The following is a 288,358-nucleotide window of genomic DNA, read 5'->3' on the forward strand; positions in this document are numbered from 1 at the left end:
TTACTGTTACAGGGAAAATCGCGGATTACTCATTCTTGTGATATATATTCTTTGACTATATTTAGACATAGACGCAATGTAAAAAAAGCAGCTACGTAGACTATGGAATAATGTATACAGCATACAGTATGTATATTGATTCTTCATTCATTGTTTGCAGAGCTGTTGGTTGAGTCATAGACCTAGCTCCGTAGTTGAATAAACATATTCTATACAATTATAATGTATAAGCATACGACACAAAAATCATTGAAGTGTGTTACCCAGTCTAAAGGATTACTAGCTGCAGTATGGGAGTATGATCCAAACAAATAACCGGTATAATGTGTAGGCCGTGTAGTTGGATTTAAGTTCGTGCTTATTACCGTACTGTTAACATCTTACTCGATCTTCTTACTTTGTGGTGTTCAAAATAACTAACATCATAATAACAGTATGGCAGTTGTGTGTAAATCAAGAGGTAAAGACAATGATAGAATTGCAGATAAGCTTCTTAAAAGAGCCATGTGTTTAAGGTCTCTTCGTATTACTTCTAATAAAGTTAAACAGAAACTATACGATATATCTATTACTGCATCCTGCAAAAGAAAATATGTAGTGGGAAGTTTGTATGAAGCTATGCCTCACATAATTTGTGGAGATCAGGATTTCATGTTAAATCATCCACTTTATCCAGTTGTGTTGTGGCCGTTTGAACCAGCAAGAAAGGATCATAAAGGTGGCTATCTAATGGCTCAACAGAATCCAAATGAACCAGTTTATTTTACGCTAAAGGTAAACAGCAACTGGCCTTTGGATGTATCTTTAAATTATGCTATTAATGAGTATGGTTATATAATGCCTGATGTCTTTACGAAAGATGAATTCCGTAAATCTGAAACAACATTTCAGGAATCGTCTAGGAAACATGGTCCTTCAATAGAATTAACCCATTATGACTCTACAACAACTGATATTATTTCTTGTTTATCCTGTCAGTCATGGCCATTGCATTCAGTAGATTTTTTTACAAGAGAAAGAGAAAACAGTTGGCCACCAGATGTGATTTTAAGAAAGATCCCCAAGGTTGATTGTCTGGTAGTTGGTGTTGGACATCCAACAAGCCCATCAAAAGAAATTGAATGGAGGTTATCTTTTTCTCTAGCTGAACGAGAACTTTGTTATGAACTCTGTCAACCATATGCTGAATGCATGTGTGCTCTTAAAGCAATAAAATCTTCAAAGTACATTGATCTATTTAGTGAATCTGATTCACCAACACCATTCTGTTCTTACTTTATAAAGACAGCTTGCTTCTGGATGTGTGAAACTTCACCTACTAAAGGTCATGTCAGCACTATGAACTTGATCAGGAAGACACTTGATTGGCTGATAAAATGCTATGAAGAAAGGTATCTCCCTCATTATTTTATTTACCAACAAAATTTAATTGGAAATTTCTCAAGAGAATGTTGCGATAAAATGAGAGTTTCACTGAAGACAGTCAAAAGAGATCTTTGGAGCAATGTGATGTCAAGTATTGCTGTTATAGTTGGTGGTTGTATGGATGTCATTCTAGATCATCAACTCTTTATTCCCAATAGCCCTAAGGAATATTCAGAACTAATAAATAGCAAAGATAAGATTAAGGAGATTAACACAAATATACTTAGCAATGATTTTACAAAAGAGTTTGAACTACGGTGTTTAACTACTTTGCAGTGTTTTGTATTTAGTGGTATCATACAAGATTATTTCTGTCAAAAAATCGATCCATTAGAAATTATTCAACTTCAACTCGATGATATAATTGAATTAGTCTTAGAAAGTGATGACAAAAATAGTACCAATTGGCTACAAGGAAGTTTACATTATTTATATTGCTGTTTAGGAGATACATATACAGGTTTATTGAAATATTTACAAGACTGTGGGATATATAATCTGCAAGACTACCTCAACAAGCCATTGAATTGCTATGAGAAAGGATCAAAGCTTTTGTACCCTGATGGATGGAGAGATCAGAGATGTATAGGTACCCAAATTAATGTTATTAAATTCTACTATTTAATGAATGAAGAAACAAAACTGAAAGAGATGCTTGTCAAGTTTGAACCAGTACTTAGCAAAGTCAAAAGAAACAAACAAATATTGACAAAACTAAGAAAAGTTATAATAGGTACTACTAAAAACACACAAGTGGATATTTATGCATGGCGTATTGTTGATAAGGACATATTTGGTATTGCTAAAAATTCAAAACATATTACTTGCTTTAATGCAATTGTTTTTATATTTTATGTAAATGCCAAACTATCACTTAAAGAAGGAGACATTTATAGAGCATATGAACATTTAAATGAAATGAAGTCAATTTTACATGTCATTAAATTAGCTGATACTGGGGGTACACTAAAGTTGATTATGATCATAGAAAATTATTTGATTAAAAGTGTATATATGTTTTGGTTATTATTTAGAAAGATCTTCTAACATAAATCTAGTATCGCTGTTTGTATCATAGTCTTTAAACTCAAGTATCAAAACAAAATAGAAGGTTCTGCAATAATGCGCAAGATTGATTCTAGCATGACTGAAAATAGCATATTACACTTGCTACAGTCATAGCAGGAAATTGCCGTACCTAATAATACTGTAGGTACAAGTATAAGAAATTAAAAAGGATGAGTATAGCATAGAATAGCAAAAATCCTATGTTATAATATCTTGCATCTGAATTCCTGTTTCCAACCAGGTCATCTATTTATAGTACAAGTAAAAATGACGGAATTCTTTGAATAAAATATTAAAAAGGTTTAGAGTTTCTTTCAAAATATAAGACATATTAGTTGAAAGAAGAATGAAGGCTAACAGAGCAGAATATCCAATATTACAATATTAAGTATTGTACATTTTAAATACTGTAAATTTTGGGCGATAATATCAAAGTTTATTTTGGTCAGTAATTAAATAGGCCTAGACCTAGATAGGCTAGGCCTAAATAGAAAAAACACCTTGTCGACTTGTTGTTGCCTTATTAATTATTGCCATCGTGTTGACGGGTTGATTAAATACACATCATTTTTTTATTTGTGTATTTTAATTCTCGAAACCGACCAGACACGACACGTCGATGAAAATCTTCTGACCAACAACCGTTTACAATTATGCGCTCTCTATGTTGAGTAAAATTAAAGATGGTAAAATTACGCACCGTTTGTAAACCTCTCCCTTGCGTGAAATCCTTCCGATCCTTCCGTCCAATAGACATAAAATAAATCGGAAAAAAAGCCAATGTTACATTTCTTTATTTTGTAAACTGTTTAAATTAAAAACATTTCTAAACACATACCGGCTTTTAAAAGATAATTTGATATATGAATTGTTTTAATTTAGCACTGAAACAATACATTTAAAGAAATGTAACATTGACTTTTATTCTGATTTATTTACTATACTTGTGAACTCGTAATAAAGTCAACTCAATAAAACTATGTCTACACTATCAAACTAGTTTGACAAAAAAAAAAGTGCGATGTAGCCAAATATGGTAGTGATATGCCCAAATTATACAAATCTATTATACCTCCTCACCTTGGATGTTGTTCAATTCAATTATTTCTCCATGTCAGGCCCGTCGAATTGACGCTGTTCAACGGAAGTTTGTACGGTTCCTGTCTTATAATTGTCCTAATTTTGCCTTTTCCATTAATTCTGTTCAGCAATCGTCGTACTATATCTGATATGTTTTTTAAAATATTTTTTTAACATTTTAAATTTTGAATATGACTGTTAATTTCGCAGCTTATCTATATATAAATTTACGTAAGGGCAAAATTCGGTAAATCGCGCCTTACTTCTAGAATTTTTACTCGATGGTATATAAAGTTGGTTCGTACTTTCGGTACTGATTTTAACCACCTGATGTAACCCTGTTTACTAATTAAATTAAGTTAGATAATTAGTTATTGGCGATTAAAACGAATTTAGGTTCAACGATTTGCCCCAAATAGGGGTGTTTTCCGATCGTGGTATACACTGTCTAATGGATGTCCGTCTTGAAAAATACCCGCCACAAAAATGCGAGGAGGCTTCGCATTTTCCTATCTCCTCCTACGATAATTGTTTTTAATAGCTGAAAACCGGTTGAACAGTTCGAGTACAGCATCATAATGTTGAAGACAGGCCGATTTTCTTTAAAAATACTATTTTGATACATTTAATATACGTTTTTACAAATGTATTGATTTGTGATGAATGGAACATTCCAAATTATTTGGTTTAACCATACAGGTATAGATTTAGATTTATGGGCCCCCTTGGAGAATAAACATAAATAGTATTGCAATGCTGTACAATACTGTTAAGGTATTAACCACTTTTGATCGCAATTTGAATCGCAAATTTCTTACTGTGAGTGTTGGTACTGTTAGATGTAATATAAAAATATATACAAATAAACTTTATTACTGTGAGTGTGGGTAGGCCCTACTGTTAGATTATAAACATATAATATAGAAATAAACATTCCAAATTATTTGGTTTAACCATAGAGGTATAGATTTAGATTTATGGGCCCCCTTGGAGAATAAACATAAATAGTATTGCAATGCTGTACAATACTGTTAAGGTATTAACCACTTTTGATCGCAATTTGAATCGCAAATTTCTTACTGTGAGTGTTGGTACTGTTAGATGTAATATAAAAATATATACAAATAAACTTTATTACTGTGAGTGTGGGTAGGCCCTACTGTTAGATTATAAACATATAATATACAAATAAATAAACGTTATTACTGACAGTTGCTTCTCAACGTTTGTATTAATTAATAATTTAAAAATATATAAACGTCGTAGTGGTGTACTTTACTATTTCAATCGACTATGACAGTGAGAGTTTTAACAAAGTACCGTATTAAATCGTAAATGTTTTACTGTATTTAGTGGTATATTATTTATAGGCCTATAAAACATTAAAAACAATATTTCGTTACTGAGTGGATAAGAATATATTTTAAAATGTTTCCTCTTTGTACCTATCTTCTTCCCCCATCCCTCAACCCTTAATGTTACATACAAAACACAAATTGGGTTTGTTTAAATGAGTCCAAATAAAAAAATTTGACTCATTTTGTTTTTCTCTCGGAAGTAATTCCCAGGGTGCTAATTTTGGTTGACTACATAAATCATTGTGTATATTTATTCGTTTCTGTAAACGACAATATGTATTATAGTCCTGCGGTACGTACACTGTTTGAAATCTCCATTTTTTTCTCGCTGGAAATACTGTGTATTCGAGAACCATCTGTGGGCACGACCTAGATGGTACGCGAGCGAAGCGAGCGTGCCATCTAGTATTAACTAATTAGGCCTAGTAATGTATTGGTAAGTGTAATAATATAAAACAAGGAAAAAGGGTTTGGAAAACCATTATGATTCAACATTTCCAATTTTATGCCATATAATTATTGTTCTCAATATGCTAAACATTTAATCCGTAATTGAAGATGCTTAAATTAAAATAAATATTAAAATCACACACGACTCAATTTTAGACTAGTCGTTAATCTGAATCTAAATCACTTTAGGAAGATAAATTTTATTATGATTATATTTATCTCAAGTCTAGTAAAGAATTGTATTGCTAATTTATTTACACTTTTAAATGATTGAGATATTTTTTAGAAGCATTATTAGCATTTGTGTTTTTTTGTTGTATATTTTGTATACCCGAAAACAAATGAATTTGAAAAAAATAATGATGTGAATATAATAATCTGAATCACAACACAAAAATTACAATCTGCGCATGTCTTACGCAGCTTTATAGGTACGATGGCAAACATCGCTTCTTTCGATGACGTAACAATTGTTTACCTTTGAGTTAGTTTGCACGTAGTAGAGCATACTGTGGTTATTTATCGTTTACAATTTTGCTAATCAAAATGTCGACATTAAAGACCCGTTTTATTCAAGTAACACCAGTAAGTTATTCTTGAATATCATTTCCAACAAACTGTATAGTTTGATTTTATTTTATTTCAGATTTAGGTGAAAATACAGTGATTTAAAAAAATTATATTTGGCGCTCATCGGGGACGGCATAGAAAAATAAGGTCCGGGCACAATGTGTGATTTAGGTTACTGGGTATCACATCTGTCAAAACTCGGAGGGAAATACAGTATTTAAAAGTTTACCACATAGGCCTACTATTTAGTATAATGCTTTAGCTATAACTTTAAACACGGGGAAAATACAGATGTTGCTTTATCTCTCTATTGCTATATTATTTGTAGTAAAACAAAAAAAGAAAACAATAATATTAATATTACAAAACCGTAGTACTTAACGCAAATTTGTCCTCTGCACATACCAACAGCGCAGGTTCTGTCTTGACAACAGTTACGCCCCACTGTTGTTGTGACATCATGGAGAGGGTTTTCTTCTTCACAATGTAATATTCAGTCAGCCGCCGGCCGCAGAAAAGAAAGTGGTTACGTCATAGACACGTCGGTGGTGTGATTGGCGGTTGTGTGTGACGTGAGGTCTACTTTTAACCAATAAGCTTCTGCTGTCTGGCATCTATAATTTACATATTATTGTGGGGATCATCTCATTATTACAGCAGCAGGAAGTACGCGCGGTAGAGGAGCGCGCGAGATCGAGCTAGAGAGAGAACATAACCCAACCAACGACATTATCCTCGCCCGGCCCTGAGACAGGCTGTAGCATAGGCGTATAATTAATAAGCCTAGCTAGGCCTAGTAATGGTTTAAGGTTAGGCCTAATGATGTATTTTTTTAAATATATTTGTGCAGATTGATAACATTGAGGAGGACATCGAATCTCAAGTATCAGAGGGTGATGATGTAGGCCTAGGCCTAGGCCTATCTCAAGAAAGCACAACTGTGCGGGATGCATGCATCCTCAAAATTGAGAATGAGACTGAGACTGTCGAGAGTGATTCCTCATCTGCAGACCAAAAAGACATAGGCCTAGACAAGAGTCTTTTTGAAGAAGGAAAAAGTAGTAGTGAAAACAGCACCTCAAGTAGAGGCACATGGGACAATAAAACAGATTTTCTGTTGTCTTGTCTGGGGTATGCTGTTGGGTTAGGAAATGTTTGGCGATTTCCTTACCTGTGCTATGAAAATGGTGGCGGTAAGCATCTTAATTTAATTTAATTTTTTATTTAAAAACTGTAAAGTTTATGTTTATAAACATCATTAGTATAGAGGCCGAGATAAAAAAAAAAGTGCATCCTTCACTACACTGTACCACTCCTAGGCCTAGAACAAAAACATTAACAATAAAAAATCATCTTTTCTAAGGCCTATGCTCGCTAGAGTAGTACTATACTAGGCCGCCTATAGTATAGTACTGTACTGATTAGGTTATAATGCAGTGTACATAAAGTAAAGCATCTGGCGGAGGCCTATTATTATACCATGTTCGCCTTAATTAAAACTTCTGAATAGGCCTAGGCCTAGGCCTATTTCATTTCTTTTTCTAAACCAAATTATGGAATGAACTTCAACAATATAAATCTCTAAATTAGAATCTTAAAGATGTATTTTCCCTCAAAAACATGAAAAATGAAGAGTAATAAAATCAGACTTTATAGGCCATTTTGCAGTTTACAGTAATAATAAAGTTATCCACTTTAATAAAAAATTTAAATTTTTTTTTTCACAAACGGTTTTCAGTTCGGAAATTAATTATTTTGAATGGTTTAAGAAAAATTGTTTGATATTGTATTCATCTATATTGCTCTGATTTAATTATTATTATTTTATTATATTATAATCATAATGATTAAATCATAAATGATTAAAGTAAAATGTTCAGCTTATTATTGCACACTAAACAGACTGTATATGAGAATATGTATATAAAATCATGTATCATTTTAGGTGCATTCCTTATACCTTATGCAACCATGCTGTTGTTAGCTGGACTTCCCATGTTCTTCATGGAGCTTTGCCTTGGACAGTACTCCAGCAGTGGACCAGCAACTGTCTGGAGGATTTCACCAATGTTTAGAGGTAAATCCAAAATGCTAAATAATGAATAAAGATAACACTACATTTTAATTTAACAGACACATTTATGTTAAAGATTTAACTACAGCAACAAAATGAACAAAACTGGTTTCAATTTGTTTTGAATACTACAATAGTAACCGACCACAAATTTATACTACACTAAATAATAAATTTTGAAGTTTAACTTAGATAATAAATAGTATTATGATAGAACCTCTATTAAGGGGACACCTTTGGGACCAAAAAAGTGTCCCCTTATAATATACAGTATTATATTTCCATTGTTCATGTCATGGGAAAGTGTCTCCTTAATAGGGATGTCCTCTAAATAGGGTGTTCCACTAATTGTTTCACTTTTATCGTTTCACATTGTTAGATTAAAATAATGTATTGTTACTGCATCATGATGGGAAAATTTAAAATCTGTTTATACGTTTTTGCAGTTGTGTATCAAATGTTTTGGTCGCCCTTTCATGACATGTTTTTTTTCTTTATAAATGTGTTTTGTTAATTCTTTATTCACTTGGAATTTGTAAGACAACTCCAGAAATCTTAGGCTTTGGTCTTTGTTTCCTATTCCTTCCTGACTGAGGAATCATTGTTTTCAAACTTAGTTTTGTTGTCGTTATGTATAGGAATGGGTTACGGAATGGTGCTGATTTCAGCTTTTATCGGCCTTTACTACAATGTGATCATAACATACATATTGTATTACATGTTTGCTTCATTCACTAACAAACTGCCCTGGATCGGATGTAACAACCCTTGGAACACGGACATGTGTAACGGCATCTACGACGAGTGTCTGCGCACTGGTAACAAGATCATGACGGTGAACAACACATGCGTTGGTGTCGACTCCCTTTCAGAAGAACAACTTGACTTTTACAATATTGGACTCAACACACTAGGAGAAATAGATCTAAGTAACTACATCGATCCATTGAAGTCAAAACGGAAACTTCCCAGCGAAGAGTATTTCAAGTAATTTTATAGTTTTATTTTATACAGAGTTGAAAATTGATATGTGATTAGATTACTGTTTCGTCAATGATGCCACAGAATAACTCTAAACATGTACTTTTACAGAAAAAAAAATGTAAATAAAATATGATGGCTAGGTAATAGATCAACTATGTTCATATTGTACTTACGAACATTAGCCATTAACATCAACTTTGATGAATTGAAACAGGGATCAGCTCAGAAGTTTGTAAATGCCAAATGGTTGCAAAAACTATTTTTTATTTTAGGAATGCTGTCCTGCATGAGGCATCTGGGATTGGTGAATTGGGCACTGTTGTTTGGCCATTACTAAGCTGTCTTGTCTTTGCTTGGATCATCATCTATTTCTGTCTTCAAAAAGGCATTAAATCTTCAGGAAAAGTAAGCAATGCAATATATTTCAATTTATATCAAAGAAGATCTTTAAATTAATCTCTCAATAAAAACAATATGCCCATGCTAATTTTAATTGAAGTTGGTTTAAGATTTTAAGTACTAAGAGACGTTTACTATATAACTTCAAAATAAAATGTAATGACAAAAACAGATTGACATTTCTGAACCATGGTGGTTATGATGCTTGGCTACCACTTCAAGGTTCAAGCCTGTCACATGTCAGGATTTTTTCTAAGGACAAAATTACAACTCCACTCCCAAAGACTTTGTTTATGTAGAGCATCTTGTGTATATGTTTGTCTTGTGGATCTCTGAGGGTCCCTAATGATCAACAATTGCTGGATGGATCACCCTGAATAAATATGGTCCAAAAAAAAAATCATGGAACGTCCATTCTCAAGAACAAATAAGTCACATTAACAACTAAACAAAGTACGAACACCAAAGGATGACAGGAAATAATTAACAATTAGTTACAAAGACTGAAAAATCTAAAATGATAGGCTTCTCTTGTTAATTATTAAACAATTTGGCTGAGTCATTTTGTTTTTTCTTAAAACAGGCACTTTTTTTTAATTTAAGATTTGACAATGAGATTTCTATAGGTGTGACTTGGTATAAATTGTATGTTTAGCTAATCAGTTTATTCACTAGTGGTAGTAGCAACAACTGAAATATGTACTGTATTCAATTTTATAGTATAGCTACCAATAAATTGTTAATGTTTGAATGTCTTGTTTTATATAGGTGGTATACTTCACAGCCACATTATGTTTGAATGTCTTGTTTTATATAGGTGGTATACTTCACAGCCACATTATGTTTGAATGTCTTGTTTTATATAGGTGGTATACTTCACAGCTACATTATGTTTAAATGTCTTGTTTTATATAGGTGGTATACTTCACAGCAACATTCCCATACATTGTATTGGTACTTTTCTTGATACTTGGACTGACATTGGAAGGTAGTTACAACGGCATTAAGTTCTTCCTAACCCCACGCTGGGAAATCCTCTATGAACCAAAAGTATGTTTTTTTTTAATTTCTATATTAGTAATATTATTATTATTATTGTTTGTGTATCATTTGTCATGTGTATGCAGATCCATCCCATCCCCTCAATTCTGTAAAAGTCTCCAGATGTATTGAATGGAGCGGTAGACTCCGGTCATCCGGTACGAACGGCTATAGAAATTTGTTTATCTCTAATGGGATATGATGTAATGACAATTTTCAGAGATAATCTGTTTGATATATTTAATTAGATAGTTGTTTTTAATATCATCATTATTGTATTCTTGAACTTCGAACAATGTAAAATTTCCTGTGAAGGAGGAAATAAAGTTTATCTGTATCTGTATGTGGTAAATTGGGTAAAGTTTTTATGAAATTCAAGTAAAAAATCTTTATTATGTTTTCAACAATAGGTATAGAACCAAAATTGCTTACTGGTTATGTGACAGAGAAATGGATATCAAATACAAACATATAAAAAGCTTTTAGGCTTATGTATTAGTTATCTGATTATAACTATAGGTATCCCAATGTAAAAATTTAAATTAATGATGGTATTTTTTCTTTTTTCAGTTAATCAAAAGGAACTTACTGACTGAACCTAAACTTTTTCAATTTAAATGATTGAAATCGGATTATCCATTCAAAAGTTATGGTCCGTTAAAGTTGCCAAAAAAAAAGAAAAAAAAGTTCTTATTTTTGCCAATAGATACCAGAATCAGCATGAAGCCATGGTGCCCGACCCTCAGATTTAAATATGGCGTTTGACAACACACAAAAATAATAATCACTACATCATTATTTTTTTAGGTATGGCTGGACGCAGCAGTTCAGATTTTCTTCTCCCTTAGTACATCATGGGGTGGATTACTGACATTGTCCTCATACAATAGGTTCCACAACAACTGCTACTTGTGAGTGAATGAAATATATTATTTATAATTAAAACATTTTCTGAATTTGAAAAAAAATGAAATATTATTTGACTGTATGATTGGAACCAATCTGAATTCGGAAAAAAAAATGCTATTAAACTTTGAATATTTTATTGCCAGAGACCAATGCTTGTCATTGTCTGGACTTAGAAACCATCAAATCTGTGTCTACGTGGGAAGCCAATAAATATGTCCCAATATCCTTGCATGCATACAATAGATTAACATTAAGTTTGATCATCGGCGCCGGAAATTAAAAGTGTTTTTCACCATGCAAACCTTTTAATGCATAATAAAATTATATAAAATAATGTTTGTTTAGCATTTTCCCAGCCATGACAGTAATAAATATGATTACCTTTACAGTGATGCCATATTCATAGCCCTAGCCAATTGTATGACCAGTGTATTCGCTGGAGTTGTAATCTTTTCCATCCTTGGCTTTATGGCAAATGAACTTGGACGAGAAGTCAGCGAAGTTGTAGACCAAGGTATGAAAATTTGTAGGCTATAAATTTGTAAAACACTCATAATTAATGGGATCACTTGGGGTGGTCAAGAAAGAAGGAGCATTTACAAAATCAATCGATTTTAAAGCGCGATTCCAATGATCATTGCTCTTGGCGTTGTAAAAAAGAAAATCATAGTGACTTGAAACTGTCCAATGATGACGAGTTTCTAATGTGTAAAGGTAGATTGTTCCTGATGACCAAAATGTATATGGTCATTTTGTTGTTTATAACAAACATTTCAAACAATATGTAACTACTAAATTATTATTTTTTTTTTGTAAGGCTTTGGTCTAGCTTTCATTGCCTACCCAGAAGCCCTTGCTAGGCTGCCTGCAGCACCAGTCTGGTCAGTCCTGTTTTTCTTTATGCTGCTCACCTTAGGCCTGGACACCCAGGTAGAGTTTATTCATTGTAGTTTGTGCTTAGGGAGACCTTTGGTTTAAGAGAGATCCATTAGTCTATGAATGGGTTTTCCACAGTGCTCCTTTTTTTCACTAAAAGAAATAAAATAAAACAAATATTGTATGTATATAAAGATAATATTGTACTCTATCATTTTGAAACAATTATTTCTTGGTGAATATGATTATAAAATTTTAACAACATACTATTAAACAATATAGTTATTCACTTTGACCAAAAGTATTTGAAACATGATTCAAAGAAAAGAACAAGTCAACTGAAGCCCATTCTATTGGTTATAGGCCCAACATTTATTTTATCAAGTTTTTGGTTTAAATTAAATTATATTTTTAATTGTTATTAATCACTTCTTTAAAAAAAAAAATAATTAAATTGTTGATTTAGTCATCTTTGCTTTTCATGTTTTGGGGGACAAAACTCATCCTTAGTGTAATATTCTGTTTTATTTGGTATGTCAGCAATGATTTCACTAACAATGATTTTTTATTTAAGTTCACCATAATGGAGACTGTTATGACATTCATCACAGATTTCTTTCCAAACCTAAGAAGGAACAAACCAAAGGTTCTCTTAGCCAGCTGTACCATGATGTGCCTCGCCTCTCTCATCTGTGTTACTGAGGTATGTTTACTTTTTACAAATGGGGGGGGGGGGGGGAGTGTTAACATTATATTACTAACAGTAACACACAGTTTGTCAAAAATATATATCAAAAATTCAAGTTCTTTTTTTTCATTTTAAATGTCATGCTCCAAGCGCAACCCAAATAGACCTTTAGTTAATCAAAGGGGGGCTAGTAGTAGTGCCTACAAATTGTACCTTTAGCGGTAGACAGGAGATTGCTTGAAATATCGGGATATCTTATGATTAGCAGGAGACTTAGACAGGAGGTCTGTCACTGAAAGAATTTCTCTTCACAGGCCGGAGTATACTGGGTGAGTCTATTAGACTCGTACTCAGCTAGCTTTGTCATGCTGACCTTTGCCACTATGGAATGCATAATTGTAAGCTGGGTGTATGGCTATGACAGATTCAAGGAAGACATCTCCATCATGATTGGTTCTGCAAGAGTTAACAACAAACTCTTCAATTATTGGCGTGTCTGTTGGTGCTTTATCACACCAGCTCTGCTTAGTGTGAGTAAACATTAATTAACTATCTGCAATTAACAATAAGTTTAATCAGAATTGACAGAGAATGTAGTAAAGAAACTTATTTATCTATCTAAAAAACTTTCTTGCTAAAATGACTCATGTACGTGGATATTATTCAGTAGGGAGCATGACAAACTGCCATATCTGAGTAGCCAATTTCTGCAGATTTATTTGGTAATCTTTCCCTTTTTATCGGGTTATGGCAGAAATCATAATAATGCATTGGTTTAATTATTTTCAAAATAGCTGACCTTTACCTAAATAATACTGAACCTAACCCTCTATTAATACAACTATTTAAAAAACACAGATGATGTTGATGGCATTGAACCCAGGGCTCCAGTTCCTTAAACTGAAGCCTACACCACATTTGTCTTGGTGAAACTTTTTGACACAAACTATTTGATTATATCCATGCTGAGCACTCTCTATAATGTCATAATTGATGTCATAATTAATATCATGAATTATTTATGTTTTCTGGCATAACCTGATATAAGAAAAAATAATGCTGGGCATGCAGGCAATACAACTATCCGGCAATTCCATGCACCACCATTATCGACTTACTGTTTCTATGATTGCGTCACTACAGTCGACTATCTAGCTGTCTTATTAAGTCTATGAGATATATGTTTATATTACAGTTTGTACAAGTGTACAGCTTTGTCAACTGGAGTGCGCCATCTTACAACGGAGGCTTCCCAACCTGGGCACATACAATTGGATGGCTCATTACAGGCTCCACCATAATTCTGGTTCCAGTCTTCATCGTTGTAGAGCTGCGTAATGCATCAGGCACATTCCTTCAAGTAAGTAAAAAAAATGAGTTACGGTAGGTGTCAAATCAAATATCATTTCATCTTTATGTAGCTTGCCCAGGTAAATGTGTTCATCAGCTGATTTTTTTCTCATGACAAAAAATAACTCCACTCCAAAAAGGCTTGTAATATAAAGATCTATCTACACTTTATCAAACTTTATGTGACAACAAAATGTGATGTGTTCAAACATGGACACATGTCATATTACTACTATATTTGGGCATATCACACATTATTTGTCAAACTAGTTTGATGACAGAGCCGTAGATGTTTTGTAGAGCATCTTGTGTATATGTTTGTGAACAGGGTTGCAGAATTTGCTTATGGTTATACTGTACTCTTGGTAATTTGCCTAAACACAAGATAGATTTATTTTAGAATTTCACTTAAATATTTAAAAAAATGTACACAAAATAGCATCATAGATTGATGAAATACATCTCTGAGAAGATTGAAAATGTTCATCTGGTTTGTTAGTATAAGTATATTGAAAATATTCTTTTTTTCAAACCAATAATTAGTAAAAACTTAGTTAGTTTTTACTAATTATTGGTTTGAAAAAAAGAATATTTTCAATATACATCTCTGAGAAGTATTAAATTAGCCTACATCTAATTTTAGGTTTTTAATTGATTAATTTCAGCGACTAAAACTCATCAGCGCTCCTGCTGCAGATTGGGGACCACTGAAGTACGAACATCGGGCCTTGGTCAGGATATCTGAAAGTTCAGTTTCTACCATATCCGATCTGGTTGAACAGGAAAAGGGTAAAAATATATTATATTATAATTGTAATAGAGTATATGCTAGTTATCTAAATAATTATAAATATAATTCTATTTTTTATTTGATTTTTTTTTATTAAACAAATAAATATTATTATTAGTTAATAATATAATGCAATGCTTTTTCTCTTTTGTTTAGGCAAAACGAGTGGCTCCACAGAGCCTAACAAAGCCTCACATGACCCTACTTGAAGGATCATTAAGGTCCTGGCAGAGGGTGTGCATGGGACAAGCGGGGGCTTCAAAATAATGTGGTAAGAAAATATTAGGTATATTATATAAATATGAGTGTATTTTCAGTGATCCTACCTAAATTTTTTATTATTAGCATTTTGAAGAACAATCAAAGCAGAGAGCTTCACTGGAACACATTTTAGCTCAAGACATTTTCATATTGATTATTTTTTAACACATTAAGAGAGCCAGTCACTAAAAATCAAACATTAGGTGGCAAGGGTAAAAATTTCGAATTGGCTCATATTTTGCACATTGGTAGACCTTGATGTAAGTAAACCTGATGTGTAGATTGTTTGGTAAAATATCGCTTAGTTTTCGAGAAAATCGAAAAATAACGATTTTCAGCCAATTTTGTTAACTTTTGGTGTATAATTTACATTAAGTTTTACAGCCTCTGGAAGCCAAACATAGCAACGTAGTGTTTTATTATTTTACACTTACGTTAACTAGCATCTTGACAATAATTTAGTAAAGTTTCAAAAAATTTGATGAAATTTTAAGATTTTGACTAATTAATTACTAATTAGCATATATAAAACTCTTAAATGTAGGGTTTTTTTTCATGTTCGACGAATTTTTATAAAATAAAAAAGTCATCAATCTAAAGTTTAGATACTAATATTTATGAATCAAGTAAACAAAATTTGGGGAAACTATTTTGCGCTCCGTGCCAGAGCCACAAAGTTGTAAGAAATTAAAAGATTTTATCTGTCGGCAAGATCAATCAGATGTATTGTTATCTATTTAGCAATCTAAGTCGCTTTAAGCCAAACTTTTATTACGAGAAACAAACTTGAAAGATAAATTTTGAATTAAGTTGCAATTTAAACACAAACTAAACATACGTTTCTGGTAAAATTTCAATTACTAACCAATATACGAAATTAGGCAATTAACTAAAAATCACTCGCTTATTCTTTGTCAAACCACATTATTATAAATTATTTCATCCTCTCATAGTTTATAGGATAAAACTGAAAAATAAATTTGTTTTAACTTGTTATCGTTTTCCTGTTTGTCGAACCTGGTCGAACTTACTCAACAAGAATGTTTCAAAACATTAACCACAGTAGACAAAACACTTTACTGCGTATATTCGATAGATAACGATATCTTCATTGACGTTGACAACGGAACTGATTTGTTATCCATTTTAGTTTATGTCTTACAATGTAAAGACGTGTTGAAAATAATTCTTATATATAATTATTGTCTGATGGCTTTAAGTTCAAACAAAATGGGTTGTCGGCGGAGCTTGTGTATTTGATAGAAAAGACCGCAAACAGAGCACTGAAGTCCTACCTTTACAAGCATGATATGCCAGAAGGAAATCGCTGCACACAGATACATGTTTTACGGGCATCGATAGTGAGTGGTACTATTTGTGCAGCAGGGAAATGGAAAGGTGTGAGTCACATCAACAACATAAGAGTATGGAAGCAGGTCCATGAAGGTGTGGATGGCGTATGGTATTGGTGCAGGACAAAATCTACTTTTGAGTAAATTCTGTGTGCCCTCGAAGCTACCCAATTTAATTCATAACCAAGATAAGATGATGATGATTACGATAGTGACGAAGTCGAAGAAAATGGAGACGATTCAAAAACGGAAAAGGAAAGAGAAATTCAACTTTTGTCGCAAACCGTACTGGACACAATAGGCTTGCAGCATCCAATAATGTTTGAAATGCATAATATTTGTGAACTGAAAGCTCAAGAAAAACTCTCCAGATTCTCTTTGCCAATGTTGCAAGAAATGTGTACTTCTCTTGAACTTGATACCACAGATATAACCATAAAGCGCAAGAAGCCATACATTGATTTGCTGGGAAAGCTGGTTTCCATGTGCAGTTGCTCGATTGATTAAGGTAGCAATGAAGGTAAAACTATGTCTGTAAGAATTCTTTAAAATAACAATTTAATATGTGGGACGATTCTGTTGTCTAAATTGTTAGTATTTAAAGTTGCGTTCTGTAAATTTTTAATAAAGCGAAGGGATGAAACAATGGTTTACAACAATAATTTATTGTTTAGGCTACGAATTATTAGGAAATTTCGCACGAGCACATGAATGTTATCGGATGTCACCATTCTACTCATTTGCATAACAGAGTTCAGTGAACATTTGCGTTAACGTACTTGCTCGTTTTGATTTCGCGCTTCGACGGGAAGTGCAGAACGCTACGCATGTGTAGCGCACGCAACATACGCCACAGGTATTAAAACAAATCATGGAATACCTTGGGTTTATAGAGACTAAGCCTAGCCAGGCATGTTTAATCATGTTTTTGTTAACGTTTTCATTTACGCTATTTTTCTCGACGCAGGTAACTAAAGTTTTTCGTAATGCTTGCGCACGCACAGCAAGTTGTTTACAAAGTGGGCGGAGCTTGGAAAATAGCGTTAACGTGCTCGTGCGAATACTACCTATATGAGAAGATAAGAACATTATGTTATATAGCCTGTTTTCCACTAGGCGAAATTATTCGCGCAAATCAAACATTTTCGCGTATACGCGCACGTCAAATGGAACACTTTGTTGATAAAAATAAACTGCGCATGCGCACGTATAGTGCAAAAAAATAATATTATTATTATTATATTATAATAATAAGAATAAATTCACCTAGTGGAAAACATAACATGTGATGAAACGAAGCGAGTTATAATGTTGAGCTCAGATAGTAATTGCTTAATTTCATGGGTTAGTCGTTTAAATTTGACTAGAAATTTATTTTTAGATGTTTTTATATTAAAACGTAATTCCAAATTATTCAGGACCTTTCAGTTTACCTTTAAAGTTTGTTTCTCGTAGTAAAATTTACCTTAAATCTGTAAATAGAGAACAATAGGTACATCTGATTGATCTTGCCGACAGATAAAAATCTTTGAATTTCTTACAACTTTGTGGCTCTGGCGCGGAGCGGAAAATAGTTTCCCCAAATTGTTTTTACTTGATTCATAAATATTAGTATCTAAAAAGTAGATTGACGATTTTTGTATTAAAAAAAAATTCGTCGCACCCTACTTTTTAAGAGTTTTATATATGCTAATTAGTAATTAATTAGTAAAAATAGTAGAATTTCATTAAATTTGTTTAAACTTAATTATTGTCAAGATGCTAGTTAACGTAAGTGTAAAATATTAAAACGCTAGGTTGCTACATTTGGCTTCCAGAGGCTGTTAAACTGGCCGAAAATCGTTATTTTTCGATTTTCTCGAAAACTAAGCGATATTTTACCAAACAAACTACACATCAGGTTTACTTGCATCAAGGTCTACCAATGTGCAAAATATGAGCCAATTCGAAATTTTGACCCTTGCCTCTAAATTACGAATATGTCTGATTTTTGGTGACAAGCACTCTTAAAAAGCTTGGAAAATAAGCTATTAAATAACTTAATTTAAGTTTAGAGAAAAATTGCAAAATCAGTACTGTGGTCATGTTACGAAAGTCAAGTTCTGAAAACAATATACTATCTGATAATTAACTTAACCACATAAAACTCATAGAAAGAAGGAAGCGTTTTGCCATTTTTCCCCTGACTTTTATATTATGACTAAACATTAGTGTTGTCACCGACCAAATGTTTGTAAAGGGAATGTTTAAAAAGTAAATTAATGTTTCTCTTTGTTTACTTTCAAACAGAAATAAACATAAAAAACTGATGAGGACAAAGGAATCAGTCCTAGTGTAAACTCTCTACATAAAATGGATCTGGACCAAGACCATGTAAAGGTCAAGACAATAGAGGAAAAAACCACAAGGAATGGACACAGTTTTCACCAGTATTGTAGCCTACCAGAGCTGTACCCTAAATATTATTGAGAGAATAAAAAAACCACAAGGAATGCATCATTACAGAAATGGACACAGTTTTCACCAGTACTGTAGCCTACCAGAACTGTACCCTAAATATTATTGAGAGAATAAAAAAAGATACCACAGACACCACTATATGATTGTTACAATCTATTATTTAGTTAGGAATTCATAACAGACCTTTGGTCCTTTGTCTGGCTGCAACAAATACCAACAGTACTGTACTTACATATTCTCTGCAGCGCGGTGTATGTCAAAACAAGAGTGTGGAACTGATCGTGTTGCAGTCACGGATAAACCCTTTGATCTCCGGAGCGCAGTATGGTTAGATTGCCTTGCTTGAACTAGATAAAAAGAGTGTATATCTACATACCTGTACAACAATATCAGATGCATATGATATCTCCTTACTGTGTCATTATACATATGTAGGCCTAGCTTTGTCGAATTTGTATTATTAGTAAAAAAATCGTTTTAGCAACCAAAACAGTAACAATCAATACTCGCTACATGTAATACAATAGGCCGGAAGTATATCTAAGTTTTTTTCGGATATATTTTTTAAATATTTACTTTGCCTCTCAATTTGTAGACCGGCATTCATATCGTGTGATGCAATTTTTTACGGTTCAATGCACAGGGTCTACTACTATATTTAGACAATGGAAAAACACTGCCCATCATTTTTTTTTCTTTATGAATTTTCAAAATTCATTTTTATTGTCTATTGGATTATGAAGTCCATTTTTTATGGAGATAATCTCTGAGAAATTAATGTTTCTCCATCTCTATTGACAATGACAATTAAATACTTTCATGACAATATGATTTATGGCTACCATTCACAATTTTTAAAAGTGTGACAGAAATTTCTACCCATTTCTCATCAAAAGTTCTTCAATAAGTAAGCCATTGTGGACACTCTAGATGCACCATAAACAGACTACACCAATGTAATAACAAAGTAGTTTCTCCTTTACCACACAATTATTGGAACTTCTCGTTTATTGCGCAACTGTTTTATATACAATTTTTTTCAATATAAACTTTAATTTAATATGTTTACAAAAATGATATACACTACTGTAAAATGTATACAAACACAATTTTAATTAAAACATTTTAAAACAACGTTTTTTCATAAAATATAAACATTTATGTTTATTAAATATTTGATTTATATACAATAATTGTATTTATAAAATGTACAAAAGCCAAATCTTATGCAATAAAATATATTACAACTTTTCATTAAACTTTTTGAATAATAACAATTTACAAAGGTAACTTTGGATACAAGTTTTTTTTAATTTATTTATTTCATAAACCTTAACATACAAACTTTTTTAAAGTAATACTTTTCATAAAAACATCCTAGTTTCTCATGTTCTTTACTTTTTAAACATATGCGTTTACTTGATGTCGCACAGAAGAGCAACACCACGTAAAATCCAATGATCTGGACTTTGCACAGTCTTCAACCAAAGTGGCGTAATATACGTCAAGTCAGTTCGTTGAGGCTTCTTGTAGACCGGGCATTGGTAGAGACGAGGATCTTTAGGAGCGGTTGAGTTGATAGCAAACACGTGTACAACAGGCAGCAGTGTGAATAGCACTTTAGGTGTAGCTTCCATCAGCTTACAACCTTTTCTATCCCAGCCTGCACCATCTAATGACAACCCATGTACATATACTCCTTCCTGTGATTATAAAAATAATAACATGAATGATGACTAAAAACTAATATAGACTAATATTGTGAACAAGAGCAACCAGAGAGGTTGCGTATGCCACCAGAAGTAAAAACTCCCTCTATATAATCATGCGTCCAGATTCAGATTGCCGCCCTGAGAAAAATATCATGGAAATGGGTTCAGTGGTAATAGGATCGTACAATTTAAATCCTTACCAGATTCGGAGCAATGGATCCATTTGTTTCCTGAAATGGTATGATTTTATTTTGACCAATTAACAGTGAGCATGAATTACCTCATTGACAGTATACAATTATCCCCTCAATAGGGTGCTCTGAATAGAGGTTGGTTGTAAATAAAAATTAAATATATAGTAAATTAAAATGTATGTATACTTCTTGGGACAGTATACCAATTATTTGTTTATTACTAATTATTTTTTTTTAAGTTCTTGGTGGTGGTTCAGAGTATTACATTGCAAGGCTCTCCAAGCTAACTAGTTGCAGTGTTCATGCCTTGAGGCTCCTTAAACTCCGGGGCCTCTCGGTTTAGCCATAGCGCTCATAGCCATTATGCAGTGGTTCTATAAAAATTAAACTCACTTGTGGTGGTGATGATATATCTTCTTTAAAAGACTTGATAACTTCATTGTGAAGTGTGACAGAATCCAAAGCCCATCCCTTGTGAGCTCTTGTTACTTCTTGTCTCATAGCAGTCAGGAAACCTATATATAAAAATTTTATTTTTTTGTGATGTTAAGTACTAGTGCATGCTTGTGAAATTGTATTGGTACGGAATTATCGTGTAAACTAAATAAATAAAAATGTAATGATATATTGAAAATGTTCGTAAAGTGAAAACATTATTTTTTCCTACATAAGTGAATAAATTTATTAAAACTGCAAATTATGGCTTATTTAAAGTCTTCTTTTTTCATGTTTTTTGGCCATATTTAATGGCCACTGTTTTTAACCATTACCTTGTGGGTTAAAGAACCCAGTCATCCAGAACACATTTGGTCTTCCATCCCAGATCCAACTTGAGAATTGCTGATTCCGTTCTAAGAACTCGGTGAACCAGAACCCTAGTGTAGATGATTCCCAAGATACTTTACGCCACAGCGCCGGTACTCTCGCATCGTACATGTTGTCCAGTGCGTCACGCAAGCTCTGAAATCAAATGTAAATTTAGAGTATTTGCAGGGCAAACATGTACACATTATCAAGCCTACTCTAAAATCCACTTTTGTATAAAAAAAAAATGTGTTAAATTGAGTATGCTACATTTTCATGAATTTTATTACAAATGAAAAAAATATGAGAGAACACATTGCATGTTTCAACATAATTATATAAATAACAATAACAACGATTTATGTAATAATTGATTCTTTTAAACTTTTTTTATAGCACACTGTATTTTGAATAAGTTATTTAACACATACTTATTGGTAATGATTTTCTGATGTCATAGACACATGAAATAAAAAAAAAATCAAGTTTACCTCACTCATTATGATAGTGCCTTCAATGGCCAGTCCTAGATCCAGCAGTGTGGAGCGTACAAGGCCAATAACTCTCTGCATCCGGTCTATCTCTTGACGCAAGAAGATGTTCATAGACGACAGAGCTCCCATCTTTTGAAGGCGCGCTTTCACCTAGGATAGACACAGCGTCAAATATAGTTATAGAATTTCAACACAGAGCCAAAAGAGTTATTGACAATGACATTCAAATCATTGATCATATTATTTTTAATGCCATGTAAATGGATAATGCCTAGCCTGTGCAGATATATACATTTAACTAAATTCTCAAGTCCTATTTTTAGTGTCACAAAAATTCAATAAAAAAATCATAAATATTATAATAAAAAACAATGATTTATTTACCATATGAGGAATGTAATCAGGAGGTAGTTTCTCCAACATATCTTTTGCAAGACGGCTGACCAGACTTTCTCTTGTTTCACCTCCTCCCCCTCCACTGTCCTTGGGCTGTATGTTCAGTATGGTATCAAGAACTTCTTTTGATGTGTTGCTCTGATAACTGATATTAACAGAAGAAAATATTAAAAGGATTTCAATATTCAGTAAAATCCATGTCAGGAAACCTTCCATTAACTTACCCATTTTGTGGCCAGTCAATTTTTCACTTCATATAGGCTTACATGTTAAATTTGGGCAAAAAACAAAGGTGGATTACTGACCCCTGCAAGTTAAAAACAATTTTAGGATGCAAGGCAGCGACTTATCGATGCACAGTGGGAACTGAAGAAGCAAATATGCTGCAAGCATCAGTACAGGAAATCAAATCAGTTTGATTTATTTCATGCAATAACGCAAGTAAAAAAAAAACATGAAAAAACACAGCGAGTCCTTAAGTACGTTGGGTGAACCAGGTTAAAGTCTACTTTCGTTGACGTGCAACAAGCAGGTTTGATTTCACGCAAACGGAGCAGACACAAGTGTTGCATTTGCATCACTAGTGAGAACCCACCCTGGCATTATCATATGAAAAAAGAATTAAATTGTGAAAATTTAGGGCAATTTGTCATCTGGCAAGGTAAACACATACACACACATTTACTTAGTTCTTAATCAACTAGATATTGTTTTCCACAGGTTAGATATAAATTTTAATAGATAGATATAACTTGTATTGTATTGTAACAAAAGGAAATTCATCTTCCATTGCCAAAATACAATACTGAGTAAAACGTTAAACAATACCTCAGCTATTTCATAAATTTTTTTCCCTCCATGCTGTAAATGATTATTCAGACAAGACACAATTATGTATGTAGCTTAAAATTATGTAAGATGGTTACAGAATTGACTTTTAATAGTTGCTAGTACTTACGTAATGTCTGCATTAGGATGCAGGCCAAACACCTGAGGTGTGTCTGTTAATGGCAGAGTCTCAATATGTTCCATATACTCTGTGATAGTCTTACACTTTGGAATCTTGTAACCTGTGTAAAATGCAAATGCATCTTGAAACATGTGCTCACCAAACCATACCTACATAACAGAATAGGGAAAATTTACAACATTCAGATACTTTTGATTATTATAACAAATTATTTTAAGATGCCAAAAGCTTTTTATTAGCACATGTTATCCTCCTTTTATAATTTCAAAGAACGTTTCATCTTTTCTAATGTTATGCACAGAAAGAGACCAAAGCAGCTCTGCTCTGACCCACGACTTACCATAATATTAAGCTATTAAACCTACTTAAGAGTAAGACCTTTTGAGGCCGATAAAGTTGTCATTTTCCCGTTTACAAAGAACGACTAGAAATAATGTACATATAACCTTAACTATACAGTTCAAATTACATTTAAACATGGAATTTTCAAAAACTCTAATTAATATTTGAACTGCTAATTTAATTGTTTAACGAAATAACATTTTTATTGGGTTAAAATAACTGTGTTAAAAGCAATACATTTTGCGCAGCGTTTGAATGCGAGGCCCTAAGCTAGAAAGGCTAGACCTATACTGTATCACCAGAGCCAAACGATTCAGGAAGGCCCCGTGTCGCAAGACATGGTAGTGAGAGAGACCGCGGGTTGTCGTCTTCGAGTAAGGGGTGGGTAACTAATAAAACGGCTATGTCGACTGTATATGATTTTATGCTCTAGCGAACACAGAATGCCCGTCAGATCCTCCTCTAACCATCCTGTTTTCTAAAGTCCCTAGTATCAGAACACTGGCAATGAAAAGAATCTACTGTTATATATCTATTGTTTATTATAAACAAATAATGTTATTTGTATAATAATTTACCTTTGAAAATGTGTTAAGAAGTCTCTTGTCATAATCATCTGTTACCCTGCCTCCATATTGTACTTCACCCAGCATGTACCGTACTGTATTCCACGACACACCCTACAGGCAAAATAAAGATGTAACTTGTTTATTCAATTACAATAGCTTGTAGCATGGAGGACAAAAGATCTCAGATGTTTGCTGCTTGTAACTCCTATACAGTAGAACCCCTATTAAAAGGACACCTTTAAGCTCTGTCTACACTATCAACTAGTTTGACAAAAAATTGTGATGTACGTGCCCAAATATGGTAGTGATATGACATCACCATGTCCATATACGGGAACATCACATTTTTTTGTCACATGAAGTTTGATAGTGTAGACAGAGCTTTTGGACCTGACAATCTATTCCCTTATAAAGGGTGTACCCTGAATAAGGGTTGGTGGTAGTGTTAAAACATATGTTGCCCTACTGCATTATTTTCACAGGAACGTATCCCTTTAATAGGCCAAATTGCGATAGCAGGCTTTTGTTTTTTTGTATGTATTATACAAAGAGAAAAGCGTACCTTCTTAGGATCGATATCATCCAGATGATTTTGGATGAACTGGACACTGGCAGTCTGATCAGCAGCATTGAACTCGTATGGTATGTTCCATCCAAGTGGGCCAAACTTACGACGTTCCTACATTGTATAGAGTAATACTCATTTAAAAATCCTTTTAAAAATTAGCAATACGTCTGTACAGTAAGAACAATACAGATAGATTCAAAATAGCAACAAAAAAAATAAATATAATTGTAAAAAAAATTTTTTGAAGATAAAATAATTATTACTCGATACTTTTAACAAGCTTCTTGGAAAAAAACATTTTTTAATCAAATGTTCATATCATGCAACTTTTGAGATAAACATATTTATTTATCGTTTATACTGTACATATTTTATATTTCAATCCGCCCCTGTGAGCTGGTCAGTTGTATACAAACCTGTACAGTTGTGTGCAGCATAGCTACAGCATATAACATGGGTTTCCACTGTGGTAGGTTGTTGATATCCAGCTGATCTTGTGTCACACTGGCAAATGTTCGTTTTAAGCCTGCTTTCACACCTTGAGGTGGTTCATTAGTGAACTTGATTGAACTCTGTAAAAATATATATTTTATTATAGATAAAAAAAAAATTGAAAATATTTGTTTAGGCAATATTGAAAAACAAAATGGAGGAACAAATGTTTTCAGATGACTCATTGGATACCTTTGTGGATCATGTCAAAATTATGCCACTGCAGTTACTACAGTTTACTCTTTTACCTGTTATTGCAAGATTTTCTTTGTACCCATACACACTGTTTATTGCAGTGACTGCCTGATCAATTTCTACATTTGAACTAAAATCATACATTATCGCAGTAAAAATGTAGTTACTGCAGTAAACCGCAGTAGAATAGTTTCAACATGATCACTATCTAAACCAATGAAAACACATTCATTTAGAGTTCAAATACAGTTCACACTATTAGATAATAACTGGTGTTAAAGGAATAGTAACTGTCACCAGTGTTTTGCATTATGAAAAAATATTTGTTTCAGCGGTGGTGCTTGTCATACAAAATGGAGAGCTGTTTAGTGACAGCTAGATACGTTTGAACTCTCAAGAGAATGGACATTTGTTGTATGTGTAACGGTAGTCCACTACTATTTGTCATTGTAGAAAATACATTATAAATACGAAGCAATGATCAATTATTAGAAATTACACACCTGTAGCAGGTTGATAGGGAAGGATGGGTGAACCTCAGTGGTAATCCACACTCTAAATGATTCATGTACTGGATCCTGAGTGATGACTGTATCAAGCAGTTCATCCATGAAATCAAGACCAAGATGACAGTTCTGAAGCAACACCCAGCCACCCTAGATAACATTAACAATTATAAGAAAATAAGAAGCTCGTAACTACTGAAATTCTCATACTAAGTAGTTTCCTCTTTTGTCTACATGTGAGACATGTGTATTTTTCTTCCAATCTTCTACAGTAGGCGGAGGTATGCACTCTCGGAGTGGCTTTCTAGTTAAATATGTTATTCACTTGTGAAATTCCACAATGGGCCCTATTAGGTGTACATCCCCATTAGAACTTTTTGGTCAAAATCCTTATCAGATAAATCAACTAAGCAGGTGATTAATGACCTGAATCCTATTATACCACTGTGATTTTATTAGCTCTCTTGTTATTGACTGATTAGGACAAGGTACATTCTTCAGTATGCAAGGTCAATGGTCAGGCAAAAACTAGCAGAAGTCGGTGATGATATATAAACACATGTCACAGTAGGAGGTTAAGTGACATTTACCCGAAGTTTTTCAAAACTTAGGGTAAAAATGAACACATTCTCTAATGGGGCTGTACACATGCCCATTGGAAATAAGTCGGCCACTTGATTTTTATGCTGATTTCCGGGTTACCCAGATATTCTTTTAAAATCTTTGTATGTATTCACATAAAGGATGTCTAATAAAATCAATCAATCTACTGTTGGAGACATTGTAATACTCTACACTCTATATGTACTCTACATGAACCATAAATTCTGCAAGTAAACTAGAACATTTGACAAGTAAAAAATAATGACAATTAGAATATATTTTACCCCAGAAGCTGATTGTGAAACCAGACGTCTAGCATGTACTTCTTGTCCCTGACCCATTGAGATAGCTCGACATTCTATATTAGACAAAAAATTAAAAAAAAGTTTTTTCACTATAAATTAATTTTAAACCACACCTGCCCTGTAGAACTTAGCATATCGGTAAAACTATCCTTGCTGAGACTCGGGTAAACACATCACCTTCACCATGCGAGTAAAAATCTAGCGTTTAAGGTTAAATTTAGATAAAACCATGAAGTGCAAACAATGGCCAAATTTGGCTTGGGTAAAACTACCTTGGTATATACCATCAAGTTCAGAACTTTAGATTTCAACTTATTTATTTCTAATAATCCTTATCAACCACCTTACCAACTTTGAGTTTCTTAGCTAGGCCTTCAATCTGGTTGGTAGGATCAGAGCCCATTGACAGGAAGCAGATCAAAGGTGTTCTGACGTCACTCTCTTCCCAAGTCTTCTCAAGGTCAAGTATCACTGGGTCAGCATATCGTGCACCTTGAGATGAAGCGATGTATTTACGTGCCTGTGGGATAGTACGATCTGGGCACCAAGACCTGCAAAACAAGGCAATATCCATAATTATATACAAAATACTCAAGTTATTCACATGGCCTAAGACAGTTTTTTAAGAAAGAACATTTTTGGGTCAGTCCCCTGATTTGATTGGTCAGTTAAATAGTCAGTCCCTTGGCATTCAGATGTAAAAACAACACTGTTTGTGACAACATAGTATCTTTAATTTAGAGCAACTGGATCTACAAGAAACATGCTGCCTTACAAAATGTAATGTTATACTTAAGTATAGCCTTTCACCTTTCAGAGTTTTCTGATTATCACAAATGATGTGACAAAAACATGTGATGTGCCCATATATGGATGTCATATCACTACTATATTTGGGCATATCACTACCATATTTGGGAACATCACACTTTTTTTGTCATACTAGTTTGATAGGTAGATAGAGCTTAATACACTATTCAAATGTAGCCATTCATCTAGTAACAAATACGACATGAATGTGAATGAATGTAATGCCTAACCTGACCAAAAGAAGCTTTCTAAAAGTATCAAGTGAACTGTTGTATCCATCAGGAATTGGTTCCTCTTCTGGAGCATCCTTGTCAAACCACTGCTTCCAGCCACGCTCATTTCGAGTAATCTACAGTAAATCAGAATTTAATTACCTTTTAAAATTGTAATTCTTAAATAATACTTTCAGTCCTAACATTTTACAACCTCACAAAATGTTTCATGGATAGCAAGCATATTTAAAAATTCAATAAAATTGATTGATTGAAATATATATTTATACTGGGTAACCTCTTCAGTCAAAGACTGGTCTCCCAGAGGGCCCAGTTGGTGATCAGTGGCTGCGATGTACTAATACACAGGGGTAACCCCCTACTCGTCTCGAAAGATGTACTAGATTCTTTAAAGTGCACACGAACTAGATGTGTACACTGGACCTACGGTTTATAGTCCTTATCCGAGAAGACTCGTTCTACCACCAGAACCATGGAGTGAGTGAGCCTCGAATCCGTGCCGATGTTATGGCTACGTAATTACGGTTCCACTTTCTTAACCGCTCGGCCATGGAATAGTAAATGGATGCTGGTCCCACATGGCTTGCGGGTCTGGAGAATTATACATTTTAAGATAGACATAATGTACAGTACATACCTGATTAAGGATTTCTGAGAACTGTGCTAGTTTGCTCAGCTCAACTAAATTCAACCATGTTATATCAGTGATCCATTTACATGGCTTAGGTTGACATGCCTTCAAGTCTAAGGCAGCACCACCTAAATACAACCACAAAGACATTTTCATACAATACAATAACTTTTATGTCAAAGTCAATGTTGAAGTCCTAATTCAAGCCAAAATTTAGAAAAATAGGGGATGCCAATGGTGGTGAATTATCGGACAATTTACACAAAATTTTTCCTAATAACTTAAGGGACACATTTATTTAAGGACACCTCCATTAAGGGGACATCACTAACAGTACCTTTAATCAGAGTTTGGAATTCCTGGTGTCTGACATTTTCTTTCTGCATGTCAATCTTCAATGCCAGCAACATAGTGAACAAGAACTTGTGGTTTTCATAGAGACCACGGCAGGAATAGCAGAACACTTCATACGTCAGGCAATCAATAATGTTAGCAATGCGCTTAGCAGGGATAGGAGACTTATCAGACCTGGTAAAAATTAAAAAAAAAGAATGTTATGAGAACCATTTAAAAAAAACATAATTTTAAGAAAATCAAATAAATTACCAAACATTACCCTCTAAGATGCCAAGATATTGTAAAACCTTTAATACATAAATAATAGTTTGGGTACAAGCAAAAAACAACAGTAGGCCATTTATAGTTAAGTAATGTTTTATTGTTGATTAATTGATAGCATATAGACACTATACTTTGATACCTACAGTAGTTATATTCCACAACCCAATTTGGAACCCATTTTCTCTTTTTAAAGAAGGCTTTTATACCACAGTCAGCTTCAAGCTTCTAAAAACTCACTTTGCCATTGAGAGATCAAATATCCCGAGGAACTGCTTGAGTGATGTCTGGTACATGACGTTCACCATACTCATTTCAGTGATCAAGAAATACAGGATACTGCCTCTTGTTGCAACTAAAAGGGAAGCAAATAATAGGTTATGCTTTATGCTTCAGCAGTTCACATAAAGTAGGACATTCAATATCTTAGCACTGTCTACACTATCAAACTTCACAAAAAAAGTGTGATATGCACATTTTATTGTCACATAAAGTTTGATAGTCTAGACAGGGCTTTACCACGGTACTTCCTTTTTTCTTTTCTTCTATGAGAATGGTAAAATTAATAGTATCTATTTCAAAACTTGATGTCATTTGTATAATACTACATTTATAGACCTGTCAAATGCAGTATTATTATAAGAGATTGGTTGTGTCTCCCTTCAACTTAAATGCATTGTCCCACAAAAACATGAAAAGTGCAAATTTGCGGTTCAATAAATGATTAAATATAATCAAAAACCAAATTTGACGTTTTTTCGTTGCAGTTTTTTCAGGTAAATAGTTTTGGTTCAAACTGAACAACTTTTATGTAAAAAATGATATATTAAAAAAAAAGTATCTATTCAGGGGACAATCACTCTATACAAAAGTCCTATGTATTGAAACTCCTGTTCTTTATGTAGAATAAACAAAAAATATACTTGATCCTTAAAGTAATCCAAATCAAAACTGCTTTAAAAGTGGTCTTTGACAATGGTACAAAATGTTTTACTCTACCAGGCCTAAATTCCTCTCTAGCTTCATTAATTTTAATCTCTGTCTCAGCAGCAACCACAAGCTTCTCAGTGACTTCTTCAGCCGTCTGTTTAGTGACTCCAAGTACCGCAATCAAAGACTCATCTTCCACAAGTGAGCCTTGAGTACTGGTCAAACGGTAGAGAAGGTTGTCTTCAAGTTCTTTCATCTTGCGTTTGTTGGCAGTTACATCTTCCATTAGCTTGGTTCTTTCCGCTTCTAGTTCTTGTTTCTCTGTGAGGATGACACGACCAAGCAACTGGTCTTCCAGGCCTTTCATGGTGACAGTGAAATCTATGATAGATGTTCTGGCAGATACCTACGGATAAAAGTAAATTAAAAATTACAACAGTGCAGGAAATATTAATAGAAATCGGACGGTATTTGCAGATGCAGTTGATTTCTGTTTTGATTTTTTTTATAAGCCTTTGCTATGCATTACATTTTTTGTTATTGCTGTTTGGACTTACCTCTGGTGTGTATGTAGGGTTAGCCAGTTTGGTTGTGACATACAAACGGAATCCTTTCATCACATCCACTTCTTTGTCACCAACTTTGACCTAAAAAGAAAACAGAAATAGGTCAAATAAAAATAGAAAATTGTTTTAATAGTATTATATTATAAATGTTTAGTATTTACCACATAGTAAAGTAGTCAAATGAGGCAACTAATATCTAAATGACTTACCTTCAATGTTCTGCCAGACTTGATAAAGTTCTTTTCCAGTACATTATCTAGTGCAGGATCCAACTCCTCGCCGATGTCCTCAATAAGTAGAGGGCGCCCTAGAGATAGACTGTCTTCCAAATGGGTTCTGAAGTACTTGTGATTTAAAGAAGTCACCTATAAAGGAATGGATTTGAAAGAATTTATCAACTGCTAAAATGTTAGTGGTTTGAACACCTATTAAGGGGACACTTTTGAGACCCAACAAAGCGTCCCTTATAGAGGTGTCCTCTGAATAAGGGTATTCCAAAGGATTGGTTTTATTGTATATATCAAAATAGATATGTCTGTTATTGTATACAATCTCTTTTTACCATATTTTTGTTTATTAAGTTAAAAGCTAAGTTTAGGACTTTATTAACTGTCCTTATTTTTCTTATGTATGAGCAAATACAGACACACTAGCCAAAACCAAAACGCTCTGAACGAGTCCTACTAAACACCATACAACACATACTACACGCACCTAATCCTAGACGCAATGTTAGAACTTATCCCATAAATAACCTCTCCCATCTAGTTAGAATACTAAAGTGCATTTATAACCTAGGTGCATGTGGTACAATTTACAGCTTTGTTTTGTAACATGTAGTGTTTAACAGGACTGCTGTGAACTGCCGAATGTTACCTGTAACTCAAACTCCTGTTCCCTATTCTTGATCCATGTCTTGCCTTGTCCTTGAGGATCAATCAACAACGGGTATCGTGTTGCCTTGGTAACAATGATGCCGTTTTGTACGGATAACTCGTCATTTGGTAATCCTTGAAGATTCCACTCTCCAATCTTTATACAATAAAAGTTTAAAATTTAATCACATTCAGATACTAAATTATATAGTATGTCCTTGTAACAGTAAACTATACATATATACGTAACCAGTATCATCTGTACGCACAGGTATGAAATTAACACTCTGTGTGATATTACAACAGTATCCGGTGTATCTATATATAAATCGCGCGTTATTTCTAGATTGTTTACTCTATGGTATAAAAAGTTGGTTAGAATCTCGGTCTGATTTTAACCACCTGATGTAGTCCTGTTTACTAATTAAATTGAGTTAGATAATTAGTTATTGACAAATTGAACGAATTTAGGTTCAACGATTTGCCCCAAATTGGGGTGTTTTCCGATCGTGGTATACACTGTACACATATACAAAGAACATTTATTACTGTGACTGTGGGTAGGCTCTACTGCTGGATATATAAACACATAATATACAAATAAAAACTTTATTACTGACAGTTGCTTCTCAACGTTTGTATATTAATTAATAATTATAAAAAATATAAACGTCGTAGTGGTGTATCGTTACATGTACTTTACTATTTCAATCTACTATAAAAGGGACAGAAAAAAAAGGTATTAAATCGTAAATGTTTTACTGTGTTTAGTGGTATATTATTAATAGGCCTTAATAGTTACTTTCACTTGTATATTGAACACCGAACAATAATCATTATTATTATAACTATGCCTCGTGTATAGTATACAAATAATGAATGTTTATGAGTGCAATGGTACAAATAATGGCACGAGGTGAATGATGAAAGGTTATATCAACGAGGCAAAGCCGAGTTGATATAACCTTTCATCATTCACCAAGTGCCATTATTTGTACCATTACACGAATACAAAACATTCATTATTTGTTTTATATAACATCTAAATAACAAACAAAAATGTTTCAAAAAGTACTATTTAACGATCGTTGAATAGTGCGTACTATTGCACGCCATGTGACCCACATTCGTCCAATCAAATGACAGGAATTTATATAGGTGTTATATAATATACAATACAGTAGGCATATTAACATCCCATACACTTTTCAATTTGAACATCTCACTCATTCTACTTACCGTGGGTCCATCCACTAACATAGCTGATATATTGAGATTCTTTGTAAATGGAATCTTGTTAGTACTTAGTTCACTTTGCCAGTTGTTGTTGAGGTTGATGCGGAATACTTGATTGAATGGACCGGAATAAGACAAGAAACCAGTGGCAAGTAGAACATCACCAACCAACCTACAACAATTAATAATATATTTTAGTTACAGTATGTTCAGACGGCCTTCGACTGATGTACAGTTGCACTGCATGATACATATGATGAGCGTCCACACAATGCATAGTACAAGGTGAATCACACCAATTTCCTGAAGTAGCTTGCAATTTTGCCAGATGTGGAAAGCGCTGATTATAGTGAGCCGTAATTTATACATATTTACTTGCAAGACGCATCCATACATTCCTCAGTAGCACATTTACTGAGACTGCTCAGGAGTAAATTTTCTAGTATAGCAAGGTTGAAGTTTAGTAACATAACAATAATGAGCATCTTCATGGCTTACAACAAATAAACTGCTAACTTCATATTCATATTACTTACTACTAGAGATCAAGATTATTTAGATGTAGCTTATTGTAAATTTTATTTTGAAAAATATATTCTTCATAGATTAAATATAATTATGTTTAATCAATACTATCACTAATGTTGGTAACTGACCGGTTAGTCTGTGATTTGAATTCTTTACTCTGTTCTGTCCATCTGATCTTTTCACCACCAAGGCCATTGATGAGAGCTGAAGCTGCTACCATCTTACGACGACAACTTTCTGCATCATCAAGTAAATCCTAATAAACATAAATATTGATATAAATTAAAAGAGACATATGTAATTGATATCATGTTGAAGTAGGCAAATATCTTGAGGTGTTTATATTAAGTTTTCAATTTGCAACCACCAACAACAAAAGTATGTTATGTTTTGTCATCAGTTTGCACATGTAGACATATTAAGACGCTCATCATCTCAATAGAGTTTTAATAAACATTAATTGACCTGACCTAGTTGGGTCGTCAGTTTTTGCCAATCAAAAGCTCCCTGTTAGTTATGTAAATATTATGATCAAATACAAGTACAAGATAACTTGTCTGGAAGAAGAGTCATGGCTTAAACCGGTCATTACACCCAATTAAAGTTGCAAATAAAATTGTGATAACCTCAACCAAACACAGTAATTAAATGTGATATAACAGATAGTGTAATCAAATTTGGGGAAACAAAATTCATTAATCATATTTGTAAATATTATTTCCCAAATTCTTATTGTACAGAAACAAGTATTTTGAATATCGATGTGAACGAAAAGTAGACCAAAGAGTGCAGATCTCGAAAAAGTTGCTCACCAACATAAACAAAAAACAAACATAAAATAAACAAACAAAACCAAATTGCAACAAACCTGTTTTAATTTCATGGCAGCATCAAACTTTGCTTGTACAAAATCCAATTCCTTTTGCTTTTCATCTAAGGTAGCCTGAGCTTCATTCAATTCCTTGGTTGCAATGTTCAGTCTGCCTTCTTGGATAGCAAGACTTGCCTACAAAAAAACACAACACTGTTTATAATTACCTAATACTTAAAAGATTATACAGACACAAATGGAACATGATTTACCAATCTTTTATAGTTTTATTGTAAGTTTTTTAATGTTTTTTTTATGAATGTTTTTTAATCTCTAAAAAACAGGACCATATGTAAAACAGGTGCAATCTATACCTGATAATTTTTTTATCCTGTAGTCAAACATAAAAAAAGAACAAATCTTATGCACTATTTTTAACCAGATTTTTCTTAAGGTCCAAAAGATCACAAATTAATTTTTACAAATAAAAACACATTCTGAATACCAGACTTTCCAGAAAACCAGACATATTTTGCCAGTCCAAAGATGTCTGGTTTTGGGAGAGTTAAACAATAGAACAAAGTTTGGAACCATGGAGCACACAAGGTGCACCGCAAGCTTTATATCAACAAATCAAAATAAAAATTTAATTGAATGAATGAAATTCTTATTTGTGTTTTAGTTCACCTTAAGTGGAAGAACTTCTTTATTGATTGTGAAAAAAAATGCCATAGCCTGTGTCCAGGAGCAGAGACCAGCTACATCGCCACACACTTTCTTAGCAGACTCTAAGCTGTAGTCTTCCATGTCAAGGTATGGTCTGAGTAACTCTACTGTTTCCTCATTGATGGTGTCTTTTGGAAAGGTTTGTAAAGATGCCAAGAATCCAGAACCACTCATCAGCTATGAGAAGAAAAGGTATTCAATTAAATGTTTTTTTGCTATCCCCCTGGTTATTATTATTTAGTATATTATATTAGCATTTGCTAGTCTGAAAAAACATTCTAGTAGTGGTGGGAACTATAAAGTAGACCTTCCATAGTAAAAGACAATGAACATGTTAGCTAGTATAAAGTGTGACGGTTTAACAAAATAGCTATCTATAAAATGAGAATTTCAAATGCACTTTTCTATTTTCTATTCCATTGTAACCAAATCAAATAAAACATTTTAATGATAAAAATAAATTATACCTTTAAAGATTCACTCCATGACGGTTTAGGACAAGGCCTATCAGGATCCAAGCTATTAATATCAAGCCTCTTCTGGAATAGCAGCATCACACAGTCCATAATACGCATAATGAGATGAGGTGGTTTACCCAGTTTACGTACGGTAGATATATGAGATGGTTTGAGTGTGTTGAGAGCATTTTCAGCCTCTTCAAGAGCTGGTCTGGCTGCTTCTAACTTAGTCTCTGCTATTGTCTTATCTGCTTCGATCTCATCTACAATATGCTGTGCTTTATCTTTTACTTTCTGCACTGCATTCTTTACTTTCTCTGCTGCCTGTGCCGACACTGTTACCTCTGCCAATACCTACCAAATCAAGTGCAAGAAAATTATATTGTAGATAATTATGATTTATTAAAATGTGTGTACATTTTTGGTGAATTGAATAATATACAAATCTAGGAGTACCATGCCAAACAAAGTATTGGGACCAGATAGGCACATAGTAACAGTTGGGCTTATCATTTTTAATATTGTTCTTAGGATGGGGCTTGGTTAATGTTTATGGGCTGGTTACAAAATATTACTTTTTTCATATACCCACACACATCATTGAATGGGGAGAAGAGAACATTGTATGTAGTTCTGGGTTTAAAATTTTCTATTTCAAAATGAGCATCATTAAATAAAGCCCCCTTTTTAAAAAATAAAGCTGATTTATGTAAATTGCAGGCATTGTTTTTTATAAGGAAAAATGTATAATTAAAAAAAAAATAAATTTTACATTAGAAAATACAATTTTATTTCAATTAACCAGTTAACAATTGTAATTCTTATCTATAACATTATGAAAAACTTTTTTTTTTTGCCCTGGTATCAGAAAGTTTGTATAGGGCGACTACATCATATCAAGAATTGAAGTGTGTTGTTTTGTTCGCCTTAGTGTTGATATCAGAATGTTTGTATAGGCCTACATCATATCAGTAATTGAAGTGTGTTGTTTTGGTGCCCTGGTGTTGATATCAGAATGTTTGTATAGGCCTACATCATATCAATAATTGAAGTGTGTTGTTTTGTTCGCCTTGGTGTTGATATCAGAATGTTTGTATAGGCCTACATCATATCAATAATTTGTTAATGATTAATGAACATTATGTCTATATTCTCTATTCTATTGCTTACAATTTGGTTGGGGTGCATTGAATTGATTATTCTTCATTGGAACTGAATGGTTTCAAACATTGTTTAAATTCTGTTGTGGCTAACTTCTCCCATTGTAGGCCTATATCTATTTTGAAACTATATTTTGTATTCTAGAATTATTCTAAATTTAACAATTATCATTAAAAAAAAATGTCCATATGACATTGAGACAGAGACACATTATAGGCTTTTGACTACTATTAAGAGGCCAGGTATTATATTTATGGGGAAAGAAGACCACTACATGTTTGAACAATCACTCCTCCCATTTCTATAGTTATTAAATAGACTAACCTGTTCAGCTTTCACAGATGCCACAGCGAGTTCTTTCTCCTTGTCCACAAGTTCTAATGCAAGCTCAGCTACAGACTCTGTTGCCTCAATCAGTTTGTTTAAGCCTGTGTTCATACGCTCAGCCAATTCATTGATTAATGCGTGTTTCTCCTTGTAGATTGTTTTGTATCCTTCCAGAAAGGACAGGTATGACTTTGGTGTGACATGTGTCTGCCGTCGATACCTTAAAAAAAATAAAGAAATTTACATTTTTGTACACGTTGCTAAAATCTAATCTAAGCCATTGTGTAAAAATGAGTGTTATCACAAATCCCACTCTGATCATTGCCTATACAAAAACTCATCATGATAATTATGTTTTATAAAATATTCAAAAAGTCATAATACAAACCCATTTTGCAGTGAGCTCTGTCTACACTATCCAAAAGTGTGATGTGCCCAAATACAGTAGTGATATGCCCAAATAAGGTAGTGATATGATGTCGTTGTGTCCATATGGAAAAATCACATTTTTCATTGTGTAAAAAGAGTAAAAGATCATACCTCTGGAAGTACTCAATGCAAATCTCAGCAACTCCATCATGAAACACTCCCATAGTGTTGACAACAGACTGCTTAGTCTCTGGTGTACATACAATATCAAAACTTGACAAGAAGTGTTGTGCCACAGCGACCAGAGCATCTTTAGGCCAGCGAGTGAACCAATCCATCGTACAGCCAGATATAAGTCCAGGAAATTTCAGGGAACGATTACGGAACTTTTCTCCAACCTTTAATAAAATGTACGCATTGATGCTTAAAACTAAGAAATGTATTGTAGTACGTATTGAAGTACAGGTCTCAAATTAATATACAAATAATAATTTGTTAATGTTTATGAGAAGGATGAACAAATAATTTCATACAGTGAAAGATGAAACTCAATCTAGTAAAAATAAGAAAAACCTAAATGTCTGACACCATTATAGATATTCTTTATGTGTGCTGGAGGCCATTGTTCATTGAAATAAAAGAAGGAAAGGAACTATCTCTAATTAAAGTCTACTGTTGGAACCAGGGTTTGTATACTAATAGACCTAACTACTGTTAAATAGCTTGACCCTATATTAACCAAGGCAGCATGTACAGTTAATCTTCACTGGCCTTTCTCTTGGTCACATACATATGATTTATTTTTGAGTTTCTATCTTATAATGTTCATACAGCAAGAAAATATGAAAATGAACACATCATACTGCTTTTTGCTGATAATGTATTTAACTTACTGGTGAAAAGCACAATACCACATGTAGGTTGTTTCTAGCTCTTGAGATGAAGTAATCATACAAGTTATCTTGAGTTGGTGGATGTCTGGGAAATTCCTTCTTCATGACGGGAATCAACTCTTGCGTTATCTCATCCAACTCTTCACGAGCAAATAAATTAGAGACCTAGAGAGAAAAAAATAAATAAAATACAGCATTATTATTAAAAAACAATAATATTTTTGCATTAAAAAAAAATCTTTACATTCTGAAAATCATCCAATTCAAAAAAATGCTATTATTTTTTTCAACATAGTACACGTAATATTTGGACTGGGTCAGTGCTATTTTGAAGTTCATATTTTAAATCATGAAGGTTAGTAGTCTTTCTTGTTACTCTTCCAAGAATTTACAGGGTTTTAAACTTGCAATATATTGTAACATTTAAAACAAAATATAAAGATTTTCAGTAGGTATAAAGAGCTAATGAATTAGCTTACCTCTCCAGAGCTGAGGACATTGTTGATATATTCTAAGAAGGCTTCATCCTTGACTTCATTATCAGTGAAGATGAATGTGATACCTTGGCCCTCACAACCAGCAACACGATACATGTACTTGAGATCATCCATCAAGTTCGTAACATTGTAAGACCTTAATTTTTATAGAATTTAATTTTAATAAAAGACATGTAATGTGATTAGGATAATACCTGTATAATTGCAATTTATAAGAACAGAAAGCAAAAATAAAGATGAAGGAAAAAATATAAACCATAAAAAATTGATTTAGACAGGGCAATGCATGGTAATAAACATCAAATAAATTATATAATAATTTACTAAAAAAGATATATAATGTGATTAGGAAATAATATTGTTAATGTAATGTACGGTAATAGGCATAAAATAAATTGTAATTAATTTTAATTAAAAAAGATATAATATAATGTGATATGGATAACATATTGCAGTTTTAAAGACAGCAACATTAAGAAGGAAAAAAGAATGAATTTAAACTATATAACTGATTTAGATGCGGCAATTATGCATGACATTGTAAATAAAACATAATATAAATTGTATATTATATGCATTTCCAACACTGATATAGCCAGAATGGTGTTATTATACAATATTAGCAGCTAGCAAATCCCTGGAAGATAGACCAAATTATTGGTTGTGTTTTTTTTTTGTACAGTAATAATACCATCAGGTTTTCCACTATACTTATAGTAGCTAGTTGTTGCTATTTTGATAAACAATAGAAGATCAAAATCCCCATTGTTCACATAACTAATTTCAACAACTCCCAACTCTTCATCCCTTTACCCACTTCACACATTGAACCTTCACTTACTTTATTCAATCATTTTCAAATCAGAGTAAACATTAACAGACAGAATTTAAGCAAACTAGAACAGATTAGAAAAAGACCTTTGTACAACAAAAAGCAATCACTATTTACATGATCATCAAACCCTTCTAAGGTACAGTACAATAGACAGTGTGAACTTTTTTTTTAAGTTCACTCTATTTTGACTGCTTTTGAGTATTGCTGTTGGAAATATCTCTAAATTCTATCCTTGTTAAATTACAATAAATTACTTGAAATAACTGTAAGTTTGTGTACCATTACGAATTGCACCTGCGGGCCAGTAGAAATATGAGCAGAATATTACGTGAAGACATGGATTCAATTGCAGATTCGTTTCTTAAAATGGCCCTGTCAGATAGGGATCTTCACATTGCTCAACTTAGAGTTGAACAGAAAGTAAGAGATATTGCTTTTACAGAATTACCCTTAATATCCTACAGAGAATATTTGCAAGGGAGTTTTTATGAATCAATGCCGAAAGCATTATGTGGAGATCAAGATTTAATGTTTAGTCAACCAATTTATCCAGTTGTATTGTGGCCATTTGAACCAGAAAAGATGCATCCTACAGGTGGATATGTAATAGCTGAGCAGAATGCAAAGCAACCAGTTTATTTCACACTTAAAGTACACAGCAACTGGCCTTTGGATGAGTCTTTAAAAGACATTGTTGATAAGAATGGTTACATTATGCCTGATGTTTTTATAAATAATGAATTTCATAAAGTTTATACACCATCTCAAGGAACGTATAGAAATCATGGTCCTTCAATAGAACTTACCAGCAGGGACTTAGTATTAGTGATGGATCAACTATATTGTTTCACCTGCCAGTCATGGCCATTGCATTCAGAAGATTTTTTCAATAGAGAAAAACGAAATAACTGGCCAACACAAGCAATTCAAAGAAAGATGGCTAAGCTTGATTGTCTGGTAGTTGGTGTTGGACACCCAAGAAGTGCATCAAAAGAAATTGAATGGAGGTTATCATTTTCCCTTGCTGAAAAAGAACTCTGTTATGAACTTAGTGAACCATATGTTAGATGCATGTGTGCCCTTAAGGCAATAAAATCTTCAAAGTACATTAATTTATTTAGTGAAGTCAAATCTGATTCACCAACACTATTCTGTTCTTATTTTATTAAGACAGCTTGCTTCTGGATGTGTGAGACTTTTCCTCCTGAAGGTCATAGCACTATGGACTTGATTAGGAAGACACTTGATTGGCTGATAAAATGCTATGAAGAAAGTTACCTTCCTCATTATTTTATTCGCCAACAAAATTTAATTGGAAATTTATCAAGGGAATGTTGTGAAGAAATGATAGTTTCATTGACAGCAGTTAAACAGAACCTGTGGTGCAATGTGATGTCAAGTATTGCAGCTGCAACTGGTGACATTATCAAAAACTCTTTTAGTTTCATATTGAACATCTCTGAAGAACCAAATAGTCCAAAAGACTATGCAAAAGTGGAATCTTTCCTACTAGCTAGCGTTAATAGGATTGAACAGATGAATAATGTTTTAACACAACTTATGGATGGTTTTGTCAGTTGCGCACGACTATTATTTTTAAATACATTAGTTTTTTCAGAATTTAATAGAATCATAGAGCATAATGGGGTTGATCCATTTGTAGTTCTTAAGCTTAAATTTGACAACATAATTGAATCAGTCTTTGAGAATGATGACAACTTAGTACCAAATGGCTACACAAAATTTTTTAAGCATCATTTGTATTGCTGTTTAGGAGATGCTTATACAGCATTATTGAAATGTTTACAAAGTAGGCCTACTGGGAGAAATGATTTGGGTGACTACCTCAATAAGCCATTGGAATATTATGAGAAAGGTTCAGATTTTGTGTACCCTGATGGATGGAGTGATCAGTGCATTGGTATTCAAATTAATGTCATTAAATATTACTATTTAATGAATGAAGAGGAAAAACTGAAAGAGAAGCTTGCCAATTTTGAACCAGTACTTAGAAAAGTTAAAAGAGACAAAGATGTAATGACAAAACTAAGAAAAGTTTATGTACTGTGTGCTTCGCAAAATGAATTAGCTAATTGGCATAACATTGACAATGACCTAGACCTAGGTCTTGTTGTTAATGATAAAATATTTGTATTTAATCCAATTGTTTTCATATTTTATGTCAATGCAAAAATATCACTAAAAGATGGAGACATTTATAGAGCATATGCAAATTTAAATGAAATGAAGTCAAGTTTAACTGCGATTCCAATATTGGAAAGATACGATATACCTTTGCTAATTACGATTATTGAAAGGTTATTGGCTAATTGTTTATATAGATTTTGGTTCTTATTCAGAAATCTTTCCTAAATATAAAAGCTATGCAGTTGCTCTATGAGTACAGTGTGAATATACCTAATTGTTACCCTACTTATTCAAACTTATGGTTTATGTTTTGCATGTCTTTTGTTTTACAGTTTTATATATTAACTATTTCTGCATGTATCTAGCTCTTTAGAGGCGTGTTTTTATGGCAATACCTATTGTTTGCCTTATACAGTTGAGTACGTATCGGCTGGTGCCTAGAAAAAAATAATCGGATGTAATGTAAACTAGATTTAATTCGTCACTATGACGAATTATAGGTTATATGCATTGATTTAAATAAAGATAATTGATTGATTTAAGATATTTTGATTGATTGATTTTCTCAGAATCTTTAGTTATTTATAATATATGATAGGATCTTGCTAACGCAAATACAATAGCCGGTATCATAATCCGATCAAAGATCCTTCTGCGTATATAATGTCGTGAACCACATTTGTGTTTTTATCTAAATTTCATTATAAATCATCTGTATAATCTATACACTAAGAATACAATTGAACAAACAATACGGATAATAAAAAAAAATCTTATTTCGCTTCGTTTCCCAATGTGAGACTCGAACTCGGTACCTTGAATGCTATAGACACGAGAAAAGACCACCGAGCCATACACAACGGACTAAAAATTATGGAAAGATTCCTCCATGTATTTACTATGCAGTAACCACTTTGGTGCAGATAGATTATTACATACCGCAATGAATTATAATGTTTTACTATGATGACATCTTTAAAGATTTTTAAAAATGATGCACTGTCAAACTATATACTTTTAACTTTAATATATGAACTTCTTAAAATGGACCTGAATGGATTTTCGATTTTTTTCATTTTAGAATGATGTTTTGGGGGCTATTAGGTGTTGCTAGAATGTATATTGTTACAAAATATAAATTGGCCCTTTTGGGGAAAGCCCCATTTGAAAATCAAAAAAATTCGCGGGTGACGTCACTTTGCGAATATATTCCTATCCCTCCAATGGAAAATTTGCAGTTTTTTGGCTATAACTCTTGAAATCTATGGAGTATTTTCTAAAAAATGCTTGTGCATTTGCAGAAACGTATTTAGAATTTTTTTAGATAAAATTATTACCGTATAAACGGTTATTCATCGAGAAAATGACGATTTAAAATCTTAAAATCAACGGTTTTTTTCTGGCAATACCGAAGTTGGCCTGGCAACGTTGTCCGGGATACAGCTCCGTGCGCAATGATGCGTATCCATATTTTCCGTTCGTGTATTTTGTATATCGTTCGTAATTTATACTGCTAAAATTTGTTAGTTTCTTTAGTTTTTAGTTTAGCAGAATTAAATTAGTAATATGAGATGATAATTTATTTGTCACGAATCAGGCAGTTTGAAAACAAATTTTATTCATATTTTACTTTGGCTTGACAATGAGCGCAGGAAGTTGTTGATATCGCTTTGGTCCTTGGATACACATGAAACGGAGCCTCGCCGCATGATGTGGGTGGTGGATCGACTCCGCGCTCTGGATTGGGGGCCTAGGCCTAGTAAAGGTTTGGGAGGTAGGCCTTCTAAATTTGGGTTTTAGAACAAACGAAGTATATTTTAGGGACCTATATTTCAACACCATTAGATATTGAATAAATTAGTATTAGTGTTCCAGGCTGTCGATCATTCACTGACTATCGGGCGGCATACACGCTCTCGATATCATCGTATGTATATGTGACGTCGTGAATATAGAGGCTTCCGACGGCCGTTGAAATAGAATATTGCAATGGCGTGAGTAATTTTCACTAATTTACCATGGTATCTTAAAATTTCGTTTTTACTCAAAATACTATACATTTTGTTTTTATTTGTGTGGGTTTGTGTTAATTTGATACATTTAAATAACATGTGTGAATTTCTTGAAAAACGAAATTCCATTTCAGGTCCATTTTAAGGAAGAAAGTTAATGTTAAGTTTGTTATTTCGGCCTAAGAAAATGTTATAATTTGTTTGATTGTCGAAATTAATTTTTGTAAATTTAATATGCCATTAATGATGACTTAATCAACTTTTGTTCTCTTAATTTCATAATAAATCATACATATGATAAATACAGTACACTTCAAGAAAATGAAATAAAAAATAGCTGTTCCCGAGCATTCCAACGATATATATTAATTTAAAAATTTAGCATATTTTCACCATTTTGTTAACTTATACGTGCGTAGCCAGTCACTTTTGACGTGCTCGTATAACGCAATTTCGAGTTGAAACGTGAATCAAATATGATATTATTAAAGATTGTAAAACAGAAATCGGGCAAAAAGAGTGCGCTTAACGCTTAAAATTGCCTGAAACGTACTCTAATTTCATCGAAAATAAATTTTGACAACTTTGAACATTTTAAGCGCGCGTACGCAAGCTTTATATGCGCTACGCACGTAATTGTATTGCCATATGATGAAATATGACCTGAAATTTATGAGTACCAAATTTTGTTTAATTGTGATTCATGCTTGTGAAGATATGATTACAAACGTAAAATCGCGCGTAGACCGCGTAATTTTTGATTGCACATCGTGAAAATATAACCACATCGATTCCTGGCCATAAGGAATATACTCTGAAAACTTGACTTGAATTAACGGACAAAATAGTGCTAAGGAAAGAATAAATAAATAAATAAATAAAGATTTTGACAGAATCAAGAGGTTATATGCATGATAATGCATATAACCTTTACAGTACATGATACCATAGATATATAGTGTAAAATATTAATATTTACTAATGATGATGATACACTATACTTCACTGTATGAGTACGATACATGCGTCAATATCATGTTACATCCAGTTATTTTTCAGGTGAAAATCGGCAATTCATTTGCAACTCATAGAAATTTATAGACATGTATCGCTAGTACGCTCATACAGGAATACGAACGAGTTTTACAAATTTTTCAATTTACGAATAACCTTTTGTACTGTGGGACATACTATGGGAGGATTTTAAGAGTATTGGGCATGTCTGGGATGGGGGGGTTCGCAGTTAAGGGGGGGGGGGGGGGGCGCCCGAAAAAAAAAAAAAAAACCCTGGCTACGGGCCAGTACACGCTTGCCTATGATAAAGTACCCAGTCAACGTGATAGTTATAACTTGCACATGCTCAAAACATGAAATGATGTCAGGGTATAAAAGTCGACATAGTGGACGTGTAAATTGAAAAGTCCCTAATAATGTGTTTCTACTCTATTTTATTTCGACGATAAATGGTAGAAGAATTAAAATATTTATGAATTAATGGTATCAAGAGACTTGCAATTGATTAGTTTTTCAAACGGTGATGATTGTTAAATATAGACATGGATACAAACACCGAATGTAGCAGATAGTATTTAGTAATGATTTATGTTTAAAGCTGAAACTTGGGTCCATTAAGTCGTCAAGGTCAAAGGAATGACATGTGATGCATATATTAATTAACTAATCAAACTGCATGAATACAATCGTGTGTGTATCTATATTTATATAACAGTTTAACACCTAAATAAATTCCTGTCATTTGATTGGACGATTGTGGGTCACATGGTGCGCAATAGTACGCACTATTAAACGATCGTTTTAACACGTTCACTGCCACGGCGTATTTATACGTCAAAAATTGCGTGTCGCTACTTGCCAAGACGTAATACTACGTCAAAATCGTAGCACTTTTGTATTGTATGTAGAATCGCTGGCAGTGGTGATTGGAACAGGAATTATCGCATGGCAGTTTATGAATGATGTACGTAAACGATAATCTAAAAATAAATGTCATATGTTTGTTTGTGTTTATTCCCTCATGCATTGAATATGGCGCCCTCACACTCAATATAATCATCTCAAACGGGACTTGGCACTGGGACAGAAATTACGGAAAATGCCTTGGCAGTCAATGTGTTAATAGTCCTTTTTTTCGTGTATGAAAAAAAAAAATCTGTTTGGCATTTTAAACAGATTTTTTTTATTCTATTGCTTTTGAAATACAACAGCGCCACCTATTTTGTACTTTCGTTGAGAATCAATGTTATTGTTATGACTGGTTTAGTGATGGATACATTTTTGGAGAGATTTATTTTACATACGTTTGGTGATTGATGAGTTTTCTCGGCGCGGTTGAAATCACCGGGGCTCACACTGTAGATGATGGGTACTAATGCTAGTAAAATATAATATGCATTTAATACATATATTTTTTTGGGATAATTTACTAAGGGTAGAAGAATTTAGTTTATAAATAAATTATTTTAGTTAGTGAATAATTTGTTTAAACTGTGATGATTGTTAAACATAGACATGTATACAAACATAGAATGTAGCAAAGAGTATGAAAAAAAAAAAAAAAAGGTGGTTGTGATATCAGCATGTGTACAGCAAACTATACTATTCTAGAGTACATGCAGTCATTCTGATTGATACATAACAATTTACAACTTACCCTTTATCCAAAACTGTTGAAAGTCAAAATATATTTTAAAATCTTATTATTACAAAAAGTCATCATTTACATTTATAACATGTCTAAGTAGATTTTTGTCATTTGATTGGACGATGGGTCACATGATATAAAAATAGTTGTTCGTATAAAATTGAATACTGAAATTTCATTTTGCGTCTTTGTCCTGTGTGGACGCCAGTTGATATAAACGTAATTACTGATGTATGTGGTTGGTTAATGTTAGTCCTGCCGCTACAATTACAGTTGTGGTACGTGAGTGCTGAGAAGCCGCCTCGTAAAAATATATGTTGTTGGGAATTGCGAGTTTGGTGTAAACCTCAGCAGACCACAGTGACTGTGTGTGTACGCGAATGCCGAGAAGCCGCCTCGCAATAATGTATGTTGGTGGGAATTCGAGTCCGGTGTGGACCCAGCAGACCACAGTGTGTGTACGTGAATGCCGAGAAGCAGCCGTGACAATATTTGCGCGTTGTGTTGTGGATTTTCATGGCCCGGTAGATTTGCTTGGAATGTACATGTGTGGTGTTTCGTTTACCATTGGTACCAACGCAAAAAACGCAAGCTAGGCCTAGCCAAGGAAGAAAACTGGTGTGGACTGTCCGGTAGTGTCTGTTGTTGTTTTTTTTTGTGTTATTGAAATTTGGGTATTATTATCATTATTGTTTTATTTTGCTATTATTAATGTTATACATTCTGAAGTTTGCAAACTTATTAAAGATGAATACAAATGAATAAATTAGTAGAGAACTCGTATTATTATTACGCATTGTGTGCGATAAAACAACTTGGCCACTTTGTGACACCATTCAAAATGTAATGTTAACATGTTTACTATTAATTATTATAACAAATTGCAGATATTTACCTTGTGAGTGTTATTTGAAAGTTCTTGTATCCAGCAATAAATGATGATAATCTAGTTAAACTCTGTTTACCGGATCCACCTACGCCTACAAGCAGAGCATTGCCACGTGGTGTACGAATTATCCGAGATATCTGGTTCAAAATCAATAAATTATTCAGAATAATGCATTTGGTTATGTCCATAAAGTACCAGAACCATCATGTATTCTGACAGTAACATGTTACTAAAAAAATTTTGAATCCTGACATGATATACACAAGCACACAGTGGTGTGGTAGCAGTGGCGTAACTCAGTGGGCAAAAAACCCTGGTTTAGCACTCATAAGGGGCCCTCCAACGGCTAGAATTTGCATTGGGACTGCTCATTGTCTGGGACCTCTTAGGCTCTGTGCCCCTGAGTTTAGTCAGTGAGCGCTTATAGTTGAGGTGAGATATAGATATATTACCAAATATGGACACTCCCCAAAAAGAAAATGGAATAGTTCAGGCACCTTTAGCAGGCTGTATAAACGTCTCTCACGCATATCATCGTCCTCATATTTAGGAATAATGTCATATGTAGGGTCTATACAGGTAGGAATTTCACGAAATATACTAGTTTTTTATTACTGAGTATGTAGTGAACTTTATTAGGCCTACGTATTCCACTTTTGGTACATAACGGTGATGAGTGGACCTTTTGTTTTATGAAGTAATTATATTATTGAAAGCATGTGTGTTCATTTCTAATCACATGACTCAATCTTACCTCTCATAACATGCCTTTCATTTATCAAAATAAATAGTAGTGAAAATCTGCACTTACCTTGACAAGATGTGTCATTGCATCTTTAAAGAACACCAGATCCATGTGACCTCCTCTCACTGTGTCATTATACTGAGCCATAAATAACTGTAGCTTCTCTGAAAGGAAGTCTAAATCTGGAACCTGTAAATAAAGAATATATAAAGCAGTTAGCTTGACTTCATATGGGATGGAAAGGGTGTGTTGTGGTATTGTACTTTTCAATACTACAGCGCATCACATCAAAAGAGAGAAGCAAGAAAAATTTAAAAATGTAAATAGGCAATCAGCCCTGTCATGGACACTGACATCAACATGCATTCACTCATCTCACTTTGTTGGTAGACCCTAAGACCTTTAAAAGGATCAAGTGGGGGTGACTTACAGATGGTAAGGGCAATTTGATCAAGGACGGAAAATGAACGACAACCAGTCTTAGTTTTCCTAATTGTAACTGCATGTCTGTGAGCTGTGACCTGACATTACAACTTAGCAAAGTCTTTGGGATCATAGTAATGAGGCCTGAAATCCAGTGGCGTAACAGGTATAAGCACTCACTGGCTAAACCCAGGGGCCCCAAGAGCATGAGTAGCCCCAAAAACTACCCAGTATTGGAGGGTCATGAGGAGTGCTATGCCACTGCTGAAATCAAGCTTAAATTAGGAGGTGTGTAGAGCATGAGATACAGTGACATTTACCAGTTCATATATCTTAGGTGCATCAAGATCAGCATCTTCTGGTTCTTCACCAGTAGGTTCCGGTGCATCTCTAAGGAAGTCTACCAAGTATGGTTCCTCTGACAGCTGACTTGCTACCTCATCACCTAACTGATCCTTTACCACACGTTTAACAGCTGCTATGAACCAGTCCTTATCTTCAAAGTTAGTGAATCGATCAGCAATGACTCTTGAGCATTCATGCTGCCACAAGGCTAGCAAGGTCTTGCCATTGGGGCACTCATCTCCTTCGATGTGAAGCATTCCTTCCCATATACGTGACAAGTCACGCAAGTTGAATATGTAATGGAACTTAGCTGGTGTTGGAAGCATTTTTACCTTTCAAATATTAAAAGTAATAGTTCTTAATATAACTTAATCTAACTACAGTAGCCCAGTTGGGTGTTTAAATGTTAAATTCTCATTTTGTATTTGTATTTTGTATTATTATTTGTCCTCAGTGAGGAAATTCGGATTAGGCCCTCCACGGACCCACGGCAGCCAGCAGTGCAGCGCCTACGAGATTAGGCAATGAGAGTAAAGCATCTTGCCTAAGGATGCAATTAGTATGGTACAGATAACCTCGGTGATCTGACGAGAACCGGTGTTTCAACGCAGTATGGCCGTATTAGTATAACTAAAAGTTAAAAAATGTTTGACCAAACATACTTTAAGCTTGGTTCCCACTAGAGATGCAATGCAAGGATGTAGCACAAGCAAGTTGACCAATGACAAGCAACATTTTGAATAATCCATCGCTTTTGATTACTTACATTATGCTTACATTCTTGTGTTAGTTACAAACTATTTTACCATAGTCATGCTTTAGGTTTAACATTATGAATAAATTGCTTATTATTTGGCAGATATTATTTTGCAATCGATTTAAGGGCCTTTCGCACCAGCTCCGGTTCCGTCTCTGCAAATAAAATCACATCTTTCATTGTCATCAATCACCACGCGGCTCTGGGTAATTGAAGTTGCTATTGCTATACATGCAGAGCCAGAGCCGGACCAGATGATAAAGACCCTTTATGAGGGTGAGATGTTTGATTTAGAAAAGCTGAACTTGAAAGAAGGTGGCTAGTTCAGAGGTTGTTTTTAATTTGGGATATTGTGCTAAATTATACACTTTATACTTTAATTAAATACAGTAAAATAAATTATAATAAACTAAAATGATAAATTAATTTTCATTTTTGTATATACAGAAGAGTTTCATTTTAAAATGTTGAATTCAGTTAATACCTTGGTTGCTTGCCATAGAACTCGTGTAGTTGCAACAAGATCATTGGCCAACGCAACAACTTCATCATTAAAGCGTGATGAACAGAAGTAACCACAACCAATGATGCCTGCAAAGAAAAGTTAATACAAATATTTATCTGATGAAAAATTCAACAATATTAAACATTGTTTTGTGGTGGAATGAACATGCCACAAGAAGAGAAAAAAACTTTGTGTTTTTAACAATAATTCTCTACTGGACTTTCTTAAAAACTCTCCAAATTTTACTTGCTTTTTTATTTTTACTTTACAGTATCTACAAAGAATATTTAAAAAATATCAATGAATGTTTTTAGAATATCTCATTTGGTTGGATAAAGGGTTTAAATTATGCTGGGTAGATTAGATTTGCTTTCTTTACTTTTTTTCTTCCGTATAAAACTATTACGATAATTGTAAATAATAATGTAGGAAGAAGCTAGGCAAAATAAAATACTTATATATATATCGTGCCCAGTAGCCAGCCCCTGTTTTTATCTATCAGAGTTACACATAAAAAATACAATAAAATAACAAATAAAACATAATGTAGCACAATTAAAAACTCTGATAGCATGCAAGATTAGGCAAAAAACGTTTCAAAGAAACATATTTTCAATGGGATCTTCATGCCTTAAAATTATTATGGGCACAAGAACTTAAGACTGACTGACCCCAACCAACCAATTTGATGTGTCCATATATGGACACGATGACATCATATTACTACCATATTTGGGCAAATCATATTTATCACAGTTTGATAGTGTAAATAGAGCTTTACATTTGAATCAGATAAACACAATGTCAATATTGATAGTTGTGTTGCTACTCACCAAATATCTTATCAATGGAAGCATTTGACGGTAGAGTGCAGTTGAATATGGAAAAGCAACGTTTAAGTCTCTCAGGAATATCATTTCTACCACCACCTGGCTGTATCATAGCTGCAATAAACTGGATATCAGCAATGTGTGTAAAATCTCCAGGCTTCTCCAGATTATAGAACCCGTCCATCTCCATCATTTGTCTCACAATCTCATTGGTCACTTGGTCTCCCCACTCGTTGATGATGGGCATGTTGATGTCATCTACAAAGACTGTCATCTTGCGTCCTGCAGGTGGACCATATGTGCTGCCCATTCGTTTGTCAACAAAACTCTCAATTGTTCTCTGGAATATCAAAATGTTAATTACACAATACTGAAAAAGACAATGACAATTCTACACGGAATATACATTGTCTAGTATGACTTACAACCAAAGTTGGTCATAAATGCATTAGGTTTCTATTTTCTTAGTCTTTTAGTCTTTATATTTCATATGGCATTAAACATACCATTTAAGTTTCTCTCCTGTATACAATATTAAATTTACAAACGGCAATGAAAGTTCCCTCATGATCTTAAAGGTTGGAAAGCAATGATTTACTATTTATCCAGTATAAATCAAACATGCTTATTTAATTATTATTGTAATGATATAGAATTATAATTAAAAGAATCAACCTTTGTATCACAATTCAATTGAGTTCACCAATTTGCCCCAGAAACGTCCAGTGAAGAAATTGACCAGATGTCTTTCATGACCTGTTAGGCCCAATTAGTTCTCAAAAGAAAACATTTTATCTGACCTTATGAACTTTCCCATTGTAAAACTATTAAGATATTGACAGTATTTAAGCACAGATTTGACAGACAATCCATCATTGTAATTTCCCCAGATACTAAAGATCATCCCCTCCAAAAAAGTACCTGCATCAACTTAGGACCAATAGTTAAGTTCAGAGATGATGTAATGACATATACTAATGAACAGAAGCCGATATACCCTCAAGTTTCAGAAAAGCCCAGACACACCTCAGACACTTCTTTGAGCACACACCTTACCGAGACTTCCTCAGAAGCACATCTACAGCCACACCTCACTTACAGCATCATTCATCCTTTGTCCCTGAGTTTGTATTATCCTGTATCATTTCTGAATTTCTATTGTATTGTGTATTATATCGTATTACTGAATAAACAACTGTGATATTTCAATTAACCAAGCGAGTAGAGTCTTTAATACAGTCAAACCCTCACACATTATATTACCATTATTATTTCAATATACCTGAAACATGAGTGGTGTAGTTGCAGAAGAGAAGTTGAAGCTTTTAGCCATGTGTCTATCCGGATCATACTTGCTCATGTAACCTTTAATCATGACAGTTTTTGCAGTTCCTTGTTCACCAATCAACAAAACAGCCTATTTAAAAATGGATATTATAATTAGCAAATGCTACATGAAAGGAATCTTAATCAAATAAAGAATGAGAACACTAAAACTTTATTTAATAATCTGTGTTTTAATCTTTGATCCGAAACATGAACAATACATAAGCAGAGCAATATAGACATTATAAATGAATGACTCAATTTAGATGTCAACATTTTATTGGACACTACCACTTCCCTGGACACCAGACTGTTTCATGAAGGAGACCAAATATAAATCTGTCATTCTTATTATTTATTTTTTATTATCATTTTTTTCTGCTTAAAACTATTATTATTTTGACTCCTAAACAACATAAGTTTGTGATGATGCAAGATAATACAATTAACTTTGAAAATAGTTTTCAATTTTAAAACATGGTTTCATATAGATCTTGGTAGCATTTATGAAGAGGAGATATCCCAAATTTAAAAGTAAAGTTAATTCTGACTTTCTCAAAAGAAATTCCAGAGGTCCAGCTAAAGATTTTGTAACAAACTGCATTTTTCTTTCAAACAGGATCCACAATTGATTTCAATCATTATTAAGTATTTTGATATTAGGAATAAATACAAAAATAATGCAGCTTATAACAACATTTACCTTATCTTGTTTTGAAATTGTGTCAAGCAAAAAGTTTGAACAGACATTGTCTACATTTGGTACGAGAATTGAACTGTACTCTGGAACTGAATCAGCAGGATAGATGTATTCTTGAACTCTGTTTGACCAGTGCTCCCAGTTGCCTACAAAAATTTAACAATTCAATCCTTCATAATGTTAAAATAGTAGTACTGTTCTTTGTTTTCCACAGTGCAAAGTTATAGATTTACCTATGAAAAGTGGGAGGGGGGGCATCCCCTCATCTCAATATAGGGATCCCAGAAACAATTCTGATGATGTGCTAAACATCTAGTATAAGGTTCAGTAAGCTACACTGTAGCTCTGTAAAGCTTGGTTCCCAATTGGATGAAATGTAAGTATGTAAACAAAGTACAGTTAGTTTGTCGTATCCGAAGTGACCAATCTAAAGTGAAAAATCCTCAACAGTCACTATTGATTGGTAAAATTACTTGTGTTGCATAGTACATTCTTGTGTTACAGGTATGTTCTTTTAAGCTCTGTCTACACTATCAAACTAGTTTGAAAAAAGTGTGATGTGCACACATATGGTAGTGATATTCCTAAATATGGTAGTGATAATGACATCATCATATGGCCACATCCCATTTTGTCGTCGCATAAAATTTGATAGAAGTGTAGACAGAGCTTAAGGGACACAGATTAAGGAGTAGAGAAGCATACCCTAAACACACACTTATAATAATGTACTGTAAAACATGTATGTAAAATAAATATCAACAACATAATTTAAGCTTACCGTTGCTGTCCACAACATATTCAAATATGGTGTGTCCACTTCCTTCAGGTAAATTTGGGTAAGATAGGTGACTTTCGTGTTCAAGCATAAATGTCTGCATCTTGGCTCTGTCATCCAGTTCCAGCAGGGCTCCAAGGCTCCACATCAATGAGAAGATAAACAGTTTTTCAAGATAGGCTGGAGGAAGTGCAGTGTGATCATGTTCTTCTTTCACAGGTAACAAACCAACTAGCAGATCTATAGCCTAGAAATGATACAAACATGACATTTCTAATTATTTTTTTATTTTTATTTTTACAATTACAGGATGGATAAACTATTTAATACTTTTTTTTTTATTGAAGTTTTATAAAAATATCCTTTAAGTTCAAAATTAATCCGTTAAAATGAGAGGTGTAAAGCTTTCTCAATCACATTGTCATCATAGGAACATCTCATTTAAATATTGTAGTGTCCAAGGTAGACACCCAATTTGTTGTGGTTTACAATTTGAATATTGTTTGTGGAAAAGTTTTTGTTGGATTTCAATTATAAAAATATAACTAAGAAGAATCAATTTTGAAGTTCAATAAATCCTTATTATTAATTTTTGAAAAGTATCGATTTACCTCAAAATTAATGCTTTTATAAATCTGAATATTTCTTTTTGTGAGAGACTATAATATTAATATCGTTATTTTAATGAATAAATTAAAAACAAGAAATCAATGTTATATAAAATCGCTTATTATACTATTCTTTTTTTAGAACTCTTTTGATATTTTTATAATACACCAATTTACACTGTCAACATTTTGAAACTGTTAATCTAATTCTCTGTCTAGTGACTATTAAACTTTATGTGACAACAAAAGTAGTGATGTGCCCATATGGACATGGGGATGTCATATCACCATATTTAAGCATATCACAACCATATTTGGGCACCACACTCTTTTTGTCAAACTAGTATAGACAGAGCTTAATATAAAATAGAAAGTTTCTGTACCTGTTTAATATAGTTGCACTGCAAGATGACCATCTTGGGGTGAAGTGATAGTGTAACATAGTTGAACAAATCCTCAAAAATCTTATTAAACAGTTCTTGTAACACTGCAGCTTCTGATGGATTCTGCTTCATTAACCAGCTCTTAAGACAGGGTACAGAAAGGAATTATTTAGTGCCATTTAAATGATATTATAAATAATTTAATAACAATCAACTGAATTCATTTTGTTTGTTTCCCTAATAATACAAATTTGTATTTTTTGTTTCTATTAATTTGTATAATTAGGGTTTAGTTTTATTGTTTCTAAAATCATTCATTTTTAGTAAATCACCAGATGGTTTAGTATTTCTCCTGTGCGCCTGTGAAAGGTTTTGTTTTTGTTCTACAAAAATAAAGATGGTATTACTATAATTATTACGTCCAACACTTTCCTTTGATTGCTTCATGCAACAAAAAACCTTATTAGGACATAATATAGATCACAATCAGATTTCTATTTCCATTTTAATCATGATTGACAGATAAAGTAGGTCATGGAAGTTTACATGATCGCACCTAAAGATATACTTAATATAACAATATTCAATAATTACAAACAAATGACTAAAAATAACTGTACGAAAATAAAAAGTGCAATGAAATTTTAAATATAATAATCAAATCCATAAGATATTGCATCCTTAGGCAATGTTTTACTCTCATTGCCTTGTCCTTCGGATGGGATGAAAAGCTGTTGGTCCCGTGTATGTATATTGCATTTAAAAAAACTTGGTACACTATTCTAAAAGTAGGGGATAGTCTCCTGGTGTGCTGATCTGGTATGTGCTGCACTGCTGGCTTCCATGGGTCTGTAGAGGGCCTAAGTTTCCAGTTCAGTTTGAGCTGGAGGATAATATTATATATCTTCATCTTTTAAATAGAACTTACTTGTGATATAGGTCTCCAATCCAGTACAGATGAACTCATGTACACCATTCCATTCCTAGACACTGTTGCTGGTGATGCATTATCAATGTTATGAACTTCAAAGACTACCTTACAATTAGGAGCCATTGGAATACGATCACCATTGGCTAGGGTCAGTGTCCTATTATCATCTAGTACACTGTTAAGATTCTCAATCCAAATAGCATCTACTGGGCCATCTAAAATTATCCAGATATGATCCGCTGTTGAAAGAAAAATAGTTTAAATGATAATGAATATTGTATAGCCTATTATCATCTAATAATACACTGTGAAGATTTTCAATCCAAATGGCTATATATGAGCCATCTAATTTTATCCAGATATGATCCGCTGTTTAACGAATAGGTTAAAGAAAATAAATAAACAAAAAACTAATGTTGATTTAGTTTGTATACCATGTTAAAATTTAAAATAAAGAGTTCAAAGAACTACATCAGGAAGTTTTATTCTTAACTTACAGATTGAGGAAACATGTCATTCAATTTTCAAAGATTATTAAAAAGAATTGAATAAATTACAAATGGTTTGAGCAATCAGCGACAAAGCATTCTCTAAACTAGGCCTGGTATTATGGAATAAGAATGTACCTAATTCAACTGTTCCTTGATGTTCCCGGTATAGGCATTTTTTGGTCTAATATTTTTGTATAGTTATTCTTTAGTTATTTTTTTATGTAGTACATTTCGATGTGAAGCACTTTGTCATTAAAGTTAAAAGAGCTATATAAATTACTATTACTAGACTAGGTCGTGTCCACAGATGGTTCTCGAATACACATTAATTTCAGCGTAAAAAATGTATGTACCACAGGACTATAGTACATTGTCGTTTACAGAAACAAATAAATAGACAAGATGATTTATGTACAATTAGCACCCTGGGAGTTAGGCCTTGTCTTAAAAATAAGTCAATTTTTTTTATTTGAATTCATTTAAACAAACCCAATTTGTGTTTTGTATATATGCACAAATTTGATACTGCAACAAAAAATGTGACATGACAACAAAAAATTGGAATTGTTCGTAATTCAATAAAGTCAATCTTATTTTGAATTTACATATCCCAACAAACATAATACAAAACATAAAGATAGTCAAGTATCAACTTCCCGGGAAAATTGAGATCACAAGTTACTATGTTGGATGTATTATGTTCGTAACATGGTGTCATTTAGAAAACTGCCTCTCCAAGGTGAGTACTTTTTTTTTCTTTATTTGATATCTGATACTTATACTTAATAGAAAGACAAAAAGACACACAAAAAAATTACATGTATTGCACACATTTATTATAATCCGTAAATTAGTTGACACCGTTACTCACACCATCCACAGTTCTACAACAATTTGCCTGAAACCCTGACAAAGAACATGAACAAAGAATGAGATGCCTACTTGCAATTAGCAAGTTCAAACCTCACTTTAAACATACCATATGGTTGTTTGTAAACACAGCATTGTATAATAAACACAAAATTCAATAGTTGATTATGTTGGTAACAAAGACACCAACAATTTTGACTGTTGATTCACGTCATCGCAGCTTTAAATTTGATATAAAGTTATTTGAAACTAACTTTTCTGAATTTAATCACAACTATTAATTTCATCAAATTTTTTTAAATTTATTTTTTGGAATTTTAACCGATCGTAACTATTAATCTCACCAAATTGTTTGATATTAATTTCATAAAACTATTAAAATCATCAAATTAACTTGGGTACCGTATATTGCTATGTATAAATCGCACCTGTGTATAAGACGCACCCATAATTGTGAACGAAATATCTTGTACTTTTATGTCACCTGTGTATAAGACGCACATATATATATATCTAGGTCGAAATTTAAAGCATTTAACATGCTAACGATGGGCAGTGTGATCTCCGATATGTTGAGGTTAATTTGGAGATAACACTGCCCACCGTTAGCATGTTAAATGCTTTAAATTTCGACCTAGATATATGTGCGTCTTATACACAGGTGACATCAAATTACAAGATATTTCGTTCACAATTTTGGGTGCGTCTTATACACAGGTGTGACTTATACACAGCAATATACGGTCTTAAAATTTCATCAAACTACTGTATTTGAAATTGATTTTCTTGAACAACATTTCAATTTGTTTAAGCTCATCAAGAGAAAACTGGAATTGCTCTCTGGAATTCACCAGCACTGGAGCGGATACAGAGCAGATAATGTCCCCTCTTGGTTGGGTTGAATAATCCTCATCTGATGGCCAAGTGTACAAATTATTCCCCTGTTTTTTCATGTACTTGACAGTAATGAGACCACTTTCATTTGCGATGTGAACCACCTCTGCCATGTACACAGATGTAGTGTTGTTCTTTTTACCAACCGAATGCAATTGTACAGCTGCAAAGTTTCCAACTTGAAGATCCCTGCAAAATAATAATTCAAAATCAAGTCAAATATTAAATAAAAGCGTGCAAGAGTGTGTAAAGAGCCATTATCGCAAAAATTTAACAACGCAAATATTTCCACTTTTACAGTAATAAACAAATTATATGTACAGGTACAGTACATCTTTCATTTATTATCTTGATGATGTAATGGCTGGACTGGTAATGGTGGGACATCAGACTCATCATCTAATGTAGTATGGGCAGATTTGCTGAAATAAAAATCAACCAAATAGTATATATGTTGTGTTCTCAGAGCTGCTCATTTGAATTTTATTAAGTGTTAACACAAAAGTACAATGCTTACATCTTTTCACTATTCATATAAGTTTGTGCGGACTGGTCAGAATCTGTGGAGATTGGCAAGACTGTAGTCTCATTGATTGACTACTGTGTGGGTTCACTGCTATGCTTATAAAGTGATGTTCTGAAAAATATAACAATTATTGAATATTATATAGTACTACAGTGTTTTTGTTTTCTTCTTAGTTCTCAGAAAATTGTTTCATGAATAAATAAGGGGTCCTTAACAATTATCAAACAGTATGTTTAGGGAGGGAATAACTTTGTGGATGTTAATTCAAATCATCAATGTACTTTGCAAAAGTTGAAATTAGACATTTTCATGATCAATGAGTATGAACTTCATACTCATTGATCATGAAAATGTAACCCATGGATAAAACAGACTTTGAATGTATCAAGTCAACAACAAAAAACAATGTTTATAATTGTGAAGGACCACTACTCTTTTTATACTACAGTACATACCTTTCAATTTTCCCTCTTTTAAGCGACATCAAAGAGAGTTGACCAGTGAACTTGATGTTTGGACATGGTTGGCTTGATATACCTCTACAAGTGTCGCAGAAACAGCTCCTTTCCTTTGTTCCGATAACATGGTTAAATACCACTAAAGCTGTGAGAGCTGCGTGCATTTGGGATAGGACGGATATTTGTAGTTCTTTCTCTGTCAGTCAGTTCAGAAACTAAACTGTTTACAGTTTCCACCTTCTCCTTTATAACGACGTGTTTAGCCTGAGTTTGAGTGCCGTTCTTATTTGTCTTTGTGTAAGCTTCGCTGACCCATACTTTCCACTTTATGGGGTCATCCCCTGAGCTTGCAGAAGAGGCTGTAGGTGCTTTGAAACAACATCAACACAACATTTGTCGCATGTGCAGTCTATACACTCCTTTTTGAGGAACATTCCTGGGGCCTCGCATACTGTTATGGATGAGGCTTCGTACTTGTTTTTCGAAGCAACATGTTTGTTAGCAATGCACTTGGCATATAAGGATTCTACCTTAAATGTTACATTTGTCGAATTCGATTGGGAACTTTTGTTGTCAAGGTAAAGATTCGTTGAGTACTTTTTGTATTCGAATTGTAAATTTGTGCTCAACAGAAAGTCATTTGAATAGAAAACGTTGACAACGAAAGCTTTTTCATTAAGAACAATCTCAACGCTCAAAATACTCCGTTAAAGAAGTACTCAACGGAAAAACTACTCAACGGTCCACTCGAATACGACAATTGATACAATACTCACACAGGCATTGCAAAAGTCTTTGAAACCGGTTTATAGTTTGCTAGCTTGACTGTGGAGAACTTGGTAAAACTAAGTGAGACAGTTGGATATGCAGCTTTAAATTCATTGTAGGCCGTCTTCATTGTGCATTCCATCACCTTGCCTGGTGTCTTGTCTACAGCGGAAGGTGCATCTGGCAATTCTCTTGCAATCCACCCGATCATAAAATGACAGAACTTTAGACACTGTGTCCTGGCTCAGAGCATAACTCCTTTGCTTTCTAAACTTTATCGAATGTGAATTGATTGGCTTGATCAAAAAACTCCAACTCAGTCCTAGATGCTTTCGGACAAGTGTTTTTCCTATTTTGTTTTTGACACACACGGCCATAAACAGTTGACGCCTGAGTTGAATTTTTTTTTCAGGGCAGCTCGCGTCCTTGATTTTTCTACCATGCTCGAAAATATTTCTGCAAACTTATTTGGGCTCTTCGGCACCACTCTCCATGATCTTGATAAAGCCTTCCTTTTAGCTTTATTACTTGGAAAGGGGGTTGATGTTGGTGTCGACGACTATGTACAAGAGCTCTGCTTGTTTAAGGCATATGCCTCCCGTCGCTTCTCTAATATGCGCCGCTTTTTTTGGCTTGATTGATTTGCCCTCCTGCTACGTTGGTAATCCCTCCACTTCTGTTGTTTCTCACTGGTCTCCTTTCGAGTCTCTATTGGAGGTGTTGTATTGATACCAGCATCTTTTTTCCGCTGTCTCATCCTCTGCATCCTGATCTTTGCTTTTGCGTTGTCTCTTATTTCGGTCTCCTTCCGAGTCTTCATTGGAGGTGTTGTATTGATATCAGCATCTTTTTTCCGCTGTCTCATCCTCTGCATCCTGATCTTTGCTTTTGCATTGTCTCTTACTCTTACTTCGGTCTCCTTTCGAGTCTCCATTGGAGGTGTTGTATTGATACCAGCATCTTTTTTCCGCTGTCTCATCCTCTGCATCCTGATCTTTGCTTTTGCGTTGTCTCTTACTCTTACTTCATCACTTCGCTCTAATCTTCTTATCTTTAAGCGGGAACATTCAAATTTCCGAAATTCTGCATATTTTTGTGGATTTTCTTTTAAGTTTTTAAGGTGCAACCTCTGTGCTTTAGCATTCTTCGTCTTTTTTGATTCCCAAGGGACATCATCCAGATCAAGTTTATCACCTTTTTCAGTACAGCAACGAAGCTTCATTCTGAGTATTAAAAAATAGTAATTCAATAAATATACGGTATGACTATACATTTCCTGACATAAATATATATACATTATCTTTTTAATAAATAAACTGTGACTGTGAAAGTCTTATAATTGTATTATATGTTGATCAACACACTTTAGGATACGTGTTATTGGCAAAGGACAGCATGTATGAATTTAATTTTATGTTCGTAACAGGTGACACCATTGACAGTCAGAACTACGTAATATAATACAACTTCACAGGAAATTATATTTATTTAAAATACAAAATCAACATGATGATGTTAAATTAAATTTCTTATTGTTAAAACAACTAAGATGGATGTGTAGAAAGCGATGACCTCGAATTGGACGACCCGGGCGCTTTTTTTTTTCGTACATAAGTTGGGGACCCCTCATGAAACGTCACAAAATAAACATGAATAATTCATCAGTTAAATTTGTTGTTCCGTGTGCACCCAGCGTATAGCAACAAGAAGTGATTACACAACTGCGGTTCTTTCTACAGTAGGCCTAGGATTGTAGGTCAATTCACGTGACTGCCTTCGCGCACACTTCTTCACACACACGTCCACTATGCAAAATGTGTCGAGGCTAATCGACAGCTAGGCAAGACATTAAACTAAGTAGTAATTGGACATAGCCCAAAGAAAGTTAAGACCCACAAGAATAAAGAATGTGTATAATTTGTGTACTGTAATTTTTTAATTCTGCTATTTTATTATCAAACAATATGCATGTACTCAAAGGAACTTTAAAAATGCGCATATTTATGAACACATGAGATGGGAAGATTAGACCCACGAGAATAAAAAATGTATTTTTGTGTATATGTTTATTGTTTAATTTTGCTGACTTATTACTCGGACTGTGTCATACCTAACACCAAAGAACTTATAACACAAGAATCTCCTGTTCGTCCGAAGCGCGTAACAATTTTGAAAGGCATTGTGGGATAGAATAGAGCTATGGGTGGCGCCATTGTGAGCCATGGACTAGGGCGCCCGCATCAAATTAGAAAGTCAAAATCATAGAGGGGATCTGCTAATGCTCTAGGGGGGGTAGAGTAATTGACTGAGGAGTAGGGCGCCCGCATCAAATTAGAAAGTCAAAATCATAGAGGGGATCTGCTAATACTCTAGGGGGGTAGAGTAATTGACTTCCTAGTTTGGAGGGGGCGCTGCTCCATGCTGTGAAATGGTGTCGCCCAGTTTGACCTTTTAACACTGTACTTCCGATACTGTTTGAATGCAAATTGAACAGGAGATTCTTGTGTTATAAGTTCTTTGCTAACACACAGGTCACACACACCCACACAGCTACTACTAGAATAGACATGGGTTTAGAGACTAATAATTAGGCCTAATAGTATCAATAGAAACAAACTATAATTTTAACACGTATTTATAGTAATAAATTATATTAAAAACACCATAAACTAAAGGCTGATTATTTCGACAATCCACACAAAACGCCGCTATTCTATTATGAAATCGCACGCGGCAACCACAGCGGAGATAGGCCTAGAATCGTACCGCACTTGTGTAATCACTTCTTGTTGCTATACGCTTGGGTGCACATACGAAACAAGAAAATTTAACTGATGAATTATTCATGTTTATTTTGTGACGTTTCATGAGGGGGGTCCCCAACTTATGTATGAAAAAAAAAATCGTGACCCGGGCGACCTCGAATTGGACGACCTTGAATTGGACAACCCATAACACGAAACCGACGACGGGTGTCACGAAACCTAAGACCACGAAAGCTCAGACTCCCTAAGACCACGAAAGCTAAGACCCAACACCTAAGATTACAAATACTAAGATATACTACAGCTTAAAAACAATACTTGTTTATCCATACATAACTTTAAACACAGTAGGTTTCATTTATTACCATAACTATAATTTAATACTACCGCAAAACATTATTTTCGCCCGTTGAGTAAATGTATATTTTTTCTTTACAACAAACAAACTTGACGGGTTGTTTGTTGGTATATATTTACTCCATTGTGTTGGTTCAGAGGATGTTTTTCTTACGCACCTGCCTTTCTTGTATTTTGACTCCAAATTTGTTGACTAACTTTATCCTGAACACCACACTTTAAAATTAGGACTTATAAGTACTTTCAGAAGGAGAAACACATAATAACAAATAAATAAATCCTTTAAATTGATGATTTTACAGATGTGTTTCTTTGTATACTGTAATGTAACTCCTCGAGCTCCCACCATGCTCAATGTTTTTGTTTCTATGGAGCGCCAAAAGAGCAACAATAATAGTACAAGCATAAAAACAGAAAGAAAACGAAACAAAAAAACTTATCATGATTTTTAAATTAAAATTTATTTGCCAGTATTTATTTCTTCGTACTTGCATGATTATACTATTATCATTACAATTTTAATTTTACATTGTTCCATCCACACTGTAGATGGACTCCACAGAGTTTTCAGCCCTCTATATAATTTTTGCTCTTTTGACGTTCCATAGAAACAAAAACATTGAACATGGGGTAGGCCTACTGTAGTACTGTAGGCTAGTCATTTTGTGTGCGAGAAAAACGTCTGTAAAATCATCAATTTAAAAATGTATTTGTTACTTTTTATGTGATTCTTTTTTATGAAAGTGCCAATTCTAAGGTGTGGTATTCAGAATAAATGTTGGGAGTTAAAATCATGGAGTAAAGAATACAAGGCAGGTGCGAAAGATAAATATTTGTAATCTTAGGTTAGGTGTTGGGTCTTAGCTTTCGTGATCTTAGGTCTTAGGGGGTCTTCGCTTTCGTGGTCTTAGGTTTCGTGACACCCAACCGACGACTCCTATAGCCTAGCCTAGGCCTAGCTAGTGTGGTATAACATCCCGAAGGAATGTTTGTTTACACCCAGCCCAGCCAGGGCAGGGAACTCTAAAAAACCATGGAAAAACACTAGGCCTAGGCCTAAGTAAATTACGATTTTAACATAAACTTCTACCATTAAGTAAAAAACCAAAGGTTATTAGTGTTCATAGATACTTATATTACAATAATAATTGAAAACATACCTTGATTATGTTCCAATGTGATAGGATATTTGATGATAAAGTATGATGAAATATGATGTGCGTAACACCGCGCAAAAAAAGTTGACACGAAAGGTGTTATCGCCTGTAGCAGTGACATTTGACCTGTATCCAGACGTTTTATTGTGTATATTAGTTGTACTGCTGGGACTTCCTTATCAGCGACCAGCGATGACAGACTAGCGCTCTGCACATGTGGTGTGGGCCTGTCAAATCTTCCAAATGACGTTCGTAACAGACTTGAAACGACACACGTAAACATGTTTTGAATTGTTTTTTTTTACTGATATAAATAGCCATACAAAATTATTAAACTTGCCAATGTTTTAGTTAGATAAGATATAAATTACAAATAATTCGTTGATTGAATAAACCTGTGTATTACTCGCAAGCTAGCCCCATATGATGTTCGTAACATTTCTTGACACGATATTATGTTACGAACGTAAGCCTGTGTTTACCATTCGAATCAAATTACATAATTGCTATTTTTTCACATTCTCTAAAACGATCTCATAGAGCAACACGTAATGCATAATGCACACACAAAAAACACATAAATATTATCATTGGTGACCTCTGAAAACATAATTTAGTTTTAGAAGATTTTTATGTCAAAATGTGGTGTCTATTTTTGGTACATATTAAATTACATTTATTAAGTTCAGAAAAAAATTCCGCTGAGGTTTCATTCGTATAATTACCTATATCAACAACTTACATGATCGTAAAATATATGTACATTTAAATACATATAAGACTAATTAGCAACATGTTTTAAAGAAATATATAAACGCCGTGGTTAGGATTCCGGCACCGGAACTCAACTGCCCAGCGTTAGGGAATCCGACACGCTATTGCGCATGCCCAGAGCGAGGTAATCGGCGACTCTATACCACCTATCAACAACAGCGATGGATCATTTCATAGCTGCGCCACACACGGCAAACTAGTCTAGATGCCTACTAATACGGTATCCACTAATCTAGGCTAGGGTTACCAGTTAGACGTGACCAGTGGACCTATTTATTTTTTAATTAAATAGTGGTTGCTTCATTCATATATAAACTTCATATCATTATGAATTATATAATTACATGACTAGTTTTATGATTTTTCATAACGCATTATACTGTACATAACAACATGCAATCACAAGTTGATTTGTTGACGGCAGCCACCGCGTGGATGTGAAAACTGTTTGGAAAGTCAGGGTCGCAACGCTAAAAACAGCATTACGATTCTTAGATAGATACTGATACTTATTAATATCATTATAATTATTTTAACGCGTGGCGTAGTCGTATTTTAATTATTAATTCATGTATGGCATAGGCCAAGTTTCATCCATCGCTCTCTCGCTCGCGCAACGACTATCTAGGCTACAGTAAATCCCTATAACACTCCGACTCTCGGTGGTGTGGTGTGTGTGGCACTCTATAAGTGCAAGCTATAATTCACTTCCCAGAGCTATGAGCATGCGCAATAGCGTGTCGGATTCCCTAACGGTGGGCAGTTGAGTTCCGGTGCCGGAATCCTAACCACGGCGATATATAAACGCCGTGGTTAGGATTCCGGCACTCAACCCCAGCGTCCCGGCCCAGCGTTAGGGAATCCGACACGCTATTGTGCATGCCCAGAGCGAGGTAATCGGCGACTCTATACTTTATCATCTACAGACTAACACTATCTTTGCTAACAGCGATGGATCAATTAATTGCGCCACGGCGAACTAGCCTAACTCATTCATATATAAACTTCATATAATTATGAATTATAATTACATGACTAGTTTTATGATTTTCAAGTACAAAATAAAGATTTCATTTAACGCATTATTATACTGTAATAACATGCACTCGTATACAAGTTGATTTGTTGACGGCAGCCGCCGCCCGGATATGATGTGAAAAAACAGAACTTTTCGGGAAGTCGCGGTCGCAACGCTACGCTATATTCACTTTCGTACATTTCTTGAAATACGCAAGCGTTATGCCACTGGGAGGCCTGTGTTTTTGTCCCGTTCCGAACTTCATAACTTCCTCTGTCTAATAACATTAGAGCATTACGATTCTTAGATAGATCATAATAATTATTTTAACGTGTGGCGTAGTCGTATTTTAATTATTTAATTCATGACGTATGGCCTAGGCCAAGTTTCATCCATCGCTCTCTCGCTCGCGCAACGACTAACTAGGCTACTACAGCAAATCCCTATAATAACAACGTCCGACTCTTGGGTGGTGTGGTGCGCGGTCTGTGGCACTATAGAGTAGTGCAAGGTACAATTACTTCACTCTGGGCATGCGCAATAGCGTGTCGGATTCCCTGACGGTGGGCAGTTGAATTCCGGTGCCGGAATCCTAACCACGGCGATATATAAAATCTCTGCAGTATCATATTTGTGCATATAACATTAGAGTTCAGGGATGAAGAAGGGGATGGGAAGAACAATTTTTACATATATTCTCTATCCACTCAGTAACAAAATATTGTTTTAAATGTTTTCTAGGCCTATCAATAATATACAACTAAACACAGTAAAACATTTAAGATTTATAATACTTTTTTTAAACTGTCCCTGTTATAGTCGATTGAAATAGTAAAGTACATGTAACGATACACCACTACGACGTTTATATTTTTTATAATTATTATATATTAATACAAACATTGAGAAGCAACTGTCAGTAATCTACCCAAAGTCACAGTAATAAATGTTCTTTGTATATTTTGTTTATATATCTAACAGTAACCACATTCACAGAAGACAATTTCGATTCAAATGGCGACCAAAAATGGTTAATACATACATTATTTACATTCAATATTGTAAAAGTATTGCAATACTATAATAAGTTTTATTCTCCAAGGGCCCATAAAGTTACCTATTAGTGTTCAACCAAGGGCTCATAAATTTACCTACTAACTGGGAGTCTGAGAGATTGGAATGTTTCATTCATCACAAATCAATACATTTGTTTAAATGTATATTAAATCTATCAAAATAGTATTTTTCAAAGAAAATCGGCCTGTCTTCAACATTATGATACTGTACTCGAGCTGTTCAACCGGTTTTCAGCTATTAAAAACAATTGTCGTAGGAGGAGATAGGAAAATGAAAAGTATCCTCGTATTATTGTGTGCAGGTATTTTTCATGAGGACATCCATTAGACAGTGTAAACCACGATCAGAAAACACCCCTATTTGGGGCAAGTCGTTGAACCTAAATTTGTTTTAATTGTCAATAACTAATTATCTAACTAACTTTAATTAGTAAACAGGGTTACATCAGGTGGTTAAAATCAGTACCGAGATTCTAACCAACTTTATATAACATCGAGTAAACATTCTAGAAATAACGCGCGATTTACCGACTTTTGCCCTTACTTAAATTTATATAGACTAGATGGTACGCTCGCGTACCATCTAGGTCGTGCCCACAGATGGTTCTCGAATACATAATAATTTCAGCGTTAAAAAACTGGCGATTTAAAATGTACGTACCGCAGGACAATAATACATGTCGTTTACAGGAACGAATAAATAGACAATGTGATTTATGTACTCAACTAAAATTAGCACCCTGGGAATTACTTCCGAAAGAGAAACTTGTCACAAAATGAGACCAATTGTTTAAGTCAAATTTAAACAAACTTAATTTGTGTTTTGTATGTAACATTAGTGTTGAGGGATGGGGAAGAGGATGGGTGCAAAGAGGAACAATTTTTAAATATATTCTTTATCCATTTAGTAAAGAAATATTCATTGTTTTCATGTTTTACAAATAATATACCACTAAACACGTCACTCCCGTATTGTAGAGTAGCAGTACCTCCGACGATCAATCAGTCAATGAATAGAGTTGATGAAGCCACATGGTCAGTGCTACTCTATACTACGCGCCCATTTATTAAGTACAATAAAAACAAAGGCCAGGACTGTATAGTGCCTATGAAAATTATCCCGTTAGGCCTATATTTTATTAAACGTATTACTATTAAAATATTAACAATGCTGCAGCATTTCATGACCCCTGTTGTTTTATTTGCTTTTCCGTCAATGATTCTCATAAATAAATCGCGATGACAAAAGAGGTGTTTTGTTTTTTTCAAATCACTAAATTATAATGTAATGATGATCGAGCCGGACCGCTAATTGTTAAACGATGATTTTAACTGTCAAAAACATGATCGTCAGTCAATGGCTCGGAGTTTCGATAAATCTCGCGTCGCATGTGTTACGTGGTGGTGGAAAACACTCTCAGTAAGTTTGCTTCATTTATATGCATGAGACTCTGTGACGACCTGCTTTAACGTGACGTCATTTTACTTTAGGTGCATGCAAAGAAGTAGTCACCGCGATCGACCCGGCGCGCGTGTAAGAAAATAATACCGGCCTAGGCTAGGACAAGTTTATGCTTATATAAAAGCTGAAAAACATCGTCGCATTGTAAAAATTTAGATGTAAAGTACAGGCAAGTTGTTAACTTGCTTTGGTACCCTAGGTAAATATCAGCTGCATGTTCCACATGTCGTAATTTGCGAGCTTTAGACTTTTAGAGTGTTTGGTAAATGACATTATGAGATGTTTGTAAATCGTTTTAAACGTAACTTACAATGCGCTAGAACGCCAACATTTTCAGGGGCCGTCGGCCCCTGGACCCCGACCGGGGGCCCTTGGCGGCCCCCTGGCCCCCCTATTTCAATATTCTGGATCCGCCCCTGCGTTCAAACGAATTACAACATATACTTTGAATGCCACTTGTTGTATATGTTGCAATTCGTTTGAACGGATTAATAATTTGTTTGAACAGATTATTCGTTCATTCAATGTTGCCTTTTTTAGTAAACTTTCAGCGTACAAAGTACCAATAGAATGTTAGGGTATGCCTATGACATGTAGGTTTAAAAAAGTATGACATTCTTGTACAGTACGAAGTGTGAAATGTATTATGTTACAAGATATGTTATGTTACGTATGTAAATGAAAATTATATCAATAAACATAAGAAATAATCCTAAACACTTGCTTTTTTTAGCCTTCAATGTTTTTCTCCACAAGGTAGAAAAGATGCCATCTGTCCAGTCATTTGTGGCTACATCTAGCCTACCAAACATCTGCGGTGCTGTGATAGCCTTGGGGTTCATACGCATTTCTTTATGTAGAGCTCCACAGTCTCCCATGGCTTTCATAAGGATATTAATACAGCAAGTCTTGCCAGCTCCTGATGGGCCTAATGCCATCATACCATGGCGTACTCTTTGAGTTTCAAATAACTACAATTTTAAAGAAAAGCTTTAAAAGTAAAATATATGTTCACCAACTCTGTGTACATAACATTCTAACATGTATGAAATGCAAAATGTGTCTGATAAAAGAGCTTCTGATTTTTGATGGCCGATGACTTAACTAGGTCGGGTCAATCAATATGTCATCTGTCGTCGTCAGAACCGTGTTAAGGGTCTTTCACACCTGTTCCGGAATGGTTCCGGTCCGGCGAATCGAACATCAATGTTTCGTTTTCACGACGCTCCACGTGGCTATGGGCCAATCGATTTGGCGTTCGATTAGATTATCCGCCGCCGGACCGGAACCGTTTAAGGTGGAGAGCGAGGAATATACATGAATATTAAAAATAATAATAAAGTATTCATTAAAGGCCCCGTACACCATTAGACCATGCTATACAAAATCAATCTTGAACTTTCTTATATCAATAAACACACATGTGCTGCTATTATTGTGCTGTCATTGAATTGTATGATCTTTGGTGCAACAGGTAGCAGAGGAAGGCTACGCCAAACAACTTTAGGAAAAGATAAGAAAAGATAGGAAAGATAAATTAAGCATAGTGCTACATCTACTTGTCTTGCAACAGCTCCTTGCAGTTCATCATACGTGGCATTATCAAGTTGAATGCCATAGGGAAAATCACCATTAAATAAGACTCAGAAATTGGTGGGGAGGGAGAAAAGAATAGGCTGGTGTAGAGTTACTACCTGAACAACTTTAAGATTCCAAGCAGGGTGATTAACTAAACCTGCTGCATCTACTTGTCCTGCAACAGCTACTTGCAATTCCTCATACGTGGCATTATCAAGTTGAATGCCAGGAAACAAATCACTGATGAGGCTCAAGAATAGAGGTTCATCTTCATCAACCTGAATAAAGCAACATATTAAGGAACTGTTTAGTTTAACTCGGAATCTGAAGATGCTAAAGTTACAGTTCAAAATTTTATTGAAGGCATGTCATTTGGGGTTGGCTAAAGTGTATGGTCTCTGATCTAATTCTAAAAAGTAACATCAAGCAGAATAATTGAATTTATGGGATGCAAACATAACATTCTAAATAATAAACAAAGATTACATAATTACATAATATTCTGTTCTTCAAACCTTAATATTTTACAGAAATAAGTTATATTTGCTGGTGGTACAGTTAAGTAAGTAATCTTCTAAACAGTTATTGGTATTGAGGTATGGAGCAATGGGATCATCTTGATCAAGCTCCTTCAAAAGGTTCTTGTAACATCGAGAATCCATTATTTTAAATAAATGAACCAGACAAATAGCAAATTTACCAATTTAGAAAGATTCATGTCTCGCAGCACTCTCATTACAATAGTTGATTCACTCTCCGATGGTCTAGCCCGCTTTTGAGCTCCCAGCGTTCTCAATACGGATAGAATGTTACGTAAACCAAAATCATAATGGACCTAGAAGAAAAAATGATTAACAACAAAACATTTCAGTAAGGTAGAATAAAGTAAAAACTTGAAAAACTAGCCATGTGAGTGTGAATTTCCTCTGGATACTGTAGTGTGAACGCAAACTAGCCATGTGAGTGTGAATTTCCTCTGGATACTGTAGTGTGAACACAAACTAGCCATGTGAGTGTGAATTTCCTCTGGATACTGTAGTGTGAACGCAAACTAGCCATGTGAGTGTGAATTTCCTCTGGATACTGTAGTGTGAACACAAACTAGCCATGTGAGTGTGAATTTCCTCTGGATACTGTAGTGTGAACACAAACTAGCCATGTGAGTGTGAATTTCCTCTGGATACTGTAGTGTGAATGCAAACTAGCCATGTGAGTGTGAATTTCCTCTGGATACTGTAGTGTGAACACAAACTAGCCATGTGAGTGTGAATTTCCTCTAGATACTGTAGTGTGAACACAAACTAACAGTCATGCAAGTTTTTGCTTGAAAACATGCTGCTATGTTTCAATGTTGTGGTGCTTGTTGGGTGCTGCAATCATACAGTGTCTGTATGATTGGGACGTCATACGGCTTTACCACGTTGAAACACCAGTTCTTGTCAGATCACCGAAGTTAAGCGACGTTGGGCCTGGTTAGAGCTTGGATGGGAGACCAATAACGGGTGCTGTATACGGAGCTGGGGGCCCGTTAGGCATTTGAAATCAGCACTGCTGACTCTTATGGCAGCCCCTGCATCTAGTATCTGCCTCAGACCTGGCTTTGTTTGTAATTATCGCTGTGTTGGTTTCGATTAAATAAAATTAAAAAAATAATAATAAAAAGTAACATAATTACGCAAGTACATACACGGAAATCGTTGTAGGGTTTATGCTTGGCTCCCACTATGACGCAACACAAGGATGTAAGAGCAACACAAGGACGTAATCGCAACACAAGGACGTAAGCGCGTGTTTTGACCAATGACAAGCAATGTATTATTGAAATGCTGCTTGTTATTGGTCAACTCGCTTCCGTTTGGTCTACATTCTTGCATTACGTACTAGTAGGAAGAACCAAGTTTTTAAAGAAATATCTATACTACTTATCTGCTCTATTCAAATGTTGCAAACCTAAAAAACCGTTAGGGACATCTCTATTTAGGGACACTTATCCATGCAAACAAGAAGGGGAAATATATGATTTAACACTCAGCCAACACATATTCAGGGATAATTGCTTATAAAACAAGGGAACACTTTGTTTGTTCTTGTAAGTGTCCCTTTAATCTAATTCTAATGCACACATGAATAATTTTCTAATACTAATTTCTACCTGTTTGGTTAATTGTTCTTCACAAAGTTTGTATAAAGTAAAAAACTTCTGAGCTAACAGTACATTCTCTTGGAAACCACAGCTGGCCAACTTGACTCTCATAATAATCTGTCTATCAGGGACCATCATTGCTACAGTACGGAACTGAATCTTTAAGTTCTCTGGTAATTCTTGTCGACCAGCATATCCAGGGTTCTAAAAGGTAAATACCATACTAAGTATGTTTACAGAATTGTAAAAGGTACACTATTATAACAAAAACAAAATTTAAAACATTTAAGCATACACAATTAATTAAGTCAAGAATTAAAGTGAACAAAAGTACAAACTAACCAAAAGTATGAAAGTAAGAAAAAGCTATGAAAAAATCTTCTATCAAAAGATGAAAAAAGTAAAGTATTATTTACAAGAAATAATAAAAATAAGACATATATTCTGTATATATAGAAAAAAAAACCACTATAATAACCTTTAGAAGGTTATAAAAGAAAAACAAATTTCAGTCTGTTGGTGATTGTTATTATGTTTTATCTTATGCAATATGTTTAAATAGGCTTTTATGTTGGAATATAAAAGGCAATACTTTTCATAATTCTGTATTTGTTTCCTTTCCTAGACTATAGGAGCAAATACCAAATGACATAAAAGTTTCACAAACAATTTAAATATTTAAGGCTGCTCTAACAAAACACTATTTAATGTTATGTATAGTTTATTTGTATTACAATTGTTTACTTGTCTTGTATAATTCTTCTTGTTGAGAGAAGAAACAAACGTGTGTTGTCTTTCGGGGAAGGCTTATTAAAATCCGAGCTGTTTAGAGAAATACTTCCCCCTCTTCATAAGCCAGCTCGGTCTCTCCGATTCAACCGCTTTCTAGAAGTACCTCATTGTAAAACCAGCAGACTTAGGTCGTCTCCAGTTCCCACCATGGTGGATATAATTAATAGGCACCACTAGCTCTTTTTTAGATATGTAACAAGTGAATATTTTAAGGTTTTTTATTCATCTATGTTTTTAATTTTATGGTACGATATCTAATTTTAATAAGATGTTTCTATTTTTATAGCAATTTTAACAAATTTTTAGTCATTTGTAATACAATTCATTTCAGTCCTTGACTGTCGTTTTGTAATATATTTTTATATACCGAATAAATAAATAAAATAAATAAATAATGTTTTATTTTAACTGTTTGGAGTGAGTGCAGATTTTGTTTGGGCTTTAGCCTATTCTCACTCCTGGTTATTTTTCATTGGTGACCAAATAAACATATAATATTATTATAATACAAGTAATTCCAGACGCTTTTAAATAATTTTATACGGTAAAGCATAATAATTTTAATAATCATTCATAAACCCTTTACCATTGTCAAGAAGATACCAAATTCTGGATTGAGTGAGACATTATCACCATCTGTAAATATGAATTCTGTTTTGCGATCTTTCTTAGCACCAAGCACAATGGCAATCTGCTGTGCAGCTACAGACAGCACTGGTAATTCAATTCGATTGAATTCATCAAAACAACCCCAACTGCCAGATTGTGCAAGACCTACGGAAAGAAATCAACATGATGTTATTTATTCACATAATGAATTTTTATGAGTTGTTGAAACACCAGTTTTCATCAGATCACCAAAGTTAAGCAACATTTGGCCAAGTTTTCTTCTGGATGGGAGACCATTTGGGAATATCATGTCGGGTGCTGTAAATCCTGGAGAGTTATGTTGTATCGATACTTTCGGAATAGGATGTGATAGGCATGGGTTCGAGTTTTTCTGTACAATACTAATTGTATCTTTAGGCATTATGCTTAACTATCATTTCCTTGTCCTTTGGATAGGACGTAAAGCTGTTGGTCTCGTGTACATAGTGAATGTTATAGAACTTTGTTCGAAGAGAGTGATCGTCTCCCTGTGTGCTAATATGGTAGGCACTGCACTTCTGGCTGCCGTAGGTCTGCAGAGGACCCATTCCAACTTTCCTCAGTTTCCAGTTAAGCTTGAGGATTAGAATAAATACCTTTACCTTTTATTTTTTCAAATATATTTTCCAATATTTATTATTACATTTACCTTTATAAATTCTTCCTAAGCCTCTGTAGTCCATCTGATCCGAACAGTTAAAGACAACAACGTACTTGCCAAGTGCTTTACCCATGTCTTTAGTAGTCTCAGTCTTGCCTGTACCAGCTGGACCTGCTGGGGCTCCTCCCATACTCATACCAAGAGCCTGGGCTAGCGTGATGTAACATCTAAACAAGGTGTGATCAACCGTTCAGTAATGTTGTAAATGCACTCAAATCCCACCTTTTTAATTTGCACTTTCAAATTAAATAATTTTGTGCTTTTTACATTTTCTGTTGATTTTTCAGTGCTGGGGTGAAAAATAACCTTGCTGTAACAAATTTGGCTATGGGCTTAACTCCAGACACTTTTTTGGAGTTTTGTGGAGAGTGATGGCATTAAGTTCCAACTGTTTATCAAATTTGTTTGTTTTAACTAAAAAGATCAATGTTACAATTCAGCTACTGTGTATAGCTATCTGTAATGTAAGTAGTGTGATAACAAGCATATCAGTAACTTATTTTTATATACAAGGCACTGCCATATGGTATTGACACTGTCTAAGCCTACTGTATTTCATCTCGTCAGTGAAAACATGTTTGTTGAATGTACCTACTTATCTGTGAGTGGTATAATAACAAGCCTATCGGTACGGTCTACAAACTTATTTTGATATGTACTGCACTGCGGCCATGGTGTCGAAACTGTATTGTGAACTCTATCTATCTTAATCACCTGGTCTTTTCGGTTTGTTTGTTTAATGTACATACCTATCTGTGAGTGGTGTGATAACCAGCCTATCTGTACAGCCTAAGAATTCATTCTGATATATAGTGTCTACATCTGTAATTGATACAATGCATTGGTCTGTGTCTTCTTTAAAGTAGAATCGTGCTTGCTTCAACCATTCAAAATCCAATGGGTTGCGAATATGCATATTTACCTGAATAAAAAACATTAGCAATTTAATATTCTAGTTTAATGATAAAGTAGTTTTAATCATTGTTGTTATAACTGATGTACAACATTAACATCATAATTTATATATAGTGCACATTTCTATAATAGAATTATATAACAGCGATTTACATCAATTAATAACGATTGAAATAAAATGTCTTCAACTGTAGTTAATGAAATTTTATATTGTACAGATTTTTTCATATTTTGTCTCTGGCTACAGTATATACGATCAATAAACAAAACTAGGTTATATATAAAAATGTATTCTTGATAGACCACAATAACAGAAAATGCATACACTGTACAAAGCCATGTTGTCTTTACTGTTGTGCAATATGTTCTATTCCTCTTTAGTGTATTTTAACATATTTTAGATTTTTTTAATTATCATTGTGCTTCTTGTATTTTTATGATCTTTTCTTAACATGTGTATGTTTGTATACCACAACCAAATGAATTTCCCAGTTTGGGATAATAAAGTTTTATTGAATTGAATTCAATAATTGTAATTTTATCTGTATGGAATTCTTTACGACAAACCAATAAATAAATACGTATGTGTGTGACAACAATTCGAAACGTTGCACACGTACATATTTAATTCTTATTTATTATTAATTATTGGTTTATTGTAAAGAATTGCATACAGAAATTTTAATTATCCTTTATCTTACCAGATCATTGAATATATCCCTCTGATGCACATGTATAGTAACCAAGGTCTCAAATTTAATTCTTTCTACTTTGGTCAGTTCATGAGTGGTTTGCTCAATCAGCTTATTGAGAATTTCAAGAAACTTAACGTTCATAGCTTGCATTATCTTGCGGTCAGATCTAGCCAATGTTAGCGCCTCTTCTGCATCACGTGTCCATAACATTTGAATACCAAGCAGACCAACCTACAACAATGTAAATCATTAGCAAAGTTTCATTTTCCATCGCAGCTGGCAAGTCCAAAAGTCATTCTTTGACTTTTTTGATAAAAATAAAGAATGTTATGGTACATTATTTTTCAGATATTTTTATTATCAATAAACATTACAATTTACTTTTCTTTAACATGTTATCTTTAATCATATTTACTATTCAAATAATATTCTTCATTGTTTTTTTGTTGTTGGTGATTTACAACATTTGTTTCTGTTTTTATGATTAGGAGAAATGTAGCATGAGAGTTGTACGGCATATATGCTTCAAAACAGAAATGAAAAGTTATTTATTCGCATATTCTTCCTTATCCTTAATACTTTTACTAAAATTGTTAGTATCATCCTATTTAGTACGCTAGTTTCACAAGTGGTGGATCCAGGATGTTTGAAAATAAAATAAAAAAGTTTTCTCACTCAAAACAGGGCTTTTTTTTTATTTAAAAGGTGGTGGATTACTTTTTCTATTAAGCTCTGTCTAAACTAGTTTGTGTGATGTGCTCAAATATGGTAGTAATATGCCCAAATATAGTAGTGATATGACATTATTATGTCCATATATGGGCACATCACATGACAGAGCTTTAGAGTGGTTAACTTACTTGTGCAATGAATTTGTTGAGGAAGTTAAGCAAGTCAAACGAGGCATCATTTACTACCCTATACCCATCTCTTATAATGCCATGCAATGATGACATCTGGTTGTTAAGTAACTCTCCTAGCCACATCTCTACATTTCCTTTAGCAATAACTGGTTTCTCCAACTGCAATCATAAAAAAGATAAATCAACATATAATATTACTTTTTTATTCATTAATTCAAATGTCTTAATATAGCTGTTTTTTTAGTTTAATTATGTTTTATAGTTCTCAGAATTTTATTTAGAAAATCCAAACTAATAATAGGAAGCTTTGAATTTGTGAAGACAAACAACGACCAAACTACATCATGTTAATTCATTGTGCGCATGCAGGGATATTGTGACAATGTTTCCTTGCTCCCCACCTCAACAGTGTTGATAGTTTCTAGGTTCAATCAATCGATTCACCTGACCTAGTTGGGTCGCCGTATGTCGCAAATCTTTTTGTAGAAAGGTTTTATAGGCCTATATAGAGTATAAGAATTAATGCTTCTAAAAGATTTAGGTACACTTACAGGAATGGTTTCTCCTTCTCTTGATATAGCCGATACAATACGATCATAGTCCTTAGGGTGAAAACCAACTTCAGCCACATTCTCAAAGATGCCCAGTAGATGGGCCTGTAAAATGAATTTTAGTACTGTATTTAGTTGATATTATGAGTTGAATAAGGAGAATGTTTTCATGATTTTCAGGTATTACGGTATTGAATCCTAGCATGTTGGCATGCATTTCAGTCTGGATTATATAAAGTAGTACTGTACACTTTCAGAGATACTTTTTATTTAAAGCCACAATACTGTGCACTTACTTGAATTGTGTGAGAATCAGATGCCTGTCCCAAAATCTCTAACAATGCAGGATCAGAAATGAAGAAGAATCGAGGGAAAACAAGACGCTTCTTCTCAAGATATCTAATATTAAATATAAATTTATCTTTATAATTGGAGCTAAAAAACTTTTACAAAAAAATAAAACAATAATATTGTTGTGGAGCTGTAGCTTGCCTTCCAATATCAAGTTCTGGTATTAAATCCTCACATAGTGCCAGGGTTGTAACTCAGATGTTTCTACTCCACTCTCTAAGCTTCAAGTGACATAAGTTTATTATAAACTTATTTATATATATTTATAAGCATGATATAGTTTATCTGATCTCTATTATAATGGACAAGTTAAAAAACAAAAAACAAAACAAAAATTTACCCTGTGAGTGATTTCTGACAAATCTCTAGTTGTTCTAGCAGATGAGGTAGTAGTTGGCCAAGTGTTTCATCGCCGACACAGCATATTACTACGTTATCATTCTCATGAGCTCGCTGCATTATCTTCACCCATGACTTATCAATGTTTGCAAATCGCTTGGCTTCCTATAGTTTAGACGAGTGTTTGTCAGTGATTTGTAATAGCCGAAGGCTGGATAGCAACAATCCATAGTGCTATGGCCGTTCAAAAATGGATTCTCCATGGAGAGGGAACCAACAAGATGGCAGCTGCAATCGACTAATCAGATATGCCCTACGCACTACTACGCCTGTGTTGAGCCTATCTGCGTGAGAACGATACGCAACGCAGCGCATTCTATATGATCCTCGTATACTAAAAATGCTAGATTACCAAGAAATTATTCATTCTATTGCGATTAACAATAATTATATTTAATTTTATAAAAACCAATTTTACTGTTTTTATTTTATATACTGTAGACATTATGTTTTATTTGACTGCATCACCGTTTAAGTGTCGTAAGCTCTGTCTATAATATCAAACTTTATGTGAAACAAAAAAGTGTGATGTGCCCAAATATGGTAGTAATATGCCCAAATATGGTAGTGACATCATCATGTCCATATATGGGCACATCACATTTGTTGTCACATAAATTTTGATAATATACAAAGAGCTTTAAATAAATAAATGTTTTTTTTCTACCTTACCTGAGGCAATTGTTTAGCAATATCTCCACCAACAAACACAGCTTCTAGGTACACCCAAAGATTCTGCACAATCAACCAGTTTTCAATGATATCTGATGAGTTAGATAACTTCTGAACCCATGATTGAATGTCCTTCTTAAATGGAGCATTGTATCTGTTGCTAAGTAACGACCCTAACACCATCAAACTGTCCTCCATGAGTGCCACTATCTCTGAAGTCTCACCACCTTTCAACAGTAGCTCACCACGTGTCTTGAATGGTGCAAAGCTCAACGTCTGTGAATTCCATTCTGCTACTACCTGTGATAGCTTCGCTTCAATGTCCTTTTCCTTTACAGCTGATATGCAAATATCCTTTGAAAAAAATAACAATTTTAAGTAAATAATTGTTAATTGCTAAATATTGTTTGACCATCAAAAAGAAAATCCTGTTAAAATGCTAATTAGTGTTTGTGGATGATAAACAGTATATACCTGCAGTATAAAACCACATAAATAGTTGAAAGAACTTGGTTTGAGTCATATTCTAGTAATTACATGTTGGTCAATCTTCCTACTTCGTATCATTTATTTTACAAATGTACTTGTGAGTGAGAATGTGAGTAAACTAAAATTAAAATATTTTATACAAAGTAATTTCATATCTTATCCCATTTTCAGACGTACATTGTATTGCAAAATCATGTGTTAATGCTGATTGGCCAAGTTCATTCATATGAATCAATAAAATAATTAGTCAACATGGTTTTTCTGGGTTGATTGGGAGTAACTTACTACAAATGAATTACCACCGATTTTTACCATCAATTACATCGCAATATATCGCAATGCAATGCACATTTGAATAGGGTATATTAGTAGGTCGACTCAATTTAAAACAATTGGCATTTGTATCATTTCAATCACAAAGTTCGTTTTTAAGTCTGCACTATAGGAACAAACCTCAATGTCTTCCTTGTTTTCAAGGATCGGTGCCTCCATGATGTTTCGTAGCGAAAATGAATCCAGGTCAATTTCAAAGACGTGTCCTGTAACGTTTGTGAGACGTTCCCAATGCCGATTCTTCATTGCCTTGTTGGCCATTAGCTCCAATAGAGGGCAGGATTCACTGAAGTCATCAATCTTCTTCTTGAGATCTAAGAAAGCCTGCCATTCCTTCAGACCCTTTGGTAGTTTTCGGCATCTAGAGAAATAACAAATACTAGTAGTAAATAACTCTTTCAATCAATCTGTGGTATTGTTTAAAGTTTTTTTAATGTTTTTAAAATATTTGATATTCATTGTTTTATATTTTTAATCCATTTTGGCAGGTTTTCTGCTGTTGAATGTATAAATAATATGTGTATTTGTACGGTTAACAAAGTTAGTCAAAAGCAGAGCAAAATAGATAAATAAATGACTCAAGTTAAATTTGTAACATTTTTGCACATTAAAGAATGTTTCTTTAAAGTGATAAAAATCTCTCTTCAATCATCAGGTGTTAGGCTCCAAGTCATTTATTTATTTAAATAAATAAATATAAAATTTATTTCATGTTCTTTTAGATTATTTTAATAGTTATTCAACTGTAAAGCTCTGTCTACACTATCAAACTGTATGTGACAAAAAAAAATGTGGTGTGGCCATATGGGCATGATGTGGTCATATCATTACCATATTTGGGTATATCACACTTTTTTTGTCAACCTAGTTTGATAGTGTAAACAGAGCTTTTGTAACAAAATCTTCTATACACTATTAAAGTAGTATTTACCTGTTTTGAAAGTCCATAAGTTCACCATTAATCTTCTCAATATCCACTTCACTCCACAAGATATCATAATACCCATTGATACCATCAATAACAGAGTTATACAACCCATATAGCTTGTTCAATAGGTTTAGCTCTTTCTTGGTCTTTGCAAGGAATGGGTAGTCAGTATTTTGCAGTCCAAATAGTTCTTCGCCGCCAGAATATGTCTGGAACTTCCGCCATAGCTCATCAAAGCGGCTTTGGTAAACATGCAATCTATCGCTGGCTTCTTGAGGAGGAATACCGTCTGCCATTGGTCCATTCTTAACAAATAAAATTATTAAAAATTGTGTTTTAATGAGAATATTAATAAAAATGATATGATGATATCAGAAAACCACAATACATGAGATTTTGTTTTAATGAATAACAAGAAAATACTTACTATTAAATAATCTCCCTCAAAATTGTCTACACTGTGGACAAACACTTCAACTGACTCTAAAAGATCTGCTTTAAATGTCGGCTGAATTCTTACAAGTTCTGTCTGAACTTTGACCTATGGAAACAAATGAACATTAATACAGAAGGTAAATACTAATACAATATTTATAAAGAAAACTTTCTCTATCATTAATGGTGTCCATTTGTTCAGGTTGACTAAATCCTAGTGTACACGCCAACAAACTCCCTTTCTACATTTGTGAAACATAACTAATCACACACCAAGATTTTTGGGAAAAACAATAGTAAAACAGTAGTACATCTATATTTTTAACATTCTTATATAATATATTAAGCTCTGTCTACACTATCAAACTTTGTGTGACAAAAACATATGATGTGCCCATATACAGTATGGACATGATGACATCATATCACTACCATATTTGGGCACCTCACATTTTTTTTGTCCAACTAGTTTGATACATGATAGTATGGAAAGAGCTTTATTTTTGTGTTGTTCAAATTAGTGCTTTTGAGCTTTTTTTGAGATTTGTAAAAATGAATAAATTGAGCTTACAGCTTGTCGGCTTAGTTTCTGGAATGAGTATCGTAGTGAATCAACTCGTTCAATCTCTTCTCTTGGTACTGTCACTTGGAACTTCTGTAGTAAGCTGTATGCTTCCTGTATAATTTAAATTCAAATACCATATTTTTATAATATTATATATATGTTATAGAGATTCAAAAATCCAAACAGTCAAGAGCCATCTGTGTTCCTAATAAGTTTCTTGGAATAAAGTTATTTTAAATGAAATTCTTTTAAAACAATTAATGTTAGTTTTAAAAGGGCAGTCAATTTGATTTTGTGATTTGGGAATGTTTCCACAAAGGGATTCTATGTAATTTTGAGTTGTGAGATTCCCAAAACAAATTATCATCAAATCTGCCTACCTAATAATATGACCATGCATGCACAGTATGGTGGTTCTTACGGTTCTTATAGTAAAGATCTTTTTAATAAAAAAAAAAACGCAGAACGCCCTTTTAGTAAAAAACGAACCTCAATTGGACTAAGTGTCATGTCAATTCTTATCTCATTCATTCTGATATCACGAAGTGCTGCCATAGCATCTCTGACATCATCAAGATCATTGATTTGTCTTCCTAGTCTTTTAGAATAATCCATTACAAAGTTGGCAATGTCATCCATCTTGGCTAAGAACTCATGGTTCAAGCTCTTTCCAAACATGGTCTTCCATGCTTTTGCCTCTATCATCAATGCCATCTTGATGGGCTCTAGAAATTATTACAATCAATTTGGTTTATTTTTTAAAGCAAGTCTCATACAAGGGTTACAGTAAGAGGCACTGACAAGAATTTAAACCACATACCTTGGGATTGGTAATCTAAAATGTTAACCAACTGTTGAGGTGAATATTAAATGTTGTTATTTTATATAAAAACCTATCTCTTACCAGTAGTGAGTTCAATACAACCGACTCTAACTTTAGGATCCAGTTCATCAATGCAGTACTCTAAATCTTGGTAATGAAGAATCTCTGCTTTCCATTCTGACAGAATTGGCTCAGTTTTCAGAAAACTCTATAATAAAGCACCCGACTGTATTGCATTATGACATAAAATGACACTAGTCTGTACAATTTGGGCTCCTCAACCTTTCTATAAAGTCTTAAATGTCCCATTTCTTTTCTATTAGTAATCTTTTGATTTTGCTTTTTAGGCACCTACGATCTAAAAATATTGAACCATTGGTTGTTGTCTGAACCTAGAATCCACAAAACTGTGTCAAGGAATTAAGTTAAGAAGCCCATACGTATGCCCTCACATGCGCACAATGAATTAACACAACATAACTATATGTTGTACATCGAAAGCTCCTTATTTCAATACCCACAACATCTTTTGAGAAACTCTGTACACAACCTAGGCATCCAGGCTTTGATTGTATGTGTTCTTTAAACAAATAAATGTACTATTAACCATTAATAAAACAATTACAGAAACTCTGGTATTGTTACCACAATGAAAAGAATAAAATAAAATCATACATCAACTGATTCTTTCCTGTCTTGTTCCCAAAGAAATTGGTAATTGGTGAAGATCTCAATAGAATCCTGTACAATAGGTCTTGTTTGAGTGATAGCATTACTTAGCATCATTATCAACTTCAAGATATCTTTATGCTCTGTAATGCTCTTGTAATAATTCCTCAGAGTGTTGGCTGCGATAAGTGTTGGTTTTGAATCTACAAGTACAACGTAACAATACATTTATTTATGTTACTGTATTATATACAGTAGGCCTACCTGTTAATACGGCTTTACCGTATCGGTTCTCATCAGATCACCAAAGGTAAGCAACATTGGGCCTGGTTAGAGCTTGGATAGGAGACCATCTGGGAATATTGGTGCTGTATATGGAGCTTCGGGTCCCATTAAGCATTTGAAATAAGCACTGCTGACTCTTTTCTTATGGCAGCCCCTGCATCTAGAGTCTGCCTCACAACATATTAGCCCATATCTTTCCTCTGGTCAAGGTAGGCACTGGACGAGAGAAGCCCCTGATAAATGATAGGACTAATCAAGGTGCTTTAAATCGTCCTGGCTTAGTTTCATTCATCATTTAGATGAATGTAAAACTAATTGATATTGTTGCTTGTGACAGACGTCAGCAATATTTAACCTAAAAGACCTACAGTACCTGTACCCACAGGATTCAATTAAAAGGCTTAATATGACAGACCCGCAGAGATTGGGTGAATTATAGTAAGTAGATCAAATAACTGTGATACATTACAGACAAAGTCGAACAAATTTGAAAATTTAAATCATGTATATAATACAGTAACATAAATAAATGCAAAAAACCAAAAACTAATTTTACATTTTATTCTGTTTTAAAAATTGACAAATATTTAGGATTTCATGATATAAACAGTGCATATTAAGTAGGAAACAAGTTTAAAGATGTTTTGCTTACTGTGAGCATGATTAACCCCTCCAGATCTTCGATGTTGTTTATCAGTAGCCTTCTCTTTTGTAGCAGACGCCGTTTTGAATCTTTTCTGACCCCACTGAGCAATATTTCGACTGACATCAAGTACAAAGTTTGTGACTTTATGCACTGAATGTTGAATATCATCTAAACTCGGCTGCATCACCTGTAACCAAACAGTTTCTGAGTTAATTAAGCATGTGGTTAATATGATTGCCTTCCAATCCCGAGGTTCAGGGTTTAATCCTAACCTAGTGCAATGGTTGTCACTCACTCTTTCAACTGCACTCTCTAAAGGCCAATTTACACAGACGAGTAATAGCGGTTACGGTAACCTGCTCAAGACTTAGTTTATAAGCACGATAAATATAACACAGTAGTTGGATGAGTATAAAAATAATTGTATTGTTTGTTTATATTGTACATTAGTACAGTAGTAATTTGTTTCATTTTAAAATGTCCCTTGTGTGTTTCAAATGGGCCAGTGTAATTAACAATAATATAATAAACAAAAATAAAAACATCAACTTACCACATTGGGTATCTCAAGAGCCACTTGACCAAGGAAGAAAGGGTTATTTTGCTTGCGTGTTGTTCTGCCGGAGCCATACAATCTTGAACCACCACTAATGGATCTAAAAAGAAGTCAGAAAAATAATTATATTATTGATAACATGAATGAATATAAAACACAGAACTTTCTGGTGTTAGTCTTTATATAATCTTGTTTTTTTTTTGGTTGATTGAATTAAATTGAAGTATATTGATTGATTGAATAAAGTAGATTGGTTGATTGAAGTAGTTTGATTAAATGAAGCAGATTTGTTGATTGAAGTAGTTTGATTGAATGAAGCAGATTTGTTGATTGAAGTAGTTTGATTAAATGAAGCAGATTTGTTGATTAAATTAATTTGATTGAATAAAGTAGATTGAATTAAGTAGATTGGTTAAAGTAGATTGAATGAAGTTGATTGATTGGTTGAAGTAGATTGGTTGATTGAAGTATATTTGTTGAATGAAGTAGATTAGTTGCTTCAAGTAGATTGGTTGATTGAAGTAGATTGATCGATTGATTAGTTGAAAGGTTGATTAGTAGATTGATTGAATGAAGTAGATTAGTTGATTAAAGTAGATTGGTTGATTGAAGTAGATTGCAGGCCCGTAGCCAGGGGGGGTTTTTATGGTTCGGGCGAACCCCCCCCCCTTTATAGCGAACCCCCCTTAACCAACTGCGAACCCCCATCCCCGACATGCCCAATACCTCACCCTCATCTCCAAAAATCCTCCAAATACGTGCCCCACAGTACAAACAGTTGTTTGTAAATTGAAAAATTTGTAAACTTGTTCGTGAACCTTCTTCTCTGTATGAGCGTCAACTAGTGATACGTGTCTGTAAATTTCTAAAAGCTGCAAATGAATTGCCGATTTTAACCTGAAAAATAAATGTTTGGTCCCTGCATGTAACATGATATTGACGCGTCTCATAGCGAGCTGGCGCACGAACGATTCGTACAAAGGACACCGCCAGACAACTGCGTACCTATAATTGTTTAGATCACTGGCAGTCAGGCAGCATGCATAAAGTATATAGCCTTCCGACGTACATCAGTATTTATGTGTGACTATGAAGTAGGATATTTTACACTATAATATCTATGGTGTAGTTCACATTATGGCATCCGATTATTTTTTTCTAGACCACGCCGATACGTACTAAAATGTATCAATATCACCTATTTACATATTTATATTCATCAATAAATTGCTGTAAATAAATATTATAGATAGAGCTAGCAAATAGCATTTGCCTTCACCCAGTGTGCTTTTTTCGGGGCTGCTCCTAGATATACGTTCGCATTGAACTTGAACGCAAAACAAAATATGAAGTAATGATCAAACAATCGGCGGTTCCGCACAGAGCACGCGCATCTGACATACGGCAACAAAATAGTTATCGTCATTTAAATTATCGACGTGTTTGAGGAGGAAAAAAGTACGATCTTTTTGCTCATTGGTTATATAGCATGCTGCACGAGAGTGTCTTTTCCGGCCATCTAGGGGTGTCATTTAACAAAATTCGCTTCGCATCAGGCTGGGGGAGGGGGGGTTGACCCAAATATTTAGTGTCCGAACCCCCCCTTGACAGATCCTGGCTACGGCCCTGGATTGGTTGATTGAAGTAGATTGATCGATTGATTGGTTGAATGGTTGATTGAGGTAGATTGATTTAATGAGGTAAACAGGTTGATTGGTAATAAAAGTTACTTACGGTGAAAAGAAAACTCTCCTCTTGATTGCATCTAGTGAAAGCCTTGTGGCTTTTAGTATGGCTTCTAGATTACGTTGATTAAAGTGTAGAGTTAGTTCTTTACAGTCTTCTTGCAGCTGGTGTTCTTCTTCGATATTCTCTGCTATGATGGAGTTAGAATCTGAATCTGATCCAGAGGCTCCTTCATGTGCAGCAGCAATATATAACATAATGAAATATCAAATACTGTAGTTGATGTTTTTATATTGAATTAAAAATTATGTTTTAATAGCAGCATGGGTGGAGAGGATATGTTCCTATTACAATCATTACAATATGTTTAGTTCTATTAAATCTTATTTTTAACTTAGTAGGCCTATTTTTAGAAACTTCACAGATGCCATGTGTCTTCCTTTCTCCTCAAATAATAATAATTGCCTTGCAAAATTTATATTTACAAAATATGTACTACTGTAGGCCTTCACTATATATTTGTCTAACCTTCTTCATCAACTGGCTCTTCAACTTGATCTGGTGTTGACCGATTGTAACATTCCCCAAATCCTGCCTTGTGAGCTTTGTCTATAAAGACATTGATCAGCTCTGTAACAGAGTCTTCAATTCTCATACTCATCTTGTACAGCTCAGCAGCTGAGCTTTCACACAGTTTCTAAAACCAAACAAAAATAGTTTAATGACAAAAAGAAAGATCAATGTTTTGGAACCATCTTGGAATGATTTCTAACATCAAATATCATATTAATTTGAATAAACATCCCAGGTGGTTGATCCGAGGGAGGCGTTCAATTTAAGGGTGTAATATGGTAACATGTATAATCAAATACATTCTCCCAAAATATATGAAAAAAAAACATAAAATGTTTGGTCAATTGTAGATTATGAAGTCAACAAATTCTACTAAAAATAGAAATGTGTTATAATACAATATTGAGTGTATAATATAATATAATGAGGGCGTGTGGCGCAGTGTGTTGGACGTTGGACTACCGATCGTCAGACCTAGGTTCGAATCCAACTCTCGCCGCATTGCTTGTATCCGTAGGCAATATACTTTACTTAAGTTTGCCTCTCTCCACCCAGGTGTATAAATGGGTACCCAGTTAGATCTAGACACAACTTTGCACTGGTTACCGGCTGCATTATGGGAGTATGTTTCCATACGTGTTTGATCCCAAAAAATACTGGGGTAATAATGCTTGTAAAGCGCCTTTGAGCATGATTACTCATGAAAAGGGCGCTATATAAATGTGGTATTATTATTATAATGCATGTGGAGGGGAGTTTATTTGAGGAAAAAATTAAGATCCTGGGGTTTTTATTCAAAGGAAGTGGGGCGTTTATTCAAACAAATTTGTTTAAAAAAATATATATTTGTATCATACTGTAGTACAATAAGTTACAGGAAATGTAGCTAATGAAGGTTAATTAAATAATTAGCACATATTCTTTAAATACACATTTTTTTTGTATAGAATCGAATTGTTTATTGAGTGTATATGGCCACCTACACTCAATATTAATTGCCAATAGGCAAATTTACATTATTTCTCAATGACGCAATACATATCTCACTTTGGCATTGTGGAGAAGTATTCAAATTCCAGAATAAGCCTAGATTTTATCTTGGATTAGTCTTTCACTTAAAATTATATAAATGAATAATTAATATATTAGAAGAACAAAAAAAATTGAATATGATGTTAGCATGTATTTGAATTGATTCTATAAATAAAACCCTATTGGATGCTACTGTGCGTCAATTAGAATGACCATAAAGATTACCTGATTTCTTGAGCAAAATTCTTCTACAGTCCATGGCTTATCAGATGGAAGATCACAAAGGATCATTGAGCCCATTTCATCAAGTAGAGAATCAATACGGGCTTCACGAATGTCATTTACCTGTAAAAGAACATGATTTAGTGACAATTTAAGATTATATTACATTGATATACACCAGATTTTCTGGAAAACCAGACATATGCCAACTCAGGGGTATCTGAGTTTGTCAATGTGCACCACTGAATAATGTATCTTCAGTGGTCGAGTGCCACCAAATAAATTATTATTATGTAAGCATGCTTCAATAGGAATTGTTTATCTATTTATCAGTAGGAGGGGCAATGCCCTACTGCTTGGCTTTGTTATTGGTGCTTACTTTCTGTGATGCTAATTGTTATTCATCTTGGTTCAATTATGCATTGTTTAGCTTTGTGTTTTGTTGTTGATAGTATGTTTCTTATTTCACAAAATGTCAAGCACTGCCTACTTCATGATTACTTGCATTAATATATGTTTGTTTTCTGACAGACCATGCCTATTGCTTTTCATGACAATCGACGTCACAAAAGCTTATTAAACTTTTATCTGCATCTTGAACAGGCCGGAATATTACATACATATATAAATAAATATTCCCTTTCAGTTGAGTGCTGAATTTTTAAATTATAATGCTTAAGCCTTAAGTTCTGTCTTACTTTACTATCAAACTTTATGTGACAAAAAAATGTGATGTGTCCATGCATGGACTACCATATTTGGGCATATCACTACCATATATGGGCACAACTTTTTTCATAAAACTAGTTTGATACTGTAGACTGAGCTTTACACTAAATTATTATTGCAATGTATGTGGGTGCCCTTTTTTTTAATTCTGGGAAAAAAAATGTTTCTAAAAAGAATTTAAACATTTTAAAGAATTTGTCTTTGATTTTATCTTTGACCTACCAGTTCAATTGAAATACCAAATCATTCAGACTATCATTATAAACACAGTATTTAGAAATGTTAAGGGTTAAAATACATAATAGTAATAGAAGTACAGTACCTCTTTTACCAACAATGCTAAGTCTTTCAGAGCCTTCCTGATGCTGTGAAAATAGGTTTCAATGTTAAGAGATGTCCAAGTAAGAACGGCAAGGCCTGGTTGCATGATCAAGTCTACTTTCTTTAAATGTGGGGCCATGACGGCTTGAAATATGGTTGGAATTTTAGCACGTAAAGAGTCATTCTCTTCCTTGAGCGTCTACAAGTAAAATATAATTTTTTTTATTAAAATATTGTACCATCAATAATTATTAATCTATATATAAATTTACGTAAGGGCAAAATTCGGTAAATCTCGGTTTATTTCTAGAATTTTTACTCGATGGTATATAAAGTTGGTTCATACTTTCGGTACTGATTTTAACCATCTGATGTAACCCTGTTTACTAATTAAATTGAGTTAGGTAATTAGTTATTAACGATTAAAACGAATTTAGGTTCAACGATTTGCCCCAAATAGGGGTGTTTTCCGATCGTGGTATACACTGTCTAATGGATGTCCATCTTGAAAAATACCCGCCACAAAAATACGAGGAGGCTTCGCATTTTCCTATCTCCTCCTACGATGATTGTTTTTAATAGCTGAAAACTGGTTGAACAGCTAGAGTACAGCATCATAATGTTGAAGACAGGCCGATTTTCTTAAAAAAATACTATTTTGATAGATTTAATATACGATTATACAAATGTATTGATTTGCGATGAATGGAACATTCCAATCTCTGTTTCACAAGTGTCTATTCCCTCAGGCGTCGTAAAGGCAAGTACAGTACTGTATACTCGAAATTCGATCCATTTTTGTTTTCAATCTGTGCTGCAGAGGTTGGATATAATTTTTTTTAAACGGATAATGAGCTAGCGTTTTCACTCGCCGTATATTATGTACAAATCTTTATTATTGCATTTAAACCACCCACATCATCACCTTTCCCTCACTGGCATGAGTAGCGTTGTAAAACCAGTAGAGAATAGGCCTACGGTACATCACATGCCCTAAACGCAGAACAACTTTGGTGGGTAGGGTAGGAACCAACTTAAGTATGAATTGGCTCTAAGAAACAATTGAAAACCATTAGGCCTACTAATTAAGTTGAGTTAATAGATAATTTAATATTTATTGACGATTAAATCGAATTTATGATTTTCCCCGAATAGAGGTGGTTTTCACAAATTGTTTTACATTATATTATAAACATATAGGCCTACACGTAGTAGTGATGTATCGTTACATGTGCTGTACTATTTCAATCGACTAGGACGGTGATAGTTTCAACAAAGTATTACATCGCAATGTTTTACTGTGTTTAGTGGTATATTATTTGTAAAACATGAAAGCAATTAATATTTCGTTACTAAATGGATAAAGAATATATTTTAACATTGTTCCTCTTTGCACCCATCCTCTTCCCCATTCCTCAACCCTAATGTTACATACAAAACACAAATTAAGTTTGTTTAAATTTGACTTAAACAATTGGTCTTATTTTGTGACAAGTTTCTCTTTCGGAAGTAATAGGGTGCTAATTTTAGTTGAGTACATAAATCACAGTGTCTATTTATTCGTTCCTTTAAACGACATGTATTATTGTCCTGCGGTACGTACATTTGAAATCGCCAGTTTTTTAACGCTGAAATTATTATGTATTCGAGAACCATCTGTGGGCACGACCTAGATGGTACGCGAGCGAAGCGAGCGTACCATCTAGTAAACAACAATTCATATTAATAGGGAAAACTAGATTTGTTTCCAGCGCACTACTGTACATAATCAAAAACATTGTCATTTTAACATGATTTAAACCCTAATCTGGAATTTGTTTATGAAACTTCTTCTGTAATTGCTCTATATACCTCCAAATAATTATTATATTACATTTACACATCTGTTACGGAACAAGACAAGGAGGCCCAGAAAATCGGGAAGACCATCTATCACCATATTTACTGTGCAGAATCTAATGCATGTTGCACCATGATTTCCTCCATGGTCGCACATACTACAGTAAGTATTTAAGTAAGTAGTAGTTATGCCCCATTCAAATACCCTAGGCTGGGCCTAAACCAAACAAAATAGGCAAAACCTCTTCATCCCTGCCTTTGACAAAACCTGTCTGGTGTAGGCCTACAGCAGCAACATGCTTGTTTGGAATATTTCTATACCTTTAATGTCTCACAGTTCTTTCTGAGTTTTTCTTGCGACAGACAGAGTACATTAGCGGCAGTTGGCACTTCTAAATCAAGCTTTCGCATGCATTCTGCTTCTCTGATCACTTGCAGAAGCATCGGATCAAAGTTCACAAGAAGTACGTTCGTTTCTGGATGTCTTACTAACAGAGATGCCTGTAACCCTAAGAAATTAAATATATATTTCACTATACTGATGTTGAGTAGGAAATAAAGGTCATTGATCGTTGATTGACAATTCAATTCTCATGCTCACTATTTGTTTTAACATACCTAATAGAGTAATGTTTTATATAATAGGGAGTTTTCGCAACCTTACGAATACGATAACGAAAACGGATACGTCACACATTTGTGACACTTTTGAGCTGATCCCCATTTCATATTCGTAAGGCGTATTCGTGTTGACGAATATCACCAGTCATATTCGTAACTACAAAACGAGTATAGTTTTTGATCTATTTTGCAAATTTTGCATTTGAATCAGGAATGATTCATGATTATAATATAATTATACTTTTAGTGAAAGTAATTTACTAAAAGTAATTTACTAAAATGCCAGGTCAATTTTGATAAATAGCAGTTTTTAAAGTCCTTACTCGCTTTGGTGTTACCATGGAGGTATACCTCCATGGTGTTACGCTAGGCCTAGGCAGCCAAGCACCAAAGCAACACGTACCTGCGCTTCGCTCAAATTTACCGCAGTCATATTTTGGACGGCGCCCTCAATATTTCGTTGCCATGCAAAACAAATTTTTACTGGCTTACGAAAAACGAATACGTGTGCGTATCCGTTTTCGTATTCGTAAGATTGCGAAAACCTAATTAAGCAGTTTCTATCTTGAATTCTAAAAAACCTATGCCCTGTAAAAGTTTGAAAGTCAGATATTGGCCGTGCAAACAGATCAATAATAATAAATGGCGCACTCTACAAGTGATTTTTTCGGTCGATTGTCAATCTTAGAAGAAAATAATACATGACACAATGATAGAAAATCTATCAAATGGCAAGGATATTAAATGTGTTATAAAGTGTAATAATGCTACATAAGTCTGATACCTATCTTGACGACATCAACTTGTTTCACCCATGCTCTATGATACAGTAACTCAAACTCCATCAGAACAGATGCCATTCTATTGTAGTTGCGAATAATGCGTTTAGCCTCAGGAGTCTTCATAACATTTGCTTCAGTCTATAACAAAATAATGTTTACTAATGCTATTCTACAACAAGAAATACATTTCTTTACAAAGCTAACTATTTATGATATAAAGAGCAGGATCATGATGATTGACAGTAATAATAATAATAATAATAATAATAATGTTGTCTAGGGTAACTTTTGTATAGATATTTTGTACTTTTTAATCTTCACGTTGTTTTTAATGTTGTAATTTTGTATTTTATTGTTGGATGATTATATTTTGCTTTGGAGACCCACTTGATAGTTTGATTTAGTTCGCTTTTGGGAATCCTGTCTCTCTCTATTGTTTGTTATTTTTTGTTATAATTATGTGAGACAAAATAAATGAAATGAAATCATAATTTCATTTTCATCATAGATCTTTTCAACAAGAAATCTGCATGATAAAAGATTCTTTTTGTTTGATCATAAAAGCATTTTAATCTATCAAAATGGTAGACCTCTACAAAAACCTTGTTAAGTTATCATATTCTTAAATGATTTAAATATAGAATAAATAAAATAAAACCACAATTCTTGATATGCTTTCTCCAGTATGTAACAAAACACACCTTCTTTCATTCCCTGATATGGAGCATGAATCTAGCTTTAACATTGTAATTCTTACTTTGATAACATCCATTGGTTGCTGTATTCTTCTGAAGAGTTGTCTAGCCCATGAGATCTTGCCTGAAACAGGTGGCATATCTCTTGGCACAAGAGGATCTTCTTTGTTCTTTTGATACAGCTAACATAAAAGAATGTAATATAAAGTAAATAAGTTTAGATAATTCTAAAGTGTCCTGTATTCATTCAAAACATAGGGGAATTAGCTGTTGGAGGTAGGTCTCTTGAATTTGAATTGGTTGTTGTTTTTTTGGCAGTTGGTGAGGATTGATCTGATTGGTTGAGCATTCAATTATTTCCCTGTTTACCATTCAAAATCTCTTCCTGAATGCTACCAATGATCTTAGCATTCACACTACCATTCAACATATCTCCCTGAATGCTACCAATGTTCTTAGCATTCACACTACCATTCAAAATATCTCCCTGAATGCTACCAATTTTCTTAGCATTCACAATACCATTCAGAATATCTCCCTGAATGCTCAGTACCAATGATCTTGGCATTCACACTATCATTCAAAATCTCTTCCTGAATGCTACCAATGATCTTAGCATTCACACTACCGTTCAAAATATCTCCCTCAATGCTACCAATGAACTTAGCATTCACACTACCATTCAGAATATCTCCCTGAATGCTACCAATGATCTTGGCATTCACACTACCATTCAAAATCTCTTCCTGAATGCTACCAATGATCTTAGCATTCACACTACCATTCAAAATATCTCCCTGAATGCTACCAATGAACTTAGCATTCACACTACCATTCGGGATAGCTTCTGAATGCTTATTGACTCTTGTAAAATTTTCTTAGCATTCCGATTAAGTGGTTTTAACCATGAATGCCTAAATTCTAAAAATTACCTGTAAATTAGCATTTGAATGCCTAGTGAATGGTTAGCGAAGGCTATTTAAGCATTCTCCTTTGGTAAGGGAACTATACCTAGCCTCAGCATTATGTGGTGTGACCGGTTTCTTTCCACCACATTATTCTTATAGGCAATTGAACCCCAATCTTTCTACACCCAGCTACCACCACAATTAAGCTACTACCTATTTTGCATTATGTATATATGCAAACCTACAGAGGATGATTAGGGAGCTTCTGATTTGAGACGAACGATGACTGACGACCAAACCATGCATATTATTTCATTATGTGCATCCAGTGTTTCCTTATTTCCTACACCCTGAAACCTACTATACCTTGCGTATTGTCTCAAGTTCAGTTCCAAAATGATGCAGAATCACTGCATACTTTGCCTCAATGTTAAGATGTGGAATATTCAGTCTCTCAAATCTGGAATAAAACCCCAACAAAAATTGTATTGTAACGGTTTGTCCATAGGATAGACACAACACTAAAAACTGCATGATTCAATGATGTTTAAATGCTCCTTGCAATGTCCAATAAGAGTACACAATAAATAATGATTTATTGCCTACCTAAGGAGGAGATATTTCAACATTTTAGGTAATTCAGTCAAGTAATACTAATCTAGATCTGTTATTATGGAGGTTGAATTGCTGGACTGCTTCCCATGTGGGTTTCTTCCTTCTTATGTTACCCATAACCCACCAATCATGCAGTAGCCTCCTAAGAGGACTGTTCCATAAATAAGGAAAGGGGTGTCAAAGTCTTACTTAGGGGTATCAAATTTTACTACAGTATAGTAATCAATATTTAGTATTTTCAATTCAAGACACATATTTAGGGAGAGAATTAATGACTTAAAATGTATTCCATGCTGTCTAAAATTTATTGAGAGAATTTTAGGTTTCATAATCATCCCACACCTTCACAGTTTGGAAGGCAGGGAGGACAAGAACCCCTACAATTAGTTAACTAAGAATTGAGCAGTTGCTGGTTTAGAAGGTCGGCTACTAATCCCAGAGTCCTGAGTTCAAATCCTGTCAGTGTTTTTTCTCATAAAAGAACAAACTACAAGAAAGGTAATAAGACTTTGTGTAGAGCATATATTGTATATTTGTCCTTGTGATAATTTAAGGGGGAGGCCGCTAAATTATCCACTAGCCTTAACTAGCCCTATGTACCTATTTGGCAGAAAACCTTTCTCCAAATTGTCATTAAAAAAAAGTATATGAAAATAGATGGAACAACAGCAGTTAAACATTGAACAATTTTTCACTTACCGTCTGAGTAGTACAAGAGCCTGCACAGATGAGGTTATTTTGCTGAAACAACTGTCCAAGAAGCCTTGAAGCATGTACTGTGGTAAAAAAGATATTTATTGTATTATTAACTGTCCTCAGTTTAATTGGATGAGACCATGGTTAAAAATCCAATGAATATGTACGGACATCATTGTACACAGTTAAACACTGTATCTTAATGCACTGTTAACTATTCTTTAAAACCAAAAGGTTGCATTGTATGAATTGTGAAACAAGAGATTTCGTCATTTTTCCCAATAATTTCATTCAAGTTCATGAATAAAACGCTACTAACCTCTAGATCATAAATAGACTTCTTGAACTCATCATAATCCACGTCAAAGTCAATTTTTCGATGGTCCAATATTTCATAAGGCTTCTTCTTAATGTTGGAGTAAATGACTTGGAACTTGTTTGCAATTGGATCAATGCCTTCAATACTTGTTGTGGCCAATACAGAGAACACTTCAATTGTATTGACTACGTCTATAATCTAGAATTAAAGTATACTTTTATAATATGTAAATCAACTATCCTTTCTGATAAAATTCTATAGTTCCTATAGTTTGTGCTTATTAAACAATACTTTTTCTCGCCCTAGCAAAATGGAATATGAAAGTAAGATTTATAGAAAACCACTTATGTATTAAAAATATGTAAAAATATTCAATCCTTCCCATCATAATCTTTGACTAATTTTCAATAGAAAGTGTTTTACTGCAAAAAAGAACTTAGATTAAAAAAGAAAATTAGAATTGAAAATCAATAAATCATTCTATCAATCAATCAATAAATCATTCTATCAATCAATCCTGTAACAGTGTAAATCATTCAATAAATAATTCTATCAATCAATCCCTATAAATCAATATATAAATCAATCTATCAATCAATCCCTATAAATCAATCAATGCATCATTCCATCAATTAATCCCTGTGAATCATTCAATAAATCTTTCTATCAATCAATCTTGTAAAAGTGCAAATCAATCAATAAATTATTCTATTAATCAATCCCTATAAATCAATCAATAAATCATTCTATCAATCCAATCCCTGTAAATCAATCAATAAATCATTCAATCAATAAATGAATTTATCTAATGTAATAATATGAAAATGATATACCTTCTCGCATCTCTTGCAGAATGCTTCAAATTTACCAAATATGTACATTTCGGAGAACTCAAATGGACGTTCCCCTGGAATTTCATCAATCCTTTTCTTGGTTCTATGAAAGCTTTTCTGATACTCTTTGTACAGCTGTATGGAAGCCTCAAGCTTGGCAATAAGTGGACCACAGCTTTGATCCCAAATACGGTCCATTCCATTATTTGTAATGAAATTCTTACAGGCTGTTACCATTTGGTTGGTGACCTATAGGTAGTAAATAAGTAATAAAGAATGTTTGGTACAAAAAATATAATATTGTGACCTTAAGAGTGATTAAATCAACCATTTAGTACACTCAAATGTATTACTGGGTTCAAATAACTGTCTCACAGAGACATCTGGTAGCTAAGCCATTGACTTAATTCATGTTAAGAGGTGTCCCCTGATCTTAAAACATATATTGCCCCTCTTTCTTTTCACAGAAAAGTTTCTCCTTAACAGGTCCCCTGAATAATAGGTTTCCTCTCGAAGGAGGGGTTCCACTGTACTTCAAAAAACAAATATATCCAAGATTGGAAGTTTATCACAGTGTATAATTCATATACATTTTTATTATATTGTAAAATTGTATTGTACAATAATTGTAAAAAACAGAGAAGGCAAAAGAGAAATGTAATTGAGTACACGATAAATAAATGAACTTAAATTTTACCTTAATGAATAAGGATGTCATTCTCTCTGATGTATTGTAATACTGTGAAATACTGTGTATCATTCGTATAGCATTGATGAGGCTGGGAATACATTCAACCATGCCAATCTGAAAATAGTTAGTCAGCTCTGTCTACACTATCAAACTTTGTGTGACAAAAAAATGTGATGTGCCCATATATGGACATGATGATGTCATATCACTACCATATTTGGTCACATCACACTTTTTTTGTCAAACTAATTTGATAGTGTAGACATAGCTTTACGTTTAGTATGTAGAACTGAATTGAATTGACATCACTGAGGCTTGGATGAGTACCACAAGTTACATTACATACAGTATGTTTATGAGGTGACTGAGGTGCAGACCTGTAGCAAATATCATATAATATTAATACAAGACATGTGAATTTGAATTGACATCTTAGATATGAGACAATGGAAGCAAAGATTGCATAGCTTTTCTATACAGACCTTTGAAGGCAGGGTGTTAGCAGTTGAAGAAACACACTATATGAGTGAGTGGCCGAGCGGTTAAGACAGTGAAACCGTAATTACCTAGCCATAACAACGGCAGGGGTTCGAGGCTCACTCACTCCATGGTTCTGGTGGTAGAACGATTCTTCTTGGATAAGGACTATAAACCGTAGGTCCAGTGTACACATCTGGCTCGTGTGCACTTTAAAGAACCTAGTACATCTTTCGAGACGAGTAGGGGGTTACCCCGGTATATTAGTACATCACAGCCACTGATCACCAACTGGGCCCTCTGGGAGACCAGTCATTGACTGAAGAGGTTACCCAGTATAAATATATATTTCAATCAATACAGAGTAATACAAAAAAGTTACACAATAAAAGGTGGCCTACATACTGGATTTGCATGATAAAGTGGCTCACAGAACTTCTCCAATGTATATAGAAACTTCACATTGTCTTTGGCTTCATTGGCGGAATCTGTAACACGACAGTCAAGTTCCTTCCATATCTATAAATAGAATTTAAAGTAATTGACAAAAATGTTACTACTGTACCTGCTCAATAAGTGCAAATTAAGGTTGGTAGTTCACACTGCTGAATGTGAACAGACAAACTCTGAAACAAACTACAACTGTAAAAAGTTCAACAGTGATTTTTGCAATCAATCATAGCAAATATGTCAGAATGAACATCCCCTCTCAATAAAAAAAATGAAACAGCTCAGACAAAAATTGTGATTCTCACAAAATAGACTTTACTCAATGCTGCTGTGCCTTATACTATAGTCAAGACCAGACATAATGGTGGTACAGGTTTAAGATTCCGTCAACCATAGTTCTAGTGGCAAAACAAGTCTGGTTTATATGCATTTAAAGAAACAAGTACATCTTTCGCTGTAGGATTAGGATTACCTGTGCTTTTGTTCACTTTAAGACACTAAAATCTCTGTGTTGGGCTAAAAACCCAACCATGTTGGATCACAAGAGTGGCCCCATGTGTCCCAATTGCAGGAAAAGGATCGGAACATAACTGTACCTTAAGGACCTTGCTCTTAGCAGCATTCAAAGTACTGATGACCATCTTGCAGTGTTTACTCTTGATCTGGTCCATGATGGAATTGAAACGTGCCATCAACAAGCGCCAATGCTCTAGTTCAGCTAAAGGACCAGTATCATCAGCTTCTTTTCTCATCTGTTCACTTTCAGTTAAAACCTAAATTATAAAATTTAAGCTTTGTCTACACTATCAAACTTTATGTGACAAAAAATGTGATGTGCCCATAAGGACAAGATGCATGATGCCATCACTACCATATTTAAGCATATCACTATAATAGATTGGATGAAATTGATCATATTTCACAGAAAGGTAAGAGAGTAAGAGAATGTTGATATAAAGTTTGCGGTACACCACGTATATTAGTTCTGAAAAAAACTATCAATCAATATCGTCCTCAGGCTCAGGAGTAAGAGAAAATATATGTATACAGTTCTACTATGTGTACATACTACTGTGTAAATAGCAAAACTTTATATATAAACAAAAATAAAAACACACCTAAGCTTTGGGGAAATGTGGAAAATTATGACACCAGTTTGGCTGCCATTGGATCCAAGATGGCAGATCATTTTCAATTCTATTTTAAAATCATTTTGATACTAGCATGGATGTGTTCAAGTAACAAACAAACAATAATCAAACAAACTCTTTTAATATCTTTTTGCTGGAAAGAATTTTGTTTATTTAATTTATAAGTAAAACAAAAATAATGACCTGTTCAATCTCTTTACACCAATGGTGTACAAGGTCTTCTAAGATTGCCACAGAATCAGGATTGGCAGCAGCTGATAAGCAATCTCCAGGTGTAGCAAGACTAGTGACATCAAACCCATCACAACCATGCAGCTTCACTGCACCAGAAATGCTGGTTTTGGCTCCTGGAATAAAATAGGTACTGTGTAAAAAGGCACACTTATTAAATGGATAATTGATTAGGTTTATCTTATAACAAATGATGTTATATCCATGTTACAATTATCATAATAATTCCCATATTGTGAAACAAAAAAAATGTTACATACTTGAGAACTTTATTGAATCAATCAATTAACATATAACAATAGTAATAATATAGTACAATGATGACTTTCGTAAAAAACATAATAATGAAAATACTATATATAATATTATATGTCCAATATTGGCTACATTAATTATTAATAATGATTAATATTTCTGTTAGTGTTAGTTTCTATAAGTTACTTACTTCTACTAATTTACAAAAAATTGTTAATAAATGATGTCTCGTTGAAAGAGCAATGACACAGGTTGGTTGTTTAGTTAAAAAAGAGAATTCAACAAATTTGTAATCATATCACTCACCATTAATAAAGTCAATAAATGTATCAAAAGAATCAAGAAAATTCTGTCTTGTCTTTTTGCCAATAGGTGTTTCTGAAAGAGCTCCCCAATCATCAAGAGCATGTGCTGCCGGGTTATGCACTTTCATGAGTAGTTGCTGGATAGCAGGAAGAACAGTCAGAGTACCTGCATTGGCACAGCTGAAGTTGCCAAAGTTTACCATCTATTAGAATAATAAACAAGAAAAGAAGTTTAACAATGAGGTTCTTAGAATTGGAAATGTTGACTGATTTAATAACACTTTCTTGTCTTTTTGTAAGCCTGTTGTATTATCAGTTTAAAAAACATTTAAAGACATGTTATTTTTACCAATGTTATGAGAATATGTGAAGCGCCACTGATTATGAGCTTTACATAGATATGGCTGCTATCTAAATGTTAATGTTTTAGTTTTATTCATTCCCTGAATGTATATTTATTTAAGAGGTTCCTTGAATATCAACTGGCATTTTTATTTTGAAATTCAAAAAGAAAAAAATTAATAAATGAAAACAAACTGAACAATCATTGAATAAAATAAATGGATGTGCAATGTACCTGCATGAAGACATTGTACATTATGTGTTAAGATCTGGTGTAGTAGGATTTTCATTACAGTAACAACAACAAACATTAAAAAAAAATAATTTAAAGAAAATTGTCCCAACCTCATGAACATTTCTAGGATTAATGGCACTGGCCACATCAGACTTGATAAAGTATAGACATCTGCCTGTAAGAGCTTCACAGGTGCCATCAGTCACGATAATACCTTGCATCTTGGTTCCTTTAGGAAGACCAAGGCTTCTCCCAGAGTCTAAACAAAATATAGTTAATCATCATTTAACTAATTCTGCACAACCCGTCTGACTTTCCCACTAACTACAATCGTCAAACAGTTTGCACCAAAGTTTACAAAAATAACTGTATAAAGTATAATTGGCAATGGAATAGAATTCATGAGTTGGTTTCATTCAAATATGTTCAGCAAGAAAATCACTTTTTTCTAGGTGGTCAGTATTTGGGAGATTCCACTGTAGATTATTATTTCATTTCCATGGTTTTATTCTAGCATAGGAATAAGAGTCAATTGAGGTCTGTCTCTGTCTCTTTCTATTCATCACTTTAAAAATCTTCCACATTATGTCAAACAAACCCTTTATGTACAAAATTGATTATATACAAATACTCACCAAAGCCAGGGGGTTCTATTTCTTGGACAAAAAACATCAATACCCTTAAATTATTTTTGTCCAAGAATCTTGAAAACAATTCCATGTGCTATAAATAGATTTATTAAAAAGAGAAATAAAAAAAGTAATGCAGTTAACATAAAAACACAAAATACATTATAAAATTATTTAATCTGTGTAGGCTTTTTTTTCTTACTAGTGGATGTAAAAAGTTCTAAATAAGTGGTTGGAAAAAAAATAATTATTGTTGAAGCAGTGGAAAGCAATATATTCTAGGCAGAGGTTGGGATGGCTCACATCACTTGCCAATTACAAAGAGATCCTGGAAGGCCTAGATAGAATATAAGGAAATGGTGTGATGACTTTAAGAGATGCACTAAACCTTCCCTTTAAGCTTTATACAAGACTGAGAGTAAAATGGTAAGAAAAGCACTTGCAAAGGCCTACCTTGGCTGAATCCAGGACAAATTCCTCTACAGCCTGAGCATCAAAATCTGTGTTTTGGGCCAATATTTCTATAATGTATTTGTGGGCAGGTGTTAACCCCATTCTTCTTATGTCACGAGCCTCTTTTCCCCTAGCCTACAATACAGATTAATACAGTAAACAAATAAACATTGTAAAGTGAAATTTGATTTTGATTTTATTAAAAATAGATTCCAATACATAAATACTGTACAATAGTAGGCCTAGGCCTCAGTTATGTATGTTTGGAAATTATAAGAAAATAAACATAAGGCCTAGGAATATCATCAGATAATTTATTAATACGGTAAATTAGGCCTATACATTTCTCAGCAGCCACGACAATGATTCTGATATGATTATTTAAATTATTTAGGGCCTAGGCTAGTTACCTGTCTTTCCCGTATTGTTTCAGCTTGGAATGCTATCATTGCAATACTCTTTCTCTGAGTGCGAAGACGTGCAGGCAAATTTTGTTTTTTTCCATCGCTATCAACAAAGGATGTTTGGCGGGACTGCATGTTGTCTTTAGACATTTTAAAAGTTTTCTGCTGTGGGTAAAATAATATCATTTTTCTTAAAACCCTGGGCTAGCCTAGGCTAGCTAGGCCTGCTTATTATTAATTAGGGGCAATAGGCTGGAAAAAAACTAAATACGCCCACAGGCCCCAATTGTCATTGTTGACTTGTTGAATGTTGGTGCATTACTAGGCTAGCCTAGCATAGGCCTACCTAGGCTAATTATTAATATTATTTATTTATTGCCATCATCATCAAGTTGACGGGTTGATTAAATACATACAGTGACCCTAACGTGTATTTATTCCTTTCTAGGCCTAACCTAGGCCTAACTAAGGCTTATTTAGCCTAGACCTCTAGGTACTAAAATAAATGTTCTATATTTTAGGCCTAGCCTAGTACTGGGCTGATGGTGGGCAAAGAGAGGGCCGGAGGCTAGACAGGATGGCTAGCTCTCTCGACCCGCTCCTCGACGACCAAAAAATTCGTCACACCAGGCATGCTTCAAATCATCCCGCAGCATCGGCGGACGCTGTTAATAGTAAGTCAATAAATAAAAATGAAATTTACTATTATTATTATTTACTATTAATTCAAATAATATTTGTACATACCTAGATAATATAGTGAGCTTTAATTAAGATAAAAAAGCATGTTTTTCCAACATTAAAATAAGGGCTGTGCTAGCCTAGATCAAGCAGCGCGCAGACGACTGCAAAATCAAATTCATTTTTTGCCCCTTAATCTCTCTACATGATACGCGCACAACAACCAACCAGACACGTCTATAAAAAACTTCTAACCAATCAACAACCGGTTACAATTAATGCGCCCTCTATGTTGAGTAAAATCAAAGATGGTAAAATTACGCACCATTTGTTAAAAAACCTCCTTGCGTGAAATCCTTCCGATCTAAAAAAACATAGTCCTATAGACATAAAATAAATCGGAACATAATGTCAATGTTACATTTCTTTATTATGTAAAATGTTAAATAAATAAATGTCTAAAACACATACCGGCTTTTAAAAGATAATTTGATATATGAAATTTTGAATTTAGCACTGAAACAATGCATACTGTAATTATGAACTCGAAATAAAGTCAACTCAATAAACTATGTCTACACTATCAAACTAGTTTGACAAAAAAGTGCGATGTGGCCTAATTATTATGGTAAAGATATGCCCAAATATGGTGTAGTGATGACATCATTATGTCCATATACAATGTTGTCACATAAAGTTTGATAAGTGTAGACACAGAGCTTGAGACCATTCAGCTTTTTATATGCCACTATTTATTTTGGTAACGCATTTTCGCCCTGTTTGTTTGTTTTTATTTCTTGCTCATATAGAAATACAATTATACAAAAATGAACATCAAAAGTCGCAGACATAAATACAACAAATTCGGAACAAAGAAAAGGAAAGAGCAAAGAAAGTCCAAAGACGACAAAAAAAAAACGAGTAGGAGCAAAGGATAACCCTCTACACCCGGAGGTTTGTATCCTGAGGGGTCCCGAAACATCCGTTTATTCGTTTTTCATAATTGTTTGAAATGGAGAGGATAGACCATTGTAGTAAATACTATACTGAAAATGAATATTAGACAAGTTTATTACAAACTGAACTTCTTTGAAAAATTGTTCTGCATTTTATTCGTCACCATTATTTGGGATCACTTTACGAAGATTTTAAAATGATTGTTTTTATTGTTTTCTCAAGTCAAGACTACTAAAGACTTTATTGCTAATTTATTTACACTTTTAAATAATTGAGATATTTTTTAGAAGCAATATTAGCCTTTGTGTTTTTTTGTTTGAAAACAAATGAATTTGAAAAAAATAATGATGTGAATATAATAATCTGAATCAGAACAAAAAAATTACAATCTGCGCATATCTTACGCAACTTTCTATGTACGATGGCAAACATCGCTTGTTTCGATGACGACAGCAAAAACGTAACAATTGACCTGCGAGTTAGTTTGCACGTAGTAGTAGAGCATACTGTGGTTATTTATCGTTTACAATTTTGCTAATTAAAATGTCGACATTAAAGACCCGTTTTATTCAAGTAACACCAGTAAGTTATTCTTGAATATCATTTCCTACAAACTGTATAGTTTGGTTTTATTTTATTTAAGATTTAGGCGAAAATACATTGATTTTAAAAATTATATTTGGCGCTCATCGGGGACGGGATAGAAAAAATAAGGTCCGCACACAATGTGTGATTTGGGTTGGGTATCACGTACATCTGTCAACAACTCGGAGAGAAATATTTAAAAGTTTATCACATACTATTTAGTATAGGCTTGAGCTATAATTTTTTAGTAATTTTGCATTATCTCTCTATTGCTATAATTATTATTTGTAAAACAAAAAAAAGAAAAAAAATATATTGTAAGACCATAATAACGCAAAAATGTTATCTGCACATAACAACAGCGCAGGTTCTGTCTTGACAACAGTTACGCCCCACTGTTTTACGTCACACGTACGAACGGCGGATCCGTGTGGTTCATCGTCATGATGATGTACGTACATTCTCAGCACACACATACGTCATAGACACACTGCGGTGATGATGTGATTATTGGCGGTTGGTTGTGTGTGACGGGTGTCACGAAAGCTCAGACCACGAAAGCTCAGACCCCCTAAGACCTAAGATCACGAAAGCTAAGACCCAACACCTAAGATTACAAATACTAAGATATACTACAGCTTAAAAACAATACTTGTTTATCCATACATAATTTTAAACACAGTAGGTTTCATTTATTACCATAAATATAATTTAATACTACCGCAAAACATAGATAAACTCACATTATTTTCGCCCGTTGAGTAAATGTATATTTTTTCTTTACAACAAACAAACTTGACGGGTTGTTTGTTGGTATATATTTACTCCATTGTGTTGCTTCAGAGGATGTTTTTCTTACGCACCTGCCTTTCTTGTATTTTGACTCCAAATTTGTTGACTAACTTTATCCTGAACACCACACTTTAAAATTAGGACTTATAAGTACTTTCAGAAGGAGAAACACATAATAACAAATAAATAAATCCTTTAAATTGATGATTTTACAGATGTGTTTCTTTGTATACTGTAATGACAATGTAACTCCTCGAGCTCGGCCCCCCATGCTCAATGTTTTTGTTTCTATGGAGCGCCAAAAGAGCAACAATAATAGTACAAGTATAAAAACAGAAAGAAAACGAAACAAAAAAACTTATCATGATTTTTAAATTAAAATTTATTTGCCAGTATTTATTTCTTCGTACTTGCATGATTATACTATTATCATTACAATTTTAATTTTACATTGTTCCATCCACACTGTAGATGGACTCCACAGAGTTTTCAGCCCTCTATATAATTTTTGCTCTTTTGACGTTCCATAGAAACAAAAACATTGAACATGGCCCATGGGGTAGGCCTACTGTCCTGTAGGCTAGTCATTTTGTGTGCGAGAAAAACGTCTGTAAAATCTTCAATTTAAAAATGTATTTGTTACTTTTTATGTGATTCTTTTTCATGAAAGTGCCAATTCTAAGGTGTGGTATTCAGAATAATTGTTGGGAGTTAAAATACAAGGCAGGTGCGAAAGATAAATATTTGTAATCTTAGGTGTTGGGTCTTAGCTTTCGTGATCTTAGGTCTTAGGGGGTCTGAGCTTTCGTGGTCTGAGCTTTCGTGACACCCTGTGTGTGACGTTTTAGGCTACTTTTAACCAATAAGCAGCTTTTGTCCGATATCTGTAATTTACATATTATCGATCAAATAGTAAAAGGAGTTCTTTTGACTGAACCCGTCTCCCCCCCCCCCCCCCGCTGATGAGACACGCGGTAGCCTAGCCTAGGCCAAGGCTATAATTAATAATAAGCCTAGGCCTAGTAATGGTTTAGGCTAGGCCTAATTTATGTATTTTAAACAATCTATTTGTTGTGCAGATTCATGGTAACATTAAAGATATCGAATCCCAGTTACCAGAGGGTGATGTAGCTGGCCTATCTCAAGAAAGCACAACATCTGTGCGAGATACCCTCAAAATTGAGAAAGAGACCGATTCCTCCATCATCAATGATAAGCAGGTCATCAGCAGAGAGGATCAGATGGCTTCTGAGACATCTTCCCAGCAGCAGGACCCAAAAGACAAGAGTCTTTCTGAAGAAGAAGAAAACAGCACCTCTTCTACTAGTCGTGGAACCTGGGACACGAAAGGGGATTTTCTGTTGTCTTGTCTGGGGTATGCTGTTGGGTTAGGAAATATATGGAGATTTCCTTACCTGTGTTATGAAAATGGTGGCGGTAAGCATCTTTTTTGTTTGTTTATTATTAAAAAACATTAGGCTAAACCTCTAGGCCCTATAGGCCCTAAGTCTAGTATTAAATAGGCCTAGGGCCTAGTGATAGATTAGAGATAAAATAAAAGTGCATGATTAATAAAATCAGACTTTAAATAGGAAATTTTGCAGTTTTTTTAATAAAGTTATTCACTGTAAAAAAAATCAACACAAAAATTATTATTTCACAAGACAAAAGGAAAGGTTTCAGTTTGGAAATTAGTCATTTTGAATGGTTTAAGACAAATTATTCATATCAAGACAAGTATCTGATATTGTTTTGATCTAGGCCTATATATTGCTCTGGTTTGATTATTATTATTTTATTATAATTCATAATCACATTATCATATAAAATGAATAAATCATAAATGATTAAAGTAAAATGTTCAGCTTATTATTGCACACTAAACAGACTGTATATGAGAATATGTATATAAAATCATGTATCATTTTAGGTGCATTCCTTATACCTTTTGCAACCATGCTGTTGTTAGCTGGACTTCCCATGTTCTTCATGGAGCTTTGCCTTGGACAGTACTCCAGCAGTGGACCAGCAACTGTCTGGAGGATTTCACCAATGTTTAGAGGTAAATTCAGTTTTGAATAAACTCTGAACCTTTTGCAATTTTGGAGAAAGTCCAGTTCGGTCTTCTTATGTCTTTTTCCTATTTTTTTTCTACTCCTGTAGGTCTTTTTTTTGTAGATTAAAGGAAATGATGATTTGAAATCCAAAACTCTAAATAATAAATAAAAACAGAGTGACTGGCCGAGCGGTTAAGACAGTGGAACCGTAATTACGTAGCCATAACATCGGCAGGGGTTTGAGTCTCACTCACTCCATGGTTCTGGTGGTAGAACGAGTCTTCTCGGATAAGGACTATAAACCGTAGGTCCAGTGTACACATCTAGCTCGTGTGCACTTTAAAGAACCTAGTACATCTTTCGAGACGAGTAGGGGGTTACCCCGGTGTATTAGTACATCACAGCCACTGATCACCAACTGGGCCCTCTGGGAGACCAGTCTTTGACTGAAGAGGCTACCCAGTATAAATATAAATTTCAACAACACTACATTTTAATTTAACAGACACATTTAGGTTAAGCTACAGCAACAAAATTAACAAACATAAAACTGGTTTCAATTTGTTTTCAATAACTGACCACAAAATTATACTACAGTATATTATTAATGAATTTTGGAGTTTAAACTTAGATAATAAATATTATTATAATAGTAAAATAGAACCCCTATTAAGGGGACACCTTTGGGACTAAAAAGCGTCCCCTTAATAGTAGTGTATTTTGAATAGGAGTTGGTTAAAGTGGTAAAACACAATATATTTCCCTTGTTCATGTCATGGGAAAGTGTCTTAATAGAAATTTCACATGTTAGTTTAAATATCATTGAAACTCATTTAAAATCTCTTTATAAATTTTACCAGTTTTGTATCAAATATTTTGGTCCTTTTTTTTCTATGTAAATGTTATTTTGTTGTAAATGAGCTTCAGTTAATACTCTTCCTGCGAGCTATCATATGGAAGCTTCAAAGTGCTGGAGAACAGAGCGGTGTAAATGGTTCCTTGGCTTTTCTTCTTTTTTTTGGAGGGAGGGGGGGGGGTTATTTTTATGGATCATATTGTGTGTAAAGTGCTTAGAAACATTGTATTAGGTGTTAAGACTAACATTATTATTAATATTATTATTCACTTGGAATTTGTAAGTCAACTCCAGAAACCATTTTAAAACTTTTTTTTTGTCATGTATAGGAATGGGTTACGGAATGGTGCTGATTTCAACTTTTATCGCCCTTTACTACAATGTTATCATAACATACATATTGTATTACATGTTTGCTTCATTCACTAACAAACTGCCCTGGATCGGATGTAACAACCCTTGGAACACGGACATGTGTAACGGCATCTACGACGAGTGTCTGAGCACTGGTAACAAGATCATGACGGTGAACAACACATGCGTTGGTGTCGACTCCCTTTCAGAAGAACAACTTGACTTTTACAATATTGGACTCAACACACTAGGAGAAATAGATCTAAGTAACTACATCGATCCATTGAAGTCAAAACGGAAACTTCCCAGCGAAGAGTATTTCAAGTAATATAGTTCATATTTTATAAAGAGTTGAAAATTGATGTTGCCTGATTAGATTACTGTTTCTTCAGTGATACCACAGAGTAACTCTAACCATGTACTTTTACTTGAGAAAAAATAGAAATTAAAAATATTGAATATGCTTTCTAAAATATGATGGCTAGGTAATATCAAGTACTATGTTCATATTGTACTTAATACGAGCATTAGCCATTGACATTCATGAAATCAACTTCGATGAATTGAAACAGTGATCAACTCAGAAGTTTTGTAATATCAAAAGATTGCAAAAACTCACTATTTTTATTTTAGGAATGCTGTACTGCATGAGGCCTCTGGGATTGGTGATTTGAGCACTGTTGTTTGGCCATTACTAAGCTGTCTTGTCTTTGCTTGGATCATCATCTATTTCTGTCTTCAGAAAGGCATTAAATCTTCAGGAAAAGTAAGCAATGCAATATATTATAAATAAATCAAAGATCTTTACATTTAATGGGAGAAAACATCTCTCAATGTCTATAGGTTTAATCTCATATAAATAGATGTTCAGTTTATTCACTGATGGTGGTCAGATACTAGAGAATTGCATGTAAGGTTTTTTAATTATAGTTATCAATAAATGTATGGTTAGCGTTAGAATGACATTATGTTTAAATGTCTTGTTTTATATAGGTGGTATACTTCACAGCAACATTCCCATACATTGTATTGGTACTTTTCTTGATACTTGGACTGACATTGGAAGGTAGTTACAACGGCATTAAGTTCTTCCTAACCCCACGCTGGGAAATCCTCTATGAACCAAAAGTAAGTTTGTTAAATCAGGGAGGTATACCTCCCTGGTTAAACCTCTTTATTATTGTGGGTGTGGACATTGTTATTCATCTAGGTACTATAAAGTTTAGAAGGATACATCTATTCAACTGGACTTACTTGTTAACATAACAGCAACGTTTCACAACCTATCTATATTAATATGTGTTACATTGGGTAATGTTATCTGATTATAACTAAATCTGCTCTCAACGTTTATGGTTGTAAATATTCATTTTGTAGTACTAGTAGTACTAAGTACTGAATTTAGAAATTACCTTATAACAAACAAACTATTTAGTGTTAGTGACACTACTAATGCATGTTTCATGCTTTTATAATGGTGCTATTTTATTACAGTATTGTTTTGATGTGGTTTATAAACAACTAGATAAGGCACTCAAAGAGCGCAAACCTCCGTCTAGGCATATAATTAAATCATGTATTCCCATACAGCTATGAAACCATCCTTTAAAATCGAACAAAAACTTTTTGAGTAATCCTGTAACAAATATAGAAAGAAACAAACATCGATTGACCTCATAACCTCTAAGGTACTACTAAGGTAATGACGAGATGATTAATGTAGGCCCAGTTTGGAGCTCATACATAGACTAGTTCTGGTGGTGGAACAACTCTTTCTAATAATGACTTAAAAATGGAGGTACACACAGGAGGTACACACAGCTTGTGTGCTCATTAGAGAGAACCCAGTTCGTCCTTCCTCATAAATAAGGGGTTAAAATAATGGTGTTCTGTTCTTTGTCAGCATGAAGCCATAGTGCCGCCTGACCTTTCAATTTCAAATAAACATTTAATTTTCTTACTTGAACATCAATATTTAAAATAAGAGGAAGATGGCACTTGACAACACACACAAATACAAATAATCACCATTTCATTATTTTTTAGGTATGGCTGGACGCAGCAATTCAGATTTTCTTCTCCCTTAGTACATCATTTGGGGGATTACTGACATTGTCCTCGTACAACAGGTTTCACAACAACTGCTACTTGTGAGTGAATTACTGTTTATATTTTAAACTAAAACATTTTGTATTTGTTAAAATTGACAAAAGCAAATCAAATTTGACTATCTGGTTGGAACCAAAATCTATTCGGCACCATTTAGAAAAATAATATTAACTTTGAAGAAAATTTGTTCAAATTGTTTTTTTACCATGTAAGCCTTTTATTACATGATAAAATTATATAAAAATAATAATAATATATATATATATATATATATATAATAATAATTTAGCATTTTCACAGTCATGACATTGACAGTAATAAATAAGATTACCTTTACAGTGACGCCGTATTCATAGGCCTAGCCAATTGTATGACCAGTGTGTTCGCTGGAGTTGTTATCTTTTCCATCCTTGGTTTTATGGCTAATGAACTTGGACGAGAAGTCAGCGAAGTTGTAGACCAAGGTATGAACATTTGTAGGCTATAAATTTGTGAAGCACTGGTAATTAATGAGATCACTTGAGGTGGTCAAGAAAGAAGGATCAAGTACAGTATTACAAAATCAATCGTTTCTAATGTGTAAAGGCAGACTATTCCTGATGACCAAAATATACATTTTGTTGCCGTGGTTTCAAAACAATATGTAAAAACTACTAAATAATATTTTTTTTGTATAGGCTTTGGTCTAGCTTTCATCGCTTACCCAGAAGCCCTTGCTAGGCTGCCTGCAGCACCAGTCTGGTCAATCCTGTTTTTCTTTATGCTGCTCACCTTAGGCCTGGACACACAGGTAGAGTTTATTCATTGTAGTTTGTGCTTAGGGAGACATCCTTTAGTCGATGACTGGGCTCTTCGCAGTAATCCATTTTTTTCACTGAAAGGAATATAATAAAAGAAACATGTACATAAAGATAATATTGTATCCCTATTGTAGTGAATTTCTTTTAGTTGGTTCCGAGCTTTTTTCAGGCGTATATATTTCCACGCGACATACACAGCTGTCACTGAATGATAACTCATACAAAAAGTATATTTAACTCAACTAGAACTTTTATTCCTTGTAACTCGATTAATACATCTTTCTACCACTACCAGTCAAGCCTTAATATTTCTTTATCATCTTTCCGTTTATCTACTTTGATCTTATTCTCTCTTCTCTTCTAATATACATTCTACTTTTATACTGGATATGCAAATTTTAGGCTTCAGAGGAGGATAACATTTTCCCTCCAAAAATTATACGATTTTGATTGGCTAATAATAAGGCGGACCTGGTCTAAAGCATCCTTCTCTAAACACAGAGAATCACAACATCAATAATATGACATTCCCCTTTTTGGGAAAAAGATTGTGTCAATCTTTCCAAAAATTTTAACATATAAAACCATTTTACTATAAACTATCTACAAATAACACCTCTATAATATTATTATGCACGGCTTAATCCATCTGCATTTCCATTTAATGATCCTTTCTTGTAAATAACTTTAAATTTATATCCTTGTAAAAACAGAGCCCATCTCATAAGTCTAACATTGGCACCCTTCATTGAGTCCATCCATCTCAATGCCTGGTGGTCAGTATGAACTTGAAATTCACAACCATACAGATAATACTTAAGTTTATTGATAGCCCAAACAATAGAGAGGCACTCTTTTTCTGGCACAGAATATCTCTGCTCATGTACAGATAACTTTCTACTTAAGTACACAATGGGATAATCATTACCCTCACCATCTATTTGGCTCAGCACTGCACCTATGCCATAATTTGAGGCATCGGTTTGCAATATAAACATCTTATCAAAATTTGGGGCTTTTAATACATTATCATCAGTAAGTCGTTTCTTTAAAGTTACAAAGGCATTTTCACATTGTTCATTCCACTTAACGGTATTACTTTTACTCTTTAAAGTTAAATCAATCAATGGCTTAGCAATATCGGCATAGTTCTGTACAAAAATTTACTTTCGAAATAAAAAATAGTTTACAAAGTCAGCTTTGCAAATCTTCTCAAAATTTACTGGGCTTCCTTCTGTTACTTCAGTCTTCTTCTTTCAGACCTCGGTGAATATATACAGTATCTCCGATGAATATCCAGCAGTCTTGAGCTCAACAGTACTTCTTCTTCGTTGTAATATCCAAACAACGCACGGTATAAAAACTGTCAGGAATCCAGATCTTCGTAACCATTTAACTTTTTGGTTACTGATTTAACAGGCCCGTAGAGTAGGCACTGTCACTTCTTCTTCTTCTTGATACTTAAATCATGTATCTTAAACAAAAATTTTCACCGCTGCCACCATGTAGTGAATTTCTTTTAGTTGGTTCCGAGCTTTTCTCAGGCGTATATATTTCCACGCGACATACACAGCTGTCACTGAATGATAACTCATACAAAAAGTATATTTAACTCAACTAGAACTTTTATTCCTTGTAACTCAATTAATACATCTTTCTACCACTACCAGTCAAGCCTTATTTTCTTTATCATCTTTCTGTTTATCTACTCTGATCTTATTCTCTCTTCTCCTCTAATATCTATTACATTCTACTTTTATACTGGATATGCAAATTTTAGGCTTCAGAGGAGGATAACATTTTCCCTCCAAAAATTATACGATTTTGATTGGCTAATAATAAGGCGGACCTGGTCTAAAGCATCCTTCTCTAAACACAGAGAATCACAACATCAATAATATGACACCTATCAATTTAAAACATTTCTTGTTGAATTATGATTATGCCATTGTAACATTAACAACATAACAATAGTTATTCACTTTGACCAAAAATATTTGAAACATAATTCAAAGAAAAAAAAAGTCAACTGAAAGCCCATTGTATCGGTTTGGCCAAGATTTTATTGTATCAACTTTTTGGTTTAAATTAAATTATATTTTTAATAATCACTTTTTTTTTCTATCTATGATATATTGTAATAATACTGCAAACTTTTATGTTTTGAGGAACCTCTTTCATAAAATTAACTCATCTTTCGTTAAAATTATGTATTAATTGTAATGGTATGTCATCAATGCACTATAACAATGATTATGATTTTAGTTCACCCTCATGGAGACTGTTATGACATTCATCACAGATTTCTTTCCAAACCTAAGAAGGAACAAACCAAAGGTTCTCTTAGCCAGCTGTACAATGATGTGCCTCGCCTCTCTCATCTTTGTCACAGAGGTATTTTGGATTTTTACAAATGGGGAAAGTGTTAACATATAATATAAATAGTCTGTTAAAAATAGCTTAACCACAAGAGTAGTAAAGCCTAAAAGAGAGAAACATTTTTTAGAAATTTTACCTTTAGGTGTAGACAGGAGATCACTGAAAATATTCCCATGATTAGGAGGCTTAAAGGATTTCTCTTTACAGGCTGGAGTATACTGGGTGATTCTACTAGACTCGTACTCAGCTAGCTTTGTTATGCTGACCTTTGCCACCATGGAATGCATAATTGTAAGCTGGGTGTATGGCTATGACAGATTCAAGGAAGACATCTCCACCATGATTGGTTCTGCGAGAGTTAACAACAAACTCTTCAATTACTGGCGTGTCTGTTGGTGCTTTATCACACCAGCTTTGCTTAGTGTGAGTAAACTTTATTTAATTTGGCAATTTCTGCACACATATTTGGTGATTCCCCCTTCCCATCAGGTTAGAGCAGAAATCATGAATAATGCATTAGCCTAATTATTTTTACAGTTTGTACAAGTGTACAGTTTTGCCAACTGGAGTGCTCCATCTTACAACGGAGGCTTCCCAACCTGGGCACATACAATTGGATGGCTCATTACAGGCTCCACCATAATTCTGGTTCCAGTCTTCATCATTGTAGATCTGCGTAATGCATCAGGCACATTCCTTCAAGTAAGTTGGAAAAAATTTAATTTGGTATCGAATCAGACATCATTTCATCTTTATGTAGCTTGATTTGATTTGAAAAACCATTAAAAAGCACTCTCTGTGACTGACCAATTAAGTAAGAGGAAATCCAAGCTTGGTGGATTAGATGCTCTGCTACTATACCTAGGGATCAGATGTTGGGATTTTTTTCTCGCGGCAAACTAAAAACAATTCCACTCCCGAAGACTTGTAATATAAAGCTCAATTTACACTATCAAATTTTATGTGAAAAAAATGCGATGTGCCCATATATTGGACACAATGATGTCATATTACTACCATATTTAGACACATACTAGTTTGATAGTGTAGACAGAGCTTTAGACTTTTTGTAGAGCATCTTGTGTATATGTCTGTGAACAGGGTTGTAGAATTTGCTTATGGTTATACTCTTGGCAATTTAGATAGATTTGTTTTGGAATTTTAATTTAAAAATATAAAAGAAAATGTACAAAAAATAAATCATAGATTGATGAAATACATTTCTAAGTACTACATCTAATTTTAGTTTTTAATTGATTAATTTCAGCGATTAAAACTCATCAGCTCTCCGGCTGAAGATTGGGGACCACTGAAGTACGAACATCGGGCCTTGGTCAGGAAATCTGAAAGTTCAGTTTCTACCATATCCGATCTGGTTGAACAGGAAAAGGGTAAAAATATATTATATTATAATTGTAATAGAGTATATGCTAGTTATCTAAATAATTATAAATATAATTCTATTTTTTATTTGATTTTTTTTTATTAAACAAATAAATATTATTATTAGTTAATAATATAATGCAATGCTTTTTCTCTTTTGTTTAGGCAAAACGAGTGGCTCCACAGAGCCTAACAATTAAAGCCTCACATGACCCTACTTGAAGGATCATTAAGGTCCTGGCAGAGGGTGTGCATGGGACAAGCGGGGGCTTCAAAATAATGTGGTAAGAAAATATTATGTATATTATATAAATATGAGTGTATTTTCAGTGATCCTACCTAAATTTTTTATTATTAGCATTTTGAAGAACAATCAAAGCAGAGAGCTTCACTGGAACACATTTTAGCTCAAGACATTTTCATATTGATTATTTTTTAACACATTAAGAGAGCCAGTCACTAAAAATCAAACATTAGGTGGCAAGGGTAAAAATTTCGAATATCCAAGATCTGCCCCTGAGGACAAACATCGGGCCTTGGTCAGGACATCTGAAAGTTCAGTTTCCACCATAGCAGATCTGGTTGAACAGGAAAAGGATAAGAATACATTATATTATAATTGTAATGTAGCAATTAATACTAGTTATCTAAATAATGATAGGTATAATAAAGATGAGTCAAAAGGGAAAATTTGCATATGTGTCTTGAAAAATATTGGTTCATGAAAAACCCTTTCAACATTCTGTAGTAATATAATATATTCTGAATAATTCTAATATTTATGTAACACTGTTGTGTACTATGACAACATCTGTAGTAAATAAAATAAATTCTGAATAATTCTAATATTGAAGTAACAGTAACACTGTTGTACTATGAACAAATAAATATTGTTATTAATGATTAATTCTTTTTTTCTCTCTGTTCTACTTGATTAGGCTAAACAAGTGGCTCTACAGAGCCTGACAAAGCCTCACATGACCCTACTTGAAGGGTCATTGCAGAGGAGCCTTTGCAGAGGCTTCAAAATTACATGGTAAGAAAATATTGTTATATTATATAAATATTGAGTGATTCTACCACAAGTGATACTAACCAAAACTTTTTCGACTATTAGCATTTGAACGATCAGTCACTAGGTGTAAATGAAAAAATGTTTGAAAAGGGAATGTTTAATTAATTTTTAAATAAATGTGTTTCTTTGTTTACTTTCAAACAGAATAAGAACATGAAAAGCTGATGAGGACAAAGGAAGTCTAGCGTAAATCTCTACGTAAAATGGATCTGGACCAAAGTTCATAAAAAGGTCAAACAATAGAGGAAAAAGGACTACATAATTACAGAAATGGACACAGTTTTCAGCAGTACTGTAGCCTACTAGACCTGTACCCTAAATATTATTGAGAGAATAAAAAAAACCACAAGGACTACATCATTACAGAAATGGACACAGTTTTCACCAGTACTGTAGCCTACCAGAGCTGTACCCTAAATATTATTGAGAGAATAAAAAAAACCACAAGGACTACATCATTACAGAAATGGACACAGTTTTCACCAGTACTGTAGCCTATTAGAGCTGTACCCTAAATATTATTGAGAGAATAAAAAAAACCACAAGGACTACATCATTACAGAAATGGACACAGTTTTCACCAGTACTGTAGCCTACCAGAGCTGTACCCTAAATATTATTGAGAGAATAAAAAAAACCACAAGGACTACATCATTACAGAAATGGACACAGTTTTCACCAGTACTGTAGCCTACCAGAGCTGTACCCTAAATATTATTGAGAGAATAAAAAAACCACAAGGACTACATCATTACAGAAATGGACACAGTTTTCACCAGTACTGTAGCCTATTAGAGCTGTACCCTAAATGTTATTGAGAGAATAAAAAAAACCACAAGGACTACATCATTACAGAAATGGACACAGTTTTCACCAGTACTGTAGCCTATTAGAGCTGTACCCTAAATGTTATTGAGAGAATAAAAAAAACCACAAGGACTACATCATTACAGAAATGAACACAGTTTTCACCAGTACTGTAGCCTATTAGAGCTGTACCCTAAATGTTATTGAGAGAATAAAAAAAACCACAAGGACTACATCATTACAGAAATGGACACAGTTTTCACCAGTACTGTAGCCTATTAGAGCTGTACCCTAAATGTTATTGAGAGAATAAAAAAGAATAACACACTATATGATTGTTACAATCTATTATTTAGAGTCTGATAACTTCCAACCATGTTATACTGTACAGTAGCACTCCTATTAAGGGATACTTCAGGATGCCATCCATTGCTGACCTTCCTCAACCCTTTTCCATTCTTCCCTGACACTTGTGTCAAGTTTGAATTTCCCAAATATTTCTTGATGTTATCTCTCCACATTTGTGGTCTTTTTAATTAACTTGTTTTATATATTGTTTTTTTTATATTTACATGTTCAATGCAATCTATCGGTGTCTGACACACTTACTGTATAGCTCTTGCACAAGGCCTAGCAATACTACAGAACTTACCCACACCAGTGTGCACACCACAGAAAACGCTGGTGTTAGGGCCCTAGTGTGTGTTGTACACCAGAGTTTACACAATCCAGAGTGCACACCACATAAACGCTGGTGTTAAGGCCCTAGTGTGTATTGTACTCCAGAGTTTACACAATTGTGTGTACACACCACACAAAACGCTGGTGTGTGTAAACTATGGAGTTTTGCTAGGCCCTGTGAAAGGGGTAGTATACTGTAGTGTATATAATCAAAATTTGTTGCTTTTCATAAAAAAAAATTGTATAATTCTATCCACACATAACTTTGTTAAGACATGAAAAACAGATGCACCCAAAATTTTTCACCAATTTATATATATTTGACACAACAAATAATTTTGAAACTGTTATTTTTATATTGCCCTTTATATTGAATTAATTTTAATAAAAACATACTTATTATTATAAACATTTCATAATCGATTATTTTAAAATATTGATTTGGTATTGATAAAATTACATATACAACAGCTGTATATATTTTGTATATACTCTATTCATGTAGTTAGTTATGAATTATATTATATTAAATAATTTATTCGTTAATTCTAATAAACATATATTTATGCTTAAAATATTGTAATCGATCGTTTTAAAATGTTATTAAATATAGTAAATAATTTATTTATTAATGATAATGTATTGTCCTCCAAACATGAAAAATTAAAGATTAACAAAATTAAATTTTAAATAGGCCATTTTGTAATTTTAATAAAGTTATTCACGACCACACTTCACTATTCAATTTTGGGTAAAAGTTAAAAGTATATTAAAATAGCATATTTGATTATTTTTTTATTTTTTTTATTTCAAAACTCAGCAGCAAATGTAATTCAAGTTTTTTTATTTTATGTTTCTATTTAAGGACAATATTATTCTACTGCAGTTACTGCATTAACCTATTTATGCAATTATTTAGCAAGGTTATTTCGCTATTATCATACTCACTGTTTATTGCATAAAACTGAAATGAAAATAATTATTTCAGTAAAAATAATGTAGTTTGATGCAGTAGAATAAGTTTGAAATAATCCATATTCCCATAATAAAATTACTATACTCCCAATAGTAAGGTTTAGAACATTTAACAGAGAAGTCAATGGATTGGTGTAAACAAATTGTGGACGGCATTTTCTGTTAACGTGAGGTTTCTTGGGTGGGTTATTAAAATCAGACTACGAAGGCCTACAAATGTTTTAAGGTGGGTAGAAAACTTTAAAGGTGGGTGTACCTGCATGATTTAAAATATAAACCATATATGTCCAAGTATATTGTATTGGCAAAAATTAGGGAGTGGAATTATACCATAGAGATATTATATATAGTGTTCACTATAATATCTCTATGATTAAACACAGATAGAATTATCTCTATGATTAAACACAGATAGAATTGACCAAAGTCTTTTGTCCATATTCACTCTAGATTACTTAGAGGGTAGAATTATGATTGAGTATGAGATATACGGTTGAGTGATGGCTGAAACGGAATTCTAATCCATCTTGAAGTTGATCAGTTTGCCAGATTTGAGAGATTCTTCGCATGACTCGGCCAGACGAGTTACCAATAAACATTGTTCTTCAGTGACGTCTAAGGAAGCCTCAAATCCTGTAAAATAAAAACAATTAAAATCAATGACATAAATGCTTTGTTTAACCCCCGGCCAAATATACTTTAATACCCTTTCACATCTGCATAAATTGTTACTTGTATAACAACTTGTAAACCAGGTTTGATCTCTCGATTTATTACACATTTCATACAAACAAAGGCGAAACCCTGAGAAATCTCGGATGGAAAGCGTAGTTGTGATTAGTACTGTATAAGCAGTTTAATACCACCAGGGCAATACATGAGCGTGCAGTAAGAACTCGGAACAAAAACAGCCCTTTAAATCAGTATGTTTTTCTCAAGAATTCACAGAGATCTCCTGTGAAATCTCTGGAGATTTCTTACAAAATTGTATTCACACATATGCAAACCCGTTATTAGAGCCCATTCGTAATTTAAAGTGTGGAAAACCTCTAGTACTTTACAATTTACACATGTTAACAAACACACACACGCACCCAAACACATGTGTAAAAAAACCAAACTCACGAGGTGGATTTTTCAATTAAACCTTAACCACAAGCTGATGTTTGCTCCCGACTGCGTAAAATCAAACCTACAGTAATTTGATTTCCCGTATTTGCAGCACAGTTGGGTTGTCGGTTCCTATGCAATACAAAACTTTGGGTTGAGAGGTCGCTGCATTTTGTCGCGTTGCATTCTAGTGTGAACCACGCTTTACAGAATCTTTTTGTAAATTGTTTTTTTACTGTACCTTGTAATACATTTAAAAAGTGTTCAAATTCGAGAATGTATGAATCCTTATAACGAGTTGGAAAGGAACGTTGAATCGCACCATTGCACAGTCCACGTTCATTATTGATGCTTACGGACGTCGGATACTGATTCACAGTTTGCAGCATGCCTTTAGAGCCGAATACCTGAGAAAAACATGACATAGTGTTTAAAATGCAAGTATAGACTGTCACAAACTCCCTTTACGTATGTTTCCGAGCGGATGAAAATACCTTAGGAACTCCTTTGTGACATAAAAGTATACACACAAAATCCACAAAGTTGTAAAATAACTAAAAACAAAGCTTTAATTTCATTCAACTTCAACTTTCAACAATCCAGTAAGCACTTTCAACAATAGCTTCACAATAACTTTTACAATCGAATATCCAACCTCTAATATCCAACAACCTTCTTCAAAATAAATGCTTCAATCAAAAATCCTTCTCCCTTCTTACAACTGTCATACTTCCTCTTATATACAATATGTTCATAACCTTCTAGATAATCCTTATACTTCTTATTCTATTGGATTACAGTTTCTATTAATAGCACTTCTAGAATGTTCCTGATTGTTCTTATTAATTCTACATGGTTTCTTAAATAAAAACATCTTATTCTAGAATGTTCATATTAAGGAATGGTAATTTATTACACATAGTAGTACATAACGCAACATCCCGCATGGGCACAAAGAACCAGACATACAGTATGACATAGCTTGGTCATCGCAATTTAGAAGCTCTCTTTACAGTAGGATGCTATCTGTGCAATTATATATATATATATAACTTTTTTTTATTTACAATCTCAGATAATACAAAGTACATGCAAAATTAATTGAAGTTGTGAACGGGGTTAAGCTGTAAGCTAATGCTTTAGACGCAAAGCCCCTTAAAACAAACAAAAACAGTACAATGTACCATATTAATTGTAACGAAAAAAATACTAACAATAGAAATAATGCAGTGATAATAACAAATCAAATGTCGAGAGAAAATGAATTAACCAGTAGCTTAAAATTAAAAAATTATACTGCAATGAACTAATACTTATTTATAGAGCATCAACCCTGTGGAATAATTTTTCTGTACATATATCCAAAAATCATGATGAACTCAAGCTATGTGTACACTATCAAAGTTGGCAAAATAATATGGACATCATATCACTACCATAATTTGGACACATCACACCCTTTTTGTTAAACTAGTTGATAGTGAAGAGCTTTAATCTAAAATCTAATCTCGTGGAATTTAAAAATATTTATAATTTCTATTGATTTTACATAGTTTTTATTTTTACTAAAATATTATTTAATTTTATTTTTCCATTTTAAATCTTGGTAGACCAGTACGTTAATGTATTGAAAGAGCTTTTCTAGAATAAAGAAATATTTGTATTGTACTGCAAAACTCTAAAAAAAAATTGTAATATTCGAATAGGCAGACAGGTGTTTTATTGTTTTTACTGAATTAAAAAAATTACCAAGATTTAAATATTATTTTTTCATATTATATTTTATAGAAATTTATAAATATTTGTGTTTTTATGGCATTTAATTAAAAACAATATTTAGATTATTATAAGTATTTTTAATGACAAGGATTAATTATTGTTTTAATACCATATTTTATTTAATTTTATAGATATTTTAGTGTCATTTAACCAAAACACACAAAAAACAAATTATTATGATACGTAATTTCTGAGGACATGGTATTTAAATGAAATTTAATTGAAAATTGAATGGAATTTTTTTCTAGCCTGCACCTTGGACACCACATGAAGCTAAATGTTTTTGTTTTTCACATAATGGATTTATCTAATCATGTTTTCATGTCAAAGGTCTAATTAATAAGGCTCCTTACCTCAAGTCTTTGATCATACCCATAATACGCATTACGGTTTAGATCGATTTGAGCAATAGCACCACTCGGAAATTTCATCATTATTCCGACTTGATCGACATCATTGAGGGCGCTTATCTCGGGAATAAATGAATGAGCTTGACACACTATGGTAGAGGGAGCTTCACCCATAATCCAGCATATCATATCCATATCGTGTGTGGCACAGTCGTGGAATATACCACCTATTACAACAAAATGTGTTCAATGTAAACAAATTGGAATTCTCTAATCACTAGAGAAAACTTTACTAAAAAATTGTTTCTTAAAAGTATGTATACCTTCTTTGAAACCATGTATCAGATAAACTTAATGCATTGTGAATATTATAATGAATATTAGGGTAAAGTTCAGCATTATTTTTCAATTTGCCAGCCCTTCTACACAATTTCACTCTTCCCACTATCTTTCCTCTCCAATTCTGTCAGGGAGCAAAAACAGAATACATTGAAAGCCTAATTATCTTATACTTAGAGAGTGAGGATCTGGTAGGTGAAAAAAATGGCAGCATAACTATTATGTCACCACCAAGTTTTTAATTAACCTTCACATTTGAGTAGAGTTGTAATGCATTATCATCAGCTAACAACAGATTTTCAGCTGTTTCTATTATGCTAAAGCCAGGAAAAAAAATGTAACCACAATAAATAATACTTTAATAGCTAACCTGAAATTTTTAGAAAGGCGGTGCTTGGCTGAGGATGGTCTCTACTTGTAGTTTTAATAGATCTAACTTGTCCTATTTCACCAGATTTTACACGTGTGTAAATTTCTCGCATTGATGGATCATACCGTCTGAAATTGTATAAATAATAATACTGTAGTTTTAATAATAATTAATTCATTTTTATTCAGTGGTTACACTAAGCAATAATAATAGGCATAAATGCAATCAACATACTATACACGTGTGCTTCTTTTTACACAATACAATTACATCAATAAGTAGGGCAAACATTTGACCTGTACAAATGTATAGGCTTCTATATACATTTACGTAAGGGCACAATTTGGTAAATCGCGCATTAATTCTAGAATGTTTACTCGATGGTATATATAAGTTAGTTCGTACGTTCGCCACTGATTTTAACAACCTAATGTAAGCCTGTTTACTAATTAAGTTGAGTTAGATAATTAGTTATTGACGATTAAAACAAATTGAGGCTCGACGATTAAAACAAATTGAGGCTCAACGATTTGCCCCAAATAGGGGTGTTTTCCGATCGTGGTTTACACTGTCTTATGGATGTCGATGCTGAAAAATACCTGCACACAATACTACGAGGATGCTTCGCATTTAGCTATCTCCTTCTACGATAATTGTTTTTAATAGCTGAAAATTGGTTAAACAGCTCGAGTACAGAATCATAATATAAATATTGAAGACAAGCCGATTTTCTTTTAAAAAATACTATTTTGATAGATTTAATATACGTTTTTATATAACACCTAAATAAATTCCTGTCATTTGATTGGATGAATGTGGGTCACATGGTGTGCAATAGTACGCACTATTAAACGATCGTTTAATAGTACAGTACTTTTTTTTGTGTACGAAAAAAAATATATATATTTTGTACTTTCGCCGCGATTTGAATGTTATGACTGGTTTAGCGATGAAAGTACATTTTTGGAGCGATATATATATACTAATATTATTACCTGTTAAGAGCACAGTATAACAACTTTCCACACTCCCTAGCAGCTGCGTAACATGTTCGTACCACCTCTTCTTCTATTGCAATTGGTTTTTCACAAAACACAGCCTTTCCTGTGAAAGATATTGTGAAACATTTTGACATTTTTAGTGACACCAAAACATTTGCAAGAGCTGCTTAGAAAGAAGTCAACACGTCACCAATTGTAAAATAATTAACAAAAAGCTGACTTTATATTACATTGGAAATGGAAAATATTCTATAAATTTGTTCCGTCTCTGTACAGTTCATTTCTGTATAGGAGAATACATAATATGATCATGTGTATGTAAGAGTGATTTGTAAATTTTGAGTTCTTTTTAAAATAAATTCTATTGAGTCAATGTCATCATGCGCATTCTTGACAAACATGCTGCGTAGTTATATCATGAAACAAAGGTCGATATTGCAGCCAGTTTATTAAATCAATGACTCGTAGTCGTACAGTACCTTCTTTTAAAGCTGCTAGAATGATATCTGAATGATAGGCTGTTGGTGTACACACAATAACAACTTCCACACTAACAATATAAAAACATAAATTAATTCTACTACTACAACAAATAAGTAGAGCTATTTGTATTGTCATTTATCAAACCAATAGGTAGGACTTTTGTAGGGGTTCTCTTTGTGAAAAATCGACATAACTAGAGGCCTATTTACCACTTCTAGAATCTAGTTTGAAAGAAACCAGCACATCAGCATTTTTTTTTTTTTTATTTATTTTATTTATTCAACTTCTCACTAACACTGTTAGTGAAGGATCGGGACCAACAGGTGGTAAACACCTCTAAAAACGGTCCAGTCCCAATTGCACAGTGGCTGTGTGTGACAGTGGCTGTGTTTGTGTGCCCGTACATTTCTCTGGAATAATGAAAAGTGTTTCCAAAAATCTATAAGTTACAAATAACAATCAATGGTGCCATACACATTATAGACAAATATTTTAAAGTCTCTGTCTAGTACACTATCAAATTGTTTGACAAAAAAAGTGTGATGTGCCCAAATATGGTAGTGATGCTTAAATATGGTAGTGATATGTCAATATTATGGGTACATCACTTTTGTTTGTCACATAAAGTTAGACAGAGCTTAATAAGACACTGTATACCTACTGGGAGGTCTTAAAAGAGCTTCCTTGCATACAATTGCTCCTTATCATGGCATCGGATGGTAAGTTCACCCCCGCAGAAGAAAACAAATTACCTCTTGTCCTGAAATGCTTTCATAGAATCATCTGCCTTTACTATTTGCACCGAGTCTGTCAAGAAGCAATCATTCCTTATCTTAATAGCTTTCTCAAGATCTTCTTCAACAATCCATTTTAAACACACCCTTGGATTACGGACAGCATTCTGTATGTGGATCATTCCGGCCCTTCCAAGACCGAAAATCGCAAGACCAATCTTATGAGGTTTTGACATGTTTAGTGTATGATTCAGTGTAGGTATGCAGAACAGTATACTTTCACTGGATGCTATGGAAACAAAATAATTTAATGACATTGCTTTTTATAATATTCAGTTATTAACACCTTTTTTTACAGGTCACATTTTGCAAAAGAAAAAACTCATGAAATGAAAATGTTCTCTGTTGAGTGTCATGATCATTTTGACTGCTGGTTTGTATTGTACAGTAATGGTAAACAGATGATCGGGGGCCAAGGACGATCTGGGAGGCCAAGGACGATCGGGGCCAAGGACGATCGGGGGGGCCCAAAGGACGATCAGGAGCCAAGGACGATCGGGGGCCACGAACAATCGGGGCCATCCTAGAGATGATTAGGTCCCATTTTTTTATGTGCCCGATCGTTTATACGTTTGGCCTGATGATTGTCTTAGACGTTGGGCCCAATAGTCTTAATCGTTGGGCCCGATAGTCTTAACATTGGGCCCGATAGCCAAGTGTATCGTTTGTAAATGTGTTCCATTACAGTTTATTATTGAGTTCTCGGCAAACAATGTTTATAATATTAAATGGTATTGGTAGCCATTATGTGCGATTAAAAAAGATATGATAGAAAATTATTAGATTAGTAAAGGTGGCGTAAGCTAAAAAAAACCAACATTTTGTCATTTGGTAGCTGTATATCATTCTGTGTCTACTAAACCAATTGTTTGGCAGAGAGAGTACCTTGGCCCAGATCGCCTGTTTTAATCTGTAATGCCTTTCTAATGAGTAGGCCTAGAAAAGCATTAAGTTGACTTAGGCCTAACTCAAAGGGACAACTTTAAAAATTATGTTTAACATAAAGATATCTAACATAGTGCATAATATTTTATTATGCTATAAAATTTTATAAATGTGATGTTGGTTTAAGGCTATACAGCTTTTTGTACACTGGTGAAATTATAATAGTACTCCCTTTACTATTATACTATTCTATAGCCTATAGTATAGGGGTTATATCTAGGTAGTTTTATAAGTAGGCCATTTCTTTCCGTAATCTTGGCCCTGCTCGTAGACCTTGGCCAGGCTATACAGTAGGTCTATAACTTGTGTCCCTAATTAGTGTAGTAGCCTAGCCTAGGCTAGTAGTAGTATTCAGTTTAGTTAGGCCTAGATCAGAGAATTATAATAAGCTGAAGGCTACAGGGCATACTCCAGACTGAAAAGTGATTCCAACAGTAGGTGGAACCATGCAAGATGGCGGCAGTAAATATATATAAATAAGAATAAAATACGAAATATAATAATAAAGATTGCGCCAAACATACGCTTGCCATGTAATACATGTTCATTTATCTGAATAAACTTTTAAAATTAGAAAAAATGCAAGTTTTAAAATTGATTTTTTATAAACTTGAAATTAGACACTAACTGAAGAATGTGTTCAAAAACATTATTTAATATAAAAAATAATAATCTAACATTAAGACCACACATATTCTTGTTAAAGCACAGTGAAGTTTTTAAAAAATTAAATCATTTCTTGGTAAATCTAGCATTTTTTGTATATGAGGATCATAGAATGCATTTATTATGCTTAACACGCTGCGTTGCGTATCGTTCTCACAACGGTCACTCAGATAGGCTCAACACAGGCGTTTAGGCCTAATTAGTAGTAGTGCGCAAGCCCGTAGCCAGGATTTTTACAGGGGGTTCTTTTTTCCCAAAAAAGGCCCCTCTTATGGGAATTACCTCCGGTGTAACCAGCTTATATGATTTAATATCAAACGATCAAAACACCAATGATATTGGTCACCAGCCACAAAAGCACCTCCTCTCCTAAGAGTTTCCTGCCCCAGGACCTTGGCCTCATCATGGTTGGGGCTTAGGTAAGAAAAATTGGAAAAGATAGAGCGCTACAGGGATGGTTGCAGACTCGCAGGACTATTTTAAGAGAATTGCCCAAAGACTCCAGTGCTGTACAGGGAATAATTTCGCCAGTGTAGCATAGCAAAAAGCTATACAAAACAACCTTATTGCTATACATTTCTAAAATTGCTTAGCAAAAAATACAATAGAAAACTATGTTTCTTGACTCAAAAATCAGTTTAATTAGCAATAATGCTAAACAAAATTTTAAAATGAAATGTTTCTCTGCTGTAGACAATGAGCATTTGAGCAAGAAAATTGTTAAATGACACCCCTACATGGTACTCTCGCACGTAAAATTCATTGCACCTCTAGTTCGACGGAAATGTCACTCACTCTATAGTGCGCTAGCAAACAGAGGATCGTATCGTAATGTTATTCGACCGGTAATAAAACATACGCAACTAACAATAGGCCTATAGGATAACATTTTTGTTTTCGTTCAATGCGAACGTCAAGGGGAAGTTGGTTCCCGATGAAGGTACTTCTGGTACGGTATTACATTCTAATAACTGTACTCAATTATTGTAAATTTATTAGCAATTAATAATTTCAAAAAGTTATACAAAAAAATATGAAGCTGCTGCTATAAATATATTGCGCAAAACGTTAAATTGTGTTATTTTCAATTAAATGCTAAATAAAGTCAGATGTTAAAACCACAATTTCAAAAATTCATTTTTTATTTATCCACTATAAACTTTAAATAAGTGTTGTTTAAACTACACTCCAAAATAAAACAAAGAAAATGATGATATGACATTTGCAGAAGGAAGCAAACTTTGCTCTGCTACCGGTATAACACGGTTCAAATTTCGGAACTTCCATAAATTCCTACGGAAATTCGGCCTAATATTTACGGACGTATGGAAGTGAAGATAAATAGGGTACTACACACATCGGAAAAAAAACTATACGCACAATTATGATTTGGCCTAAAAATTGGCCTCAGATTATGGAAAACCCCCGGCAAAACGCAATAATTATGGACAAATCGATTATCAGCCTTGGTAATATGCCTAATATTTAAAAGGAATGAATATAAGCTATATTTTTGTTTTGTCGCAAAGTTCATATGTGAATGCTTGATCCATTAGAGGTAATCTGTGATAGTTTTTATTGCTTGTATTATAACACAAGTTCATTTTGGATTTTCAGTAAATTACCAATGGTTTATTTAAGGTCAACACACCTCACTATTCATAAAATGGATTGTGTGATATCAAAATGGGTTGATTTAAAACGTAACAAAGATACGACCTTGTCTGGTATTTATGCAGTGATGAAGCGGAGGATTGTTTTAGTAGCGTTCCATTTAAAATAATCTTTTTTTGTGAAATATTTTAGTTGTGAAGGTCACTAAATTCGTTGGCGCCAGACTTACTTCTTTTACCAATTTTAACAATAAGCTAACAACAAAACATTGAACAATGATAAAATGCCGTAAAACTCTGTAACTACTTTATGATTAAGTCTATCAAGTTCCGAGTTTGCTCAGCTACCGACGCGGTACAATAATTCTCTGTTAATTCTGAAATTCGCCCTAATATTACGGACGGGAATAATTTCGCCAGTGTAGCATAGCAAAAAGCTATACAAAACTATATAACCATATTACACACCACAAGTGGCGAACGTCCCCTACGAAAAGCAACACGTGCGCAGTGTAACTAAAATGAACTAACTTTTTTTGCGGGGCTAATACTAAAGTCAGAGACGGCAAATAATGTAAAATCACGAATTTTCTTTGTAAAAAAAATTGAAAATTGAAAATACACTGGAAACGGCAGGATTTTACTAGCCTAGCTATTGTATGATACGATCTTGCTATTTAGTAATAAAAGTAACATTTGCCTGCTGGCTATACTACAGAAAATGCAAAAAATCCTCATATGGGCTAGGCCTATGCCTAGGCTAGTCTGGTTTGAAAGGGCACTTCAGGAAAAAGGGGGTTCGTTCCAACCCTACGAACCCCCCTGGCTACGGGCTTGGTGCGTACTGCGTAGGGCATATCTGATTGGTTGATTGCAGCCGTGATCTTGTTGGTTCCCTCTCCATGAAGAATCACTTTTTGAACTGCGGTAACATTGGAGCAATCTAGCCTTCACCTATAAAGTCTTTGGCCTAATATAGGCTAGACCAAAGTTAGAGCCGGTTTACGATGAATTCGGTCGCGTCTGAAATCGGTCGCGTTTGAAATCGGTCGCGATAAAATCAACTTCCGGTATTTTGTATGGCGCGCCGCTAGAGCTATACTTTTGATGATATCGGTCGCGTTTGAAATCGGTTGCGTTTGAATATTATATATAATATTGGCCATTTTGAAAAGACACAGTCCTTCTCCAAGACCTGTGAAATACAAAAAAAAAATTAATTTAATGATTGATAATAAATATTTATTAACCAAGTAAAAAATATCCACATAAATAATCTAGTTCCTAAAAAATATCAATTAACTATATAAACGAAAAATGTATATCCCGCTCAGCATGCATCCCGCTCGATCCATACAAAATAGCGCGACCGATTTCAAACGCGACCGATATCATCAAAGGTACAGCTCTAGCAGCGCGCCATACAAAATACCGGAAGTTGATTTTATCGCGACCGATTTCAAACGCGACCGATTTCAAGCGCGACCGATTTCATCTGACACCTTAGAGCCTAGGCCTCTAGGCTTGGTTGCAGCCTAGAGATAGGGTCTACTACTAGGCCTAGCTAGGACAGGGCCTAGGCCTAGGCTAAGTACATTATTGGCCTCTAAAGTCTAATAAGGGCTAGCTAGGGCTAGCTAGCCTAGGCCTAGCTAGGCTAGGCTGTAGGCCTAGGCCTATAGCCTCTACTAGCTAGTAGTAGAGGCCTAGCCCTAGCCTGGCCCTGGTAGGCTACATCATTCATCTAAGTTCTGAGTGTTCCACATTTACAACCTAAACATTACACAGATACAATTTTACATTTTTTTTTTACTTACGCAACACCAGTCACGGTTGGGTTTTTTGTGTGTGGTTTGTTTACTTTTAGGGCCTAGGCCTAGGCCTAACTGTATTAATTTCTTTTGATAAAAGTTCGCGTGTGAACGACGTGTGTCAGTTGTTTCAATAGAGAGGGCGACCTTATTATTGATTGACAAAAAAACATGTCAAAATTATTCTAGGGCTTACTGCAGTTACTGCAGTAACTACAATAACGTATGCATTAAATGTTGGCATGGCTTCTTTATGTCACTGTTCTATGGCACGCCAGGACGGACATAAACTATGACAACGTGTTGAGAGTCACATTAGAGCAGGAGCCCAGAGGGGTCAACCTAGCTGGAAAGTTAACCAATTTCTATATGCATGTGGCAATTATCTACGTACATATTAATGTATGGAAATGACAGTCTGGCGCGTTTCTTTTGGTGGGTGTGGCTAGGAGGGACATTGTAAAGGGTAAAAAAAATGAGCTAGATCAGCTGAAAAGTTAACCCCATGAAATATTTTGCAAATTGTTTGACATAGAGTGAAATATAAGGAATGGCCATTGCCAGACGATTTTAGTGGTGGGGGGTGCCTGCCAGACCCCTACTTCTGGGGGGTCAAAAATGAGCTAGATCAGCTTAAAAGTTAACCCTCTGAAACTGGTGGGAAAATGTTCAATAAACTCATAATTATCATGAATGACCATTGCCAGACATTTTCAGTGGTGGATTGTGCCCGCCAGACCCCGTCAAACACCCAACCCCCCAAAAATTGAGCTAGATCAGCTGAAAAGTTAACCCCATGAAATATTTTGCAAATTGTTTGACATAGAGTGAAATATAATCAATGAATATCGCCAGACGATTTTAGTGGTGGGGGGTGCCTGCCAGACCCCCATTTCTGGGGGGCCAAAAATGAGCTAGATCAGCTTAAAAGTTAACCCTCTGAAACTGGTGGGAACATCTTCAATAAACTCATAACTATCATGAATGACCATTGCCAGACATTTTCAGTGGTGGATTGTGCCCGCCAGACCCCGTCAAACACCCCACCCCCCAAAAAATGAGCTAGATCAGCTGAAAAGTTAACCCCGTGAAATATTTTGCAAATTGTTTGACATAGAGTGAAATAAAATGAATGGACATTGCCAGACGATTTTAGTGGTGGGGGTGCCTGCCAGACCCCCATTTCTGGAGGGCCAAAAATGAGCTAGATCAGCTTAAAAGTTAACCCTCTAAAACTGGTGGGAGAATGTTCAATGTACTCATAACTATTATGAATGACCATTGCCAGACATTTTCAGTGGTGTATTGTGCCCGCCAGACCCGTCAAACACCCCCACTCCCAAAAATGAGCTAGATCAGCTGAAAAGCTAGCTAACCTTTTAAAACATGCTGTAAAATGTTCAGCATGATCCCTAGTATAATAAATGACCATTGCTAGACATTTAAAGTGGTGGGTTACACACCGTTCGCTTGTTCGTGATTTCATGTGATAACATTTCATTCGACAACTTTTCAAACATTAGTTTTTGGCTCTGCTTACGTATATGTCAGTTGATATACTATTTTTTAATTTTCATACTTTCCATAGTCAGTTTTGTACATCATTCGCATTTACGCATGTAAAGTGTAGATATTCCACTCGACAAGTTTTAAAACGGTAGTTTTTTTTTTATTGTTAAATTGTAACTGTTGGCGCCGATTTTATATTGGGGGGGGGGGGGGGGGGAGGTGTTCGGTACTGAATGTGAACAGCACACATTTTTAAATATGGTACCTCTACATGTCCGGAAATTACACTCTCTCAAAAAAGGTTTTTTTCCCCGTAGTGTGTAATATTAAATCAACCACAACCACAACCGTAAGATGAGAACATTTTAGGAACAATGGACATGTTAATTGTAACAGGCCCACAAGCTAAATTATATTATTTCATTCTGTTTTTTTTTTTATTATTTAAGTTTGTGATAATGTGTGTAACCAGGGAGATGTAAAATAAATTTATAAATTAGTTTACATCTCCCTGTGTGTGTAACGTAGGCCTAGGCCTAAGTAAGTGTCATACAGTCGTAAAGTTGACATTCACCCCCCCCCCCCCCCCCCCCCGCCCCTCAATATTAAATCGGCGCCAACAGTTACAATTTAACAATAAAACAATAAATGTGCGAACAACTACCGTTTAAAACTTGTCGAGTGACAACAACAACATTCATTTTTGTAATAGAACTACAGTACTAATATATATTTATCCTGTATCAGTTACTTTCCTTTAACATAATATTAGGAACCACCGAAAAAAAGTACGGTATATAAAACATATACTGTATCAAACTTGGCTCAATAATCACTGGACTAAGTAAACAGACAAAAGACCATTTGACTGACAATTATGGCGTTAGCATCCATAACAATACATGGAGGTGATTTTCAACTTCACTTTTATGAAATTATTTATCTGGAAACAAACACTTATAATGGTACAGAGTTGCTAGATGACGAACAAGTTCCACGGCATGGGTAACAAAGACCAGTGCAAAAAAGACCTGCTGAACGGCACTTGCAGTTCCCTGAGCAATGCAGGCAACCAATTCCTCGATAATTGTTCAGAACTTCTGGTCTTGGATGCTCGAGATTGTGCCAATAAAAGTGCAGTAGTGACAGTTCGTACAATTCAGGATGTAGGTACTACCCAGTACCAACAATATTTCAAGGAAGTTATTCTCGACAGAAGTGTTGCAATTCAACAAGCCATCAAACAGAATAAGCTGCCGTTGTTCAACACACCATGGTCAAAATCAGTGTCCAAAACAAAGCAACAAGTTAAGAGTTTAAAAAGTGACTGCAGCCTATTCAGTCGACTGTATATTGCAAGTCAATCTAGTGATGGAGATTTAGAAGACATCTTCATGCATGAAAACCAGCCATGGCAACCCTCGTTGGCAGTAAATGGAAAGCTTCGACTACCAACTAAGAAGTCTGAGTTGCTACAGCATTTGGAGACTGAAGGCCAGCCTGAACCTCCTACATATTTTGACGTAAAGGTGTTTGACAGAGCTGCTATTGTCCATGCCCTTTCCAGCACCCATGGATTTACATTTGATTACTACGGTGATAAGGTGAGTACATTTCTTTGCATTCAGGATTGTATCTATTGTTTAACCACCACATAATTGGTCACTTCTATATGCGGATCGTTATTCTTGTATCATTTGTATGACAGGTCTTTCTACCGTGGACCAGATAGCAGCTGCAGAATAGTAACAGAATTGATATAGTGTGGGACACTTACAGGAGAAAAAAGAGGAAAAGGGGTCAAGAGGAAAGTTGGGGGACAAACAAAGATTCCAGGGAATTTTCCAGACTTTCTGAAAGATCCAGTAAATAAAGAGGAGTTATTTAACTTTTTAACTACAAAGGTGTCTACCCATGATTACTCTGACTGCAAAGAAGTTTACATTACATCAGGTAAGTTTTATTATGATACATACTCATTTATTTTGTTTGTAACCAAACGATTAATTTACTTATACAGTTTCATACCAATAATTAATTAAAAAGGCATATTAAATTAGTAAGTAATTCTTGATATATGTCCTGTAGGCGAGTCTGTTGTATGTTGACATCTACTCAACCTATGTCAATCTGCGACCATGAAGAGGCCGACTCCAGGATGTGCATTCACATTGATGATGCCTTAAAGAAAGGTAGCAGGGTTATTTTGGTGCGTACAGTTGATACTGATGACGTCGTTATCCTGGTTGGTATTTTCTGCAATCTAATAGCCTGTTATCTTGGTACGTGTATCTGGGTCGCATTTGGCATGCGTAAGCACTTCTAATATTTTAATATAAATACCATCTGCCATAACCTAGGAGAGGATAAGTCAAGAGGGCTGCCAGTTTTTCATGCATTTACTGGGTCCGATACTACATCCCAGTTCTTCGGAAAATCAAAACACTCCGCATGGGAGACGTGGAACTCATTTCCAGCAGTCACAGAAGCCTTTCTTTTCATGGCACATCACCCTTTCAAATCTCTAGGAGTCAACTCATCTCAATTCCAGTTGCTAGATGAGTTTACATGTCATCTATACGACAAGACAAGTACTTTAAGAAGTGTTACTAAGCTAAGACAAGATCTTTTTTTCAAGAAAGGCACGGACAATGGACAACATTCCTCCTACACAGGTAAGGGGAGCTTCCATATAATTGTCAATTGTCGTTTAATAATTTATTATCAGATTCATGTTTTTCTTTCATTAAAAGGTAACACCAATCTTTAAATTGTTTATTGCAGGATGCACTTTTACAGCATTCCAACAGATCCATATACCAAGCAAGCATTTGGACCACCAGTCTACAGCCACAGCAGAATGCTCCATCACCAGAAGACTTTGGTTGGACTAAAACCGGCAGTACATGGACACCAGTCTGGACAATACTACCTGAAGCATCCAAGGCATGTAGGGAATTGCTAAAGTGTGGCTGCAAAAAGTTGCCTTTTTGCTCAGGGAACTGCAAGTGTCGTTCAGCAGTGCACTGGTCTTGTTACCCATGCCGTGGAACTTGTTCGTCATCTAGCAACTCTGTACCATTATAAGCGTTTGTTTCCAGATAAATAATTTCATAAAAGTAAAGTTGATAATCACCTCCATGTATTGTTATGGTTGCTAACGCCATAATTGTCAGTCAAATGGTCTTTTGTCGGTTTACTAATAGTCCAGTGGTTATTGAGCCAAGTTTGATATAGTATATGTTTTATATACCTTTATTCTAGGCCTGATGTTTCCGAAGTATAAAATGCAATTTTTTGAAGACCTGCAGCTCTAGTTTTAAACAGTTTCTTAGCTCAGCCCCAACAATAAAGCTGGTCATATTTCGAAGTACAAGAAGTCCATTTTCCGGGACCTAACATCTCTATTTTTCAAACATTTCTTAGCTCAGTCACAACCTTGATAGGGACTTATATATTTTGTTTCATGTTTTGAAGTATAATAAGTCCAACTTCCGGGACCTCCAACTCTATTTTTCTAAATTTTCTTTGAACTTTTATTTTTTTAATTGAAAAATATGGATTGAAACAGTCATCGCGCATCGTTTTTTTGCACGCAGTATTTTATTTATGCATTATAAAAAATGGAAAAAATGGCTACCCTAAATCTGATTAAAATGACCTCAAATGACGCTAGAACGCGTTGCTTCCGGGGGCTCCCCCCCCCTGGACCCCCACCGGGGGCCCTTGGCGGCCCCCTGGCCCCCAGCCTAGTGATGCTCGCTTCGCTCGCATAGCCCCCTCGTCGGGGAATGTAGCCCCCGCGTCGGGAAGATCCTGGCGCCACCCCTGGTATGTATATACGAAGATTTAAGTTTTCACCTAATTACGTAATACTAAAAAAAGGGCGTGGTCCAAATGACGTCGTTAAATTGTTCCGATTTTTGGGCACCCCTTCAAGGATTGTTAGATATACCCTAAAGAAGGTTTGTGCCAAATTTGGTGCTTTTGTCACAAAGTGCACAAAAAAAGTGCTAAGTTACCCTGCTATACGTGGCGCTATACGATCTTTGATCTCTCTCTCTCTCTGCGTCAAGTTTTCAACGAGAAGACATCGACATTTTTATGAGCAAACCATTGCGAGTTTTAATACAAGTTTTACGATAATAATTAGTTGTCCTAATTATTAGCACTATTACATTTTGATATTCAGCGTTTTAACTTTACATATTTTACTACGTGTTACTGTATGTTATCGTGTTTCAATTTAATATTGTACCGTTGTATATATTATTGTCCTGAACTAGCCTAGCCTAACCTTACACTGCGCACGTACGTACGCGCTTCGTGTGGATTTGTGGTTTCTACACTCCGTATAGTTTATTTACTTCGAGCCTAGGATACTTCCAGCTTTGGATATCGTTTGACTGCTACAATACTCCATTACCGTATTCTAAATAGGGTAAGTAAAGACCGAATTACTTATTCCCTAAAACACTTGCCTCACAGTGTGCAAAATTATTACTATTAAAGCCCGGCGCACACTAGAGATTTCGGCTGAGCCAACTGGCACGAGTAACAATTGGCTCACTAAAAAATGTGCCGCAAACTATGATCGCGTTCTATCGGACGCACACTAACCGCAAGTAACGAACTTTTGCGTGACGATCGAAGTAAGAATACTGCGATCGTCACGCAAAAGTTTGTTACTTGAAAGGCCGGTGTACACCGAACGCGAAGCCGCGAAGCGTCATGCGTCACGCGTCATTCGACGGATCGCTTTGAAAGTTGAATTGTCATGCGTCTATTAGTTTTTCTTGTCGGTTCCCACTAAACGCGTCACGATGTGCTGATTCGTCGCGATTGCTAGGCCTAGGAGATAGTGGGTTGGCCAATACAATGCTACATTTAAAATAATCAGAGAGCTAGAGAAGATGACTCTGAAGTATTTCCTATGCAAGTTTAACCAGAGAAGAGTTAAATTAAAATGTAATTTAACTCTTCCCTGGTTACACCAATCACAGTGTTTGGTTTTGGTGGGAAAATGTTATCCTTTTCCAAAGCTTGAAATGTGCATGATTGTATGTATATATCACAAGGACAGAAGAAGATGTATCCAATATCAATACAGTTACAAGAATTAAAGCATTTATTGCATGTTGATTACACGTACATGTGATCTGCTGACTGTATTTATTAGAGGTGTTACAAATATCTTTCAACAGAGGTTATTATAACCATATAAAACATTTCATATAAACACGAACTGGGAATCTTCATGGGTTTGTCACTTTCAAATATAAACTATACGCCTAATATATTAATGTAAAGTTTTCACATTCATTTTCTAATTATTATTAAATATTATATTATTCATGACAAAACATACAGTTTTTTTCTCATTTGATTAAATGTAATAAATATCCCTAACTCATATTTACACTGTATATTATCTTATGACTTTTTTTCACATAAATACACTTATTTAAATAGTGAATCATTGTTTTTAAAGGTATCATTAAATAATTAATCATTACACTGTATATTATCTTATGACTTTTTCACATAAATACACTTATTGAAATAGTGAATCATTGTTTTTAAAGGTATCATTAAATATCAACCAGAATTTCTTTTTTACTACTCCTGAATACTTTCACAAAATAATATCAAAATAATAAATTTAAAATGTATCATCCCAAAAAAAATGAAAATTGAAGAAATATTATTATTGTTAAAAGTGAATAACTAACCCTAAAGTGTTATACTGTATTACACACAACGAAAATGTTTTAAATTATATTTTCAGGAAGACAATATATCTTGTCCAAAAAATGTCACTAAACTTAAAAATGTATTATCCCATAGAATCATGAAAAATGAAGATGATTAAAATCAAATTTGAATAGGCCATTTTGTAGTTTTAACAAAGTTAATCACTTGCATAGAAAAAAAACCCCAAAAAACTTATGTTTTCACTTATAAAATGAAAAAAATTCCATTAGCTGGCTGCCAATTTGACTATTTTTTTTAGTATTGGAGTATAACAAAACATATACATATTATATTTCCATGTGTTCTCTATTGCTAAAAAAAGACATTCAGTTCAGCTTTCCTTTTACAGTCCAACTCCTCCTTAATCTCTTCCATTTTCTATATAAAAAAAATGAAACAAGTATTAATAAATTGCTATAGTAAGGCATATTGCTCAAATCATTTTTTCTGGCCAATGTATGTCACCAAGTATTTGTATTTAATATTTTGCTTAGGCCTATTTTATTGTGTATGTGTATAAATATTTCTACTCTGAGTAAAATGTCTTGCTTCATATGCTACATACATGATTATTATATTTTTGGTGGAGAAATAGGCATATAAAATGAACTGATCAAGTCAAAAGTTCTTGACAAACAGATCAAAACTTATCAGCATCACCTCATTTTTTACAGTGTTGTGTTCATTCCATTAGTGATCTGATTTTTGCAATTGGAAGAGGAAAGCGACTCTTATACCGATAATTGCAGGATGAACATGACACGAAATGTAATGTGAACAGGAACTAAACAAGTTCAAATGATCGCAATATACCACATTTAAAACCCACTTCAAATGATAAGAATACCTTAAATGTTTTTAAATTGTAGTCTCCATTTCCATAGTACTATTTGGGGGGTGAAGGTGAATTGAACGAACGATTGTGTTAAAAGTTTATCAAGATTTAAGAATACGGAAAGCGAAATGATTAAAACATACTGTTAAGACAGAAGTAAAAAAACTAATCTGTAAATGTAAATGTTTGTATTATAAACTAATCATTTTATCAATTGCTCTCCTTAGGCTTGTTCATTGTTTTTAACAGGTAATTGTTAACATATTTTTTTACATATACCATTTTTTTATATGTTTTTAGTCGCGTGGTCGCGACTCTATAGTTCACTATGTCGGTCGGTCGGTCTGTCGGTCTGTCGGTCTGTCGGTCTGTCGGTCTGTCTGTCGGTCCGGTATTACTATGCGTTTTAGCACGTGACTTATGGCTGTTGGCCTTGTTTCCCTTCTACTCGGTAAAAGAGAGAGATGGGGGAGGGGGAGGGGGGAGAGAGAGAAAGAGAGAAAAGAGGTTTAGTGTAGTAAGTCTGTTGTAAAGTAGTTATTTGATTAGATTTTTTTTATCTGTATCTATTTTTAATCCGTGTCTATTTATAATTATTATTTTATATATTCACTCATAAGCCAGAATTGGGTGGTCTTGTATTTCACAAGAGTGTGATTAAATAAATAAATAAAATAAATACATTTTATAAAAGCTCTTTCAACTATTGCGACGAACAGGAAAAGTATAGTTTGGTTATCTTAACAGGAACCAACAGTAATACTTATCATTTAAAGATTTACTTGAATTGAAAAATATTAATGATTTAAGATGATTTAAACTGGTTTTGAAAATAATGAAATGGAAAAAATAGGGCCTACAAACTTATTCAAATGCAACTTATATTTTTAAAGTTTACATTCATGTAGCCTATTTCATGGTTCATTCATTTTTTTAATAAACTTACGTATACAAACAATGTGAAAAAATAAATAAATTAGAGCAGTTTATGATTTCTTAAATAATGTCCAAATTTGATAGTTTTTTTTAATAATAAAAATGTCAATTTTGAATTTAACCGGTTCATAAACGACAGTGACACTGTAACAATATTTAAATATTTGCGAGTATTGTATTCAAATTTTGGATGAACTCGCAGCAAGAGCCGTATAAAAACACTACATTCACACCGAAACGTTTAGATAGTATAGGCTGCCGCAACTGCATCTACTTAATGAATTTATACCAAAGTACAGTCATGTGTTTGCCAATGCCTCTGATTTTGTTAACTCTCTTAGCAAGTTTGGAAGGAACTCAAGCACATAGTTATCATTCAAGTGAGTTATACAAAATAAATATAATAAAATTATAATCAAAGTAAATTATACTTAAGAAAGCCAAGGCACCTTCTAAAGATTTACTTCAAGTATATACTTGCTATATACGTCCTTTAGTTGAATATGCATGCCCTGTGTGGCACAGTTCAATTACGAAAGACCAACTAAGTCAATAGAAAGAGTTCAAAAAAGAGCTCTACGAATCATTTATGGCATGAACTATGTATCCTACGAGTCTGCTCTTAAATTGTCAGACCTTCCATCGCTAGTTAACAGAAGAGTCCAACTCTTACTGAAATTTGGTAAAGGAATAATAAAGTCCGATACATTTAGAAGCATTCTTCCCCCTGTTCGTGACATTAGCAGAACCCTGAGGTCTGCGAGTAAGCCTCTACTCAAAATTCCGTTTGGTCGTACAGAAAGATTTAGATCTTCACCAGTCCCTTTTTTAGTCCGACTCATTAATGATGAATATTGAATAGGTTGGCACTATTTTAACTTACAGGTGGACCAATTTTAATGTGGTAAATTATTATTATTTTTTTAAAACTAGTTTTACCTTTTATACATAATGTATTTATATATTTTTATCAAATTTTTTAAAATACTACTTTTCAGCCTTTTGGCTGCCGTTGTATTTTGATGTCTTTTTATGAATAAATATACCTAAATGAATGAGTTAGAGAATGTATCGTTTAAGAATGATCTCATTAAACAAAATGTTTACACTTAAAATAAAAAAAATATTTATAATCCAAATATTGTTACTATTCATCAGTTCCATTGCTATTCAGTGACATCATGTCTTTAACTTAGTCTATTTGGTACCATTTTTAAGCACCTTTTGTGTATCTTGTTTAATTCTTCTAAATTATGTTTCTGTTTATGTCATTTTGTATTGTTGAGGCATGAAGCTATACAATTGTTATAGGTCCATGGTTGAGGTAACACGTCACTTTCTGAGTCACACTAAATTATTGAAATAGTGAACTTTTTCAATTCACATTATCTGGTATTACTGCAATTTCTGTATGGTAGATTAACTTCAATAGTTATTAGAATCAATTATCTGTTGTTATTGGTTATTAATCCTGAAAGAATAGGCCGCATCTATTTTATAACATAATCAAATGGAAATAAATACTGAATCTACACTCGATACACTTACAGTATCATGCCAATAGACAATAAACAGCTTGCAGTATCATATGCAGTGTCTGCTAATAGCAACTTAATAATGTAAATATACTTCCTATTTTAAGTTGATTTTGCTCATGATTGTTTAATTTGATCAATTTATAATAAATAATAATTTTAAGCAGGAAGTAGCTTACCGACATTATTTTCTTCAATGTTAGGAATACCGGATTATTCTGTCAGACTTGTCGATGGCACCGACTTCGGTAATGGTAAGTTACAGTCGGGACGAAACGGCCGGTGGTATTTTGATTGTGAATTTTGGCAAATGCAAAACACCGAAGTTGTCTGCAGACAACTTGGGTTTCAAGGCGCGGTATCGTTCAGACAAGAGTCGGGGAGTCGAACAACAGCGAGTGGTGACTCTTTTTCCAAATTGGAAAACTACTACAAATACAACTGCCAAGGCACTGAAACACGTCTTTCGAGTTGTCCTGAAGAATACCAGGGACGGCACGACTCTTGCGACTATGTTTTTATTAAATGTTCAAGTAAGTCAATTTGCTTATTGTTATTGTACATTAACTTTTTGTGTGTATTACATGTAGAACAAGCCGGGTTATAGTATGGAAATACATTTTTCAATTACATTATTCGTGTCCCCGCCCGTAATTTAAAGATGTATTGTCCCCCTGAAAAAATAATTATTGGATACTATATACATATTCTCTAATGTACAAATACCTATGTAGTTTTATTATTAAATTTGTATGGTCGTAATTTGAGTTTTTCTGAGTTCAATTCTTTGTAATTGTCGTTGTTTCTGTTAAACAAAGCTGTAAGTGGTGGATTTGTTTCTGCTGTTGTTTCTGGTTTTTTTTAGCAATTTGACCTTGTATAATGAGATGCATAAAATATGACTTTGCTGGATAAATTTGTTTAGTTTACATGTGTACATTTTTTAAGTCCCAACAGTTCGTCTGGTTAGTCAAAAGAGTAATATAATTAAAATACTATTCATTAACACTTTCTTGGAGAAAGGGTAATTAATTATCTCAAAATGAGACAGATTGTGTCGTTTAAATCAGAACTTGGTGTACTTTTGGATCATATTATTAAATCTCTTGACAGTCTTAAACTTAAACACCCAGACGCTGGCTTCATTATTATGGGGGACCTGAACAGAACTGACCTAGCCCCGCTATGCCGTGCACATAACCTAAAACAAATTGTGAAAGAACCAACGCGAGGGGATGCAATACTAGATATTATAGCCACCAATCTGAAGCCGTATTATTGTGATCCCCGAATTGTGTCGCCGATGGGTGCTAGCGATCATAATTGTATTCTGTTGTCAGCAACTACAAGGACGAATAGCAACAAAATCGAAAAGCGTGTAATCAGACCAATGAAAGCAAAAAGTGTTGAAGAATTTGGCCGTTGGATAACTACCCATGACTGGAACGAGGTTATTAACGCGAGTACTACTGAACAGAAAACGCAATCATTTTATTTGTCATTGACTTCTGCTATGAACACTTTCTTCCCGGTTAAATCCATTAAGATACATCCAACTGATAAGCCATGGATTTCACAACAAGCAAAGGATCTTATAATGAAACGTCAACACGCTTTTACTAATCATGGTAAATCGCTGGAATGGAAATTCTATAGGAATAAGGTACAAAAAGTGATCAAGAAAGACAAAATTAACTTTTACAATGAACGTTTATTAAACTTAAAAGCCACTAATCCCCATAAATGGCACCAAGGCGTGCAGATGTTAGCTAATAAAACTAAACCCCAACCACTTATCAGTGTTGAGGATATTCCACAGGATGACTATCATGGTATAAGTAATTTTGTAAACAACCATTTTGCTATAACTTCCCAAAGCAGACCTAGTATTGATTTATGTAAGCTCCCTACGTATTTACCTGCTAATAAACCCCCTAATTTAAAAGAATGGGAAATGTATAATCAATTAAGAAAAGTTAAAGTAAATAAGTCCCCGGGCCCTGATAATTTGCCTAACAGATTAATAAGAGATTTTGCATGCGAACTAAGCATCCCTATGACTAATATCTTAAATGCCTCCCTCAGTGAGGGTCATGTCCCAACTATGTGGAAGGATGCTATTGTTACTCCGGTTCCCAAAGAAAATGGTTGTACTAGGGTTGACAAATTTCGACCAATCTCGCTTACATGTATCCTAGCTAAGGTAGCTGAGGGCTTCATTAAAAAATGGCTCTTAACAGATATCGAGAAAAATCTTGATAACAACCAATATGGTTGCCGTAAACACTTTTCTACAACCCATAATTTGGTTGATCTACTAAATGTGTTCTATGAAGGTAGTAACATTCCCAAATCTGTTGGTCAGTTAGTTTTAACTGACTTTAGTAAAGCATTCGATTGTGTTGACCACACAATAGCAGTTTCTAAATTAGTAACACTTGGCTGTAGACCTGAAATTGTACCGTGGTTAATTAGCTTTTTGTCAAACAGAACCCAACAAGTACGCTATAAATCCACCTTATCAATGAGTGTTAATCTAACATGTGGCATCCCTCAAGGTACGCTCCTTGGGCCTATGATCTTTCTTGCTCTAATTAATGATGCCATGACTCGCCATGTAAAACTTGGAAATATGTAGATGATTTGTGCATAGGACAGATAGTAAAAAAGGATGTAATTTCCTCAATTCAGAATGATGTTGCTTTACTGAATGTATGGTCTAATGAAAACAAACTAAAACTTAACCCAACTAAATGTAAAACTATGTATTTTAACTTTCAAAGAAATCAATATGAACATGAACCCCTTTTCATTGGTAATGCTACAATTGAAATCGTTAATGAAACTAAGTTACTAGGTTTATGGATAAAAGCTAACCTCAAATGGGACCGTAATGTTAAAGAAATTGTATCCAAAGCCAGCAGACGTCTGCATATATTATGTAAATTAAGAAAGTTCAATCTTCCGAAATTTGATCTTGTAGATGTATTTAAGAGTTACATAAGACCAAGTGTTGAATATGCTGTCCCAGTATGGCATTCTAGTCTCACTAAAAAACAAAGTGATATGATAGAATCTGTCCAAAAAAGGGCTTGCAGAATAATATTGTGTAATGACTACATATGTTATGACCAAGCACTCAATGATCTTTCTTTAGACACTTTATCTGATAGAAGGCGTAATCTATGCTATAAGTTTGCTCTGAATTGTTCAAAAAGTATTCATTTTGGAAAATGGTTTCCAGTGAAGAATGTAAGTAACATGAAACTAAGACGTGTAAAGTATCAACAACCCAAATGCAGAGTTGAAAGATATAGAAAACGTGCAATACCATACCTTATCTCGCTTCTAAATGAATAATCAGTATATCACCCAGTACAGCTTTGTGATTCTTATTGATGCTTTTAGGTGTTTTTTTTTCTTTTTTTAATATTTTAAGCTAAACTTTTTGAATGTTCCTGTATTGTATTTCTTGTGTAAATTGCCTCCTTTTTTATATATATTTATCATTGGTTTTATACTTTTATACAAATTTTAATATTGAAAAAATGTAAATATCTTTGTAATTCAGCTAAGGCTGCGATAATGATATTGAAATAAATGAAAAAAAAAAAAAAAACTATTAGCCAGATTAATTATGTTAAAATATACGGATGCCCTCCTTCCCTCCCTCATTATAGGCTTACAACTCAAGCTAAAAGAAAATGATGGTTTTAGAGTGACCCATGATCTGACGTCTCCACATCTTCGTTTTACACACTGACTTTAAAAATAATGGTAACCTTATCAATGATCAAAAGATTGTTTTTGAAACTCATAGGCATAGTTATTTATTCTTCAGACAAGACCTCATCGTTTCGACTTGTTGGTGGTGGTTCAGTTAACCAAGGACGCGTAGAGTTCTGGACTGGTGACAAATGGCTTTCTATCTCCACGTCTTCCTGGACAGAATCAGAGGCAAAGGTTAGCAGTAAAATCAAACAGTAATTAGCTTTGAAGTAACCATGAATAATATATTAAAGAAAAAAATGTATTTTTTTTTCTCCTGGCGTAATATTATTGTTGTATATTTTCGTATAATTAATTACTCGTAGGCCTATTGTATTGCGAATTTGTCTTCTATTTTTTTTATACGAGTAGCAATTTGCCTTTTTGCAAATAAATTAAGGTAAGGAAACCTTTTTCGGCGCTAATTTAACAAGGGTGTGACATGCAGAGAACAACTTCGTCACATACAAATATCTTGACTCCATAAAATGTTCTAGCACTAAATGTCTACATGTATTATACATTTATACATTTAGTGCTAGAACATTGTATATTTTATAATGACGTCAAAATTGGTGATATTACATTTTACACTGTTTTTAAAGGAATTTATCTACTTTCCTTCTATCTTCATGATCATTTTAAGTATTGATGAATATTTTTCTTAAAAAACATAAAAGGTATTATGCCGACAGCTAGGATATATTGATGGAGCTATTTCATTTGGATCATCGTCTGGTTACACCAGTGCACGTTATGGCCAGTCACAGAGTACCGCGTGTCCTACAAATGTGAAATGCTCAGGTTGGGAACCAACGCTTGGTGATTGTAGCGAACTTTATACGTCATCTTATTGTACTCATGCACATGACGTCAGTGTCAAATGTCATCCTAAAAGGCAATATGTCGGTATGTCTAAGTGAATTTCACAAAATCCCATTTATGAATAAAACCCTTATGCCTATATTAGGTTTACTATTTAATAGAAGTCATTATCTATATCTAGATTTACGTAAGGGCAACATTCGGTAAATCGCGCGTTACTTCTAGAATGTTTACTCGATGGTATATACAGTTGGTTCGTACTTTCGGTACTGATTTTAACCACCTGATGTAACCCTATTTACTAATTAAATTGAGTTAGATTTTATTAGTTATTAGCATTTAAAACGAATTTAGGTTCAACGATTTGCCCCAAGTAGGGGTGTTTTGTTGATGACAGGCCTATTTTCTTAAACAATTATTTGCGATGAATAAAACATTCCAATCTCTCTCAGTAAAATTATTTGATTTAACACAATTCAATAAATGTATGGGTCCTTGGGGATAAACTTAAAACCTTTAGATATAGTATTGCAATACTTTGAAAATACTGTAAATACGTATTAACCATTTTTGTCGCCGTTTGAATCGCAAATTTCTAATTGTTATTGTGGGTACTGTTAGATATATGAACACAAATAAACTTTATTACTATGAGTGTGGGTAGACCCTCCGCGTTTAGCTATCTCCTTCTACGATACTTGTTTTAATAGCTGATAACCGGTTGAACAGCTCGAGTACAGCATCATAATGTTGAAGACAGGCCGATTTTTGTACTTTACTATTTCAATCGACTATGACAGTGACAGTTTTAACAAAGTATTACATCGCAAATGGTTTACTGTATTTAGTGGTAAATTATTTATAGGTCTATAAAACATGAACACATATTTCGTTACTGAGTGGATAAAGAATATATTTAAAAATTGTTCCTCTTTGTACCCATTGTCTTCCCCATTCCTCAACACTAATGTCATATACAAAACCCAAATTGAGTTTGTTTAAATTAGTCCAAATCAAAATTTTGGACTCATTTTGTGACAAGTTTCTCTTTCGGAAGTAATTCCCAAGGTGGTAATTTTAGTTGACTACATAAATTATTCGTTTCTATAAACGACAATGTATTATAGTCCTGCGGTACGTACATTAAAAAAAACATTTTTCTTAAACGCTGAAATTACTGTGTATTAGAGAACGTCAATCTGTGGGCACGACATAGATGGTCCGCGAGCAAAGCAAGTATTTCTATTTAATTTAAATTAGATAATAACATTGATTATATTGGTATTCTATGTAGTTTAATTTTAAATTGGTTGGTCACAAGGTAACTGCCAGTATACTGTAGGTAAGGGGGAAGGTAGTGGAATTGCTTATTGAAAATTATTTATGTTTTTTTCTCAGAATGTCACTGCTTTGTGTCCTCTGAATGTAACAGAACAACCGGAAGTTGCCCTGGTGACCAATGTGCTGTGGGATGGGCCGGAGATTTTTGTCAAATCGGTAAAAAGTTAAATTTAATTGGAAAATGCTCAAGAGGACTAATAATTAGATTCATCATTGTAAATTAATTGCTCCATTCCAATTTAATGGTTAAATTTGTTCTATTCATTTTGCTCCATAATATTTCTTACTATTCTATTATTTTACTCCCTAATACGTTTTTGTTTTCTAAAATGTTGCAATGCATACTGAATACAACACCCATATCAATATAACTCTAATATACAATATTATATAGCAAGGTGCGTAAGTCTACTTCACTACTATTAATACACGTTGTGTAAAGTGTAAATGAAAATTGGAATTCCCCCGACTACGTTAATACATTTTTTAGCAATATTTCTGTATAAGTAGAGCATTCACATGTTTTAATCTTAGATTGACAGGTTTATTTGTTTATTTAATAATTGAAATCCTTCGAAAATAGAACTACCACCAGCCTTATCAAAACCACCTCGGATGGTTCCTTCCGGAACTTCATTGAGTCCAAGAGTAAATTGGGATGAATTTTCTTCCAATGATTTTAATGTTTTTCCTGTTGTGGGATACTCTGTGTACTACATCGATACATCTCATATCGGATATGAGGAACATTTAATTTGTGATGTTGGTGCTACTACAACTTGTCGTACATCAACCCTCCCTGCTGGTAGAATAATTGAAATCGGTGTAGCATGTCGGATAAAAACTGGATCTACAAAAACACGAGGACCTCTATCACCGACGGTAAATTTCACAACGTATACAGACGGTAAGAAAGAAAATCCTTTTAAAGTTAGGCCTATCACTATAAATTTGTAATTAAATATCACAGGTCACAACATAATAAATCTCGTGATAAAACTTTGTAAAAGAAATCAAAACATAATATTAATCAACAGATTCACAAACCCTATTGGATAAGCGCGGATGACCATTTTTTGCTTTTTAAATTGAACATTTAGTTGAAATTTAGAATTTTAATCAATCAAAATAAAAAATTGATAATAATAAATTAATTTACATACTGTAATTATTATAATTATTATGTAGGCTACCGTGCAGTATATTAGTTTTACAATTTTATTTTGTAATGCTGACTAAGATTAATTCCAAACAAAACTCAAATAAAGCAAGGTTTTCGGTAGCCTATATTATGTCGTTCCAAAAGAAATCAATATTTGATTGTTTCTCGACGTTTCGATTGTTGTACTCAGCTGCTTTCTGGAGTCAAGTTGACGCAATTAATGAATAGAACAAGCACAGTCTAATCAGTATTGTTATTATTTTAGAAAAAGAAATGGACTTTATTGTAATGAATTACAGTCCTTTGATTGAATTAAACAACCCCGAGTCAAGTCTCAAACTTGGAGGTTACAACACAGGTGAACATCAAACAAATAACGTCAACTTTGGGCGTAAAATCGGCAATGATGCAATAAATGGTACCGATGGCGAAGAGCTAAACCTAGGCCTACTTGAAAACGGTATTTTGACATCAGATAACAACATGTTTCCTCTACAAAGCACATTATCGGTCGTTCAGAAGTTTGATTTCACATCGATGCTGTTGGAGCTTCCAGCTAACGTCACTTCCGAAAATATTGGCGTGTTCTACACTTGGTCATCAACTGGGGTACTAACTTCTAATATTACAACGTTTAGTGTTTCAAAGGAAGGTAACTATTTTATACAGATATTGCCTGCTTAGAGGTTAAATTTTGAATTGAAATTTCCTTGGGAATGATATTTTGCTCTCGGAAATGTTTCCTTCAGATAAAATCCATTCAATTTTTTTATTTCAAATTGAAGTCCAAAATCTAAAAAAAACTGTCAATAAGCTCTAAAGGTCTGCTCATACAAAAGCCTCTTTACTTGACTAATAATTGGTCTGAAGTTTAGAGACAAATGTTATTAAGTAAAGATACGTTTTAAGAAAGGTGGTAGGCCTAAGCGAAAATCGATTTTAACAGTCTAAAGTATTTCTGACTCTCCCCTGACTGAACTACTTTTCATTGTAGTTATATGCAGTTTTATTTATTTATTTAAAAAATAGTTTAACATTATTTCATCGTGTATTAACACGTATGTTATATTGTGGAAATAAATTGAAATTGAAAATTGAAATTGAAAAGATTAGTAGGCCTATAATTGCAGTTGCCTTTATTACTATCTTTTCATTTATAGCTAAAGTTCGATCAAGGAACAGAACGATAATAGCAGGTTTTGGAGAAAGACTTGAATTAGAGGTGAACATAGAAGACGGTGATTCAGATGAACTACGTTGGCGCCATAACGGACGTGATGTAATGATTGACTGGAATGGAAAGACTAGTTTAATTATTGAAAGTGTTCGTACTAAAGATGGCGGTATATACGAATGTTACATAGATGGGGAAAGAGAGCTGGGATTACAAGCAATAATTCAAGTTTTTATAAGAGGTGACAATCTATCTTATTTTTTACCCTTTGCGATGCCTGGGGTATTTTATGCCCTCTCACAGTTAAATGTATTCAAATCACCAAAATGGGCAAATGTAAACAAACTTCCCCTAAATCCTGTCAAATGCGCCGTAATGCATGTTACAAGATGTAAAGAGATAGTTAACTGGGATTATACCATAGAATCAGACAATATTCCTAAAGTTACAGAATTCAAATTTATAGGTGTGTAGGCCTATGCAAATAGTTTGTTGTCGTGTCATACACAAGTTAATTTTGTTGTTGTAAAGCAAGCAGATTGCTTGGTTTCTTTTCAAAATGTAGTAAAAATATGTCCTGGTTAGCTATGTTGAACTTATACAAAGCCCTATTACTTCCAGTCGTTACCTACTGTTATTCAATGTGGGCACCATTCATACAGGGCGCCGTATGGGACATTGCTAATTTTTTCGAAATATTACAATTTTGTCTACACAAAATTAATTTTGTCAATACAAAATTCATTTTGTCAACACAAAATTCATTTTGTATTTACAAAAATTCATTTTGTGTTGACAAAATTTATTCTGTGTGGACAAAATTAATTATGTGTAGACAAAATTGTAATATTTCGACAAATTTAGCAATGTCCCAAACGGCGCCCCGTACCTACATATTAATAGAATAGAAAGTATACTGTACAAAGGAAAGCAACAAGGGTAATAATGTTTAGAAAGAAAGGCAATACTTTTCATAATTCTGTATTTGTTTCCTTTCCAAGACTATGGGAGCAAATACCAAATGACATAAAAGATTCACAAACACTTTCAATATTTAAGGCTGCTCTAACAAAACATTAAATTTCATGTTATGTATAGTTTATTTGTATTTTTCTTGTATATGGTTTTATCTTAACTGTTTGTATTGTATGGAGTGAGTGCAAAATCTAGTTGGGCTTTAGTCTATTCTCATTTCTGGTTATTTTTGCATTGATGACCGAATAAATATTATTATTATTATTATCTATTTCAAATCGCTCTCGAAGGAGAAGCTATAAATGTTATAAAGGCAATAAAAGTCTACACAACTATCAATATCATTAAAAATAAAAAAGACGTCATTGATTTGATGAATTTGTGTTATTCAACATAAATAAAAACAACTCTCTGTTGCTTTAGATTGCCCAACACCCAAATGGGGCGCCGATTGCGACAAAGATTGCCCAGTTTGTTACAATGGAGGAGTATGTCATACTATCAACGGGACATGTTTGTGCCCTTCTGGGTTTATGGGTGATGACTGTAGTGAACGTACGTATCGTTTTTTTTTTATTTCGAATGCTATTAAACAAACTTTAAATATACAAAAGTAGAAGGAGAGTCAATTACTGATTTTTTGTTTTTGAAGCATGTGGTGACAATAACTGGGGACGTTCCTGTTCAGAAATTTGCAGTAGTTCAAATAGAGGTTGCGACGCCATTTTGTTCTGTTTGCCTGAACCATTAGGGTGCTCATGTATGGCTGGGTTCAAAGGACCGGATTGCAACGAATGTAAGTATAAGGACAAGATAAGTGTTGTTTTTTACTTTAGTTTTTCTCTCTCTTCAATTAGAAAGGAAGCAAGTTATGGTTTCTCTCTTATTATTCCAAGTGTGTCCATACGGGACGTTTGGCGCCGACTGCAAGAGTTTGTGCCACTGCAAGTTTAACGCCTGTGATAGGTCAATGGGATGTATGAATATAACATGCGATGAAGGTTTCAGTGGACCACAATGTCAAGGTAAGGATATTTAATACATCTGACATCATCTACAATTCTGTGACGTCGTAACACGTCATACAATTTGTGTTTGTTTAATACGGTGAATATACACGAATAACCTATATACATTAGGATGACACAATGGCTGTTTTGTTGCAGATTATGATTATCCAACACCATGTCCCGATGGTTTCTACGGAACATTGTGCCAGTATAAATGTCACTGTTCTATGACGCTAGGATGTCTCAAGAATGGAACTTGTCTCTTTGGTTGCCAAGAAGGTTGGGGTGGCGAGGACTGTCAATTTGGTAACTTATAATATTATCTTGAGTGTGCACCATTGCCATAGTTATCACAGTACATATCTATACCAACATACTCTATGTTTTGATTGTTTTTTAACATACATTCAACAGCGAGTAACATCACTTGCCAACAATGTTACGCAAATTCGGCCTGAAATTTTAAAAACAAAGTTGACACTACAGTGCCCCAAATCATAAACTCGTATTTAAAAAGAAATGAATATAAACTACAAGGACATAACAAAATGAACGCCCTAAAAGAACAAAAAGGTAAAACAACAGAATTGAAATTGTTGATAAGCTTTTCACTGTTTGTACTTCTTGCAGCTATCCCAGCTCTTCTCAATCCTCCACGCATCTTAAGGTCTAATTTCCACAGTGTTCATCTTGAATGGGATGAATGGGAAGTCCACAAAGACTACGGCCTGGGAAACGTTACCGGGTATCGTCTGTTTTATCGGTATACAACGCCCTCTGAAGGTGTAGTACGATCTGGCGATTATACAGAGGGTACAGAACTGGTACTGCGTGAGCTTAATCCTTGTAGACGATACGAGATATTTATTCGAGCGTATAGAACCATATCTGGTGAGCTATTCATTGGAAGACCCAGTTCATCAGTATTTCATGACATGGCTTGTAATTGTAAGTAGCAATATCACTTCATAATTTTAAGACAAATACTAAGTAGCCTATCTATTACTCTATCCCCTTCAAGATTCAAAACTGTGATAAGGCCTATCTTGTTTGGATGATGAGAAGGTTGGGGTGGCGAGGACTGTCAATTTGGTAATTAATTTAAGCCTATCTTGCACACAATGGTTTCGTTTTTTTCAACAGCGAGTAAAAAAACTTGTCAAAGCAGATGCGGTCTAACAATTATTTGACACTAAAGTTCCACAAAAAAACTTTTAGAAAGAAAATGAACGTCGTAAAACAATTTATAAGAACTGTTTGCATTTTTAAGATTCAAACATGTGATATGCATGCTTAGATGATGAGTTCCATCCAATATTCACATGAGGCACGTAGGGCTACTATAGTTTAACACAATGTTAATCCGAATTAGTTTCTTCAACAGACGGCAGCGTCGGAGTAACGTTAATGGTACATCCAGCAGTTGTCGATGTTTACAACAAAACTGACAATGTTAACATCTTTGTTTACTCCGGAGCTCTCTCTACAAACATGAGGCTACGACGTACCTGTAGTACTGGTGCAGCTGATGTTATTGGTCGACCTGTGTCTTGGTTTGATGGAAGTCCGTACCCAGGATCACACGTTTTGCCAACTATGATGTTTCCTGAGAATACAATGATTGAAACAGTTGCTGAGTTTGAATACCACGCCCTCATTGCCAAGATTCCAGGAGAATCTTCTTTGGCCAAAAGTGGTGCCTTTTCTGCTGACATTCTAGGGATATGGGCGTTGCCGAGTCAGTCTACAATTGTCATCTTAGATAAAAATGGTAATGTTTTCAATTGCAAACATTTCTCTATTATAATGTTTTATTAGTAAGCCTGCATATTATGACGTAAGACATATATGTTTTAAATGATTACGGTTTTTTAGTAATAGCCCTACAAGCCATGACAGATAAGGTAAGATATTTGTAACTTTTGATTTTGGCCAAAAAGGATCAAATTTACAAAGTGTGTTATTACTTACTAAATTACTAAAGGATTGTTGTACGCTGCTTACAAAAACTCCAAATGGAATAAAATAGAAGGATATAGTATAGTTTCAAAGAAAAAAGACAGGTTTTAGTGAATATTAAATTGCGTTTCCTTCTTCGTTTTACTTATTTCTTATCATCTACATTTCAGCCAACGTTAAGCCTGTGGAGAGAACAGTTGTAGTTGGAACTGGTGATAGAATTGTTCTCTCTGTAACCACTGACAGCAATACAACGGGACTAAGATGGCGCTATAACGGTGGGAACGGAATCAAAGAATGGAAAGACAAGGGTACAGTGATCATTGAGCATGCGCGAACCAAAGATAGTGGAATTTACGAATGCCACTTTCTAGCGAAACGAAATCAAGGAAACCATGCAATTATTCAATTAAATGTTAAAGGTAGGTTTTTAATGCAAGTATAAGAAGTTACAATTAAGAAGGACCCACACTAATGATGTATTTTAAAATCATACTATAATTATTTTTAAAAAGTTACAAGATAAATACTCACAACAAATCCACCGTCATTGGTTGTTTTCATTCCATTATTAGTCATGTTGCATCGTCATTCTAATGATAAATGTTCGGTGTTCTGGTACATCTTAATTCAGTAACTTCATAGCTGCACATCATGAATTGTTTAATAACTTAAAATAAACAGTTTTAACCTCACTATGTATTTTTTTTACAGATTGTCCATTGGGAAAATATGGACCTGACTGTACCTTAAATTGTCCAGTATGTTACAACGGAGGGATTTGTGACGCTCAGACGTCATTGTGTGTCTGTCCGAGTGGTTTCACTGGAAACGATTGTTCAGAGGGTTTGTTACTTGACAATTATTAGGTGTTGCATGTTTAATTATTTATTCGTCTAAATATAATATAATAGCCCTAAACGTTTGTCGGTGCCAACATGTTTGTACGTAATTTATAGCAAATGTGTGATGAAAGTGTTTTGCAAAATGGTGTAAGCATTTACTTCGTCCATGTTTGCGTGTAGAAGTAGAAATCATTTCACACTTCATTCAATTCAATTCTAAACATTCAAAGGATGTTAAATAAAGCTTCATTTGTTTCAATTAGTATGTAATTCTGGATATTGGGGAGAAGATTGTTCTTTGAATTGTGACAATGAAGATAATGGTTGTAGAGGCAACTTATTCTGTCCTGCTTCACCACTTGGTTGTGCTTGTTTGCCGGGATTTCATGGACATGACTGCAATGAAGGTAATAAAGATGGAAATAGTTTTCTTTAGATATTCCTTGAAGCTAAGCAAAACAACTTAAAGAACCAAACAGTAAAATGAATCGACAGCATTACCAACATATTTGGATTGTCCAATTGATTTTAAATTTTGGGTCTTTGCTAATTTCATTACGGCCTAAATACACATGGACGGCAAGCTCTACCGTCCTGCTGCCATTTCACTGTCAGGCTAGCAAGATATTCTTCATCCACTGTATCTGTCAATCTAGCTTAAATATTAATAATATCGTATGGTAATTTGTAAATATGACAATAATTTATAGATTTTCATTTCAGTATGCAGTGAGGGTTTCTACGGAGCAGACTGTAAGCAAGTATGCAATTGTCCAGCAGACAATTGTGACTCAGTTGCAGGGTGCGAGATTGAATCATGTTTCCCGGGATTTCATGGACCTCAATGCCAAGGTAGGCTAAGCTCATCAGTTGAATTGTTCCATGATGACTTGTTGTTCGTTGTACTATAAGGAATAAACTTTGCGTATATGCTAAATATTGGAATACTCAAGTGTACTTCACTCTGCTTCCTCTCTAAAGTAAATTGATGTAGGCTTAAAAGATTGGAGGGTGAGTATAGTGAGAGTTAGGCGCTATCAAACTATCTTGATGGAAGAGGTTGAATACCGTAGACGGGATAGTTTAGACTAATAGCTAGCCAGACCTTTTAAGCTTGGGAAATACTATACAATTTTTTTTTTGCAGAGCATGTAAACGTATCTTGTACAAATGGTACTTTTGGACGTCTTTGTAATCAACATTGCCATTGTCAAAATTCAGATTCCTGTTATAGCAACGGCACATGCGCAGATGGAGTGTGTGACGAAGAATGGGGCGGTTATGATTGTCAAATAGGTAACTAACGGTTATTTTAATTTATTATTATTTAATTTTTTTCGATAACATTTTCTTGTGAAACTTGAAAATGTCTGCATTTTTATCTTAATTAGCATTACCATACCTCGAACATGGTCCTACATTGTATGTTTCGCCAAACCGTCGAGAGATTACAGTCAGCTGGTTTGATTGGGTATTTGGTCGGGATTTCGGAAATGGTCCAGTCGTATCCTATGAAGTATTATACAAGGACTCTATCAACGGGAACTACACAACGACTGGAGTTACAACAACTACTAAGTTTATATTGAATAAACTGAAACCAGGAAAACAGTATAACGTTGCTATTAAATGTCTAAAGGATGTTGATGGACAGATGACGTCTGGACCATTAAGTCCAGCAAGTGCTGTCTCAACCTGTAAATTATCAGGTAAAATACTACATGTAGACGTGTACTAAGTTAGTTTACTAGACGCATGACAGCCGTTCACAACTGGATATATACGCATAATAATGGTCATTTATTTGAGAACCACGTTTCTGATTGTATAGTATAGAAAATAGTAATACAGTACATAGATATAACATTCCCATTGTAATTAAAATTGCCTTCGTCAGGAAAATAAATCACATTGACGTTCCTAACAATGTTATTCAAAACAATAAAATAAGGTCTAGCACACAATGTGGAGCTTTCGACTTGCGTTGAACGATGACCTATGAACTGTTACGTCATAATTCATCATGTGCAGAATAGGACATTTGAACGTGCTTTCTCACTCAATTTTCCAGGAGACAAACAGCGACATAATAATTGGTCTAGATTGTCGCAAATTGAACGCCTCCTAACTAATATAACGTTTACAAGAATGTTTCTTTTTATTTCAGATGTATAGACAAAAAGAAGCCAAAATCTTGTTATGTCTTTGAAAACTTCCTTAAGCCCATGTGCCATTAAGTGTTTAATTAATTATAGTAGTAAGCAGCCGTAGCAGGCTAAATATAACAATAATAAGTTTACAATAAAAAATAAATCAGCTCTTTAGAACAATATAACAGAATAATATCTAAATCAGGAGAAAGAAAGTTTTAATTACTGATCTAGTCGTCTATACTCAACGGAAATAAATTACATAATGCCTATAGGACTAAATAGGCCTAAGTCACAGATAAGTAAAAGTAATTAACGTATTACGTTAGGTTGTTAAATTGCAGCACTATTGCTTCACTGAACTTAACTACCCTATATAGATTAACAAAGTATTTAAAAAACACAAGTTTTCAAAACCAGAGAACGTTGTAGTAGTACAATGCTCACATTATAATCTTATATAATTTTATAGTTAATAGTATAACGAAATTAATATTATAATATCATTTATAGAATGAAATAAATTTCTCTGCATTATCGGCGTTCTTTTAAAGTATTTTTTACTGATGGCAGGTAACGGGGTAGTGCCAACACAGATGTACGCTTAGGTATTAAAATGGAGTGAGTTGTATCACTTGTAATATTGTACTTACTAATATTCCATCAGACTGCATCTCCCGCCTTCCTTTTTCGTATAAATCACAACGTATTTCAAGTAGTGAATGGGATAATTCGATAACAAAAACACTTGCTAGAACATAGTTTGTAAGTATACCAAATGATACATATTCTTTGGTATGCCATACTCAAGCAGCAAATCAATCCACTTGCATTGTACACATGTGTATGTGCAAATGATTTGCATATTAATTGTGTTATAACGAAGAAAATTACAACACGTGATGATGGATATGGAATATTCACGGTAATGATAACGATAATGATGACAATGATAATGATTATGTTGAATATAAGGCTTGGTTCCCACTAGAGACGAAACCCACCGACGTCGGTTGTTTTTCTACGTCCTTGCGTTGCGACTCTAGTGTAAACCACGCTTAAATGATGTTAATGATATTAGGATGATTGTGATATGAAGACTGATGATTATGACGACGATAAGGATTTGGAATTGGAATTGTTTGGCTTTGGTAAAATTGAAGCCTGGTTCCCACTAGGGCGCAACGCAAGAACGTAAAGGCAACGCAAGCGTGTTGACTAATGGCAAGCGACAGTTCGAATAATCCATCGCTTGTGATTGGTCAACTCACGCTGCGTTACGTCCTTGTGTCGCGTCTCTTGTGGCAACCAAGCTTAAACATGGTATCACTTTTTCGACGTTGGTATTGCCTTCACACATCCTTGATTCGCGCTAACAGGCCTATTACTATTATGTTTAGTTCGTTTTTCGAGTGTCCAATTAATTATAGGTGTCTGTGAACAGGGATTAGACTTGTCCCAGTTTGGTATTTATAATCTTTGTTATGCTAGTCCAGCCATCGGCGTTTCTATTTTAGTCTGGAAATATTAATTATTGTATTTGTGAGCTCAAGTATTATACGTATGAAACGCCATAAGTGCCAAAATATTTATCTTTTTTGCTAATGCATTCGAAATAACCAAGACTAAATAGTAGGGATGTCTCAAAGGAGGGTTGCTAATAATATACTGCCTGTTGTTATTCTGTTTTTATACCTCAAGTCTTTGATCATATCCATACACCGCGTTTCGATTGACAACAACATGCGCCGGACAGTTTCCGCTTCGCCACAGGTCCTGTCGACGGACCTGCACAAGCACTCTTTTCCGCCAGGTGACGTACAAAAGCTGACTTGCGCGAAGCGCCATGTTCTGACGATTTTACTAAAAATAGGCCTATGGAGAAAATGTCACCCTTTATTATGCTATTACCTCAGTTTTCATATTATCTAAAATATACATTTTTAATACAATTATAATAACGTGAGAGTGCCATTTCCGACCATCTAAGTGTCATATTTTCAAAATCGCCAAAACTCAGTCCCAACCATGGTGGAGGTTGGATTCCCTACAATTGCGCCCCTCCCATTTTCACAAAATCCTGGATGATTGTGAAGAACTCGGTATTGTTGAAAGAAACCACTTATCTACAGGCATACCACGTATTAACAGAGTCATTTATGTTCTGCAAATCAAAAAACATTTAAGGTATGTTCATTTTGAAACCCGGATTCGATGAGGTAGGTGGAAAACCTCGGTGGCGACTGGAAAAGGGAGCCCAATCACCACACAAGAGCTGACGAAGTCTTGCTGACAGCTAGAAAAACCTGTCTCGATTCGCGTTATTTTACTGGTTTATAATTCATGAACTATCTACCTCATTACTTAATCTAAACCAGGTAATATTGTTTTCACAATCCGGAATATGTTGTATGTGTTGTATTTGTTTGAGTGTCCACAAACAAAACTGCCGAATTTCAAAATTTGTATTCACTTGCTACCTGACCATGGGCTTTGTGAACTTTCAAAAGTCATAACGTCACATTTTACGTAGGCACAATATAATAATGCGTTAAAAGCACACTTAACGTTTAGTAGGCCTGTTAAGTGACCCAATCCTTCAAATTGTGATAACATTCTGAAACTTTGCACAGTTATTCATTAGGGTGTCAAAAATATGAAATGGAAGGGTTGCACAGAATTTGGTCAGGGGAAAGCCGCCATTTTGGATTTCAAAATGGCGGACCCAAATTGTTCACTTTTCAGGTATATCTCTGCTAAATAGGCACATAGAGTTCTGAATTTAGGTGCAAATTATATGGTAATGGGGTAACCCAACATATTGGTATAACTAACATTTTAATTGCATGGCGGCCATTTTGGATTTCAAAATGGCGGACTTCAAATTTTCACTTTTTAGGTATTTTCTCTGCAAAAGAGGCACCTAGTGTTCTGATTTTAGGTCCAAATTATATGGTAGTGGGGTCACCAAACATACTGGTATAACTAACATTTTGATTCCATTGCGGCCATGTTGGATTTCAAAATGGCGGATTTCAAATTTCCATTTTTCAGGTATATCTCTGCTAAAAAGGCACCTAGAGTTCTGATTTTAGGTGCAAATTATATGTTAATGGGGTCACCAAACATATTGGTACAGTATAACTAACATTTTGATTGCACACGGCGGCCATTTTGGATTTCAAAATGGCGGACTTCAAATTTTCACTTTTCAGGTATCTCTGCTAAAAAGGTACACAGAGTTCTGATTTTAGGTGCCAATTATATGGTAATGGGTCACCAAACATATTGGCATTTAACTGACATTTTTATTGCATGGCGGTCATTTTGAATAGTACGGTACCTACAGTTATAATTTTAGGTACAAAGTATAATATAGTATTGAGGTCAACAAACATATTAGTATAACGTCATTGATTGCATGGCGGCTATTTTGAATGTAGCTCAACCCGTATGGCTTTACACTATTTGTTTATGTTCATAATTACATGCATTTAACACGGACACTTATTGTAGGTCACATTTTCCCTGGCAACCACACAGCTCTGTACATCGTAAATCACTCTTTCTGCATTTACAGCATCCAAGATCACAGTCAGTGTGTCCAAAGCGAATTAAAACCTTTGTGACATCTGAAAGTTCTCCAAGCAATGAACTCCAAGCTGGACTAAATTTGTTGCCCTCCTTCCTCTATCCCCAGTTCGCTGGGTCCTGTTCAACCCTGAATGCATCTAGACAGTCGTACCACTTCCTGGCTTCCGTTACACATGTTCTCTTAATGCCGCAGATGTTGAGGGATATTTTCAATAGGCTTTTTCTTGTTGTAAAAAGATATCGTATTGCATCATTAAATGTTCTGCAGTAGACATAGTTACAACAAACTGTTCTAGATAATCTGTGTCTGTTTCACTAACATGCCCTGCAGACAATGACATCCTCTCAAAAATTGGAATGAAAGAACAAGTAAGCGGCTGATGCTTGTGATCCAAGAGAAGAAGCAATCTCGTGTATTAAGATGTACTTCAAGTGCTTCCCCACTCCTAACTCGATCAGAAGCTTGTGGATGCCAGGTATTCTGTGGAAAGCTGACAACAACATCACTGTGTACAGTCTTGACAATGCGTGGACAATTTCAGCGGCAAGTTTAACGTGAACAAACATACGTTCATCTGCCTCTTCTATGTTACATGGCATCAGCGATTGTATATTTACTGGTTTGTTACAGCTCTGTCTCCCAAAGACCCTACAAACATTCCGTGATTTGTGCCAATGTTCTCTACTACTTCAGTTACAATAAATGAAAACAACTCTGATTTGTTGTCATCAAATCTAAAAAATGTGGTCCAATTGTTGGGCATGCTCCCGCTGGCTTTAACGACCCTCCTTACACCAGAAACGTGGTTTGAACGCGTACCAGACTTTAAACTGTCATTAAAGTATCTATCGAAAAACAAATCTAGTTGTGTCACTGATCGAAGTTGACACAAATCACGGAATGTTTGTAGGGTCTCTAGGAGACAGAACTGCAACAAACCAGTCTGTAAATATACAACTGCTGATGCCATGTAACATAGAGGCAGATGAATGTATGTTTGTTCATGTTAAACATGCCGCTGAAATTTTTCCGCGCATTCTTGTCAAGACTGTAGACAGTGATGTTATTGTTATTGCATTGTCAGCTTTCCACAGAATACCAGGATCCACGAGCTTTGGATCGAGTTTGGAGTGGGGAAGCACATCCCAATACACGAGATTGTTTCTTCTCTTGGACCACAAGCATCAGCCGCTTACTTGTTCTTTCATTCCTTTAGCGGTTGTGATACAACTTCATCTGTTCAAGGAAAAGGTAAAGCTACATTTAACGAGACTTGGAAAAAGATGCCATGAATGACTTCAGTTTTCGATAGGATGTCATTGTCTGTAAGGTAAAGTGTCGAGACCTAAGCTAATGATAATGGCCGTGGTGCCCATCTCCATTTCTTTAGCGTTTGAGCCAGACTCCACTAAGTGTGTATGTTTGTGGGGGTACGCCACTCCTCCCGCACAAACGATTTACCTTCCCAGTACTTTTTACATACCGGTACCCATTTCTATCATCTGGGTGGGGAGGAACAATGTGGATAAAGAATCTTGCTTAAGGACTCAACACTGCAGTGACCGACCGAGCTTGAACCAGCAACCTCTTGATTGCAAGTCCAATGCTCTAACCACTGCGCCACAGTGCTCCACACTCCATTGTCTGTAGGGGATGTTAGTGAAACAGTTCATTGCTGGAACTTTCAGATGTCACAAAGGTTTTAATTCGCTGTGGACACACCGACTGTGATCTTGGATGCTGTAAACGCAGAAAGAGTGATTTACGATGTACAGAGCTGTGTGGTTGCCAGGGAAAATGTGACCTACAATAAGTGTCCATGTTAAATGCATGTAACTATAAACATAAACAAATAGTGTAAAGCCAGTACAATTTGAGCTACGTTCAAAATGGCCGGCGGCGGCAATGCAATCACAGACGTTATACCAATATGTTTGGTGACCCATTACCATATAATTTGCACCTAAAATCAGAACTCTGTGTACCTTTTTAGCAGAGATATACCTGAAAAGTGAAAATTTGGGGTCCGCCATTTTGAAATCCAAAATGGCCACCATGCAATCAAAATGTTAGTTATACTATTATTGGTGACCCCATTACCATATAATTTGCACCTAAAATCAGAACTCTAGGTGCCTTTTTAGCAGAGATATACCTGAAAAGTGAAAATTTGAAGTCCGCAATTTTGAAATCCAACATGGCTGCCATGCAATCAAAATGTTAGTTGTACCAATATTTTTGGTGACCCCACTACCATATAATTTGCACCTAAAATCAGAACTCTAGGTGCCTTTTTAGCAGAGATATACCTGAAAAGTGAAAATTTGGGGTCCGCCATTTTGAAATCAAACATGGCCGCCATGCAATCAAAATGTTAGTTATACCAATATGTTTGGTGACCCCACTACCATATAATTTGCACCTAAAATCAGAACTCTAGGTGCCTTTTTAGCAGAGATATACCTGAAAAGTGAAAATTTGGGGTCTGCCATTTTGAAATCCAAAAAGGCGGCTTTCCCCTGACCAAATTTTGTGCAACCCTTCCATTTCATGTTTTTGACACACTAATGAATAACTGTGCAAAGTTTCAAAATATTATCACAATTTGAAGGATTTGCCTAAAATATGCACCTTAACATGCCTACTAGTTTAACAAAATGACTAAACAAATAGTATAGTTTATTACGAAACAAATCAAAATGAAACGTGTTCTAAGTACATATAAGGGCGTTTTTTTATTAAAACCTAAAATACTACAAATGCAAAAAGACAACTGTACAAACAAATAATATTGCATCCATAAATTTAACCTCATTGACGGAGGTAATAAAGGTCTTACAATCAAGGAAGCATGTTTTGCAAATATGATTTAAGAATATGGATCCAGTCATAGGTTCAACCAGTACTGTTAGTATTCTCACAGCCAAACATCAAAGGTCTAGGTTACGAGCCCGAGTTACATAATTGTACAACTCATAATTATTAGTTTCGTCTGTGATGATGATTTTCTCAAGACTTTGATCATCCCGCTTTTTCACATGAGTAGGGATACCGGTCACTTTCGCTTATACCGAATCTGGTTTACGTTTTCAATACGGAAATTACCTTTAATGTAAATGTTTGTATTAAAAAGCCAAACATTTTACCAAAGTTCTGTCAACCATTGCAATAAACAGGACAATTAACAGTGTAGTTATATTAACAGGAACAAATCAATACTCTAATGGTCCTACTTAAATTCAATATTGGATAACAATAAGTTTAAGATGTACTTCATAAATTCGTGATAAAATAAAGTCAACATTTAATATAGACATAATACCTATGAGAACACTAAACACTTGATTAAAGCAGCCGGGCGTATAACTACAAGTATTGTATTCAAATTTAGTGTGAATTTGCAACAAGAGCTGTATAAATACACCACGCCCACAGTATAATTTACAGTAAGAGTTAGGCTGCCGCCGCATCTACAATCAACAGTAACAAAAGTTATGTATTTTACATTGCATATTTTTGTGTTTGCTCTCTTAGTCAGTTGGGAAACAATTAGTGGTGAGTGAACTTTTAAATGATTATTTAATACATTTTTTTGTTGACAACGACACTCCAAGAAAGCTACTTCCCTGAAGTAACTAATTATAACTACAGTCTGGTGGAGCTGTTAGCAGTTTGCTATCTCTCACCCCCCCCCCCCCCCCACCACCCAAAGGCAAAGGGAAGTATGGTACAACATGATAGTTTGAGTAATCAAGCAAAACGTGTTTTGTACTAGCCGTTCTTAATGGTGAAATTTGTTTATATGAGCTTATTTGATTTTTATAGGTAGTTATAAGACTATTCTAGATATAATAATAAAAAAAATTGTGTGTGTGTGTTATTTTAGCTCAAAATGTCCCTTACTTCCTTCTGCTTTGGTATTATGAGCGCACTATGTTGGAAAAAACTATATTGAAAGGAAGCAAATCCATATTAATTATAGTAAATCATGGTCACATGGAAAATCAAATTATAAATTAATGGTAAGCAGTATCCTCTACATTAATTATTACACAAAACCAGTATATCAAACTTTGATTTACATAAAATAGACATATTAAACATAATTACTTGAAAAATCTCCTGAAATATTTTTTTTTTCGTTCTAGAAAATATTTCATACCCAAAAATTTTAATTATTAACTCATAATACATGCAAATATTTCTCAATCATCACAATTACTATATCTTCTGTGAATATGATACTTTTTTTAAATTTTTTTTATTCATTTGGTAGAACAAAAAAAAAAAAACAGGGACAATTCAATTAATTGTTTTTAACATTAAGACTAGGCGAGGTCTTGAGTGCTACAAACAATACAAAAAACTACAATACAAAAATAATTTTACTCCCTAACGCTTGTTATTTTAAAACAGTGTAGTCACAATACAAATTGGATGGTTAAAAATGTTGCATGGTAATAACAAATATATAAGATGAAATAAAAATGTCGGGCTTTTAATAAACATAAACATTTACGACACATTTTGGAAAGCATGTGCTTCATCCCTTGTAGTCGTACTCGCATAAAATATGATATGTGATTTGTGTTTCTGTACTGTTTCATTTTATAATTCTACTTTTACTTAATATAACCTAAATACTGGCCAATATTCAATTGAAAATTGTCATGATCCAGTACCTACTAGCTGTCTGTCAAATTTTATTTTAATACTATATAATAATTATAATTTATGTCAAACATTTCAGATTACAACATTTGTATTTATTTGAAGTAGGCCTAACACTCTGTAAGTCTTTGAAAACAAAATGCATAAAATCATAAATTAAAACATTTGTTGGTATTTTGGTTAGAATCATCTTTATTTTGGAGTAAATTCTGCAAGAAATAAATGGTTTAATCAATCGATTGGAAAAGATACTTCCCTGGGACAGCCATAATACTGCAATCGGATTAGCTAGCGCTTATATAATGGTACAAGCTTGTCTCATACTTCCTTTGCCTTGGTTTTATTGTCAAAAAGTGAACATACTTCCTAATTATGATATTAATATCTCGCTTAATATCAGGTTTCTGGCAATGATTTTTAGTTTAAAATGTGCAGAATGATCCCCTGAATCATGTACGACCCATAACTCATTTTAAAAAAAAATTCCCATACCTTCCCTTCTTTGCCATAGGGTGGGGGAGGGGAGCATGTTGGTTAACGTGCTTGCCTTCCAATCTACAGTGTTCTAATTCACGACTCCACTCCACTCCACTCCTCAAATGATTCTGTAGTTGCCGTGTCTTGCTGTTGAATATGAAATATAAACAAATTAAGTTTTCAATTTGGATCTTGACACATTGCACTGATTGGTAAAGGCCTGGGTCTACGGTTATCAAACTTCCGTACTTAGAATGTATTAGTTTCTCGGACTTTTATTTTATTCTAGACTACTGTTTTAAATTGTAGAAATAAATTATTTAATTAACTTAACTAGCTTACCTCTTTTGTATGTTAGGTACATCATCGAACCATTCTGTTAAACTTGTCGATGGTACAGACTTCGGTAATGGTAAGCTACTGGTGCGGAGAAGCGGCACGTGGTATTTTTTTTGTAATACTTGGGATATGGAAGACACTGAAGTTGTCTGTAGACAACTTGGTTATGAAGGAAGTGTATCGTATACTAAAGCGTCAGGCAGTCGAACAACGGAACTTGGTGATACCTTTTCAAAGTATAGTAACAACTACGGATACTATTGCCAAGGAACTGAAACACATCTTTCAAATTGTCCTGAAAGATACCAGGGATACTCTTCCTGTGATTATGTTTTAATTACCTGTTCAAGTAAGTTAATTTGCTGTTTTTTGCGTTACTTGTAATGAACAATAACTTTCAATTGTCAGAGTTGACAGAGGACAATTCAAGCCTACTTTACAACGCATACACACCTATCCGACTGCTTTTACACACACCTCTCCATACATTCCTCAAAGCAAATGCACATAAATAACGGTGCCGTAGAAATGTTATTTAATTAAATTTACGTAAGTAAATATACTAAAAGAGCTGCATAAAGGGTAAATAGAAAAAATAAAAATCAAACAAGTTAAAACTGCTTCCATATAAATTTATTAATACGACATGCTCCGGGCATAGCCCATCATCAGGTGAAGAGAATTGTAACAAAGGATAACTTGTATAAAAACAATCACTATTGATTGAACGAGTTGTAGGCCTACGGTACTGTACATCAGTCTCGTGTCTAAATAAAGTCACAAAATTACATATAAAACAAATCATAAATTTCAAGTGTGAATATGGTAGAGACAACAATGAAATGATGCGAGAAATAACCAGTATGTAATGTTTCAATATAGCAGCCTTTTATTCTCTATTCCTTTCTCTACTCTTCTCTACCCATGCGGCTCCTCTGCTGCCCTCATCGGCAAACTATCGGATACCACATTTCCCCCTCTCTATAAAGAGCATGCGACAATAAAACATCTAAAACTAACCATATAATCAACTCTTAAACATCCATAATATAATCTCTAATCCAACTAGGTGGATTTCGATTCCTTCTTCTTCTACGAGGTTCTGCTAAGTTATTTGCTATGTTCTTTGAAGGAATATTATCTGAAATGGGAAGCTCAATTAAATCACTATCATCAAAGTCTATCATCTATCTATCAAGGAGCCAAATACTTAACATTCCATTTTTGCCCATTAGTCATGATATAGGCATATTGACCAAGTTTCTGTCTGATTGTAACTGGTTCAGTGAATTTACTCTTCCCCTTACGTACCCTCTAAGGTTTCTTAATTCTAACCACATCTCCAGGGTTGAAATATCTGTTTTAACACGTTTACGCATGTCATAGCTCTCCTTGGATTGTGCTGGTCGCTCTTTAACTCTATGGTCTACTTCCTCAGGTTTTAATTGAGGGGGGTTGTTAGTAACACCTGCAATATCTAGCATATTTCTCAAATGTAGTCCATGCAATAAAACCGAAGGAGTTTCGCCAGTAGTGGCATAACGCGTTGCCCGATATGTGCCTAAACACTCTGTGAGTGCAAGTCTCACTGGTCGCTTTTCCAATCTCGCTGTGTGGATAGTTTCATTCAGAATTCGATTAAACCGTTCAATCGTACTATTCCCTTCAGGGTGGTAAACCGTGGAAAATCTGTGTTTGATATTTTGCTTAGCGAGAAACTTTTCAAATTCTCGGCTTGTCAACTGTGTCCCATTATCTGAAAGTATCTCATCAGGGTAACCTTCTCTACTGAAAACTTCAATTAAGAACGTAATTAGAGTTTTTGCAGTGATGTCTGAACAAAACGAAACTTCAGGCCATTTACTACAGTAATCAATCAGGGAAATTATATAACGCTCGTTTGCCGGAGCCGATTAATCTGCTCCTACAAAATCAATATCCAATTTTTTCCATGGGAGTTCTGGTAAGGATACTGGTTGCATTGGGGCAATTTAGCTGACCTGGCAAGTCACACAGTGTTTAATTGCCTCAGAACGTGTACATCTATTTTAGGCCACCAGTAAAGGTCACGTAATCGCTGTTTAGTTCGAACTATACCCTGATGGTTTTTATGCGCAAATTGAACTAACTGAGCAGTAAGTATTGAAGGTACAACAACATGCTGACCCCTAAATATAATCCCATTGTGAGTAGCTAACTCATCCTTAATTCGGTGGTACGGCTGTACACTTTCTGGAATATCTTTTTTGTTATTAGGCCAACCCGAATTTAGGTGTGCTTTAAGCTGTGTACAGACCTCATCATCCGTTCGTAGCATTTTCTAATTCTGTTTTCGTTGTGGCTTTATATGCATCCGATAGAACAATTTGACAAACCGCATCGTCATCATCCTCATTTATAGCTGAATCGGACGTTTGTATTGGTAATCGCGAATGGGAGTCTGCAATTTTATTTTGTGCACCCGGTTTGTATTCCACCTTATATTTATAATGAAGCAAACGTGCGCCCCATCGCGCAATACGCATTGGTCTACGACCTGTACCTTTTGAAGAAAGTACAGTTATTAACGCCTGGTGGTCTGTGCGAAGTAAAGTGTCTCCCCCACAGGTAAGTATGCCATTTTTCGACCGCCCACACACAGACAAGTGCTTCGCGTTCCCCCACCGAATAATTGCGTTCAGGACCTGTTAACGTTCTAGACGCACATGCCACTGTTACCTGTGTACCATCACGTGTTATTTGAGTAAAGTACCGCACCGAGGCCATAGCCACTGGCATCAACAACTTTAAGATTCGGATCAAATAATACAAGGCTTGAACTGTTAATAATATCTAATTTAATATTTTCCAAAGCAGAATTTTCCTCCTCCGTCCAATTGAATGGTTCAGTTACTAGGATCTGCCTCATAGCGTTCACTTTAGATGTGAAATTGGGAACAAATTTGGCATAAAATCCTACCAGGCCTAAGATGTTCATTGCTAGTTTAACCAAACTGTATTAAACCATATTTTATTAACTTCATACTATATCCACACAAGTAACATACAGTAACAAATGCATTTTCATTAAAAAAAAAATTTTAACTAGCTAATTTGCATAATTAATTAGCGTTGATTGCATAATTTTCAAAATAATGTAGCGCTTTAACCAACTGTCATACATAGTTGATTGAGATGTCAAATTAAAGCTCTTCCCAAGATCTATCCAATGGCCTACATTATATATTATTTAGGGGGGTATGTGATAAACTATGGAAAAATATCTCATGTTCTGAAAACCAAAATCTCAACTTATGTCATGTGAAAAGTCTGGTACTACCTATATTATTTATTTTGAGGCCATTAAATAGAGCACACTCTAAAGACCATTTCTGCCCATTTTCAAGTCTGTAGGGGGTGTAGTTCTACTTCTATATTTTTTCAAAATCTGTAAAACATTGAAAATTTGAAACATAGGAAATCCCGTGTTCTAATATAATTTGGACAAAAAAATAATACAGCACATGGTATCTAAAAATAGCCTATTGGAATATCCCCTATATCATGACAAGAGAGGGCAGCAGACACATAAGTTGAAATAACCACTAAAAATGAATTTTCAACATGGTAGGGGTAGTTTTTATCAGTAAAATTTCAAATTTTTGGTTTGGTTGCCATGGCAACCGGCATGTTATTACCGTTTTTTATTAATTTATTAATAATATTAATATATATTTTAATCAATTTTTTTTTTATGTAAGTACAAATACTAAATTACTTAATTATAATGAAAAAAAAAATTGAATAAATTCTCATTTTTAGTTTCCTAACCCACATATAACACCTTTTTAAGAATGACTTAAGCTGTTGGCAGTTTGTAGAGGTTGCTGCTTTGGCGATGCCATTCACTAACTCATTACAGTACCTGGATGTATCCCTTGTATCTATGTATCTATTACATTACTTTCATTTATTTAACATCAAACTCACATTTATCATTTAAGGTCATGCCTTTCAACCGGGTAAGTACCGCCATTAACGCCCTGTGTCATGTTCTGCTTTGTCGCGTCCGGAAATAATAATATCATCTGTAAAGCATTGTAAGTTAGGTATTCCAGCCAAGATGGTTGACATCTTCTTTTGAAAACAAGGTGGGGCCGATGATAAGCCAAGACAAAATGTACGAAAACGAAAAACCCCATCATTTGTTATAAATGGTGTAAGGTTCCGACTACCAGAATCCAACTCGAGCTGGTGGTAAGCAGACTTAAGATCTAATTTAGAAAAATGAGTTGCTCCTTGCATCTCACTTAATAGCTCTTCAATCGAAGGAAGTGGAAATTTATCTTCCACTATAGCTTCATTCGGTTTCCGTAAATCGACACATATTCTGATGTTACCGTTTTTTCCACGCTACCACTAATAGGCGAGATCCACTCAGAAGAGTCAACTTTTTCAATGATGCCTTCATCGAGAACCGCTTGCCGCACCGTAAATGGAAGTCTACGTAGTTTTTGTTGCACCGGTTTTATACCAGGAGGAACTTTGACCTTATGTGTAAAACCTTTAACTTTACCTAGCCTTTCTGAAAACAAACATCGAAACTGTGATTGTACATCATTAAAAGTAGTCTTAAAACACGAAAGTGTGCTCCCGTCAATATTGATACCAAGGCCTTGAATTAAGTCTTTACCTATTAAACTACTGCCCTTTTAAACCACATAAAGTGTTGTTGTAGCACATTCTGTATTGCATTTAACATTAGCTTTAAAACAGCCTACAGTATTTATCTTATGTGTTGTGTAACTTTTATTTGTTTTACACATTTACCTAATTCGTTTCGAGCAAAATGTTTATAAAACAATTTAAGAGACAATAAGGATACATCTGATGCCGTATCTACTACTCTAAGTTGCAAATCAATAGAGTTTACTTTGACAGACACCACAACTGACTTCTTCTTTGAGGTAGCCATTGTACACAAAACCTCATTTTCTGAATCACTTTCTTCACTGGAGTTTGTACTCGCATACTCTAATTTCTTAACTGATGAATTTCGCCCACGGCATACACTCGCAAAATGCCCTTTCAGATCACAGTGGTTACAGTTCTTTAACTTAGCCGCATAGTCTGTAGAGTTTGCTAAATGTTTAGTAGATCCACACCTGTAACATCTCTTTAGTCTTAGTCTTGATATAACTATCATCAGGCCTATCTGGGTATTTTTAAAATTTAGGCTTAGCCTTTAACTCTGAGAAAGTGTTGTCTGTGCTAGACGAACTACCCGTCACTTATACTCTTTCAACGCTGTCTCACATTGCCTTGCTATCTTAATAGCTTTATCTAATTTCACTTCAAGTTCTGTAAGCAATCTTGTTCTAATTTTATTGTTTTTTGTTTCTCCACGAGCTGGTCTCTTAGCATTTCATCGGAAAAAGTTCCAAATTCACATCGTGACGCAAGTGGGTAGTAAAAAAGTGCGAGGCAGTGAGGGATGGAAGGCAAGCGAGGCAAGTCAGAAAATTATGCGAGGCATCGTTTTACCATCATCAAAAAATGCGAGGCATCATTTTATAATTTTCCAAAATTGCAAGGCGAGGAAATCACCGAAATTGAAGTAAGCCTAGGCCCGCTAGTTCCCTTTTGCACCTGCCTTGTATTTTAACTCGACATTTGTTAACCAACTTTATCCTGAATACCACACCTTAGAATTAGTAGGCCTACTTTAATCATGGAGGTATTTTTTATACCTCCATGCTTTAATGAAGAAAAATCATATAAAAGTAACTAATCCGGACAATGATACACAAACTCGTGGTAGTTGCTTTAACCGTTCTTTATTCTTCGGTAAAGTCTGAAACACAAATAAATTCAATGAAAACACGCACAAGGCAGCACAGCTGCGTGTGCAAACAACCCCGCAAAACAGTATAGCAGATACATACAGTCAAACTACTACTAGTACTACACGAGGGCTAGCTAGGCTAGTCAGGCTTATGGCCAATTAGCCGATCGAAACACTTAACTAAATAGCCTAACAAATAATTTTAATATCCGAGTCTAAAACATTAACACAACTTAAAGGTTATAATAACGCCTAATAACGTACGTAGTACTCCCACGTATCACTGTCAGAAATAAGAAAGTTACAGTATCTACTATTAGATAATAAGCGTTATATCTTGCTGACAATTCTGTGTATTAAAGCCCCATTCCTTACGTTTTTTAGATCTAATTTAAGATCACAAACTATATTTAATGTAAAAATAATACTATATGGTCCTATTGCGATAACTTTTTTCGTCTTTAAACGGTTAAAAATGTGAAAAATAAATCGATTTTAATAATTATAGCGGCCCGCTATAAATCCCAAAATGCATTGCGCGCGAATTGATATTTTTGTTTTTCACCTGTAATTCGCCCACTTTTCGATCGATCGTGAAGCCAAAACAAATGGAAGACTCCTAACTTTTCAGCGAAAATACCGGGTGTTCCCCAATTTGTATCAACGGAGTCTGGCAAAAATAGAAAGACAATTAATGCAGCAACTATACAACGTCAGCCTAGGTATATAGCTAGCGTACGATGTTCGTACGTTACCGATGTTTACCAGCTAGGCCTACAAAACTAAGCCTAGCTAGGCTAGGCCTGAGACCGTCCACGAGAGGTCGATCGCCGCGAGCTACTTAGGTAGTGCATTGTTTCTCACTTTTTATCATAATTTACCATAAAACGTACATTTAAGACAAGGAATGACATGGTTTAATGTTTTTAAAGTGATATATATGTATTATTTTCCAAAAAACGTCCAAAATTGCAGGGAAGGGGTCTTTAAATCAAAATAAATATTTACGCCACCAACGTCAAAGTTCGAAATCCGAAACAGTAACAATAAATCCGTTAAATTGGTGATTTTACAGACGTTTTTCTCGCATATTGTTCGCAAATTTCGCACACTCAATGTTCAATCATTTGGTTTCTATGGAACGCCAAAAGAGCAAAATTAACAGTGTGCGAGAAACACGCCTGTAAAATCGTTAATTTAAGGATTCATTTGTTCCTTTTTATGTGATTGTTTCATTAAAGTACTCATGAGGCATACTTCTAAGGTGTAACACGATAAAGTTAGTTATCAAATTTGGAGTCAAAATACTAGCGAGGGAAACTAGCGCCAGGTTTATTAGTACGTACATGGACCACAATAAATAAAAATCGTTCCTAGCCTAATAATACAGTAATAGTGTATCATTATTAATATTACACCAATTATTATTATATCAAAATTGATTAAATTATTTTCTACATAGGCGCGCCTCTATGTTAGGGCTAAGCATATTAGCTAAAGTTTAATTTTAGGCCTAGTATTACGATTGTCGGACGTAAATCTTTTCACACGCGTTCCAGAATTCTCGCACAATTTTTTTCTTTGCGGCATGTTATTTGATAGGCATCTATTCACCGCCAGTTATTGAACTTATCCTGGCCATCGCTGTTCACTTTATTTGCGAGAGGTACATGTATTGATTCCCTAGAGAATGAAATGTCAAAAATGTCTTTAGCACGCCGCTCAGAGAGAAGTATGTGCGTTGCTGCCGAAAACACGTGCTATAGGAGGGGAATCACCATAAGGCCAAATCCTCTCAGGGCAGAATCGTACTGCTACCTGCTAAATAGTAAAGAAGCATTTTCCATCTCTCAGGTCTACCGGATCGAGGCACGGGGGTGTGACAAAATATTATTTTCACTCTGCTATGTTTGAGAGACATATTAAATTAACACGTTCGAATACCAACAATCATGGCAGTCGATCATTTGATGAGTGTCGCTATAACAATTATTGTTTATCGAAGTTGAAGACTGTAGTTCAGATTTAAAAAATATGGCGCATACGGATGCACAACTTTTGAACAGATTGGGTACTTTTGTAAAATTAAAATTTGACACGATATGACTGAATGAAAAAAAACAATCGTTACACAACATGATGAGTGTACACACGAATCTATTTAGCTAGGCCTATTATAAAAATATAAATAATTGATTATTAGGCCTATAATATAGCATAATAGCACGTTAAGATATGCCTCGCACCTTTTTGAAATTGTAAACTATATGTCTCGGGTGCCTCGCACTTTTGGAAATGATAGAATGATGTATCGCACAAATATTTGGCGTGCCTCGCACACCTCGCACTTTGTCAACACTCGAAGCAATCTCGGAGAGCGGCTATTAGCCATCGACAGACTCTCCCGGTAATTGCGCACCTTGTCTAAATCAGTAGCGTTCTGCAACTACGCTCACTTGTGGAGCAAAATGAGTTTCTAGAGTAAGCAATGCTCTCGTAGTATAACAATTTTCGTCTGCTTCTCCTAGTTTCATATACATAAACATTTCTTTGGCCCTCAGGTCCTAACGAGTGTAGTAACATAGGCTTTTTTTCTTTCCACTGGCTCACCTGTCGCCGCAGCCAACATGTAGTTTTCGAAAAGGCCCATGGACCATGGTATGGTAGGTTCTCCTGGCGTGGGTAGACATGGAACTGGCGTGCTCCTATCCTTGTAGTCGCCATAATTCATTAAAAATTAGCAAGTTCGTTAATGATCCTCGTCGCCAATTATGGTAGAGACAACAATGAAATGATGCTAGAAATAACCAGTATGTAATGTTTCAATAACAGCCTTTTATTCTCTATTCCTTTCTCTACTCTTCTCTACCCATGCGGTCTCCTCTACTGCCCTCATCGGCAAAATATGGGATACCACAGTATATTTGTTAACAAATGAATGTCCTTATTCATAGGATGCTAAATGAGAACTAAATGTACAGTATGCGGTCACAAGTATTTATTTTATGTGTAGATTGAAATGTGTCCTCGTGCGTTAACTGGTAAACTTTTCTTATAGACTTTACAGTAATTATGTCAGATGAATATTCGCGTGTATTAAAAAAATCGATCATCTCCAGGGGCGAATCTAGATTTTGATAAATAATAATCGTCTAGGGTTTTTTCCTAGACGCCCGGAGATAGCATCGGAGGCGTTTTGGTCAGTCGATTCTTGTTATATAATTATCTGAATATAGAGGGTTTTATAGATCATATTTAATATACGAAACTGTTTTTTTTTTTGCGCCATGGCTAAAGCCTGTTTTTTTCTGTCGACGAAACGTTACGACTAGTTGCGTTAAGTTGCGTTGAACTTTCAAATCGTTAAAGTTGAAGATAAATAACGATGATCGAGCTAATGATGTATCCAAACCCATACACATACAGTATATATGTGTCAGATAAGGATAGACATTCTCACTTAAAATCTTCATCATAGACGGAAAAATATTTAAGAATCTGAATCTTGATGAAAATGGAATCTACATTGACAGAGAAAGTGTAACTGACCTTAGATTTTCGAGGAAATGGACATCTATTATTAAATAGAGAAGTAAGAATGTTGGCTTAAAAATAGGCCTACACAAAGGAAAACATAGTAGGCCCTATTTGCAAATAATTAGCATATAACATAGAGTTTGAAAAAAATAGTATCTGGGCCAGAATGTTAAAATGGTTGAGTTTTGTTGTTCTTATCAGAGTAAAGGCTGACCGGAGCTGCTTCGGCAGATTATTATAGACATCCTGTGTGACAGGAAAACCCCAATAGTACACAGAAGGTAGATTTTCAACCCATGTGGGCTTCCTACAATGACATGTGACGGCTGTGAATCCTGGACTTTAACCAAATCTCATCACTGTACAAAGAACGATGGAAAGACAAATGGGGTCACATTACGTAACAAAATAGACATAGGCCTATGGGACAAAGTGAAAGAAGTCAAATAACGATGGGCTGGTCATATAGCAAGAAGAGAGGACAACAGATGGACAAAAAGTTGACAGAATGGTAGGCAAAAATCGGCAAAAGAAGAAGGGGAAGACAAAAACACAGATGGTGGAATGACATAATATGTCATAATATATTATATTATTCAGAAACAAATTGGGTTAGGACAGCACAGAACAGAAAGTAATGGCAAAGGCTTGGGTAGGGCTAAATCCGACAGGTGATAATGGTCTCATGAATTCTCCTTTTCTGTTACACTCAATTTTAAAAAGCGTAGCATAAATCTAAGATCACGCTGGGGTGGTGAAAAAACAAAAACAACCAAGATCTGCTATACGCCACTGATTGAAACATTATTTTACTATTTTTAGCTAAGACCTCGAAAATACGTCTTGTTGGTGGTAGTTCAGCTAATCAAGGACGCGTAGAAGTTTTGAATGGTAACACATGGCTTTCAATTACCACGTCTTCTTTCACAGAATCAGAAGCAAAGGTACTTATTTATAATCAATTATCTAAATTATATATAAAAATAAGTTTGACGCCTACACCTCAAATAAACTGTATATTGTAGTAATATAATTATTTATATATTTTCATTAATATTAGTTTTCTTATATTTTATTTGTACTTTAAATAATTCCCCCTCTCCCATGCATAATTTCTGGATACGTGCCTGGTTTTGTTAATAATAAAATCTTAAGAATAAGACCTATTACGTACCTATAATGTTTAAGCACATGTTTAGGCATATACTAATTTTGATACACATGGTTCATTTTGTCTTCTTTCATTTCTTTTCCTCTTTTTTTTGTTTCTTGATATTGCCCTTGTACGGAAGCCCGTTCGGGCACAAGTTTTAACTATATTTTAAAAGCTGTTATCTGGCGGCCGCCACTTAATTATCTGGCGGCCGCCACTTAATTATCTGGCGGACATGTACTAATTATTAAGTGGCGGCCTCCAGATAATTAAGTGGCGGCCGCCAGATAACAGCTTTTAAAATAGTTAACTTGTGGCCCGAACGGGCTTCCGTACCCTTGCATGTATGATACATGCTTTTATTGATAATGTTTAACACATTTTTAACAGGTAATTTGCAGGCAGCTTGGATTCGTTGACGGCATGATTTCATTTGGGTCCTCGTCGGGTTACACCCGTGCACGGTATGGCCAATCACAGAGTACCACGTGCTCTACACATGTGAAATGCTCAGGTTGGGAACCAACGCTTGGTGATTGTAGCGAGCATTACACTTCATCTTATTGTACTCATTCATATGACGTCAGCGTTAAATGTCATCCTAGAAGACAGCATTTCGGTATTTTTTAAATTACTTTCAGAACAATCCTATTTAAGAAACATTTAATGATGTTATTTTGATGGAAACTATGTTTTTATCTCTCAGAATGTCACTGCTTGACGACCACTGAATGTTACAGAACAACCGGAAGTTGTCCTGATGGCCAATGTTCTGTGGGATGGACCGGAGATTTTTGTCAAATCGGTAAGTGGTGTACACAAACTGTACAATTAAGTTATGAATTGATCAGGGTTTTTTTTTTGGTTTTTTTTTTGGTAGAAAAGATTAATTGCATTTCAATCAAACAATGACAAGGTCCTAAATCGACACTCTATGTGACAGTGACGCCATTTTTATTTTGTACAGAACTACCAGTATTCACAAAACCACCTCGGATTGTTTCTAACGACTTAAGACCACTGAATCCAAAAGTAAACTGGGATAAATTTCCTTATGATTATGGGGCTGACGTTGTGGGATGCTCTGCATACTACATCGATGCATCTCAGATCGGCTACGAGGAACGTGTAATTTGTAACGTTGGAGTATCATCTGCATCTTGTCATATAAACACTCTTCCTGCTGATAGAAATATTGAAATCGGTGTAGCATGTCGGATAAAAACTGGATCTACGACAACACGAGGACCTCTGTCACCAACGGTGAACTTCACAACTTACACAGACAGTAAGAATTAGAATAAGTCGTAATCATGAATACGACTATTTTAGCAATCTACGTTTATTGACCTTGCTTGCCTAACATATATTAACATAATAGATTAGTACCTATGTAGTAGTCAAATTATCCCAGACAAGTAACTGGCGTGGCTCATCCACAGTTAAAGTGTTATGCTGCTAAATACTTCACCAAAATCAAAGCCACATCAGCTTATTGGGGAAACTTGCGAAAGGAAGGCATAGCTTATTACGTAATGATATCATTGGTTGTTGAAATAAAAACAATAAATATAACACATTATGTTCAACAGAAATAAAATAATTCCTATAATTTGTATAAGGATAGTATGCGCATAATTTATATATTAACAATTTGAATTATGTAATATTGTTTACAATTTTACATAGCGATGAAAAACTATTGTAAAGTAGGCCTACGGTTTTCTGTACCATTTTAACAGAAAGATTAAGTTTCGACGTTTCGGTTGTTGTACTCAATCTTATAGATTAAGTTAGGCCAGTAAAACGTTGAGGCGATTGGCAATTACTAGAAAATATGTTGTCAGGGTGTGTACAAAAAATCTTTGTTGACCTACAGTTAGTATTATGCGGATAGAGCAAACAAATTTAAATATTGTTTTGAGCACTGCAACAGTAACCATCTTCGAATTGAATTATTTTTTTAATAGGAAAAGAAATGGATTTTGTTGTAATGAATTATAGTCCTCTGATTGAATTGAACAACCCCAATTCAAGTCTCAAGATTGGAGGTTATACAATAGGAGATCATCAAACAAATAACGTCAATTTTGGTCGTAAATTCAACACTGATACCAGAAACGGTACTAGAGATGAAGAGCTGAACTTAGGCCTAATTGATAATGGTGGTTTGACATTGAATAACAACATGTTTCCTTTGCAAAGCACAGTATCCATGATGCGGAAGTTCGATTTTACATCGATACTACTGGAGCTTCCGGCTAACACGACTTCTGAAAATATTGGCGTGTTCTACACTTGGGCAACAACTGGGGTACTAACTTCTGATATCACAACGTTTAGTATTTCAAAAGAAGGTACAGTAACTATTTCTAATAAAGTCAATTTCGCTTTGAATATGTATTTTTGACTAAAGTCTATATTAAAGAAACTGACCGTAGGCTCTAACGATTTTTTTGTGAGAAAGCCACTTTACTAAGTGAAAAAATTGCTAGTAGGGCCTACAGTATTTATACAGAATGTTGGCAAGATTATTAAAGTTATTTTTAAACCGATTCAATAAAAGTTTGGTTTTATTCTCTCAATGAAAGGAAATATATACGTATATTTTCAGAAAAACAAAACTTTCAGAGATTGCTTTTAATACATTTTGATTTACAGCAAAGATTCGATCAAAGAACAAAACGATATTAGCAGGTTTTGGAGAAAGACTTGAAGTAGAGGTTGATATAGAAGACAGTGTTGATTTAGATGAACTACTTTGGCACCATAACGGAGGAGATGTATTAAGCGACTGGAATGGAAAGACTAGTTTAATTATTGAAAGCGTTCGTACTAAAGATGGCGGTATATACGAATGTTACATAGATGGGGAAAGAGAGCTGGGATTACAAGCAATAATTCAAGTTTTTATAAGAGGTAACAGAAAAAAAAAATTATTTAATAGGTGACAATTTATTTTAATTTTATTTTTAGTCTATTTCAAAGAGCTCTCGAGGTAGAAGCATAATATATACACATTTAAATACAACAAAGTTTATAAAGGTTATGAGGCAATAAAAGTCTTCACAACTATAAATTTCATTACAAATTAAACTAGAATTTAATTCGTCACTTTGACGAATTATAGGTGATTATTTTTATCATTTTAATGAAATTAACAGTTTTTAAACATGCATGTACGTTAACATACGATCGTATAAAGTTGATGTACGCCATCCTATGACATGATGCATATACACTTATAGTGCTAAGTTGTACCTATTATGTGTCATATACAATATGTACAGTATATACTGTATATCTATATACAGTGTAGCATAGGTGAAATTACGGGATCCACATCATGTTCTAATTTTTTGGTATGATGAAATTATCAAAATAAACTCGAAGATGACAATTTCGAAAGATAATGAATTGAGCAAATAAATATAAGGATTGGAAGAGAATTTGACACGTAGAAGAGCAATGCGCGCTCTTTGAAATGTTTATAACCTTGACCAAAGAAAGTTAAAAACTACTTTTTAACTTCAACTGGCCATATGATAACGTCACAACATCCGATAGGCTTAATTTTTATATGAATTCATTTCTACATGTCATCAGCTTTCAAAATAAGTTGTAATCTTCAAGGTCACCTTTAATTCTGAAGAGCTGTAAAATATTCAAATATATATTGAAGGTATAATTACCTACGTTATTTAAGTTATGACGTCATCAAAATGAAAACCTGACAACTTTTATGTGAAAGATAAATAATTAAGAAAGCAAATACTGAAATTTGTGCGAAATTCGAGCACAAATAACCGAGATGCGCTCTGTTGAATGTGATAACCTACACAAAAATATAAAAAATCCCAATTTTTAAATTGAAGTGGCCATTTGATGACGTCACAACATTTTGTACATCAAATGTGTACATGAATTCATATCTACAACCCAATGGCTTCCCGAATAAGTTAAAAAAATTGGGGTCATCTTGCATTCTGAAGAGTTATTTTCATTTAAAAAAAGGCCTATTTTCACCATTTTAAGAACTTTTGTGAAATTAATGTGCGCATTTTGTCATTTTGCTCGTATAGCGTCATTTTAAGTCTGAATGGACTAAAAAAGGGTAAATTTACTAAGGATTGTGAGTAGAATGTGATTTATTCATCAAATTTTATTTGTTATTCTTTCTAAGAATCGCGTGCGCAAAAACGCCAATTTTTGAAAACACGCAAATGGCCTAATTCATGCTCTAAATTGATCAAAACTTAATTTTGAGCTTTTTAAATTTTTAACGCGCGATTTCACGCACATGACCTTGAAACGTGGAAGTTTTTATTTACTAATATTTTTACCTTGACCTGAAGTTTACGTGTAGTGAATTTCATTAATATGTGATAATTAATTATGGAGATATGATTGATAATGTGATTTCATAAAATGGCGTATACATTACGTCACGGATGAGTGATCATGCTGAAAAGCTTATTATGACAAAGTTAAAGTATTTCAAAGGCATTGTGAAATTTTTGTGATCATTGCCATTCAACTTTTTGAGATAATTGTTACAATTGTTACAGAAAGAAGAATAAAAACAACAATAACAACAATGACAACAAAAACAATAAAGATTTCATACAATAACAATAGGTGATCATTTTATTCTAAATGATCACCTAATAATAAAGATTTCATACAATAACAATAGGTGATCATTTTATTCTAAATGATCACCTAATAATAAAGATTTCATACAATAACAATAGGTGATCATTTTATTCTAAATGATCACCTAATAATAAAGATTTCATACAATAACAATAGGTGATCATTTTATTCTAAATGATCACCTAATAATAAAGATTTCATACAATAACAATAGGTGATCATTTTATTCTAAATGATCACCTAATAATAAAGATTTCATACAATAACAATAGGTGATCATTTTATTCTAAATGATCACCTAATAATAAAGATTTCATACAATAACAATAGGTGATCATTTTATTCTAAATGATCACCTAATAATAAAGATTTCATACAATAACAATAGGTGATCATTTTATTCTAAATGATCACCTAATAATAAAGATTTCATACAATAACAATAGGTGATCATTTTATTCTAAATGATCACCTAATAATAAAGATTTCATACAATAACAATAGGTGATCATTTTATTCTAAATGATCACCTAATAATAAAGATTTCATACAATAACAATAGGTGATCATTTTATTCTAAATGATCACCTAATAATAAAGATTTCATACAATAACAATAGGTGATCATTTTATTCTAAATGATCACCTAATAATAAAGATTTCGTACAATAACAATAGGTCATCATTTTATTCTAAATGATCACCTAATAATAAAGATTTCATACAATAACAATAGGTCATCATTTTATTCTAAATGATCACCTACAAAGACGTCATTTGATAAATTTGTATTCATAATATGAACTGTATGTTGTTTTAGATTGCCCAACACCCAAATGGGGCGCCGATTGCGACAAAGATTGCCCAGTTTGTTATAATGGAGGAGTATGTCATACAATCAACGGGACATGTTTATGCCCGTCTGGGTTTATGGGTGATGACTGTAGTGAACGTACGTATCGGGTTTTTTTTTATTTCGAATATTTATTGCTATTAAAAAAAAATTGAATATACAAAATCAGAAAAAGAGTCATTTTTTTTTGTTTTTAAAGCATGTGGTGACAATAACTGGGGACGTTCCTGTTCAGAAATTTGCAGTAGTTCAAATAGAGGTTGCGACGCCATTTTGTTCTGTTTGCCTGAACCATTAGGGTGCTCATGTATGGCTGGGTTCAAAGGGCCGGATTGCAACGAATGTAAGTATAAGGACAAGATAAGTGTTGTTTTTAGGTGATCATTTAGAATAAAATGATCACCTATTGTTATTGTACAAAATCTTTATTATTATTGGTTATCCGCCTCAAGCGGATAACCTTTGTTATTGTAGTGTTTCTTTTTTTTTTTTATTGGTTATCCGCCTCAAGCGGATAAGCATTTGTTATTGTAGTGTTACTTTTTTTTTTTTTTTATTATTCTTCTTTCTTTCTCAGATTTTGTGCACGCGTTTTCTCTTGAACGTGTTAACATAACATTTTGTAACTTGGTCAACATATAGACAATTAACTGAAGATGTACTGCCAAGCTTTTTGACAATGTCAGATCCGCGTAGCGTAAGTTACGCGCGATTTTCTGAAAATCTTAAATCGGTCATAACTTCGAAACCGATAAATATTTTTTAACGAAATTTTCAGCCACGTTTTCTTCACATCAATGGCTAACTTTTGGAATGTTTAACAAATTTTTGGAGATTAGAAAGTTTTCGCGTAAATTGCGTTTGAAATATTTTACTCTTCTTATTTTGTGCACGCTGTTTCTCTTCAACGTGTAAACATAATATGTTGTAACTTGTTCAGCATTTAGACATTTTACTGAAGTTGTCCAGCCAAGCTTTCTGACGATGTCAGAGCCGCGTAGCGTAAGTTACGCGTGATTTTCTGAAAATCTTAAATTGGTTATAACTTCGAAACAAATGAATATTTGTTAACGTCATTTTCAGCCACGTTTGCTTCTCATCAATAGTTAACTTTTTTAACGCTACCGCAATTTGTAACATTAGAAAGTGCGCGCGTAAATGGCGTTTGAAATTTTAAAATGCTTCAAATCAATTTCTGATTAAATTAGAGTACGATTCAGGTCATTTTAAGCGTTAAAAAAATTGCCACTGGTGCGCACATTTTTACGCGCGCACGGCGCAGGGAACACGTATGAACATTTCTTTTGCACGATTTGTGTTTTTAAATCTTCGGTTAACAATTTTACGTTATTTTATTCACTTTTCAACTTGAAATGGCTTTCTACGAGCACGTTAAACATGATAGGTTGCGCACGAAAACGTCAACAAATTGTGAAAATGTTGCAAAATATGTCTACTTTTAAAAATGAAACAGTTCATCAGAATGCAAGGTTACCCCAATTTTTTATTTTATTTTCTTGCAGTGTATTAATCATAGGTCTAATTTATTATAGTCTTGAATGTTAAAAAGTGTTTGATAGCTACATTATTTGCATATTAAATGTAATTTTTGAAATAATTATCATCAAACTAACATAAACATATTCAAAGAGTAAAACAATATACATAACGTTTATCTTTTTTCTTTACATGTTAATATATAAAACTTGAAAGTATGCACTTTCATAATATGTTACTGTTTAAAATTTGTGAAGATTTCATCATAGTAAAAATTATGATTTAAGTTCGATATGTAATAATCAACTTGCATCGAGGGGGTTCACGACATACCGAATGAACGAGGACTCTTTCTTCGGATTTTCTTCAGCAGGTTCTCATATGGCTCGATGTGTAGTGCAACCGACTTTGGTATCAGAGGTACCGGGATCGAATCCCATCACGGGAAAGCAATTAAATAAAAAGATTTGTTTGGTTAATACACTGAAAGGGCAGTTTTAATTTTGAATAGGCTACTTTTTGGAAAAGTCACAACTGAAAAGTACTTGAATGCGCAAGATATGTTTTGTTGCGGGCGGATAACCAAACTCGTCCTCAAGTGACGAGTTTAGATCTAGTTATTCTTCTTTCTTTCCGCCACTTTTGTTCGCGACGTTTCTCTTCAACGTGTTAACATAACATGTTGTAACTTGGTCAACATTTAGACATTTAACTGAAGTTGTGCAGCCAAGCTTTTGGACGCTGTCAGACACGCGTAGCGTAAGTTACGCGCGATTTTCTGAAAATCTTAAATCGGTCATAACTTCGAAACCGATAAATATTTTTTAACAAAGTTTTCAGCCACGTTTTCTTCACATCAATGGCTAACTTTTTCGATCGCTAGTAAATTTTTGGAGACTAGAAAATTTTCGCGTAAATTGCGTTTGAAATTTTAAAATTCTCCAAATTTGTACACGCTGTTTCTCTGCAACGCGTTAACATAACATGTTGTAACTTGGTCAACATATTGACATCTAACTGAAATTGTGCAGCCAAGCTTTTGGACGCTGTCAGAGGCGCGTATCGTAAGTTACGCGCGATTTTCTGAAAATCTTAAATTGATCATAACTTTGAAAGAGATAAATATTTTTTAACGTAATTTTCAGCCACGTTTGCTTCACATCAATTGTTAACTTTTTTAACCCTAACGAATTTTGTAACATTCGAAAGTGCGCGCGTAAACGGCGTTTGAAATTTTAAAATGCTTGAAATTAATTTCTGATTAAATTAGAGCACGATTCAGGTCATTTTAAGCGTTTAAAAAATTGCCACTGGTGCGCACATTTTTACGCGCGCACGGCGCAGGGAACGCGTATGAGCATTTCTTTTACACGATTTATGTTTTTAAATCTTTGGTTAACAATTTTACGTTATTTTATTCACTATTCAACTTGAAATGGCGTTCTACGAGCACGTTAAAAATGACTGGTTGCGCAGAAAAACGTCAAAAAATTGTGAAAATGTTGCAAAATATGTCTACTTTTAAAAACGATACAGTTCATCAGAATGCAAGGTTACACCTATTTTTTATTTTTATTTCTTGCAGTTTATGAATCATAGATCTGATTTATAATAATTTTTAATGTTAAAACGTGTTTGCTGGCTACACTATTTGCATATTAAATATAATTTTTGAAATTGTTATCATCAAACAAACGATAACATTTTCAAAGAGCAAAACAATAGACATAACTGTTATATTTTTTCTTCACATGTTAATATATAAAACTTGAAAGTATGCTCTTTCATAATATGTCACTGTTTAAAATTTATGAAGATTTCATCATAGTAAAACTTATGATTTAGTTCGATATGTAATAATCAACTTGCATCGAGGGAGTTCACGACATACCGAACGAACGAGTAATCTTTCTTCGGATTTTCTTCGGCAGGTGCTCATATGGCTCGATGTGTAGTGCAACCGACTTTGGTATCAGAGGTACCGGGATCGAGTCCCGTCACGGGAAAAAAATTAAATATAAGGATTTATTTGGTTGTTACACTGAAAACGCAGTTTTAATTTCGAATAGGCTACTTTTTTGGAAAAGCCAAAAACTGAAAAATACTTGAATGCTCAAGATACGTTTTGTTGCGGGCGGATAACCAAACTCGTCCTCAAGTGACGAGTTCAGATCTAGTTGTTATTCTTCTTTCTGTACACTTTTTGTTCATCAAATATCTCAAAAAGTTGAATAGCAATGATCACAAAAATTTCACAATGTCTTTCAAATACTTTAACTTAGCCATAATAAGCTTTTCAGCGTGATCACTCAACCGTGACGTCACGTATACGCGATTTTGTGAAATCACATTATCAATCATATATCCATAATTCATTATCACATATTTTTGAAATTCACTACACGTAAACTTCAGGTCAAGGGTAAAAATATTAGCAAGTAAAAACGCGCGCGCACGTAGGGTCATGCGCGTGGAATCGCGCAGTAAAAATTTAAAAAGCTCAAAATTACGTTTTAATCAATTTAGAGCATGAATTAGGCCAATTGCGTGTTTCAAAAAATTACTGCGCAAAAAAAATATTTTGCGCGCGCGATACTTACAAAGCGTAAAAATTGCAATTTTTTTATACAAATCGCGTTCTACTCACCATCCTTAGTACATTCACCAAATTTGAGTCAGTTCCGACTTAAAATAACGCTATACGAGCAGGTTAAAAATAACAAAATGCGCAAATTAATTGCATCAAAGTGCTGAAAATGGTGAAAAATAAGGCCTTTTTAAAATGAATATAACTCTTCAGAATGGCAGGTGACCCCCAATTTTTTTATATTATTCGGGAAGCCATTGGGTTGTAGATACATATTCATGTACACATTAGACGTACAAAATGGTATGACGTCATCAAATGGCCACTTCAATTTAAAAATTAGTAATTTTTATCTTTTTGTGTGGGTTATCACATTCAATAGAGCGCATCTCCGTTATTTGAGCCCGGTTTTCGCCGAAATTTTAGTATGTGCTTGCTCAATTAATTATCTTTCTCAAAAGTTGTCAACATTTTTATTTTGATGACGTCATCATGTGTAAAAATTTTAATAACCAAGGTCGTGTAATTTCAGCTACACCATACATTTGAATATGTTATAGCTCTTCAGAATTAAAGGTGACCTTGAAGATTATAATTTATTATGAAAGCTGAATAAATGTAGATATGAATTCATATAAAAATTAAGCCCATTGGATGTTGTGATGTTATCATATGGCCAGTTGAAGTTAAAACGTTGTTTTTAAATTTCTTTAGTCAAAGTTATACAAATTTCAAAGAGCGCGCATTGCGCTTCTACGTGTCAAATTATCTTCCAATCCTTATATTTATTTGCTCAATTCATTATCTTTCGAAATTGTCATCTTCGAGTTTATTTTGATAATTCCATCGTACCAAAAAAATTGAACATGATGTGGGTCCCGTAATTTCACCTATGCTACACTGAATATAGATATACAGTATATACTGTACATATTGTATATGACACATGATAGGCACAACTCAGCACTATAGCGTATATCAGGATGGTATACATCAACATTTTCCTATTGTATGTTAACGTACGTGCATGTTTAAAAAATATTAATGTCAGTAAAGCGATAAAAATGATCACCTATAATTCGTCAAAGTGACGAATTAAATTCTAGTTTACTTTAGTTTTTCTCTCTCTTCAATTAGAAAGGAAGCAACTTATGGTTTCTCTCTTATTATTCCAAGTGTGTCCATACGGGACGTTTGGCGCCGACTGTAAGAGTTTGTGCCACTGCAAGTTTAACGCCTGTGATAGGTCAATGGGATGTATGAATATAACATGCAATGAAGGTTTCAGTGGACCACAATGTCAAGGTAAAGATATTTAATACATCTGACGTCATCTACAATTCTGTGACGTCGTAAAACGTCATACAATTTGTGTTTGTTTAATACGGTGAATATACACGAATAACCTATATACAGTAGGATGACAAAATGGCTGTTTTGTTGCAGATTATGATTATTCGACACCATGTCCCGATGGTTTCTACGGAAAATTGTGCCAGTATAAATGTCACTGTTCTATGACGCCAGGATGTCTGAAGAATGGAACTTGTCTCTTTGGTTGCCAAGAAGGTTGGGGTGGCGAGGACTGTCAATTTGGTAACTTATAATATTATCTTGAGTGTGCACCATTGCCATAGGTAATACAGTACATATCTATACCAACATACTCTGTGTTTTGATTGTTTTTAACATACATTCAACAGCGAGTAACATCACTTGCCAACAATTTTGCGCAAATTCGGCCTGAAATTTTAAAAACAAATTTGACACTACAGTGCCCCAAATCATAAACTCGTATTTAAAAAGAAATGAATATAAACTACAAGGACAGAAAAAAATGAACGCCCTAAAAGAACAATAAGGTAAAACAACAGAATTGAAATTGTTGATAAGCTTTTCACTGTTTGTATTTGCAGCTATCCCAGCTCTTCTCAATCCTCCACGCATCTTAAGATCTAATTTCCACAGTGTTCATCTTGAATGGGATGAATGGGAAGTTCACAAAGACTACGGGCTGGGAAACGTTACCGGGTATCGTCTGTTTTATCGGTATACAACGCCCTCTGAAGGTGTAGTACGATCTGGCGATTATACAGAGGGCACAGAACTGGTACTGCGTGAGCTTAATCCTTGCAGACGATACGAGATATTTATTCGAGCGTATAGAACCATATCTGGTGAGCTATTCATTGGAAGACCCAGTTCATCAGTATTTTATGACATGGCTTGTAATTGTAAGTAGCAATATAACTTCATACTTTTAAGACAAATACTAAGTAGCCTATCTATTTACTCTATCCTCTTCAAGATTAAAACTTGTGATTAGGCCTATCTTGTTTAGATGATGAGTTCCATCCAATACACACACGAGGCATGTTGGCCTACTATACTTTGACACAATGTTAATCCGAATTAGTTTCTTCAACAGACGGCAGCGTCGGAGTAACGTTAATGGCACATCCAGCAGTTGTCGATATTTACAACAAAACTGACAATGTTAACATCTTTGTTTACTCCGGAGCTCTCTCTACAAACATGAGGCTACGACGTACTTGTAGTACTGGTGCAGCTGATGTCATTGGTCGACCTGTGTCTTGGTTTGACGGAAGTCCGTACCCAGGATCACACGTTTTGCCAACTATGATGTTTCCTGAGAATACAATGATTGAAACAGTTGCCGAGTTTGAATACCACGCCCTCATTGCCAAAATTCCAGGAGAATCTTCTTTCGCCAAAAGTGGTGCCTTTTCTGCTGACATTCTAGGGATATGGGCGTTGCCAAGTCAGTCTACAATTATCATCTTGGATACAAATGGTAATGTGGTCAATTGCAAACATTTCTCTATTGTAATGTTTTATTAGTAGGCCTACATCTTATAACGTAAGACATAATGTTTTAAATGATGACGGGTTTTTTAGTACTAGACCTACGCCATAACAGAAAATGTAAGATATTTGTAATTTTGATTTTGGCCAAAAAGGATCAAATTTACAAAATGTGTTATTACTTACTTTAATAAATAAAGGATTGTTGTACGCTGCTTATAAAAACTCCAAATGGAATAAAATAGACGGATATAGTATAGTTTCAAAGAAAAAAGTCAGGTTTTAGTGAATATTAAATTGCGTTTCCTTCTTCGTTTACTTATTTGTTATCATCTACATTTCAGCCAACGTTAAGCCTGTGGAGAGAACAGTTGTAGTTGGAACTGGTGATAGAATTATTCTCTCTGTAACCACTGACAGCAATACAACGGGACTAAGATGGCGCTATAATGGTGGTAACGGAATCAAAGAATGGAAAGACAAGGGTACAGTGATCATTGAGCATGCGCGAACCAAAGATAGTGGAATTTACGAATGCCACTTTCTAGCGAAACGAAATCAAGGAAACCATGCAATTATTCAATTAAATGTTAAAGGTAGGTTTTTAATGAAAGTATAAGAAGTTACAATTAAGACTAATGATGTATTTTAAAATCATACTATAATTATTGTTAAAGAGTTACTTGGTTGTTTTCATTCCATTATAAGTCATGTTGCATCGTCATTCTAATGATAAATGTTCGGTGTTCTGATACATCTTAATTCAGTAACTTCTTAGCTGCACATCATGAGTAGTTTAATAACTTAAAATAAACGGTTTTAACATCACTATGTATTTTGTTACAGATTGTCCATTGGGAAAATATGGACCTGACTGTGCATTAAATTGTCCAGTATGTTACAACGGAGGGATTTGTGACGCTCAGACGTCATTGTGTGTCTGTCCAAGTGGTTTCACTGGAAACGATTGTTCAGAGGGTTTGTTACTTGACAATTATTAGGTGTTGCATGTTTAATTATTTTTTCGTCTCAATATAATATAATAGCCCTAAACGTTTGTCGGTGCCAACATATTTGTACGTAATTTATAGCAAATGTGTGATGAAAGTGTTTTGCAACATGGTGTAAGCATTTACTTCGTCCATGTTTGCGTGTAGAAGTAGAAATCATTTCACACTTCATTCAATTCAATTCTAAACATTCAAAGGATGTTAAATAAAGCTTCATTTGTTTCAATTAGTATGTAATTCTGGATATTGGGGAGAAGATTGTTCTTTGAATTGTGACAATGAAGATAATGGTTGTAGAGGCAACTTATTCTGTCCTGCTTCACCACTTGGTTGTGCTTGTTTGCCGGGATTTCATGGACATGACTGCAATGAAGGTAATAAAGATGGAAATAGTTTTCTTTAGATATTCCTTGAAGCTAAGCAAAAACAACTTAAAGAACCAAACAATAAAATGAATCGACAGCATGACCAACATATTTGGATTGTCCAATTGATTTTAAATTTTGGGTCTTTGCTAATTTCATTACGGCCTAAATACACATGGACGGCAAGCTCTACCGTCCTGCTGCCATTTCACTGTCAGGCTAGCAAGATATTCTTCATCCACTGTATCTGTCAATCTAGCTTAAATATTAATAATATCGTATGGTAATTTGTAAATATGACAATAATTTATAGATTTTCATTTCAGTATGCAGTGAGGGTTACTACGGAGCAGACTGTAAGCAAGTATGCAATTGTCCAGCAGACAATTGTGACTCAGTTACAGGGTGCGAGATTGAATCATGTTTCCCGGGATTTCATGGACCTCAATGCCAAGGTAGGCTAAGCTCATCAGTTGAATTGTTCCATGATGACTTGTTGTTCGTTGTACTATAAGGAATAAACTTTGCGTATATGCTAAATATTGGAATACTCAAGTGTACTTCACTCTGCTTCCTCTCTAAAGTAAATTGATGTAGGCTTAAAAGATTGGAGGGTGAGTATAGTGAGAGTTAGGCGCTATCAAACTATCTTGATGGAAGAGGTTGAATACCGTAGACGGGATAGTTTAGACTAATAGCTAGCCAGACCTTTTAAGCTTGGGAAATACTATACAATTTTTTTTTTTTGCAGAGCATGTAAACGTATCTTGTACAAATGGTACTTTTGGACGTCTTTGTAATCAACATTGCCATTGTCAAAATTCAGATTCCTGTTATAGCAACGGCACATGCGCAGATGGAGTGTGTGACGAAGAATGGGGCGGTTATGATTGTCAAATAGGTAACTAACGGTTATTTTAATTTATTATTATTTAATTTTTTTCGATAACATTTTCTTGTGCAACTTGAAATTGTCTGCATTTTTATCTTAATTAGCATTACCATACCTCGAACATGGTCCTACATTGTATGTTTCGCCAAACCGTCGAGAGATTACAGTCAGCTGGTTTGATTGGGTATTTGGTCGGGATTTCGGAACTGGTCCAGTCGTATCCTATGAAGTATTATACAAGGACTCTATCAACGGGAACTACACAACGACTGGAGTTACAACGACTACTAAGTTTATATTGAATAAACTGAAACCAGGAAAACAGTATAACGTTGCTATCAAATGTCTAAAGGATGTTGATGGACAGATGACGTCTGGACCATTAAGTCCAGCAAGTGCTGTCTCAACCTGTAAATTATCAGGTAAAATACTACATGTAGACGTGTACTAAGTTAGTTTACTAGACGCATGACAGCCGTTCACAACTGGATATATACGCATAATAATGGTCATTTATTTGAGAACCACGTTTCTGATTGTATAGTATAGAGAATAGTAATACAGTACATAGATATAACATTCCCATTGTAATTAAAATTGCCTTCGTCAGGAAAATAAAATTACATTGACGTTCCTAACAATGTTATGCAAAACAATAAAACAAGGTCTAGCACACAATGTGGAGCTTTCGATTTGCGTCGAACGATGACCTATGAACTGTTACGTCATAATTCATCATGCGCAGAATAGGACATTTGAACGTGCTTTCTCACTCAATTTTCCAGGAGACGAACAGCGACATAATAATTGGTCTAGATTGTCACAAATTGAACGCCTCCTAATAACTAATATAACGTTTACAAGAACGTTTCTTTTTATTTCAGATGTGTAGACAAAAAGAAGCCAAAATCTTGTTATGTCTTTGAAAACTTTGTTAAGCCCATGTGCCATTAAGTGTTTAATTAATTATAGTAGTAAGTAGCCGTAGCAGGCTAAATATAACAATAATAAGTTTACGATAAAAAATAAATCAGCTCTTTAGAACAATATAACAGAATAATATCTAAATCAGGAGAAAGAAAGTTTTAATTACTGATCTAGTCGTCTATACTCAACGGAAATAAATTACATAATGCCTATAGGACTAAAGTCACAGATATGTAAAAGTAATTAACGTATTACGTTAGGTTGTTAAATTACAGCACTATTGCTTCACTAAACTTAACTATATAGATTAACAAAGTATTTAAAAAACACAAATTTTCAAAACCAGAGAACGTTGTAGTAGTACAATGCTCACATTATAATCTTATATAATCTTATAGTTAATAGTATAACGAAAATAATATTATAATATCATTTATAGAATGAAATAAATTTCTCTACATTATCGGCGTTCTTTTAAAGTATTTTTTACTGATGGCAGGTAACGGTAGTGCCGACAAAGATGTACGCTTTGGGATTAAAATGGAGTGAGTTGTATCACTTGTAATATTGTACTTACTAATATTCCATCAGACTGCATCACCCGCCATCCTTAATTTTTCTTGCTGAATTGCGAGCGGGTAAATCACAACGTATTTCAAGTAGTGATTGGGATAATATTCGATAACAAAAACACTTGCTAGAACATAGTTTGTAAGTATACCAAATGACACATATTCTTTGGTATACCATACTCAAGCAGCAAATCATTCCACTTGCATTGTACAGATGTGTATGTGCAAATGATTTGCATATTAATTGTGTTATAACGAAGAAAATTACAACACGTGATATTCACGGTAATGATAACGATAATGATGACAATGATAATGATTATGTTGAATATAAGGCTTGGTTCCCACTAGAGACGAAACCCACGGACGTCGGTTGTTTTTCTACGTCCTTGCGTTGCGACTCTAGTGTAAACCACGCTTAAATGATGTTAATGATATTAGGATGATTGTGGTATGATGACTGATGATTATGACGACGATAAGGATTTGGAATTGGAATTTTTTGGCTTTGGTAAAATTGAAGCCCGGTTCCCACTAGGGCGCAACGCAAGAACGTAAAGGCAACGCAAGCCTGTTGACTAATGGCAAGCGACAGTTCGAATAATCCATCGCTTGTGATTGGTCAACTCACGCTGCGTTACGTCCTTGTGTCGCGTCTCTTGTGGGAACAAAGCTTAAACATGGTAGCACTTTTTCGACGTTGGTATTGCCTTCACACATCCTTGATTTGCGCTAACAGGCCTATTACTATTATGGTTAGTTCGTTTTTCGAGTGTCCAATTAAGTATAGGTGTCTGTGAATAGGGATTAGACTTGTCCCAGTTTAGTATTTATAATCTTTGTTATGCTAGTCCAGCCATCGGCGTTTCTATTTTAGTCTGGAAATATTTGTATTTGTGAGCTCAAGTATTATACGTATGAAACGCCATAAGTGCCAAAATATTTATCTTTTTTGCTAATGCATTCGAAATAACCAAGACTAAATAGTAGAGATGTCTCTCTCATGTTGTGACGCTTTTACTAAAAATAGGCCTATGGGGAAAATGTCACCCTTTATTATGCTATTATCTCAGTTTTCATATTATTTAAAATATAAATTTTTTAATACAATTATAATAACGTGAGAGTGCCATTTCCGACCATCTAAGTGTCATATTTTCAAAATCGCCAAAACTCAGTCCCAACCATGGTGGAGGTTGGATTCACTACAATTGCGCCCCTCCCCTTTTCACAAAATCCTGGATGATTGTGAAGAAATCGGTATTGTTGAAAGAAACCACTTATCTACAGGCATACCACGTATTAACAGAGTCGTTTATGTTCTGCAAATCAAAAAACATTTAAGGTATGTTCATTTTGAAACCCGGATTCGATGAGGTAGGTGGAAAACCTCGGTGGCGACTGGAAAAGGGAGCCCAATCACCACACAAGAGCTGACGAAGTCTTGCTGACAGCTAGAAAAACATGTCTCGAAAAAAAAAAATACTACAAATGCAAAAAGACAACTGTACAAACAAATAATATTGCATCCATAAATTTAACCTCATTGACGGAGGTAATAAAGGTCTTACAATCAAGGAAGCATGTTTTGCAAAATAGGATTTAAGAATATGGATCCAGTCCTAGGTTCAACCAGTACTGTTAGTATTCTCACAGCCAAACATCAAAGGTCTAAGGTTACGAGCCCGAGTTACATAATTGTACAACTCATAATTATTAGTTTCGTCTGTGATGATGATTTCCTTAAGACTTTGATCATCCCGCTTTTTCACATGTGTAGGGATACCGCTCACTTTCACTTATACCTAATCTGGTTTACGTCTACAATACGGAAATTACTTTTAATGTAAATGTTTGTATTATAAAGCCAAACATTTTACCAAAGTTCTGTCAACCATTGCAATAAACAGGACAATTTACTGTAGTTATATTAACAGGAACAAATCAATACTCTAATGGTCCTACTTAAATTCAATATTGGATAACAATAAGTTTAAGATGTACTTCATAAATTCGTGATAAAATAAAGTCAACATTTAATATAGACATAATACCTGTGAGAACACTAAACACTTGATTAGAGCAGCCGGGCGTATAACTTTCTAGATTTTGATAATATTGTTCGATTTTGACAACGGGATAGTGCCTCTTTAACAATGTATTCAAATTTAGTGTGAATTTGCAACTAGAGCCGTATAAATACACCACGCCCACAGTATAATTTTCAGTAAGAGTTAGGCTGCCGCCGCATCTACAATCAACAATAACAACAGTTAGGCCTATGTGTTTGACAATGCATCTTTTTGTGTTTGTTCTCTTACGCCCGTATTCTTAAACCTTACTTTAGTCGTAGTTCGAAGTTCGACTTGGAAAAGTCGTAGTTCGAGCTATTACTTCAAATTCGATTCAAAAACGATGTAGTCGAAGTTTGCAGTTCGACTTAATGAAGTCGAGCTTCTAGTCGAGGTTACAACGGCTGGTGCAATACGTCTAGTAAATAACCAATCAGACGATCTCACGAAGGGCGACGACCCTGGATATGCCCCTGGATTTACTGAAGCGCAAAATATAAACATTCGCCGCGATAGGCCTAGGATATCTTTTTTATGTTTCACCGTGAAATTGAAATGCCGAAAATTTCCGAATTCGAACGATGTACCTTAGTTGCCCTTGTGGAAAAATACAAGGGTACATTAGAATGCAAAGAAAATAATTTCAGAATGATAGAAAAAAAGAACGAAGGATGGAGGGCTGTTGAACAAGAATTCAACGACACAGTTGCAGGGTTATCTGAGCATCGGTCGGCAGCTCAGCTGCGAAAATGCTGGGCTAATATAAAGGCCAAAGCTAAAAAAGAGGTTGCAGTGGCAAATCGCCAAAAAAAAGCAACAGGCGGAGGTCCACCTCCAGCGGAGCCTTCGGAAGAGGCTATGAAAATTGCTGAAATTATTCCTCAGCAATTTCATTCACTTGGAAACATTTTTGACAGCGATGGTATGTTATAATTTATACTTGCATGTCCTAACCTAGCTAGGCTATGGCCTAGTTAGGACCTAGCTTTATTATTAGCCCGGGCGTAATTGTATATATTTTAGCTTACCTAGGTCTAGGCCTACTGCTACAGCAGTACTAGCCTAGGCCTAGGACAATATAATCAATACTTTAAACTTCATCATTCATCGTCACCAACTATTGTTTAAATAATGTAACTAAACAAAGAAGGATGAATACATGTTGTATGCAAGATATTTACATTTATTTATGCACCTTATTGTGATGTACATCCAGTCAAGGGTATTTATTCTATATGCCTACATTCACATTCATATATCATCCATACTGAAGTAAATAACATAAGGAAAAGCCCTGAGTACACCTCCACTTAAAAGTATACAGTACCATGTACTGTAATCGTTCACATTCATATATACACATTTAAGTACACTATATAACAGCCATCCCCTGCATTGATAATTTTAGTTGACCTGTACTGTATGCCAAATATTTACATTCTGCATCTTATCACATAAAGCACAATGTTTTTGAAAGTTAATTAAGTTCTTTAAAAGCAACATCACGACGAACATTGTTAATAGATTATTAACATTACTTTTCTTTGTTTATATAGGTACAACAGTGATAATTCCCGTTGATATAGGTCAACAGAAAATTATAATAGAAGATGGGTCTATGGATGAAGAGATAACTAGCCTAGCTGGTTGCAGTACCATGCCACAAATCTCTAAGTTGACGGAACCTGCAAAAAAAAAGAAAAAAAATGATGAAATGATAAGAGATGAGCATGTTGTCAATATGCAATTAGTTGAACAACAATTACAGAATGCCAATAATGAGCATGAAAAAAAAATGGAGTTGATGGATAAACAAATGGAGTATGCATTGATCGAGCACAACTTCAAGGTGCAATTATTGAAATTAAAATTAAGGAAGGTAGAAGCAAAATTAAATGAATCATAAATTAGTCAACATACACTACAGTATTGCAATTTATATGTTCTAAATAATAATAATTAAGTTGTAAATAATAATAAAAACAATATATTGTTAATACTGTACTTTATTTAAAAAATTCTTAAATAATTAATATAATTATAATTACAAAACTAATTGAAATCATACTTTTGTGAAATCATATTACATAAGTTGTGTATAAATTTAATTAATTAGTATTTATAATTATTTGCACAAAATCGATATTTTAAAAAACATGTTTTTGCAACTAGGCCTACCTAGGCCTATTTATAAATATTTAAAGATTTAAAAATAGACTTGAACTAGTCTAGCCTAGGCCTATTCAGTATTTTATGCATCCTTATTTATTCTTTAATATTAATATATTTATAGATTATAATATAGGAAAGCAGTTTAGTTGCAATAGAATAAACAAATTCAACCTACACTACCTAGGCCTAGGCTAGGTTAATTATAATTTTATTAAAGTGTATTGTATTTATAAGTAGGGTTAGTCCTACTATTCTATTTTGTATGTTATTAATAATTATTAGTATAGTAGGCTAGTTGGCCCATATAGCCTCTACTAGTAGGCCCTCCTAGTAGTATGTTATGTTATTAATTAATTATTCATTAGTAGTAACTAGGCTAGGTAGTCTGTAGTAGGCTAGTACTCTAGCTATTGTGCTTTATTTACAGGCCGAACATTTTAACCTCAATAGAGGCTAGTACACCTCTCTGAGAATATCTACTACTAGGCCTAGACGTAGTCCGGACCTAAGCTATGCATATATCTATCCAGAGTAGTAGAAGGCCTTTTGAGGTAGTGTGATGCCTAGGTAGGCTAGGCCTCTAGTTAGCATGCTAGCTCTCATGACATGCAAACTGCCTCTTTTGATTACTGGTAACGTTATAATTGTTTTACTGTACTTACACATAAGAATATGATACTACAGTATAATCTATCCAAAATTTAACTTTTCACGTTGTTCATATCAAAATGTATTGCTATTAAATTACACAATGTACAGAGGAGAGTAACATGCATGTGTGCTTCGTTCGTCGTCGACTCCAACACAAGCATGATGATGGAAGAGGGAAATTATGTTACAATGTTTATGACGTACCTTGATGACGGGTGTCCTTATGTAAAATATTGGTCGATTATAGCTTGTCTGTAGACTCTACCAGCTAATGCATCCTCTACATTTTCATCACCATTAACTTCTTCATCGATTTCAATATCTACATCATCCCGTATAAATTCTACATTTCTTATAATGGTGATGTTGTGTAGGCAAGCTACAGCAACTATGGTTGTTAGGGTTGTTTCAAGCTTTAAGCGTAAATAATTTAAACAATTGAATTTACGCTTCCAGTTCCCAAACAACCGCTCAACTGAATTCCTGGTTCTAATTTGGGACCGGTTGTACCTCTGTTGAGGCCTCCTATCAGGATTGATAACTGGTGTCAGGAGGTACCTCTTGCACCCATAACCAGAATCTCCAAGTAGCACACCGTTGTGTACTCGACGTTCAAATTCTTCGCAAATTAAACTATTTTCAAAAATACGAGAGTCGTGCACGGACCCTTGCCATCTAGCCACAATGTCTCTAATCATTAGACGATGGTCACCTATAACTTGGACATTTATAGAAAAATATCCCTTTCTGTTCCGAAATAGTTCGGCTTCCTGTCCACCTGGACAAGGTATCCGTACGTGCGTGCAGTCGATACATCCGATTACATTAGGGAAACCAGCAATCGCCCTAAATCCTTGTTGAACGATATCTCTGCCATCACCCGTTGGAAACACAATCCACCTTCTATTCTCCTGTGCTAAAGCTCGAGAAACTTTTGCGATTATTCTGGAAAGGGTAGGTTGCGATATGTTTTTTGCATCCCCGTGCATTAACTGAAATGTTCCAGTAGCAAAATAGCGTAGGGCTACGCAAACCTCTAACAACGGTGGTATTGTTGGGTGACCACCACCTCCTCTTGTATCCTTACGTAAATCAAGAATTCCTAACAATTCAACAATAATCTCTTTAGAAACCCGATACCTTTGGACGAATTGGGAATCGTCATAATCAAATAGGGGGTTTGAACGATCTCTTATTACTTCAATTTCACGATAATTTAAGCGATCATATCGCTGAACACGGGCGTTGAATTGCCTCGCCATGGTTATTAAAAATGGCGGATCAAAATAAAGTCCAACTTAACCAAGTTAAGTCGGACTTCAACATTACAAAAAAAGCCATTTATGACACGGTGTTAAAAAACCCCAATTTGCATTATCAAAATAAATATAAAATAATATTGTAATGAGCTAATAAAAAACTAGACATTTCATAATTCAAAATGCAACAAAAGTGATACGTTTATTCACGACACCTTTTTTATAAACATCGTTTAAAAACCATTTAGTCGACCATTTAGTCTGCCCCATCCAGGACTAAAAAAATCGATCAAAATCCGTCTCGATTTAGTCGAGGTTGGCCTGAATTAGTCGGCGATTTAGTTGTAGTTCGGTTTATGAATTAAAATGACGTCATTTTTAAAGTTTTAGCTCGAACTACGACTAAAATCCGGTTTAAGAATACGGGCGTTAGTCAGTTTGGAACAATAACTTGTATATGGCCTTGTCTTGATATCAGTTTCATCTATCTAAGTCAATGTTTTACAGTATATTCCTTATGGCCAGGAATAGATGTGGTTATGTTTTCACGGTGCGCAATCAAAAATTACGCGGTCTACGCACGATTTAACGAAATCACGTTTGTAATCATATCTTCACATGCATATATCACGATTAAATAAAATTTGGTACTAATAAATTTCAGGTCATATTTCATCATATGACAATACAATTACGTGCGTAGCGCATATAACACATGCGTTCGCGCGCTTAAAATTGTCAAAATTTATTTTCGACGAAATTAGAGTACGTTTCAGGCAATTTTAAGCGTTTACAAAATTGCCATGAGTGCGCAGATTTTTTGCACGCGCATTGCGCGTTAAACCTTAATATCCACTCTTTTTTTCTGATTTCTGTTTTACAACATTTCTTTAATAATATCATCAAGAATATCCATGTAGGGTTTCTCTTTTTAGCTCTTGGTTTTCTCCTCTTGCCACCTTTTCTGATAATCTATAAGAGTTCCTTTTCATCTAACACCTCATTTAAAGCAATTGCAGCATCCACTGTAGTATTTTTACTCTGATCTACAGCTCACTATGTCGGTCGGTTGGTCGGATGGTTGGTCGGTCGGTTGGTCGGTCGGTAAACACTAAGTAAAATTTGAACCTGCGACTGCAGCCATGTATATGACCTTGTTTTTGTACTAATTGGGATATGGAAGACACTAACATTGTCTGTAGACAACTTGATTATGAAGGAAGTGTGTATACTAAAGAGTCAGGCAGTCGAACAACGGGACTTGGTGATACCTTTTCAAGGTTAACGCCCGTATTCTTAAACCGGACTTTAGTCATAGTTCGAAGTTCGACTTGAAAAAGTCGTAGTTCGAGCTATTACTTCAAATTCGATTCAAAAACGAAGTAGTCGAAGTTTGCAGTTCGACTTAATGAAGTCGAGCTTCTAGTCGAGTTGCACACGTCTGGGTAACAAAGGCTAAATATTGGCCAATGACAAGAGAGTATTTGAGGAACAGACGAAATTTTGCGCATTGATATCACTTTCCATTTTCTTAAAAAACCTTTTACGATATAAATGAAAAATAATTTTAATCGTTAATTATTAGAACAAGATCAGTATTAATTTAACAGTCAAGTACTTTTGATTAACAACAAACAAAATCTTCAAAATATATTTAGGAACCATGGCGGTACGGTAACTTTCATATTTTCTAGGCCTCCAACAAAGTATGATCGCGACGAACCACGCACTTCATAGCGTGACAAGAAAGCGCTAGGCCCCCTAAACATTCCATCGCGTGGTGAATTGCCGCATCTCCCATTGTCGCTATGGCGTGACGTAGTTTAAGACGGACTTGCGCGAAGAAAATAATGTAATTTGTATACAGTTGTAAATAAAGATGATTTTCATTATTATAACTTATACCAATGTATATTTAATTAAGCTAATATAAATATAGATATTTCATTCTTCAATATCTGGCCAATATAACCACCCAATGACTGTTACGTTTTTAATAAACATCGTTTAAAAACCATTTAGTCGACCATTTAGCCTGCCCCCTCCAGGACTATAAAAATTGATCAAAATCCGTCTTGATTTAGTCGAGGTTGGCCTGATTTAGTCGTTGATTTAGTTGAAGTTCGGTTTATGAATTAAAATGACGTCATTTTTTTAGTTTTAGCTCGAACTACGACTAAAGTCCGGTTTAAGAATACGGGCAATAGTAACGGCTACGGATACTATTGCCAAGGAACTGAAACACATCTTTAAAATTGTTCTGAAAGATACCAGGGGTACTCTTCTTGTGATTATGTTTTAATTACCTGTTCAAGAAAGTTAATTTGCTGTTTTTTGTGTTATTTGTAATGAACAATAACTTTCAATTGTCAGAGTTGACAGAGGACAATTGAAGCCTACTTTACAACGCATACACACCTATCCAAGGTGGCAAATGCACAAAAGAAATGTTATTTAATTAACTTTACGTAAGTGCTGCATAGGCAGGGTAGATAGAAAAAATCAAAATCAAACAAATTTAAAACTGCTTCAATATAAATTTATTAATACGACATGCTTCGGGAATAGCCCATCATCAGGTGAAAAGAATTGTAAGAAAGGATAACTTGCATAAAAACAATCACTGTTGATTGAACGAGTTGTACTGTGCATCAGTCTCGTGTCTAAATAAAGTCACAAAATTACATATAAAACAAATCGGCTAATCAAAGATGTTAACATACAGAAGGAATAGTTATAAAAACACTCCAAAGCTATAGGGTACACTATAGAAATATTTTCTTATTATAAAGCAGAAAACTTAACATAAACTTCAAGTGTGAATAATTGTTAACAAATGAATGTCCTTATTCATAGGATGCTAAGTGAGAACTAAATGTACAGTATGCGGTCACAAGTATTTATTTTATGTGTAGATTGTAATTTGTTCTCGTCCGTTAACTGGCAAACTTTTCTTATAGACTTCAAGGTATCAGATGACTATTCGAATGTATTAAAAAAAATCATATTCAGGAGCGGATCTAGGATTTTGATAAAAAGGGGACCGATATGGGAAAATAATCGTCTAGGTTTTTTTTTTTCTAAACGCCCGGAGACAGCATCTGAGGCGTTTTGACCGGTCGATTCTTGTTATATAATTATCTGAATAGGCCTATAGTGGGTTTTATAGACCATATTTAATATTCGAAACTGTTTTTTTTTGCGCCAATAGCCTAAAGCCTGTTTTTTTCTGTCGTTGAAACGTTACGGCTAGTTGCGTTAAGTTGCGTTGAACTTTCACATCGTTAAAGTTGAAGATAAATAACGATGATCGAGTCAGACCGCGAATATTTACACAATTTTACATGATCGTTCATTACATAGTTTCTTGTATCTCTCGAGCGTTGCTGGATGGGACACGCGGAAGTATTACAAAAGCAATGCCGGCCACGCGCAGCCGGCCGGGCCGCGATTTTTGTTTTCGTACATAAGTTGGGGACCCCTCATGAAACGTCACAAAATAAACATGAATAATTCATCAGTTAAATTTATTGTTTCCGTGTGCACCCAAGCGTATAGCAACAAGAAGTGATTACACGCACAACTAAACTGCGATACGATTCTTTTTACAGTAGGCCTAGGATTCTAGGTCAATTCACGTGATTGCCTTCGCGCACTCTTCTTCACACACACCACTATGCAAAATGTGTCGAGGCTAATCGACAGCTAGGCAAGACATTAAACTAAGTAGTAATTGGACATAGCCCAAAGAAAGCTTAGACCCACAAGAATAAAAAATGTGTATAATTTGTGTAGGCCTACTGTAATTTTTTAATTCTGCTATTTTATTATCAAACAATATGCATGTACTCAAAGGAACTTTAAAAATGCGCGTATATGAACACATGAGATGGGAAGATTAGACCCACGAGAATAAAAAATGTATTTTTGTGTAATGTTTATTGTTTAATTTTGATGACTTATTACTCGGACTGTGTCATAACTAACACACACACCTCACACACACCATGGAGTAAACTCCATGCACACACCCACACTACTAGAATAGAAATGGGTTTAGAGACTAATAATTAGGCCTAATAGTATTAATAGAAACTATAGTTTTAACACGTAATTCTTTAGTAATAAATTATATTAAAAACACCATAAACTAAAGGCTGATTATTTCGACAATCCACACAAAACGTCGCTATTCTTTTATGAAATCCCACGCGGCAAACACAGCGGAGATTAGGCCTAGAATCGTACCGCACTTGTGTAATCACTTCTTGTTGCTATACGCTTGGGTGCACACGGAACAAGAAAATTTAACCGTGTGCACCCAAGCGTATAGCAACACGAAGTGTGATTACACGACACAACTGCGATACGATTCTAGGCCTATCTCCGCTGTGGTTGCGGCGTGCGATTTCATAAAAGAATAGTGGCGTTTTGTGTGGATTGTCAAAATAATCAGCCTATAGTTTATGATAGTGTTTTTAATATAATGTATTACTAAAGAATTACGTGTTAAAATTATAGTTTCTATTAATACTATTAAGCCTAATTATTAGTCTCTAAAGCCCATGTCTATTCTAGTAGTCTGTGTGGGTGTGACGTAGTGTGTGTTACTGTTAGCTATGACACAGTCCGAGTAATAAGTGATCAGCAAAATTAAACAATTACATTATACAAAAATACATTTTTTATTCTCGTGGTTCTAATCTTTCCATCTCATGTGTTCATAATTCAACGCGCATTTTTAAAGTTCCTTTGAGTACATGCATATTGTTTGATAATAAAATAGCAGAATTAAAAAATTACGGTACACAAATTATACACATTCTTCTAGGGTATTGCTAAACTGCGCAAACTGCGCAAACACTGCGCAAACAACAAAAAAAGCTGCGCAAACCTCTTTCAAAACAATTATTATTGATTAGAACACAACTAGAACTATATAGGGAGTCAATTTATGAGAAAAAAAAATTTGAAATTCCTTTAAATTTGCCTTTTTTTGGGTAAAAAACTTCAATTTTTGGAAAAATTACTGATTTCACAGCGCAAACAACAACAAAAAGCTGTGCAAACCTCCTTCAAACCAATTAATATTTATTAGAACACAACTAGAACTATATAGGGAGACAATTTATGGTAAAACAAATTTGAAATTCCTTTAAGTTTGCCTTTTTTTTGGGTGAAAAACTTCAATTTTTGGGAAAATTACTGATTTCACTGTGCAAACAACAAAAAAAGCTGCGCAAACCTCCTTCAAAACAATTAATATTGATAGAACACAACTAGAACTATATAGGGAGACAATTTATGGTAAAAAAAAATTGAAATTCCTTTAAGTTTGCCTTTTTTTGGGTGAAAAACTTCAATTTTTGGGAAAATTACTGATTTCACAGCGCAAACAACAAAAAAAGCTGCGCTCAAACCTCCTTTAAATCAATTAATATTGATTAAAACACAACTAGAACTATATAGGGAGACAATTTATGGGGGAAAAATTTGAAATTTGCGCAGGTTTTTTTGTTGTTTGCGCTGTGAAATCAGTAATTTTCTAAAAAATTGAAGTTTTAACCAAAAAAAAGGAAAACATAAAGGAATTTCAAATTTTGTCCCCATAAATTGTCTCCACATAGTTCTAGTTGTGTTCTAATAAATATTAATTGGTTTGAAGGAGGTTTGCGCAGCTTTTTTTGTTGTTTGCGCTGTGAAATCAGTAATTTTCCCAAAAATTGAAGTTTTTCACCCAAAAAATGGCAAACTTAAAGAAATTTCAAATTTTTTTTCTCATAAATTGTCTCCCTATATAGTTCTAGTTGTGTTCTAATCAATAATAATTGTTTTGAAGGAGGTTTGCGCAGCTTTTTGTTGTTTGCGCAGTGTTTGCGCAGTTTGCGCAGTTTAGCAATACCCATTCTTCTATGGCCTATGTCTAATTACTACTTAGTTGAATGTCTTGCCTAGCTGTCGAATAGCCTCGACACATTTTGCATAGGTTGGTGTTTGTGTGAAGAAGAGTGCGCGAAGGCAATCACATGAATTGACTTAGAATCCTAGGCCTAGAAAGAATCGTATCGCAGTTGTAATCACTTGTTGCTATACGCTTGGGTACACACGGAACCAAAAATTTAACTGATGAATTATTCATGTTTATTTTGTGACGTTTCATGAGGGGGTCCCCAACTTATGTACGAAAAAAAAAATCGCAGCCCGGCCGCATTTTTTATTTTCGTAAGTTGTTCCGTGTGCACCCAAGCGTATAGCAACAAGTGATTATTACAACTGCGATACGATTCTTCCTAGGCCTATGATTCACGTGATTGCCTTGGCGTACTCTTCACACACACACTACCACCATGGAACTATAATATATTATAGTTCCATGCTACCACTATGCAAAATGTGACGAGACTAATCGACAGCTAGGCAAGACACATTCAACTAACTAGTATTGGTCATTAGCCCAAATAAAGTTTAGACACACGAGAATAAAGAATGTGTATAATTTTGTGTACTGTAATTTTTTAATTCTGTTATTTTATTATCAAACAATATGCATGTACTCAAAGGAACTTTAAAAATGCGCGTATATGAACACGAGAATAAATTTTGTGTAATGTAATTGTTTAATTTTGCTGACTTATTACTCGGAGTACCTAACACACACACCCACACAGACTACTAGAATAGACACGAGCTTTAGAGACTAATAATTAGGCCTAATAGTATTAATAGAAACTATAATTTTAACACGTAATTCTTTAGTAATAGATTCTATTAAAAAAAAACAAAAAAACTAAAGACAGATTATTTCGACAATCCACACAAAACGCCGCTATTCTCTTATGAAATCGCACGCCGCAAACACAGTGGAGAATCGCCTACTAGGCCTAGAATCGTATCGCAGTTGTTCTTGTTGCTATACGCTTGGGTGCACACGGAGCAAGAAAATTTAACTGATGAATTATTCATGTTTATTTTGTGACGTTTCATGAGGGGGTCCCCAACTTATGTACGAAAAAAAAAATCGCGGCCGGGCCTGCGTGAAAATTGAAAAGATGTGTTTATGCAAGGGTGTGTAGAAAGCGATGACCTCAAATTGGACGACCCCAACCAGGGGCGGATCTAGAATTTTGATAAAGAGGGGGCCGATATGGGAAAAATAATCGTCTAGACGTCCGGAGATAGCATCTGAGGCGTTTTGGCCAGTCGATTCTTGTCATATAATTATCTGAATATAGTGGGTTTTATAGACCATAATAGCCTATACGGAACTGTTTTTTTTTTGCGCCTAAAGCCTGTTTTCCCGTCGCGAATTTTTACACAATTTTTACGCGATCGTTAATGGTTTCTTGGTTCTTTCAACGTTGCTGGGACACATTGACGTGAAGTTTTGCAAAGCCAAGGCCGGTCACGCGCAGCCGGGACCGTGTGAAAATTGAAAAAGTTACGGGTTTTGATGCTTCAACCCAGCCGGCTTAGGACATGTTTTCGCTGATATCTTAATCTAGTTTTTACACTAAAGACAAACATTAAATTGAATTGTTTTAATATTAAAATTTAGTTTTACTTACACTTGTTATTTTGAAATATCAGACCTTAAAATAGTACAAAAAACATCGTCACGTTGTAAAAAATCAAGAATTATCAGCGCGTACGTATTTTTTCACAAACAATGATGACGTAATTTATGAACTATTTGATTTTTTACCGATCGTAACGTTGAAGTTGAAGTCAGTTCAACCATGGATTAAAGAATAGAAGGATATGCATCGACGGTGACATCAAACGATTTTACAACGCGCTTGCCTATACTAAAGCACTGCTGCCAATCAAACAAACACGCTCATTGAACTCCGTGTCTCTAACCTCGGCCCTCTGTAAAACGCTGCGAATCAACTGTTACATTTTTTCAGACCAAAACGTAACCATGTAGAAATCGTATGCGCAGTCTGAATGTTCTATTGACATGTCTGCATCGATGATTAATTGACAAAAAAAATATATTGCTGAATAATTCTGTTTTAGTTTCATCACAATCGGACTATGAAAAGTTCACTTTCTTACGACTGGTAATTTTAAGTAGTTGGTAATACAGTATTAATAAAATATGCAATTTTTATATTTGAATTATCATTATTTGCCTGCCATCTTCTGTCATTAAAAATTGCGTTAATCTATAGAATATTAAATTATGCATTTGACCATGTATGTTGTTAGCGTGGCCGGTGTTCACACATACAACAATCGTGTTTTTAATATATGGCTAAGCAGTGGTTTCTTCATAAATCTCCTTAATTATCGATGTGATTATATTTAAATTGTAGTGCCTGGTGATTGGCTAGTGGTTATGTCATCCACATCACATCCAATCACCGGGTCTAATTGAATGAAAACAGCGATCCCTGATCCAGGATTGGCTGGCTATGTATAGTTGCGATTCGTTACCTAGCGGTCGTTTTGAAAAGTACACGCAGGGCAAACTTAATCACGAACAAACGAAGTACCTATTATTATTCACACAAGAAGTAAGACAACGGTGAGTATATAGATCATGATTAGGCATACACGTTGTATCTACTACACTTAAGATTAGCCTAGGCCTACCTAGGCAGTATCAATGTCGGCAAATCATATGGTTTACTAGTAAGCCTAGAAGGCCTAGGCCTAGTATCCTTGCTGATTTTGTAATTTTACATGTAGGCTGAGACAACAAATAGTTATTGTCTCAGATGTAGGGCTACTACAGGTCATAAAATGCTACTTTAATGTCATAAAAACATTAGCGTAGATCAATCACGACAGAAACCTATACTAATTACAATTATCCCAGCAAACACATAACGTTATGACAACATTCGCGAACGTTATTGTTTGGTTTTCGATAATAACGTTACAAAAGTACATTGTCACAACGTCATTAAAACGTTACATAATGTGAATAAAATTACGTTAATACAAAAACGTTTTCACAACGTTTTATTTACGTAATTGAGAAACGTTTGATTATTGTTGTATAGTAACGTAACATATTCACGTTTTAATAACGTTTACATGTGACAATTATATTACGTTCAGACCTAACGTTTGAAAAATACGTTATAAAAACGTAAAATACAAACTATAAAATAACGTTAACTTAAGATGTAATAATAATGTTATAAAAACGTATTATAATAACGTAGTTTTTATGTTATTCATTAACGTAACATTTTGACGTCTTGATAACGTACCAATATAACATTTATACAACGTTCAAGAGAAACGTTCAGAAATACGTTATACGAACGTAAAATACAAACTATAAACTAACGTTAATTTAAGATGTAATAATAATGTTATAAAAACGTATTATAATAACGTAGTTTATATGTTATTCATTAACGTAACATTTTTACGTCTTGATAACGTATCAATATAACATTTATACAACGTTCTAGACAAACGTTCAGAAATACGTTATACGAACGTAAAATACAAACTATAATCTAACGTTAATTTAAGATGTAATAATAATGTTATAAAAACGTATTATAATAACGTAGTTGATATGTTATTCATTAACGTAACATTTTTACGTCTTGATAACGTACCAATATAACATTTATACAACGTTCAAGACAAACGTTCAGAAATACGTTATACGAACGTAAAATACAAACTATAAACTAACGTTAACTTAAGATGTAATAATAATGTTATAAAAACGTATTATAATAACATAGTTTATATGTTATTCATTAACGTAACATTTTTACGTCTTGATAACGTACCAATATAACATTTATACAACGTTCAAGATAAACGTTCAGAAATACGTTATACGAACGTAAAATACAAACTATAAACTAACGTTAATTTAAGATGTAATAATAATGTTATAAAAACGTATTATAATAACGTAGTTTATATGTTATTCATTAACGTAACATTTTTACGTTTTGATAACGTATCAATATAACATTTATACAACGTTCTAGACAAACGTTCAGAAATACGTTATACGAACGTAAAATACAAACTATAATCTAACGTTAATTTAAGATGTAATAATAATGTTATAAAAACGTATTATAATAACGTAGTTTATATGTTATTCATTAACGTAACATTTTTACGTCTTGATAACGTACCAATATAACATTTATACAACGTTCAAGACAAACGTTCAGAAATACGTTATACGAACGTAAAATACAAACTATAAACTAACGTTAACTTAAGATGTAATAATAATGTTATAAAAACGTATTGTAATAACGTAGTTTATATGTTATTCATTAACGTAACATTTTTACGTCTTGATAACGTACCAATATAACATTTATACAACGTTCAAGATAAACGTTCAGAAATACGTAATACGAACGTAAAATACAAACTATAAACTAACGTTAATTTAAGATGTAATAATAATGTTATAAAAACGTATTATAATAACGTAGTTTATATGTTATTCATTAACGTAACATTTTTACGTTTTGATAACGTATCAATATAACATTTATACAACGTTCTAGACAAACGTTCAGAAATACGTTATACGAACGTAAAATACAAACTATAAACTAACGTTAATTTAAGATGTAATAATAATGTTATAAAAACGTATTATAATAACGTAGTTTATATGTTATTCATTAACGTAACATTTTTACGACTTGATAACGTATCAATATAACATTTATACAACGTTCAAGACAAACGTTCAGAAATACGTTATACGAACGTAAAAAACAAACTATAAACTAACGTTAATTTAAGATGTAACAATAATGTTATAAAAACGTTTTTTAATAACTTAGTTTTAATGTTATTTATTAACGTAACGTTTTAACGTCTTAATAACGTACAAGTATAACACTTATACAACGTTTAAGACAAACTTTGTGAAATACGTTGTACAAATGTAAAATGCAAACTATAACATAACGTTAATTTAAGATGTAATAATAATGTTATAAAAACGTATTATAATAACGTATATTTTATGTTACTTATTAACATAACATTTTAAAGTCTTGATTAACTCCAAATATAACATTTATACAACGTTCAAAGCAAACGTTCGGCAAACACGTTGTAAAAACGTAAAGTACAAACTATAAAATAACGTTATTTTAAGATGTAATAATAATGTTATAAAAACGTATTATAATAACGTATATTTTATGTTACTTATTAACATAACATTTTAAAGTCTTGATTAACTCCAAATATAACATTTATACAACGTTCAAAGCAAACGTTCGGCAAACACGTTGTAAAAACGTAAAGTACAAACTATAAAATAACGTTAATTTAAGATGTAATAATAATGTTATAAAAACGTATTATAATAACGTAGTTTTTATGTTATTTATTAACGTATCATTTTAACGTCTTGATAACGTACCAATGTAACATTTATAAAACATTCAAGACAAACGTTCAGATAATTTTAGATGTAATGCAAATGTATAATATTATCATCACGTAGTATTTATGTTATTTAGTAACGTAACATATTGTGTTTTGATTATTATATTAGATTAGTATTTTTTATATTAAATAATGTTTTTGAACACATTTACGGCCGGCATCTTGTTGGTTCCCCCTCCTGTTGGAATCACTTTTTAGTCTGGAGTACGCCCTCTCTGGATAATTTAACGGGTTTGTTGATCGCGCCCTCAATTTAAGAGTTATTTTGAACAACAATCTTAATAACAATTACTTAAATTTTACGCTATTAGAAGCGCAAACAAATGACTATTTTTTATAAATGTCTCCTTCAATCTGTGCGCGCGTCTTAAAAAAAACAAACTTACATTAAATTAGGTTTTTTACTATATTTAGGCCTATTTATATTTTTATAGAATAATTTGTGTTTATAAACTATGTATTTTATTTCCGAACAAAAATTTATATAAATATAGGCCTAGGCCTACTAATACTACTAGCCTAGTTAGGCCCAGCCCCCCCCCCCCCACACCCTAAAAATCCCCTTCCCATAAAAGAAAGAAGAATAAAACAGATCTGTCATGCCTACCCTAGTAGGCCTCTTATTATAATAATAATAATAATAATAATAATAATAATAATAAGATTTTTATAGCGCACATACCACTCCAGAGTGCTCAAGGCGCATAAAATAATAATTATCATAATTATATGATTGTATTGCAACCACGTCTTTAGAAAAAAAAACAATTTGTATCCAAATCTAATTTGATACGAAAACATCCTTCCACATTCCAAGAAAAAAAACTAGCTCCTACTACTAGCTATTCTATACAGTACAATTTCTACAATACAACATCAATCAAATTTCCCTCCGCAAAAGAGGCCTACACTTTTTGAGACTCGTCAACTTATTGTTTAAGAATGGAGATATTTTTTGCTCCGTCGATAAATATTTTCCCGTCGAAGTAATTCTTAGTTCATTACTAGGTAGTATAAGTATAGGCTTTGATAAATTATTTAATACAAATAAAAAAGTAGAACCACCATAAATTTTTTCCGCTATAGTAGGCCTAAATGGCATGGTCTAACTTAACCTTCTACCTACTAGGGAACGTAGGTTGGCCGAGGCACTCTACTTGACTTGCTAGGCCCCCCACACTACAAGTCCTAGGCCTACCCGTTAGGCCAATTTCTATCTCGGAGTGGTGATAAGGATACGCAGCTAAAGTGAATTTCCTCCGCTACACTGAACCACGAGCTAAGCCTACATATTTACCGAGACTCGTCAATTTATTTTTTATGGCATCAATGCTACATATTTTGCCCATTGGTAATACATTTTATGGTACTAAAAGTACTTATTAATTTAATTAATTATGTCTATACTTTATTTATTTAGATATTTAGTTTTCGTTTCTTGTTGAATAAACTACAAATAAATAAAGCTATTGTATTTCTAAAGGTTCCTTTAGCAAAATGGAATCACCTTTCCTATAGTATAAGAATACAAAAATATTTATGATCTGGCTATCTAAACGATGTAGTCTGTGGGTTTAAAGAATACTCGAGCGGAAGAATAGAACACACAATAACCATATCTATTACCAGTAAAACAGCGTCCTCTCATATTATTTCGCGTAGGTTTCAAATAACGGGGAAAAAAAGTCAAATAATATCTAATTAATGACTAATAATTACATTACATTTAATATTTAATAGCATAAGTGTGTTCCACTCATAAAAGAGTATTTAATTCCAAAATGTTAATACAGTATATCGGAAAGTTAGATTTTTTATTAGTAATAGATATTTAGTATTATTTGGATAAAATAAAACTGTAAAACATCATTAAAAAACCATCGCGGAAAAATACTTAACCAATTTCAATTTTGTTCAAATTTGGTACAATGATTTTATATGTATTTATTTATCTTTAGTATAAAAATTGGGCACTTTACTAGAATTTAAGATGATTTGGACATTTTTAATTTTTCAAAATATGATGCCTATGGTTCTATAATACATTTACAACATTTTTTTACTAAAAGTGCGCCTAAGTTAATTTAAAAAAAAACTTGACACTAGTATTTTTCTTTTACATTATAACATTTGTGTAGTACATATAAATAATACAAATAAAAAAAAAGTAGGCGTGCCTATGATATTTTCTTGGGTTTGACAGTAATTTTCATTGGTGAAACGTTGGCTGCTAGTTAAATTTTCTTAATCAAAAGATCAATTATTGTTCATTTTGGTATATTAGTGGAGAGTGAGATCAAAGCAGTCGTGAATTAAAATTTCCATAATTTCATATTATTACATTCGCCATTTACATCGCATTATAAATAGTATTTTATAGTGGATTTAGAATAGCTAACATCATGTGTGTAGTTTAAACCATGGAGGTATAAACTAACTACACTATATCAGCAGATAATGCAAAGATTGGAATTAATTGTAAGTCCCCCGTGCATTTGGCAATAACAACAGGAAACAACATATCATTGCATATTTACTTTAAAATCTTATCTAAATGTCTAATAAAGGAAATAATATTGATCAAAGTATTTAACTACACTCAACAAACAATCGAATTCTATAAAGCAAAATTGTTTATCAAAATTAGGATGAATACAATTACATAATTAGTCATCAGTGTAGCTCATTTCCTTTAACAAACGTTGGTTCTTAGAACAGTGTATTTTTCACTTTTTCATTAAATTGTGTATTCAAAATAAGTATACACTCATTAAAGAGCGTTATTAAACACAAACGATTGTATTGTATTTAAAAATTTGAAATAAATTTCTAAATAAAACTCACTTCACTTTCCAAATCCTGAGTTTGAGAATGCAAATTGAAAAAAAAGGAAGATTAGGCCTATAGGGGGCCTATTGGTAAATTGAAAGCATGAAATGTTCCTTAAATTAAATCCTCCGAATTAATTTGTATGGCGTAATTATGATTAGTTTATTTCTAAATTCTGAAGAATGCGTTCTTATTGAACATAATATGGTGCGGCTTGCTAGACTCCCAACTTGTACCGATCATATTACAAGAAGGTAGTCATTAATTTCCATGGTAACTGGTCTTAAATGTATAGGATAAGGTCAACTCCATCAATTCATTAATAATATAAAGAAACAGAATCGTACGTCCAGTTATGATAGTTAATGATTACAGTTTATATTATACAGTTTCATTATTTATTCGGTCTATTTCAGTATATACATATACAAATTTGGGAGACCAGGGTCAACCTTAGTGAACCTAATCACTGTAGCTGAGCCGGTTATTTTAAAAACTATTGTATCTTTAGAAACTAAAGTTTCACATATAAAATATACTAACAAATGGTAGGATAGTCTAGTCATAGTATTTAAACTTTTTAAGCGCAATAATGCTGAATAGGGCTTACAATGTCATCAACATGAAATATTACTTAATAATAAATGTTTAAACGTTTGCAGAATTATTCTGTTGAATTAATTATTAGTATAGTACTAGTACAGTAGGTATATTATTAATTAGGTGAATCTAGTACTTATTTGTGACTTTTATGAATAATATAACCAATGATCTCAGGGAATCGGTTAACCATGAAGGAAATAATATTGATCAAAGTATTTAAATCTACTCTCAACAAACAATCGAATTCTATAAAGCAAAATTGTTTATCTAAATTAGGATGAATACAATTACATAAGTAGTCATCAGTGTAGCTCATTTCCTTTAACAAACGTTGGTTCTTAGAACAGTGTATTTTTCACTTTTTCATTAAATTGTGTATTCAAAATAAGTATACACTCATTAAAGAGCGTTATTAAACACAAACTATTGTATTGTATTTAAAAATTTGAAAGTTAACATTTAAAAAGTATAATACACGGCCGATGTACATAATATTTAATCCGAGTTCTACACTGTAACTTGTGCAGATATCCTATTACAAGAGGGTATGTCGTTAATTACCATGGTAACTTATATAAATCAACCTTCTAGAATGGAATTTAAAGTATAGGTCAACATTAACCGCTTGGCAAACAGATCTTAAATTAAAAACCATTTAAAGACAAAACAGTATTGACCGATATATATGTTTGTTTTTGTTCTTTCTGATTACAATTTTATTACCAACTATCATACTTTTCTGCTTAACTGTGTTTTTATATTATTATATAGCTACATTTATTCATTCATATTTTGTATTTCACCTAATGTTATCACATTTATTTCCGCCCTTTAGATACAATCTATAATTTCAAAATATAATCCTGTGTTCTTATTTTGTTGTGTTTTGTATAATGTAATTAATTTGTAATTAAACTATCCCCTGCTATTACTTCATCAATAACGATTGCACGGGACCATATTAATTATTATATAAAGACGGGAAAGGCACAAGAATTACAGTTTTTATGGCCGTTTGACTACAAAATAGCCGGCTGAGAGACCCATATTTCTAAATAAAACTCACTTCACTTTCCAAATCCTGAGTTTGAGAATGCAAATTGAAAAAAAGGAAGATTAGGCCTATTGAGGGGGCCTATTGGTAAATCGAAAGCATGAAATGTTCCTTAAATTAAATCCTCCGAATTAATTTGTATGGCGTAATTATGCTTAGTTTATTTCTAAATTCTGAAGAATACGTTCTTATTGAACATAATATGGTGCGGCTTGCTAGACTCCCAACTTGTACCGATCATATTACAAGAAGGTAGTCATTAATTTCCATGGTAACTGGTCTTAAATGTATAGAATAAGGTCAACTCCATCAATTCATTAATATAAAGAAACAGAATCGTACGTCCAGTTATGATAGTTAATTATTACAGTTTATTTTATACAGTTTCATTATTTATTCGGTCTATTTCAGTATATACATATACAAATTTGGGAGACCAGTCAACCTAAGTGAACCTAATCACTGTAGCTGAGCCGGTTATTTTAAAAACTATTGTATCTTTAGAAACTAAAGTTTCACATATAAAATATACTAACAAATGGTAGGATAGTCTAGTCATAGTATTTAAACTTTTTAAGCGCAATAATGCTGAATAGGGCTTACAATGTCATCAACATGAAATATTACTTAATAACATGTTAATAATAATATGTTTAAACGTTTGCAGAATTATTCTGTTGAATTAATTATTAGTATAGTACTAGTAGGTATATTATTAATTAGGTGAATCTAGTGCTTATTTGTGACTTTTATGAATAATATAACCAATGATCTCAGGGAATCGGTTAACCATGAAGGAAATAATATTGATCAAAGTATTTAAATCTACTCTCAACAAACAATCGAATTCTATAAAGCAAAATTGTTTATCTAAATTAGGATGAATACAATTACATAATTAGTCATCAGTGTAGCTCATTTCCTTTAACAAACGTTGGTTCTTAGAACAGTGTATTTTTCACTTTTTCATTAAATTGTGTATTCAAAATAAGTATAAACTCATTAAAGAGCGTTATTAAACACAAACGATTGTATTGTATTTAAAAATTTGAAAGTTAACATTTAAAAAGTATAATACACGGCCGATGTACATAACATTTAATCCGAGTTCTACACTGTAACTTGTGCAGATATCCTATTACAAGAGGGTAAGTCGTTAATTACCATGGTAACTTATATAAATCAACCTTCTAGAATGGAATTTAAAGTATAGGTCAACATTAACCGCTTGGCAAACAGATCTTAAATTAAAAACCATTTAAAGACAAAACAGTATTGACCGATATATATGTTTGTTACGTTTTTGTTCTTTCTGATTACAATTTTATTACCAACTATCATACTTTTCTGCTTAACTGTGTTTTTATATTATTATATAGCTACATTTATTCATTCATATTTTGTATTTCACTTAATATGTTATCACATTTATTTCCGCCCTTTAGATACAATCTTTAATTTCAAAATGTAATCCTGTGTTCTTATTTTGTTGTGTTTTGTATAATGTAATTAATGTGTAATTAAACTACCCCCTGCTATTACTTCATCAATAACGATTCACGGGACCATATTTATTAGTATAAAGACGGGAAAGGCATAAGAATTACAGTTTTTATGGCCGTTTGACTACAAAATAGCTGGCTGAGAGACCCATATTTTTAAATAAAACTCACTTCACTTTCCAAATCCTGAGTTTGAGAATGCAAATTGAAAAAAAGGAAGACAGGAAAGCTGACAACCAATAAGTTGTCAATGTATTTTAAGCAAATGAGTGGGCCTATTGGTAAATTGAAAGCATGAAATGTCCCTTAAATTAAATCCTCCGAATTAATTTGTATGGTGTAATTATGCTTAGTTTATTTCTAAATTCTGAAGAATACGTTCTTATTGAACATAATGGTGCGGCTTGCTAGACTCCCAACTTGTACCGATCATATTACAAGAAGGTATTCGTTAATTTCCATGGTAACTGGTCTTAAATGTATAGAAGGTCAACTCCATCAATTCATCATATAAAGAAACAGAATCGTACGTCCAGTTATGATAGTTAATTATTACAGTTTATATTATACAGTTTCATTATTTATTCGGTCTATTTCAGTATATACATATACAAATTTGAGAGACCAGGGTCAACCTAAGTGAACCTAATCACTGTAGCTGAGCCGGTTATTTTAAAAACTATTGTATCTTTAGAAACTAAAGTTTCACATATAAAATACACTAAAGTAACAAAGATGGTAGGATAGTCTAGTCATAGTATTTAAACTTAAGCGCAATAATGCTGAATAGGGCTTACAATGTCATCAACATGAAATATTACTTAATAATAATATGTTTAAATGTTTGCAGAATTATTCTGTTGAATTAATTAGTAGTATAGTAGGTATAAATATTATTAATTAGGTGAATCTAGTACTTATTTGTGACTTTTATGAATAATATAACCAATGATCTCAGGGAATCGGTTAACCATGAAGGAAATTATATTGATCAAAGTATTTAAATCTACACTCAACAAACAATCGAATTCTATAAAGCAAAATTGTTTATCTAAATTAGGATGAATACAATTACATAATTAGTCATCAGTGTAGCTCATTTCCTTGGTTCTTAGAACAGTGTATTTTTCATCTTGAAAATAGTTCCATTGATAATTCCGTATGATAATTCAGAAATGTTGATCTCACTTTTTCATTAAATTGTGTATTCAAAATAAATAAAATTATAAAACAAAACATAGTCATTGTCATACACTCATTAAACACAAACGATTAAAAATTTGAATGTTAACATTTAAAAAGTATACGGCCGATGCGGTGTACATTATAATATTTAACTCGAGATCTACTCTGCAACTTGTACTATCCTATTACAAGAGGGTACGTCGTTAATTACCATGGTAACTTAATGGAAGTTAATTTATAGGTCAACATTAACGCATTGGCAAACAGATCTTAAAATACAATTTAAAAACTTTAAAGACAAAACAGTATTGACCGATATATATATGTTTGTTTTTGTTCCTTCTGATTACATTTTTATTACCAACTATCATAATTCTCTGCTTAACTGTGTTTTTATTTAATATACAGCTACATTTATTCATTCATATTTTGTATTTCACCTTATAATTTGACTTGTATGACACATATGTCACATATCAAATTTATTTCCGTTCTTTAGATAAAAAGTTTGCAAATGTAACGAGGTTGAAATGAATATCACTTTGTTTGAGTATGTCCAAACTACAAAGAAATTAGTCACTGCTTTTTGAAAAATGAGAAAAGTTTATATTTTTACTAATGAATAACAAAAATAAAAAAGTAATCAATAACCTGGTATAATTTGCCCTTTTCGCTTATAAAAAGAAAACTAACTATTATGCTTTTACTGCTACTTACATTTAATTTTATATAGGCCTATTCTTTTATATTATGGTACTTGGGCCAGTGGCCTACTGTTGAATAATGTATAGTAACCTGTTGATCAGCTTATTGCTAATGTCGGTAACTTGATCATACATTACAAGAATGTAAGGTCGTTAATTTCCAGAAAGCCAACAATTAGTAATACAATTAGTAATAATAATGATAATATATTCGCTTAAAACTTGAAAATATTAATAATACTGATAATAAATTGATAATAACATTAACTCCATCATATAGGTTAAGTATTGTTCGATATGTAAGATTACCTTGTTTTTACTAATTTCATTTTACTTGTATAATTCGCTTCTTAGTTAAGACTTAAATGTTATTTTTTGATACTTTTCTTTTTGTTTTTACATTGCCTTGTAAATGAACGCACCGTCTTATAAACGTGTGCCGCTGATACAAAAGCGTTCGTTCAATAAATTTATCTTTATCTTTATCTTACAGAATAAAGTATAAGGTCAACGTTATTAACTTGTACAAGTAAATCTAAAGATAAAAGCTCTTTATGGGATGTTCTATCCAATAAATAAGTAAATTTAAACTTACGAATAAAAAGAAATTCAATTATTAGGCTCTAGGAATGGTGATAAATATCTATATGTAGCGATATTCTAAAAGCAGTATTGTTATCTTATTGTATTTAAGTTCATATTTACTTAGTAGCTTGTATATCCCCAATGATAGTTTGATTTTACACATTCCACACTCTGAATTAATTAAGATTGTACCTCCTTTATTTATCTAGGTTTCCATAACAACTGGTCAATTTTGTGGGTTTTGTGGTGGGGAATAAGAAAGTTTTATAGCCTGTGTTATCATGGAATACTGTGAAATTGGATATATGAGTCAGATCTGTGTAGTTAGTATTGAGTTTTAAAAGTAAGCAGTTGTGTTATAATTAAAAAAAGCATTTTCTATTGGAATTCTGTGTTTCATCGATTTTGTAGCTGAAATTGAGAACCTGGGTTTAAGTTATTATTGTTATTATTTTGTGAAGAGCTACATATAGAGTATAGACTAAAGTTTTACATAATATAAAATCTACTAACAAAGGGTTATGATAATCATAAATGAAGCGCAATAATGCTAAATAGGGAATGCTAAAATAGGGCTAAATAGTCTACAATAACTTACTGGGTTGATCAAACCATGGATCTATAAAGTATAGGTTCAAACTATCGAAGTCTAGTCAATTTGTTTTAGAGCTACAAACATTATTTGTTCAAAATAAATAATTGTATTCGTGGAGGTGAAACGTCGCCATTTAAAAAGCTTGCTTGAGTCATCGGCACTGCGCCTTCTTTACATATCAGGGTATCAACCAATCACAGACGGAGCTCAGAATATTAAATTCGACACGGCGCGGGATTTAAATTCTAAATACAATACATACGTGTCACTTGCATTCTGCTGCGGAAAAAGAGAAGCTCGTTCAAAAAATCAAGTAAACTATCCTAATTATTATCAACAACAACTTCTACAAGCCAATATATTTGCGGTGAGTTATTGTTTCATTAATCGTTATATATTGAGGCTTTTTAATTTTTGGTTAATCGACGATGCTTTGTATCTTTTCCTACAGAAAACAATGCAATGTAGGTTGCTTATAGCATAGAGATATTATAGTGTATAATAGATAATAGATATTATAATACAGTATCTCTATGTTACCAGATATTAAAAAATCCGTGAATATTTATTTAACATAACATGGTTTATTTATTGTTTGGAATACATTATCAATAAATAATACAATTTTGCGATGTTACATTTATACTACCTTTTTAGAAAACCAAATCTAATTAGGCTTACTACTAGGCCTAGCCTAGACCTGGTTATAAACTGTTACAGTTTTACAGTGATCACATTTGACATTTAATTACCGTACTTATTAAACTATTTAGTATTTACAAAGGATGGGCCTATAGACTAGGTTTCGTTTATATTATCATTACTTACTAATGTTATAAAGTTGTAAATTAACTTAATAGTTATAAATGGTCATGATGATGGAGTGAGATCCATTAAATATAACATGCATATGTTTTTTTGCTAAATGAATAGTACAGTAGTTTCTAAACCATGTAAATTGTTCACTGTTAGCACGACCTTAATGACAAGCTTTGATCAGAGCCATAAAGAGTTACGACATTGAAAATTAGAAGCCATTTTTGTGTCAAAGAATTCGCACGCTGAGGGCGCGTGCGTCTCTTTTGTATAGCGTTTTCCTCCTGTAGTTCATGCATTATTTTTAGATTTTTTTGTCTATGAAATAACGCTTATATTCCGTTTTTATTTTAGTAATTAATTTTATTAATGGTATTAATTTGGTAACATATATATATTGGGTCTATAATAACAATAATTATATTTGTAATAATTTGCCTTTATTTTAATATTGTTCATACCCTATTCAATATATTAACAAATATATCCATGACACTTTATTATTTTTTTAAGTCATCAAAGCATGAATTATGAATTGAAAATATTACATAATTGTTATTAATAGGACGTAGTTATGGGATGTTTCGTTCCAAAATCAATCAATCGAACTTTATAATGTACTAGCGCACGCGCGCGCAATATTCTTTGCCGCAAGTACTTCTGTACGCTGTGCACATCGATATTTCAACGTAAAATGTGCAATTACATTTTTTAAATATAAGAAAAAGTTTAAAGTATTTTCTTGCTCCTATACTTTACATGCATTAACGGAGACAAGTTTGACATAAAATTGATCTACATATCACGTGACTACAGTATAATCCAATGTCGTAACTCTTTATATATCTGGCTTTGGCTAGATTAATTCGGCACCCGATAAATTCATCATTAAAAACATTCTTGAAATATGAAATAACTCAAGACCTTTACTAATTTGAAAAGGTAACTATGACTCTATCAACATTTTTTTATACAGATTTTAGAAGACTGCATAGCCTAAAATAACTCAAAACCAAATCATCATCAACTTCTATTTTATAGACACATTTTCGGTGAGTTATTTTTATTTATCATTCACAAAATTGCACTTGTTTGTTGTTTTAAATGTGCTACAGTACTAACTTAACATGCTGACAATTTACTGGTTTTTTGTGCTAAAACATTATGCCATTTTTATGTTATATGATTTATTCAGTTTAAAATGAGTCCGGACTCCCTTTTGTAGATGAATATTTAAAAATAAAAAAGTCAACTTGCCAACTCTTCCATGCATTTCCTTAATTAAACAATCAAATGTATTTCTCCATTTAAATAAGATTTCAATTTGTTTAATTTAAATATTAATTTAAACATTTCAGTTAAAAGTATTTTTACAACAATTTAATATTTTGTTTTCTCTTTTTACCCCCAAAATAAGTAGTTAGGCCTAACAGTAGAAATTTATTTTTTTTTTACATGGATATACCCAGTGGGTCGTACAGTACATGATTCAATCACTTTTATGTTAGTTCGGTGGGGTTTGCTATGTTTTTTGGGAGGTTTGCGGGGTTTAGCAAAACCCATACTGTCAATGTTTTCTCTTTCTCATCTTGGGAATACTTTTGGAAAAAATGGAACCAAAAAGTAATTAAGTTAAGCGTTTAAAAGAAAATCAATTTAAACAAAGACTTATGTTAAATTAATAATGTGTTATTTTTAATTTAATTATAGATGATAGTGAAAGTGATGACAGCATGGCTCAAGAGTCGGTAACAATACATAGTAAGTCATAGTTGCTCTATTTTAAACATTATTACAGTACTTGCGAAATAATGTTGTCAAGTATACAGTAGTAGTTGCTAATATTTATACTTTGTTTTTTGGCAAGTTATAGACCAGGGGGCTAACAGGTATATTCTCACAGACTATGCCTATTGAAATATTTTTTTTATTATTGTAGCAAATGACAAGATAGAAGAAATAACGGAAACATCGGTCGCTTCTCTGTAGGACTCTATGATTGGTAATATACCCCTTTTTTAAGTAGCCGTTAACAATTTGTATTTGAAGTTCAATTTTTCTTTCTTTTCTTTTCTTTTATTCAATTTTTTTCACACACAAGTTATGTGAAACAATGATAACAGGTATCATAGTAATAAACAATAAGGTAATCAAACTAATTTGAAAAAAATATATTGGGATACTTGTACTTAAAAAAAAAACAAAGAAGTGTGAAAAGAGGTCAAATAAGACAAATAATACTAGACGCTTAAAACCAAATGTGCTCATGCACATTAGTACTTATGTGTTCGGCGCGCGCATAATGTAAAAGTACTGAACTTTCTAAATTATAAGTCGTTTATTTACTAACAACAATTTATGTCATAATGGCATTAATGTTTACTGCTAATACAGAATGTTAAAGTTTTAAATGTGTGCATTGTGACTAATAACTCTCATTCAAATTGTTCATCTTTAGAATCGTGTATGCGAGCTCACCCACAAACGATTGAAGCAATGTGAGATAGAGATTGCTGAAACACTGAAGCACGCTCCCAACAGACCAGGTGGCTCAAGATACAAGGTAAGAATACATTTAATTTGATTTATCATTTATTTATTTTTTACCATGGCGAAATAACTTATTCCTCCATGCTTTTACGTATCACTCATATTGTAATGATGAAGTTTACTATAGTCCGCATCAGTTTAAAGACTAAATAGTTTACAAACTAAAAGATACTAGTCATTATTGTTCAGTTTCACCAAGTGGTATATAAAGCAATAAAACACATTCGTACAATCGCACTCAAACGAATAATTAATGTAAAGTTACGGGATACAAATGTTGGAATAAAGTAAATTACAACTAACGTTTGGTACTAATATACTGATAGGGCTTGGTATTTAGACCCAACAACACTATCCAATACGAAATAAACATAACAACTACATACTGTAATGTAAATTTAATAGGGAATGTGCAACCACATAAAAAACACCAAATAGTCAATAGCCAAAATCATTTATAATTTAAACGTGGGGAAAATTCGATTAGAATGACAATAAATTAATTTTGTAAACTAGTAACACTTACAATTTTTTTTTAAAGATTTGCTGCTAAGAGATCATTTTATTTACCTAGTTTTACAATTTGTTATCTTTTCAGGAACGGAATGTGCCAGACAGCAGAGAGGAGGACGACTTATAGGCAAATTTGGTCATTCCCGTTTAAGAACAATGTTTCTCATTATCGATCTCCGTATCATCGAGAACGGGTAATTACTGCTGGTTCTCGTTACTGATCAAAAATAGCGAAAGCTCTCTAATAATAATCAAGTTCCTACCTCTTAAGCTATTTGCAATACTGTATGTCTTTTTTTTAATCAGATAATAGAATAAATCAAAAACAATATTTCATTTTAAATTGCTTGTTTTTATGTCTTATACAGTACTAACTACATGTTTTAACAAATACCGAGCTATGTAACGCGTATATCTGCAGAACACTATATATAATATGTGGTAACGTTAGCCAAATCGTTGTATATAACTAAGTATTACATTTTCAGGACGTCAAATATGGACGTTATAAATACGTCGTCAGTGGTAAAAAGTTTATGATGTAACATTATCAAACTACGATTTGAAAATGTATCTGGTACGTTATAAATGAACGTTACTAGTTCGTATGTGCGAAAGTCATAATTACGCCTTACATACGTTATTTAAAAACATTGAGAACGTTAAAAACACGTAGCAAATACGTCATTTACAAACGTAGAAGGCACGTTCCTAACACGTTATTTGTGAACATTTTTAGGACGTTATAAAAACGCGTTGCATACGTTATGTATGAATGTTATTTTGGACGTTAAAAACATGTTGCAAACACGTCATTTACAAACATTACATAAAACGTTAAAAAAACGTCTAGGACACGTTTTTTATCAACGTTATTGCAGAAGTTGTATATACGTTTTGAATACGTTATTTATGAACATTATTGATGACGTTCAAAAGACGTTATAAACACGTTATTTTGAATGTTATTTTGGACGTTATAAAGTCGTATAAAAAGGTCAACAATTCTTCGTTCGTGCAACGTTATTGTAGAAGTTATAAATACGTATTTAACACGTTATTTCTGAACATTATTGAGGACGTTCAAAAAACGTTATAAACACGTTATTTTGAACGTTATTTTGGACGTTAAAAAGTCGTATAAAAAGGTCGACATTTTCTCGTTCGTGCAACGTTATTGTAGAAGTTATAAATACGTATTTAACACGTTATTTCTGAACATTATTGAGGACGTTCAAAAAACGTTATAAACACGTTATTTTGAACGTTATTTTGGACGTTAAAAAGTCGTATAAAAAGGTCGACATTTTCTCGTTCGTGCAACGTTATTGTAGAAGTTATAAATACGTATTTAACACGTTATTTCTGAACATTATTGAGGACGTTCAAAAAACGTTATAAACACGTTATTTTGAACGTTATTTTGGACGTTAAAAAGTCGTATAAAAAGGTCGACATTTTCTCGTTCGTGCAACGTTATTGTAGAAGTTATAAATACGTATTTAACACGTTATTTCTGAACATTATTGAGGACGTTCAAAAAACGTTATAAACACGTTATTTTGAACGTTATTTTGGACGTTATAAAGTCGTATAAAAAGGTCGACATTTTTGCGTTCGTACAACGTTATTAGAAAACGTTTTTATAACCAAAAAATAACGTAATTATAACGTTACCAAAACGTAAAATTGTTTGCTGGGATAGCATCTACAATTCTAAGCCAATAACAATATAGTATTTTATCTGGTATATTGATGAAGTAAGCCTACACTAGGGTCTTCACAATAACGTACAATGTAATTTAATAACTGTTTTCAATAAACATTATACTCAGTGGCGTGAGGCAGAGGCCAGCAAGGTTAAATGTCGTTGCACATGTGCAGTAAACAATATATTAGGCACGCGACCGTTTCGTTGTTACCATGCGGTTAATTAAAGATGTATTGTCCCTTTGACTAATTCTAAAAAAATAAAAAATAAAAGATTTCGAAAAAAGGTGGCTCATTTTGAAGTATCATAATAATTATTAACTTTCACCAAAAATTTTTCGAAAAAAAAAAAAAATTACTTTGACTTCCAGTCAAGGTGAAGTTTTCGATCAAAACATATCCCATAATGAAACGCGCTTGTTTGGCTACTCTGTATGCATAATCATAAAACTTCCTTATGATCTGTGTGAAAATACCTTCTCAACCGTGACGAGTTGTAAACAATCCTAATTAGCATATGCATAATGCGTACTCATGGTTTGAAATCTTTGTTTACTTTCGCTCGCGACGATTTTCCAGATAAAATGTAATCAAACTAATTTACCTGTTAATTACGTAAACTTGTTGTTTTTAGCTCGAATTTTCGACTTAAAGTGAATAACTTTAATATTACTTTGATATGGCCACTTTAAATTTAAAATATTTTGACCTTCATTTTTGTGTTTCAAGGGACAATACATCTTTAAACTGTAACATTGTGGGCGGTCCGCGCTTGATCTCACGTTGATGCATACTATCCTTCTATTCTTTAATCCATGGTTCAACTTTAAAAAAATTTTTAACGATTTTTAATGTTGATTTGTACCCCCTTTTCCTGTAAAATCGTTGATAAAATCGTATGTAAATGGGTGGATAATATATATATGATTTCTTTTTCTATGTTTTTGTAACTATTATTTTATGTTTATTGCCGAAATGAATAAAATAAATAAAAAATATATATATATATTACAAAAGGGGAAAACCGGGGCCGACCCGCCCGCGATTTTTTTTTTCGTACATAAGTTGGGGACCCCCTCCCCTAAATCCGCCCCTGCCAACGACCCGGGCGACCTCGAATTGGACGACCTAGAATTGGACAACCCATCATTCTAAAGATTCTGAACAGATATGGAACGCCAAGAGTGCATCATTAAAACTGCATTCGACTCGATTAGCACACGAAATATCATAAACATGGCAAACCAGGTCAAAACGACCCCTTTTTCAGCGGTGGGTAAGGTTTGACTGTATACAATGCATGTGTGAAATGTAAAGCTTTTACATAGATCTGGCAACATAAAATGTAGTCATATTGTTGGCCGACATCTTGGGGCAAACATACCTTGATTTGATTTTATTTGATTTTATTATTTGGGTTAACGATGACCAATCCACTGAGCAACCCAGCCTAGGAAATTCTTTCACTGATATCTTAATCTAGGCTTTACACTAAAGTCAAACATTACATTAAATTGTTTTTATATTAAAATTAATGTATCCAAACCCATACACATACAGTAAATAGGTGTCAGACAAGAAGAGACATTATCACCTAAAATCTTCAGCATAGAATCTGAATCTTGAGGAAAATGGAATCAACATTTTTTATTTCAACAATATTTTATGAGGGTGGTCCATCCAGCATTGACAGAGAAAGTGGAATTGACCTTAGATTTGCGGATGCTCTGACAACTACATCAGTCGAGGATATGGAAATCTATCTAATAAATAGAGAAAGTAAGAATATTGGCTTAAAAATAGGCCTACACAAAGGAAAAACATAGTAGGCCCTATTTACAAATAATTATAACATAGAGATTGAAAATGACAAGTATCTGCGCCAGACAGTTAAAATGGTTGAGATGAAGTTCTTATCAGAGTAAAGGCTGGCCGGAGCTGCTTTGGCAGACATCCTGTGTGACAGGAAAACCGCAATAGTACACAGAAGGCGGATTTTCAACCCATGTGTGCTTCCTACAATGACATGTGAAGGTTGTGAATCCTGGACTTCAACTAAGTTTAGAGAACAAAATCTCATCACTGTACAAAGAGCGATGGAAAGACAAATGGGGTCACAGTATGTAACAAAATAAACATAGGACTAAGGGACAAAGTAAAAGAAGCCAAATGGTGATGGGCTGGTCATATAGCAAGAAGAGAGGACAACAGATGGACCAACAATTGACAGAATGGTAGGCGAAAATCGGCAAAACAAGAAGGGGAAGACAAAAACACAGATGGTTGAATGACATATCTTATTTAGAAACTAATTGGGCTAGGACAGCACAGAACCGAAAGGAATGGCAAAGACTTGGTCTAAATCCGACAGGTGATAATGGTCTCATGAATTCTCCGTTTCTGTTACAACCAATTTTAAATAGCGTAGCATAAATCTAAGATCACGTTGAGGTGGTGAAAAAAGACAAAAACAAAAATAACCAAAACTGGCGTCTCAAGATCTGCTATACGCCACTGATTGAAACATTTATATTTTACTATTTTTAGCTAAGACCTCGAAAATACGTCTTGTTGGTAGTAGTTTAGCTAATCAAGGACGCGTAGAAGTTAGATAATGGTGGATTTACTGCAAAAGGCTGGCAAATGTTTTATTAAATGGTTTACTATAACTGTAAACCGTTTTTCAGTTTTTATTGTGATGATTTAATTTCCGATTTTTCTATGTTTTTTTTTTGTACTGACGTATTATTGACATTTTACTATAAATAAAATATATGTTGTAACCTAAATTAAAATGTCTTGAATGTTGATATTTATTTATAATTATATTGTTTGAAGATGTACGTTTAAAAAGCAATCTACTGTATGAATGTTATAGATTCATTATTAAATGTGAATTTTAAAATCTAAATACCATCACAACCAGCAATAAAAAGTGTTTCTAAAGGTGAGCAAAAAGTCAAAAGATAAAAGAAACAGACAATTCGGAAAATGCATTGTACATTCGATACTGTGTAAATAATTTGTCTTTTATTTCAGTCACATTTGATAATTGCTCAAGAGATGAAACAATACGTATCACTGACTTAGTATTTTTTTTTATTTGTCATATATACTGTGATAATGAAACATTTTTTGGACTTAATAATTTTTGTTATTTTTGGCAATGAATATTCTGAATAAAAAGGTATAAGAATGATGGATTTTATAAGTTATAAGATTAAGCCCGAACATTTCTTTATTTGCATTACTTTAAGTAATCATGGATATTTAATAGTATATGTTTAGAATTATCGAAAGTGAAATGACATTGTACACTTTTTTATTGCATTATTTCATTTGTTCTGTGTGTTTTTAGAGAATTGATAATACACTTTCTTTTATATTTTCTCTCTTTAATATTTTTCCATCTTTTTAGATTTCATTAAGAGCCAAATATGTTAATATACAAATACTGTAGTATGAAACTTGGAATGTCTAATGCTAGGCCATGCAAACTTTAGCGTTCGGATTTAGACCACGGTAGCAGATCAGTTAGAGACAGTGCACTTTACGGGTGAATTATCCATTGCACAATGCGCGGGCCTATTGTTGATCAATAGTGTCAATTTTCAACGAAATGCTGACCTTAAAAAGATAACAATTAGAAATAAAAAAAGCTTAAAAATCTGTGCTCTGCGAGTAGCACAGATCTTAAAATATGCATCCTCCATGTACATGTATTGAAATTTGGTTAACTCAGCCTTAAAGGACAACATGACCGAGAACCATATTTTAACAACGTATTAGCGATGTACATTATGATTTCAGAACAATCGCGAGATTTAGGATATCGCCACACGCGCTCGCCGTACAGACGTCGCCGTAAATTGCTGTTACGTCACAAGTGCATGGCAAAATCTACCTCATGAGTTTTTGCCATGCACTTGTGAGTGTAGAGCGAGTGCACGCTACGATATCGTAAATCTCGCGATTGTTCTGAAATTATATGTACACCCCAATACGTTGTTAAATATGGTTCGATGACGTTGTCTATTAAGTGCTATAGTATGGGCGTGTTGCATTATACTGCAAGATATTTAATTGTTGCTAGGCGTTATACGGCAATAACATCGACTGCTTGTTCACTGAGCAACCACACCCTGTTCTGTTTTATCATGTCGTAGATAGCTTTCACTTTATTCACATATTAATTATATTTAAACAAATCAGCGATTGGACTAGAGACGTCACCACTCCTTACATCCTGAATGCGCGCGCATGTAGTTTATCAAAATAATAACAGGCATTCTTATGTTTTTAATGTCTTTACTTTATATTTCTAACTACCTACGTATTGCTGATGTTTGTCTGCTTGTTTATATTCTCAGCACAGTGAAGTTTAACGTTTGAAATACTCATGATTCTCAAAGTCAGGTTACAATAACGCTTATTCCAGGGTGCGTCTAGAGTCTCTGGGTGCGCCTTCTTCCTCACTTTAGACCTCCTATACATAGGCTGTGCTAATGTATGTTTCACATTGTTTTTAATGTAACAAATGTTTTACTTGTTTAAGTTATGGGACCGGCCGCGATTTTTTTTTTCGTACATAAGTAGGGGACCCCTCATGAAACGTCACAAAATAAACATGAATAATTCATCAGTTAAATTTGTTGTTCCGTGTGCACCCAAGCGTATAGCAACAAGAAGTGATTACACAACTGCGATACGATACTTTCTACAGTAGGCCTAGGATTCTAAGTCAATTCACGTGATTGCCTTCGCGCACTCTTCTTCACACAAAATGTGTCGAGTCGAGGCTAATCGACAGCTAGGCAAGACATTAAACTAAGTAGTAATTCATTGGACATAGCCCAAAGAAAGCTTAGACCCACAAGAATAAAGAATGTGTATAATTTGTGTACTGTATTTTTTTTAATTCTGCTATTTTATTATCAAATAATATGCATGTACTCAAGGGAACTTAAAAAATGCGCGTATATGAACACATGAGATGGGAAGATTAGACCCACGAGAATAAAAAATGTATTTTTGTGTAATGTTTATTGTTTAATTTTGCTGACTTATAGTACTCGGATTGTGTCATACCAACACACACCCACACAGCTACTACTAGAATAGACATGGGTTTAGAGACTAATAATTAGGCCTAATACAGACATTAAGTATCCCGGACAATTGAAAACAAAGAAAGACATGAAACAACTTAAAGAACTAGCCAATGAAAGATCAGACTGGAAGAAACTAGTAAAAGAGATTTACGGAGCAGCCCAAGCGGAAATGTCGGCAGACTTTTCAGCGGAAAGGCAGTAATAATAATAATATAATAGTATTAATAGAAACTATAATTTTAACACGTAATTCTTTAGTAATAAATTATATTAAAAACACCACAAACTAAAGGCTGATTATTTCGACAATCCACACAAAACGCCGCTATTCTTCTATGAAATCGCACGCCGCAACAACAGCGGAGATAGGCCTAGAATCGTTCCGCACTTGCTTGTGTAATCACTTCTTGTTGCTATACGCTTGGGTGCACACGGAACAAGAAAATTTAACTGATGAATTATTCATGTTTATTTTGTGACGTTTCATGAGGGGGTCCCCAACTTATGTACGAAAAAAAAAATCGCGGACCGGCCTACTATTATTTTCATTTGTGGCTTGCGTCGAATTTAACAATAACAGTGATGCAATTCAAGTTTTAAGTATATATATTTTTAAATATGTTTGTTTTAATTTAGTTAATTCTATACATTATAATAAACATTTATTTTGCAAGGTTATATTACATATTAGTGACATCAGTTTGTCGCCAACACGTTTTATTAATATGCAGATACCATGCAAAATGGTCGGATTTGGTTCTGAACGTGAAGGAATGAACTTGCACTTTAAAAAGGACAAGCAAATCGTCAATGGTATTAGTTAAATATATAATCAATGCACCATGGTGAATAAGCAGTAGTGAGTATGTTTCTATATTAATTTAAACAAGGTTTCCATTATATTTTCGTCGCATTATATAGTCTGTATTTAATTGCTCTTGTTTATGTTTGTCCACCAGTCGGCGTTTATATTGTCTAGATTGTAGTATTATAAGTAGTATACGAAGTCACGATAGTCAACGCACAGTTTGAAATTCCGTTGCTCCTCCATCGATGGCTGCCAAACATCAAGAACCCATTGTATGTCTTTGCTGTTGTAACAGACAAACACGTCATACCGAATATTTTCTCCGTTGATGGGAGGAGGTCATTAGTTGCAAATTCGCTGGTATTGTTTACGAAGGCGCCGTCGTTGGTTCCAAAGCCAACATTGAAATAAATAAAATTCATTGAATATTAACATAATGCAACATAATTCATAAAATAATTGCATCTGGCTTCTGCTTTTAGTATATTAACTTACTTACAATTAAATGATCTTTAGCAATATATTTGATTTGAAGATTGAAAAAAAAGAAAAACGTACAGTTTAAAAATTTATAAAATGCTACATTTAATATTATTATTATTATTATTTATTCAGACAAAAGATACATTTTACAAAATATAATACAAATCAACAAATTAAACAAACACAACGCAAATGAAATATAAAATCATAGTCACTAGCTGACAGGAAAGCACAAAAGCAGCCTAAGCCACTGTCACCAATTAGGTATGTACCTCCAACCAATGAATAATTATTACAAATAATTTATATAATATAGATGATGATAAAGTTAATATCTTAAAAGAATAACTTAATTATATTAAGCCTATAGCTTATATGCTAAATTAAATTATAAATAAACAACTATAAAATAAAATATGTTTTAACTGATAATAATAAATTGAGTGCAAAGTACTTTAATATGATTAAATAGGTCTATATTAAAGGGGAGTACCGGGTTTAAAATGAATAGTTTGTCTCTTGAACGGTAAAAGTTTCAATTTATATAAGCGCCCAGTGAAGCATGCCTGGCATCGTCACGTGATAATCAGATACAGTATACAATACCAAACTGGTCGGGTCGAGTATACACCGTCTATAATCACAACATGAACGATGTACAGTATTTGATTGAAGGTCGACTCGACCTACCGGAATGGTATAGCTAATATAGCTCGAATGAGAGAGTTGGAATATTTGTAAACATAAGTATTGCTAATTATAACTAGTCTATAGTAAAACCCAGAATTCCCCTTTAAAAGTCTGTTGAAAAAAAAACTAACTAATCAGATATCGATATTTAACTTTTTGTTTTTTTGCGTATACATAATAGCAGGCATTTATAATACCTTACCTTATTAGAATCTGTAGCGGTAAAAGACTGCACACACAATTACAACAATAAGCCCAGCCGAAACAGATGGAATTGTATATTTAAAGATTTTTTTCAAATTTGCTGCAGTTTAGTTCATCCGGATTAAAGTCCATTATTTGCTTGTATTCTTTTTCTTGATAAGGGATACATTTTGTGGTGTTGATGTTTTGAAGTGTAACATTCGTTTTCCCAATCCATTTTCTAAACCACACTAAATCACAGTTACACAAATAATTGTTGTACGCCAAATTTAGAAGCTGTAATTGAGTCCGATTTTGGAGTCCAACATCCTCTGTGATTGTAGTCAGCAAGTTGTTATCTAGAGTCATTCGTTGTAATTACGATGAACCTTTAAATACGAATAGTGGTATACTGGTAATCTTCCTTTTTATCCAATTATTTAAATGTTTTATATATTATAATGTTATATTTATGTATTTGTTTTTTAATTGTTGGATAAATAAAGAAAGAAATGATAATGATATGACTCATTTCCTTATCCATACACTATTCCAGTGATTACAGCACCCTATTGAAACGGAATGACTGCAGGTGTCCAGGTAACATCATCGCCCACCTATAGTCCAGATATTGTTGTAAACTTTGGAGTAAATGCACATCGTCGGCCACTGGTAAAACGGATGTTACGTGTGGATTTTCTTTAACATTTCTTGGTGAGTGTATTATTATTGTCATCACCATAGTGGTACATTATTATTATTATTGTTACACATCATCATCAACCTCATCTTTAACAATTTCTTTTTTATAATCTTTCTTTTTAAAAATATTATAATTATCAGATGCTGGTGATCCCTAACTACCCAAATTGTCCAGCTGGACCTTTAGTGTTAATACAAGTGACTCTAATATGACTGAGGCAACGTGGAATGCACCCATGCCAACTGATGCATCTTCTGTCACTATATCGGAGGCCAGACAGACTGAACCAGCTGAGACATCACCGGCTAACTTTCCAATAGGAGAGACTAATCTCACATATACAGCTACTGATGGAAGTGGTAACACCGGATTTTGCATTATAACAATTCAATTAATTGGTAGGTAAAATTGATATTTTGAGGTAGCTAACTACCTATCTCAGACGTACTGCGAAGCGTAGATTTGATAAAATTAGTTCTCACTATTACGATATTGTTCCATATTTCTCTCTTAGGAAAATAAAACGAAATGATGGGTTTCATCGGCGTCGGCGGTAAAGTTATTTCCGGACGCATTATTTATTCCTCGATTTCAAACAAAAGGTCATAAACTTGCTTACCAAACTTTTGATCAGAAATGAAAGAAAGATTACTGTCAGCACTTACAATGTACTTGAACAATGTATTCTCGTGTTAATTTCTCTGTATTCTTTAGCTAAGGTGGTATATGTATATACAAATTAATCATGCTTGATTTAGTTTGCTTTTTGTGTAAGAAAAGAAAACAAGAACGAAGAGATATATTTAGAAGCCTGAAGGTGAGCTGAGTCTGAGCTTAGAAGCTTACGTTGAACCTTAAAGCTAGCTGATGCCTAGAGTTTAGAGGCTTAACTAGAGAGCTATAATGTAGCTTACTCTAGTAGAATTCACAGGCATGTTGATAAGCACTGTATTTATAATATTCTTTTACTTTATATAGTATTAATGGTCTCAATCAATTGAGCTATTCCACTATCCTTACGAACATTTCTTATAAATGTAGGCCTATATTAAATCTTATTACATGTCAATTTGATACATTCCATTGTATGATAGAGAGGACTGGTATTACTGTGATTTCACTACATTTACGTTGTGTTACTTTAGTAAATCGGACAAAAGGATCAGACATTGGGATTCCTAATAAATCAGTTTGAACCAGATAAAGTTGATTAACTAGAAAAAACTAAAATTGAGATGCCATTTGGAAGTAGTTCAAATGGTTGAACATATTGTTCGTATTGAATTGCGTGACTTCTATTGTACGAATATTTCTATAACTTTATCGTCTTTATTTACAGTATATTATGGTAAAAGCCCATTAGGCAAATTCCTGTCAACTGTTTGTAATCAATAGAAACAAATTATTGTAACAGTTCGTTGAACTTTACATATTCATATATATGTACATATTGTTCGTATTGAATTGCGTGACTTCTTTGTACGAATATCTCTATAAGTTTATCGTCTTTATTTACAGTATATTATGGTAAAAGCCCATTAGGCACATTCATGTCAACTGTTTGTAATCAATAGAAACAAATTATTGTAATAGTTAGTGGAACTTTACATATTCATACATGTATATGTACTTTTTGTACGTTACACGTTTTGTACTTTGTGTACGTTGCACGTTTTATTCTCGGTGTTGGCTCTCCACATACGACCATTTGCTCGGTGTCATAGGAATGTTTGGTAATACTAACATTTCCTTCTATCATGTAGGTAGGTAATGGGTTAGGTTATGGTATAACATATCTTCCTATGATACCGGAGCAATATAGCTACAGAACCAACTATCCGACGATGATTAACGTGTAAGCTACACCTAACTTTTTAGTCGCGTGGAAGCGACTCTATAGTTCACTATGTCGGTCGGTCGGTCTGTCTGTCTGTCTGTCGGTCTGTCTGTCTGTCTGTCGGTCCGGTATCACTATGCGTTTTATCGCTTTATGACCTTATCTTGATATCAGTTTACTCTAGCTAAGTCAATTTTTCACAGAATATTCCTTATGGCCAGGAATCGATGTGGTTATGTTTTCACGGTGCGCAATAAAAAATTACGCGGTCTACGCACGATTTAACGAAATCACGTTTGTAATTATTATCTTAACAACCATGAATCACAATTAAATAAAATTTGGTACTCATAAATTTCAGGGCATAAATCATCATATGGCAATACAATTACGTGCGTAGCGCATGTAACGCATGCGTACGCGCGCTTAAAATTTTAAAAATTTATTTTCGATGAAATAAGAGTACGTTTCAGGCAATTTTAAGCGTTTACAAAATTGCCATGAGTGCGCAGATTTTTGCGCGCGCACTGCGCGTTAAATGTTATTGCGCACTCTTTTTGCCCGATTTCTGTTTTCTTGACTTACTTTTCAACTCGAAATTACGTTATACGAGCACGTCAAAAGTGACAGGCTACGCACGTGTAAATTAAAAAAATATAAATGTTTTTAAACATTTCAACATTTTTAAACATGTTCAGTAATTTCGGTCAGTATAGTTCACTATGTCGGTCGGTCCGTCTGTCTGTCGGTCTGTCTGTCGGTCTGTTTGTCTGTCGGTCCGGTATCACTATGCATTGTAGCACGCGACTTAATGGCTGTTGGCCTTGTTCTGGAATCAGTTGCAGGAATAATTTAAAGATTTTTATTTGTGCTATTCAGATTTTACTGCAGAAAATCCACAATGTTAGCTTTAGTTAATTAATCCATATTGCTTCTTGTTTAACTAGTAGTCCCAGTACCTTTGATTTAATTTCATTATTGGAAATCACACCCAAATTAAAAGTAACATAATTCAATGCACTCTCGATGGGTTTTAAAGGTAAGCATATTGCACATTATCTGGATTTCTTTTTTGATTTGATATAAAATAATTGTATATGCCTATATTTCATTAATATTGGTATTATTACGTATCATTTTTATATCGACCTTCCTTAACTTGCGAAATTGCGTAGTGTCAGACATTCCTTATTGAAAGTGGGCGAGGCGAACAATGAACCGTGCTATTTGAAGAAGTGGTTTCGTAGAAGTTCTTTTCAAAGTCAAAAGGTGTAAAATTTTAAGCTTTATGTATTGTTGTACATGAATGATAGAAGATACAAATTAGGTTATTTTAAAAGTACATGCCAGACAAAATGATTTCAAACAACAAAGTTCATAACCTTGTTATTTCCTGTTCAAACAGATATTACAGATTACCGTCGATATCTGGTATCGTACAAATATAGAACACATCTTAATTCGGGTTTGCTTATGATCAATGCTGCGTAAGCGCTATAATGTCATTAATAATTTTTATTGTGATATTTGGACTTCTGAATAATCTTGTCAATTCACAAAGTGAGTATGTTATCTATTTAGACTCGTATCTTAATTAATCTTCATTGTTTTCTAAGAAATCTCAAAAGTATGAGACCCGTATTTTTGTTTTAATTGGGTCAGTAAAGTTTAGATTTGAGGGATCGTTAGTATTATTTATGTTTAGAAAGCTGCTGGTACATTGCCCCTCTACCTATATCCTATTTTATCCTCAAAAATTAAAAAAATACTGTATATTGTTACGGACGGGAAATATCATTTAAATCCTAATTATTTCACAAACCATGAATATTTTAAAAAAATATTTGCCAGATATAGTTACTCTATGTCCCTATTGTACATAGTCAAGCATTTTATAACACATATTTTGCTATTAAATTTCATATATACATTTCAAAATTCATAATTGTCCCATCCGCAACATTTTAATAATAGCTTTATGTGTTTTTTACATTTTAGTTAAAAGTATTGATACCACAATTTAATATTTTGTTTTCTCCTTTTAAAAACTATATGCAATACATTATAAACAAATATTTTGAAACTTTTGGTAAAAATATCATATTCAAAAATATATTGATGACATTTTTCGTAGGAACGGGACTGACACGATGTTTTGTTAAGGACGGGACATATCATTTAAATCCTTTTCATTTCATAAAACCATGCATCTTGTTAACAGTTTCCCCCATAAATATACTGTAGTTAACTTTTTATTTCACAATAAGCTTCAATTGTTCATAATTAAGTATTTAAAAAAAATTATTATTTATTAATTTCATATTTGCATTTCAAAATTGTTACTTTCTTAGACATTTCGATTGGGGGTTTTTCCTTACTTGTGTTTATTGAAGTAATGGCTCCAAAATTGTTATTTAATTCTTAATTTTAAATCTTAATTTTCAACTCCTAAGGATATTAAATTGCAATAGATTTTGTGTACTGTAGGCTGGCAAGTACTGTACAAATGTGTTAACTGTTGTTTAGTAATCTGGTCTGTATTTAAAATAACAATCCACAAAAGAACAATACCTACATCCAAAACACATTGAGTGGAGCTGTGGCTTGGTGGCTATGATGCTTGGCTACCAATCTAAGGGTCCTGGGTTCAAGTCCTGTCATATGTCAGGGTTTTTTCTCATGACAATTTACAACTCCACTCCCAAAGACTTAATAATAAGTCTTTGTTTATGTAGAGCATCTTGTGTATATGTTTGTCTTGTGAAATTATTAAATAGTTTATCCATCCTTTAATTGGCGGGTTACTCGCTGTTGGATGAGAATAAAATAAAATAAAAATAAAATAAAATAAAATAAAACAACATTCATGACCAGTATGAATGGGAGTATTGGGTGCGGTCATCACTTTGTAGATTTCATTCTTTGTGAATTTGCAACCAAGAACCTTTTATAAATCAGATAATAAATAATTAAGATTGAATTTTAATAGAAGTAGGCCTACAGTAATATTAAATCCAAGCAAGGATAGAAGAACATTTCAGATGCAACTTGGATCCACTAACAAATTCAATTTATTAATAAATTTGCAGTTACATTTTTATAATTAACATTCAGTTATCTAAAACAACTATCTGCCAACATAATAATACAAAACAAATTTTAAAATCTCTTTTAAATGAGGAGAAATATTACAATACGTAAACCTTCATAATTAACATTGGCCATATATGTATACATTTATTCTACTTTGAATCTGGTATTCTTTTTTATTTCTAAGATATGTCTAGTTATATTCTCAAAAATGTCCCATCCGTAACAAACAAATACTGTGAAATGCCCCGAAGATGAAACATTAGCCGCCCCAACGTCAATATAATTATTTTTAAACATTGTTAGCAACATTATTACATTTACTATAGTTCACTTTTAAATAAATTATTTAGGTGCATGATATGATTTCATAATGCATCAAAATCACACCAGGCAACCACTGTTCTAAAATGTTACTTGGATAATTTATTAACAGTATTTTAAGACATTCATATCTGGACATATGAGTGTTCCTTATAAAAAGATTCGTTGCACTTCATAATTATTTTAATTAACAGCCTCTATATACTTGAGTTAAATTAGTTACCCTTGTTTGCTACAAAAATTCCATATCTTCATTGTATGCATTTCTATTTTTGTTATATTAGCATTTCATCAATTAAGAAATTCTGCAAACATATGACTACCTATCAAGTGTACATTGAGTACTATTATATTATATATAGCTTGATTTACTATTACTAAAGTTTGTGTTAAATAAAATGTCAACGTTATAATCAAATAAAAAAACTGAAAAGCCATGTAACGTTTCTTAGTACTGTAACTATACAGTATGTACGTTATCGTCAATATTTATATATTGTTCATTCCGAAGGCATTGTGTTTAAAGAAAGCTCCTTTACAATGATTTCAAGGAAAGCAATCAGGTGAATTTTAATCTGTCACCTGCCACTGGGATTAAGGGTTCACGAAAGATTGAACGATATGGGACATTTAAATGTCTATAAATGAATGTACTACGTGCAGGGGCGGACACAGGGAGGTTGCCCCAATTGCCCGGGTAACACAATTAATTCCATGCTAAATGTTTTTTTTCTGTCACTAAATTAAAATTTAGATCCCATTTTATCATATGTAATAACCATTAATGTTATAGAAGTCCTGTTTTGGAAGAGCCTATGTAAATTGACAGACTGCAGCGTAAAATTAACCAGCATTACAATACCGCACACAACCGCCGGCTGTCAGCGTATTTATGTGTATGGATATATCATCTGAACATGTTGAGAATGAATTGCTTGTGTGCTTCATGAGAAGGTACGAAAGGCCACACAACACACACTGTGTTCGTGGAAAACCCCGTCACATGGGTCGTAGATTTGTCCATAATTATTGCATTTTTGCCGGAGATTCCCCATCATTTCCGTAGTACCCTATTTATCTTCATTTTATGTCCGTAATATTGGGCCAAATTTCCGTAGTAATTACGGAAGTCTCAAACTTTGAAATAACAATGTTTAATTGCTTCTTTTTGTTCATTTCGATCATATTTTCTTTTCTGAAGTGTACGGTAGTTTAATTTACGCAACACTGTTTGTACAGTTTATAGTGGATAAAATGAAAATGAATTTAGGATTTTTTATTTATTGATTATAATTGCCAGAATTTATGAGCTTACCGGATGTACATTCGTCGGAGACTTCCTCTGACGTTAAAAGGCTGGATACGATGGTATTGCTGTTTGGTAGCCCGATATAGAGTGCCATTTTCGGCAAACTATGGGTGCCATTTATCGTGAATTGTACGTGCGAGAGTACCATTTCTGGCCATCTAGGGGTGTCATTTAACAAAATTCGCTTCGCCAAAGGCCCTACCATGGGAGGCCTGTGGTAAAAAAATCTTGTTGTCAACGGTCCTGGACTCGTGGGCAACCCCCTTAAAATAGTTCTGCGATCGTCCCTGACGTGTACCTATGTGAAACTTCAAAATAATCGAAATCAAATTGCAATAACAAACTAGAAAGCCACTCCGAGAGTGCATACCTCCGCCTACTGTAAAATTCTCCTATATAAGATTTCTCTGGGAAAAATATATATATATTTATGTGTGTCTTAATGCTGTGTGTGATTTAGGTTAATTTCACTACAAGCATGTGTATGCGAATTTGGTGTAACAACGTTGGTTCAAGTACAATAGTTTCAGTTGACAATAGAACAGCAATGCCAAAAACAAACGGGTGAATTTGAAAAGGAATAGGTTTTTTAAAACTACACTCGTATAAAAAAGCCTGTCCATTAAATTTAAAAGAAAAAATTACAAATTAAAACTCTTTCCTCTTGTACAAAAATGAAGTTTTTGGACAATTAGTTCTCGAGAAAATGCAATTTCAGTTTACTTGTTACTTTAAGACTGCCTCAACGGCTTTTGAAAATTCGGTCCTATCTATTAACACTAGCAGGTCTGAAAACTATACTAAAAAGTGGTCCAGAATTGGGACCGTGGTCCGGATTGCCTCCAAAATTGAATGGAGTGGTCCTTCACCACATATCTATCAGTATTTCATTTTGGTAAAGATCTTGTAATTACTTTGAGTAATCCTGCTAACAAACAAACACGATCGATTACATATACCTCCTTGGTGGAAGTAAATAAATGTGTAAAAACTGTTTAAAAAAATACATATACACTGTCATGTGATCTCCCCCTCCCCTCCCCCCACCCTCTCTCTCTCTTCCAGCACGCCCTCTCTCTTTCTCTCTCGCCACTGATAGGGCTTGATTATATTAAAATTACATACATGTAATGATCAATCATAACTGTTCAATATCTATAAACCTTTTTAAAAAATAACAAGAGCATTCACATTAAATACAACGAATTCATTCCTCTTTAACTACAAACATTAATTTTTTATGTGAAATTTTACATTTTCAGAACGTTTATTCACAAAAATTCTAAGAAGTTTAGCATCTATGAATATTCATCTATAATACGTAAAGGCAATATTGATGCCTAAGTATGTCTAAGTAAAAAAAAGAGTACTACTATTTAAATAATGAATATTATGCCTACTAATATGCCTACTAACAAATATGTCTGTATTTCTAAAATTTATAAAAAGTTACAATTGTATTACCATATAAAGATCAAACCTTGTTTTAAACAAGGTCAACAGCCATAAGTCGTGTGCTAAAACGCATAGACCGACAGACCGACAGACAGATAGACCGACCGACCGACATAGTGAACTATAGAGTCGCGTCACAGCTGTTTCAACTAGTGTTAAGATATCAGAAAAAGTCAAGCGCCCTCAGTGTTAGCAGACGAGGCTCTCCCGAGTCGCGCGGACATATAATTTTTGTTTACAAACCATTATTTCGCGAACGCCAAATTAAATTTCGCTATCGTGAGTTTTTATGTAGTAAAACATTTTATACAAAACTAAATGATTAAAAAAAGTGTATGTTCAATTAAAAAATAAATATTTTATTGTTTCTTTACTATAAATTAATAAATAAACGACGATATTGTCCATTTTACTGAAATAATCTCCAGCACATAAACCAGGAAGTCAAGATAAACTGTGTAAAGAAATGGTAAACAATCGTAAGTAGAAAATATCATTGTATTCTTTACTTTTTTTGTGGATATAATTAATTTTTTTAGAAAAAGAACGAACTAGAATATAGTCCATCATTATTATATAAACAAAATAATACTAGTTTTGTTAATATAGCCTGGTTCAGTTTTTAGTAAAACTCGCATATTTTGCAACCCCTTTATACATTGTTATTGTTGTCGGCGAGAAAACGGTTTGGCGATAGGCTTAGAAAGTGCGTTGACGCCCGCGATGACCGTGACGGTAATGTGGGCCTAGAATAAAGCTAGGCCGAAACATAGAAAATTCGTAATAATTAAACCTTTAATTACCCTAATCCTAAATTTAATCATTATAACTGTTACCAAATAATTAATGGCATGTGTTTATAATAATAATTATTGCTTTCCTGGTGCATTTTTAGGCTAGCTGGTGTGACTGAGTGACAGTCACAGCCTAGGCTAGGCCTTAATAGTAATACATTTGTATAATAATGTTTTAATATTTTGACTATTAGCTCTCTTGTTTGGATTTGTTTGGACACAAAACTGAAGTACTGTAGATTAAAAAATTGATTTATTTTTAAAGGAAAGTACAGTTGCATCTATTGTTTTTGTAATCAAGATGACATCAGAACCAACAATGTTCCTCAAGCCTGTAGACATCTCAAGGCCTACAATCATGACTACAAGTTTTTTGTAGACCATGGCAGTGAAAAAAAAAGAAGCAAAATAATATCGCACAGTGTTGTTAGGCCATACCTGGTAGACATTGAATTAAACAGGGTAGGTAAATAATCATAACCACCTCTTTAGAAAGTTTAATACACACTCCAAACAATGAAATGTGTGTTTGTACTTCATATTAAAGAACAATGTTAGTATAAAATAACTGTCGAAACAAACAATTGTTACAGTAATTTATAAATATACCTCTTTTCTTTATTAAATATTTCCTCAATCAACTATTTTTCCAGGTGTCAATATGTTATAATATTCAACATGCGACAGGATGCTGACATCTTGACTGGTAAATTCAAATGTTGTTTCAACTTTACATTGACATTACATAATAACTCAATTGGTCAAGTTGCTCTTTAAATATACATTGTCCATTTGAGCATAGAATTTCAAAATTGTTTATCCTATTTTTATGCATAATAAAGCAAACCTTTGGCTGGAACTTATTTTCCTATGAATTATCCATATATTATCATTATCTGCTACAAGAAATAGTTGTTAACATTTTGAAAATATAATAATGTTGATGCTCATTTTTTATGCAGATTGACATTTATTTGGTTGACCAATATTGTTTAATCTCAGGTGATCATCTAGGAGAAAGAGAAAATCAGAAGCTGCAGTACATCGACATGCTACAAAGTACAATGATTAAAATCCAGTCTTTAGAAGAGAATCTTGAGCATTTAAGAAATGAACTCTCAGTGTCACTTGTGACAAAACAGCATAGTAAGATTGCAGAGACTGGCCACATAATAAATCTAAAAGAACAAGAGGTCAAAGACTTGGTCAGTCCTACATTATATACCTTTAAAATTATGTCTAAAACATGCAATACTATAAAAATGAATGCCATATTTCTTTTATATATTTTATATAGCGAACTACTATGAACCAGAGAGATTTGAAACTGGAACTCTATGTACAAAAATGGTCGAGGTATTTAGAAAAAATAAATTCCTCGACAGCAGTACCATGGAAAGAGTTTTGTGGGAAATCATGAAGTCACATCTGACGTTTATTTCACCTGAGATCCAGCATGAAGTAACTAGGCCGGTAACTAAGTGCAGAAAAGTTGAGGAATAGTTTGCTATTTCTCAGTTAATTGTTATAGTATTGCATATTATATGTACAGTATACCATATGAATGGTAGTATTTTTTTGTGTTATTGCTAGAACAATGATTTTGTAAATATTTAACAAATGGTATATGAATTGTAATTTAATTTAATTTTTTGGAAGTTATTTTATTTTAATTTGGTTTATATATATTATTGATTGATAACGGAAATTGATGTTATTTACTGATTTAGATTGTGATTGCATATACAATACAAATATGAAAGAAATATGCATTTATAATTAAATATCTAATGTCACAGTACTCTATAGCTTCTTTCTATTAATATATTACAGATCTTTGACTAAGACATGCTAGGTAGGCTGCTAGCCTTTAACCTGCTGATGATGTAGCCTAGCCTATATATAGTATAGGCCTAGCTAGGCATGTAACCTGGCCTACTCTGTACTCCTCTCTCCCAATATGAATGATTATTAAAAAAGCTTAGGCCTAGGCTAGGCCTAATTTTTAATTAGGACCAGGAACAAGTAATTAATCAGCTTTATAACAGGTCAACTGTCATTTAGGCCCCCCGAATAGACATGTTTACATGTTAAAAATAAACAGTTATTTTATTTTAATTTGGTTTATATATTAATAATTATTTATTGATAACGAAAATTTATGTTATTTACTGATTTAGATTGTGATTCATTGCATATCAAAATAATAAATATACAATACAAATATGAAAGAAATATGCATTTATGATTAAATATCTAATGTCACAGTACTATATAGCTTCTTTCTATTTAATATATTACAGATCTTTGACTAAGACATGCTAGGTAGGCTGCTAGCCTTTAACCTGCTGATGAGGTAGCCTAGCCTATATATAATATAGGCCTAGCTAGGCCTGTAGCCTGGCCTACTCTGTACTCCTCTCTCCCAATATGAATGATTATTAAAAAAGCTTTAGGCCTAGGCTAGGCCTAATTTTTAATTAGGACCAGGAACAAGTAATTAATCAGCTTTATAACAGGTCAACTGTCACTGAGGCCCCCCGAATATACATGTTTACGTGTTAAAAATAAACAGCCATTAGTCTTACACAGCTGGTTTTAACCACGCAATGGGGCCTGGGCATAGCCTATTATAAGCTAGCGTAGGAAAAAATCCAGCCAGGCAATATGAATACGATCCTTGTTAAAACAGTCAAGGATAACTAAAAAATAAAGTATCCAACTAAATCAAAGAATTCAACAGAAAAAATTATTTTTAAACTGATATGGAAAACAACATTTATACCTACTTTTTAAATGTATCACTTGAGAAAAAAACTGGCGTTGGGTGTACAATTTTCAATTACATTACCTCTTAAAATCCACGTGATAAAACAACGACAACATGTTTTTCACCTTCATCCAGGGTTGTTCTAATGAATATTCATTATTTTTCTGACTTTCGCGGTCTTTATTTGTTTTTATTGGCTATTAAAAAACAGTCGTTTTATGCTTGATTGCTTCCGGGTTCCTCATGTGGTTTGTATACAATATGTTTTCGGAATCGCTACTCCATAAAACGCTATGAAACGTTGGGGGCACTGCACTTAATTCATATTTCTGGAACAGCTGTGGCGTCCACGCGACTAAAAATGTTTGTATATGTTACATATACTATTCAATGTTTTAATTTAGACACACCAATATGTTTTATTGCATTTCATTAATAGATAACAACAGTTCAATGATTGAATGCCCAACAAATACAACTTCAAACAATTATTTTGGAGAAGGAAATGGACTAATAGGTATCAGCACAGATGAAGGAAGTCCAAATGCCACAGTCACCTGGGATCATCCTGTGACAAGTGGCAATGGAACAGTGACTGTGGTGTCATCACCATATGAGTCAGGTGACATGATACCAATCGGTACTCACACAATCACCTTTACAGCAACTGATTCTTCTGGTAACATTGACATATGTGACTTTGGTCTTCAGGTTGTAGGTAAAATATTATCTGTTTTCATAAAATAGTATTGTTAAAAGTACGGTAATTGATTTAGCTAGTAATTGTAATATATAAAATAGTACTTTTTTCCCCTTGTTAATTTACAACATAATTTACTAATCGGAAATTCTGCTGACTGGGTTCATGATCTATTGAACAAGTGTCTATAGTTGATTTTTTTTAATTTTTATTTTAGATAACGAAGATCCAATTATCAAAAATTGTCCAAACGATACAACAGTAAACACTACTAATGGACTACCAACTGCTACTGTGTCTTGGATAGAACCCACAGCAACTGACAATTCTGGCTCAACATTTGTTATAAATACCATTAAAACAAGAAGTATGTTCCCAATAGGCAATAGCCTGGTAACATACACAGCATATGACTTTCCACAATTTAACACTGCTATCTGTTCCTTTATTGTTACAGTTAAAGGTATGTGTGTTTCATGAAATAAATAACTATTGTTGATCCACTTGATTTGTTTATTATGAATTCGCCTTTCTTTATTATATACCGTATGGTAAATTAACACACAAAAAATGAGTCAACTGTTTACATAATAAAATCGAGAAATACTTTTCGACGAGGTATAACGAGAAACAAATTTGATCCAGTATATCCAGTATTAAATAATAATTGTTATCATTAATTTTTATAGATCCTGAATCACCAGATATTATCAATTGTCCAATGGATATGACTGTTAACACAACAACCGGTGAGGCATTTACAATCAATGTCACATGGGTTGAACCGACAGCTACCGATAACTCTGGAGAGACTTCTGTACCAGTAGCAGACTACACTCCCGGTGATAATATGTTTCCAATTGGAGACACAACAGTCCAGTACAATGTATCAGATTCCTATGGCAACTACAATGAAAGATGCAGTTTTGTTATCACTGTTGAAGGTAGGTTTTGATCACACTACTGTAGGTAGGCAATTTAAATTTAGCAAACGTTGTTTATTAAAAATATAGTGGCGGCATCTTGTGTGTTTATAGTTTGTAAACATAATATACTAGATGTTACATTTATACATTTTAGTAAAGAGGGAAACTTTTTAATAAAATATATATCATGTAACTGTATCACAACATATTTGATCTTCACCTGTATCTGCACAATTCTTTCTTTGTTCTTTATCAGTACCTTGATTGATAATTCTATATCTAGTCTGTACAATTCTCTCTTTCCGTCAACATTTTGATTCTGATTTTCTTAAAATGTTAGCAGTATGACCAGTAACCCTCCAATTTACGGGGCTTCAAAGGTCACATAATGGTAATAATGTATAGCTTATGATGTGTTCAGAGATTTAAGATCATAAATCAGGAAAATGTTAGTTTAGTATTATTTTTAGAAGAGTGAGGCGCAATACTAAAATGATCCTGAAAAAGGCTAATGCTTATTATAAAGTTAGACCACTCAGAAAGATACATTAATACAAATAACAGGCTAGCATGTTAACAGTTGATTATATCAAACAATATACTTCTGTTACAAACACATAGTAGGCCTACCATTACTTTCTTTTTCATAAATGCATTTTGATAAAGTAGTACTTTTTCCCTTGTTAATTTGCAACACAATTTACTAATCGGAAATTCTGCTGACTGGGTTCATGTTCTATTGAACAAGTGTCTATAGTTGATATTTTTTTTTATTATATCAGATAACGAAGATCCAATTATCAAAAATTGTCCAAACGATACAACAGTAAACACTACTAATGGATTACCAACTGCTACTGTGTCTTGGATAGAACCCACAGCAACTGACAATTCTGGCTTCAGATTATTTATAAATACCATTACATCAGAAAGTATGTTCCCAATAGGCGATAGCCTGGTAACATACACAGCAGTTGACCTTTCACAATTTAACACTGCTATCTGTTCCTTTATTGTTACAGTTAAAGGTATGTTTGTTTCCTGAAATAAATAACTATTGTTGATCCACTTCACTTGATTTGTTTATTAAAAAAATGAGTCAACTGTTTACATAATAAAATCGAGAAATACTTTTCAACGAGGTATAACGAAAAACAAATGTGATCCAGTATATCCAGTATTAAATAATAATTGTTATCATTAATTTGTATAGATCCTGAATCACCAGATATTATCAATTGTCCAATGGATATGATTGTTAACACAACAACTGGTGAGGTATTTGCAATCAATGTCACATGGGTTGAACCGACAGCTACAGATAACTCTGGAGAGACTCCTGTACCAGTAGCAGATTACACTCCCGGTGATAATATGTTTCCAATTGGCGACACAACAGTCCAATACAATGTATCAGACTCCTTTGGCAACTACAATGAAAGATGCAGTTTTGTTATCACTGTTGAAGGTAGGTTTTTATCAAACTACTGTAGGAAGGCAAAACGAGAAACAAATAAAAACAGCTTTTCTTTTTGTTGATTTGTGTTAATTGATCAACTATTGTATTTTTATCCAACAGCTTCTTTATTTAGTTCAAATTAGCATGATTATTATCATAAAAATCTCTACAATACTTCACTTCTCTTGGAATACACTCTATGAGCTTTCCAACGCTGCCTTTCACATGCTACTCTATCTACGTACAATGTTGTGTTAAAAATGTTCTTGTTGACAATTAAATTGTCCTGTGTTAATCGTATATTATGCGAGCTGAAACTTCAGGTCAAATTTAAATGTTCGATTTCTTTTTTAAAATTACATTTCATTTCAAAATTCTGTTTTCATATTTTATGAGATAAGTTTAAATTTACCTTTAATTCAGTTTACCTTATTGTAACAGTTGCATCCATGTTGTTGTTGTCTCTCACTGCATACTTTTATTGATGATTATTGTTTTCCTTCAGACTAGTTCTTATATTTTCATTAATAGATAATGAACGTCCAATGGTTGAATGCCCCAAAAATATCACTTCAAGCAATTATATTGGAGAAGATAATGGACTAGTTGGTGTTAGCACAGGTAAAGGAAGTCCAAATGCCACAGTCACCTGGGATCCTCCTTTGGCAAGTGACAATAGTAATGAAACAGTGACTGTTGTGCCATCATCATATGAGTCAGGTGACATGATCCCAATTGGTATTCACACAATCACCTTTACAGCAACTGATTCTTCTGGTAATATTGGCACATGTGACTTTAACATCAAGATTGAAGGTACAAAAAATGTATACGCTTTATTTAAGAATCTAGTAAATGTATCATTAACAATTCAATAATAAATAAAATAAAAAGTATGACTGATGTAGCCTAATATTAAAAGACTACTATTGGAAACTAAATACTATTTAAGTGTACTATTATACAGATATTGCCTGCTTAGAGGTTAAATATAAGATTTGACATCCCCAAGGGAATGATATTTTGTTCGAGGGAATATATATTTCCCGAAGCGCTAGCTGAGGGAAATATATATTCCCCGAGAACATAATATCATTCCCAAGGGGTTGTCGAAATCTTATATTTTACCGATATAAAAGGCGATATCTTATATTACATAGCTAACAACAAGTTGAATATCTACTACTGGGTCGGGTGCTAGATAGGCCTCCTTGTAATAAGTCTGCCTAGTTAGGCGTTGCATTCACCTTACCTTGCAAAGAATAATATACAGATAATTACTAATTAATGATTCCTTGGCAATACAATATTCACTTAGGCCTAGGTCGTTTAAATTAAAAGAATAATTTCCATCAATAAGCCTAAATTAATAATAATATTATTATTATCAGGTAAGCCTAGGCCGAATAAATAATAAGTCGTCTTCTTCAAGGAGCCGAATCACCGGATGTTCAGCGCGCCGCGCGTACCAGGTTACTACTGAGATTATTAACCAATCACAAACGGTCTTTCATCACATCTAGGGAGGACTAATAGCAAATGTGAGCGCTATGTATGCATAGTTTAAATAGTTTAGTTGATTAATTTCTTCAACTACGGAAGTTGCGTTGCGCAATGGATGAAACGTTGTCTTTGTGATGGTGTGACAAATCATCGCGAGTGAAGTAGATGACTTTTGTTTATTTATCGCCAAACCCGAGTGTTGCCACACGAAAAATTACACAGTCAATATCATCGTACTCGAGAATTTACTGGATTTTGTATGTTTAATTGACAGGGACACGATAATTACGCGAAAATTACTCAATCAATATTATCGTACTCGAGGATATATATGATTTACGATCCTCGCAGTTGTAGTCATGTGATGCAGTTTCAACTAATCACGTTCACGTATTTACATGTAATATTTCAAATTAAAAGACAGCATGTTAATAACATTTATCTTTACATTACTCTTTGTTTGATACATTTATAACTTGCTATCCTTTTAGTTATTTCAGTTGTATGTTGCCTGTGCGTATTTTTAGTCGCGTGCAACGCGACTCTACAGCTCACTATATCGGTCGATTGGTCGGTTGGTCGGTAAACACTAACTTGAGCACGCGACTGCAGCCATGTATATGGCCTTGTTTTCACACATTGCACAAACAACGATTTCTTTCCACGCACATATTTCAACTCTCCCATGGCGATGCGTTTGCGGCAACAACCTAATTAAAGGCCGATACAAAAGTTCCTGCAGAAATAAGTTGAAACAATTCGCCTCGAGATTAAAATAAAATTTAACCGATAATTATCTTATTCAAATCAGATAATTATCTGACAAAACTTAACAATATTAATTGTAGGTATTGTTCACTGGTTTTTTCGGTAATGATTGATCGTGCGCACGACCTTTTTTTTTTAAATTTTCTAATTGGTTATTATTAATAATTGGTTAATATTATGGCCGCGGAAACATGGCCTTCTCGTCTTGTTGAAGAGTTTAAATCTACCTAGTTTTGTTTAAAATATAAATTATTTAGGGTTTATTGTTTTACTTTCATATGTTTCATTTAGTTGAACCAACATTTAAACATGCTTGGAACCTTTTTTTTTACAAATAGCTAATTTGTTCATAGTCTTTAGCCGTTTCGTACATCAATGCAATTTCGTTTTGTGATGTAAAAGATGCTTTTATTCTATCTATTTTGGTAGCTTCAAAATTTCCTAATGACTTTGTATTTAAGTTGCACACTTCATTTAAAATAACACTATTATTAATTTTTAGATCAAGAAGCTCCAGATATTATCAATTGTCCAATGAATATGACTGTTAACACAACAACTGGTGAGGCATTTGCTATCAATATTACATGGGTTGAACCGACAGCTACTGATAACTCTGGAGAATTTATTGAGCTAGAATCAAACTACACTTCTGGTAATATTATGTTTCCAATTGGTGACACAGCAGTCCAGTACAATTTCTCAGATTCATCTGGTAACTTCAATGACAGCTGTGTTTTTGTTATCACTGTTGAAGGTAGGAAATACGTTTTTCTCAACTCGGACGTACGTGCACTTACAATTGAGTAACCTGTACAGTTACGTAAGACAGAGTTGACCAATAAACATACTCCATGTTGCAAATCTACTTAGTAGTAGTAATTGTAATTATCATCAGCTAATGTTTAATTTGAGGTTCTAGTTAACAAAACAGGAGTTTGAAACATGCATTCTCTATCCTGGAAAGTATTCTAATAATCAATTTCAAATTTCAACAATAGCAAAATTATTAGCCAAATTCTGAACTTTCTTCCACCAGGTAGCCTAGTAGGTAATGAGTGTACTACGAGAATAATGTTGTTACTAATTTTTTTTTTTGCTTAGATGTTTTGTGTAACATTGACCATTGTTTAAACAAAATTTTATTTCCTTTTCTGTTATATAAACATTCTTCTTTTTACTAAGTTACTTAGATATGTATGGGTATGTTTTTAATATTTAAAAAATAATACAATCTAATTTGATATGATCTCACTTGATATTTTAATATGAATTAAATTGTATTGATTAACTTTGGTAACATTTAAAAAAATAGTGCAATTCAACGATTCAAAGTTATGTTTACAATGTTTCGGAATTTTTGATATGCGATGATATTTTGTTTGCACGTTTCTTTGTTTTTTTTTTACTTTATTATTTTTGTTTCGACTTATCAGCATATAATATGAAATCAATTTACTTAAATAAAAATGAGCATCAATAAAGTACAATACAACGAGGAAAATAAGAAACATTTGTTTGCAACATTTATTGTCAGAATATTGGATGATTATTTAAATGTGTTATTTGCACGCACACATTTGAATAATCAACATGCTTCACTATCTACTCATACACAATTTTACATTTTTAAAGATATGACAATCATTTTTTATCCTATTTAAACATCTTAAAAAAAATTGAAGGTACATTTTTCATAGTTTTAATTAAGTTTTAAATCAATTAAAAATAGTATTTTAATGTTATTTATAACTAAAAATAAAATCATAAGCATTGATAGTTTATCTGATGTTGTTTTTAAATGTTAAACGTGTGATGTCGCAATATTTAAATTTGCTTTTCTCAGTTAAAATGTCTTTATCTTTATTGATGTTTCTCTAACAGAACATTCTATATTTTAGATAACGAACGTCCAATGATTACCTGCCCAACAAATGTCACTTCAAACAATTATATTGGATTAGATAAAGGACTAGTAAGTGTCAGAACAGATGAAGGAAGTCCAAATGCCACAGTCACCTGGGATCTTCCTTTGGCAAGTGATAATAGTAATGAAACAGTGACTGTTGTGTCATCGTCATATATATCAGGAGACATGATTCCAATTGGTATTTACCCAATCACCTTTACAGCAGATGATTCCTCTGGTAATATTGACACATGTGACTTTACTATCAAAGTTAAAGGTAAAAATACAATTTTTTAAAGAATTGTGTAAATGTGTTATTAACGACCAAACAAATGAAAAATGTGAATGATGCAATACGAATATTATTTGACACCAAATACTAAACCTACTTGTAGTCACTATAATATATTATCACTTCTTTGTTCACATGATGTAAATAAAGTTGAGGAGTCTGATTTTAATTTACGAAAATGAGAATGTTTAAAGTTATACACGTTTCCCCTGAAAATTTCAACAATAACCGCCTTTTTAAAATCAAACTTTTCTTTCATATTTAGGTTATATTATGAATTTTTCACAGTTCATTTAACATAACATTATCATTAACGTTTAGATCAAGAAGCTCCAGATATTATCAACTGTCCAATGAATATGATTGTTAACACAACAACTGGTGAGGAATTTGGAATTAATATCACATGGGTTGAACCGACAGGTACTGATAACTCTGGAGAATTTATTGAGCTAGAATCAAAGTACACTTCTGGTTATATTATGTTTCCAATTGGTGACACAACAGTCCAGTACAATGTCTCAGATTCATCTGGTAACTTCAATGAAAGCTGTGTTTTTGTTATCACTGTTGAAGGTATGAAATACGTTTTTCTCAACTCTGACGTACGTGCACTTACAATAATTTAGTAAAAATAGTACATTTAAACGATGTAAATAAGGAACACACAATATTGTGTTTGCACGGTTTTTTTTTTTTAACTTTATTATTTTTGTTTCGACTTATCAGCATATAATATGAAATCAATTTACTTAAATAAAAATATGTATCAATAAAGTACAATACAACGAGGTAAATAAGAAACATTTGTTTGCAACATTTATTAGCTGAATGTTGGATGATTATTTAAATGTGTTATTTGCACGCACACAAATTGTTTGAATAATCAACATGATCAGTCACACGCTTCACTATCTACTCACACACAATTTTACATTTTTAAAGATATGACAATCATTTTTTATCATATTTAAATCATAAAAAAATTGAAGGTACATTTTTCATAGTTTTAATTATCTGGTTTTTTTTTTATTGTCTGTAAAAATCAAAGATTTTGTGGCAGATGTAACAAAATGGATTTCTCTCAAATTTTTACCATGAATAGACATTTCAATAAAAAGCATATCTACAACATTCATTTAATTTTTAGCCTCCGTTGCCATGACAACGGTCAATTCTCCAAATGTTGATGTTTTTGCCATTTTTCACAGATTTTCTATAGTGAAAAAGTACAAACTTGTATACTTATTTTAACCAAAAATACTTACAGTATACAGTTTTTGTTTATAGCAGTGTAAACAACATGTATTGAGTTCCATTTAAAGTAGAAAAAAACAAGGCCAACAGCCATTAAGTCGCGTGCTACAATGCATGGTGATACCGGACCGACATACAGACCGATAGACCGACAGACAGACCGACAGACAGACCGACAGACCGAAAGACAGACAGACCGACCGACATAGTGAACTATACTGACCGAAATTACTGAACATGTTTAAAAATGTTGAAATGTTTAAAAACATTTATATTTTTTTAATTTACACGTGCGTAGCCTGTCACTTTCGACGTGCTCGTATAACGTAATTTCGAGTTGAAAAGTAAGTCAAGAAAACAGAAATCGAGCAAAAAGAGTGCGTAATAACATTTAACACGCAGTGTGCGCGCAAAAATATGCGCACTCATGGCAATTTTGTAAACGCTTAAAATTGCCTGAAATGTACTCTTATTTCATCGAAAATAAATTTTGAAAATTTTAAGCGCGCGTACGCATGCGTTACATGCGCTACGCACGTAATTGTTTTGCCATATGATGATTTATGCCCTGAAATTTATGAGTACCAAATTTTATTTAATTGTGATTCATGGTTGTGAAGATATGATTACAAACGTGATTTTGTTAAATCGTGCGTAGACCGCGTAATTTTTTATTGCGCACCGTGAAAACATAACCACATTGATTCCTGGCCATAAGGAATATACTGTGAAAAATTGACCTAGCTAGATTAAACTGATATCAAGATAAGGTCAGAAAGCGATAAAACGCATAGTGATACCGGACCGACAGACAGACAGACCGACAGACAGACCGACAGACAGACCGACCGACCGACATAGTGAACTATAGAGTCGCTTCCACGCGACTAAAAATTACAAAATGGAGTTTGGTTGATACCATTATTTTAAAAAGGGGTGTTTTTAAAAAAATATTTAAAATTCAAAATCACGTATTGTGGCTATATACGATATTCTTAAACGAAACGAGCCTCTCAATTTTCCAGCTAATTGTAGGCCTATTATTATTTATAATCAGGTGGTTTAGAATTTTTTAGCATTTTCAGACAACATTTTAAAAGCTTTTATCATATGAAAAATGGTCGGTCAAAATCTGTGTAGTTTTCTCATCTCTTCACAGTAATGTTTTTAAAACCTCTTCAAAATAAAGCTAATATATAAAGAAATACAATAAACATGCACCTCTAATTCATAGGTCCATGCATTAAGTATCACATTTTTCGATTGGCCGCTTACAAAAAATCTAATTTTTAGTATAAAAAGGTGCCCGCAGCTGCTTACGGTAAGAACCAAATGCACTAATTAGATAGGAAGAACAAACAGGCTTTTCAAAGTGCGTCCGTTAAGGGATGTGGCCGCTGTAAATAAAATATGGGGTTTTCATGAATAAAAATAATCACAGAAGAAAGTGCTTACGAATATGACCTTGTGAAACGGTAATTTGAAAATGCAAATAAGGCATGCCTGCTAATAATCTACAAATTTAAATTTGTATAAGATAAATATGCAAAATCTAAAGAATATCTCAATTTTAGTTACCATAGTAACTGTTGCTATGCATAACTAAGGGAAATTAAATAATTATCAGATAATTATTAATTAATAATTAATACTGAATCCAACCATCACAGTAAAAAAAATATAGAATTTAAAACCAATATTTAATAATAAAGTGTGATATGTTACATGCTGACCTTAAATGAAATAAAATTTCACATCAGGGCTTCAATATTTGTTATGTAGCATTAACATACCTGAGTATATCATTGACTTTTGATTGGTTCTATTTTGGGGAGGGGAAAGTGGTGGATCCAGGACTTTTAAATAGTTAGGGGGTTGAAGGCGAGGGTCTAAAAACTTAACTTTATGTCCTATCTTTTGCATTGCAATTTTTAACTTGGGGTGGGTGGGGGCTTGGAGAAAGGGGGAGGGGGTGGGATGGATGAGTTTGAATCCGTCTATTCATTGGGGCGATAGTAGCGGCAGTGTGGGTGGTGCTTGAATGCATGCATTTGACACTCTATAGTGGATGATCGACCAAAGTGTTGCAGTTTATCTGTTTGTGGTTATAGTCGGGGTGGGGGGGGGGGGGGGTGGGGTGGTAGTCGAAAGTGGTGGTGGAAGGGCATGTGAGATCTGCTTAGGTTAGCAAATAAAAGAAGTAAACAAATGAAAGAGGAGGTTCAAAATAAGAGAGGAGACTGTAATCTGTTGCAAAGATTAAGATTCACAACGATCTGATAATTTATTCAAATTTCCGGAGGATATAACCTATAAAATGACATTAAAAATGGGAATTACAGAATCTATAATTAAAAATTTTTTTTTTTTCTCACAACACAACTAGAACTATATAAAACATTAAGAATTTTTCTGACCAATGGGTTTCAAATCAAATAATCAAAGAAAATAAAATGTTCTTACTAATATACCATGTTTTTATTTTATAAAAATGCCTATGTTTCTCGCAACACTGCTTGTAGATTTTAAAATTACCCCAGTATTTTATTTTAGAAATCAATTATTAAACATTAGAACTACCTATTTGTAATAAATCAGCTAAAAAAATACACCACTTTGGGCGTTATGGTAAAGTAAAGTTTAGTTGCAATGAACAATTTAAAAAAAGTGAAAACACCCCTTTTTAAATAAATGGTATCTCCCAAAGTATGAAATAAAAAAAAAAAAAAATATGAAACAGGTACACAATGCATTGTTATTATGCATACACTAATTATTTTTAGTCGCGTGGAAGCGACTCTATAGTTCACTATGTCGGTCGGTCGGTCTGTCTGTCGGTCTGTCTGTCTGTCGGTCCGGTATCACTATGCGTTTTATCGCTTTCTGACCTTATCTTGATATCAGTTTAATCTAGCTAGGTCAATTTTTTACAGTATATTCCTTATGGCCAGGAATCAATGTGGTTATGTTTTCACGGTGCGCAATAACAAATTACGCGGTCTACGCACGATTTAACGAAATCACGTTTGTAATCATATCTTCACAACCATGAATCACAATTGAATAAAATTTGGTACTCATAAATTTCAGGGCATAAATCATCATATGGCAATACAATTACGTGCGTAGCGCATGTAACGCATGCGTACGCGCGCTTAACATTTTCAAAATTTATTTTCGATGAAATAAGAGTACATTTCAGGCAATTTTAAGCGTTTACAAAATTGCCATGAGTGCGCATATTTTTGCGCGCGCACTGCGCGTTAAATGTTATTGCGCACTCTTTTTGCCCGATTTCTGTTTTCTTGACTTACTTTTCAACTCGAAATTACGTTATACGAGCACGTCGAAAGTGACAGGCTACGCACGTGTAAATTAAAAAAAAAATGTTTTTAAACATTTCAACATTTTTAAACATGTTCAGTAATTTCGGTCAGTATAGTTCACTATGTCGGTCGGTCGGTCGGTCTCTCTATCTGTCTGTCTGTCGGTCTGTCGGTCTGTCTGTCGGTCTGTCTGTCGGTCCGGTATCACTATGCATTGTAGCACGCGACTTAATGGCTGTTGGCCTTGTTTATAATTAAATGAACAAAACAAAAATATCGTTCATCAAAGTAGTACCAGTATCCATTTTAAAAAAACCTTAAATAAGAACAAAATTTGTCAAAAACACAAATTTGGCCGTTGCCATGGAAATATACGTGTGAAATAAAAAATACTTCATATTTGATTTCTCTCAACACATAGCCATTTTTTTTGTGTCTGCCACTCTTTTTGATATTTCTTTGATTCTTACAGACAATGGCTCTTAAGTTTTAAATCAATTAAAAATAGTATTTTGATGTTATTTGTAACTACAAATAAAATCATAAGCATTGATAATTTATCTGATGTTGCTTTAAATTTTAAACGTGTGATGTCGCAATCTTTAAATTTGCTTTTCTCAGTTAAAATGTCGTTATCTTTATTGATGTTTCTCTAACAGAAAATTCTGTTTATTTATATTCTAGATAACGAACGTCCAATGATTACCTGCCCAACAAATGTCACTTCAAACAATTATATTGGATTAGATAATGGACTAGTAAGTGTCAGAACAGATGAAGGAAGTCCAAATACCACAGTCACCTGGGATCTTCCTTTGGCAAGTGATAATAGTAATGAAACAGTGACTGTTATGTCATCGCCATATAAATCAGGAGACATGATTCCAATTGGTATTTATCCAATCATCTTTACAGCAAATGATTCCTCTGGTAATATTGACACATGTGAATTTACTATCAAAGTTGAAGGTAAAAATACAATTTTTAAAGAAATGTGTAAATGTGTTATTAACGACCAAACAAATGAAAAATGTGAATGATGCGATACGAATATTATTTGACACTAAATACTAAACACTAAACCCAGTTGTAGTCACTATAATATAGTGTCTTTAAATAATGTCGTATTAAACTAAAGTATAATTGAGCTAAAAAAAATGTAACGGAGTTTATATTGATATTTATTATCAGATAATGAAGAACCAATTTTATATACGTGTCCAATTAATGATACTACAGTAAACACTACTACTGGACAACCAACTGCTAATATTTCTTGTATAGAATCTACAGTAATGGATAACTCTGGCATATTGATTAATATCAATGCTATTCTGTTTTCAGATATAAACATATTTTTTATTCTGTCTATTTGGCAGATTAAAAATTCCCCAATGATTTTATATTTAGGTTATATTATGAATTTTGCACAGTTCATTTAAAATAACATTATCATTAACGTTTAGATCAAGAAGCTCCAGATATTATCAATTGTCCAATGAATATGACTGTTAACACAACAACTGGTGAGGCATTTGCTATCAATATTACATGGGTTGAACCGACAGGTACTGATAACTCTGGAGAATTTATTGAGCTAGAATCAAACTACACTTCTGGTAATATTATGTTTCTAATTGGTGACACAGCAGTCCAGTACAATGTCTCAGATTCATCTGGTAACTTCAATGACAGCTGTGTTTTTGTTATCACTGTTGAAGGTAGGAAACACGTTTTGCTCAACTCTGACGTACGTGCACTTACAATTGAGTAACCTGTACAGCTACATAAGACAGAGTTGACCAATAAACTTACTCCATGTTGCAAATCTACTTAGTAGTAGTAATTATAATTATCATCAGCTAATGTTTAATTTGAGAAGTGGGTTCTAGTTAACAAAACAGGAGTTTGAAACATGCATTCTCTATTCTGGAAAATATTCAAATAATCAATTTCAAATTTCAACAATAGCAAAATTATTAGCCAAATTCTGAACTTTCTTCCACCAGGTAGTAGGTAATGAGTGTACTCCGAGAATAATGTTGTTACTAAATTATTTTTTTTGCTTAGATGTTTTGTGTAACATTGACCATTGTTTAAAAAAAATTAATTTCCTTTTCTGTTATATAAACATTCTTCTTTTTACTAAGTTACTTAGATATGTATGGGTATGTTTTTAATATTTAAAAAATAATACAATCTAATTTGACATGATCTCACTTGATATTTAATATGAATTAAATTGTATTGATTAACTTTGGTAACATTTAAAAAAATAGTGCAATTCAACGATTCAAAGTTATGTTTTACAATGTTTCGGAATTTTAGATATGCGATAATATTGTTTTTGCACGTTTCTTTGTTGTTTTTTTACTTTATTATTTTTGTTTCGACTTATCAGCATATAATATGAAATCAATTTACTTAAATAAAAATGTGCATCAATAAAGTACAATACAACGAGGTAAATAAGAAACATTTGTTTGCAACATTTATTTTCAGAATGTTGGATGATTACTTAAATGTGTTATTTGCACGCACACAAATTGTTTGAATAACCAACATGATCAGTCACACGCTTCACTATCTCCTCACACACAATTTTACATTCTTAAAGATATGACAATCTGTTTTATCCTATTTAAAGCATCTTAAAAAAAAATTGAAGGTACATTTTTCATAGTTTTAATTAAGTTTTAAATCAATTAAAAATAGTATTTTAATGTTATTTATAACTACAAATAAAATCATAAGCATTGATAGTTTATCTGATGTTGTTTTTAAATTTTAAACGTGTGATGTTGCAATATTTAAATTTGCTTTTCTCAGTTAACATGTCTTTATCTTTATTGATGTTTCTCTAACAGAACATTCTGTTTATTTATATTCTAGATAACGAACGTCCAATGATTACCTGCCCAACAAATGTCACTTCAAACAATTATATTGGATTAGATAATGGACTAGTAAGTGTCAGAACAGATGAAGGAAGTCCAAATGCCACAGTCAATTGGGATCCTCCTTTGGCAAGTGATAATAGTAATGAAACAGTGACTGTTGTGTCATCGTCATATACATCAGGAGACATGATTCCAATTGGTATTTACCCAATCACCTTTACAGCAGATGATTCCTCTGGTAATATTGACACATGTGACTTTACTATCAAAGTTAAAGGTAAAAATACAATTTTTTAAAGAATTGTGTAAATGTGTTATTAACGACCAAACAAATGAAAAATGTGAATGATGCAATACGAATATTATTTGACACTAAATACTAAACCTACTTGTAGTCACTATAATATATTATCACTTCTTTGTTCACATTATGTAAATAAAGTTGAGGAGTCTGATTTTAAATTACGAAAATGAGAATTTTTAAAGTTATGCACGTTTTCCCCTGAAAATTTCAACAATAACCGCCTTTTTAAAATCAAACTTTTCTTTCACCAAATGTAATGAAGTGTGTAATTCGAGGTTACTTTTTCTATTTAGATTTTATTTTAGTTAATTTTGCTGCTTTTGTTGTTTAGATGTTTTGTGTAACAAACTTGATTTGTTAATGATTATTGCATTTTACGTTTTGTAAAAATAATGCGCGCATATGTAACTTTAACAACGTTAAACCAGGTTATTTCTGGTCTTAAAAGTGCGCTCTAAGGGTAATTATGATAAAAAGAGAAAACAATGCACTACATAATTAGCTCGTGTCGAAAGTTCTTTCGTAGACGTTTATAGGCCTAGCTTAGTTAGGCTTAGTTTTGTAGGCCTGGCTGGTAAAGAGTAGCCATAAGACTAGCCTGACATTGTCTCGTTGCTGAATTAATTGTCTTTTCTTTTTTGCCAGATTCCGTTAAAACAAATTGAGGAAAACTTTCACGCGATCGATCGAAATGAATGAATGAAAATATCAATCAGCGCGCGATGCATGTTTTGATTTAATAGTCGGCCGCTTAAATGATTATAATCGACTTCTTTTTCACGCTTTAACCATTTTAAGGCGAAAAAAGTATCGCAATATATCCATATATATATATTTTACTTAGTTTTAAAAACGTAGGTATAGTGTCTTTAAATAATGTCGTATTAAATTAAAGTATAATTCAGCTAAAAAATGTAATGGAGTTTATATTGATATTTATTTAGAACCAATGTAAAATACGTGTCCAATTAATGATACTACAGAAAACACTACTACTGGACAACTAACTGCTAATATTTCTTGCATAGAATCTACAGTATGTATAACTCTGGCATATTGATTAATATCAATGCTATTCTGTTTTCAGATATAAACATATTTGTTTATTCTGTCTATTTGGCAGATTAAAAATTCCCTAATGATTTTATATTTAGGTTATATTATGAATTTTGCACAGTTCATTTAACATAACATTATCATTAACGTTTAGATCAAGAAGCTCCAGATATTATCAACTGTCCAATGAATATGATTGTTAACACAACAACTGGTGAGGCATTTGCAATTAATTTCACATGGGTTGAACCGACAGGTACTGATAACTCTGGAGAATTTATTGAGCTAGAATCAAAGTACACTTCTGGTTATATTATGTTTCCAATTGGTGACACAACAGTCCAGTACAATGTCTCAGATTCATCTGGTAACTTCAATGACAGCTGTGTTTTTGTTATCACTGTTGAAGGTAGGAAATAGGTTTTTCTCAACTCTGACGTAACGTGCACTTACAATAATTGAGTAAAAATAGTAGGCCTACATTTAAACGATGTAAATAAGGGACACACAATATTGTGTTTGCACGTTTCTTTGTTGTTTTTTTTACTTTATTATGTTTGTTTCGACTTATCAGCATATAATATGAAATCAATTTACTTAAATGAAAATATGTATCAATAAAGTACAATACAACGAGGTAAATAAGAAACATTTGTTTGCAACATTTATTAGCTGAATGTTAGATGATTATTTAAATGTGTTATTTGAACGCACACATATTGTTTGAATAATCAACATGATCAGTTACACGCTTCTCTATCTACTCACACACAATTTTACATTTTTAAAGATATGACAATTATTTTTTATCCTATTTAAATCATAATTTAAAAAATTGAAGGTACACTTTTCATAGTTTTTAATTAAGTTTTCAATCAATTAAAAATAGTGTTTTTATGTTATTTTTCACTAGAAATAAAATCATAAGCATTGTTAGTTTATCTGATGTTGCTTTAAATTTTAAACGTGTGAAGTCGCAATCTTTAAATTAGCTTTTCTCAGTTAAAATGTCTTTATCTTTATTGATGTTTTTCTAACAGAAAATTATGTTTATTTATATTCTAGATAACGAACGTCCAATGATTACCTGCCCAACAAATGTCACTTCAAACAATTATATTGGATTAGATAATGGACTAGTAAGTGTCAAAACAGATGAAGGAAGTCCAAATGCTACAGTCACTTGGGATCCTCCTTTGGCAAGTGATAATAGTAATGAAACAGTGACTGTTGTGTCATCGCCATATAAATCAGGAGACATGATTCCAATTGGTATTCACCCAATCACCTTTACAGCACACGATTCCTCTGGTAATATTGAAACATGTGACTTTACTATCAAAGTTGAAGGTAAAAATAAAATAAAAATTTTATAGAATTGTGTATATGTGTTATTAACGACCAAACAAATGAAAAATGTGAATGATGCAATACGAATATTATTTGAAACTAAATACTAAACCTACTTGTAGTCACTATAATATAATATCACTTCTTTGTTCACATGATGTAAATATAGTTCAGGAGTCTGATTTTAATTCACGAAAATAGGAATTTTTAAAGATATGCACGTTTATTTAAACAATAACTGCCTTTTTAAATCACACTTCTGAAGATTTCTTTCACCAAGTGTAATGAAGTGTGTAATTCGAGGTTACTTTTTCTATTTAAATTTTATTTTAGTTATTTTTGTTGATGTTGTTTAGATGTTTTGTGCAACAAACTTTATCACAGTATAAAAATATCAATCCGCGGGCGATGCATGTTGTTCTTTTTCATACTTTTAACCGTCTAAAGACTAAAAAAAGTATTGCAATAGGTCCATATATTTTTTTACATAAAATATAGTGACCTTATATTAGGTCGAAAAACATAGGTCTAGTGTCTTTAAATAATGTCGTATTAAAGCATAATTGATCTAAAAAATGTAACAGAGTTTATGGTGTATTGATATGTATTATCAGATAATGAAGAACCAATTTTATATACGTGTCCAATTAATGATACTACAGTAAACACTACTACTGGACAACCAACTGCTAATATTTCTTGGATAGAATCTACAGTAATGGATAACTCTGGCATATTGATTAATATCAATGCTATTCTGTTTTCAGATATAAACATATTTGTTTATTCTGTCTATTTGGCAGATTAAAAATTCCCTAATGATTTTATATTTAGGTTATATTATGAATTTTGCACAGTTCATTTAAAATAACATTATTATTAACGTTTAGATCAAGAAGCTCCAGATATTATCAATTGTCCAATGAATATGACTGTTAACACAACAACTGGTGAGGCATTTGCTATCAATATTACATGGGTTGAACCGACAGCTACTGATAACTCTGGAGAATTTATTGAGCTAGAATCAAACTACACTTCTGGTAATATTATGTTTGTAATTGGTGACTCAGCAGTCCAGTACAATGTCTCAGATTCATCTGGTAACTTCAATGACAGCTGTGTTTTTGTTATCACTGTTGAAGGTAGGAAACACGTTTTTCTCAACTCTGACGTACGTGCACTTACAATTGAGTAACCTGTACAGTTACGTAAGACAGTTGACCAATAAACTTACTCCATGGTGCAAATCTACTTAGTAGTAGTAGTTATAATTATCATCTGCTAATGTTTAATTTGAGGAGTGGGTTCTAGTTAACAAAACAGGAGTTTGAAACATGCATTCTCTATCCTGGAAAATATTCAAATAATCAATTTCAAATTTCAACAATAGCAAAATTATTAGCCAAGTTCTGAAGTTTCTTCCACCAGGTAGTAGGTAATGAGTGTACTCCGTGAATAATGTTGTTACTAAATGTTTGTTTTTTGTGTGTTTTTTTTAGCTTAGATGTTTTGTGTAACATTGACAATTTTTTACAAACATTGAATTTCCTTTTCTGTTATTTAAACATTCTTCTTTTTACTAAGTTACTTAGATATGTATAGGTATGTTTTTAATGTTTTAAAAAAAATACAATCTAATTTGATATGATCTCAATTGATATTTAATATGAATTAAATTGTATTGATTAACTTTGGTAACATTAAAAAAAAAATTACAATTCAACGATGCAAATATGGAACATAAATAAGGAACATTTGACATAGTTCTTAGTTTTGTTTTACAATGTTTCAGAATTTTAGATAGGCAGTAATATTGTGTTGTTTACTTTATTATTTTTGTTTCGACTTATCAGCATAAAATATGAAATCAATTTACTTAAATGTCAATAAAGTACAATACAACGAGGTAAATAAGAAACATTTATTTTCAGAATGTTGGATCATTATTTAAATGTGTTATTTGCACGCACACATTTGAATAATCAACATGATCAGTCACACGCTTCACTATCTACTCACACACAATTTTACATTTTTAAAGATATGAAAATCAATTTTTATCCTATTTAAATCATAATTTAAAAAATTGAAGGTACATTTTTCATAGTTTTTTTTTAGTCATAAGTTTTAAATGAATTAAAAATAGTATTTGGATGTTATTTGTAACTACAAATAAAATCATAAGCATTGATAGTTTATCTGATGTTGCTTTACATTTTAAACGTGTGATGTCGCAATCATTGAATTTTTATTTCTTAGTTAAAATATCTTTATCTTTATTTTAATCTTTTTATCTTTTTAATTTGTATATTCATGTACCGATCCCCTATACTCATTTTGAGTCTTAAGATACTTTTTTATAAGCTTGTACAAATGTTAATTGGTGCAATATTTTTTGTATTTTTATGTTTTTAAGGGGCAACTGACTCTTTGAGTTATAGTAATTGTATTGCTTTAGTTGCCCCTGCCCATTGTGCTCTGTTTCTGTTCTGTATCTGTGTATTGGTCGAATAAATAAATGAAATGATGTTTCTCTAACAGAAAATTATGTTTATTTATATTCTAGATAACGAACGTCCAATGATTACCTGCCCAACAAATGTCACTTCAAACAATTATATTGGATTAGATAATGGACTAGTAAGTGTCAGAACAGATGAAGGAAGTCCAAATGCCACAGTCACCTGGGATCTTCCTTTGGCAAGTGATAATAGTAATGAAACAGTGACTGTTGTGTCATCGTCATATAAATCAGGAGACATGATTCCAATTGGTATTCACCCAATCACCTTTACAGCAGATGATTCTTCTGGCAATATTGACACCTGTAACTTTGGTCTCAATGTTGAAGGTAAACATATCATTTATACATTTTACCAAATTTACTAAATCCTACTACTCACAGAAGAAATCCTGACAAATTTGATCTTGTGAAAGATATGCCTGCTAATAATCAATACATTTCAGTTTGTATAACATCCTCCACAATATCTTAACTGTTTCTATGCATAACTTTAAATTAAAAGCAACTTAATTATTAAGAACTATTGAAATCTCGAGATTTCACAAATACAATAAATAATTTATTACATAACACTTCTTCTGAATCCAACTATAACAGTAACAGAATTATATTCTCAATATACTTTGATCGACCTCAGGAGTTATGCAGGAAGTCCAGGAAACTTTGGAATATAAGTGAACTAGGGTAGGACTGAAAGGGTAGGTGTGAAAGCTAAACACAATAGCAATGTTCATTAGAATTACAATAACCTTGATGTCCAAAAACGGTAAACTGACCAATATAATTTACAAGTTTTACTGACAATATTAAACCAATAATATAAATAGTGATATTTGATATACTGACCTAAATGAAATGGGCCCATCAAACACTTTTATATAAACAAATGGTAAAATGCATTTTGCATTGTATTAAACATCAGGGCTTCAATTTTGTTATGTGGCATTTTGATTGGGTAATTTTGAGAAGGGGGAAGTGGTAAATCCAGGATTTGAAATAGTTGAGGTGGCTAGGGTATGTGTGGTGGTGAGGGCCTTATTAAATACAGTTCTGTAACTTAACATTATGTCCTCTTGCATTGCAATTATTACAATTTAGTGGGGAGGAGACCCCCTTGAATCCGTCTATTGTCTGGGGTGGTAGCGGCAGTGTGGTAATTTGGTGAAAGGGTAAGGATGGTACCCTGGCTGCTGTTTTGTGTATCGTGACATCGACATTAAATAAAGACGGTCTACGCACGTTTTGTAGTTTTGAGGGATCTGCCTAGGTCAGTGGTCAGAAAGGGGGTTTCCATCGACTTTTTGGCAAACGTTTCTCATTAGAGTGAATATAAATATGGGTCTTCTGAGTAGTTTGGCACAAACAAAATATTCCAATACACCCAGTAGTTACCAAGTTACGCAAAGTCTTAACTTTGACCATATTTACCTTTTGGCCCCTGCACTGACCAAGCATCCCAATTTTTATATAAGGAAGCAAAACAACATTGCTAGAAGATGCAGGTACCCCAACTAACTGTCATAAAATGTTGTGTTAAATAAATCCTTGCTTAAAATGATCCTTTATAAATCATATTATATTAAGCTGAAACTCCAGGTAAAATGTGAATGTTATATTTCTTAATTTTTCTAATTCTGAATATTATTGGAAACTCAATACTTCGAACCAAAAGACAAACTATTATTAACATTAGTAGGTCTAAATTTATATTCACATTATAAATAATTTATATTAAATACATTTTATTTATTAAACGAATAACAACAAATTTAACAAATAATTTCACAAACGAATCCAGATTGTTTGTTATTTGAGTTTTCTCTGATTTCATTTAGTGGAACAAACATTATAAACATGCTTTCAACTTGTTTTGCATAGTTTTTGGAAGCTATAACGTACCTCAATGCTGTTTGGGTTTTACATGTAAACAGATGTAAAGTCTTTTTTGGCAAAAACAATTTCGAATTACCTATTTTTAAAGTTATGTTTTTTAATTTAGCCCATTTTTTTTTTAAGATTAAGATTACACTAAATATCATCATTTTTAGATCAAGAAGCCCCAGATATTATCAATTGTCCAATTGATATGACTGTAAACACAACATCTGGTGAGGCATTTGCAATCAATGTCACATGGGTTGAACCGACAGCTACTGATAACTCTGGAGAGACTCTTTTACCACCAGTAGCAGACTACACTTCTGGTGATAATATGTTTCCAATTGGAGACAAAACAGTCCAGTACAATGTTTCAGATTCGTCTGGTAACTTTAATGATAGCTGTAGATTTGTTATCACTGTTGAAGGTATGTCGGTATAATATAATCTATGTATCTATACTTTAGTAAAGGGAATCTTTATATATGTATGTCTAAGTGACCAAAATGTTATTACATTTGTATTAAAATTATGACTACTACACTAATACCAATAATAACCCTATATTTTATAAGTTAAGGCAATCAATCATGCAGACAATTAGAAATACTAACATTTACTTTAATAAATAATATTGTGAGGTGGTTTCCCGAATGATCGTAAAATCAAAACGGTACTGGGTATGACCAACTAGCGTTATTGTCACCAACTAGTCATCCATTCATAGAAGTACTGATGTAGTAGCCTATCTGTACGGTGACCATAGGATGTGACCCGAGACATGACTAACTACGACTTTTAGTTGATAGAAGATTGAAAACATTTTGTTAAGAAGAGTACTGTACTGTATGTGGATGTTTTATTGAAATTATGTCAATAATGTTTACACACTAGGCATATAAATAGTAATGTTTGTTAGTAAAAATAATTTTGAGTTAATAAGAATAAGATATAAGGAAGAAAAGCAAAGAGACTATACTAGGCCTTTTGGTTTTTAACTGAACCTGTGGATGTCTTGTCGTTGTATGGTTTTAGTTTAAAAGAATCTATGTTCGATATGTGTGCGTGTGCGTAATAGAATGAAATGCTTGCGTACGATGTGCGTAAATGCAGAGTTGTGTACTGTGTAGTGTATGCTTCTTATAAGTGTATCGTACATAGTAGTAGAAGCAAAGATTATATAGAGCCGCTACGCGGCGCTATATAATCTTTGGTAGAAGATCGAAAATATAACATAGGTATATAATGGTAGAATATGAAAAAGTAGTATAGAATGTAGAAATAGGAAATGTTTGTTAATAAAAAAGAATAGATTTTGAATGTGAGGAATGACTTATGATGGTTAAATCCCACTAGAGATCTATGTCGGCTCCTAGGCCTGTATAACGTCGTGAGGTGGTTTCCCGAATGATCGTAAAATCAAAACGGTACTGGGTATGACCAACTAACGCTAGTTGGTCATACCCAGTACCGTTTTGATTTTACGATCATTCGGGAAAACACCTTACGACCAAAATGTTATTACATTTGTATTAAAATTATGACTACTACACTAATACCAATAACAACCCTATATTTTATAAGTTAAGGCAATCAATCATGCAGACAATTAGAAATACTAACATTTACTTTAATAAATAATATTGTTTTGATATTAGACATACATACTGTATTCATTCATTTTCTATTAGATAATGAACGTCCAACGATTAAATGTCCAAAAAATGTAACTTCAAATAATTACAATGGAGAAGAAAGTGGACTAATAAATGTCAACACAGATCATGGGAGTACAAATGCTACAGTCACATGGGATCCTCCTTTGACAAGTGAAAATAGTAATGGATTTGTAACGGTAGTGCCATCACCATATGAGTCAGGTGACATGATTCCAATTGGTACTCACACAATCACCTTTACAGCAACTGATACTTCTGGTAATATTGGCACATGTGACTTTGGTCTCAGGATTCAAGGTAACAAAATAAATTTTATTTTTGAATTTAACAATTTATTTATTATTTATTGACAACTTGGCATCAGTATTGTGGGACCAAATAGTACTCCATTAATATTTTTAGTAACTGATTTTCATATTATCAAATAAAACAGAAGGACTTGTATCGGCATGAGCATTGTGGTACCATTAGTACTCCTTTCATATTTTTAGTAACTGAATGTCATATCAAATAAAACAGAAGCCGGTAACATCTAAGAAAAATCAAATTCGCATGCCTCTCAATCAAATAAACACGTTTCTTGAACAATATATCGTTGCCGGTTGCTTATTGTAACAATATTATACTAAATAATACATTTTTTATAAATCGTTTGTATAAATTATTAATTAAAAAATATATATATATTTCCACAGATGAACATATCCTCGATATTATCAATTGTCCAATGGATATGACTGTTTCCACAACAACTGGCGAGGCATTTGCCATCGATGTGACATGGGTTGAACCAACAGCTTTTCATACCTTGGGAGAGACACCTGAACCAGAATCAGACTACAGTTCTGGGGATAATATGTTTCCAATTGGTAGCACAACAGTTCGGTATAATGTGTCAGATTCAGCAGAAAACTTTAACGAAGATTGCAATTTTGTTGTCACTGTGGAAGGTAGTTTGATTATTAGGTGATCATTTAGAATAAAATGATCACCTATTGTTATTGTACTTAAATTAAAATATTATTCTTCTTTCTGTACACTTTTTGTGTAACAATTATCTCAAAAAGTTGAATAGCAATGATCACAAAAATTTCACAATGTCTTTCAAATACTTTTCAGCGTGATCACTCATCCGTGACGTCATTTATACGCCATTTTGTGAAATCACATTATGAATCATATCTCCATAATTCATTATCACATATTAATGAAATTTACTATACGTAAACTTCAGGTCAAGGGTAAAAATATTAGCACGTAAGGTCATACGCGTGAAATCGCGCGTTAAAAATTTAAAAAGCTCAAAATTAAGTTTTGATCAATTTAGAGCATGAATTAGGCCATTTGCGTTTGTTTTAAAAAATTACTGCGCAAAAACACGTTTTTGCGCGTGCGTACATAGAAAGCGAAAAAAATACAATTTTTTGTAGAAATTGCATTCTACTCATCTTCCTTGGTACATTCACCAAATTTGAATCCATTTCGACTTAAAATAATGCTATACGAGCAAGTTAAAAATGAAAAATGCGGTAAAAAATAAGGCCTTTTAAAAATGAATGTAACTCTTCAGAAGGGAAGGTGACCCCCAATTGTTTTAACTTATTATGGAAGCCAATGAGTTGTAGATATAAATGTATATACACATTAGGGCGTACAAAATGGTATGACGTCATCATTTGGCCACATGCATTTTTAAAATAGTGTTTTTTCCCCTTTTGTCATAGACCACCATATTCAACAGAGCGCAACTCGCTTATCTGTGATCGATTTTCTTTAAATTTTCAATATATTCTACCTCAACCAATTATGTTACAGTTACTTATGTGTTGCCAATATTTTCATTTGGATGAAGTCATTACGTCTTAAAATTTAAATAACGGTGGTTACGTAATTTCACCTACAAGGTATATTTGAATACCTTACAGCTCTTCTGAATTAAAGTTGACCTTGATGTTTATAACTTATTATGAGAGCTGGTGAAATTTAGATATGAATTATTATAAAAATTAAGCCTATCGGATGTTGTGACGTTATCATATGGCCAGTTAAAGTTAAAAAGTAAAGTTATACAATTTTAAAGAGCGCGCACCGCCCTTCTACGTGCCAAATTGTCTTCCAATTGTTATATTTTATTGCTCAATTCATTATCTTTCGATATTGTTATCCACAAGTTTATTTTGATAATGTCATCAGTGCCGAAAAATTAGAACATGATGTGTGTCCGTAATTTCACCAATGCTACACTGTATATAGATATACAGTACTGTATATACTGTACATAATGTATATGGCATATAATAGGCACAACTCAGCACTATAAGTGTATAATAGGATGGCATACATCAACATTTTCTGATTGTATGTTAACATACGTGCATGTTTAAATGTTAATCAATTAAATTGTTTTCAAAAATATATTTATTTTGTAATGTAATTAATATTATTATTAGTTAATTCATTATTATTTAGTTCTTTGTACTACGTATATTTTTTTATTGTTTTTTTTCTTTTTATAGCAGTCTAACATATATTAAAATGTGTTTTTATATTAGATATTGAAAGTCCAGCTATCGACTGCCCAACAAATGTCACTTCAAACAATTACAACCACACAAGCTTTGGTTTAATAGTTATTAGCACGGATGGAGAAAATTCATTTGCCACAGTGACCTGGAACCCTCCTGTGACAAGTGACAATAGCAATGGAATAGTGACTGTTGTGTCATCACCATATGAGTCAGGTGACATGATACCAAGTGGTGTTCACACAATCACCTTTACAGCAACTGATCCTACTGGCAATAGTGACAGCTGTGATTTTAGCTTTCGGGTCCAAGGTATAAGGATTTTCAAGAATTTAGTATTATTGTAATAACCATTTTTGGTTATACGATCATAAAAATGAATTAAGTGGTTGCATTATTTTCAGTAAAAATAATAAACAAAGTATGTGCAATAAACAAATCATATATTTTTAAGAATGATGATATAGTTGACTTATAATTTACAGATATTGAACCTCCAGAGGTGTTGACCTGTCCAGATAATACCACCTATAGTACAGACCCTGGGAACCCTAACAAAACAGACGTCAATTGGGAAATACCTACATTCCAGGATAATGTTCCTGGGTCATTAGTTTACAGCAGTAATATAAATCCGTCATCAAATACATTTCAACTCGGAACTACAATGGTGACTTATGAAGCTACAGACACATCAATGAACACTGGTTATTGTATTTTCTACATAACAATAATAGGTAATAAAACTGAATGAATGGAAATATTATTCATCATCATAATTATCATTATGTTTTTAATTCTGTATTTTGAAATTATTGGTCAATATTAAACCATAATTTGAGCATGATTTTTTTGAATATTTTGTATAGATGATGAACCACCAGTTTTAGAGTGTCCTGATGACATAATTGGTGTGGCACCCAACACATCTGGAATCAGTATCATTTGGTCAGAACCCACATATACTGATAATTCTGGAAACACTGTTATTTTAAGTTCAACAAGAAATTCAGCAGATGTGTTTACTTTTGGGACACATAATGTAACATACACTGGAATTGACCAATCAGGGAACAGTGGTACATGTGGATTTGAAATCACAATAGAAGGTAAGCTTTTGTAATTGATCTCTTCATAACTATCTAAAGGATAAGAATTGTCAACTCATTTATTTTACCCAAATGGATTATAAATGTGTTTCAACAAACAGGAAAATTAGTTACGCAGAGCAATGAAATTCCAAAGTTTCTTTTTATTTAAGATGAATAAATTCTCTAAATTGCTGTTCTAATACTTCCATTTTTACGCAAATAAAACATTCCAGGTATCTGATTTTATTATTTCTTGTTTAAAAAAAACAAAAATAAAACAAAATTATTCAGAAAGATTTTTCATTGTGTTGATATTCTGTATGTTTTACTTAACAGATAAAGAACCTCCTGTGATTAGTGACTGTCCTCCTGATATGAATTGGACAACATCGCCAGGTGTAAACTACACTACTGTCACCTGGAAAGAACCCGCAGCAGACGACAATGCAGGAACTCCAAGCCTTCTTTCAACACACAGTAATGGTAGTAGGTTTTACATAGGTGACACGATTGTAACATACACAGCTGAAGATGTTTATGCAAATACTGCTACATGTATTTTTAAAATAAATGTACAAGGTTAGTGTTAAACTACTGTATGTTAATGCATGTTTCTTACTTCTCTAGTACTCCACATGTTTGGTTATACGATCATAAAAATGAATTATGTGGTTGCATTATTTTCTGTAAAAATAATAAACAAAGTGTGTGCAATAAACAAATCATATATTTTTAAGAATGATGATATAGTTGACTTATAATTTTCAGATATTGAACCTCCAGAGGTGTTGACCTGTCCAGATAATACCACCTATAGTACAGACTCTGGGAACCCTAACAGAACAGACGTCAATTGGGAAATACCTACATTCCAGGATAATCTTCCTGGGTCATTAGTTTACAGCAGTAATATAAATCCGTCATCAAATATATTTCAACTCGGAACTACAATGGTGACTTATGAAGCTACAGACACATCAATGAACACTGGTTATTGTATTTTCTACATAACAATAATAGGTAATAAAACTGAATGAATGGAAATAGTATTCATCATCATAATTATCATTATGTTTTATGTTTTTAATTCTGTATTTTGAAATTATTGGTCAATATTAAACCATAATTTAAGCATGATTTTTTTGAATATTTTGTATAGATGATGAACCACCAGTTTTAGAGTGTCCTGATGACATAATTGGTGTGGCACCCAACACATCTGGAATCAGTATCATTTGGTCAGAACCCACATATACTGATAATTCTGGAAACACTGTTATTTTAAGTTCAACAAGAAATTCAGCAGATGTGTTTACTTTTGGGACACATAATGTAACATACACTGGAATTGACCAATCAGGGAACAGTGGTACATGTGGATTTGAAATCACAATAGAAGGTAAGCTTTTGTAATTGATCTCTTCATAACTATCTAAAGGATAAGAATTGTCAACTCATTTATTTTACCCAAATGGATTATAAATGTGTTTCAACAAACAGGAAAATTAGTTACGCAGAGCAATGAAATTCCAAAGTTTCTTTTTATTTAAGATGAATAAATTCTCTAAATTGTTGTTCTAATACTTCCATTTTTACGCAAATAAAACATTCCAGGTATCTGATTTTATTATTTCTTGTTTAAAAAAAACAAAAATAAAACAAAATTATTCAGAAAGATTTTTCATTGTGTTGATATTCTGTATGTTTTACTTAACAGATAAAGAACCTCCTGTGATTAGTGACTGTCCTCCTGATATGAATTGGACAACATCGCCAGGTGTAAACTACACTACTGTCACCTGGAAAGAACCCGCAGCAGACGACAATGCAGGAACTCCAAGCCTTCTTTCAACACACAGTAATGGTAGTAGGTTTTACATAGATGACACGATTGTAACATACACAGCTGAAGATGTTTATGCAAATACTGCTACATGTATTTTTAAAATAAATGTACAAGGTTAGTGTTAAACTACTGTATGTTAATGCATGTTTCTTACTTCTCTAGTACTCCACATGTTTGGTTATACGATCATCATAATGAATTATGTGGTTTCATTATTTTCTGTAAAAATAATAAACAAAGTGTGTGCAATAAACAAATCATATATTTTTAAGAATGATGATATAGTTGACTTATAATTTTCAGATATTGAACCTCCAGAGGTGTTGACCTGTCCAGATAATACCACCTATAGTACAGACCCTGGGAACCCTAACAAAACAGACGTCAATTGGGAAATACCTACATTCCAGGATAATGTTCCTGGGTCATTAGTTTACAGCAGTAATATAAATCCGTCATCAAATACATTTCAACTCGGAACTACAATGGTGACTTATGAAGCTACAGACACATCAATGAACACTGGTTATTGTATTTTCTACATATCAATAATAGGTAATAAAACTGAATGAATGGAAATATTATTCATCATCATAATTATCATTATGTTTTTAATTCTGTATTTTGAAATTATTGGTCAATATTAAACCATAATTTGAGCATGTTTTTTTTTAAATATTTTGTATAGATGATGAACCACCAGTTTTAGAGTGTCCTGATGACATAATTGGTGTGGCACCCAACACATCTGGAATCAGTATCACTTGGTCAGAACCCACATATACTGATAATTCTGGAAACACTGTTATTTTAAGTTCAACAAGAAATTCAGCAGATGTGTTTACTTTTGGGACACATAATGTAACATACACTGGAATTGACCAATCAGGGAACAGTGGTACATGTGGATTTGAAATCACAATAGAAGGTAAGCTTTTGTAATTGATCTCTTCATAACTATCTAAAGGATAAGAATTGTCAACTCATTTATTTTACCCAAATGGATTATAAATGTGTTTCAACAAACAGGAAAATTAGTTATGCAGAGCAATGAAATTCCAAAGTTTCTTTTTATTTAAGATGAATACATTCTCTAAATTGCTGTTCTAATACTTCCATTTTTACGCAAATAAAACATTCCAGGTATCTGATTTTATTATTTCTTGTTAAAAAAAAATAAAAAATAAAACAAAATTATTCAGAAAGATTTTTCATTGTGGTGATATTCTGTATGTTTTACTTAACAGATAAAGAACCTCCTGTGATTAGTGACTGTCCTCCTGATATGAATTGGACAACATCTCCAGGTGTAAACTACACTACTGTCACCTGGAAAGAACCCGCAGCAGACGACAATGCAGGAACTCCAAGCCTTCTTTCAACACACAGTAATGGTAGTAGGTTTTACATAGGTGACACGATTGTAACATACACAGCTGAAGATGTTTATGCAAATACTGCTACATGTATTTTTAAAATAAATGTACAAGGTTAGTGTTAAACTACTGTATGTTAATGCATGTTTCTTACTTCTCTAGTACTCCACATGTTTGGTTATACGATCATAACAATGAATTAAGTGGTTGCATTATTTTCTGTAAAAATAATAAACAAAGTGTGTGCAATAAACAAATCATATATTTTTAAGAATGATGATATAGTTGACTTATAATTTTCAGATATTGAACCTCCAGAGGTGTTGAGTTGTCCAGATAATACCACCTATAGTACAGACTCTGGGAACCCTAACAAAACAGACGTCAATTGGGAAATACCTACATTCCAGGATAATGTTCCTGGGTCATTAGTTTACAGCAGTAATATAAATCCGTCATCAAATACATTTCAACTCGGAACTACAATGGTGACTTATGAAGCTACAGACACATCAATGAACACTGGTTATTGTATTTTCTACATAACAATAATAGGTAATAAAACTGAATGAATGGAAATATTATTCATCATCATAATTATCATTATGTTTTTAATTCTGTATTTTGAAATTATTGGTCAATATTAAACCATAATTTGAGCATGATTTTTTTGAATATTTTGTATAGATGATGAACCACCAGTTTTAGAGTGTCCTGATGACATAATTGGTGTGGCACCCAACACATCTGGAATCAGTATCACTTGGTCAGAACCCACGTATACTGATAATTCTGGAAACACTGTTATTTTAAGTTCAACAAGAAATTCAGCAGATGTGTTTACTTTTGGGACACATAATGTAACATACACTGGAATTGACCAATCAGGGAACAGTGGTACATGTGGATTTGAAATCACAATAGAAGGTAAGCTTTAGTAAATTGATACCTTCATTACTATCTAAAGAGTAAAAATTGTCAACTCATTTATTTTACCCAAATGGATTATAAATGTGTTTCAACGAACAGGAAAATTAGTTACGCAGAGCAATGAAATTCAAAAGTTTCTTTTTATTTAAGATGAATAAATTCTCTAAATTGCTGTTCTAATACTTCCATTTTACGCAAATAAAACATTCCAGGTATCTTATATTATAATTTCTTGTACAAAAAAAAACAAAAATAAAACAAAATTATTCAGAAAGATTTTTCATTGTGTTGATATTCTGTATGTTTTACTTAACAGATAAAGAACCTCCTGTGATTAGTGACTGTCCTCCTGATATGAATTGGACAACATCTCCAGGTGTAAACTACACTACTGTCACCTGGAAAGAACCCGCAGCAGACGACAATGCGGGAACTCCAAGCCTTCTTCCAACACACAGTAATGGTAGTAGGTTTTACATAGGTGACACGATTGTAACATACACAGCTGAAGATGTTTATGCAAATACTGCTACATGTATTTTTAAAATAAATGTACAAGGTTAGTGTTAAACTACTGTATTTTAATGCAAATGTTTCTTACTTCTCTAGTACTCCACATGTTTGGTTATACGATCATAAAAATGAATTATGTAAATTCTGTAAAAATAATAAAGAAAGTGTGTGCAATAAACAAATCATATATTTCTAAAAATGCTGATATATATTTGCAGATATTGAACCTCCAGAGGTGTTGACCTGTCCAGATAATACCACCTATAGTACAGACTCTGGGAACCCTAACAGATCAGACGTCAATTGGGAAATACCTACATTCCAGGATAATGTTCCGGGGTCATTAGTTTACAGCAGTAATATAAATCCGTCATCAAATACATTTCAACTCGGAACTACAATGGTGACGTATGAAGCTACAGACACATCAATGAACACTGGTTATTGTATTTTCTACATAACAATAATAGGTAATAAAACTGAATGAATGGAAATATCATTCATCATCATAATTATCATTATGTTTTTAATTCTGTATTTTGAGATTATTGGTCAATAATCAACCATAACTTGGGCATGTTTTTTTTAAATATTTTGAATAGATGATGAACCACCAGTTTTAGAGTGTCCTGATGACATAATTGGTGTGGCACCCAACACATCTGGAATCAGTATCACTTGGTCAGAACCCACGTATACTGATAATTCTGCAAAAACTGTTATTTTAAGTTCAACAAGAAATTCAGCGGATGTGTTTACTTTTGGGACACATAATGTAACATACACTGGAATTGACCAATCAGGGAACAGTGGTACATGTGGATTTGAAATCACAATAGAAGGTAAGCTTTTGTAATTGATCTCTTCATAACTATCTACAGGATAAGAGTTGTCAAATCATTCATTTTACCAAAATGGATTATAAATGTGTTTCAACAACAAAAATAAAATAAAATAAAACAAAATTATTCAGAAAGATTTTTCATTGTGTTGATATTCTGTATGTTTTACTTAACAGATAAAGAACCTCCTGTGATTAGTGACTGTCCTCCTGATATGAATTGGACAACATCTCCAGGTGTAAACTACACTACTGTCACCTGGAAAGAACCCGCAGCAGACGACAATGCAGGAACTCCAAGCCTTCTTCCAACACACAGTAATGGTAGTAGGTTTTACATAGGTGACACGATTGTAACATACACAGCTGAAGATGTTTATGCAAATACTGCTACATGTATTTTTAAAATAAATGTACAAGGTTAGTGTTAAACTACTGTATTGTAATGCAAATGTTTCTTACTTCTCTAGTACTCCACATGTTTGGTTATACGATCATAAAAATGAATTATGTAAATTCTGTAAAAATAATAAAGAAAGTGTGTGCAATAAACAAATCATATATTTCTAAAAATGCTGATATATTTGCAGATATTGAACCTCCAGAAAGATTTTTTATTATGTTGATATTCTGTATGTTTTGTTTAACAGATAAAGAAGCTCCTGTGATTAGTGACTGTCCTCCTGATATGAATTGGACAACATCTCCAGGTGTAAACTACACTACTGCCACCTGGACAGAACCAACGGCAGAAGATAATGCAGGAACTCCAAGCTTTCTTCCAACACACAGGAATGGTAGTAGGTTTTACATAGGTGACACGATTGTAACGTACACAGCTGAAGATGTTTATACAAATACTGCTACTTGTAATTTTACAATAAATGTACAAGGTTAGTGTTAAACTACTGTGTTTTAATGCAAATGTTTCTTACTTCTCTAGTACTCCACATGTTTGGTTATACGATCATAAAAATTAAGTATTTGATTGCATTATTTACTGTAAAGATAATAAACAAAGTTTTTGCAATAAACAAATCATATATTTCTGAGAATGATGATATAGTTGACTTTAATTGTATTAACAGATATTGAACCTCCAGAGGTGTTGAGTTGTCCAGATAATACCACCTATAGTACAGACTCTGGGAACCCTTACAAAACAAACGTCAATTGGGAAATACCTACATTCCAGGATAATGTTCCTGGGTCATTAGATTACAGAAGTAATATAGATCCGTCATCTAATACATTTCAACTCGGAACTACAATGGTGACTTATGAAGCTACAGACACATCAATGAACACTGGTTATTGTATTTTCTACATAACAATAATAGGTAATAAAACTGAATGAATGGAAATATCATTCATCATCATAATTATCATTATGTTTTTATAGTTCACTATGTGGTCTGTCGGTCTGTCGGTATGTCGGTCTGTCTGTCGGTCCGGTATCACTATGCGTTTTAGCACGCGACTTATGGCTGTTGGCCTTGTTAATTCTGTATTTTGAAATTATTGGTCAATAATCAACCATAATTTGACCATGATTTTTTATGAATATTATGTATAGATGATGAACCACCAGTTTTAGAGTGTCCTAATGACATAATTGGCGTGGCACCCGACACATCTGAAATCAGTATCACTTGGTCAGAACCCACGTATACTGATAATTCTGGAAACACTGTTATTTTAAGTTCAACGAGAAATTCAGGACATATGTTTGTTGTTGGTATACATAATGTAGCATACACTGGAATTGACCAATCAGGGAACAGTGGTACATGTGGATTTGAAATCACTATAGGAGGCAAGCAATTATTTTATGTGTAACTGTACAATAACCGTAGTAATCAATTTGTGCATTCACCACTATGCGGAGCAATTCAATTATCAGTGTTAGTAATTAAAATTGTTTAATATTAAGAGATAGTTTTTTTAGTTATGTGTTACAATGATTTTTTTGTTAACAGATTCCTGTTCTTCTTTACCATGTCAAAATGGAGGAACTTGTGTACAGTTAGATACGAACTTGATGTGTATCTGTCCTATATTGTATGAAGGAAACTTATGTCAAACAATACCTGGTAACGTTAAACATTTTTAACACCTTGTATTTACTATGTTTTCAGATGTAATTAGCCAAAAATTACTTCTTTTTGTCTGGTAAAACTGGATTCTTTCTAAAACTCATTATTTACACCTGACAAATCAATTCAAATCAAAATAATATTATTATCAATAAACTAGAACTATTAATTATGTATTATCTCTGACATTTTTTTATCAATAAACACCGGATTTAGAACTCAAATTTCTCATAGATGGTGTCTAACAATGACTTAATGCCCCATTCAAAATACCTGGCCCTTGCGCAACATAACTATTTTCACATCAGTAACATTTATCAATATAAGCCTTAAAAACTTTCGCTATCAAAATAGGAACTATGGTACTGATGGTCATTATTTTTGTGGTATACCTACTTTTGCTTACATTTTTACCTGGATAAAGATGGCAGGCCCTAATTGTGTTGCATAATACCATCCTTTATTTGAAATAGAGGTAAAAGGCCAAAGATAGTCATTAATAATTAGTTATAGTGTTAGAGCCAAAAATGCTTACTTTAAATTCAAGACTAAGAATAAGTAAATTAATTTTTTAAAGCTCTGTCTTCACTATCAATCTCATAACCTCTTATCACTACCGTATTTGGGCACAAACTAGTTTAATAGGGTATATACAGAGCTTGTAGCACAACTATTTCAAAAATAAGGTTTAACCATAAGGTTCATTTCTTATCACTGCTTCTGAAAATTAATGGCACCATCTCAATGTACTGTTACTATTGTTTTACTATGATAAACAACTTTTCTATAAACTCTACGGTGCTTTTTATATCATGTTTTAAAAAACCAATTTGAAAAAAATGATAGAAATTAACCATATATGACATATTTAGGTAAACCCACAGCAGAAATCCAGCTGTTATTCCAATCTCAGAGTATTAATTTACAAAGCAAAGTTACTTTCCAATGTACTGTAAAGTACTCAGTTGATTGGCGTTGGTATAAAGATGACATTGAACTCTCATCTGAAACACGAAATCTAAAGAATCTCACAATCAACGAAGTAGTACTGGGAAATCAAGGCTATTATTACTGCAAAGCATTTGGAGTATCACCACATGATGACGTAACAGATACCTCAATGAGGGCAGTTCTGGTTGTAACAGGTAAACATATTACTTATTTTCTACACTGTAGTATAAGTGAGTAAATGAATAAGTTAATACAACACGGAAAAACTGAAATAATTTACTACAGAGAATATAACATTTATACAACATATTACTTCTTTTTTTTCTGTTTATCCCCTCATTCATTTCACCTTCACATTTATACATTTGATATTGACCAAGTAATTTATGTTGCTGTAAAATAAATTAAATTCATCATCATCTCCAGAATCATTGCTTAATTACAAATTAAGTAGATAAAAGAAACTAGCAAAATTTGCTAGTCTAGTTCTTAAATACAATGTAAACTTAAACAATACAATGTAATTGGTGATTTTGTATCAAAATTAAATTTAAAAAAACATAAAAAACCTACGTTTCTATTATTATTTAGATGCGTTTACCGTTCCAGTGTCGGTATCTTTCCTGAATTTACAATTCACCTCTGTTTTGACTGACTCGTCCTCTGAAGAATTCAAAAACACTTCTACAATAATTGTAAATTTGGTAGGTTTTGGTTTAAGCCAATTTGTTTAAAACAGCTTGGTAGAGATTTCCTGACTAATTCTCAACAAAAAAATGGATAAATTTAAAATTGTGGATAATATTTATATCTACTTCCTGGTTAATTCTAGAAACATAATCGTTTTTACTACTGTGTATAATATAACCATTTAAATAACCATTTAATTATATTTCAGCCATCAGGAACAGGCCAACATGGTATAACAAATTATTACTGCCTTGTTTAAAACAATTTAAACAATAATTCCTATGCAAAATAATTATTAATTTATGAGTTTGATTTATTGTTATTAGTAGACCCAATAATGTTAAGGTTATGAACATGAATTGGTTGATCAATTGAGACAGGTAACTGTGCATTTGCTTTTTCACTTTTTTATTTTACAGTTAACTGAGAGTATAAGTATAAGTGATATATTTGTTCAAGTTCTTAGACTTAGTGCTGGGAGTGTGATTGCAGATATCAATATACATACTCCAAGTGCAGACACAACTTACGATAATTTTATGAACAGTTTATCAGAAGACTTTAACATATCAGCAAATAACGGAAAAATTGGAAATTTTTCAATATTTAGCACTGGTAATTCAAAACTTATTCAAACTACTACAATTTGTGTTTGTTATCAGTTTTATAAATTTATTTTATAAGCTTGTAATTGTATTATATCTTTTAATGTACTGTAATGGTACAGTAATAAAACAATGTACCTTTTATTACAGAGAATTGTAGTAAAGATATCATAGAAGGTTTAACATTCGGCTCTTCTGCAGTTGGTCAAAATGTATCATCAGAAGAAGTTTGTCCACAATCTGCAGTCGAATGTAAGCTTCTTTTGTTTGTATTTGTTTGAACATTTTAAATGACCCGTATTAATATATTTTGTTGATATAATTTTATTGTTAAAAATTTAACTCTGGAAAAAAACCATACACATTGATATGGTAGGGCTACTACTACTACTGGTAATCAAACTGTTCATAATGATACATTCCATAAGGTTTGATTTTATGATAAGCAATAAAAAAAAATAAGTGTACCAAATTTGCTTTGAACCATGTTATAGATTGAAATGATACATTTCACATTCCCCAGTTTCCATATTCATTTCACAGTATACTGTAAATGTTCATATCATTACATTAATAATGACAATACATAGGATGTGAATGTAGCAATAATATTAGTAATTTTATTATGTAATAATGATGCTTGGAAACAAAAAGGTTAGCGATGCAGTGTAGGCATTATCGTCGTTGTGTTATCTTTTTTTTTTTTTTTTTTTTATTTTAACTTATTTTGTAAGTGCAGTAACGACATGGTAGATTAGAAAGATCAGTTAGTCATAGGACAGATGTATGACATTATTTATCAAGATAAAAAAGACGCCTACTACCGCTATGTTTGGTTTACTTATTAAGAACGCTAGCACAGACCATGAAATAAATTCATAGCTTCCCTCGTTCCTATATTTTTTCACGTAGTTTCATCAGTGATTTCCTACGTTCCCTAACACCTGCAGAAACATCGTCGGTGATGAATATGCCTGTGAATAAATTATTTTTCAAGCATTTCGTAGGCATAGGGTAGGAGGTGATGCTGATTTTAAGATCGATTGTTATTCTTTGAAACCAGAACAGTATCAGCAGTAACATATTACAACATTTTTATTGACAAATTGACAAAATATATTGAAATTAAACGTAAATTTCAGCAATAAATAAATTACAAATAGACGCATTCCACCGATTTGTAGCCCTCTATTATTTTTGCTCTTTTAGCGCGCCATAGCAACGAAAATATTGAACATGGAGGTTAATACGAAATTCAAGAAAGCGTGAAACACTCCGTAAATAAAAAATCAGTATTTTAGTGATTCTCCTTTATAAAAAGTACTTATGAGGTCTAATTTTAAGGTGTGGTATTCAGGATAAGTTAGTTTAACAAATTAATTAATGGAGTGGCGAAACCTCTTGAAACAATCGCAATGGAGTAAATAATATCAACAAAAAAGTGTGTTTGTTGTGAAATAATGGGTGCAAATATTGAGTTTATTTCTGTTTGTGATAAGTATTTAATTATATTTATTGTAAAAAAAATAATAATAAATTAAACCTACTATGTTTAAAATTATGTATAGATAAGCAATTATTGTTTTAAGCTGTCTTTTGTAATCTGTAATCTTAGGTATGGGATCGTGCTTTCGTGATCTTAGGCTTTGTGCCACCCCTAACATGACGTTGTTTGGTCGTCGGTCGTGACGTAATGTTAAAACTAAAATACTATATATCCTTGTCATAGATGGTATGTCCCTGGGATTTTCTATATGCTTTAGTGATGGCCTGTCACCTGCCATGTGGCAAGAAGTGATGCATCGAAACTGTAGTGAGGCTACATCTGATCAACTTTTAGAAAGGTTAAATATGGTTAGTATAGACATTATTTTATACAATATCTAGTGTTCAAAGAAATGTATTAGATAAGGTTATTGTAATCTTGTAAATGTTTGACCTAAATGTTGTACTTCTAAACTTGTAGATAACTGAAAATAAAATATGTAAAAACACATTTTAATATTTATTTATTTATTTTATTATTACAATAAACATGTTGACAATGTAAGTCAATTTCTTTTTCGGCCGTGTTGTTAGTTTAATAACTGTTATTTTATTATTTATTATTTTACCATTGAAACACCTGTTCTAATCTGAAATTCCAATTTAATTGCGTCTATCGTAAACTTAATTTTGAGCTAAGGTTGATTTGCAGAGCATTTTCACTCTGTTTTATTATAATTTATTGTAGATGCCAATTACAGAGGAAAATGCAGAGGAAGTTCTTCAAGCAGTTAATAACATTACAACAACTGAACCAGATACTATTACACCAGACGGGTTGGAAGCAACTGCAGAAATTATTGAAAGTGTTATTTCTGTAAATTCAAAATCTGCCGAGGTGATTTTATTCATTGTTTTGTTTACTATGCCGTAGATAAACAACCATAGTGAAACTAGAGTTCTTAATATCGTATGTTTGGCTATAATACAGGTGACATCAACGTTAGTTGACACTGTTGCTAGTCTGTTTGAAGTAGATGATGATGTACTCTTTGAGAGTCAGATGGAAACACAAGCTCCTAGTAGAATTGTGGAATCCCTTGAAGAACAATTAGCAGTTGTTGATCTTGAAAACGAAACATATGTATTTATAACTAACACGGTAGCAGTGCAAGCTCAGAGTTTAAAAAGCAATGAATTGGACAACATGGGAATTGGAATCGCATCTTACCAATCGGCAGATTCTAGTGTAATTGTGAATTTGACAGGATTCATTGAGCCAGAAGAGCTTGATAATTCTGCGTCTGTGGCATCTGTCAGTATCTATATTCCTGCTATTGACATTCTTGCAAGCTCCGATGGTAAGTGCATTGAGAAACATTATAAAACCATAAACAGCATCCATCATCATCCATAATTTATCATAACGTTATATATTATACTTGAGAGAGCCAAGAGCTGCATAAAACACAATATTGAATCTCGTAATGACTTTTTGTATAGCCATTACTCAGAAACAAGCATGTTTAACAGAACATTGAAAATGATTGTGCCTAGAAATTTTCAGCAAAAAATGTTTCTCTACTGATTATTCGATTGTTTTTTTTTTATAATTAGGTGCTAATTTGCGTGTTGTTACAGTGGTATATAATGATAGTTCACTCTTTCCGACAAACCAGTTTGATACTGACATCAGGCGACCCAATGGTCAAGTTATTTCAACTTCAATACCCGGTGTTGAACTGAAAAATTTATCAGACCCAATAATAACAACATTTATTCCTGCTGAGGTAAATATACATTTTCAATGGATTTACGTTGATTGTTAGTTCAGTATACGAAACTATGTTAATAACTATGGCCAAACCATTATTAAGGGAACTCCCTTATTAAAGTGTGTCAAAATGATACTTTCTCTGGTTTAGTGAGTTTTCTGACCTTATGATCCTTCAGGAAATTACCTTATGCATTCATAATCATCCCAATGTTTATTTCCTTTATTTCTAGATATCTGAGAATAACAACGAGACCGAGTGTGTGTTTTGGGATTTTGAACTTGATGATGGTAATGGTGGCTGGTCAGGTACTGGATGCTACTTTGCTAATGGATCATTAGACGGCAGTAACAGACAAATTTGTCATTGTGACCATTTAACAAATTTTGCAATTCTTATGGTAAAATTATGAATATTTTATTTTTGTTTAATTGTTGACAAGATTGTTTTTATTATTTTAAAATTAAATCTTGTTTACTGAGGGTGACCTAAAACAACATAAACTGACAACCAAATGGTCCTCACAAACGATAAAATAAACATGAATGAGCGTTTAAAAAAAAAATAATCTAGATGATGAAAAACTGTGTTTCGATCATTAAAATAACCAAAAGGTTGTTAATGAACATTTTGTGAATATGAATATCTATGGCTGATTTGTAATAGACTTGCCCCAAGTCTGTATTGTCTTTTTTTTAATTTATTTGTTTTTATTTCGACCGCGATTTTTGTCTGAAAATACAGACTTGTGAAACACGTATAGAAATCGATTTGCAGACCGCAAACATCCGATAAGAATGACGTAGGTTATCATACCGTATTTGGCTATATGGGGCGGGCGGTATGTAAATATGGATTTCGAATCAACCAATGATCATTTTGTTTTAAAATGAAAAAGATCGAGTACGTACAGTGCTGAATGTACGATCGAGACTGTTGAAATATAAAATCGTGTTGCCAAGTTGTTTTGTTTACCTCCTTTGTAGGTCCTACTCAACTCGCACGTATGACCTGCCAAATAAAACGCCAATAAGGTAGGCCTACATACCACCACCACCGGTACACAACAGGATTCACACACAACAGGGCTACACCACTACACAGAACAGGACAGGGTGGGAATTCAATCAAATTATCTCCGCCTAATAAATGATCCATTCAATGTTTGATTTGCGGAGAAGCTAGCCTATCATATCAAGACGAGTTTTCATGTTCTTGGGAAAAATCCCATCAATGTTTATTACCAGACTACTAGGCATATAAAATCATTTCTAGCCTTCAGAAACTGTCATCAATGTATAGTCGGGTCAAGATATGAAAATATAGGGCCTAACCCCAAAAAAATTGCAAGAAAAGGTTTTTTGATGTATTACAATAAAATAAGGTCTCAAAAAACATATATCAAAAGTTTACTCAAATTAGACTACCGCAAAGGTCCAAAATTTGACGTTAAAAAAGATGGCCGCCAATTTTTCAAAACTTTCTACAGTTGACCTTATTTTATTGTAATTCATCAAAAAACCTTTTCTTGCAATTTTTTTGGGGTAATGAAACAGTTTGACTCGACTAGTACCCAAGTACACATTGTCTAAACGTAACATAGCGCATGCGCACCATCTTAGTTGTTGAGTCTTTGAAATTCTGAAATATGAATATTAAAATGGCTGTACGAGTGAGTAGCCAATCGCATGCAGCTGAAACTAGTCAACCGGATAATCTATGCATCAAGAATTCTTGGTGTCAAACCACGTGAATTTTGCGTGTTTCCCCAGATGGAGTTGTCAAACTAAAGTAATACACGTATGACACGCCATATGTGCAAAAATATTTATATTTTTACTAATATTAAGACAAAACTCCGTCTGGAGCCCAGACTAGATTTGTAAGTCTGGCAGTGTAAGATATTCCGGAGCAAACTTGTAGACATAGACAGCCGAACTACAGATGTTTTTGGATGTTAACTTGAGGATAGTGTGAGAGGATAAGCTTTGAGGAGGATTTTGCAAAATTTGAAGATGTGAGCTTTAAATAATGACTGGTTGTTGCAGCACGATAATAAATTCTTGAACGTAAATGCCGGTACAGCCGTTGTATTTAGTTTCCAGCATAAGTTTAATTTATCTGTACAAAATCTATAGCAATCAAGCCTAAAAGTATTAATTTGGCAATGTGGGTAATAATATGTAATGAATAAAATGAATCGGAATAAAATACTTTTAATTTGTAATTACATTTTGTTATATTTAGAATTTTTACTCAAGTGATACTACTAGTGATCCTGGTATTCCGATAGTTATAGCAAGGTACATCACAAATATTGGTCTTGGTGTTTCAATCGCTTGTTTACTTGCAACTATATTTACCTTTACAACCAACAGGTAGGGCTTAGTTTTTATCATAAGTATTTTATACGTTCACTAGAAACTTTGTTGAAATTATGTAAATATTGTAATGTTTTAAAATGTATTCTTATAGCAGAAGTTAACAGTGCATTTTGGGCATTATTATTTTTTGTACAATGCATTATAAAGCAGAACTTGTTTATTTTCCTTTTATTTTTCAGAAAGCTACGAAACAGTAAACCACAACAGATTTTATGTCACTTGTGTGTATCACTACTCGGCTTGTATTTGATCTTTCTCGTTGGAATTGACAGAACAAAAAAACGGCGCGCTTGTACTGTAATCGCTGGACTGATTCACTACTTTTTGCTCACATCTATCTTTTGGATGTCAGTGCAGGCTATTCATATGTATTATTTATTTGTTAAAGTGTATGATACACACATTTCTAGGTTTTTCTTTAAGGCCTGTCTTTTTGCTTGGGGTAAGTGGCTCATCATATACTCTAATTTTATCAGAATTCTGTATAAGTGCTATTTTTCAGTACACATTATTGTAAAAAAAAGATCAATGTAAAAAAATGTATTAAAAGCATGCCATTGATGATAAAAACTGATGTTGTGTAAGAGATATACACTTGGGAAAATGAATGTACTGGTGTTATGCATTATTATTATTTGTTTTAAAGTTTTGTCAATTAGTAATAATGTAAGCTTATCGTAATTACAAATGTTAAATTTATAACATTTACAAACTTTAATTCGTTAACAATGATAATGCCAATGTGTGAAGTGAAAACAAATCATATGCAAATGGAGGCATATGCTCGATTGGATTATCAAAGCGATGACGGGAATTGTTGTTGACAATAATATCGATGCTAGTATCATGTGTACGTGAACAGTTTTCTGATTAAAATATTGTATCTGATCATAATGTTTTCAATATTAACAGGTCTACCAGTTGTAATTGTTGCTGTAACTGTTGGAATTGATGTTGAAAATTATGCTAATACAGACTAGTAAGTAACGTTAGCCTACTGCACAGATACCAGATTAAACCTCCTTATCTAATGATATTACTTTTCTTTTCATTCTTTTTTTTATGTACTTTCCATCTATTGTAACATGATCTAATGTATTATTATTATATTATATTATTTGGAAACTCTGTTATTAATGTATGGAATTTCCCATTTGTAATGAAAATGTGTTTCAGTTAAGCAAACCATTGTTTACTTTACAAATTTCACATCTACCATTTCACATTTTGCATTCGCAGTATTTGTTTATCCTCACTTTTGTAAATGTCTTGTAAAATAAATGTTATCTCATTTATGGCAGGGTCTAGTCTCGGTTTTGGCAATCTTGCAGATATTTTTTGTATTCATGTTTTCCAATTGATAGTAATTAATATGCCTACCTTATATATTTCTAAAATTATCATTGTATTAGTACCTATTTAATATTAATAGTACTAATAATAAACAGTATTTACACTTGTATTACTCTTTTTTTCAGTTGCTTCCTTGCTGTAACCCGTATGTATTACGGCGTAGCATTACCTATTGCAGTCACACTACTCACCAATGTGGTTGTATTTGTTATGGTATTACACAGTCTAAGTAAACTTGGCAACGTTGCAAAACAAGCTCACAAAATTCGTAAGAAGCGGAAGGGCATGTATTTACTACAGAATGCCGTGTGTATATCGGCTGTGATGGGAATGACGTGGCTTATTGGATTCTTTGCAATTGGTAGTGCCTCCGAGATTGTCCAGTTACTTTTCTGTATCCTGAATTCTTTTCAAGGATTCTTTATATTCGTTATGTATTGTTTCAGAAGTAAAGATATTCGTAGATTTTGGGCAGACAAAACCTTCAAAAAATGTTACGCGATGTCGTCATCATTTATAGGAGCAAAAAATAGCAATCTGTACTCTAGTGGGGGTAAAAGTACTGGTTTTAATTCATCGGCTTCTGGAAGAAACCAAACACATTCAGATTCTAGGAATTATTCAAATAGCAACCAAGTTTCCTTTGCCCGATCTTCACGTGTTTCTAATGACTTTAGTTATCGGACGTAACGTCTGATTACGTATAGTTAACACATTAATGGCAAGTGATTAGGTATATTCCATCCTAAATGTTTTGAGAGAACAACAGATAATGTATCCTCAAACTATAGATGTACAATACAATACTCCGCTTTTCCGAAGTACTTTGATTGGAAAAATAAACGGACTACTAATTATTTTCCTTATTACTACATAATTAAAACAAAACTAATATTTTAAAATGTGCCTTTCCATTATCAACAATAATTAATCTTGCTGGTTGATTATATTATTTAAAGCTTAGGATCAAAATTCTTTTTACCGGGTTTATGTTCTATTGAACATACTATCTCTATTTATGTCTTCTTCTTCTTTTAGGGAACAT

The 288,358-nt window shown here is 33.5% G+C and overlaps 13 protein-coding genes and 5 long non-coding RNA genes across 21 annotated transcripts in view; 11 read left to right on the forward strand and 7 right to left on the reverse strand.

The window, feature by feature from the left end:
• The first annotated feature begins 435 nt into the window (after nt 1–435).
• LOC140044239 (uncharacterized) lies at nt 436–19,259 on the forward strand. The gene is made up of 15 exons (XM_072088717.1): nt 436–2,386; nt 6,782–7,144; nt 7,897–8,028; nt 8,664–9,012; nt 9,282–9,414; nt 10,324–10,458; nt 11,257–11,360; nt 11,748–11,872; nt 12,176–12,288; nt 12,809–12,937; nt 13,237–13,452; nt 14,118–14,282; nt 14,938–15,061; nt 15,219–15,333; nt 18,965–19,259. Exons 1-14 carry the CDS (start codon nt 436–438, stop codon nt 15,269–15,271), a joined length of 4,092 nt encoding a protein of 1,363 aa, XP_071944818.1. The 3' UTR covers nt 15,272–15,333; nt 18,965–19,259.
• A 608-nt stretch (nt 19,260–19,867) lies between these two features.
• Nucleotides 19,868–56,086, reverse strand: LOC140045129 (dynein axonemal heavy chain 8-like). Its single transcript, XM_072089889.1, has 39 exons — nt 55,829–56,086; nt 54,901–55,041; nt 53,913–54,156; nt 53,135–53,277; nt 52,388–52,522; nt 51,109–51,445; nt 50,255–50,361; nt 48,989–49,345; nt 48,312–48,434; nt 47,507–47,637; nt 38,937–39,090; nt 38,458–38,622; nt 37,736–37,962; nt 37,193–37,415; nt 35,717–36,061; nt 35,211–35,426; nt 34,581–34,718; nt 33,841–33,968; nt 33,188–33,356; nt 31,950–32,105; nt 31,283–31,438; nt 31,065–31,154; nt 30,577–30,913; nt 29,818–29,932; nt 29,297–29,487; nt 28,966–29,087; nt 28,326–28,444; nt 27,634–27,836; nt 27,265–27,338; nt 26,375–26,527; nt 25,601–25,756; nt 25,179–25,295; nt 24,626–24,727; nt 23,694–23,854; nt 22,724–22,880; nt 22,337–22,489; nt 21,812–22,001; nt 21,435–21,556; nt 19,868–20,838 (listed from the first exon to the last, which is right to left on the reverse strand). The coding sequence occupies exons 1-39, from the start codon at nt 55,952–55,954 to the stop codon at nt 20,551–20,553; spliced, it is 6,771 nt and encodes a 2,256-aa protein (XP_071945990.1). The 5' UTR covers nt 55,955–56,086; the 3' UTR covers nt 19,868–20,550.
• Nucleotides 56,087–57,884: 1,798 nt separating this feature from the next.
• On the reverse strand, nt 57,885–64,275 carry LOC140045128 (uncharacterized). Of its 2 annotated transcripts, XM_072089887.1 has the most exons (4): nt 64,121–64,275; nt 59,068–61,061; nt 58,604–58,723; nt 57,885–58,275 (listed from the first exon to the last, which is right to left on the reverse strand). In XM_072089887.1, the coding sequence occupies exon 2, from the start codon at nt 61,058–61,060 to the stop codon at nt 60,398–60,400; it is 663 nt and encodes a 220-aa protein (XP_071945988.1). In that variant the 5' UTR covers nt 61,061; nt 64,121–64,275; the 3' UTR covers nt 57,885–58,275; nt 58,604–58,723; nt 59,068–60,397. The 2 variants fall into 2 exon arrangements, with proteins under 2 accessions (XP_071945988.1, XP_071945989.1); XM_072089888.1 differs by lacking the exon at nt 58,604–58,723.
• Nucleotides 64,276–73,531: 9,256 nt separating this feature from the next.
• LOC140044241 (dynein axonemal heavy chain 8-like) lies at nt 73,532–96,363 on the reverse strand. The gene is made up of 29 exons (XM_072088718.1): nt 96,316–96,363; nt 95,483–95,680; nt 95,167–95,243; nt 94,219–94,312; nt 93,007–93,126; nt 92,252–92,387; nt 91,168–91,355; nt 89,009–89,206; nt 87,961–88,080; nt 86,659–86,827; nt 86,179–86,359; nt 84,442–84,544; nt 83,895–84,075; nt 82,964–83,160; nt 82,370–82,496; nt 81,955–82,190; nt 81,472–81,576; nt 80,893–81,006; nt 80,469–80,770; nt 79,658–79,898; nt 78,716–79,069; nt 77,985–78,148; nt 77,590–77,692; nt 77,294–77,398; nt 76,740–76,901; nt 75,886–76,110; nt 75,019–75,191; nt 74,258–74,436; nt 73,532–73,734 (listed from the first exon to the last, which is right to left on the reverse strand). The coding sequence occupies exons 1-29, from the start codon at nt 96,361–96,363 to the stop codon at nt 73,532–73,534; spliced, it is 4,803 nt and encodes a 1,600-aa protein (XP_071944819.1).
• Nucleotides 96,364–96,490: 127 nt separating this feature from the next.
• LOC140045130 (uncharacterized) lies at nt 96,491–97,983 on the reverse strand. The gene is made up of 3 exons (XR_011844553.1): nt 97,889–97,983; nt 97,013–97,120; nt 96,491–96,564 (listed from the first exon to the last, which is right to left on the reverse strand). It is a non-coding gene; the product is annotated as an uncharacterized lncRNA (long non-coding RNA).
• Nucleotides 97,984–98,430: 447 nt separating this feature from the next.
• Nucleotides 98,431–102,699, reverse strand: LOC140044242 (dynein axonemal heavy chain 8-like). The gene is made up of 8 exons (XM_072088719.1): nt 102,686–102,699; nt 101,945–102,103; nt 101,535–101,669; nt 101,088–101,175; nt 100,563–100,711; nt 99,877–100,078; nt 99,268–99,431; nt 98,431–98,706 (listed from the first exon to the last, which is right to left on the reverse strand). The coding sequence occupies exons 2-8, from the start codon at nt 102,086–102,088 to the stop codon at nt 98,431–98,433; spliced, it is 1,158 nt and encodes a 385-aa protein (XP_071944820.1). The 5' UTR covers nt 102,089–102,103; nt 102,686–102,699.
• Nucleotides 102,700–105,044: 2,345 nt separating this feature from the next.
• On the forward strand, nt 105,045–117,095 carry LOC140045126 (sodium- and chloride-dependent glycine transporter 2-like). 2 transcript variants are annotated; one of them, XM_072089882.1, is made up of 16 exons: nt 105,045–105,680; nt 106,033–106,390; nt 106,884–107,015; nt 108,196–108,544; nt 108,854–108,986; nt 109,214–109,348; nt 110,267–110,370; nt 110,669–110,793; nt 111,007–111,119; nt 113,395–113,523; nt 113,716–113,931; nt 114,046–114,210; nt 114,776–114,899; nt 115,057–115,175; nt 115,830–115,927; nt 116,111–117,095. In XM_072089882.1, exons 2-14 carry the CDS (start codon nt 106,195–106,197, stop codon nt 115,089–115,091), a joined length of 1,956 nt encoding a protein of 651 aa, XP_071945983.1. In that variant the 5' UTR covers nt 105,045–105,680; nt 106,033–106,194; the 3' UTR covers nt 115,092–115,175; nt 115,830–115,927; nt 116,111–117,095. The 2 variants fall into 2 exon arrangements, with proteins under 2 accessions (XP_071945983.1, XP_071945985.1); XM_072089884.1 differs by lacking the exons at nt 105,045–105,680; nt 113,395–113,523 and having other exon boundaries at nt 105,968–106,390.
• A 733-nt stretch (nt 117,096–117,828) lies between these two features.
• Nucleotides 117,829–129,932, reverse strand: LOC140045127 (uncharacterized oxidoreductase YrbE-like). Of its 2 annotated transcripts, XM_072089885.1 has the most exons (8): nt 129,697–129,932; nt 124,614–124,884; nt 123,858–123,928; nt 123,373–123,481; nt 122,378–122,505; nt 121,672–121,895; nt 119,781–119,946; nt 117,837–119,062 (listed from the first exon to the last, which is right to left on the reverse strand). In XM_072089885.1, the coding sequence occupies exons 2-8, from the start codon at nt 124,829–124,831 to the stop codon at nt 118,947–118,949; spliced, it is 1,032 nt and encodes a 343-aa protein (XP_071945986.1). In that variant the 5' UTR covers nt 124,832–124,884; nt 129,697–129,932; the 3' UTR covers nt 117,837–118,946. The 2 variants fall into 2 exon arrangements, with proteins under 2 accessions (XP_071945987.1, XP_071945986.1); XM_072089886.1 differs by lacking the exon at nt 119,781–119,946 and having other exon boundaries at nt 117,829–119,062.
• A 9,063-nt stretch (nt 129,933–138,995) lies between these two features.
• LOC140043788 (uncharacterized) lies at nt 138,996–144,117 on the forward strand. The gene is made up of 3 exons (XR_011844400.1): nt 138,996–139,104; nt 140,463–140,792; nt 144,101–144,117. It is a non-coding gene; the product is annotated as an uncharacterized lncRNA (long non-coding RNA).
• A 1,951-nt stretch (nt 144,118–146,068) lies between these two features.
• LOC140044243 (uncharacterized) lies at nt 146,069–156,119 on the forward strand. Its single transcript, XM_072088720.1, has 18 exons — nt 146,069–146,084; nt 146,251–146,349; nt 146,777–147,100; nt 147,621–148,007; nt 148,516–148,770; nt 149,928–150,059; nt 150,157–150,300; nt 150,401–150,529; nt 150,671–150,820; nt 151,145–151,462; nt 151,887–152,285; nt 152,644–152,895; nt 153,188–153,319; nt 153,582–153,725; nt 154,042–154,170; nt 154,465–154,614; nt 154,710–155,027; nt 155,486–156,119. The coding sequence occupies exons 1-18, from the start codon at nt 146,069–146,071 to the stop codon at nt 155,491–155,493; spliced, it is 3,486 nt and encodes a 1,161-aa protein (XP_071944821.1). The 3' UTR covers nt 155,494–156,119.
• A 24,488-nt stretch (nt 156,120–180,607) lies between these two features.
• Nucleotides 180,608–185,962, forward strand: LOC140044974 (uncharacterized). Its single transcript, XR_011844516.1, has 3 exons — nt 180,608–180,672; nt 180,773–180,916; nt 185,834–185,962. It is a non-coding gene; the product is annotated as an uncharacterized lncRNA (long non-coding RNA).
• A 1,179-nt stretch (nt 185,963–187,141) lies between these two features.
• Nucleotides 187,142–191,066, forward strand: LOC140043789 (uncharacterized). The gene is made up of 8 exons (XM_072088264.1): nt 187,142–187,472; nt 187,828–188,079; nt 188,330–188,461; nt 188,724–188,867; nt 189,185–189,313; nt 189,610–189,759; nt 189,855–190,172; nt 190,635–191,066. Exons 1-8 carry the CDS (start codon nt 187,193–187,195, stop codon nt 190,640–190,642), a joined length of 1,413 nt encoding a protein of 470 aa, XP_071944365.1. The 5' UTR covers nt 187,142–187,192; the 3' UTR covers nt 190,643–191,066.
• Nucleotides 191,067–196,365: 5,299 nt separating this feature from the next.
• On the reverse strand, nt 196,366–197,406 carry LOC140044244 (putative nuclease HARBI1). Its single transcript, XM_072088722.1, has one exon. It carries the CDS (start codon nt 197,404–197,406, stop codon nt 196,366–196,368), a length of 1,041 nt encoding a protein of 346 aa, XP_071944823.1.
• Nucleotides 197,407–218,155: 20,749 nt separating this feature from the next.
• LOC140043790 (uncharacterized) lies at nt 218,156–222,034 on the forward strand. Its single transcript, XR_011844401.1, has 6 exons — nt 218,156–218,239; nt 219,665–219,740; nt 220,399–220,449; nt 220,628–220,690; nt 221,147–221,251; nt 221,837–222,034. It is a non-coding gene; the product is annotated as an uncharacterized lncRNA (long non-coding RNA).
• A 17,846-nt stretch (nt 222,035–239,880) lies between these two features.
• LOC140043791 (uncharacterized) lies at nt 239,881–241,559 on the forward strand. Its single transcript, XR_011844402.1, has 4 exons — nt 239,881–239,933; nt 240,514–240,710; nt 240,902–240,954; nt 241,251–241,559. It is a non-coding gene; the product is annotated as an uncharacterized lncRNA (long non-coding RNA).
• Nucleotides 241,560–243,471: 1,912 nt separating this feature from the next.
• On the forward strand, nt 243,472–249,192 carry LOC140044245 (hyalin-like). The gene is made up of 7 exons (XM_072088723.1): nt 243,472–243,736; nt 243,936–244,181; nt 244,408–244,662; nt 245,427–245,672; nt 245,858–246,112; nt 246,635–246,919; nt 248,877–249,192. The coding sequence occupies exons 1-7, from the start codon at nt 243,472–243,474 to the stop codon at nt 249,182–249,184; spliced, it is 1,860 nt and encodes a 619-aa protein (XP_071944824.1). The 3' UTR covers nt 249,185–249,192.
• A 24,983-nt stretch (nt 249,193–274,175) lies between these two features.
• LOC140044246 (hyalin-like) lies at nt 274,176–276,399 on the forward strand. The gene is made up of 6 exons (XM_072088724.1): nt 274,176–274,245; nt 274,378–274,617; nt 274,937–275,179; nt 275,352–275,603; nt 275,736–275,975; nt 276,152–276,399. The coding sequence occupies exons 1-6, from the start codon at nt 274,176–274,178 to the stop codon at nt 276,397–276,399; spliced, it is 1,293 nt and encodes a 430-aa protein (XP_071944825.1).
• A 2,530-nt stretch (nt 276,400–278,929) lies between these two features.
• Nucleotides 278,930–288,358, forward strand: part of LOC140044247 (adhesion G-protein coupled receptor G2-like) — a 10,443-nt gene continuing 1,014 nt past the window's right edge. The window contains exons 1-13 of the mRNA XM_072088725.1: nt 278,930–279,215; nt 279,613–279,725; nt 280,131–280,326; nt 280,467–280,568; nt 282,046–282,170; nt 282,550–282,699; nt 282,793–283,162; nt 283,419–283,591; nt 283,809–283,976; nt 285,824–285,954; nt 286,140–286,402; nt 286,873–286,939; nt 287,439–288,358. The exon at nt 287,439–288,358 is cut by the window's right edge and continues 1,014 nt beyond it. Coding sequence (XP_071944826.1) covers nt 278,930–279,215; nt 279,613–279,725; nt 280,131–280,326; nt 280,467–280,568; nt 282,046–282,170; nt 282,550–282,699; nt 282,793–283,162; nt 283,419–283,591; nt 283,809–283,976; nt 285,824–285,954; nt 286,140–286,402; nt 286,873–286,939; nt 287,439–288,003 — 2,709 coding nt within the window. The 3' untranslated portion in view covers nt 288,004–288,358. The remainder of the gene's footprint in view (nt 279,216–279,612; nt 279,726–280,130; nt 280,327–280,466; nt 280,569–282,045; nt 282,171–282,549; nt 282,700–282,792; nt 283,163–283,418; nt 283,592–283,808; nt 283,977–285,823; nt 285,955–286,139; nt 286,403–286,872; nt 286,940–287,438) is intronic.

Source organism: Antedon mediterranea, chromosome 3 (assembly GCF_964355755.1).
Source record: "Antedon mediterranea chromosome 3, ecAntMedi1.1, whole genome shotgun sequence".
NCBI lineage: Eukaryota > Metazoa > Echinodermata > Crinoidea > Comatulida > Antedonidae > Antedon > Antedon mediterranea.

Bases quoted from the DNA above. Each gene is read 5' to 3' on its own strand.
- LOC140044239 (XM_072088717.1), top strand. From the start codon at position 436: ATGGCAGTTGTGTGTAAATCAAGAGGTAAAGACAATGATAGAATTGCA. The intron at 7,145-7,896 runs GTAAGCATCTTA...GTATCATTTTAG, and splicing joins GTGCTATGAAAATGGTGGCG to GTGCATTCCTTATACCTTAT. The intron at 11,361-11,747 runs GTGAGTGAATGA...TTACCTTTACAG, and splicing joins TTCCACAACAACTGCTACTT to TGATGCCATATTCATAGCCC.
- LOC140045129 (XM_072089889.1), bottom strand. From the start codon at position 55,954: ATGGCTCCTAATTGTAAGGTAGTCTTTGAAGTTCATAACATTGATAAT. The intron at 31,155-31,282 runs GTAAGTCATTTA...TTTTCTTTTTAG, and splicing joins AGTCTGGCAGAACATTGAAG to GTCAAAGTTGGTGACAAAGA. The intron at 22,881-23,693 runs GTAAGTACTAGC...TGTTAATATCAG, and splicing joins CATCCTAATGCAGACATTAC to TTATCAGAGCAACACATCAA.
- LOC140045128 (XM_072089888.1), bottom strand. From the start codon at position 61,060: ATGAAGCTTCGTTGCTGTACTGAAAAAGGTGATAAACTTGATCTGGAT.
- LOC140044241 (XM_072088718.1), bottom strand. From the start codon at position 96,363: ATGTACATATTTGGTAAATTTGAAGCATTCTGCAAGAGATGCGAGAAG. The intron at 81,577-81,954 runs GTTCGTTTTTTA...TAAATTATACAG, and splicing joins TGACACTTAGTCCAATTGAG to GAAGCATACAGCTTACTACA. The intron at 77,693-77,984 runs GTAAATTTTTGT...ATTTAATATTAG, and splicing joins TGTCAGAAATCACTCACAGG to ATATCTTGAGAAGAAGCGTC.
- LOC140044242 (XM_072088719.1), bottom strand. From the start codon at position 102,088: ATGTCTAAAGACAACATGCAGTCCCGCCAAACATCCTTTGTTGATAGC. The intron at 101,670-101,944 runs GTAACTAGCCTA...TCTGTATTGTAG, and splicing joins AAACAATACGGGAAAGACAG to GCTAGGGGAAAAGAGGCTCG. The intron at 99,432-99,876 runs GTGAGTGATATG...ATTTTATTCCAG, and splicing joins ATTTATTGACTTTATTAATG to GAGCCAAAACCAGCATTTCT.
- LOC140045126 (XM_072089882.1), top strand. From the start codon at position 106,195: ATGGCTTCTGAGACATCTTCCCAGCAGCAGGACCCAAAAGACAAGAGT. The intron at 108,545-108,853 runs GTAATATAGTTC...TTTTTATTTTAG, and splicing joins CCCAGCGAAGAGTATTTCAA to GAATGCTGTACTGCATGAGG. The intron at 108,987-109,213 runs GTAAGCAATGCA...TGTTTTATATAG, and splicing joins GCATTAAATCTTCAGGAAAA to GTGGTATACTTCACAGCAAC.
- LOC140045127 (XM_072089885.1), bottom strand. From the start codon at position 124,831: ATGTCAAAACCTCATAAGATTGGTCTTGCGATTTTCGGTCTTGGAAGG. The intron at 123,482-123,857 runs GTACTGTACGAC...TATCTTTCACAG, and splicing joins TCTAGCAGCTTTAAAAGAAG to GAAAGGCTGTGTTTTGTGAA. The intron at 122,506-123,372 runs GTAATAATATTA...ATACAATTTCAG, and splicing joins TTATACTGTGCTCTTAACAG to ACGGTATGATCCATCAATGC.
- LOC140044243 (XM_072088720.1), top strand. The intron at 146,350-146,776 runs GTAAAAAGTTAA...CTTCGAAAATAG, and splicing joins CGGAGATTTTTGTCAAATCG to AACTACCACCAGCCTTATCA. The intron at 150,530-150,670 runs GTAAGGATATTT...GTTTTGTTGCAG, and splicing joins CAGTGGACCACAATGTCAAG to ATTATGATTATCCAACACCA.
- LOC140043789 (XM_072088264.1), top strand. From the start codon at position 187,193: ATGAGGCTACGACGTACTTGTAGTACTGGTGCAGCTGATGTCATTGGT. The intron at 188,462-188,723 runs GTTTGTTACTTG...TGTTTCAATTAG, and splicing joins TGGAAACGATTGTTCAGAGG to TATGTAATTCTGGATATTGG. The intron at 189,314-189,609 runs GTAGGCTAAGCT...TTTTTTTTGCAG, and splicing joins TCATGGACCTCAATGCCAAG to AGCATGTAAACGTATCTTGT.
- LOC140044244 (XM_072088722.1), bottom strand. From the start codon at position 197,406: ATGGCGAGGCAATTCAACGCCCGTGTTCAGCGATATGATCGCTTAAAT.
- LOC140044245 (XM_072088723.1), top strand. From the start codon at position 243,472: ATGATTGAATGCCCAACAAATACAACTTCAAACAATTATTTTGGAGAA. The intron at 243,737-243,935 runs GTAAAATATTAT...TTTTTATTTTAG, and splicing joins CTTTGGTCTTCAGGTTGTAG to ATAACGAAGATCCAATTATC. The intron at 245,673-245,857 runs GTATGTTTGTTT...TAATTTGTATAG, and splicing joins CTTTATTGTTACAGTTAAAG to ATCCTGAATCACCAGATATT.
- LOC140044246 (XM_072088724.1), top strand. From the start codon at position 274,176: ATGGTGACTTATGAAGCTACAGACACATCAATGAACACTGGTTATTGT. The intron at 275,180-275,351 runs GTTAGTGTTAAA...ATATATTTGCAG, and splicing joins TTTTAAAATAAATGTACAAG to ATATTGAACCTCCAGAGGTG. The intron at 275,976-276,151 runs GTAAGCTTTTGT...TTTACTTAACAG, and splicing joins ATTTGAAATCACAATAGAAG to ATAAAGAACCTCCTGTGATT.